Source organism: Saccoglossus kowalevskii, chromosome 11, assembly GCF_978046115.1.
Source record: "Saccoglossus kowalevskii chromosome 11, keSacKowa6.1, whole genome shotgun sequence".
Lineage (NCBI taxonomy): Eukaryota > Metazoa > Hemichordata > Enteropneusta > Harrimaniidae > Saccoglossus > Saccoglossus kowalevskii.
The window spans coordinates 14,413,461-14,644,035 of NC_140651.1; the positions used below are offsets into that span (position 1 = coordinate 14,413,461).

Here is a 230,575-nt window from a genome sequence, read left to right on the forward strand (position 1 = left end):
CATTTTACCTTCCTTTACTAAACCCCAGTTTTCAAAAAAGCCGGCTGAAATGTACGTGATACATTCAGCGTTGCCAAGTCAATGAAAATGTTCCTCGACTTTACTTTTTACTACGGGCAAACCGTTAGGAATTCCTAAATGGAGTAAATTTGTGGAGTTTTTTTGATTTATTCTGCAGATATCGGTCAAATGTAGGTAGGGCTTTGGCGAAATTTGAAGAAGCAACTAATATTCTTCAACCTGGTATTTTTTTTATATTTTATTTTTCATTCTTTTCGTCTGTTTTTTCGAGTTTACAAATGTGAGCTGGCTGGAGCCTTCAGCCCTTGTCTATTTCTTACACTAGATACCAGCCTACCCAAATATTTACTCGTCTCACCAAGTCAAACACACTACAGTGGCCAATGCATTTTATTTTGTACTATTTAAACAAGTCAATACCAACCCCATTTCAACCAAAACGGCAATAGTTTATTACTTCAAAGCAGATAACTCTGCAAATATTAAAGGTTTGAATGAACAGAGACTAGTAAAAGAAACAAGCAGTCTGTTGGTAAGTCCGCTGTATAACGGTAGTTGGAAGGAGCTTTTTTAATATCACTAAAACTAAAATGAGCAATTTTGTTTAGAGGTCTACCAAAAATAGCAATTAGAGAATTTAACGCATAGTCACAAAATGAACAAATCTGACCAAGATCCACTTAGTTTTGCATAAAAATTATCGAAGCAATTTGGCTAGCAGTTTTCAAACATTCATCAATTTGAGATTTTAAGACAAAACAAACAAATCTGAGTGAGATCCACCCATGTTGGACAATGAACAAAAAAATGAACAGCTCTGATCTGTTGAAAGCAGAGCTAATGATAATGTTCAACTGCAAATCAAGGCAGCAGAGGACAAACTTAGTTGAGATAAAAAAAACACGAATAACATTTGAAGTGCATTTTATTTTACACTGAATTCAACTTGTCAATTATAATTCAGAAAAAAAACATACAATAGCATTGAGTTAATATTCATACATGAAAATACTATACAAACGATGGTAATAAAGACCTAAACAAAGGCAACACCCAGCGCCACCAATAGAGGGCACTCCATAATTTCCTTCTGAAACGGCACCACAAATACCTCCTGGGAAATGGAGATATTGGACGCAGGATGCATTCATTATTTTTGTCATAAAAGCACTAAAAACTATCCGTAAAAACCAATCCTTATATAAAAATAGAAAGGCAGCTGTCGATGCTCAGTGTACCGCAACTGCAATAATTCAATTTTGTATTATTGGCCTGATTCAATGTATTTTTTTTCTTCTTCACAACCCACAAACGTGAATGGTAAGACATGCCCTGATGAATTCATCACTTACCATACAAAAGAACCAAATATTCAAAATTTTTTTCGAAGGGGCTCAGCAATGTACCAGCCAATAAATGGAACTGCAAAAACAGATAATCTTGATTTCAATTAACCTAAAAAATAAGTGCCCACCATTACTGCAATAATAACATGATAATCTGAACTAATGCAATAATTACATAACATTTTGTGTGCGTATTAAAATAACTTATTGACTGCGAAGCAAGGAGACAACCAAGGAAGTACAACTAAAAAAAAAAAAAAGAATTCAACAAATGCTGAGAATTAACCATAAAAATTAATGCTTCAAAAAGTTGTTTATAATTCATATACATACACCTGGTTAAGGGATTAAAATTAAAGATAAATTCTAAAACTAAAATTAGCCTTTGCTTCATAATTGTCCTGATATTCTCCTTCGGACTCAATTTCTAACATCTACTTGGGAAGTTTGAATCCGAGTGAGTATCAACATTAAGGGGTTTGAATCTTACAACAACTTAGGGGGTATGATTCAAGTGTGCATATTTATATATAAGATACAGGGGCTGAATAAAACGTCTCAGATGAGTCTGGTTCAGCGAACTTTTTTTTACAACAGTAATTTCATAGTTTCAAACTTCAACATCACTATTGGCAACTCTACCCATATGTACAGATCACGACGTTTGTTTGTGACAGAGTCCATGTTCCATCACACAGTTCATAGACAACTAGAAAACATCAGTTCTACATACTACGGGAGCCCTGTACCATGTGTAAATATCACAGCAACAATTCCACTAGCTGAAACACCCGCTAAGAAAACTGTACATGACAAAAGTCATCACTGCTGTGTGTCAGTGTCTCACAAAGACAACTTCAGATCCAACGTTAATCATTTCTCACAAAAATACTCGTCTTCCAACTTATTCAAAAAGAATCTCACGAAAAAAAGGAGATATAATCTGTACAAATGTCACAATGAACACATTGTATCATGTTCCATTCAAACTTTTATTATGCTGCTGCATAAATTCTAGTTCCCATTTTGATGATTTGGGTTTCTCAAGCGGACTCTGATCGCCTATTTCATCAGCAAACATTTTCATTTTGTCTCTGAAAGACATGCGTTGGGGTTCAGGATGACGAGGATTTTTCTGATCTTTTGCTGCTTGAATACGTGCTCTTGGGTCATTGTATATTTCTTGAGTTCCGATGACTCCTGGAGTTGGGGCGGTTGTGTAAGTCTGATGATTCTTAGAATTACTTGGTGTGTTGTACTCCTGTTCGTAATTAGATGATGGCGGCGAGGGGAGAGATCCTCCACTACTTGTACTGGATGTCCGGTACATTGAACCAGTATAGTCTGAATCACCATATGATTGTGCAGTGTCATGGAAGGACACTTTCTTTGCACCAGACGGTGATGCATATGCAAGTTCAGGCTTGTATGGATTCCTCTCCAGTGTGCCATAGGAAGACGTTCTCTGTGGTGGGGGTGGAACAGCTATACTTGGACCTTGCGAGGAACCGATGTGTGATCTTTCTGGTGCTGGAACATGATAAGAGTTCACAGTAGCCTGCAACACATCGTCTTCATCTCCTTTGTATGGTTGATACGGTTTCGCATAATAGACATTAGGATCTTTTGGTCCTTGCAGTTGACTCTCAAGCCTCCGCCGTTCTTCTTCTAACCGCCTTTCTCGTTCTACATGTTCTCGTTGTTGCTGTTCATGCCTTGCTCGCATTTCTTCCTCTTTTTGCCTGATTTGCCTTTCTTCAGCTTCCCTCCTTGCCTCAATCTCGCGCAGTGCTGCTTGCTCAGCTTCTCTCTTCTGTCTCATTTCTTCCATAACACGTTGTTGTTCCTGCCTTTCTTCTTCAAGCTTCTTCAATCTTTGGCTTTCTTCAGCTTCTCTCCTAAGCTGTTCTCTCATTTCATTTTGTTTTCTCAACCATGCTTCTTGCTCTTTATCCCTACGATCCTGCCTCTGCTGGAGTCTCATCTTCTGATCTTCCCTCTCCTGCTGCAGCTGTTGTAACCTCCTTTCTTGCCTCTCATACCTCTCCCTCTCTTGTTCCTCTTCATAATACACCCTCTGGTTGTCATTGTCTTCAATCCTTTGCCGAGCATGTTCCAAATCCTGCTGAACCATTTGCAGTAATCTGCCTCTCCCTAATGCAGTGTCTTTAATGTCCTTATCTGAATCATCATCATCATCGTCATTTTGCTTTGCTTTCATTTCCAATACACGTTGCTGAAACTGCTGCTCCATCTTCAAGGTCTTAAGCCTCTCTTCCTGGTCGGGTGTGCGATCTGGAATATGTTCTAAGTGTTCAATCTCCCCATCTATCATTCTTCTCATCTCCATCTCCCTGGCCGCCTTTTCTTTTTCCTTCTTTTCTCGCTCCCATGGTGAAGGTGAACTGGGAGGAACTGGACTACTGGATGACTCTTTCTTCAATGTTTGAACAGGTGATTTGTAGTCACTAGACGATTCATACCTAAACCTTGCTTGGTCTGCAGCAACTGGGGTTTTTGATCCACCAGGGGAAGTTACAGCAACCTTAGGAGCAGCAGTCTGGGTGTTAAACCCTTTGGGTTTCGGAGCTGGGACAGGCTTTGGTTTCTCTTTAATAGGTGGAGGCTGCCTGACTGGAAGATCACCATATGCAGATGCTCTATTCGGGCTTTGAGCTGGTTTTTCATTTTGCTGGACAATATATTCAGAGTATCTATTCCGCTGAGGGTCAGCTCCAGGAACTGTGCCGTAATGTGCACGTGGTATATCTGCAGGACGCTGCTTTTCTCGCATCCTGACTTTATTCTCTTCGTGAATACGGGCTTTCTGTTCATCATGCCATCGCTTCTGATTTTCCAACAATTCTTTCTTTCTCTGATCCCGTTCTAGTGTAGCAGATGCCAATCGGGGAGGAGGGGGCTGGTGCTGTTGTATCTCCATTTGAGTAGGTGGTGGTGGTGGTTGAGAGTAGTTTCTACCATCATCATCTGGTGGTGGCAGGTCAGGTGGGGGTGGAGGAAAATCTGAAGGAACATTGTCATAACTTGTTACTGGTGGTGGAGGTGGCAGTGGGTCAGAAGAAGAGTAGACATCTTGTTTATACTGTGATCTGACATCCTTGTATTGGGGCGGTTGTTGATTGGGCGGAGACTGCTGCTGTTGTTGGGCGGACAGCTTCTGCGTTTGAGGACGAATAGGTTTTGCATAGATGTCTGTTGGTCTAAAGGTCGACTGCTGCGGTGGTGGGGGCTCCTCTCGCTGTGATGTGTAGCCCCTTTGAGCTGGTGGCGGCTCCTTGCGCTGTGGAGGGAACCCCCTCTGAGGTGGAGGAGGGTCTTCCCGTTGTGGAGTGTAGGTCCTTTGAGGTGGTTGAGTCTGTTCTACTGGTTGATGAACAGGAGGTCGATAGGTATCAATAGGACTTTGATAAGGCTTTTGATGCAGTGGCTGCTCTCTCTCAGGTTCCCTGTAAGATCTTGAACCTACAGAACTCACAGATTGTGGAGTCTGTGGTTTAGAACTTGGTTGATTGTCACTATATGCAGCAGTTGGCCTAAGTCCATACCGTTGTGATGGAGGTCCAGTCTGCCGAGGCGATGGCTGATATCTTTGAACTTCCGGAGTAGCAGGTTTTTGACCTTGACGAGTCAGAGATGGAGACTGTTGTCTGTCTTGATATGGCGGCCCATAACCTCTCACGTTGATACTAGACTGGGCCGGTCGTACGGATCTATCATTCCTTTCATAAGGGCCGGAGTCTAAGTTAGAAGTTGACTTCGATCGCATGGCAGTGTCAGAAGGAGGAGGAGGTTGCTGGATTCCGGGCCTCACTTGTTGGGGCTGAAGGTTGGAAGTAGACGAATGTTTACTCTTATCTCTGGGCAGTGTGCGGTAAGGATCCTGTTTATACTTCTCATACAGATCACTTGTGGAAGCTCCTCGCATTCTATCTGGCCCACTTGCAGTGTCGTCTAAAAGAAAAAAATAATTAAAGAATTAGTTGAATTAAGATATAGTTCAATTGCCAAAGACTTCTGATCAACATATTACATATTCTGAAGACCCCTTTTCTAAACTTGCAAGTTTCTAAACAGACATTCACACATAATTTTCTTAGAAGGTCGATCCAAAAGGGAATTTTCTCTTTACATTTGAATACAATTTTTAAAGCATCATCAGAATTTAGCTGTCTAATTTTACATGTAGGGGAATAAACCATTAAGGCAATTTAAAGCTCTATAGTCGTCATGCCGTGCATGTTCTAATGTCATACAAACAAACGTTTTACAATTGTTGTAAAGTGGTATGTCCAATGTCAAAGATGACATGGCGTAACTGCAGCGCTTTAAATTTGTATAAAGATACAAGGTCACACAGACACTCAGAAATGAAACTTTTTAACAATTTCAAAATAACTTTTTTCAAGGGCTAGTATTTCAAATTGTTTTATACAATAAGGTGGATTAACACATCTGCAATGCATACTTTTCTATCACTCGCTTTCAATGTTTGGGTTCACGACTTTATGTAAAAGCCTTGCTTTTCAAGTTGGCATTATTGAATGACAGTACCATATTTGCTCCATTAGTAGCCCATGTGCTTACAAAAATTACAGTGGTGTAATATTCCGTTTACCACAAATGTGATTTTTGGTTTATATGCACTTCAAATAGTGCAAATACAGTTATTACTATAACAACTCACTTAAAAGATTGGGTGAAGATTTTGCTTTATCCACTTCTTTGCTCTGCATATGATATCCTCCACGTGGAATATCCTCTGCCTCTCTGTGTGGTGTTAGCCTGTCGCGTTGACCATGCTCATATGTCCATCGAGGATCATTTTGTGAACGCATTGACCCCAAAACATCTTCACTTTTCGGCCGCGGTCTATTACCAATACTTCCACTATACTGTCGAGGTGGCATTGCTGAAATAGTGAAAATTTATATAGATTTTATTTCTGCTGTTCGAATAGTGATTATGTACTGTGTGTTAGAACCATACAAATTCAATGTTCCACAGTCTTCAGACAAAATAACTTTTTCCATGAATTTTGAAAAAAAATTGTTGGTAAAAATGAAAATAAATCTGATTATTCATTATTACAAATTTAGAGGGATAATTATGACAGTTACGGGATGGAAATATAAATGAAAACACAGGACATCTGTCGTTCATAGTAAAGGAAGATTTTATACTGATGAATTAGGTGACCACAATTTGGAATAGAATTAGTAAAGTTATTGTGAACACATTGACAATTATTAACAACGATGACAACAATATCGACGACAGACATTTTCCCCTTAATATACCTTTCTGTTCCATCTTTGATGATACGGGCAAGGTAAAAATGTATATCTAGTAGTTGACAATGGATTTTATGTAATTTATAATGCTTTTATGATGCAACCTCAAACCTGCCGAGATATCCATGCTTATTAATGTAAATTTGTAAAAACTCTTAAATTTCCCCCCACAAACAATTTCAGGATTTGATGTAAACGTGTAAATAAAGCCAAAAAACAAACAAACTTATGTTGCCCTCAAGTCAGAAAATTGAAAAATCGGATTTTTTTTTTAAACTCATGAAAACTAAGGGTATCGTAAATAGCCGAAGTATATGGGAATCAATCAAATGCATGCTAGATATTAAACACAAAAATCAAAGTTTTTTTCAGTCTTTTGTATTTTTTTAATTTCCATCAGCACATTGTTTTGGTCTTAGTTTTTTCTTTTCCTTAAACAACAACATTGTCCTATACTGGGGCTGGGGTTTGAATTGAAATTAAAGCTGCTCTTCATTGACAAATTCCTTTTTTTTGTTTTATTTAAGAGAAGACCTGAATGGATAACAGAACTTGTATCAGAGAAACTTACCCCGTTGCATGATGGGAGAAGGCTGACTCAGAAGCGTTGCAAGACCGTGGAAAATAGCACCTTGTTTAGCAACTTCAAGAGTCACATGGGGTCCACTTTTCATCATAAACTCAGCAGCTCTGAATAAAGAAATAAACATTGATTAAATTAAAAAACAATTAACAATCGTCTGTCAATGCAACTGTTTTTCTGTGCGTGTTTGCAATTTCACAGAGGGATTCACTTAACCACATGCAAATAATTTTGCCGCCAGCAAAAACGGCCAAACGATTCTATTTATAGCAAAAAAACAAAAAAGCATCAGGGATGGCAGATTCCCGGTATCATTATTACAAGCACTGGTTGAATCTATCTGAAATGCTGTTCCAGATATGATAGTTATGCATTTTCAAGTCTGTCACATGTTGATCAAATCATGAATCCAATATCTTCTAAAAAGCACTGGTTTAATGTCTATGATAGTGCTTCTGATATGTATGACAGACAATAGGTGATTTTCCGTACAATTGCGAGATCTCTCGAAATGCATAAAAGACGCGCGTCGAACGTCTGCCGCAAAAATCGAATGATTTGATTTTGAACTCAAATTTATTTCGTAGCTCACATCGACCGGCCGATCTTCGACAGAGGAATATTGCTTTTGAATACCCTCACTTAATCGAAATTGCCTATCATCAAATGTGGACAGCACATTATTAAGCATGGAAATGTCCCCCAAAATACTTTTGCGTTTGTCGAATCCCACGCGATGTTTGACGCCACTACGACGCTATGACCTTTGTTTGTCCTGTTTTTACGTTCGATTTCACGCATAACGCGTGATTCTCGCAGTGAATGGAAAATGGTCTATTGTAAGCACTATATGCCAAAGATAACAAATCTTACCTTTCTTGTGTCACCCCTATCAAACTATTTCCATTGACTTTCAGTAGCTGGTCTCCAGCGCGAAGGCGGCCATCATGACTTGCTGAACCTCCTGGTACGACCGATTTGATATAGATACCCAAATGGTTTTGATTCACACCCTACAAAAAAGAAGAAATATTGATAAATTTAACTCTTTGAGAGCCATTGGTTTTCCAACCAACATTTTGGTGTAGCATTTTCTAATTTTTTTAAATAATTTTTTAAATAATCTTGGACCAAACATTTCTCATTGGCTACAGTTCTTGATAAAAAATTTAAATTGGGTTGGGTAATTCTTTTTTCAAAAAGTGGTTTTATTTAACCTTTAGAACAGACTTTTATTATACCTTGTTTCGCGAACCCGCCGAATGAACAGGAGCCGAAAATAAAATAAAATAAAATTTTATTTCAGCGTAATTTCTTGCGCCCGCCGATTTGTAAGTGCAAAACATTGCTGAAAAAAACTTATTTCTATTTTCTTTTTTTTCCGCCCGCCGCATAACAAATCCAAGTTGCCTTTTTCGTGGGAGTATCATGATCAAAGTACCGAAATCTTGCGCAGATGAGAAACAAGGTTATACATGGAATAACATTTTATTTCATTTCTTATCTCCGATCAATGATCTCACTTACAATTATATGAGAATCACACAAATCTAATGGAAAAAAAAAATTAATTTTTAATTGCCTTATAAAAACTCGAGAAACAAGAAATAAAAAAAGTCTGGCCTTACTGGACCCCTCACATGGCCAGCATAATTTGCATGAAGTGTTGATCTGGGGAAACGATTGTGATTGTGATTGTACAGTACAACAATGAACTCCATAATTGAACTATTTTCCGGGACAACCCCTCCCTACCACCTGTTATTTAAATCAGTGGCCCAGAGAAATGAACTCTACAATTAGTCGTTTAATAACGCAGCTTTGATCCATGAAGTCAAATTATTACCAGTGTAATTATTTACAGAGTTCACACAATCCCATCAAGAGAGAGCAATTTCAACAAATAAAACAAGCAAAATTTATACATTCTGATTTCAGATTCAAATTTTTTGCATTCTAGAAAACAAAAAAGAGAGAAAATGCAGTACAACATCAGAAAATTACAGTAATCTTATTGTCACATTGTAAAAGAAGATTGACATCACCATGGCAACCCCATCCTCCATCTCAACTAGGAATTATTTTCACTATTGTGAACACTGGTTTGTAAACTGATTCGATTTTGACCACAGTTGTATATATTTAGCTTTAATACTGGGTGTGGCATGTTTAGACAAAACAATGAAACATTTCTATTGAGAAAATGTCATATTTTTATGATTTTAAGTTTGTTTACTATATTTGAAGTCCACGAACTTATTGATAATGTGTACTGATAAACTATTTTTGAATCATTTGTATTTTAATTAGCAAGAAAACTTGAGCTATGTGAGCAGTATCCACATGGATATAGATTTAACCTTTTCACCACCAGTTCCCCCTTTTCATTCAAAATTACAAAATAGTCCCTTTTATAGTCTGCACTTTCTTTCAGAAGATTGGAACAAAAATTGACAAATTTTTCGAATAAAAACTGAAACTTGACTCAAATTTTGTCTGTCAACTCCAAAATTAGGGTTCATTTCAAGAAACATGGAAGAATGTGCAGACAAACTTGGGCAAGAAAGTCTGGTAGTGAAAACATTAACCAGGTTAGATGAAAGTTTTATAGAAAATATATTTCTGTCACAAGTTACAGTGTTTAAAAAAAAGAAAGAAAAGTCTTGAATGATGAAAAACTCTAATGTTTTCCACTAAAAATCTTTTTTTTTAATTTCTTAGAAAATTTTGAACCAAAACAGACAGAAATAGACATTTTGAGGTTTGGATAGACTATTTTGATCATTCTTATGATGCATAACAGCAAGCAGATGTTTTGTTGGCGGAGAATAAAAGATTTGTATACAGGACTTCCTTGACGTTACAAAGAACGATTGGCAAGTCTTACGTGAGTGTTATTACAAATTCAGCACTAGTGTTAGAGGTAAAGGACCTGTAATGTGTACGGATTCCATCTGGTGGAGATTGGGGGGAGGCAATCAATAGTACATGTTTACCGTACCACTATCAATTTCACGCTCTATGATCACATCACGTCCGAGTCAATAGCTGAAAACAGACACCGCATCAGCCATTATGCAAGCGTATACTACACCATGTTCCTGAAATAACATGCATACGTAAAAACAAGTGATGCCAATTGACAAGCTGCCAAATGTTTCATTCAATATTTCATTCAATATACAACACATATCAAAAACTGTTGAACAATTATTCTAATAAGGGGCTGTGTTTACAGCCGACATTCGTCGCTTTTTGTCTGAATTTGAAATAAAATTTACGCAAATTTTCAGATGAATATATTTCTGCAGACAGCAGCGCCAACAGGTTGAGTAGAGTCAAATTCATAAACAGATCTAATTTCAGCATACACCCCAAACATTCCCTCACCTTTGAACTGTTCCATTGAAGTATAATGGTTGCTTCCAGTCTAAAAATGTGTAGTAACACCTTTTACAAACTACACACAATTTTGTTACAGAATATTCTCAGTAAAACCAACATCTCAAAACATTGATAGCTCAAAGTTACAAAAACATATCACAACTGAATGAGGAGGGGGGGGGGGGTATCTACTACGCTTATTTTATAAATTAATCCATCCATCTGTCACATGTCTGACTCGTTGCTTATTTGCAATTCACCTTTAGAACAACATTTAAACCACAATCCTGTTAAAACACAATCTCATTCACCCAATCTATTCGACGTTCCAGACAAACAAATACTCAGCAGAGATGATAAAACAGGTCTAATTTTAAACATATCAGACCAATAACTAATTAATAGCACAAAAAAAATGACTGGAAATTCCAGAAAAGTCACCACTGGTATACAATATGTCATGATAATCTCGTCACAAAACACTATTCGAAAGACATCGACTTTCTCTGCCATTTTTCACACAGGTGATTTCCTTCGAATTAACAAGGATAAACTACCAGCTACCCTGAATACACATACTGATGTATGCATACGAGTCATTTGAAAACCAGGAACAACTCACCCCAGAAATAGCAATAGATTCAAAAAAATATAAATCCACAATTTAGACAATTAAGAGAGTGAAAAAATGCCTAAATTGAAGAATTTTAGACATTATTCCTTACCTCACCTGGTATTAGTTCACAAACAGTTTGAGGCAATCATTAGACTGTACAATTGCTGACCACGCTAGGAAGCATACCTGCATACCGCACTCACTTACTGAACTAGATATGTTTCATTTGACTGACATATCATGTGAAATGATATTGTTATGCTAATTTGATACGCTAATTTAAACTCATTGTTATGGTAATAAGGCTTCAGGTCTGGTTTCAGATTGCAGTCTGCCAGCGACTTTACACGAGACAGACAGACAAAACAAATACCAATTTTCAGCCTTCCATCATACATTTGTAACATGGTTGTTATACCACATCAGTTCAAAACAAGTCCCATGCAACATAAAATATGCGTAAAATACACTATGTTTTCACAGTTTAAAGTGTACTGCACAGTGACAGACAATATTTTTTTTTACCACCAGACTTTTTCAGGCAAATTATACTGCACTTTCTTATATTTTTTAATATTTCAGGAAATGGACCCTAATTTTGAAGCCAACAGACACAATTTGAGTAAATTTTCAGTTTTTACAAAAAAAATTTGGCTATTTCTGTCCCAATGATCAGACTATAAACAAGACTATTTTGTGATGTAAAGATGGTGGTTAAATGGTTAAATAGAAGAAAGTTATTGATTTTGTAGACAGCAAAGTCAAATTACCGCATAAAATCAATCCAATTTTTGATTCATTGAGAAATAAAAGAAATATGAAATAGTTATTTGTAGAAATGTTCACAAACTGATGTAGAAGACATTGGGAGAACAGAACATAGTAATGATTTACAAGCTACATTTAAACATTCAGATGTTTTTCTGAAGAAAAAAAATCTAGAAATTTTATCTGCCAAGAAAAATTTGAACTGTCATTGAAAATAAAAAAGCATAAATGAACACTTACCTTGGCTGCTACAATACTCAGACCCATCCCGGTGTTCCCCTTCACAAACTTTACAGAATAGTTTTCTGGATCACCAGGTGGAATGTTAGTGTCATATGGAATACCCTACAAAATAAATAAACTTTGTAATAAAGTTCAAGTGAGCAGGATTTTATAATTAATACAGTGGCAACAAATCTGCAGTTAATATTTATTTGGGGACAGGGTAGAAATCTGGAAGACTCAACTTTAACTGATCTATCCTAACAAAAACAAGAAGCATGGTCTTGGTTCTTGGACATTGATATGAATAATTTGTCAATTTCATGTTGACACCACCTGGGTTATTATGTATTTATTTAGTAAATAAATATACATATATTTATAAGTATTATGTGCTGTTGGTACTATTTAATGAAGTAATAAAATGTAGAAAACCAAGTTTCTGGTCAATTTGTTGTTCTAAAATTGATACCCATTGGTGGCTTTATTTTGAAACTAACTAGCTTCCTGCTTTTATTATAATTTTTCATGAAGCAATATTTTTTATAAACTCCTACGGTAATAATTAATAACAATCAATATAATAATGTATTTTCAATGTCTGGTTTGCTCATTGCCAGCACATTACAAGCACAATATTAATTTTGAATCAAAGTGCAACAAATCAACGGGTTAATAAAGAAATAATCCCACTTCGCCGACAGATGAGTTAAAGAAAAATCCAATCCTAACTGAAATGAAAAACAAATTTTTTTATTCACCTTGAGTTTTCGCATTAACTCGCGCCGACGTAATTTAAAAGTACATGACATAATTCACATCTTTTAGCAACAAATGTTATCGAAAATGGAAATATCTTGTTAGAAATGTTGAAACCATAATTCATTTGTTGTATATAGCAGCAGAGTAGGATTTTTCCAGCCAGTATTTACGACTGTACTAACCGAGGTCACAAAAACGCTTTGATATAACAGCTATTATGTAACAGTACAAACAAATTGATTATAAAATATTTAAATAAATTAATTAATTCACAGTTATATGTAATTTAAAAATCATAATTAATATCAATTAATTCCAAGGACATTGTTATTTTTAGCTTCTTTGAACTATTGCTGTGACTAACATAACCCCAATTATTACAAGAACTTTTTAACAAATTTAGTGAATAACTGATTATTTTTTTTTCCATGGTTGTTTTTCAATAAAATGTTAACATTAAAAACAATTTTGTCTTGAACAATAAGAAACTAGCTACATGTAAACTGATGGAAGACTACAAATGATAAGTTTAAAGTTAGCTAGGAAGAGTTTGATGGGATGCCTGAAATGCAAACCATACCTGTTGTTGGGGTGACTGTTGCTGTTGTTCAGGACTAAACGCATCACCAGGGGGTGATTTTACAATCTCACCGCCACCGCCGCCCCCACTGCCACCGGCAAAATGCACGGTCCATGTTCCTTTAGCAGGAGAGTAAACTGTTAATCGACACAAACCTGTATAAGAAAAAATAAAAAAATAAAACTCTGCCAACCTATAATGCCTATGAAACACAATAAATACCCATAATACAACTGGGTGACAGGTGACAAACAATACTTCAAGTGAAATTAATTCGGATATCACATGACACGAACAACTAAGGTACTTACCTGTGCTTTCTAGGGGTGCTAAAAACTCCTGAAGACCGTTTGGTACACCCCGAACAATATCGCATGAGTAGCCATCTTCTGGAAGCAGAAATGGAAGTTGAAGATCAGGATCCTCTTCTAGTTTGACATCTCTGCCATCACTACGAGTCAGTTCGTCAGCTGTATTCTGCGCCACTGCAACAACGCTATCAATCAGCTGATGTGGGATATGCGGTTCGCCCCCTCCTGACTGGTACTGCTCAAGCAGAGCTCGTAGCTGCAGTGAGTTTAACTTGAAACATGTTGAGCTAATAGAGGCAATGTCATCGGCACTGCTCTTGGGAGCCTGAAGCAAGTGTGCTGCCTGGAAAACAAACAGCCATCGTTTATAAATATTATTATCAGACATTCTTGAAGGGCGATCGTCTTCGTGCAGCGTGTATTCGAATTCCACGCATTGTATACGTCGAACAGGACGCGGCACAACGACTGCAACCTAGTGTTCAAAGTTCACTTTGAAGCTATGGTAGTTGTGGGTGCACTCACACCACAGAAACAAGTATTGTGAAAGCAGAAATTCCAAATCAGCATTGCATTTCACTTCCATTCAAGGCAGCAAGGCTTTCGTTAAATGGTACTACAGTCCTATTTTTTATGCAGAATATGTCTAAGAAAAGCTGCCAAAGTGACAGTTCCAGTCAGTTTACAAAGAGTGTGGAATGAAAACTGTTACAACCAAATATGAAGTTCATTCGAGACAGCAATACAATGACGACTTGTGCCACAAACATTCTGCAATTTTAAATTAGTATAGTAATCTGATCATGTCTCTTGTGAGCTAGAAATGCCTCTGCTAAACACAGTAATGTGAGTAAGTAGGGGAGTTGTGCTATTAAAATCTATTTAAAAAATGAATTGGGGAAGTTCTAATTAGCTTTTCTGGGTCTGTAGATTATAGATTTATGTGAATGATAGACAAGTGAAGTGACCAATCTCCTTAAAGGGTGGTAGACATCATGCAGCGTACGTTTGAATTTCATGTAAACCATGTATTTTACACACGATCTGTACGCCGCTATGAGTCCCAAAACGAGCAGGGCGTGGCGGCGGCAACCACTGCTCTGTACGCCGCTATGAGTCCCAAATCGAGCAGGGCGTGGCGGCGGCAACCACCGCTCTGTACGCCGCTATGAGTCCCAAATCGAGCAGGGCGTGGCGGCGGCAACCACCGCTCTGTATGCCGCTATGAGTCCCAAATCGAGCAAGGCGTGGCGGCGGCAACCACCGCTCTGTACGCCGCTATGAGTCCCAAATCGAGCAGGGCGTGGCGGCAGCAACCACCGCTCTGTACGCCGCTATGAGTCCCAAATCGAGCAGGGCGTGGCGGCGGCAACCACCGCTCTGTAACACATCACCAGATGACCCCTTTATTTATCGGTTATCTGTGAAATCTTTTAGCAGACAATGTGTTGAATGAAATCCCCTGAATAACGAGCCTATTGAGAAATGGATATCTCCCACATCCCATAAGGCAATATAAATATACGATTGCTTACCTGTATGATCCGAGACAAGTGACAATCAGCAGCAAGCTCAAGGCCTTGTTTTTCAGCCCATGACTCAATCCTTGTTAGCCTTGATTTCAATCTGGCACCCCATTCCTGTGTACATAGCCCTAGACGTGGTTCTAAGACTATCTTATTGAATAGCCACATATTCACAAAGTGGAAAAGCTGCGAAAATAGCTGGATGGTGAGAGCTGCGTTGACTCGACAGCGACGCAGTAATGTCATAGCAGATGATAACGTGTGTAATACATCACCTAGCAACAAGACAAGATACCAACATTGGTTGTTTCCAAAAAAAAAAATATGATGACTGAAAACACTATAAAAGGAAAACTAAAAAGTTTAATTCTTTTTAAAATGTATCTTCTACAAAATGAAACCATTTTTTTTTTCCAAAATATGCACAAACAACCGAGTAGGCGAGCATACCGAGTGTTGGCCGTCCTCCATGTTTGGTTCTCGCTGACGGCATCAACCATCGACCACTTCGCTCTTTACTCCGCCAACTCTGATGACTATCCATACTCCTATCGTCATCTGTTGAAATATGAATGTGAAAATGTTGGTGAAATAACTGTACTATACAACTAGCAGTGCATTCTGGGGGAAGAACACATCTGAAAACTGAGTACTGCAAACGTGATTCATTCACAATCATACCATAAAATTTGTTCGGTACAAGACTCATAGTGACTTATACAACGCATTTATAATACATTGTTTATTTACATGAATTCAAATGTGCTGCGCAATGATCACTGCCCTTTAATAATAATATAATTGTTTTATTTTTTAGAATCAGAACAAAACTATTGTCCAAAAACAAAGTTTGACTACAATTTTGATAGAAAATAGAGAAAGCAGTGTTGATATAATACTTGATCTCTGAAGAGTTCTGCCTTTAAGTCTCTCCACCTCAAACTCTGCGATGTCAACTTCCTACATACCTATAATTGAGTCATGGTCCGTATTGTCAGCCTCTTCGTGAGGATCTAAAAATGCTGCCATTGAAATCTCAAGTTCTTCTTGCATACATTTCACAAGATACCTAACAAAAAATGAATAAAAATACCAGAACTATTTCACAATCATTGGCAACTTTAGCAAAACCAAGTACAAGATGGAGGTATTCAACTTTGCTATCTGTGTACGCTGAAGATCCAATTTTGGATTTGCGTCAATCGCATTTCAAACAAATAGCCTCATAGACTGAGGTAGATGCTTCAGATCTCTCCTTTTAAGGCAAGTGATCGCTCATGAGCGTTTTGCTCTCACATATGAATTTCGCTCACAAAATTTTGGGGGGCTAAAAAAAATATTTCTTGACACATTGAAATCACTCTTATATTTCACTATAGTGCTTTTAGGAGAACTATTTTTTACTCTCCGCCACTTTTAAAAAGATTTGATTGCATGAACAGCAAGAAAGCAAATATTTGTAGAAAGGTACGTTTGTCTTGCAATTTTGTATTTTATATTGTATATCATAATTCCAAATTTTAATCCTTAGTGCATATCACAGCATTTGCAAACCTTCATCTTCTAAATTCTTTGCAGAATTGGTGAAAATTACAGAATACTGAGTAAATTGGGACTATACCTGAATGCCTGCTGTATTGCAGCGGCTACGATGTCTTGTGCATCTATCGTGACCGATGAAAGGTCAACGTCCTGCTTCAGGAAATGAAGAAATTCAGAAGCATTCGCCATCCAGAATGACAACGCACCAGCAACATCTTGATTTTCCTGATTACAAAGTACAAAGTATGGCTAACTACATGTATAGCGTGATTCAAGACAAGAATATATCGCCTGTTGCAATTAATTTTCTGTGTTTGTGCAGTGACTGGTTGGCGAGAACCGTCATTCGCACTAAAAATTGGCATTTGTTGCTGTTTTTAAATTTGCATACAATATATATACATGTACGCGTTTCTGTTAATACAACAATCTATGACCAATGTTAAGTATTGATCAGCGGGTGAATTTTTTCATCACACATTTGTATGCTAGTTGGCAAAAGTGTAAACATATCACGACACAGTGCAAAACATGTATCAACTAATCACACTGTTTCCTCATGCAAGCTAGGATCTGCTGTTGAAATGTATTCATTATTAAAAACAATCAGTCAAATTTTCAACATTTTTTTTATACAAATATTGAAAGCAAAATTTCAATAGTTCAAACAAATTTATCACAAAAAATAAAAGTTATCACAAAAAGCAGGGGTTTTGTTAAGAAATGACTGCCGGCTAAATAGCCGTCTTCTTGGCTCATTCAGTTCTTTTAAGATCTCGCCACCAACCTACATAAAAGTGTCACATTTTAGCATCCTACTTTCCAAATCAAGCCGCCTACTCCAGTGAAACCCCTGCCAAAAGCTCAGTGAGAAGTATGTGAACGGAAAAAAAATTAATAAACGTACCATAATAGTTCTCTCTATCATGTCAGCCATCTTGTTCACAAATGCAGTCATTCTGTGAGCACGCTCAGTAGGAGTCCTGATCATCTGTAATGAGTATGGAGACTGTCGATAGCGACACGCCATGTACAACGAATACGTGGGTGCAAGTTTAAAATGCACTGCCGCTCCATTCACCTCACTGATTATCGACGCCAAGAATGCATCTTCACCTAAACAGAGTTGAGAAGGTATTAGTCAAAAAGTCAATAAAAACGAATTTGATGGCCATACCATCTCTGATCAATTTTGTTCGGTAGAAATTTTGAGATCTCTAATGAACACAACATTTTACAATAGTCAATAGAAGAACCAGTCGCAATTTCACTGGTCAGTGCTACACAATTTCTTGATTGACTTGTGAAAATTTGCCCCTAAATACATTTCACAGTAGATGACAGTAACAAAAGCAACTGAATCCATGTAAAAACAAATCTTACCATGTGCATGTACAATAATAGGAATACAAGTATGCACAAAGGCAGTACAGCGACCAATGCATAGATGATGTCAATGCCATCCCATACTGCCCGAGTGCATACTTTTCAGTATTCTCGAGATAAGGTTTTTAACTTTTTCCTGCCTGTAATTATAATTTAATACGAGATAACAGCCAAAAAATGGCAAATGAGCTTTGTGAAAGTTTGTACAATGATAGGATTTCGCCACGAGTTATAGCATTTCCAAATTTTGTACAATAGAATACTAAGCGTTTCCAGACCGGTGATAGAGGGACTGTGCTCAAACATACCTTATTATTGATCAGTTCTAGTCCACCAATACGTAGTGCTGCAAGAAATGTAATAAGCATAATATGTTAGTAACTTACAGATGAGAATTGTTTTCTTGTGGTTCTGTTTGGTTTCGTGAAATGAGAACTTTCTCTTTCTTTGATCGTAGGAACAAAGAAAGAGAAAGTTCTCATTTCACGAAACCAAACAGAACCACAAGAAAACAATTCTCATCTGTAAGTTACTAACATATTATGCTTATTACATTTCTTGCAGCACTACGTATTGGTGGACTAGAACTGATCAATAATAAGGTATGTTTGAGCACAGTCCCTCTATCACCGGTCTGGAAACGCTTAGTATTCTATTGTACTAACCCTCGTAACAGGCAAACAAATCGTTGACACCTTACGCCAAGTTATCCCGAAAATAAACTCCCATTGATGTAGTCGTGCATATCATTAACCCACTGGATACTTTGCGATTTGGGTCATTGTGCATGCGTCATTACCAGCACACGGATCACAACATTACCATGTGGAAGGCCTACGGCGATTTTGTCGAATTCGACGATGACAACATTGATTGGGATTTTGTTTTAGAAGACGTCATTGAGGAATAAATACAAGAAGTGCATGAAGATAGAGGGACTGTGGTTTGAGATACACTTGCAGACACACTGAGACACAGATGAATCCAAATAGTCTCAAGACTGCAAATGAGGACTCATCAAAACAAAATGTTTTTGTGCCCATTACAAATAAAACTTCAAGCATAATACGTCAGTACCGAACACTAGCATGCAAACTGAGTGATTTACAGACCATTTGCAGGCTACATGTGGTTGAATTACGACAGCCGATTACAGGCCCATTAGTGACATGATCAAACAAATTACACATTGTACTGAAATGCATACATTGTTCATTTACAGCTCTGCAAATATTACGCAATATGGGTGATTTATTGAAAACTTGTATATGAAGTGAAAGAACTACAACTATGAAACAAGCCATATAAGCAATAGCTGTTGGAACAGTACTTAAAAATGCCGAACCATGCCACATACAGCCTCAGCCCAAACATCAGTATACCGGTATATTTGTTGAAATTTTTTGAGAAACTTATCTACCGTAATCAGTGTTCTCCCCAGGATACAGACAGTGTGGCAGTACCACTACAGTGTTTTACTGCAACACTAATCTAACACTGTCACTGCCGCAGTCGCAGTCATTATCCCGACTGCCACTCTTTTTATTTCCACTCTGCCATTGGTGATTTTTTAATTCAAATTGATAAACTGTTGAACACTTTTGTGTAAATTGTATTAAACACTCTTGATGCAATAAGAGTTATAAGTCAATAATTGTGTACATTGTGTAATTAAGTTTGGAATAACAATTTCTGTTTGGAATAACTATGCAAATAATATGCAAATGTTATGCAAATTCCAATGTAATTTTTCACTGGCTTGAATTTCAGGAAAACACTGGTATTTTCAGTACCGGAAGCATATATTATCAAGAAACTAAATTGGATTTATTGCATATTGGATCAGTAAAACATGGCTTGGTTTGACCCAAACACACCTGCCAATCACTGTAAAATGACTAATTTTCATTGGGTTTTAATTTCACTGATTTACCATTTCAGGCATATTTAGTGGGTTTTAAATTCACGGTTTTATCATTTAGATAATGTGTTCTATGCTCAATTTTACATGCTCACTGGGTTTTATATTTTGCACATTTTCCAGTCAGTGAAATATGCAAAATTAAAACCTGGTGAATAATTAACCCCTTTGCAGTACATGAGCACATACACGTACTGTAGAATATTTTATTTTCGCTTGGAATTAATTTTCGCTATTTTCGCTGAAGGAATGATTCTGTGAGAATAAAATCCAGCAAATATACTTTTTTTCCTATATTTCACATTAAACTCATCAAAAATCAGTGAAAATAAATTCTATCTAAAACGCCAAAAAAGCCTTTTCGGCAAAAATAAATTCCAGCGAAAATAAAGTATTCCACAGTACTTGTAATTAAATGCAATATGATACAATGTGGATAATGTACACAAAATGCAAACAACATTTTTTTGTTTTGATTTTTTTTTTACTAAGTATCTCAAGATGTCTATTTCATTCAATTTTGAGAAAATGTGGCATGGCAAAGGCAGCAATCCTGAAAAAGCAAAATCATTATTTTAAAGCAAAGCCTAGAAGCATAAAACCATAAACGTTTGGATTTGGTGTTACATCTGTACAAAAGTTAACAAAACAACAAACTCAGATGAAAAACTTGTGGAGAAAACAAGTGCCCTCTAGTGGTCAATATGTATAATCTTTCATTAACCATTTTAGGTTAAGTATAAATGCTAACATCTATTGGAAAACAACATGTAAAGCTAATTTGTGCAGAATTTATCATTGCATGGCTTGTGGTGAAAAAAGTGCCAAAATGGCAATTACAATTATGAGGAGTGGAGGAGGGGGGCGTGGAAATGAAAGCATGCCAAGTTGTGCAACCATTGTACGTGTTAACACCAAATCCAGTCTGCAACACTCAGCTACATACTACAGTGAAATGTATAAATAATAATTGCTGAATGTGACAGGCACCTTGATGTGTGCTGGTGGACTGGACACGGTCTCAATATGGCCGTCCACATCAAAGGTTGTTTCAAAATGACCCGGTTCTGCTTGCTCTGCTTTTTCCCTACCACGCTTAGCCTGTGTTTGAAAACAACAGCATTGTGCAGGTTATACCAGACTGTCAAATACGTAAGCAGGACAGAGAGGAGGAGGGGAGAGGAGGGGGTAAAAGGATCAGGGGCACAAGAACAACTAATTTTTCTAGTCATCAGACATGCAGAAATGACAAAAGAAAAAAACAGATTGAAGTAACCAAGAAGGTATGACAGAGTGAAACAGACTTTTTTCTATGTTTGAAAGAACAGCATATAGACCATGGATGATTAATATGGTTAATTATTCATAATTCGATTTTAAGGGGTTAATAACAGCTATAATTCACAAATTACTGTGCCTGCCTGTTTGCATTAAACTGCCCAGCCCTGCATTAAACTGCCCAGCCCCACATCAACCCCCCCACCCCCCGTCAGCCTGAAAGACCCAATGAAATGTCTCTGACATGCAAATTGAAAATTTGAATAAAACATCTCATGTAAAATCCTACAATCCGGAATTCCCAGGAATCAATAGCGATAAATTGAATCTTAGAATTTGTTCAATATTTTAGCAGTTTGCAATAAATAAACAAATAAATGAAAACATACTATGTAAAAAAATTTAGTACAAATTTGGGACACAGAAATCAAAGATGTACAGTTACATCAACATGCTGTTTGTATGACATGTTCCAATTATCTGCGGTCCCTCTTATATTATTCAAACGCAAGAGATAGAAATATAATAAGAATGGGCTAGAAAAATGGCGAAATAGTAGAAAGAGGAGGAGAAAATTGAAGAAAATTACAAATCAGGCAAGGCAAATAAAAAAAAAAGCATACTGCTATCGCATTGAAAGCAAATCAAAACACCAATATATAAAATCTTCAAATAAAGGCAAGAAATAAGACTGGAAATTAACAGCAACAAAAGCCAAAATCACAATTACATTCTTAGTGTAAAACTGTAAACACATACACACATGGCAGTCCAATTTTCTGGTATTGTTATTTGTAAGTTTAGTAACAATCAATGCAACTAGCTGTGCCACATTCAAAATGATTGAAACAAATCCAAAAGCCATTAAGTGCAAATATGTGTTATTTAATCTCTGCTTTGACACACAACAGCTAAAGTGAAGCACTGAGTTTTAAAGGCAGGCATTTATTAAAATCACGTAAACAAAGATTACTAACCATATCACCTGCTCGTGGATCACAAAACCGATATGTGTGCATTTTACCAAAGCGTAAAACTGATCCGTGATGAAGTAACGTGGTTTCGTACACCTTCTGATTATTAATGAAAGTTTCAGCGTCTGCATTGGCTGGTGTTACTGTGACAGCGCCCTCCATGTTGGTCAGCACACAGTGACGAGGATGAATATTGGGAGAAAACAACTGAAAATAAGTTAAAGAAATAATTGCAAAAAACAATTAAAAATTTAAACAAGCACCTATAAGAAATCTTTGTTAAAAAACAGGCAGCAGAGATTAATTATATATACACAGCTTTCCATGGGCATTGACCCAGAGTGTGAGGTGGTAATGTCATGCAATTGCAATTTATTTAAGCTATACTACAAGGTTTGTTTGCATCAAAATTTGTGTGCAATTTTTTTTAAAAATCAAATAATTTCTCTAAGTTTGATATTTTATTTCAAACCAAGCAGACATAACAATAGTGGTTATCCTACCAGCCCCAGGTACTTTGACATTGACTTGACCCATAAGAGTTAAAAATATCCCTTGCATTATCAAGTACAGGTAATTTGTTTTTCAAGATTGTTGGCATTTCATCTAATTCACTCACAAAGCGAAGTTCACAAATTTGCATGTTGTTATTTCAAAGTGGTTACTGTAAAATACTTTATTTTAGCTAGAATTAATTTTCGGTGACCAGATTCTTGGGTATTTTGTATAGAATTCATTTTCACTGATTTTTGATGAGTTGAATGTAAAATATAGGAAATATAGTACATTCGCTGGATTTTGTTTTCACTGATTCAACTATTCAGTGAAAATAGCAAATATAAATTCCAAGTGAAGATAAAGTATTTTACAGTAACAGCCTTCTAACCCCATGATTGCATTCAAATCTCACCTGTATGAACTGTCCACTGCTGCTTCGTTCTGTTCCAATCTCGGTCATGTTAGGTTGGATACGATGTACCTGTGGCCTGTACTCTACAACTTCATTTCCATCTGACAGAAAAATTACCATATAATTACCATATAATTAGCATACAATTAGCATACAATTACCATATAATTAGCATACAATAATTAGGAGTTAGCTGACATTTTGACAAGTTTTTTTTATTTAACATTTTCAAGAAGACGCCCTGGCATAAAATACACTCCACTTCAAAATCTTATTTTGTGACTTGCAAAACTTTTCTCCTGAAGTTAATTCTGTAGTTTCCTCTGCACATCTATTATTTGTTAACCTTTTCACCACAAGTTCCCTCTTTCATCACAAAATAGTTCCCGTTTATTGCCTGCACTTTCCGGGAGAAAATTGGGACAAAAATAGCCAAATTTTGAGTAAAAACTGAAAATTGACTCAAAGTTCGTCTGTTGGCTCCAAAATCAGAGTTCATTTCCAAAAATATTGAAGAGTATAAAACAAATTTGGGCGAGAAAGCCAGGTGGTGTAAAGGTTAAAAATCATGAGATCCAGCAAATGTTTGGTCAACTCACCTGGACTTAGCTCCAATAAATACGGCAGTTTGTCTTGTTGCACAGGGGTGATGTCATCATATTGCCAACTTCTGTCACTCGATGGAGACTGCGCTTTGTTTTTATTTTTCTTGTTCTTCTTTTTCCTAGGCTGATATCCCATTGGTCGTTTCTTCAACTGAAACATCAGGGATCCTGTAAAAGAATTACCGGAACAAATCACTAAACAGTATTGTCAGGGGCGAAATATAATGCAAGTTTTAAAGCAGAAACAACAAGTATATTTATAATTCGTGAATAAAAACCATGCCCATAAATTGTTTTATTGTTCATAATAGCAGCAGAAAACAATGCCATTATTTTATTTTTGAATGTGAATGACTCTTGCTAACCAGTCACTTGACACACACATACACAAAACAAGTTTGTCATCCATGTTTTCATGCAGTATATTTTCTGCAGAACAAATGAACAAGTAAAGTGACCAAATCAACTTTTGATGGTACACAAGACATCCTGAACAGACAATTTAGAGAACAAGAACTCTTACCTTTATTCCTTGGATATCTCATTATGATATGTAACGGCCGCTCATCATCATCCAGAATTGTCTCCTTCCCCCATCCACCAGTCACAACGTACTCATTTGGATTCGCACCAGGGGGAACAACAACCTGTGGGGAACGAAAAGTATATAACAGGAATGGTAACAAAACTAAGCAGATATTTGAATTCAGAACAATGGAAGAAGAGAAAAACGTAACATTTCAGGTGAATTCACAGTCACTTGAAAGTATTACCGGGTACATAATTTTTTTTTTTTTTAGACATAATCAATATCAACAAAATTCACAAAATGGTTCTATACTACCAGTAACTAAAAGTTATTTTCAAAATCGATTAGTACTGGGTATGTTTGATGTTATTATACTTTTCTATTGCACTATACATATTCTCAATAAGTGCAAATCCTTATGTCAGATTATTATGAGGTTATTACGAGGATACTGCAAAGTATGCACAAAGACAGTACAGCAGCAGTATCGACCGACATGCAGCAGAGGTCGATGTAACAGCGTACTGTCTGAGTGCATACTTTGAGGTATCCTCATAATAACCTTATTATTACACATCTTTTCCTCCCAAAAATACATCATGGGAATGCCGAAATCCAATTTAGCTAACTTCTTTGTGTGGAATCTGGTCAACCCTGGGGGCTGCCATGATAGTTTTTATTATTAGAGGATTCTTACGCGCATATTTGGAATTCACATTTCCTAATATGGTGGGATGAAAATACCCAGTAAAATACTGGAAAATTACGGCACGCTGTAACTTATGGCATTACGGTGACAGATGTATTAATAATACACAATATTTATTTCATACATTTTAGTTTAACATATTTTATGTATTTTGTTTTTTTATTACATCAAAATAAAAAAAATTGAGATAAATATGCCAAAAAAAAAATAATTAATCAGAGTGGATGCAAAATTTAACAAATTTTAGAATAAACCTTCGTACTACGGTGTATTCATTGCAATATTGACTTGTGTTTAAAAATGAATAAGATGTATACCTTCACTGGTAGCATAGTGGTGGTTGCACCAGACTCATGATCGGTAGACCCAAGTTCAAATCCTACCTTAGGCTGAACATCAAAGGGTTGACCCCTACCCTGGGTGAGTGTACCACAGACTAAATGGGAAGGCCAATTCCACTGGCCGAGATTCATTCACTAACGAATGCGACTTTGGGGGAACCTTGGTTAAGGTCCGCAGGTGCTTGTGTTCGACTGGGCCTGGTTGACACCAGGATATCGCATTACAAATTGCCATTTGACAGTCCCAAACATGAATATGACTTCTGTGGCAAAATGCACAATGTGTCGTCACTTGCACTTGCAATTTGCACATACAGAAAAAAGTCAGGAGAGACAACAGTGACACTCAATGTCCGGAACTGTCGCCTGGCACAAAAAAAAAGATGTATACCTTCACAAGGCAATAGTCTGACGCATTTTCTTCATCTCTGCCATATTTATCCAAAGCTTCCTGCACAATATAACCAGCATCATCGTCAATGGCAACCAATATAGTTTTGTAAGGCACATCGGGAAATAAAGTCTCACCATAAACTTTAAGCATACCACCTGAGAAACAATATGCAAAGTCAATAGTAAGAAGAGTTCTATGCAGTGATGGTGTTTATTGTAGTAGTATGATAAAATAATTTGAAGATGTGGTACAATTAATGATGGAGTTGGAAACAATCAGTATCTGAATTTTACTTACTAAGGCGAGTGATCACCCAACTTGCTTATTGACCACCCAAATCAACCCAAAAGAATAATTACAACTCTCCAAGAGCACACGATTTTTAAGTAATTTTAATTTTCATGTATTGCCACAGCATCAGCTCAGGGGTTGCATTAGTGTTCCATAATGTGGAGTCCCTGGGACCCACCCCTTATAAAATGTGTGGGTCCCTTAAAAATATGTGGGGTCCCTGCCGCTACCGCACTTTATTTTTCCAAAATAGTTTTTTGCATGAACTATTACACAATAAACATAAACAGGCATGAATCACATTTATATTGTACTTTATTTACATGTTCATTCCAGCCTTTACATGTCAGCAATCTGCATTATTTGCATGGTTTACTTCTATTTTTACTGTTATTAAAATGTAATGCTGCTTGTAAAAATTTTAAATCATTACTGGGTTTACCTTCAAGTTCTTCATAAGCCAAGATAAATGAGCTGGTGTCAGACTTAAATTTAGACTTAATACGATTCTGACAAGAAAAGGCATTGCCACATGGAACCTGCCGGGGAGGCGATCTTGCAAATAACGAATCGATCCATGGCTTCTAGAAAAGTGATTTTTTTTCTCCCAAAGTCACTTGTGTTATATAATTAAATAGTTCATTGTTTCGATTAATATTGCCCCCAGAAAACAATACACCCAAAATTTGTACATACTAGTACTAGTACCAGATTCTGCAGTTAATTCGCCTCTGGGCAGTTTAGGTTTAAAAAAAAAAAAAAAATGGGTCCAAGAAATCAGCAATTTTTCGGCAGATTTTATTTAATATTTGTTATTTAAATATTTTGCCGTCATTTTTCGGACATTTCAATCTTTCCTGATGCCTAAAATAGAGTTTAAGTTTTTATTCAATTTCAAGAGTACGTTTTTAGTGACTAGCGTGAGTGCGCAAACTTTGTTTCGGTTCGAGTTGTTGTCACTGTAAATGATGTTAAATTAGTCTTCAAACGCTCAGTTTATCTTTTGAAAACAACTATTTTTTGATTTGAAAAAAAAAAATCATGCCGTTTTCCCGTAAAAATCCAAGCCAAATGATCGTACTACAACATCGGCAAATCTCTTCCGCGTTGCGTTAAATAACATTAACATATTTAAATGAGCTATGGTAATTTGAACACGTTGGCGTTATCCAGCATTTTTATTGGTTAATTGGAGATTTGACCTATTAGGTCAACCATGCAAGACAAGGAACATGGCGGATACTCGACAGCATCGAGCGTTAATTTGCGACCGGAATTATTTGATTACGACGAAACGAAGTTGAATTTTATTTGCATTTCATTACAATTCAACAAATTTGTTTTTTTTTAAACGTTATTATAATCACTACTGAGTAATAATCAACAATTGTGAAACTCAGCATGACTGGATTGCGCAACCTTGATCATTTGTTGCTCGGCAGTTGTGATCGTTTTTACTTTGTTCAGAATATAATTTCGTAACCTATTAAATTAGGAAAATAAAGTTTATTTCACATACCAGGTTCGTTAAAGTAATTTTTTGGAGAAAAATTACCCTGGGTGACATTGTAAGTTTTAGGCGGTTAAATTAGCAGGTCTCAGTATTGACTGTCTCGCCGTACTTCAGACGGACTTCACACTTTCCATTGTGAAATGTAGATGCTAATAGGTGTTTTTGAAGACAATGGCACAGTATTGTACGTGAATTTAAAAGCTCTATGAACTTTGTATGCGGGACAATGGCATCGCAAACGCACACAATGCCTTAATAGACCTATCATAATATGACCGAGACGTGTGCTTACCGGATGCGTCCCAGGGACTCACCAGTTGAAAAATTCATGCATCCCACAGAAAAACTATGCTTCCCGGACGCGTAATTCCGCGTTAACGCAATCCCTGCAGCTGCTTTTGTTTGTTGGTCTGTTTGTTTGTGTATCATTTTTTAAGGGGCACAGACTCTACTAAGTTCTAGGTCCCACATCAGATTATTGTAAAACATGTCTTTTTAGCTAATCCACAATTTCGCTAAATTAAGATGTCGCTAATTAGGATAAAGTATATTCTCACAACAAGATTGTTGACACTTTAGCTAAATTAAGATTCAGTTAATTCATGCATTGAGTTAAATTTGCTAAAATGGCATGTAGCTATTTCAAAGTGTTTTACAGTATTTTAATTACAATTACAAGATTATTATTATATTTATTATTATTATTATGTATTTTACTATCTTACTATTTCATTAATATTATTTGAACGATAATTACAAGTTAATTTCACTCTGCTTACTGGAGGTAGTACTTACCCGAGTCTAATCCACCGTCTTTTCCACGAAACTCTTCCAACTTTTTCTCCAATTTCTGTTGACGTCTCCTCCTCATAACTGCTTCTGGATTTGATATACTCCGTGTAAAACTAGACTCCGGCAGTTCTGTGTAGAGTTTTTCCGACATACTGGCATTAGGGTCATTTGGTTGGTTTTCTGAATTGTCCCTTGCCTGAAAGTGAATAAACAAATGACAAAAGTGAATAGACCATTTTCCGTTCACTGCGAGAATCACGCGTTATGCGTGAAATCGAACGTAAAAACAGGACAAACAAAGGTCATAGCGTCGTAGTCGCGTCAAACATCGCGTGGGATTCGACAAACGCGAAAGTATTTCGGGGACATTTCCATGCTTAATAATGTGCTGTCCACATTTGATGATAGGCAATTTCGATTAAGTGAGGGTATTCGGAAGCAATATTCCTCTGTCGAAGATCGGACGGTCAATGTAAGCTGCGAAATAAAGAAATTCTAGTTCAAAATCAAATCGTTTGATTTTTGCGGCAGACGTTCGACGCGCGTCTTTCATGCATCTCGCGAGATCTCGCAATTGTTCGGAAAATCACCTATTAGGCAGTAAGACTGAAAGTAAACTGTCCACAGTGCGAACCAAAAAACAAGGGATATGTAGGAATGTTTTATTGTGTTATTTTCTTTGAAAAACAAAAACAAAAACAAGTGACTGTATATGAATGTTAGCAATTTTATGATAACCTGTTAGACTCCCGAGTTCAATATTTTGAGTATTTACAAACAATAATAGCATTCTCTTAGTAAATTGAGTTGATATGTAAATTAGATGAACAGAGGTGTGAATGACCTTCTGTTGGTATGGTAACGGTCCTACCAGTGCGGTGAATTTAAAGTGGCACACATATTGTGGTCGACAAAAATGAAAACGACTGGATGGTAATGATCAATTCTCTGAGTACAATCTCAAAAATATAGATACAGAAATCAAGAAAATGAATGTTAGTTTATTCACTTGCATTTCGTAGAAACATTGATTGATTTTGGCGAAGAACTGGATACAGTTTATTATTTTAACATGCATTCAGGACAGAGACAACACATGTAAAAACAACTTATCAGTATCGAATAAGATGATATTCTCTTAAATCTAATACCACCAATTTTGTGGTCCAGGCTGAATGTACTCTAGTTTATACTGTTGAATGAGCAGTCAGCTGATAGAAAAAAAACAATTCGTATCCACAAGAGGTTAACACGCTATTAACCATACTATCGTGTCCTGATCATCTAAGAGCACTATGATAGCGACATTGTGTTTCTTGTACTGTAAAATACTCTATTTTCGCTGAGGAAGTGATTCTGTGAAAATAAAATCCAGCGAATATACTTTTTTTACTATATTTTATATTCAATTAACCAAAAATCAGTGAAAATAAATTCCATACAAAAGACCCAAAAAAGTTAATTCCAGCTAAAATAAAGTATTTTACAGTATGAAAGAAAATGTACATTTCAGACACATAGCAAACAAACTGACAAGATCAAGGAAAAGCATGGTTTGAAAAACAATTTGCTTACCCGTTGCCGCGCTTCTTTTCGGTCTTTTTTCCGCTTCTCCTTTTTTTCTTTCTTTGTCAGTTTCTTCTTGAAATTTTGCATCAAATCTTCACTTTCAAAATACCCTGCCTACAAGAGAGAGAGAGAGAGAAACAAGATGCTATTAATGTACAGAACTTAATCAAGATTACAGGATTGTAGTTTTTGAACATCACCTGGTTACAAACATATACAATGAAACAATAAAATAGTTTTTTCTGATTGGAATTTATAAATTGGAATGATGAAAAAGTGAAAACAAAATCCAGTGAATATACCCTTTTTCCTCCATTTCATTTTCACTGAATCATTCCCTCAGTGAAAGTAGCGAAAATAAATTCCAATCGGGAAAAAACTATTTTACAGTTCAAAGCAAAACTATTTTACAGTTCTTCAGGAGAAGTGATCTACATAGGTTTCAAATCATTGATATAGGATGAAAAGATTATCAGTAATGAATCACAGAGCAGGGTAATCTCTTGAGAAACATAATTATGGGTAAATTTTAGACAATCACAGTCTGTGGTAAAAACTTGATTCTTACTGGTGTGACTTCATCTTCTCTTTTTAATAAAAATCTGCCTTCTCTGTCATCTTTATTCCAATTTAACTGTACAAATAATGGTCTCTCATCTGATGGCAGTTTCCGTTCCTCTGTTGTAAAACAAATTAAATGATATGTCAGCTCAGTAGTATACATGATGGCACAAAGTATACAATATTATTATACATCTGACACAGCAACGGCATAAGTTACAGCGTGCTGTAATTTTGCGGTATTGCACCCTACCATATTAGTAAATGAGAGTTCCAAATATAGAACGATTACGTGTTCTCTAATAATAAAAACAAACATGGCGGCCTCAAGGGTTTGACCAGATCCCACACAAATAATTCGGTGAAAATTTTCTAAACTTTTTTGGATTTCAGCATTCCCATGATGTATCATTTGGAGGAAAAGATATATGATAATAAGGTTATTACGAGGATACCGCTGCACGTCGGTCCATACTCCCGCTGTACCGTCTTCGTACATACTTTGCACTATCCTCGTTGTGCTTCAACAACAAACCCAGAAGGAGCAAAAACTGCTTTCAAAACAATTTTTTATATAACTTTTGAATACCAACAATTCCCAAATTATAGTAGTGTGACATACCTCCATTGGCATGTACTTCGTACATTGCAAATGTTGATGCTGTTAACATGCGCATATCGGGACGAAACTTCTCTACGAGTATGTCGATAACATCGCTTGTTGTAGCTGTACTGCTTACGCGGATACATTTTGTCGCTACTTTAGATCCGGTGTCTTGAAAGAAATAACGCATTACACCATGAAATTCAAGATCCTGAAAAGTCAAGAAGAAATACATTTAGATATCGACACAACTTACGGAAATAATAGGTGTACTGGTCTGTCTGATTGAGTGAAAAGTCAGTCGTTTTTGGACTCAAAGTTATTTTTTCAGTTGGAAACACAAGGGCAATAAAGACTTATTATTTGGTAGACTAACCTTTTATTTACAGGTTCACTTTTAAATTTCTGAACAGTGAATTATTACCGTAAAATCTGTATTATAAGCCACATCAATAATAAAAGGTCCCATTCATTCTTTTTGAACAAATGGGAACCAAAAATTTACCATGTGTAGATGCTCTAAAAAAAGCCACATTCCCTCTGTTGTATTGTATCATTTTTAATAGCTTCAGTACATGGTTTTATTATGACCTGAACAGCTAAATTAACCCCCAGTATATTTCAAATAAACAGCTAATATTTTTATTAATAGTAATACAAATGGCTAAACATGAATAAACCAAAGTCATACGGGTATTACAAACAACGTGTACTTGTATCTGAACTTAACACCTCTCTGTTTTCTTATGGTTTACACAGAGCCCAACCGTACTTCACTTTGCGTCATCATTCCACTTGCCTATGACCTAAATAGAATTATTACTTTATTATTTTAATTTTTATGTATTGCCACAGCGTCAGCTGTTTTTATTGTTTGTTGGTCTGTTCATTTGTTTGTTTATGTATTGTTTATTAGAAGGCACAGATTCGACTAGTTTGGAGAAACTATTTCTGTGTACCACACTAGATTTTTCTTATGAAACTTTTATTATTATTTTGTTTATTACTTTTTTACTTTGTTACGACATTTTGTATTTTACTATTAATGTGAATAAATCAAACTATAGAGGGCGCAGTAACAAGTCAATAATCATGGCTAACTTTATATCCTCGGGGGCGGACATTCGGGCATTTTCTACCGTCTGGCAACCCGCGGCGGTGAAAACAAAGGCCCAAAACTCGCAGAAAACGGTACTTTGGGGTGATTGTTGAGACTCCTCTGAACAGTGCAACAAGATTAGCCCTACGTGTGTAACATATATAAATTTGATTGTTATGGATTACTTCAAAGTTGAGTTTGTATTGTTTTCTCGAATTATCACCGGCTCGACCGGCGTTCCACAGCAGCGCGCACAGAGCCCATAGAAATGCGTGGTACAGTGGTGCGCGTCTTAGCAACGTGGAACGTCTGTGACGTAGCTTTGCCCCCGAGGATACAGGTAGTAAGAATTAATTTGTTTCTCAGATTTCTGGAAAAAAAGAAAAGAAAATAACATATCCCAATTTCAGAACTATTTTTCCCATGAGGTGTCCCGCTAAACAATAATGAATGCTGAATGTTGGCATGTTAATTTATAAATATTTGTTACATGCAATTTCTATAATGATAAATCACTATTACAGTCAGTATTCACTGTCAGACAGACATGACATGGTCATGATTTGCCATAAATTTTGACCACTAGCGGCGAGCTGTCAGGAATATTGATTGGACTGGACGAAATAAGCTGTTGTCACAATGCTTTTTATTTGAGAACGTTAAAATGTGTGTGTGAACAGAATACGCAGTTGTGTCTTAAAAGGGGTGGAGCAGATCCTAAACGTCGTCACGCCGGCTCTTGCACAACGCAATGAGCCGTGTGAACACAATACGACAGCCAAACGCCCTCTATCGATGACTTATTTATGCTTGTCATTACAAACAAGAAACAAGATTACTGATATCTGTATGGAGAGAATCGAATATTCAAAGAATGATGGACGGAACGTCTAGAGATGCTAGAGTATATGCTGTGATTGCAGAAAAAGCAGCTGAAAAGCAGTTGGACAGGACGTCATTACAATGTCAACGGAAGATCAAAACTTGACGTATAAAGTACAGAGAAGCAACTGAGCACAACAACAGAAGCGATAGAGATTCGAAAACTATGCCATTTTGGGATGAGCTACACAAAATATTAGGTGGAAGGACAGCATTCAATCCTCAAACACATTGTTTTTACTAAGTAAGAACGTGAGCAGATAATTCAGCAGATTAACTAATATTTGCACAACAAAAAAAACAGTGTCAACACCGGCGTTTTTTAGCCGTCCGAGAACGTAGCTATTGAGTTATAAATAATGTTTAAAGAAACTGGGATTAACCATTGAATACTCTGGGAGAGGCGACTGTGGGAAAAATTATATGCAAATTAATATTTTTCTTTCTTAGTTTTTAGCTAGATTTGTTGCTAGATTTGATGTACAGTTATTTTTTTTTTTTAATCTCACCCTCAATAAATTTCTAATGGTCGATTCATAAGTTGATCTGATGGGGGTCATTGGTTCTGCTCAAGGACACATGGGATTATTATTATTATTAACAACCTTGCCTCAGACAACTGATCTTTAGTTTTATTTGTTTTTAATTAGTATTTGTGACATGGCTCATATACCACAATTAATAGAACATATGGGTGGAGACTGACAGCTAATGTAATGAATGTGGAATATATGGATTTACAGAGAAGATATAAAATTACATCAGTTCAAAAGTTGATGAGAATTCAGCACAGCAGGGAACTACTAGTCTTACACATGTACAGTGTTACAAATAGTCCATAGATATCCACTATAAAGATTTGTTAGCCAGATTGCTGGATGAACTGGTCTGTAGCAACAAATGTCAAAACAAAATAAAGATGCACAACCCTAAAATCATTTATGAAATAACCAATCATATTTAACAATTATTTTTCCTTGCTGAGCCTACATTTGTATGTTTCTCTACCTATTTTTTTTGGCAAAATATTTAGTCAAAAACGGTTTTCACTTTTAATGTTAAAAATCATTAAAAAAAATTTTCATTCAGAACATACGTTTTGTGGATAAAAGTTATGACAAACTGTCTGTTATGAGAAAACAAACTAACAATAACCCAATTGATATCATGGAATTGTAGTGGGATGACTTCACTTAGTCCCATATAAGAATTATTCCCCATGAAAACTTGTATATAACGTTTTTAAAAGCTTCTAAATAGAATGAATGATTGTGTCAAAAATTTCAAAGTCAACTTCACTTGTTAATATTAGCAGGTTCATTGCTAGTTGACAGTACCGGTAATTACGAATCACAGAATTGTTTGGCCTGAGTTGTGTACATGAGAAAGCACTGTAACATAGCACATTGGAATAATAAAAGGAAATCTCCTTTTTTTAAAAAGCATCATGATTTCTAAATCATACAATTTATTCGTTTCCATGGTTCCCGGAATTCTGATGAGCTAGTGAACATTTATGCTGTAAAATCACCCCCACCCTATGCAAACAAAATCACCCCCCCACCCTATGCAAACAAAATCTTGCAAGAAACTTGTCTATTACATTCAGTGCATCTGTAAAGTTCAAGCCTTTAATTTGACACAAATTCCGAGTTAAAAATAAACAATCCTGAAATGACAGAGATAGAAATAAATCTCACCAAATTAGAAACCGTGCGGAAGTTGTTAATAGGAGCAGTCTCAAATGAACGTGTTTGGTGGAAATAAAAAGCCACTTTGTAAACCAATCTGATGCCTACAGCAGTATTATTAGATATCGTATCAAAAACAGTCATATTCCAGCAACTACTTACGAGAGAAGACGATGTGTACAAGATCTGCAATGTATTTATAGTCGATAAAAATAGCGTAACATTTTTATGAGTAATGACTGAAATTGCATAGAAATAAACTATATGTACCGGGGTATGATGGATTGGGCTCAAAAAAATTGAATACTGATTACCAGCGGTGTTACTTTAATTTCCAAACCTCTTTTACCAGCTGTTACAAGAACACTATTACGAATTCTGAATACTGTGGAATACTTTATTTCCGCTGGAATTAATTTTCGCTGAAAAGGCTTTTTGGGCGTTGTGTATGGAATTTATTTTCACTGATTTTTGATGAGTTTAATGTGAAATATAGGAAAAAAAAATATATTCGCTGAATTTTATTTTCACGGAATCATCCAATAAATTCCAAGCGAAAATAAAGTATTCTACAGTAACTGTCAAAATAACAGACAATGATTAAAATCAACTACAAATAAAAGAGCACAGAAATAAAACAAATACCCAGCACATGTATTGCATAAATTTATGCTAATCACATGAAACTAAATATTTCATGTAAAGAAAATTAATATTTATACAACAGTGGTATTCCATGCATGTCCACAGGAAATACAGACAGTGATAGTTACCATGGCAACACCATCGTTGAGGAAAAAATGGAATAATGAAAACAGTTGTCAAAATTAAAATCATTGTCATGAATTGTTAATTTGTCAATTCTAATTATTTTTATTCAGCCATAACTCCTATATCGTAGTGACATCGAATAAGGCTAAATAGAATTGAAGTTTAGGCTCTTATTTCAAAGCCACAAAACTGTAAAAAAGATCAAGAAACTCTCCATTATGACTTTGATATTGTTTCAGAGGTTGTACTATTTTTGATTATTTTTTGGAGAAATAGTCGTCCCTCGATAAAAACTATGAAATCATAAAAAAATGGAAAAAATGATCAACAATTTCAATCAATTCTCTCACAATAAATTTGTATTATTGCGTGACAAGATGTTTTTCAAAAACCGTCAACTGTATCAGGTTTCCTGTACATCAACTCATGTGTGCATGGATTTACTTCAAAAGATAAAAACAGAGAAACAGATGTTTAACGTTCAACAGAGAACAAATCAAATATGAGTGTCTGTAATATACAATGCTTCATAGCCTACATATCATTAGTACTATAGCCAGGCCAAAATCAGTGTATATATATGCACAATATTGATGCAATTTATTATTATGACATGGACATTGGGACTGCCAAACAATAACATATGAAATATTAAAATTTAAATAATTCTACTAATTGTAATTAATGATTAATAAATAAAATACTTTTATTATTTATTTAAAAAAATTTCAGTCGAATATTATTGTTTTTTGTGCATGAGCAGGCTGGTAGAATTGGTGACAAAAACTCAAAATTGATATGCAGATTACATGTACCGGTAGTTGTCTTTTACCTTTGTAAAAAACGTGGACAAAATCAGTTAATAGATTACCATATTAATTCTTCCCATTGGAGATTTGAGTATTTAATAAGGGTATGAAAGGTACTAATCCAGATCAAACAAGATTTACCCATCTGATCTCAACTGGCTATACATGATAAATATCAACCATTGACACCATTGCGAGGAAATATCAACCATTGACACCATTGCGAGGAAATATCAACCATTGACACCATTGCCAGGAAATATCAACCATTGACACCATTGCCAGGAAATATCAACCATTGACACCATTGCCAGGAAATATCAACCATTGACACCATTGCAAGGAAATATCAACCATTGACACCATTGCCAGGAAATATCAACCATTGACACCATTGCCAGGAAATATCAACCATTGACACCATTGCAAGGAAATATCAACCATTGACACCATTGCAAGGAAATATCAACCATTGACACCATTGCCAGGAAATATCAACCATTGACACCATTGCCAGGAAATATCAACCATTGACACCATTGCCAGGAAATATCAACCATTGACACCATTGCCAGGAAATATCAACCATTGACACAATTGCAAGGAAATATCAACCATTGACACCATTGCAAGGAAATATCAACCATTGACACCATTGCCAGGAAATATCAACCATTGACACCATTGCAAGGAAATATCAACCATTGACACCATTGCCAGGAAATGTCAACCATTGACGCCATTGCAAGGAAATATCAACCATTGACACTATTGCAAGGAAATATCAACCATTGACACCATTGCAAGGAAATATCAACCATTGACACCATTGCGAGGAAATATAAACCATTGACACCATTGCAAGGAAATATCAACCATTGACACCATTGCGAGGAAATATCAACCATTGACACCATTGCAAGGAAAAATCAACCATTGACACCATTGCAAGGAAATATCAACCATTGACACCATTGCAAGGAAATATCAACCATTGACACCATTGCAAGGAAATATCAACCATTGACACCATTGCAAGGAAATATCAACCATTGACACCATTGCAAGGAAATATCAACCATTGACACCATTGCAAGGAAATATCAACCATTACGTACAGTGGTGACTGTATATGCATGTATACCTGATGCAGTGTTCTCCACAAGGGGTTTTAGGTGGGCGGCCCGCCCATCAAGTTGTACGGCCGCCTAGTAACTCTCAACACCCGCCCACCAACGTACATCCAGCTGAAATTATTTGTAAAAAGCTTGCATTGTTCTTCCCAAGCCTAAACAAAAGAGTAGTTGCCCAACCCTTTATTTTGCTATTGTTTCACGAGTCCAAACATAAACAATGACCACTGGAAGTCTGCAAGCATTTATCGAGTGTATTCATGGCAATGTGTCAATCGTCTGAATTCATTGTCGCCCGACAATGTTGCCACTTATTGCTCACGATACGCAACTACAGTGGTTTCAATTTACAGCTGTATTTTTACTAATCGTCTTCCGATCACGGAAGAAAGAAGTAAATACGAACGAAATGTATATGCACAGAAAATAAACAAATATATTAGCAGATTGCATGTAAACTCGAACAAAAATTAAAATACAGCCGTAAATTGAAACCACTGCGAACGTATAAATCACCGATTTCAAACTTTTTGAATTTCGTAAACATTAAGGTAGAGATGCACTTTATTTGCGAATTTCAATCAAAAATAGTTTTTTTCGTTTTTTATATATATTTTTATCTAAAGAACATTCTGTGAAAATTTGACCAATGAATTCTTATTGGAACACCGTTAAAATTGCTGTTTATTTTCTGGTTAAAAATAAAAAAACACTCACACGTGGCAATGTTTACGTCCAATTGCCTAATTTGCATGAGTAACCAAATAACAAGACCTTGATTGACAATATGCAAATCGAGATTGTACGGGTCATAGTTCATTCAATTCACGCGCATGTGCAATTATTCTCAAATCAGTTCTCGCTCGCTAGCAAACCAAACATTATATTTCCTCAGCGTTTTTTCTTAATTTTTATCATTACATTATGCGTGGTGTGAAAAGAAAGAGAGGTAGAAAGAAGATTCAGATGATTTCTATGTCGGAAGATGCAAAAGCTACATTGAAGGCATCAGCCCACCGAACGAAAAACAAATCGATGTGAGCGTCCAAACACGACTTTCCCTGAAGGCATGAATCCGAGTTTCTGATTGACTGAGAGATTTTATTTTTAAATAATTGTTCTCAAAAAATAAACTGAGCATGTGAAGAATAATTTAACATTGTTTACAGTGATAACTGCTCATAGTCGAAACGAAGCTTACCCATTCACGCTTGTCACGATAAACATCATACTCTTGAATAGGCGTCAATGACTACGGTAAAACTTAGACTATATTTTAGGAATTAGGAATGATTGAAATGACGCCAAAATACACCTTAAAAGTCCCATTTTATTTTATTTTCTAAATCCCATCCCGAATTTACGGCAGAATCTGGTCCCTCAAATAAGGGACACGTGAGCTTTGATTCTAACCGGATATATTGCACTGGGTCGGGGAGATACAAACTTTTGTGTATCTTTTGTCCAATGGGTACCTGTACTTCGATCATTCGCAAGTTTTGCTCGGTGGTGCGAGACAGCTTTGTTTGCAACCGGACGAACTCCGTTTAATTCAATAAAGCAAACAACTGACAATGCTAAAATAAATTGCAACGGTACGCTAAAATTAATTGAAAACAACCAAATAATTTCAATGAAAAATAAATCACAGAGAGAGGTAACTTGATACATTACGGTAACAACTCTTTTGACGCGCTGACCGCTTCTCCGCGTCTGATGTTTTGCTTTCCTTGTCATAATACTTACTGATTGATGATTTTGTTTTGATTTTTGAGTTTTTTAGCCTGCAACACGGCCACGACCTTTGCTTTTTCCGTGAAAAATGGGGAAGTTTACGTAAATTTGACGGACACTCCATTTTTTTAAACTACCGAAGCACACTGTTTAGCACTCCTATTTTTTTCATTTGCCGATTTCTATTCAGAAAAATTCGACCGCTCGAAAATGCACCCTAATTTTGCACTCTTAAAACATGTCAGATTTCCAACACAAATTATTTAAAACCGGTCGAAATTTTAAAACTTTTACGTTAAGGAGCTGGAGCTCTCTTCTTGCAGGCGACCGTCGCCGGTAGTACAACAGCATGTTTTGTACGTACATCCATGCGCTGATTGTCTGCGACTGTCTTAGAAAATCCCTGAATAAGGCGTTGCCAAAATCGGAAAAAATAAAAAAATGACTCCTTAAAAAACGAACATAATTCAAATATTTCTTTTAACAAATATGTGGCAGTGGGAAAAATGGGATTGGAAACAATGAACAAAACTTCTGTGCCTCGCGTTTCGATTCTAGGATTACGCGATTATTCATTATTGTGCGTTCGCTTCCTGGAGTTGGTTATCAATACTACATACAAATCATCAAGGATAAATAATTTAATATCCCACTTTGTAATCTTCACGGTAAACCATAGGCTCTGAAATACTCGTAGATTTTTTATTGAAAATACATCGAAGAGAAGCCATGATGTTTTGATCGTGATAAAAGGTCACCTTCCTAGGACCGCCCCCTGTTTAATAATTCATGAGATGACGTCATATTTACTGGGCATTGCCACGTGTTTTTACCGACCCCATCAAAACACTGGTTTGAATGACGTGTTTCTGATTTATATATTCAAGAGCAGTTGTTCTGGTCCAACGATTTTACATAAAATGTCTATGTCTATACGTCAACTTTCAATTTCAATAGTCTAGAAAGTATAACAAAGTATGACAAAGCAGTAAATCCCGGTTTAACGCGCAAATATGCAAATTAGCCTTTTTCTCGTCTTCTATTTTTGGTGAATTCTTGGGTTTTAAATTAAAATAGCTGATAGACGCTTTGGCCATTTGCCTCGAAATTTTCACACATTATTGACAAGGTGTTCCCCCTTCAAAATGCGTCCGGACAGTTTATTACGGCGAGTGGAACAAAAATAACAAGTCCGCAATTAACATGGATATATAAATTATGCAAAAATAGAAAAGAGTGAACTTTGAGGTCATGCTGTGCGACTTTGAAAGTCGTTAGAGAGATGAGTGGACGCATTTGAATTAGTAGTATACCAAGGTATCCAGGGATGTAATTTTACCCACAAATGGACTTGAAGTTTTTAAGCTAATTTTTTTTAAACCACTTTTGTCCAAAAAAGCATATTTTTGACCCAAAATCAAAAACGCATTCTGGATATTTAAAATGAAGACAAGTTTTACAAAGTTTGTATAATAAGCTTTCAGAAAATATATAACATGTTGGATATATAATACCATCTTCATTGTCTAATTACTCAATTAAAAAGCAAGCCAAATAAACTGCATCTCTACCTTAATAGTGACCAATCTGTTTGTATTTTTAAAAATTGTAACATGTTTCAATTAAATTAAAAAGAGAATAGTAAATAACTTAGTGTGTATTGCAGTTCATGACATAAATGCTAGAATGCTGTATGTAAATGATATGCAAATTAATATGCAAATTTATGCTAATTAGGCCGCCCACCAGCTATGTTAGATTGTGGAGAACACTGTGATGTCATATCCTGGTGATAATCTTTTGTCAATTCAACATTGTAATTGTAGAAAACAGTGAATGAACTATGAGGTGAATGACCATTTGAGGTTGGTACAGTAGTAGCGGTGGTGGTGAGGTGTTACAGTAGAAACTCAAAATCATACACACTGAGTTAATTTTAAAAATTCAGTCTAACCTATTTTTTTATTACTTCATGATGAGTTTACAGCACAAGTTGTGTGTACTAATACTACATTTTTGTATGCATTACAGATTAGAAAGACAGAGCAAAAAACATCTTGCTTGCATGTTCAATACAGTAATTTGAAAAACTGAAAAATATTTAACATGTGCTCATTTGTACAAGGTATTGATTCATGTATTTTTCTGTATTTGGTGAACAGTGATTTTGTAAAGATTTTCTCTGACTGATTACAATTGTGGAGAAAATATATGAAGGGTAATCAAGGCATTCTGATTGGGCATCTACACTCGTCATTGGCGACAAATTTTGAAAATTAATTCTCTAAGAAACAATATTTTACTGTAGCTCAAAAAATAACCCTCAAAGGCGGAGGGCTTCCAATTGTTGCGGACACTCTAGATTTATTTTAATTTTATTCAAACTGAAATCCTCAGGCTCAGGAAGTTTGCTGTGATGCTTTCTAGAAAAACACACACAGGTCCCACATACAGGACATTCACCTGTGTTTACATTGTCTGTGTAATATGACTCATAATCAACATCTGATGTTTGCAGAGTATGTACATTATTTTTACTTGTAATATGGTAAAACCATTATGTAATTTTCACCAGTGTAACAAATACCATAGTGGTCTGTTATTATGTAATACCATATTGCAAGTCAATCATGGCGAATTATTGATGAGAAAAAATGCATAATTAGGAATTCATGAAATTTCCAGAAAATGCTGGAGACATTGCTGCAGTGCTGAGAGCGTCTTCAGGTCAATGACCTTTACCATATATCCTTTAGGGTATGATTCTACAAAGAAGTTATGCGATCAGAAAAACTTCACTGAAATTTGTTCATATTAAATATGCAGTCCCTAATATTAAATTATTTATATAAAAGTGGATTTAGTTTGATTTTATAGGTTGTACCATGATAAAGGAAATGTGCAACATAATTAATCGTCACATTTACTGGTATTCAAACAGTAAAATTAAAATCAGGGAACTTCTCAAAATTAAAAACAGGGAACTTCTCAAAATTAAAAACAGGGAACTTCTCAAAATTATTAATTATCTGTGGATTACAACTAGTTAGCGGCCCAGGAAATAAAAATAATGATCACTGTTTAATCCTGCATATGATTGGTTCTGACAACATTTATGGAAAGTGAAAGTTATTTTTTTAAAAACATGGCAGGCAGACGTTATAACTTAAATAACTGTATACCCTCGAACACATCTTGACATGCATGGCAGGGCAGGGCGGCGTACAGAAGATGATGCTTGAACAGCTTGTAGATAAAGTCAAGGTCATTCAGTTAAAATTTCTCAGGTAATGTAATCAAATTTAGATTACTATAAATTAAAACAAAGATAAATATAATTTGTAGTCAGTAAAAGCCCTCCCCCCAACCCCCTGCCTCCCTCCCTCCAGCAAATTGAACACAAGCACGGATTTTAAATGGAATCATTAGTGACCCTGGTTGCTGTATTAAAGTTTGTAACCTAGTGTGATGTACAAACCCAGGTAGAATCACATCATCGAGGTATCAATACCGTACTCAACATACTAGTTTATTCAGTGAAAGGTGAAATAAATAGGTTAAAGGTAAAACAGCAATAAATTAGCTGATGAAACCAAATACATGTAAATGCGTTACTTTTATATATTTTTTAATGCTGAAAATCCAAACATCAAGGCCAAGCTAGACAAGCATATTTAGGAGCAAACAATAAGGTTGCTGGTACAAGTCGATCCATCCCACCAACCCATCTAGAACATGTTGTAGTCATTTTGCTACACACTGTCAGACAGTATGATGCAAGTAGTAGGGCACACAGTCAATTAGCATACATACAGACTATACTGTAAAATCTGTATTAGAAACCGCTGCTTCTATTAAAATGGTACAATGCAATAGAGGATGCGGCTTCTATTAGAGCACCTACACATATGAGAAATGATGAATTTTTGGTTCTCAATTGTTCAAAAAGAATTGGTGCGACTTCTATTAGAGATGCGGCTTCTAATACAGATTTTGAGTAGTTTGAGTTGATTCATGACTGTTTTATACCAACCCTAGAAATACACAAGAAAAAAAACATACAGCGAGTCTGATGTACAGTATATGTAGATGTAACAGCATGGTGTAAAACTGGGTTGTGATAATAACTATTTGCTCTAAAAAGTCTTGATCACATGTGCTGAGAAATGGTTGGCTAGATTACTTTGTAATTACACGTACAATTATTCTGTATGAGTGGGCTAAACATGCGTTCACATACACTGCAGTAGTTTACATTTAACTTTGCATTCACACCTTGTTCAGCTACCATTGGATGGATGTTAGAGAGGGATTGGTTACAAAGACCTTGTTCACAAGAAACTTGTTTTTGTGCCAGGCGACAGTCTCGGACATTGAATGTCACTGTTGTCTCCTGACTTTTTTTTTCTATTCTGTAGAAAAAATTTGCAAGTGCTAGTGCTGACACAGTGCATTTTGCCATAGAAGTCATTTTCTGTTTGGGACTACATGACAGGGCTGTGTGGCCATCTCCCTATCAAATGGCAATTTTAATGCGCTATCCTGGCGTCAACCAGGCTCAGTCGAACACAAGCACCTGCGGACCTTAACCAAGGTTCCCCCAAAGTCGCATTCGTTAGTGAATGAATCTCGGCCAGTGGAATTGGCCTTCCCATTGAGTCTGTGGCACACTAACCCAGGGTAGGGGGTCGACCTTTTTGATGTTCAGCCTAAGGTAAGATTTGAACTTGGGTCTACCGATCATGAGTCTGATACGACAACCACTATGCCACCAGTGATCGTTCACAAGAAACTCATCTCAGCTGGAACACAGAACTCAGGTCCAGAAGCAACTGAGGTAACCACGATTGATCTGTTCAGACATGTTTAATGTCTGATAATGTTAGATAAAACCGCACGTTTTGCTACACGTGTGAACATCACATTTGAAGCACATCTCCAATAAAGAATACATTTGTTATATACTGAATCATTAAAATATTAAAATTTTGATGATCAAAACACCTTAAAAGGGTATAAGCTACTAAATAGAAAAAATAAAGTATTTTTATTGATTTACAATTGTGTTGCTTTGAACAGCGTTGGCGTAATTTACTGTCAACTGTAATATTAACCAACAAATTGTACAATTTGAGTACAAAGTACAATATGCATTGTATTATTATTTACACATTGTAGCTCAAATTAACATGCAAATCATGTTATTAAACAATTACATTGAATGAATATAAGGTTGTTACGAGAATACATGTACCTCAAAGTATGCACGAAGAAAGTACAGCTGGAGTATCGACTGACGCGCAGAATTTTAGAATAGAATCAGCGAACTTCTTTGTGTGGAGTCCGGTCAAACTCTGGTGGCAGCCATGTTTGTTTTTATTATTAGAGGATGCTTATGTGTGTAATCATGCCATATTTGAAAATACCCGATAAAATACTGCAAAATTATAGCACGCTGTAACTTATGGAATTACGGTGACAGATGTATAATAATGAACTTTATTACTATTATGATTATTGGCAACTTTATGACAGCGTGCATGGTATGTTATTTACATGTACATGCGTGTATCAGCAAGGAAGGAAATATGCTTGAACAAACTGCATTCTAAATGAGAAAACATTCAATTGTGAAGAAGATAAAAATCGCTTCCTCAATTTTTATAATAAATGTATTTCTGCAAAAAGATTTTGAAATCAGTGACTTTTACAGTTATAATAAAGTCTTTTTGTGTAATAATTTGTCTGTGTTCAATATAATGAAAGAATTGGCCTTTTCACATTTTTTTTTCAATTTATTCACGACATGATCTTTGGAAACATTCCGTTGATATTAAATAGCAGCTGACTTTCTGTTCCTATTTCTAAGTATGGGTGCTTATCTGGTTCATTGGAAAAGATTTCTTATCTCAAGAGACCAATTTCTGCTCATTTTGAAATCCCACATTATTCATGAATCAAATGTAAAAAAACAGAACAGTCAAAGGTGTTGTGTGGTGTTGTAGGGACGTCAACAAACATGAAACTATTTTTGGAGTATGTCCATGCTAAATAATATGCTATACACATTTTATCAAGGTCAATTTTGATGAAGTAACAGCATATTCAATATCTCTGAAAAATGATGTAAATGCATTAATTATTCACTGAATTTTAATTTCACTATTTTCGCTGCAAAGAAAAATCCACTAAATTAATCTACATGGACATGTAAAATAACAATTAAACTCATTGTTTCCTAGAAATATTCAAAACATCAAAATAGTGAAATTAAATGTCAATGAAAATAAATGGTTTTACATTAGTCATTTTGACATTGAATAAGTTCAAAATCTAATTATTTTTTGCAGCAGACATACGATTCGCATCTTTCAGGCATTGCGCGAGACCTACATGGAAAGTACATGTACACACCTTTGATTACATCAGACAACTAAAAGCATTGATAGAAATTGCCATCATGCAGAAAATAATCAATTGACATTTTATTTAATAGATTTCTGCACACAGATGGTAAAATCCTTCAGGGTTGATGACACATCACTGTGTGCATGTGCGTGATTGAACACGGGTGTTTTTTTTATACTAAATATGACACATATGAAAGGAGGAAATAAAACAAAGCAACTAAAAATACATACAATTCTAATAACATAAAATGTCAAGGGGTACATAACTAGTGACAACAATAGCCAAAAACACCCTCCACAGGGCTTCACTATAACATCCTTGATGAAAGCAATTTTTACGACCATTTAAATACCAAATCAAGTTGATTTGTTAAAAGGTGAATACAATAAAAATGTGAATGGGGAACTGTAAATGAAACTGTCAAGTTCTCAGGTTTCTATTGTGTTTCTTGACATATTTATGTATTACCTTTAAATATACTGGAAAGATAACGTACTCTGGCCCAGCTTTCTATCTCCTATGCAGGTCAACTAAGGGCAACTACCGATAGACAAAACAGATACGTGCTGATCTAAAAGTCTTTTAGAAAAAAACGCATGACAGTTCAGGACATTATTGCATGATATAGTAGGGGAAATGGTACATACACACGTACCAGAAACCATATACCATGTTTTGAACAATGTGTGATCATAGTGACATGGCAATTTAATATGCTTCAGTGTATACTGGTATTAACGAAGTCCAACCAAGATTCCCTTGAGGTCACATCAGGTGATCAGTTTCATCCAGTTGTTCTGACCTCTCCATGGTAATTGTGGCATGCTCGCCCTGGGTACGAAGTTGAACCCCATTTTCAGGAGATAAGAATTTAGAAATTAAAAGTTGGGGGCTACCGATCTGTGTCAGAATCACTCAGCTATCTGTCAGTTTTATACTACCGGTAAATCTGTTTTATTACCACTATGAAAATATAAGGTACATCTGATTACTGTAAAAGCCTGCATGCCTGGATAAAAAATTCAAGGTTGCAAAATGCACAATTCCCTCACAGTGAATTATTTATTTTTTAGCAGAAATTCAACTCATGGTAAATATTGTGGTATTAGGTAGTCTGTGTGAGATTAAGAGTTGCCACTGGTGGTGTTGTATACAATCAAGACCTATTTTGGCTTGCCTACGCTCATTCAGACTGCAGTGTAAAAAGCCAGAAACAGTGAGCAGTTTAGTATGATAGAAAGCGTTTATAGTCTTCAATTACCGGTAACCACAATAGACAGAATGGGGTTCAAGACCGAATATACACGATTACGGCATTTCATAATAAATGCTTTTTATTAATAATTGTACTTTAAAATAATATTCATGAGATATGTCTACGCCATATCCTTGTAAAGGGTTATTAGCATTTTGGGTATGGTATGCAGTGCGCATGCTTTGGGCCCTTTTTCCATATTCCACAACGCACGAGTCATCACAGTGAGGTCAAATGAAGTTTACGTTTTATGCAAGGTAACGTTCAGCACCGTCAATGAGGTTTGGTCAATCAAACCTCATTGATATTGTTGAACTTTGTGTTCATATTTGAAGCCTACACATAAGTGATGCTACCATAAAATATATACACAAGCTAACAAGCCACACCAAGCCAGCTACCACTCAGATTGCAAAGGATTTGTACACAGTCCCACCATGTCATACTCCGTAATATCCAATTACAATCCTGGTTCCCCCATAACTCTGGATTATTTATGGGAATCTAATTTGACAGAAAGCATATACACACACTTAAAGTTATCAATATCCTGCCAAATTGGGTTACTAACAAGATGCTCGTTTTAGACTGACATATCAATATAGTCAACTAAAAAGAACATCCTGCTTTACATACACTTCTGTAAAAGTTCCAATAAATTCATTACGTCATTTGTTTGTACCTGGTTCCATATCAAAGTGTGAAGTACAGGTACAACAGAAACAATTCCAGACTGTGTGCAAAAGCTGAGCTATATGGTAACTTAATGTACTATTCTGGCAATGATCAAGCAAAAACACATGCAAACATAACTAAGACACAAATGTTAGTCTTTAGACAAGAATTTTTAGTTTGTGTGCACATTTAGTTATTGATAATAACGAGCCAAATTTACAGTACTCAGGATCTCAGTGTGTTACATTACTCAGACATAATCTGAGTGTGGCTGCTATACACACTATTTTTACTACACTTTGGTGCTCGCCAAACTTATACGTATTAATACACACGATTACATTCCACCTACTAACACACAAATTATTGTACAGTATTAAATTTTGGCTGCAAGGAATTTTTAGGATGATTTTATAGAATTTTGTAGAAGTCTGTGACACCTCATACTGTTGAACCACAGATGTTTTTTTTTTAATTTTTGCACAGGGAAAATTTACAAAAATGTTCAGAAATTAATTTAAAGTGCGATGGTAGTCGCGCATGTTTGAATGTATTTTACACCCGTTGTATACGTCGCTATGAGTCCCATATCGAACAGGACGCGGCACGACGACTGTCGCCCTTTAAAGTGGTTTACAGTAATTCCTGTCAGAAGATAATTTACATACGTGTTCAAACAAGCAGTTGTCAACAATCAAGACAGATTCCAAGCACAGCAGTATTCTTTCCAGGGTCTTTGAATTAATATCGATCAAATTTCAAATACTCGTACATTTCATTGTGGAAATAAAATCCAGACATATGCTAATTAGATCACAAATGCCTACATAATGTAGGGAGACAGGATATCGACCTACAAAGTAGATATCTATCCTGTACTATTCCCAGCATTATCAGAGCTCGTCGTTAACTTTTTAACTCGCTTGTAAAATAAATGTTTCCTATCTATTTACTATTTCCTGATAAGGCAAGTTGCTATTCAATTCTCCGACTGGTAATTTTTCTCGTACTACACTAATAGTGTCCAGACCAGATTATTAGATGGACTTAGATGGCACGTCATGATGTCATGTATAACAAGGTCCATAGCACCAGGAGCCAAATGATTTCCAAGACTTTTCCAGATCTTTTTCCCAAACTTTCTTGCAATCCCCCCCCCAAGACATTTTGACCCTTAATTCAGGCCAACATGATCACCAAAGCTCATCAAATTTCTGAGGATATGGTAGTTCACTGGAGAAAACAAGACTTTCTAAAATGAATTAATAACCATTAAGAAATTTAAAGACTTTTCAGATTTTTATATTTTTTTCTGTAATTTAAAGACAACTTAAAGACTTTCCAGGCCTCAAATATTCCAAAGACTTTCAAAGGATTTTCCCAACGCTATGGACCCTGGTATAATCTTATATTTGGCATTTTCTGCCATCATGCTAAATGATTCAACTTGATAAAGTTGTATGTGGATGTGATAAAAAACCCTGTTCTGTCATTGGAACTGAAACCGTACCTACCTATAGCATAGATATGAAATTATTGACTAGAGAAACTGTTTTTTAATCATGTGCGTTAATTCCACAGTGAAACCGACTGAAGTTGTGTGTAATTTTTAAAAAATTTGACTTTAAATGCAAGACGAGAGGTTTCAAAATAAAGTAGTTGCTTAGAAACTTGAATGTGGCAACATTTCCTAAAACTGCTACTGTTGCATTTATTTCACACCAATCGAATACAACTCTTCTTCTTGTAGAGCAAAGATAGTATTATATAGTAGTGTACCGGTACACTGTATGGTTAATGTCCAGATGAACGCCAAGTGACATTGGTCAAAGTAAGCCATATTTTAGCCATTTTGTTTTATGTGCTCTTGTATTAGAGAAGCACTTTTAATAAAACAAATACAGTTTTGCATAGCAATAACTTACTTTGGGATGAACAGATTTATGGAAACAACATATGCCAGCAGTTGGGATTGAAATTAAAATATGTACAACAAACGAAGATAGCTTTCATACCAGAAACCATTTGCAAATTGCGAAAGACATTTTGGGACACATTTTCCTTGGCCTTAGAATGGTTGGCATACCAGATGGTTGGCCAAACATTAGGCAGTAAATAAGTACTCAATTGGCCATAAAACCTTATACCATCCAGGATGTAAATTACAGGGTAGTGCAAGATAGGGTATTTGATAGTTTAATGTCTTCCATGTAGAAAAGCCAGTAAACAAAACCCCACATTAAGGCAATTTCAAATATCAGCTCTCAAATCTGTCATACTAGTAATTACCAATTACCAAAACAATACCAGGACTTGAACTTGACATTGAGAGAACACCCATTTTAAAAATTTATGAAAAAGGAATAGCCTGGTAATCTAAGAAATATGGTTAAGGACCCATAGCACAGTGTTCTGCAATGTTTTATCACGCAGTGCCTTGTTATACAATCACAGACATTATTTCCTTTGCGTCATTGCTCATTTTATAAATAAAACTGATAAGTTAGTGAATTCAAAAGGTAAATAAATTTAATGAATTTAAGAAGCGAATAAATTTACTGAATTTAAGAATTGAATAAATTTACTGAATTTAAGAATTGAATAAATTTACTGAATTTAAGAAGTGAATAAATTTACTAAAAGTATATATAGGTAAGGGTTTGATCTTTCCCATAACATTTTTAGACTGAAAATTGTAATTTTCGCAATTAAAGTTGTAAATTTATGATGTTGTATACATTACAAAGCAGCCTGATAAACGAATAGATGTTCTTTGTTCAGTTTATTGACATATTTGGGAGTCTAATGTTTATATTAGACAATATTTATTGACACAACTATTTGCATATTCATGAGCGTCTTTATGTTGCTACGTCATCAGTTTTTTTCAAGCTGTACACGTGCTTGAAGCAGTCTATTTGACTTCTTGAATTATATATACTTTCGCTTCTGTAATGGAAAGTTCTACCACTGATAGAGGCAGGAGTCGAGGCCGGAAACGCCGTGCTCCTTCGCCAATACCAAGGCCAGTTAGAGATGAAAACGCTCCTCTGAGACGGGGAAGAAATTCCAAAGGCCGTGGCGGGATGATTTCATCACCCAATACATCAAGGACAACTAACGATGGAATCAACGTCGAGAACATCGAATTTGCGAGCCCTGGACACCACAAACCCCAAAAATTGGACAGTACGTCAAATTCGACAAAAACTTCAGTACATTGGCACACTCTTACCGACTACCATGAGCAAGAAAGAAGCGATCAACTTGTACAAGCTAAATAACCAGCAACAAAGGGGCCCATACGCTACCAACATTAGCGTGACGAATGCTGCGACAGAATTAGATTCAGATCCCGAACCCCCAACTCTGCCTGAGCAGGAATCAACTGGTGTAAACAGGCGATCTACGACTTTCAACACGGACAATTTATTTCCAGGCGAAATGGATTTATTTCAACCAGCACGCTGTCACAACTCAAATATCGAATGCCAGGCTGGCGGTAAACAACATGGCAGCCGCCCCGTGTGGGGTCGATCGTGTTCACACTGATTGTGGGACTACAAGCACGCCTGTTTATGGACCTCCTTACGCCTCAGATTTTACACCACCTGCGAGGGGGAGATTTGGGATTGCGTCACACGACCTGCCAAAAATTGTTGCAGTTACTGATGCTATGAGGAACAATTTAACCCAAGTTTCAGGAATTCAGGCACCTTGCACCAGAAGCACACAAGCACAAGACACCGTGTCTACCATATTACGAAGTAATGCAGATTTAGGGCAAAATGTGCGTGAACTGTGGAGTTGTACATTAGCGCCTAGAACAAGGCAAGCTTATAACTCAGGTTTAAACCTTTTCATTCATTTTGTGAACATGCACGCTGAGTCATGTTCTTTCGGTAATTTACCAGCAGTATCAGAGGACTTATTACTACTTTTTATTACAGATTGTTACAAATATCTACAACTCAAAGAATCTACGATAAGACTATACCTATATGTCAGTTTTCATGGTGATGCTCAAGTTTTACTACGGTTGAAGTCATCAAAGTCAGATCAATTTCGAGAAGGAGTGGTGATTAGATTATTCAGAAATGACCGCATGTGTCCAGTACAGAGTCTGAAGCGATATTTATCTCTCGGAGTGGCTCTGCGTCCTAGACCTACTTTAGGGGACCCTCTGTAACTGAAGACAACTTACCACTGACGCGTTTTGTTTTCCTACAGTATTTACGCAGACTTGTCTGCTCATTGGGTCTCAGTTCATTTCAATTTACAGGCCATTCCTTCCGTATAGGGGCAGCTACGTCTGCAGCAAATTCCGGTATCCAAGATCACATGATTATTAAGGCACTAGGCAGATGGTCTTCAGATAGCTACTTGAGGTACATTCATACTTCAGGGATGTCAGTCAGATCTGCACATTCTACATTAGTCAGTAGTTTCTAATCTAATTCATTATAAATTCCTCTATCTTGGGGTCATTTCATTTGGGGGCTTCGTATATTTATCATATACTCTTTCTCCCCCAAGATTTGGTTTCTATGCTTTTTAAATTATTATATATACCGGTATATGTATTTTATTCGTATGTATTTATTATTAATATTCATTTACTAAACACATCGTAGTTTACAGCCTCCGCTGTTTTCTACCAGTTCCGGACAGCTTCCGCTGTCCTCTGCCAGGTAGTTGCAGCTTCCGCAGCTTCTATCGATAACACTGTTACCTCACGTAGCTCACAGCTACATAACCTACTTACTTCACGTAGCTTTCAGCTACAATAATCGATCTACAGCTTCCGCTGTTCATTTCTCATATTAATATACTAACATTAATGCTAACGTTTTACAAGTCAGTATTTACTGTTTTTGCAGACAAATTTTTGAGCTTTTCAGATTTGCTGTACTTTACTATATCTTTTCTGCGGTAGTAGTTTGACACTGCTAACCGTCTCACTGGGGGACTCGCTGTGGGACTAGTCTAGGCAAGTTAGGTAGCACTCATTGTTAGGCAGATTTCAGCTATGCATTTCAGACTGTTTGTATGGTCCCAGCAGCGTTTTTCCAAATAAACGTGTGTTCTTATCTCTTTATCTGTTGTGTCATAAATAAACATTTATATTATTATTACAGAATTTAATCGAAAATTTGATTACTAGTGATAGCGTTACCAAGGAAGCAGACAGACATGTATGCGGAAGTTGATCCAAGTCAATAACGTAAGCGACAAAACAATCTGTTTTTCAAGTATGGTTTAATCTATGAATATAATTCTACTATGCTACCAACATGCTGGCTGTTGAATTACACACTAAGCAATCTTGTGATTGGTCAATATCTTGACAAATGGAAGGTCATGAATATTTTCAACCAATGGAGAGTGGTTTTACAAAAGTATTTTTGTTAGTAATTTACGGACGTCAATAACAAACAGCACATCATTTAAAAGGTGATGGTCAGTCGCAGTACAACATTCTGTTTGATATAGGAACAATAGCATGTACACAACACGCATGTAATACTGTAAAGGGGGTAATTATTCACTGGGTTTTAATTTAGCTTATTTCGCTGACTGGAAAAATGCGCTAAATTAAAACACAGTGAATATGTAAAATTTAGCATAGAACACATTATCTAAATGACGAAACCGTGAATTTAAAACCCACTGAATATGCCTGAAATGGTAAATCAGTGAAATTTAAACCCAGTGAAAATTAGTCATTTTACAGTACATTGTTTACACAAAATTCAAATATGCACTGCACTACAACTATTGCCCCTGAAGTCTCAGCATGTGTTACAGATGATGGATACCCAACTGAGAAAAGTACATATCAATCTATCTTGTTAAGCAACAGCAGTGGACATTGTGGAAACAAGTAAACCAGTCATGAACTCTGCAAAGTCGTATGCCAATTAGTAGTACTCATTTCAGCATGTTTTGATATACATGCATCACACAGTGATAACGCACATCAGGGATTGAAATAGAATTTATTCCCTGCATGCATAGTGTGCATGTTGAATTTGAAATTTACCTGCACTAACTTGTTGTGAAATGCACCACTTTTAAAGTTTAAATACAATTTACGGGTTCTTGATTGTTGCGATCACGAAAGAATTTGATTTTTTTTATTTGTCTTACAATGTTGGTTGAACTTAATTTAGGCTTAGTGAATATAATGAGAAAATGTTAATTTCTACATGCACAGCGTACACATTATATTTTGAGTTTACTTGCACTAGCTAATAATCTATGTGCATAGTGCAGTGTGCACCAGAGTATTTCAACCCCTGCATTTAAATTGCAATAGACTACAATGTACTAACAAAGTGAGAACAAAACAATGGATCACCATTCACCATAAGAAATTATTTTTCACTTGCAGATTCTACAACTTCTCGTAATTTGACTGCGAAGGCCGGCTTACGATTCATCCAAATTTGGGACAGAAATTATGAAAGACATACTTGTTTGTATTTTGTTTTTTGATTAATTTGACTAGCGAGACAAAATTTGGCTTAAAGTTGTACTCCATAATCCCCATCAGAAATGATAATAAAAACGGTTGGTATGGCAACAAATCCAGAAATATTTGAGCACTAAAGCTCCATGTATTTGATAGAAACAAGGAAGTGGTGTATCATTACAAATCAAACATAAATGTTGTAATCATTCAAGGCCATTTTGTTGAACTTACTTTATTTTAACTTCTAAATTTGATTTCAGTTAAGATATCTCATGAACTGTACAAAACGCAAAGCCCTTCTGATGCTGTAGAACGCCTTTATACTGCTTCCAGGGGTTAGTGGAAGTGGGAATGCTACTGAGAATTTCCCCTTTCTACAATATTCATATCAATGACCTCAGATCACCCCTCACATGCGACTACCTACTACAAGGTTCCTACAGGTTAAGTATAAAAAATTAAAGACATTTTTTTTGGAAATTTAAGACGTAGGGGACCATATTTGAACATATTGGAGGGGGAGGGGGTTAGAAAAGTGTATTTAGTGTAAATTTTGTTTGTGTTTCCTTGTCTGTAAATTAATACTTTTGTATTTTATTTTACAAACTTTCTTTGCCAGCAATACCTTGTACTATTATACATCTGTCACTGTTATGCCATAAGTTACAGCGTGCCGTAATTTTGCGGTATTTTACAGGGCATTTTCATCCTACCATATTAGAAAATGCGCAGTCCAAATATGGAATGATTATGCGCGTAAGCATCCTCTAATAATAAAAACAAACATGGCTGGCACTAGGGTTTGACCGGACACAACACAAAGAAGTTCGCTGATTCTGCTCTATAAACTTTTTGGATTTCAGCATTCCCATGATGTATCCTTGGAAGGATACTCAGACAGTACACCGCCGCATCGACTCCGCGCCCATTTTACTGTCTTCCTGCATACTTTGAGGTATCCTCATAATAACCTCATAAATGTTTCTAGCTTTCAAGTCAAGCTAGCATGCCACTATTGCAAAAATTTTAAATTCCTCACTTTTTTAAGGCCTCTGTAAACAACAAAACAATGCATTCCAGACTTTTTCAAGGCCTTAAAAAATGCACAATAAAAATAAGACATTTAAAGACTGTTTAAGGATCCATATAAAACTAATCGCATGATCTTACACTTCTGATGTACATGTAACATGCAAACATTTGACCAAACATTACACGAGTTTGGAAGACAACGACTCGTATTTGAAAATGCCAGACAAACAAACACCTGGAAACGAGGCAACATCGGATCAGTGAAGTAGACTGAGAAACAGAAAGTTGGTCCAAATCAATTGATCACAAGACCTATACAAATACACCAGAGTTTGTCACGTTTAACACATTTTTTGATACATAATGTGAGCTGCTTGGGCGAATCCATTATCATTTCAATGGTTATCAACAGCAAATTCTTGACCATTTCGGCAAAAGAATACTGTATTTGTTCTGGACCACAAATCGGGAAAGATTGGGATTGGCACGTAAAATGACAGGTATGTGTCAAAATAAGTCAACATTTTATGATCTGTTCATATTTTATGTTTATGTTGGTTATGTTAAAAATAAGCCACTGATAAGGCAAATACAGTATCAGTAACATAACCACTGTTTACCTTGAGCTTGAATAGCAAGTAGGAAAACTTGACATTCTGTAATCAAGTTGTTTCCAACAGACTGTACGTAATTGTTTTTTTTGTAATGAGATACAATTTCTCTTCTAAAATGCCACCTACTTAGTAGGGTTCAAATAACTCTAAATATATCAAGTACAATGACATCAGGTTTCTATGACAGTTAAGTTAGCAACAAGTGAATTCAAATCCCAACAACCAGTGGTCACTAGTCAGAAATCTTGCACGCAATATTCGCTTCTCAACTTACAAAAGTGCTCACCAACTTCAACAGACTGGTTGTCACATCACGGTAACCACTGTTACTAGGGTCAGTAAATACCAGACACCGACCAGTGGAGTAACTATCAGCTCTAGCTGAAGTATAGAACCAAGGTAACATCTGTTACTAGGGTAGGTAATTTAAAGCACCAGAAACAGAAACTGTTAAAACTTTCCCCAGAGTATAAGACCATAGTAACACCTGATACTAGGGTAGGTAATTTAAAGCACTAGAAACAAAAACTGTTAAAACTTTCCCCAGAGTATAAGACCATAGTAACACCAGTTACTAGGGTAGGAAATTTACAGCACATCTTAGAAGTATTTGGGACAGGAAGTTAAGTAACTTGCTCACTAATTTGTCAATGACTTTAGTTTTGACTCTAAGGAAATGACCTAAAATTTGAATATTAACCCTTTAATCCGTCACCATCAAATGCTAGTTTGCTAAAAAAAAACAATATTTTAAGTTTTAAGTTTTACAGGACTGAAAAGAATGCTAAATTGTTTGTGATGGTCAAATCTGCTTTATCAAAACCAAAGTTTGAGAGTTCTGTACAGAAACACAGAAACTATTAAATGATCTAGACAATACTGTAAAATACTTTATTTTCACTTGGAATTAATTTTTGCTATTTTCACTGAAGGAATGATTCAGTGAAAATACAATCCAGTAAATATATCTTTTTTCCTACATTTTAAATTCAATTTATATAAAATAAATTCCATACAAAACACCCAAAAAGTCTTATCAGCGAAAATAAATTACAGGTAAATTAAAGTATTTTACAGTATTAGACATATTAAATGTCTAGCTCACAATAAGACCATGATATAAATCATCAATATTGCAAGCTTAGGTCATGACTTCTCTGTTTTAAAACAACTGTGATGACAAGACTGAACATACAATATTATTGTGCTTGGTAGACTTGTGAGACAGCTATATGCAATTCTGGTGTCAACTCAGGACAGCTTGTAAATGACAGACAGCTAATGATGATGACAGATGATCTAACACAGACAAAAGGTTGTTAAGTTGAGAAATGACCTCAAAACAAATGAGGACACTATACTTGTTTACAACACATGTAGAACACCCAATTCACAGACCCTGTCACATATGTACAGCAGTTATATATACCTATCTATGAGGAGAAAAAAACATGTATACCAACAGACTGGATCAAGGAATATTAAGATGTGACCACATGGCAGTAACATCTTGTACACGGATACGATCTTGTACACACCCATATTTGCTATGTTAGAAGAAGGACATCTTCAATAGAAGCGCATATAAACCCAAAATCTGATTTGTTATTAACTAAAATCATCAAAATACAACTTATTTTGATCATAGAAACATCTCTGCAATTCACATAAGCACATGTGATGTGATTTTACAACACATTCACGTTATTCACTTTTCTGTCTTTCTTCAGTCACATTAAAATAGGTAACCGCTCCCTAAAGTGGCCAATGAAATATCCACTGATTTGCGAAATTTGCAAAACTTAGTCAATTGTGAAATTAAATCCATTTACAGTAAAAAATGTATATTGTAAATAAATACCCATATATGTAAACACTATGCTTAGAATCTGGATTCAACACAATACCTGTCATAAAACCACAGTACAACAATAAGCCATGAGACAATTATTCAGTAGGCATGAGTCCTTTATCATCAAAATTCATTGACCCTCACTATACATGCAAGGGGGGTAAGCTCCTACACCCTCGCAGTTCTGAGAGATTACTGGTAAAATAATTAGGCTAGCTATATGTTTTATTAAAAACAGAATTACTGGATCAAAGAGGAAAATAAATCCATGAACCAAATTGCTTGTAGTGGTCAGGTAAAATAATTTGGACTCTTTCACAAAGATTTTTAAATAGATATGGTATAGCCATTTTCTATTGTAGTACAATGTAGTACATTCAGAACATGTGCAGACAACAAAACCAGTCTCACTTTACTGATGTTGATCAATGTGTTTGTGTAATCAAGTACATGTTTATTTGCAAAGTTCAGAGATACCCTACTAGGTAACCTTGATACTTTTACAACTATCTATGATATTTCATTTGAGACTAAAACAGTTTTGTCCTTGACAACAGTGGCCTTTAAATTACTGATGTTCGAAGCTTTGGGTTGCCAATTAATTTTCACCGGGTTTAAATTTCACCGATTTATCATATCATGCATATTCAGTGGGTTTTAAATTCACGGTTTTATCATTTGGATAATACGTTCTATGCTAAATTTTACATATTCACTGGGTTTTAATTTAGCACATTTTTCAGACAGCGAAATAAGCAAAATTAAAACCTTTTTACAGTTATAACAATATTAAAATGAAGTATGAGGTAAAATAGCTGCATCGTTTTGACCAGACACTTCATGTAGACCAGTTAATTCCAGTAGATCATGCTCACACATCTTATCTTGCTTTGTTTTTGATATCAACTTGTAATATATACTGGGAGTAATATGAATAAACTTTGGAAGAGACATTTCAACACATTTGCTGACTGTCTTGAACAATTTTAAATTCAGGTTCAAAAGCGTTTCCAATCATGAGAGTAAGTAACTTTATTATACAGACCACCTTTATAAAAAATTTCTTCAAATAATGAATACATTGCATGTATCCTGCACATAAACCCAATGCGTTATGACAATGTGCTTCATTAGGCCAGACTTATTTTATTCCTTGTTTCATGAGTTTTTATAAGGCAATTTTTTTGAGGAGGGCGGGAAAAAAAATAAAATTCTTTTTTTCCATTAGATTTGTGTAATTCTCAAAGAATTGTAAGTGAGATCATTGATCGAAGAGAAGAAATGAAGTGAAATAAAATTTTATTCCATGTATAACTGTGGTTCACATCTGCGTGAGACTTCGGTAATTTGATCACGATACTCCCACGAAAATGCAACTTGGATTTGTTATGTGGCAGGCGGTAAAAAAAATGAAGATAAAAATAATATTTTTTTTAGCATGTTTTTGCGCTTACAAGTAGGCGGGCGCGAGAAATTACACTGAAATAAAAGTATATTTTTATTTCATTTTCAGCTCTTGTTCATTCGGGGGGGGGGGGGGGGTTTGCGAAACAAGGGGTACTAAAAGTCTGGCCTTATATTGAACACTTTACTACTGTTATAACAAACAAATTGTAACCCCCACTCCCAACCCAGTTTGTTATTACAAGGTTTATGTTTGGTTTGGAAAATTTCTTTTCCATGCAGTGTAATAAATTTAGAGTTATGTACATAAATTAATTAAAGAATAGATTCAATTTCAAATATTCCAGCTTCTTTATAGAGGGGGGTCAAGGGGTATTTTCGTAAGCTGCAATAAATTGTTTTTATTTTCGTAACAATGTGATTTAAATAAGTAAATGTAAATTCGTAGACCTGGGCAAAGTGTAAAATGTAACTAGCTATTTTATTCGTCCATAATTTGTACAAAGATTTTATTTTTTATAAGTGTATAAACCATTTAGAATTATATACATGAATTAATTAAGGTATAGATTCTTTGTCAATTTCAAATAATTCAGTAGTAGTAGTTGGTAAAGCAGTAACAATGGGCAATGGGATGACAGTAATCCTGGAGAATTTTACTATTTCAAACATGTTTTAACAAAACGGGTACAAGAGTAGATGGCAGAATGAGAATGAAATTTGAGAATGTATGTAGTGCTCATGTAAATACAGACCATGTTGAAAGAGTGTCTCAGTAAGTGTTGAAAGCAGTTATCAGAATTCTAAGCTGCGTTTTCACGCCATGTTCATTCAGATAATTGAAGGGTGTCCTCAGCTAAGTGCAAGGCAAAAATTCCTCCTTGTTGTGTTTTGAAGACTTGTCTTTTAGCAATGCAGGCAACAAGCTTATTTATGGTGCATATAGTCAATAGTTGGACTTTGTAGCGCAATTCGAGTGAAATTTCAAAAGACGATAATTCTTGAGGCTTTAACAGTTAACACCACAGTTTTTGCTATCAGATTTTTATTTGAGAAAAGAAAACCAGCCTGATGGTCAAATGAATTTAAATAAGTAGGCAAGAAAAGGCCAAACAAAGTCGGGTAGGTAAGATGGTACACTATACATTCATTTACAAAATTGTCATAACCTTTTCACCATCAGTTCCCTCTTTCCACCACAAATTCACAAAATAGGCCTGTTTATACTTTCCTTCAGAAGATTGGCACAAAAATAGCTAAATTTTTTGAGTAAAAACTTAAAATTGACTCAAATTTTGTCTGTTGGCTCCAAAATCAGGGTTCATTCCCAGAAATATTAAAGAATACAAGAAAAAAAAGTGCATAAAAATTAGGGCGAGAAAGTCTGGCAGTAAAAAGGTTGAGAGTTTTCAGCAACTTATCAATTGGATTTTAAAAGTTAGAAAATGCTACAGAGGAAGTGGCACTGTGGTTGTCTGCATAATGACTGCGATGATGTCAGACAAGTGTGTGGCGGCAAAACAAAGAATTTCGGCGATATCTATACGCTGTTTGTATCCTAGGGAGAACACTTGTACAATAAATACAATTGTTTTGTTTTTTACTTTTAATAGAGCAAACTGAAACACGGCTATGGTATAGTAAAACAGGGATTGAAATAGAATTTATTCCCTGTTGAATTTGAAATTTACCTGCACTAACTTGTTGTGAAATGCACCGCTTTTAAAGTTTAAATAAAATTTACGGGTTATCAATTGATGTGATCACGAAAAAATTTGCTTTTTTCCAGTTGTCTTACAATGTTGGATGAACTTAATTTAGGCTTAGTGAATATAATGAGAAAATGTTGCGTTAATTTCTACATGCACAGCGTGCACATTATATTTTGAGTTTACTTGCAATAGCTAATAATCTATGTGCATAGTGCACCAGAGTATTTCGACCCCTGTAAAAGCATGTTGTACATAATGTTTTTTCCAACTTGTTGCACAGCTCTAACATAAATTATAATGAGCTTTACACACAACATTATCAAAATGTACAGTAAATATCAAATGACCCATGAAGGTCCTTGGCAAGGTCATCCCAGGATAAATTAGTGAATCACTGTAAGACTACCAGTAATGTCCTTCAAACCCAAAGTCAGATGACAGAAAACACACAGCATTAATAACAAATAATTAGAATTTGTGGTCAAGGACCATTCATGATGGCCAAGTTTTCAACTTCTTTAATTTCAGTTCCCTGTGTAATCTCTATATAAGAGATACATAATTTACCATTGGTGTGTAAATTTCTGGAGAAGTTACTAAAATATTCATGATTCATTGGTAAAATAAACAAATTCCCTAGGAAAAATACTATCCAAGTTTTCTGGGTGAAAAAAGATGCATGACCCAATGATGGGAAAAAATCAGACAATCCTACAATGACAGTTTAAATGGATATGGTCTGGTACACTGGGAAAGCAATGAACCAGCAAATTATGCAGATTCAAAAGGCCATCGCTCAGAACACAGTATTTATATTCATAATTTATAAAAAGGTCGAGTCGATATTTGCAGTTCTGTCTTCATAATCACCTTAAAGTGACACCATCAGAACTGGACAATGTTTTACAGGTAACCTTAAGGTGTGGCCTACAAGGGGCGTGGCAGGAAAGAAAAATCAATTCAAGGTTCAACTTCAACACATTCGCAAAGGCTGCTTAACTGGTGAATTTCAAGATTCCAGGGGACTCCCTAGGGCATTATACATTATAGAGTAGGGGTCCCCACCTATCCAATTATGAAGAAACAATACAATATTTTCGGAGCACGCTAGTATTTTTTGTAGCAACTCAATAGACAATTGGGTTTAACAAATCTGATCATTAATATCAATATTGATTACCGGTACTAGTAATTACGTTTTACCAGGAGTTAAGTTCATCTGCATACAGTCTCTTAGCAAGCAACCTGTCTACATGTCATTTTAAATAGGCATCAAATATACAAGTAAAAAATTTCTTTTGACTAGGAAAATTTCTACAAACCTGTTAAATTACAAAATAATTATAAGTAATCACTAAAAAATTGATTGTAAGCCTGTGGCTTGACTCAGAACTGCTATCTTTTATGTGAATCAGGTTTTTAAACAGAGACTAAATTTTCTGACTATAACCTACATGTATTGCTATATACAGGTAATAGTCATAGAACATTTAATGTTTACAATGAAAGAACTGTTAACTCAACCTGAGTACTTGTGTCGCATGCAATAAAGTAAACAGTTATATGCATTATTTCTATAACAAACGTATACTGCACACAAAAAACATTAGTACAACTGGCAAATACTAGTAGTGTACTATAGTTGCTATAGTGATGAGATATAGTATACCGGTACTATTAAAATTAAAAGAATTTATAGACAACACATTTTTTTTAGCGAACTGTTCAGCTGTTCTGTTTTTATTTCTATGGAAACAAAATTTTACAAATGTAGGCACCCCTTATTACTCATCGTCAGTTGCCGTTAGTTACATGTTGGAGAAACTAATGTAATTATGAACAACAGTTTCCATGTTGAGATCATGAAAGTGTATTTTGAGAAAATATAAAAATAGTTAAATCTTCACACCCACAAAAGTCTGTTCCAATTGATTTCATTTCATAACCATTTATGTGACTAAGTTTTATTAATAAGAATTCTATTGATTTATTCTTGAGGTTAAATATTCTGATTTTTCAAGTGTTTTACAATTAACAAATAATATATTTATATTGATATAGAGTGCATCCAATTTCCAATATTTCAGAGACTCAAAGTTGCTGAACCGTGTTATTTCCTTGTTATGCCATCATTACAATTTCACAAAATTCCAAACACAAGTTACTCTGAAGACCAGGTTATAAGAAGCATATCCACTAACATGTAGAAGAATGGTAATTTACTACACTGAACATGCCACCCACTGCCCTACCCAAAACTTGGTATTTCACATCAATCATAAATTCCCGCCCAAGAACATTGCAATCAAAATTAACACCCAGACAATTCCAAGCATTCCAATTCATTACGGTTACAATTAACTATTAATAATATTCGTCAATATTATTTAGTTTATACCTGAATTATGACTAACAAGAGTGAAAACAGTGGCATGTTATTAACCCTGGTAGACCCTATGACTTTTAGACCAGTATGTGGACATTTTCCAGATGTTTACAAAACACATGGTCAATAGAATAATTCAAAACATACAAGGCAGTAATAATTCATCAAAATATTTTACACATAACTCATATACTATTAGTGTGTATTCAAAACAAACCAAGTTTTAACTGTCAACAGACAGGATAACATTTTTTTTTAAAAATAGGGAAAGCCGTATTTATCTTTCGATGCTACAACAAACAAAAAAACATTTCATACATACTTAGAATTTTTACAATATCCTGTAGTAAACAGGAATTTATAATATTTTTAGGAACTGATACTTTCAGGGCCACATGGTCATTCTTAGAAGCACTTGTTCAATGAGGTCATTGTTGTTAAAAAATAATATTTGGCAATTGGTACGAGCGGGGGAGTTCTTTACTCCACCCTTTTCAACTTAATGACTCATTGCTACGTCATCGAACGGTGGTTCTCCTGTCACAAATTTGTATTGTGTAATCAACAAAGTAAAACTTGCATTACAATTACATAGCACGAGTTTCTATATTTTTTTTATCTTATCTTTGAAAATTATTAGCAGTTAATACGACATTCATCTAGTTTAGTAGCTCTTTCATAAACAGAAGAGCTCGCTACCATGTCGAGTAGACACATGGGCGACCGGGAGCGACAAATTCAGCGCAACAGGTTTGAGAACAATGTGAATATGCCGTGTCATATATTCGGTGAAGCCCGTATTTTCAGGGCGCTACCATCACTAGCGATTATCACCAACGTGGAATAATAGAAACTTTCAAAGGGTCACCTTGCTTGTCAAACAAAGTCACGCCAAGGACTGAAATGTAGTACACGACTTTGCTTGTTTGGGTGCATTTCGTTAAATTATGAAGACTTCCGCGGTTTGTTGTTAGGTTGAAAGTTCACAGGTGGTTGTACGGTTACGTGACAGGCAGCGGATTATGTAATAAATCCGTACTTGACGGGATTAACAAGATACGGTGCAGGGATTCATGCGGTGCAACACCGTTTACAGTCTGTGTGTATACACATCATCGGCCGCCATCTTGCTGAAGAACGCCACCCCGGACAAGAGTCGGGTTTCTTGCTTTCCCTCGGATTCCCAAAAAACAATGCACACGACATCGAATTTTACATAGTATGGGACGACAGAAATCGCCCTTGACAGACGCTGTTTAAGTTAATACTGTTCACCCGAGCAAAGACATAAAATAACAGTTATGTTTCCTCATACCTCATTCGGTTGGCTAAGTTCGAAAAGATCCAGCCTGTTCGCATTCCATTCGGCTATGATCCGAGAGAGATTCTCTCGCTCCATTTCTCGGCTCCCCACCGCTGTTTCCATGATGTAACTCACAGGTAAAAATCCTTAGATATAGGGAATTAGTTTCCCATGCAGGGACGCTGATGTTCCACTCTTATTCAGTGAGTAATTTTAGTAGTATTTTACAGTCACAAGCGTCATCAGCCGCCCTAAAAATAACCCCACTCAAGCACGCATGCTCATTACATTTATACTGTATCTATTCACATGCAAATCATGTTTTGTTGTGAACAATAGATTGGCGCGTCTGTTGAAAATTCAAACGAGAACAATACTAGTACTACAACGATAATAAAAAGTGAAATCCCCCAATTGTTGCGCATTTTTTGAACGACGTTCGTTGGAAATGATATCCCAAGAAATGTGATTTATTTGCACCACAGAAGTACTAAATTGGTTTTACTGGCTTGCTCGAAGTCTCCAACTTGAGAATGAGGATCTTTGTCATGACCGAGTCCATCAGCGAGTGATACAGGGACTGCGCTACTGCACACGAAATATGTAAATTATCACGTATTTTGAGCAATTTTATCACTAGTAAAATCAAAATTGTATTTATTAGTTACCCAGAAAATAAAAAAAAACAATTAGTGAAAAATACATTGTATAAAATATAATAAATTTAATAATTCCTCTCCACTAAAAAAAGTTTACTAGTGAAACGATTGGGCGTTTGATGAGCGGATGTGTGATACGAGTAAACGAGTGGTCGTTTGGTTCTCGCTAGACGCGTTTGTGAAGTTTTAAAAACAACAACAATGTAGTTTGCCCATAACTCTGTTAACTGTAAATTAAAGATTAAGTTACCCAGTAAATGTGGACGTTAAACATAAAAAAAAATCAATGTAGCTCAGTAGTTCATAACTCAAAGTTCGGTTAACTGTTAATTGACACCCAGTTATAATTTGGGCGTGGTTTTGCCAAATGCGAGCGTGGTTTCTAAAATCTCAGACTATTAGTGGTCTAAGCTAAAATATAGGCCTGGCATTTTGTAATTCGAATACAGCGTGTCATCAAGAACTAGTTTGCCAGTGGGTAAGTTTTTTCTTCAGACGATCAAATAGCCGGTCGTTGGGAACTTGAATAAATAATTTTAATTTAGCAATTTCAGCAAATTTTGGTCAAAAGTGCGTCGATAATGCACATTCTTCAGTTAGTACGTGAATGTTACATTTTTCTGTTTATAAATACCAGTCAAAATCCGATGTATCATACATGTATACTAGATGATTCATTTAATTTATTGAACTCCTACCCTGGATGGTGCTGCTGGGTGACTGGAGCAATTGGAGCATGACATATAGGATACACAAGTCCTTGCTCATTACTGTGAAGCTTCTCTTCTTCTTAGTTTGTTTGTTTGTTTATTTATTTATTTGTTTGTTTATTTATTTGTTTCTTTGTGTGAATATATTTATTTTTGGTTTGTTTCACTCGGTGATATGAATAAAAAAAATCCTTGCCCATGTCTTTATACCGGTCATGTGAGGACGCTATACATTGTCAGATACGATTCCCTTGCTGTCCGAGGATGTGTGTTTGGTGGAAGCAAAAACAGAACAAGCTAAAATATAAAATGTGTAAAAATGATGCAGTTTTTGCTCAAAAATATATTAAACGTAGATATCTTGTGCTCACCTTTATAGACATTTCATTTACACAAATATACCCACAATGTAACTGGCCTTTAAAGATAAACATAGCCACCTAACTCAGTGTAATGTATTGATTTCAATAGGAAATTGACCAACATTTTACCTTTTTAGACATACCTGTCATTGTCACATTGCTGCCATCAAGGACATTTTTTTATTTTTTATTGAGTCACCATAGAGGGCATGCTTTTTTTTAGTTTTCATATAAAACAAATTCATTGAGTCACCATAGAGGGCATTCTTTTATTTGGTTTTCATAGAAAACACAATTTATTGAGTCGCCATAGAGGGCATTCTTTTATTTGGTTTTCATATAAAACAAATTCATTGAGTCACCATAGAGGGCATTCTTTTATTTGGTTTTCATAGAAAACAAATTCATTGAGTCACCATAGAGGGCATTCTTTTTTTTTAGTTTTCATATAAAACAAATTCATTGAGTCACCATCGAGGGCATTCTTTTTTTTAGTTTTCATATAAAACAAATTCATTGAGTCACCATAGAGGGCATTCTTTTATTTGTTTTCATAGAAAACACAATTTATTGAATCGCCATAGAGGGCATTCTTTTATTTGGTTTTCATATAAAACACAATTTATTGAGTCACCATCGAGGGCATTCTTTTATTTGGTTTTCATATAAAACACAATTTATTGAGTCGCCATAGAGGGCATTCTTTTATTTGGTTTTCATATAAAACAATTTATTGAGTCGCCATAGAGGGCATTCTTTTATTTTGTTTTCAAAGAAAACACAATTTATTGAGTCACCATAGAGGGCATTCTTTTATTTTGTTTTCATAGAAAACACAATTTATTGAGTCACCATAGAGGGCATTCTTTTATTTTGTTTTCATATAAAACACAATTTATTGAGTCACCATCGAGGGCATTCTTTCATTTGCTTGTCCCATTTTCATATAAAAAAAACAATTTATTGAGTCACCATCGAGGGCATTCTTTTATTTGGTTTTCATATAAAACACAATTTATTGAGTCGCCATAGAGGGCATTCTTTTATTTGGTTTTCATATAAAACAATTTATTGAGTCGCCATAGAGGGCATTCTTTTATTTTGTTTTCATAGAAAACACAATTTATTGAGTCACCATAGAGGGCATTTTTTTATTTTGTTTTCATAGAAAACACAATTTATTGAGTCACCATAGAGGGCATTCTTTTATTTTGTTTTCATATAAAACACAATTTATTGAGTCACCATAGAGGGCATTCTTTTATTTTGTTTTCATAGAAAACACAATTTATTGAGTCACCATAGAGGGCATTCTTTTATTTTGTTTTCATATAAAACACAATTTATTGAGTCACCATCGAGGGCATTCTTTCATTTGCTTGTCCCATTTTCATATAAAAAAAACAATTTATTGAGTCACCATCGAGGGCATTCTTTTATTTTGTTTTCATATAAAACACAATTTATTGAGTCACCATAGAGGGCATTCTTTTATTTTGTTTTCATATAAAACACAATTTATTGAGTCACCATAGAGGGCATTCTTTTATTTTGTTTTCATAGAAAACACAATTTATTGAGTCACCATAGAGGGCATTCTTTTATTTTGTTTTCATATAAAACACAATTTATTGAGTCACCATCGAGGGCATTCTTTCATTTGCTTGTTCCATTTTCATATAAAAAAAACAATTTATTCAGTCACCATCGAGGGCATTCTTTTATTTGGTTTTCATATAAAACACAATTTATTGAGTCACCATAGAGGGCATTCTTTTATTTTGTTTTCATATAAAACACAATTTATTGAGTCACCATAGAGGGCATTCTTTTATTTTGTTTTCATATAAAACACAATTTATTGAGTCACCATCGAGGGCATTCTTTTATTTTGTTTTCATAGAAAACACAATTTATTGAGTCACCATAGAGGGCATTCTTTTATTTGGTTTTCATATAAAACACAATTTATTGAGTCACCATCGAGGGCATTCTTTTATTTTGTTTTCATATAAAACACAATTTATTGAGTCACCAATGAGGGCATTCTTTCATTTGCTTGTCCCATTTTCATATAAAAAAACAATTTATTGAGTCACCACCGAGGGCAATCTTTTATTTGGTTGTCTCATTTTCTGTGAGATTTTACTTGTAACTGAATGGAATGAAAATGCATCATAGTCAGCTTGACGTATGAAAGAGTATGGAAGACGTACTTACTGCCAATCTACATCAGTGCTCATAGCTCAATATCATAAATTATGAACTTATTAGACATGCTTTGTAAATATGAACCATCACAAAATACACTTTCATTGCTGTATTTCATGAGCTGGCAGTTTGACGAATCAGCATACTCCACCCTTGCTAATTTAAATACTGGTAGTAATGACAGAACATGTTTTACTTGGGAGTTGAGCTGTACAGACAGACAGACAGACAGACAGACAGACAGACAGACAGACAAGTTTTGACAAAAATAAATTACAAAATCAATTTTATTATAGATGTATTATAATTAATATATAATCTGCCAAATACATTGAGAAAAGTTACTTATTTCCATCTTGATGATTCTTTTTATTCTGGTGGCGACCTTTAGATTTTTTCCGTTGATTCTTTGTCTGTTTTTTGGTAAAGTTCATTTGGCCACTCTCAGTGATTTCCTGATGTCCTTTTTTGGTTTTAGATTTGTCCTCGAATGCTTCCTCTGATGTAATTGGTGCGATGATTGATCCCATTTTGGTGCTCACTTTGGGTTTTGTGAGTTTTTTGAAGGTTGACTCTGGGTTCCAGGTTTGACCCACTGGTTGCCTAATGCTACGTTCAAACTGCTGAGCGTTGGTAAAAGGGAAAGGCAACTGATTTACCTAGAGAAAAAAAAGAAAAAAAAGAAGAGGAAAATTGCAAAAAATTAGAAATAAAATATTAGAGCTGTTTCTTAGCAACCGATAAAACTATTAACATGGTAAATAAGTTTGACTTAACTGAAATAAATTATCACTAAAAATATCAAACTTCCCTGGTCAGAAGCTCAGGGGCTGTTAACATCTATCACAAGTATAAACCTAGACATTACGTTCATTGTATCTACTGACACATAGTGAAGTCACTATGATCCCTTACTGCCCTACCTACAATTTGCTGTATTCGCATGACTGCAGGATTATACATTTTTTTTGCTTATAATTTTCTTGAAAATGTAGTGAGCTATAACGACCAAAACTATTTTATGAGATCCATGCAACCATCTTGTACAGTGAGGGACTTGTACTTCCATCAAACACTACATAATAGTACATTTTAAATAATGCATTTTGAAAATCGTATTCAGCTACTTTGCTTTTTAGGACAAAAATAAACATTGAATCTATCAGAAAAAATATTCACACCATTAATTATGTCATGCCTTTGTACCAAATTAAGAAATGGACATATCAATTTTAAATAGAATCGTATGTATTCGTAATCAGCCAGTTTGAATGAACCTGGCTGGACCAGGCACACATGAGAAATGAATGATGGCATTCTCTATTGCAGTATCAATGTTGCAGCATTGTACACATTATATTCAACTAAGATGTATTAGCCACTATCATACACCAAAGCAACACCAAACTCCGGCCTGCCATCTCATACATTGTACTGTCTCATCTTGATTATTGAAATAGTCGACAAGTTCAGAATTCAGCTACCTGGTTGTCTGCAAGCAAGGTTGCTCCACTGACTGCCAGAAAACAGACATATCAAACATTTCACAAAATCATTCCTTTTTTTTTAGTAGCTGTCAAGTGTAGATACAAGTGCATGGATTGGTGACCATGTACATTGTCAAGGAGCCTCAAACAGATATCCATCATGTGTACTATAAAATACTTTCTTTTCATTTGGAATTAATTTTCACTTGGAATTAATTTTCTCTATTTTTGTTGAAGGGACGATTCTGTGAAAATCTAGCAAATATACCTTTTTTCCTATATTTTACATTAATTTCATCAAAAATCTGTGAAAATAAACTCCATACAAAACATAGGGAAAGTCTCAACTTAAACTCCAGCTAAAAAGATTTTACAGTAATAGAAACCTGCAAATTTTGTATGATTACCTGGTGCATTGCTATTTTCTTGTCTCTGTCTTCATTGATGATAACATTAGACAGATACTTGTCTTTTCTCACTGCCGATGGTGTCGCTTTAATAATGAACCTGACAATGTACAATTAAAACAGAACAGTTAGTGCTCCACATCAAATAATGATTTGGTTGGATTACAAGTTTCTCTGTATCCATGGACGAAAATCCATCAAACTTTTCAGAAGCTGAGTCTGGCACAATTTCCTTTAATATAAAAGTGCTGCATTTTTTTCTGTGCAGACAACATATTTTATCTCACACATCTTCTGTGTGGTTTACAGTATAAAAATGGTTCAGTTTAATTACAGTGTGTATTTTATTCGATGTTATACATTGTATTTAATTTGTACAACCATATTAGACAGGCATGTACTAATGAACATCACAGAAGTGTTTCTATGGAAACATACTGGTACCATGAACCATTTAACTTCACTACTTTGATGTTTTGAGCAATTTCCCTAGGTTTTAAGTCTACAAACTTTGCAGGGAAACAACAAGTTTTATTGTTATGTCCTTCTAATAGAGCAAATACGGTATATTGTTATTATTTTTTGTCGTTTTTTATAAATTAGGATCTTATTTTAATCAGACTGCAGCACTTCTGTACCAACAATTAAAAAAAAGTAAAAAAATGTGGTTTCTTGGTTTAAAATAAAATGGCAATCATCCCAGTTGTTATAAAATCACAAAAATGAAGCCATCGTATCCACATTAGTTCTGTCAGTACTGGAAATGTCCATTTTAAAAACAGTGTTGTTGTTTTTCACCAGAAAGCCTCTCTCAAATCTATGACTTGGTTATTTTGGAATCATATTTCATGAAGTAGTTTGAAATGATACAGAATGGTAAGTATATACATGTACAGTAAATGCAATTTGGTTTCTATGGCAACAGAGGTACATCATCAGCTGTCACCAAGTATTTAAAAAAAATGTCTGGACATGTTATCAAAAAAAAAAAAAATATCATCTTACTTTTTCTTTTTCCTTTTGTTTGGCACAATCCCTGATCCACCCCAATCTCCCCATCCTGGCAAGCTCAGATCAATATTTTTGGGTTTATCCTTATCAACTTTATCCAGTTTCTCTTTGGAGAACGCTGACACCACATCATCATCAGCAAATGCCTGCTGAATGGTGATACGTTGCTCGTCCTCATCAGCGTCATCTTCCAAAATGGCAAAATCTGGTTTCTCAGATTGAATTTTCCGGGATTCTATTTCGAAAAATTTTGTCGGGTCAACATGAACCTCTTCTTTTTCATCAGCAACTGGTTCTGATATTTTTTTACTACTTGATACCTTTGTTGGGGTGTTTTTATTTTCTTGCTCTATTTCTTCATCATCAGAGTTCCGATCGAGTTCATCCTCATTATCCACCTTCAAACCATTTTCAGTATCTGTCCTCTTGACTAAAGGTTGCCATGGTTGCAAATTTTTACTTTTTGCATCTCTGATCTCCACTTCATCATCACTGGAATTTTTTTCATCAAAAAATCTAACCTTCCTAACAGGTTTCATGGAATCCACATCTTGTTCATCTTCACTGTCGGAACTTGCATCTGATGCATCCTGTTTTGAAGTGATTGGCTGCAATTTATGATAAACTTTCCCATCAGTTTTCGTATCATTTTCCTTTTTCTTTGCAATCTTTGGCTCACCAGCAAACCATGGATTGTTGATGTCACTAAGACTAGGCTTAATACTGACTCCTTTATCAGTTTTCATCCAATCACCGCCGTTACCTTTCTCCTCCTCCTTCTCGTCATCTGACTCAATAGTTGCAGATATTTTTGTTGTAAGGTCTTTGTTCTTTTGTAGCTGTTCATTGATTGCCTGTACACTCTGAAAAAAGAAAAAAAAAAAAAGATGTATATTCCCTAGAATCCCTTGATATACGTGTTGCTATTATTCAAAATGTTAAAAGTATGACATTAAGATGCTTCTTTACTCTGCAAACTTGGCGATGTCACTGAGCAAAAAAGATGAACTTGAATTTGAACTGCAGCCATTGCTGTTATTTTTACAAATTAATTTGAACCTCAAATTCTCACATGGGTGGACATAATCAGTGACATTAACACACACAATGAATTCAATTGTTACTTCAAGCTAGTGAGGCACTTATAATATGAAATAAAATCTTTTTGAAATGACCACTAACCTGTGGATTGTGTTTTCCAAACCTTGTAGCACCCTTTGCCCATTTACCAGTGTTTTTATGCTTCAAGGTTAACCGTTCCTGTGAAGAAAAATACATAGATATAAACAATACCATTTGTAATAGATTTACCTTTTCATTACCATGGTGATCCAAAATTTCACAATTTTGTAGCTGTGAAAATTTCTTTTATCCACATGAAGTTTTAACAACGTTTGAAAAATTTCATTTTCACAAATGATATAAATCAACAGATTGCGAAAATTCATAGCCTTAAAAATAATTTTATATAATGCCCATATGTTCGCGGTATCTTCCCATGGTCTCAATGAGATCTGTTTGCTATGAACAGCTAAACAATCAAACCATGTAACTTCATATTAGCCAAAATATAATGGTTTTACAGCATTGACACTTCAGGTCGGCATTCTTTCAATACAGATCGCATATCGCGCAAGGAGTTCTGGGAGTTTGTTCGAAACCATTTCAGTTATTGCGTTATAGACACAGGTCTGTGCTGAGATAGCCCTTGATGTGACGACACAACAGGTTTTAAGATAATTATTTCTATTATTTGCATTATTAGCCATATGACCTGTCAAATTACCCTGTGGCACTACAAAGGTCAAACAACAATCAAACAATCTCACAAAAGATGAATAATTAATACATAGAAAACCAATATGACAGATTGCACATATCAAAACTCTTTACCTGTGCTCTAGCCTTCTCAGACTTCTGTACATACTGTGCATATGCAGTTGGGTCCACTCTCTCCAACTCCTCAAGCTGTTTCTTTTCTGAGCGGTCATGCGCTTTTCTTTGAATCCGGTGATACCTTGCAATTATTAGGGAAAAAACATTTTAAAGTTCAAGTGAGGGCACATGCATTTCATAATGGTAGAATAGAGGGCGCTCTGACCATAAAAATGTGTGGGCCCTGATTTCCTACACTTACTTTGTTTACAAAATGTAAATTTTCTTTAACTTGTCGATAGTCAAATATATTTCAAGATCATGTACGATTTTCGTATGGAGTCAACGAAGAACCATGACAAATCTCTGCACATCAAGTGATTAGGTTTTGATGCTCAGGAGGCACAGTGAATAGGAGTTAGGATGAAAGCGAGTTGGTTTGGCACGAACATCAGCATTAAATGGAAGGCAACAATAGACACTGGAGATGGCTGGGGCATGTCTAAGAATGGGAAGAACCAGACACCCTCATGCTGCACTGAAATGGGCACCACCTCGGAAAAGAAAGAGGCAGGCCTCTGGGCACCCGGAGAAGGACCATAAAATAGTAAATGAAGGCGGCGGGGAAGACCTGGAATGAAATATAATAGCTTGAGCGCAAATGTTATGGCTGGAGATGATTTGTTGGTGCTTTATGCTTCATCCAGAGCAAAGGGGAAAAATAGTAATAAGAGTTGGGCAAGAAGTAGAAGGGCTTGACAATAGAAAGTTGGTTTAGTGTTCAAGATGTACAATAACAATATTTACTTTTTACTTTTAATTTTTTTCTGTCTTCTGCATTTAGCTTCATAATACGACTGTAATGCTCTCATCTTCTGCAATTCCTTGCGTCTTTCTCTTGCCTACAATACAAATACATGTATATTATTCAGTGTTAAAACTTTCCGAAAAGCCATTAAAACATTCAAAGTTACTGTAAAATACTTTATTTTCGCTAGAATAAATTTTTTCACTGAAAAGGCTTTTTGGGTGGAATTTACTTTCACTGATTTTTGATGAGTTGAACGTGAAATATAAGAAAAAAGGTATATTCGCTGGATTTTATTTTCACTGAATCATCCCTTCAGCGAGAATAAATTCCAAGCAGAAATAAAGTATTTTACAGTACATGAAAACCAAGAATACTGTAGGCACACTATTCTTACCTCTTCCACACTCATAGCCTTCAAAGCCTCCTCTTCAGCCACACTAAGTTCATGATTTGATCGTTCAGCAAATTTACTTCCATGTAACACAGCATAGACTTCTTCCTCCAATGATGTCCCAGGCTATCAAGAAAAGACAGACACAGGTCAATGACCCTCCCATCAGCAAATTTATTTCAATGAATGTTTCAGTGATTCTCTGTAACTTTGATGACATAAACTGACATTACTTCCAGATTCGGATCAGATGATTTGAAATTGGATTTTAGAATTCAGATCTACAAAATTAGATTTTGAATGCAACTACTTTTTGGAAGAATGTGAAAAAGTATGTTTAATTACTGTATTAAGATGGTCATGTTGACACAGGTCAACTCTTGATCCCTAAAAATTTTGTTTACCATACTAAACTATTATAGTATACAAATTTAAATGGACGCTCTGTAATAATCCCAGGGAAAAAATATAAAGAAAGGTTTAACATAGATTGCGGAAAGTTCTTTGTACCTATGTGATTTTCCAAACTGTGTGGAAATTGTTACCTTATACGAAACGTTTTTGTATTTACTTCACTAAAAAATCTTCTCTCAATGCATTACACATCTGCTTCCTTTTTTGGAAACTAATAGGCATCATCAATTCCATATTGATAAAAATGTCATCAAATTAAATGTTTTGACCCGTTCACAGAGCCAAACCAAAGCAAAGATTCAAAACTGATAGTTTACACTGAACGTAATGAAATTTGACTCGAGTTGAATGCATTGACATTGATATATTTGCTGGAAGGAATCATTCACTTCGAGTCAAATAACCTCGTCTAAACACAAGTATCAACTGTGAGAGGCTAATGCCAACATTAACAAAATAATTTGATTCAATACCAGCACATCTCATTGACAGATATCACTGGAACATTAAACAAAAATGTACATTACATTGATACTTTGTAGTGGTAAAGTTATTGCATCACTTCATGTTCGATATTGGACACATACGAAACATGTAAAATACATTGTTTATTTATCTGAAACTAGAACAAGTGATTTAAAATAACATTTTACCAATGTCAATGTCAAAACTGGTTTATATAGTAAAGGGCTAAATGGTGATTATCGTCATGAATGTCCTCTACATAGACCACAAGTGTGGAAATTTCTCAACCAAAAACACCCCATGAAAAGACAAGGTCAAAGTTTATAGTTCTCGTTTGTAGTTCAACAATAAAAACATTTTTTTTTTTTAAATAATTTTTTGTGCCAGAAGACAGTTCCGAACATTGAATCAATGTCACTGTTGTCTCTTCTGCCAATTGCAAGTGCTAGTGCTGACACATAGTGCATTTTTGCCACAGAAGTCATATTCATGTTTGGGACTACATGACAGGGCAGTGCAACCATCTGCCTTTCAAATGGCAATTTTAATGCACTATCATGGTGTCAACCAGGCTCGGTCGAACACAAGCACCTGCGGACCTTAACCAAGCTTCTCCTGAAGTCACATTCGTTAGTGAATGAATCGCGATGAATGGAATTTGCCTTACCATTGAGTCTGTGACACACTCACCCAGGGTAGGGGTCGACCTTTTTGATGTTCAGCCTTATGTAGGATTTGAACTTGGGTCTACCGATCACGAGTCTGATTCGACAACCACTATGCTACAAGTGACCGGTTCAACAATAAGAACATGTACCTTAAAGTTTATGCCAAATTTTTCTGTTGTTACGGGTTCAAATTTCTCCTCGTAGAGCGGAAAGGAAAGATGCTCAGCTCGTCTGTTTGCTTGGACAACTTGATCCCATTTTGATACATCTTTAGTTGTAGCTTCGTACGCAAGACTTCTTTGTATCTAAAAAAACAAATAAAGGGATTTATTTAATGTTTTGTGGTTGTATAATCACCTTGGCAATAAGACATTATCTTACCCTACAAGCCTGAATTTGTGTCAAAGCAAGGCAATCGCCATGGCAATAAGGCATTAGCTTACCCTATCAGCCTGTACTTGTGGCAGCGGGACTTCCACTTTCTTATTGTTCTTCTGTACTTTACTCAACTGTTTTTTCAATTCACCGTGACCTGTTGTGGTCCGCAGAGCACCAACTAGTTCATGAATCCTTACTTTTTTACCAGTTACTATGGAAACCAAGACAAAATCAGCAGAATACTTTTTACATTAACTGTGTACAATAACTTGAAATGATAACATATAGTTAGCTTTAAAATTAGCCATCTTGAATTACCGTAAAATCTGTATTAGAAGCCGCACCCATTCTTTTTGAACAATTGAGAACCAAAAATCCATCATTTCTCATGTGTGGATGCTCTAATAGAAGCCACATCCCCTCTGTTGGATTGTAACATTTTAATAGAAGCCGCAGCTTCTAATACAGATTTTACAGTAGCTGAATTAGCCAACTTGAATTGCCAATATAAATAGTTAGCTTAACCAGGATAAACATTAGCCACTTTTAATGGCAAGCTATTAGCAAAAATTAACTAAATTAGCCACCTTGACTCAGCCAGGATAAACATTAGCAAGGAGAGTTATTAACATTAGCTAAATTAGCCATCTTGACTCAGCTAGGATAAACATTAGCAAGGCAAGTTATTGACAATAGCTAAATTAGCCACCTTGACTCAGCCAGGATAAACATTAGCAAGGCAAGTCATTGACATTAGCTAAATTAGCCATCTTGAATCAGCCAAGATAAACATTAGCAAGGCAAGTTATTGACATTAGCTAAATTAGCCATCTTGACTCGGCCAGGATAAACATTAGCAAGGCAAGTTATTGACATTAGATAAATTAGCCACCTTGACTCAGCCAGGATAAACATTAGCAAGGCAAGTTATTGACATTAGCTAAATTAGCCATCTTGACTCGGCCAGGATAAACATTAGCAAGGCAAGTTATTGACATTAGATAAATTAGCCACCTTGACTCAGCCAGGATAAACATTAGCAAGGCAAGTTATTGACATTAGCTAAATTAGCCATCTTGACTCGGCCAGGATAAACATTAGCAAGGCAAGTTATTGACATTAGCTAAATTAGCCATCTTGACTCGGCCAGGATAAACATTAGCAAGGCAAGTTATTGACATTAGCTAAATTAGTCATCTTGACTCAGCCAGGATAAACATTAGCAAGGCAAGTTATTGACATTAGCTAAATTAGCCATCTTGACTCAGCCAGGATAAACATTAGCAAGGAAAGTTATTGACATTAGCTAAATTAGCCATCTTGACTCAGTCAGAATATAGAAGGATGATTACATTATTTGTGTTCACTACTGACCTGCACTGGTATTGAGATTATACACCGACACTTCTTGGCTTGGCTCTGATCGTGGACGCTTTCTATAACACAAAAATAGACTTTTGTATGATTCAACAGTTTGCGAAAGATGAGTGCATGTCACTGTGAGTGTATGAATGTAAAGTAGACAAAGAACAAATAAAAAAACCTAAAACACTATAATAACGTACACCTATGTAAGTACAATGCTTTAGGTTAATTGACAAATGTCTGATGTCAATTGAGACAAGTAATTACATTCCACAGTCCCTGTGAGTTTTCAAGTTTATGAAATATATCAAGTTTGAGAACATGAATGGTCAAAGCATGTCCAAAAAAAAAATGACCACCAGTCAGCCATTTTGAATCTGATCTGCCAAACAAAATGACGTACATCAAGCTTCCATAACGTTCAATGTACATACAAAGTTTGAACTAAATCCTTTCATGTACAACCAAGATCCAAGTATGGAATCACAGGAATGCTTGATTTTGATGAATTTTCAATAGTAATTACTGGTAGGCCATCTTGAATTTGGAATTCTTTCCAAAACAGACTTGGTTGACTGTAATAAACATGATTTACGAGACTAAATGTACACAAAATCTATTACCTTGACCTTCCATCCAAAGCTCCAATTGCATTTAACAAACTTCTATGTTTGAACTCTTTCTCTTCTTCTTTCTGAAAAAAAGAAGAAATTATAAAACAAGAAGTTTGAGATCACGAATATTATCAAACTAACAGTTCAAATGACAATGTGCATAACGTTCATTACAACACAGCCAATCCAGATTTATGATTTGATTGGTCAATGTCTGGCAGCCAATCATTCAGTGTTTATTTAGTAGTGTATTGCATCACAGGTGACGAATGAGCAATGTGAACATTTGATGTGGCATATAAATGGGCAGTGGTACAGTAGCTGATGTGTGCGCCTCATATCTGAGAGGTTGTAGGTTTGATTCTTAGAGCAGACTGATGACTCATCAGTACAGGAAGTACAGTCTGTATCTTGATATGGGAAAGCTACTATTTACTGCGTATAACTTACCACATGACAATTATATACCTTGCAGCAAAATAATATATAGACTGGGAACCAGACACCCAAACTTAACGCACAACACCCATAAATCATGACATTTCTCGTTTAGTTTGTATTTGTAACTGCAACGATGTATCAGTTTACTGATCATTATATAACTGTATTATCATTATATAACTGTATTATTTATGTAGATTTACCTGTTTCAGTTCATCATCACTATCTTCCTCCTCCTCTGTACTGCTTACTATCTCTTCCTTGGGAGTGAGGATTTCATCTTCATCATCTCTATCATTTAAACCAGAACTGAAAAAAATTACAGTGAAATGTGAAACTAAGGGTTAGCCCATTAGCAACTGAGGGTTGTGGTGGGTGGCAGAAAAATTATGCAGAATATTGTTTTCCTTCACCTAGTTTTGTGTTAACTGTTGTTTCCTCTGTATGTATTATGTGTTTCCTAAGAAATAGACATGTTGAATTTTTGTTTTCATTTCTGACATTGCTTCCCCCAGTTAGTTTCTAATGGTCCACTCCTAAATATGGAAACTATATTATTAGAACCTTAGTTAAAACTGGCAAATATATTCCAGATCTCCACACTGAGTATATAAGGGTGATTTTCAGCTGTTTAACATTTACAAGCCACTGCTATACCGTATAGTATAGTATACATGTGGAGATTGGATAAGTGATGACTTCTATCCATCCCATATAATTCAATGTATATCTATTAACATTTTACTCTAGCCGTGAATTTGTTACGTACGCCCAATCAGCAATATTGTCAGCTTATTGACTGACAATACAGCTGGGTCAATTCTGCCTCTAAATTTGAAAATGATCTACTAGATTCCGGTGTCTTTTAATAGTTCAATGCTAAACTCTGTTAAATAATTTCTTAATCATCGAGAAAATTGTCGATGTCATTATATCCCTCTAGCTATCAACCCATCATACTGTACTGCCCCAAACTATTATTGAAGTAGTTAATTTACACGACACGACACGACACAACACAACTCACCTCAGAAGCCGTACTGTTCTCGCGTTCGCCATTGCCATGTGAGTTTAGAGTTTATTGGGCAATGAAGCCCGCCCTCTTGTGATTATGAGATACCGTTTTACGTTGCCAGTCGTAAACTGTGGATTTTCTATTTGATTAAGAAGTTAATGAGCAATTAATCTATAACTTATCTAATTATTGTTTTTCAGGAGAATGAACAAGAAATAATTGCAAAAAATGTATTAGTCGAACAAACAAATTGTAAAATTGGATGTCGTAAAATTATTTTATTGATCCCTTGTTTGCAAGATCAAAATGGCGCTGGTTGACAACATTTAGTTAGTGAAGCTTGGAGAAGACATAAAAACAAAACCCAAAATGACGTCTCGTTTAATAGAAGGTATGTTAATTTATCTGTAAATAAATGGACGAATTTATGCATAACTGTTTCGATGCAATTTATAATTTAGTGCGATTTTTTTAACCGAAGAAAACGATGTTTAAAAGTTCGCCGCAAAGCGTAGATTTAAATGTCAATGACAAAATGGCGTATTGCATTTAAATACAAATACAAGCCATTGATTTTCACGCTGACGCGCTGCCATACGTCACACGTTAACTGTAACATATTTTGTGAGGTTATAAAAACAAAACGGCCACAAAGCAAAAAATATTGTTTTTGTTGTATTTACGAAAAACTATATAAAAACAAAACAACTTCCTATAATTATCTTCTTGTGCGTATAGAGCACAATCCCTAGGTTACTGTAGTTTATAGCAGCGCAGATTGGTCTGTGCTATGGCCAAGGAGCTACAGGTCCATGCATAGAGTAAACGCACAGTTTGCCAGCTATACCGTACTGTTGAGGCAGTTGTTAAATAACCACCCAAAACGTACCAAATTGATACTCACTAATACACCGACTATATATCGACTTTCCCCTGTGTACTAGTTAATATGTGTAAATGCACAAAACATACACAGGTGTATCCTTCTGCATATTTTGTGCTGTACTATTTGTTTATTATGATTCTACGCAGGGGTTGAAATCAGCAGTTGTTTGGTTGGCTTGAATAACCAGTGTATTGTATTGGGAAACCAAATATGATAATAAATATGTAAATCACACTATTATAAAATACTTTATTTTCGCTTGGAATTGATTTTTGCTTTTATCACTGAAGGGATATATTTTACATTCAACTTATTAAAATTCACTAAAAATGAATTCCATACGAAGCACCTGAAAAGTCTTTTGAACAAAAATTAATTTTAGCTAAAATAAAGTTTTTTACAGTATTACATAATTATAAGTCCATTCACCAATTTCAGCGTTATCATGGTAGACATTTTAACACTTTCTGAGCAGTCTGAAAAATCAAATCCCAGCATGATATTCACTGACAAAGGCAGGGATGAGAATTTTCCGCTGATCCACGAATTTCTAAACCGCAGGGGTCGATTTTCTGAAACGTCTAAATCTGAGGACATTTTTTTAGGAGATGGGTAAGAATACAGATCTTGTTTATTCACCGGAAGTAAACACGCTGTCGGAGCATTGTTGTCAGCTGCAAGAGGCCTGTATCAGTGTATGGTCGAAGCCCATACACCAACGGCACCATTTAATTGTTTCAATTGTTAGCGACGCTTGATCGTGATCAAAATTACAAAAGACAACGAGTCAGCTGTCCAAGAGATCGATAAAGACATTAGGAACAAATTTCGTTGGGCATTGATTGACAAGGAAGTGATTTTGACCGTGTGAATTGGGAAGAAAGATGAAGTTGTCACTGGTGACCTTGGCTACTTTACTTTCAGCGGAAAATTCTCATTCTCATTCTCATTCTCATACCTGGAAAGGTGACAAAAATTGGATTTGGTGTTTGTAGGGTTAAACACAACTATATTTTCATGTGCGTCACCAGTTTGTCAGTGTTTTGCGAAACAACCAGGTACATGTACTGTTTTTTTTTATTTTGACACCTGCTGTGGCTGGTTTGTTTTGTAGAATTGGACAGGGCGGATGAAGATCCACAGGCAGGTTACGAACCATCATATAGGTACTTTGTTGAGCAAGAAGGCAGTGATGTTGAGGAGGATGGTGTAAACCTTCTTTCCTTGAATCAAGAACACAACTCTGCGACAACGAGTGATGAGTAAGAATCCTATTTTACATAACATGAATAAGCATTGATGGAAAATTTAGTCAAATACTGCTAAAGCCTTTGTTTTTAATGGATTGACCTCTGTGTGTCCGTGCATGTGTGCATTCGAGCCTATATATACTAGACATGCCTGGACCGATTACATTAACCCTTTTCCGGTCAAGTCGGTGAAAAACCGCCGTCAATATGGGTATGTTAGAATTTCCCACTCCAGCTAGCTGACTGGTTAAGTCGTTGAAAAACGGCTTGCTATTTAGGTTGCTCAGACGGTCAAGCGTTTATAATACGTTGTACGGAACCTGATATATTACACTTGCGAAATTATGGAGGGAGAGAATTTGTTTTCGATTACGCCAAGTCAAATAAATTAACCAAGTAATAAAGAATGTAATTCTATACTCTTGGGTGCTCATTTCACTATTTTACCGTCACAACGCGACGTTTGCGACGACGTAAAAAAAACGCCTTGACCACATTGCAAACTGCAGCATTACAACCGTATTTGAACGACACGATTCACGGTTATAACGGTAGTAACGTATTTTGACCAGCTTGGCAAATAGTCCCGGCACTTAGAATGAATAGCATAACGGATTCCAACGACTGAGCTTGGAATGTCGGCAATCACCAACGTAAAATGACCGGGACAGCTGGTGGGAAATATTAAAGTCCACGTGATTTCACCGTCTGAGCTAGCATATGCAATTTTATGTGTATGCAAATTGTAACCAATCCGTGTTCGAAAAAATAACATATTTATTTACATAACAATAAATATTCAAATTGTGGGGAGATGCAGTCTTGTGGACATCTGGTTGTTCAGTATAAATATGGCCGAAGAAAGTGAGATAAAGCCCAGACTCGCTGTGTGCCTCCTTTCCGACACATACGTTAATATGCCGTCCTATACAGATAGAAAGTGTTTTATGAAGGCAAGAAGGAAACTGAAGAAAACGCGTCAATCGTGCAGTGGCACGGGGAGTGATAAGTTTGACATTGACACGACAGATTTTTCACCAGCAAAGCGTGGAAAAAGAAAGAAATCCAAAGCAAAGGAAACATTTGACATCGGTGAGTTACCAGCCGAGCGTACCACGGACACCAGTCATAATAGTCCACTCAAGAAAAGGCGTAAAAAGAATAAGAACAAACGCAAGTCGGAGACTATCTCCTCTGTCAATGAAAATGCGATTACAGAAGAAAACCGTTTGAAGGACTGCAGGGGCAAACCAGGAGGCAAACGTAAATCGAAGATGAACCGTAAAGTGGTTGAATCGCCAGCTGCCGACAAAGCAGATGCCGAAGAAATGGAAGTTGGTCACGCTGAAATACAACGTGCCGTCGAAGATGTGATACAATTTTTGCAAGACAATGTTTGCGATTCGGAACCGTCGACATCCGCCACAACTGCCAACGCAGAGAAGCAGGGGCCTGAACATATCAACCCAGCGAGTACGCAACAAAACGTCGATGTCACCAAAGAATTGGTACAAGAAAATGTATGCGATACAGAACAATCAACACTTGCGAGTTTCCCCGAAAAACAAACTATTAAAAAACGTGTTGTGTATGCACACGCATCGCCAATGGACACGCGTGATGATGAACTTGTATTGGACGAAAAAACGGGTGAGCCACGACACAAAATACCAGATAACTTCATAGTTGCAACTGACGACGATACAGATTCAGAATCCGATGAAGATCGTGCTGAGAATGACGATTTTTTAGAGCAACGTTACCCACCTGTACTCGATAGCGACATTGAAATTGAATCCGACACAGAAATTGGTGCTACATTCGATTATGTTGCCTCCGGCACTGGTGAATGGAGAATGGCCACGGAGGAAGACGGCGATATATTTACTATTCCAGTTTTTGAACCCGAACCTGGACCAACTTTCGAACTGCCTTTATATGCTCGTGAGGTGGAATATTTCTACAAATTTATCCCACCAGAACTGATAGAACTGGCTTCTACCGAGACTGATAAATACGCCAAATATCATCAAAAATGCATTGCAAAAAAATTAAATGCCCGCTGGCGTAATACAAATTTCAGTGAAATGCAAGCATTCTTTGGTGTGATGATATGTATGGGTGTTGATCACAAATCAGCAATCGACGATTATTGGTCGAGTGACCCCTTTCTGCAGAACATGGGAATTGCATCAGTAATGACTCGGCCCAGATTTCAAATGCTAATGCGTTATTTCCATTTAGCTGATCCAGTAAATGACCCACGGCGGGATCCTGACATTGAACGTCGCCGTCAACGATCAGAGGCCGACCCATTGTATAAAATCAACCCGTGGCTGAAACCCGTACTCGAAAATTGTCGGCGATACTACCAGATGGGACAGGAAATTTCGATTGATGAGGGTATGATTAGATTCAAGGGACGGTCCAAGTTTAAGCAGAGATTGCCCCACAAACCAGACCGTGATGGCTTCAAAATATGGCAGGTGTGCGACTCAACAACGTCTTACATTGCAAACTTTGAACCATATTTGGGGGTGAAATATAAAACTACAATTGAGGGGAGAAAGAAAGAAACTGGGACAATCAAGAAGACAACACACCGGTTGCTACAGCCCTTCACAGAAAAAAACCATATTTTTTTCTGTGATTCGCTTTTTACGTCAGTTAACACAGCCCTTGAATTACAAGACAAGAAAGTGTACATGGTCGGTAGTTTTAGCAGACGAAATCGGAAAACCATGCCGCCGCAATTAATTCCTGAAGGGAAAAGCAAGAAGCTGAAATTGAAAATTGGTGAAATGAAAGCAGCAACTAGACCGGACGACACTATCAATATTACTGCATAGCAGGATGACAGCGCGCAAATATTGATTTTAAATACAGTCTATCCCCCACTGGTTACGTCGGCAGAAGCAGTAGATGACGAGAGACACATGCCTATATCGTTACAATGTTACAGACATCACATGGGTGGCGTGGATCGTTCTAACCAAAGGCGAAAATACTATCACACGGGCAGAAAAAACAATCGCTGGTGGATCTACATGGCCTGTTACCTCATAGATGTTGCATTGGTCAATGCTTATGAATGTTTCAAGGCATTGAATCGCACGACTAAAGTAACGCACAAATTCTTCAATATCCGCACAGGTAAACAACTGATTGGTGGACACTCGAGTAGAATTCAAAAATCCATAAGAGAAGTTGGCTCTCTTCCAAGTAACACGTCATTTATTCGTAGTGAAAACATGGATTCGCACGAAATATGCAGACTATCCGGGCGCCAAAAATCGTGTAAGCAGTGCAGCAAGGACGGGAGAAAAACTGCGAGTGGCCGATTATCAGAAACATCAAAAGGATGCCCAATTTGTAAAGTTCACCTTCACGCGAGCGAATGTTTCGCTGCTTTTCATCACAACATGGCACTGAGGGGAAAACGCACCGTGGGAACACAAACACGAAGTACGGAAGAGCAGCCCTCTACATCAGGCAGATGTATGGGAGCAGCGCGCCGGAGTGGACGACTAAGAAAGGCGTACAACAAATAAATTTGGGACTTATTACAGCGTCACGAACTGTACAATAGTTTGAGTTGGTGAAAATACGTTATCGTTAATTTAGTTTCATGCTCAGTCGGTATTTATACGTTTTAATGTCAGGATAGTTCATCGGGTCTAGTCGGTGGAAATACGTTTCTGCGTGAGTATATATACACGCCAAGTCCCTGCAGTTACGTTCTCATATACGTTGAAATATTTAGTTGGTTAATGTGGTCATGTCGGTGAATATACGTTGCCGTGTGAAGGTAACCCCGATCAAGTCGTTGCAGTTACGTTCTCGTTCGTTTCAGTCTCAGTTTGAGTCGTTAAATATACGTTGTAAGTGTGGACTTACTCATACGGTCAAGTCGGTTAATATACGCTAGAGCTTGAATATAACATCAGTTTAGTCACGGAAAGTACGTTGTACGTTGTATGTTACACATGTAGTTCAAGTCGTTGAATATACGTTGCAATTTGAAATGTACGCTAACGGGTCGAGTACGTCAAACACGTTTTCCCCCGTACATGTCCCAAATATCCCCATACTCGCGCGTTTTTTTTCTTCTTACTTCGAACTTGCATTCATGTAGTGACCTTGTACTTGCTTGTAATGTGTTTTCAATTAAGCAATATTTATTTCAATGTTTAACGCGTGTTTATTGAGACTGTACAAAGGGCAAAACATTGTTACTTAACGACAGTGAAAAATGTGTATTGAAATAAAACGGTGATTTTTTTTATACGAGAAATTGTTGTCCATGGTGGTAATGACGTGTGTATGCAAACAGATTGCAAAAAATGTGAAAACTGTGGTCGATACAGTCTGTTAACTATGGCCTATTTTTGCAAAAATGTCTGGCAGGATAGCATGCACAGATGCTGGCTACTGGAGTGCATTGAATCATGACCGTTTTTCAACGACTTAACCTGATAGCGTGAAACTCCCCTCCCCTGACCGGAAAAGGGTTAAAACTCCACACATACATCAAACATAATATTTTACATACATGTATGCAATTCAATTTGTTTTATGATCTGATTCAAGATGGCCGAATAGCGGCCCTTTTTGTGCTGAAAAATCATTCAAAGCATTTATGGATGGATTTTGTTCAAACTTGGTGCATACGTTGGACATTATAAAACCTTGATGCACGTCATTTTTTTTTCAGATTAGATTTTGTTTTTATGAATGCAGGTCTATTGCCATATCTCTGCCATGCTTTAACTGATTATGTTCAAATTTTGTTTATTCATTATAGATCATGTCATAGATATACAGATATATTTGTTTGACCACCTGAATCAAAGTGGCAGCCATTTTTGTGCTAAAATATCATCAAAATCAAGCATTTTTGGCATTCCAGGACCAGATCTTGGTTGTTTATGGATGAATTTTGTTCAAACTTGGTACATATATAAGACATTATGGGTTCCTGATGCACATTATTTTATTTTTCAAATCGGATAAAAATGGCTGACTGACAGCTATTTTGTTTTAATGAATGAAGTTCTAGAGCTGTATCTCTGACATGATTTGACTGATTATTTTTAAATCTTATTCATTACACATCATGTTATAGATATACAGATGTATTAAAAATGGCCGACCAGTTATGTTTTAATTAATGCTGTTCAAGAGCAATAACTCTCAATATGGACAAGTACTCGTTTGACGATCAGATACAAGATGGCTGAAAAATCACCATAAAAGCAAGCATCAGCTTCTTACATGTTTATGTTCCAATTATATTACTATAAACAAAACTATATATATCTTAAATTTGATAACTAACAGGGACTGTGCCATGCATGGCTTGTTTTATTTTCAATATCTTGATGGTATGAACCCATAATAATGAAAGTTGACAAACATCACAGTCTTTCTGTGAGCAATCTTCAACTTTGTTGAATGTTGTGTAGCTGTTTGCTTTTTGAGTTATAACTCACTAGCAAACTCGATCCAGATCGAGATAGTTTTCAATCTCTGCATGTGCTGAAATTCTATCTCAGTCTGCTTAGAAAGTCTAGATCCAACTGACCACATGTGTGTCAGAATGCATTTAGTGGTACCACACCAACACCTAGTAAATATGATGATTGAAATTACTTGCATGTAAGAATGTTCTCAATTTTGCAGCCATATTTGAATATGTACATATCCAGCACCAGCTGTTCTAGAAAACTGTGTGATATCTTTGCTGATGTAGCAATTCATGAAAATATAGTTATATTTTCATCAGCAAAGTTATCACACAGGAATCTATCTGAGGTTGTCCTGTCTGACCTGATGTTATGCATTCATTATGCCTAATTTGTATTTTTCAGTGATCTTGTTATGATGGAGTCGGTTTCTGCCAGTCCTTCTTCTCAATTGTTTACTGGGGCCACTCAGAAGGACACTAGGGTAAGTAGAAAAAGTTTTTTTTAACCTCAACCCCATAAAAAATAATTTGCTTCTTGTCTATAGAAAAATTAAATGTTGCGTGTTAATAAAAAGTGCTTTCAAATGCATTATAGGTTTACCAGTATGCAAAATTGAAAAATAGAAAAATAATATGTGCCAAATCTACCATAGCATTTATGCTTGCGAAGCGTTCACTTCTTTTAAAGTGCAAAAGTGGCATTATTCATTTATTTCAATTTTTAGCCCCTGTTCAGATGCAGTCCGAAAACGGGGACTTGTGTTTTTACCTCTGTGTGTCCGTGTGTCCGTCCATGTTTTGTCTCAGCTTAAATTTTAAGAACAAAATCAAATAGTTTGTTTCTTCCAAAAGAGCACACACTAAGCACACTAGATGGCGCTGTGTTGCTGTGGGGAGTTCACTGTTGACTCTAATCTTGTCAGTCCCATGTGCTTTTACATTGATTTGACCAGATAATGGTTAATGTAAAAATAACAAAAAATAAAAAGTAAGATTTATAGTCACTGATAGTATAATTTTTTAGCTTCGCTGTCGACTTTGTCGAGCGGAGCTTATCATATGAGTGATATTCCGTCCGTCTGTCGTCCGTGTCTATGTTTTACTTTTTCGACTTCATCTTGAAAACTATAAGCCTGAATGCTTTGATACTTGGTGTATATGTACCTTGGGCAGACCTTTCTCAGATTTGTTCATTTCATGATGATATCTTCAATTCTCTAATTTTGATGAATATTTTTGTCATTTTGGTAAAAAGTGATATTTTCAACTTCTTGTTAAAAACCGCAAGTCCAATTGCTTTGATATTACATATATAGGTACTACATGTGGTCTTCTCTCAGATTTGCTCATTTCATGATGATATCTTTAATTCTCTAATTTTTGTGAATATTTTTGCAATTTTGTTAAAAAGTGATATTTTCGTCTTCTTGTTAAAGACCACAAGTCTGATTGCTTTTATATTACATATATAGGTACTACATGTGAACCTCTTTCAGATTTGTTAATTTCGTGGTGATATCTTCAATTATCTAATTTTGATGATTATTTTTGTCATTTTTGGTGAAAAGTGATATTTTTGAATTTTTGTTAAAAACAGCAAGTCTACATATTGTTCATTTTCTAATGATATCTTCTGTTCTTTAATTGAAATGTGCATTGGTAACAGCGGAGCTATCTCAGCCAACAGGCTGTTTGTTTTAATATTAGAGTCGAGTTTGAGAAGGCAACAAATGAATTGCACTTAGTTAATAGTATATTTTATTACACCAACATCATGGTTAAAGGGTGGTGGTCGACGCAACATGCACTATTGACTGCTGGTGACTCTTGCGACCCTCCAATAAACCCTCAGTTTGTACTTGTTGATCTAGGTTTATATGCGACTCATATCTTGCTCAGCGCGAAGACCACTGCCCTTTAATAACTATGATATATATATATCTGTACAAATATTCTCCCATTCATAGGAAAACAGTCCAACATTAAGGCACTATCGGATACCAAAAAAATCTCGCAGTTTGCCCACAGCTGATCAGGATACACACGTATTCATTTCTTATGAAACTGAGAAGAAGCTGAAAAATTCCACTGTTAATTTAGAACGCAGTCCGAGTCCAATTTTTGGTGAAACGATCAGTCCAGTAGCAACTCGATTAACAAAAACCACATCGTCTCGGAACAGGAATTTGCAGGAAAAGAAACTGAGAGGAAATTCTACAGGGATGAACTTAATAAATACTTCTGTTTGTAGAAAACCATTCCCTTCAATTTCACCAGTTAAGTAAGTACATTGTATGTTATAATGTCATATATTTACTTATTTTACAGTCACACTTATCAAAGCTGATTATTTTTTGTTCGAAATGAGGACTTGTGGATTGACCTCTGTGTGTGCGTCCGTGCATCCGGACCTTTATCTTAGATATGCCTAGACCGATTACGTTCAAACTTCACACATACCTCATACATAATATTATACATATGCACATAAATTTTTTTCACAATCTGATTTTAGATGGCCGAATGGCAGCCATTTTTGTACTGAAAAATCATCAAAATCAAGCATTTCTCAGCTGTTTACTGATGGATTTTGTTCAAACTTGGTATATACAATAGACATTACAGGTTCCTGATGCACGTCATTTTATTTTTCAGATTGGATTCAAAATGGCTGACTGGCGGCCATTTTGTTTTAAATAATGGGCTTCTAGAGCCATATCTCTGACATGCTTTGACTGATTATGTTCAAATTTTACATATTCATTATACATCATGTTACAGATATATACATGTATTTGAAATGGCTGATTTTGTTTTAATTAATGCTGTTTCAGAGCAATATCTCTCAATATGGACAAGTACTTGTTTGGCGATCAGATACAAATGTCAATCATTTTAATGTTAAACAATCATCATAATCATATTCCTGACATGGTTATATTCCAGCTATATTACTATAAACAAAACTATATATCTTAAATTTGATAACTAACGGGGACTGTGCCATGCATGAGTTGTTTTGTCTGTAATACATGTATTAAAAATAGCAATATAATCTGAACACCTCTGTTAACAAAATCATTGTGTCACCCATTCAGTTTAGGTAGGTTTCTCAGTTCTTTGGTTTTTTTCTATAAAAATCACTAAAACTAATATGAGACCATATTTGCTCTATTAATAGTGCATACATTGACATAAATGACAGGTGTGTCTATGATTATTATAAGTTATATTTAAATGATCCAGTATTATTCGACTGTTGGTTTACATGTGCTTCTATTGGAGATAACTGTACACTTCTAATAGAACAAATATGGTATTTTATTGATTTATTAGAATTATGGGTTAATACATTCATACATGTTTGACTATCAATTCGTCTGAATATTACTGATCTTGTCTATTTTTTGTGGCGGGTTAGTTCAAACTTCATTTGCAAGTGCATGGCATTAACAGCACCTTGTCTCCTATATGTACTCTTCTGAAAACTTATGATTTCGTAATAATGCATGAACTAACCAATATAGTGAGCTGAGAAGACTATTCATAAAATACCTGAATTCAACCTAAAAATCTCATTTTCATTGGCAATTAGTTGAATCTGATTGATCTAGTGATTTCGCAGATTCTACTTCTGTCCATTTGACCAATAACTTGATACCATTAATCCTCAAAATTGTTCATTTTTGGTGTAAGATTTTACTCATTTATCTCATTGAACTTGGGAGACAAACAGTGTGACCTCTAGGTAGACTGATTTTGTAGGGATCCTGAGTCAGAAAGGATCCCCCAAATCAAATCGGATCAGCTTGGTGACTACTAGGAACTATATATATATATTTTCTGAAGTTGCAAACACAAAAGTTGTGGCCCTTGATTTCCTTTGTTTTCTCACCTACCTCTGTGTGTCAATGACATATTGGCTTAGGGGGCACACTGGCAGTATTTTTTTCTAGAAAAGGTATGAGTAGTCTTCTCTCTCTTGTTTTCTTGTTGCCGTAGAGACATGCAATCACAGTTCTCAAACACTATTAACAACTTGTTGAGATTTCAGTGGTCCGTTTTCAGATAAGGTTAAAAACTTTGAATTTCACCACTGTGTGATTGTGTGTGCGTCTATACCTAGGTCACATACATCAGGTTTTCAGTTTAGATTCAAAATGGCTGACTGACTGGCTGGCTGTTTGTCAACTCAAACCTGTAGCCAATCAGTTATCGCCTGGTCTATGGAGGCAATATTCTTGTTGAGTGAAAAATTAATCCCTTATTATAACATTAGCACAACATTTACTGCAGTTGCATTCTCTTTTCTACTAACGATAATTCTTGCATGATTAATTTTTAGTTCTATTATATTTCTTATTTTTATTATTATTTTTAAGCAATGATTGTTTATTGTTGTTACAAACATTTGTTTGTTTAATTAGAGAGATAACGATTCCACTTGTAAAATGTGATAGTCCTCAGGGTCTAAAGCAAGTTCAAAGACTTTTAGGAACATCACCTTCATCTTTATCGTCCCCGTCATCTCACAGAAGCTCTGACTGCAAGACAAATGGTAGATTATGGAAACACACTAGCCCACCTAAAGCAAAGACAGAGTCACGGTAAGTTTTTTTTATTATATGTCAGCACTTGCAACTTTCACATGGAGAGACAACAGTGAGATTCAATGTTCAGAACTGTCGCTGGGCACAAAAAAACATAAAATACAAAAAAAAAAAAGTTTTTCTCACTAGAGTTCCAGTATGCAGTCCAAGATTAAGCCCATTTATAGATGAAACTTCATTTTGAATTAGATTCCATCGGTGTTTGCGTTTTATTGTCTGGTTGTTGCGTAAGGGGAGAGTAAGAAATCAAACTGGCGGTGCACCTCGGTCATCACCGCGGCAGACGTCGGCGGTCGCAGGTCGACCACCTTTTATGCAAATTTATGCATAGATTTTATGGTGCTGGCTGACTGCGATCCTGTATGAAAAGCTCGCACAGCAAATAACACTTATTGTCAAGACCATGAAAGGACACAAAGGACTAGGAAATTGAAAGGATTACATTGACACAAAGTTCAAATGAAAATTTAAATACTGTAAAATATGATCACATTATTTTGCGAATATACATAATGCATGGTTTCAAAAAATGTTTAGAAAAAAATTATTTTTCGCATAGACCAAATATAATCACGCTAAATATAAAAGTGTTTTAATACATTTACATGAACGAGATCATGCACTAAGAAGGAAAAGCAAGCCAAATCGAAATGGGGTGTATCATAGACTTGGTACAACATATGCTGCGACAACTGAGTGATCAGTGACATCTTATTGGGGAGCAATTGAACTTCAAGTACTTCATTGAGAAACTTACTGCGCGGCGATGCTGACATCAAGTGTGTGTGTGTTGACTGAAATTTGACCCCAAGTCACGCACTGAACTGGTGTGTTTCCTTAGCAACCTTTTTCACACATACATGTACTAATAGTCTGTAGAGAAAGTGAAATCTTTGAATGTCTGCAACTACTGGGAAAAAAAACATTTTTAATTTGGTCATCCATAACATTTGTTTCAAATTACTTCAGCAAGCATTGTTTAATGAGATTAATATTCGTTAAGATGTTTGACTCAGACGAGCAAATAAAAAGACAAAAACTAAAACAACGATAAATGTAATTAGTCCCCGTTCGGACGCAGTCCGAAAACGGGGACTTATGTTTTGCCCTGTGTGCGTCCGTGCGTCCGTGATCACCTGTATCTCGAACATGCATGGACCGATTAAGTTCAAACTTCACTCATACATCACACATTACATGGGACATATGCACATGCATTTTTTTCATGATCCGATTAACGATAGCCGAATAGCGGCCATTTTAAGGCCGAAAATGCATCAAAATCGCACATTTTCACCATTCCGGACCCGGATCTCAGTTATGCATGGACGGATTTTGTTCAAATTTGGTACATACATTAAACATAATAGGACCTTGATGCACGTCATTTTTTTTTTTGGATCGGGTTCGAAATGGCGGACTGGCGGCCATTTTGTTTTAAAGAATTCAGTTCTGGATCCGTATCTGAGACATGCTTGGATTGATCGAGTTCAAACTTCACACACACAAGGTACATCATGTCACAAATATGTATGTGCATTTGTTTCATGATCTCATTAACGATAGCCAAATGGCGGCCGCTTTAAGGCCAAAAATGCATTGAAATCGCACATTTTCACCATTCCGGACCCGGATCTCAGTTATGCATGGACGGATTTCATTCAAATTTGGTACATACATTAAACATAATAGGACCTTGATGCACGTTATTTTTCTTTCGGATCAAGTTCGAAATAGCTGACTGGCGGCCATTTTGTTTTAAAGAATTCAGTTCTGGATCCGTATCCGAGACATGTCTGGATTGATCAAGTTCAAACTTCACACACACAAGGTACATCATGTCACAAATATGTATGTGCATTTGTTTCATGATCTCATTAAAGATAGCCAAATGGGGGCTGCTTTAAGGCCGAAAATGCATTGAAATCGCACATTTTCACCATTCCGGACCCGTATCTCAGTTATGCATGGATGGATTTTGTTCAAATTTGGTACATACATTAAACATAATAAGACCTTGATGCACGTATCCAAGACATGTCTGGATTGATCAAGTTCAAACTTCACACACACATGGTACATCATGTCACGAATAGATATGTGCATTTGTTTCATGATCTGCTTAACAATAGCGGAATGATGGCCATTTTAAGGCCGAAAATGCATCAAAATCACGTATTTTCACAATTCCAGAACCCGATCTCAGTCATGCATGGATGGATTTTGTTCAGATTTAGCACAATGTGTTGTACATATGCAGGTGCATTTCGGTCATGATCTGCTTTGAATGTATATGTCACTCAAATATGAACGGAACGGGGACGTGTCATTGACAATGACTTGTTCATTACTATTTTGGAAATATTTTAGCAATGACAATGGCAATAAACTTCCATGGTGTTCACAGCAAACCACTAAAAATCATACAGAAGTATTAAACACATCTGTTCACTTTTTTCAAGTTTGAGCTGTTTCATATTCTGAATGGCATTCTGTGATTAGGTCAGTTCTGTTTTTGTAATTGTGAGAAACAGTACTAGTCGGAAATTTTGATTTAACTAATCTTGATGTGTGAAACGGCATTAGTTATAGTCGTATTTATATACTGGAGAAAACATTTACCTCATAAAAACAAACCACTTACAAGTTCCATGTTGAGGGCAGTATAACACAAATCAAATACCAACAATCCCGCCAAAAACTAAACCTGCATTATTTTTGTTTATATTTATATACCCAGAGGCAATTGCTAATTTTTATCAAAAATTATCAAAGAAATTATATAGAAAAACTGTGCAAAATGCTGCGATAACATTTTGGCGAACAATTTTAAGATATTCAAAGACTTATATTTCGGGGAATTCTGGAATAATGTTGTACATCCATTTTGTGTTTGTTTTGGGTAGGCTTTGCTCTTTTAACTACAAAATAAACAGCTGATAATATGTGTAATCAAATTTACGCTGTTACTTCTCTATTTTACTACAGAACTGAAGAATTACAGAAGAAATCGCTTGTTGATAACCATGATTCTGAGTTACTGAAAGAATCAGGTATGTTGACTTCTTTAACTCTACTGTGAAACTGCTGTAGTTTGAGGCTGAGCTACCTGTAGAATCAGGTATGTTGACCTATTTAACTCTACTGTGAAACTGCTGTAGTTTGAGGTTGAAATAGCTGAAGAATCAGGTATGTTGACTTATTGAACTCTACTGTGAAACTGCTGTAGTTTGAGGTTGAGGTAGCTGAAGAATCAGGTATGTTGACTTATTTAACTCTACTGTGAAACTGCTGTAGTTTGAGGCTGAGCTACCTGAAGAATCAGGTATGTTGACTTATTTAACTCTACTGTGAAACTGCTGTAGTTTGAGGCTGAGTACCTGAAGAATCAGGTACATTGACTTATTTAACTCTACTGTGAAACTGCTGTAGTTCGAGGCTGAGCTACCTGAAGAATCAGGTACATTGACTTATTTAACTCTACTGTGAAACTGCTGTAGTTCGAGGCTGAGCTACCTGTAGAATCATGTATGTTGACTTATTTAACTCTACTGTGAAACTGCTGTAGTTTGAGGCTGAGCTACCTGAAGAATCAGGTATGTTGACTTATTTAACTCTACTGTAAAACTGCTGTAGTTCGAGGCTGAGCTACCTGTAGAATCATGTATGTTGACTTATTTAACTCTACTGTGAAACTGCTGTAGTTTGAGGTTGAGCTACCTGAAGAATCAGGTACATTGACTTGTTTAACTCTACTGTGAAACTGCTGTAGTTTGAGGCTGAGCTACCTGAAGAATCAGGTATGTGTATGTGGTGTAGTACGAGTTGTTTGAAATTGAATTAAAGTAAATTAGTCAGGTTTGTGTTTTTGCAAGATACTTAATATTGTATCAAGAAGAGACCAACTAAGTATTGATTTAGATTGATATAAATTTTGCCAAGCAGGAAGGTAAACAATGAATTTAGAAATTATCTTAAAAATCCAAATTTGTAGAAATGGTAATGCAAGGGAGTGAATCTGTGAAAAATGCTTTCTGTTTGCCTCAAGGCAGTTTTTGTAATATTTATAGAGCATGTGCTACGTGCATATAGTGTTATTACAATCTTGCTAATTTGAGTCTTTCCAAATGTTTACTTTGTTATGTGATGTTAAGAATATATTCAAGTATGTGCATCATGACACACGTTTTCAAGTTGTATACCATCACAAATCTATGATTGTATAGCCCAATGTCATCATAGGTTTTAGTGTGATATTTATGAAGGATAATTATTTATCACAGAAATATCACTGCGGGGAGAAAATGAAGAAGAAGAAGAAAAAGAGACGTACAAATGTGCAGCATGCTCCCACTGTGGGAATATTTCACGTGACCTTGAACTGTGTGATTGGTCACGTTGTCGTAGAAAAATTGATCCTTGCTGTATCAAAACAAAAACAAAAAAATCCAAAGTTTCTACTGTGAATGCAAAGACTTACTATGGCGCTCTATTGAATGATATGTCCAGCCCCCAAGAAGATGATGATGATGATGATAAACTCTTTTCTGTGAAACCCGTTTTAAAAACTTATGGACGTGCAAAATGTGAAACACTAAGCGGTAGTCAATGTACTGAGAAAAGTTACTCATCTGTTGCAAAACGGAAACGGAAAGTACGTGAAGTGTTAGAACCAGGTCAGTAATACTATTTCTTATTTAATAACAGGATCTGCTGTTCAGTGTACAGTCACAAAACCCAGCTACATTTTTTGAATATAATTCTAGAGGGCGGCCATTCAGGCATTTTCACTGCCTTGCAACTATCACAGGTGCTTGTTGTGTTCTCATCTAATACAAAACCAAAGCATTGGATTTACTGTAGCTTTGTAACCTCCCTGTCTGTCTCAGTCCTATCCTCGGGGGCGGAGCTACGTCACAGACGTTCCACGTTGCTACGACGCGCACCACTGTACCATGCATTTCTATGGGCTCTGGCGCGCTGCTGTGGAACGCCGGTCGAGCCGGTGAAAATTCAAGAAAACAATACAAACTCAACTTTGAAGTAATCCCGAACAATCAAATTTATATATGTTACACACGTTGGGCTAATCTTGTTGCACTGTTCAGAGGAGTCTCAACAATCACCCCAAAGTACCGTTTTCTGCGAGTTTTGGGCCTTTGTTTTCACCGCCGCGGGTTGCCAGGCAGTGAAAATGCCCGGATGTCCGCCCCCGAGGATAGCATGGAAAACAAAGCCGGCTAGATGCTAAATAAAAGGTTTGATTAAAGTGATAAATTTGATATTTGTGGGTAATGAACAAATGTGGTATATACACATGATTCTGAGATCTGAAAGTACAAACTAATAAAAAGTGATAATCATTTTCTGTTTGGTCACATAAACCACAAAGCCACGCTTTCTCCGTCAGGGAAACATTTTTCTGTTCTAATTTTCAAACAGTAAGCATCTTAAACTTGCTAGTGTCTCATGTGCATATGCATTTTCACTACAAATACTACACTAATTTTCTGGCTCAATTGGTAAATTGAAAAGCATGCTTTTTCCCCCCAATATTCTCTTTGTTTACATTTATAATCTTTATATAGAGTGTGTGACTATATCAAGCGGGAGTGAAGAAGAAAATGAAGCTATACCGTCTGCAGGAGAAACAACTATAGAACCAATCAGCAATGATGGTGATGATGGTGGTGAATCAATACCACAGTGTTATTCTCCAGCAGAGAGAATGAATACCGAATCATCCAATGTATCCCATGATCTTCGGCTTCATTTTGATACGTCACCTGTTAGTTTCCAGGAACAGGGTCAGTCCTTTTGCAGATTATATTATACGTACATGTCATTACAGGCCAACTAAAAAAAATTTACTAGATGTGTATTTCTGTCGTGTGTTATGTTGTTGCAGCCTTCTCTTTAACCAAAGAAAAAAAGTGACATAATAATTTGAAATGCACTAAATATTGGTGATGTTGTGTACCCAAAAATGGCAAATTTTGAATGCCGAAAAAAGTCAAAATTTGCCTTTTTATGGAATGTTACCGTATTACCCCTGGCTTGCGCCCAGGGGCCTGAACATACAAAATCGGGAAAAATTGGGGGTGGGCGCTTACCCGAGGACCACCCCAATAAAGATTTTAAAAAGTTGTTTTTGTGATCGTATGATAAGGTCAAATAAAGGAATGCTTTCGTACACTTTGTACACGTACTTATTTCTTGATTTATGCGAGGTTTCAATAATCGTGAGAACTGTGGGAACACTAAAACACAGGGTTGAATTTCAAGAATAAAACTTGTTTTATGTCAGCGAATGAAGTTGTATTACTCACTGAAATTGTCTACAAAGTATGGTAGGTATTGTAATCACTGCACGGTTACTTTCTTTGTAACCGTGATCAGTGCAAGTCGAAACGGCCGGGAAAAACTACCACTTGTAATCCAAGATGGCGATGACCTCATTAGCATAACTTTTTTCCCCAACGTATTGATACATCGCATCATGATTACTGAAGAATAACAGACAGTGTTATGAAACAAATAAACCTTTTATTATTGATGTGAAATGTTTACAAACTATTGTGAATACATAAACATATCCAAATGGCGATACATAAAAAACAGACTGAAAATAAACTCTGGTCGACCTCATTAACATGATTTATTCACGCACCCACACACAGGACAAAATTATAATTGCAACAAGTTCCCACCGTCGGCATGCCTCATTATGGTTATCATAATGGACTTGAGGTCGGCAAAATGTTTTTTCTTCAACGACAGAAAAATAATCCACATGACCGTAGTGCCATAGCTGTGATGAAGGATGGAAAGAAAGTAGCAAGTATACGACGTGATGGCTCAAAAGTGCTAGCTCCCGTTCACAGTCAGCTGGCATCGGTGTCGCTGGGTGTAGATGATAAAGGGAAGTTGTGCAACCAAATTTGCCGAGTTCACAGTTTTTCGCCAATAAAAAAATAACTAAGGCAAAAACTCGCGGGTTTTCAGCATTTTTGTAATAAAGAAATTATTCTCTATCAATAATCCCAAAACAGGAACATTTCTACTAATTCTTGTGTTTTTTCGACGTTTTTTGAAAAACCTGCGATTAGGCTGCGAAAGTAGAACATTCCGGAGGGGGTGAAACGGAAGAGCCAAACTTAACGCGTAAAAATAGAACGCGTATTTTGACCTCTACGTGGCCAAGCAATGGCTGGACACGGATACGTTTGCAGTCGTTGCCAAAAAGCCCCGCGTCCATCGCCTGATGATGCTCTTTCGTTATGGATTCAGTCAGCGAAGTGCTACGTTTTGAAACCAAAGCTAAGTGCTTCAAATCACTCACCAAAGTATGGATTATTGCAATATTGGATTCATCGCGAATGAAGAGAACAAAGCGGAACGTGTGCGCCAACATGCTGCGTGGTTCATCTTACGTCGTTAAGTTCCAATGAGTTTTTACGTAAAAACACAAACAAAACGGCCTTTTTCAGGGCCACCACACACTCCAAAAAGAGAACTACCGTAACAAACACACTATTTAAATAAATCAAACGCGTTCGTTTTTGACAAATAAAACTTTATTGTTGACCCCATTCTTGGCTAAAAATTACCCTGGGCGTTTAACCGAGAATGTCAGCAACATGTAACTTTTGTGAAAACAGGGGGGTGGGCGCTTGCCCAGGGAGGGGCGCGTGCCTGGGGTAATACGGAAAATTGTATTATTATACATCTGTCAACGTAACGCCATACATTACAGCATGCTGTAATTTTGCGGTATTTTACGGGTTATTTTCATCCAACCATATTAGGAAATGCAAATTCCAAATATGGAATGATTACACATGTAAGCGTCCTCTAATAATAAAAACAAACATGGCTGCCATCAGGGTTTGACCGGACTGCACACAAAAAAGTTCGCTGATTCTGTTCTAAACTTTTTGGATTTCGGCATTCCCATGATGTATTCTTGGATGTATAATAAAAGGTTATTACAAGAATACCTCAAAGTATTTTTGCAGTACATGTAGATGTATGATGTCAATGATTATAGCCATTGTATAACATTTTGTAATTATTTTCCAGATAATAATACTCAGTTTGCTGACATCTCAAGTTCATCCAGTTCAGATGTTTTATCAGTAATACCCAAAAAATATAGAATGAAAGATGCGGTAAGAACAATATAGTTGCTTTTATTTGTTTCTTTATTTCTGTTTGTTTGTGTGTGAAATGTACGAGAAATGCCTTGAGTGTAGGTTTGCTGATATGAACTTACAGGTTTGGTCAGTGTCGAGTAAAATTGCAAAAGTGCGGCAGCCCTAGTGCAAATCACTCAAGTTTGGTCAAAACAGACATAATACCTACACTATCAAGTCAATGTTTCTAACTTGAACCACAAAAATAGTGAAATAGAGTAGCATTTCCTCGTTCACAACACTGAACATAAGTTAATTTTCATAAATACAATGCATGCCACTTGATAATTAAAATGACCATTCTATGGCAATCTATTTGCAAAGAACCTATAATGGTAACTGGAATAACGCAGTCATTAGATATTACCTGTTGTTGATGTTGTCAGTTCAAACCTTTTTCTTGCCAAAGTTATTCAATGCTTGAGGAAGAACTCAATCTCCTCATGAACTTCAGATATTGCACATTGACTAAAACTGCAGAGTTTTACACAAAGTCTAAGGTCTAAATTATAATAGCGGTTTACAAGTTAAGTTTAGTTTTCTCTAGCAGTTACACTGATTTACAGAAATAAAAAAAGTAGCGGTAAAGCACTGGGTCACATAAGCATGTATGCAAATCTGTTTCTCTGATATCTCATGAACCACCTATTGGATTTCAAGCTTGTTTTGGAGTAATGCACAAACCTGATTAGTTTTTGTTTGAAATCTGCACATATTTCCTATCTAATTTGCATAATAATTAGTAATAATAGCTAGCCAATTAGCAGCTCGTTGACTGCCATAATTTTCTCGCCCAAATGGTACAATATTTCGCTTATTTGTAAGTATTTTTCAATAATTTAATTGATCATTTTGGACAGAATGGGCATAACTTTCTATTAGCTAAAGGTCTAGATTTTATTTTGTGAATGGTGATGACTTTGGTACTCAAATGGTTAATGACATGTAAATTACCTAATTAATATGCACATGGTATATAAAACTATTTTGTGAATGATGACAAAAGTTGACTTTGGTGCTCAAATGGTTAATGATATGCAAATTCCCCAATTAATATGCACAGACAGTATATAGAACTAAATGGTACAATATTTCGCTTATTTGTAAGTATTTTTCAATAATTTAATTGATCATTTTGGACAGAATGGGCATAACTTTCTATTAGCTAAAGGTCTAGATTTTATTTTGTGAATGGTGATGACTTTGGTACTCAAATGGTTAATGACATGTAAATTACCTAATTAATATGCACATGGTATATAGAACTATTTTGTGAATGATGACAAAAGTTGACTTTGGTGCTCAAATGGTTAATGATATGCAAATTCCCCAATTAATATGCACAGACAGTATATAGAACTAAATTGTTAATGGTAACAAAAGATGACTTTGGTACTCAAAGGGTTAATGATATGCAAATTACCTAATTAATATATACATATGGTATATAGAACTATTTTGTGAATGGTGACAAAAGTTGACTGGTGCTCAAATGGTTAATGATATGCAAATTACCTAATTATTATGCACAGACAGTATATAGAACTATTTTGTGAATGGTGACAAAAGTTGACTTTGGCACTCAAAGGGTTAATGGTATGCAAATGAACTAATTAATATGCACATATGGTATATAGAACTATTTTGTGAATGGTGACAAAAGTTGACTTTGGTGCTCAAATAGTTAATAATATGCAAATTACCTAATTATGCACAGACAGTATATAAAACTTTTGTGAATGGTGATGAAAGTTGACTGGTGCTCAAATGGTCAATGATATGCAAATTACTTAATTAATATGCACTAATGGTATATAGAACTAAATTGTTAATGGTAACAAAAGATGACTTTGGTGCTCAAAGAGTTAATGATATGCAAATGATATGCAAATTTCCCAATTAATATGCACAGACAGTATATAGAACTATTTTGTGAATGGTGATGAAAGTTGACTTTGGTGCTCAAAGGGTCAATGATAGGCAAACTACCTAATTATTATGCACACAATATATAGAATTATTTTGTGAATGGTGATGAAAGTTGACTTTGGTGCTCAAATGGTCAATGATAGGCAAACTACCTAATTATTATGCACACAATATATAGAACTATTTTGTGAATGGTGATGAAAGTCGACTTTGGTACTCAAAGCGATAAATGTGGTAACCAATTTCATCGTATCTCTTTCAGTCTGGTAACACTCCGACATCAAGAAGTGTAGTAGTAAAAAAGAGGCCTTCAAAGCCAATACAGCTGATAGTTACTCAGAGTCCGTCTTCTTCCGCAACTTCTATTATTATTCCAATGAGGTCTATTCGATTTGGAAGTTATGAGGTTCCAAGTTTCAAACCAGATGTCATCTTCACTGAAGAGTCTGTTATATTAACAGTTACAAGTATGTTTCTCACAATACATGCACTGACATAAATAAAAGAGATGATCACAATGATCTAGCATACAATGAATGTAGTTTTTGTGTAGGTGCATTTCTAATTTAGCAAATATAGTATTGTTTCTAATTCCAAATATAGTTTGAAATTGCAGAGTTCTTGAGACACCTAAAATCTGGGTAAAATGTTTACTGAGACTAATTGAAAAAATATAAGTTAAGCTTGAAAAGGGTTGACATTTTTTTTTGGCAGTGCTTTCAGTTTACACATCTTGATCGGAACCTCTCTAATCATTATGTAACCATTTGATGGTCTTAAGTCATCTTTAGGCACAATCAACATAGGTAGTTTGCTCTTTTCCACATGAGTTGTGAAAATTATAAATTTTTTTTTCAACAACTACATGTATAAGTTCTATCACAATTTCTTTGTTTGTTCCAAAATTATGATTGAATTCAAATTTCACCTCCATTTCAGTGAGGGGGGAAATTTTGTACTCAAAAGATTAAATTTATGTTTACCTAACAGTTGATGGTCGTGACATAACATTTACTATTAATGGTGAAGATATGACTAGATTTGAAATTCATACAAAAACACCAGCTGCCTTAATGAATATAATTACAACTCCACGTGTTGGTAATCTCATCCGAGATAGATGTAATATGAAGCACAAATCAATGGGATGGTTTGATCCTGGCAGTATGGGTATGTACTGTATTTAGTATTTACTTCCATTTAATTTCAATATTTTTATGTTTTGAGCTTATACACTGGGTTTTTAAGTTCACAATTTCACAACCTCAAATGATTGGCTATTCGTTTTATCCCAACCAACATTATAATCCAAGCTCCAAACGAGTGTGCCTTCAAAGGCATGCACCACTGGGACAAATGCAATTAACAAAAAACAATGCTTTCTTGTTTACCAAATTATCTTCTAGTGGAATCTGAAAAGAGAATATTAATGATAGCTTTCAAAGATCCTCTAGACCTGTACACTTTTGCTACACTATCAAAAATATTTAGAAATATAGGAATTTCAAATAATATAGGTGAGTTGTGAAATTTTAATTATTATGCTATACTTTATTGGTGGCGGGGGCTGCCCATTTAAAACATCTATTGGGATGACACTGGCAGTTTTGCTGCCGAATCAAACAGACTCTATATTCAGGACCCTGAGAATTCCTGTCATCAATAATGCTTGATAACATCTGTTTCTGTGTTTGTATTTATGACTAAAGCATATATACATACATCGTCAGGCTGCTTGCTTTGTACATTGTGTATTTGTACACTCATGTTAAACTGCCCTCAACATAGAGTTTGTTAGTGTTTTTAGTCCCCGTTCGGACGTAGTCCGAAAACGGGGACTTATGGTTTGCCCTGTGTGCGTCCGTGCGTGCGTCCGTGATCACCTGTATCTCGAACATGCATGGACCGATTAAGTTCAAACTTCACTCATACATCACTTATTATATGGGACATATGCACATGCATTTTTTCCATGATTCGATTAACGATAGCCGAATAGCGGCCATTTTAAGGCCGAAAATGCATCAAAATCGCACATTTTCACCATTCCGGACTTGGATCTCAGTTATGCATGGACGGATTTTGTTCAATCTTGGTACATACATTAAACATAATAGGACCTTGATGCACGACATTTTTTTTTCGGATCAAGTTCGAAATGGCCGACTGGCGGCCATTTTGTTTTAAAGAATTCAGTTCTGGATCCGTATCCCAGACATGTCTGGATTGATCAAGTCCAAACTTCACACACACATGGTACATCATGTCACAAATAGATAGGTGCATTTGTTTCATGATCTGCTTAACAATAGTTGAATGATGGCCATTTTAAGGCCGAAAATGCATCAAAATCTTGTATTTTCACAATTCCGGAACCGGATCTCAGTCATGCATGGATGGATTTTGTTCAGATTTAGTACAATGTGTTGTACTGAAAGTGGTCTGAGATTTCGGTCATGATCTGCTTTGAATGTATATGTCACTCAAATATGAACGGAACGGGGACGTGTCATTGACAATGACTTGTTGTTTTTATGATATAAATGTTTCTCTAAAAATTTATCACTGTAACTGATTTATTATTCTTCACTATAGATGGTTTCTTTGTTCAGCTTACTAAAGACGAATCTAATGACCTGCTGGTGCTTTGTAGAGATCACAGTTCAGCAATAAAGTCACAAAAAACGAACACAACTCTGCAGACTACTAGATACCAAAGTTTTGAGGCTAGTGACGCAGTTGAGTTGGATGATCACAGTGTATTTAGTGAGCGTATTGTAAAGTGAGTATTCTGATTATCTACTTGTTATATGACTGATGTTAACCCCTGATTTAATTTCAGGTTTAAATTATCTTTTTGTTTTATATGCATTTTGAAGACATTACAACTACGGTGTAATTTAGGGACGACGTCAAAAGATCGATGTCGGATAAAAAACTTAATTTCTTTAGTTTTTTTCCAAACCCCCCTACCCCACACTGAAACTTAATTGATAAATATTGGTCATGGCGTCAGACTACATTCACCATTAAATACAAATTGATAATCGGACAGTAGTATTGCATAGCAGTTGGTTGTCGGGTGGGTGTAAAAAGATTTTACAAATGCACCTCATTTGACGCACAAATTTACACTCGAACCAAACCATTTTTTCTGTTTTTTTTCCCTTTTCGGTTATTTCTGTCCATGATTGGATAGAAAAAAAACGAACTACAAATACTCCAAGATTTTTTTGACTTCATTAAAAAATAAAATCGTTTTTGTAGGATGGAAACTTTTTGAGGTCAACCCACCCCCACCCCCAAACTAAAGGAAATAAGTTTTTTATCCGACATCGATCTTTTGACGTCGTCCCTTATTGTATTGGAAGACTCTATGTCATGGAGGATGTTGAGGATAATGATGATTTGTGGATTTTGATGATGATGTGCATCATTTTGTCTCAGAAAAAATTACATTAATGCTTTTTTTGAGGTCTGTGATAATTCCAAAATTTGTTATCGTATTATTGTAACTATTTCACTGGGATTGTGGTGGGTTGGAAGTGTCTGTATTAGATGCCTGTAAAATATCAAATCGCTGCAATTTCTAGATGTGAACTGTAAATCTAGTTTTATCATGTCTCTCACTCCACCACTCGTATCAACCGCATTTTTAGCTCCGCTGTTGATTTTTCAAGCCGAGCTTATATAAGTGATTGTCTGATGTCGTCCGTGTCAACTTTTTCGACTTGTTCTTGAAAACTACAATTCTTTTTTCCTTTGATACTTGGTGTATTTGTACCTTGGATAGACCTCTTTTAGATTTGTTCATTTTGTGATGATATCTTCAATTCTCTAATTTTGATGAATATTTTTGTCATTTTTAATAAAGTGATATGTTAGACTTCTTGGATTGCTTTGATATATTTATAGGTACTATATGTGGACCTCCCTTATATTTCTTCATTTTCTAATGATATCTTCAGTTCTTTAATTAAAATGTGTATAACTAACAGCGGAGCTATCTCAGCCGAGAAGTTGCCTGGTTGCTTGTTTGCTGTCATGTAGATATTATGATTCTCCATTCATAATTATTCTAATTGTGTTTCAGATTATGTTCATATCCTCCACCACCGTGTACAGGAGCTATTACAATTACAAATGAAGATCTATTCTGTCTCAGAGAAGGAGAATTTCTTAATGATGTAATCATAGATTTCTATTTGAAGTAAGTTAGCACACTCGGGCAGTATGGGGAATGCATCATCCCATACTATGCATTGCTCAATGCGACTTCTCTACTGTCATTGTATAAACAGTATTATTGTGATAATCACATAGTATTTAGTGGATAAGAATTTAGGTAAATATTTAATAGATATCAACAATATGTTCAATGTCAACTGACATATGATTTGCTTGAATCAAACTTGACTGTCTGTAAACTCCTGAAAAATCTTTTGCATTCTTGAAGGGTGTGTGAATAAAATGTTTATTTTACACAATATACTAGTAATTAAATTTTGTGGTAAGTTGACTGCTATAATCAAAACAAAAATGCATTTTTTTTCTGCATTTCATCTCATAGTATAGATTAGAGAAGGATGTTGACATTAAAATTTGTCAAAAAAATCCATATTTTTGTGATAATGTCAAGCGATCACCTGAAAGTATTGATTTGTAAAAAGTAGTGCAGTTGATAATACCTTTATGATGGTGTAATATGCCACCTGATCACTTGAGGGTAATGATATGTAAAAAGTAGTGCCATTAGTGGAACTCAATGTGATAGAATTAACATTTCTGTTTTTTTTGTCTCTTCAACATATCATGCTGTCTTTCTCCAGATATTCAAAGCTGTGTATCTTGTTACCCTAGGTACTTGACACTTAATGTGTTGAGTGAAGCTGACAGAAAACGCACATACATGTTCAGTTCTTTCTTTTACAAGCGGCTAACTCAGAGAGTCAAAAGGATAGTTGATTCTTCAGTTACCATGACACTGGAGCAGAGAAGGCATGAGCGAGTCAAGACTTGGACCAGACATGTGGACATTTTTGAAAAGGATTTCATTATTGTTCCAATCAATGAAAGGTGTGTGTACATTTTTGCTTTGCCACACTTCATTTATGTAAGGTGGTCTAAAAACTAACTCTGCGACGCAATTGTGTGACTCGAGTGTCGATTATTGCACTCTGCGAAAGGGACGCAGTGGCACTCTGCTAAGAGCATGATTCTGATTGGTTGGTCAAAGTACTTTTCATGCGTTCTAAAATGAACGTTGTACGTCAGCTTTGACTTTGTTGAGTGTATTGTTAATTGTCGTCTCCAAGAAAGTACTCCACGCTCTACTCGCTTTGAAGCTGCCGTCTATGCTAATGAGCATAGTTGCGAGACAAAGCCTTACAACTTAAAGATGGCGTTAAAGTTACACCGTAAAATAGGCAGTCAATACCAGCGTGCAGTCGATTACTGAACAGTGTGGCACGTCGCCAATATATACTTGTTTACCATAGTTCGCGAGCAGTCAGCAAAATAACCATTTAAAACTTAAGGCATGCCGTGAACCCTTACACTGTAAATAAAGTAATATGTGCATCGATCGACCATATGGATTTACGCTTTTCGACCAACCAACAATTAGAATCATGCTCTTCGCAGAGTGACACTGCTACCCTTTCGCAGAATGCAATAATCGAGTAGCACAATCGCATCGCAGAGTTATCTTTTAGACCCCCTTACATACCTCCACACTTCTGTCAGTGTTATTTATTGTTCTGATCAATGAAATGTGTATGTACGTCTTTGCCTTCATCACTACTTTGTTACTCAGACCTTATTAGTCCCTGTTTGGACGAAGTCGGGGACATATAATTCGGTCTCTGTCCATCTGTCCGTCTGGAGTCATATCTCAGAGTCCTTTGGACAGATTCCGTTCATTCTTTGCATGTGCCTAGTACTTTATGTGGGACATATGCACATGCAGTGGTTTAGCAATTCGATTCAAAATGGCCGACTGGCAGCCATCTTGTTTTTTGAAAATGTTGTATTTTGGACTTGCTTTGTCAGTTTTCATTCAAACTTGGTACATATATTATACATGTTAGGATACATGTCAATGACGATTTCTTTCGCAATTGGATCAAAGATGGCTGACTGGCAGGCATCTTGCTTTTGTTTTTTATATGCGGTATCTTGGACGTGCTTTGTCAGTTTTCATTCAAATTTGGCACATACTTTATACATGTTAGGATACATGACATGACAATTTGTTTCAAAATCTGATCAAAGATGGCCGAATAACAGCTGTTTTTGTTTTTGGCCATATTACTACTACACGGAACACGTGTTTTGATGTAAATAAACAATCTGTTGTATACGCCACTTGTGACTCAAGTTTCAAGGACACGCTCGCGACAACCCCTCTGCTTTAATATGACGAGTACAAAAAGAACTTTCAACAGGGACTGTGTCATTTTCAATGACTTGTATATTTATAAGGTTGATTATTTTGTATGACTTATGCATATTCATTATTTTCTCCAATTTAGTGCCCATTGGTTTCTTGCTTTCATCTGTTTTCCAAGTAAAGCCACTGTGCCAAATGATGATGCCGATGATGACGATGGTATTTTCTATTTATTACTTCACTTCGTAGACTTGCTTATCAGTTTAATGGGTGGTGGTCACCATGTAACACCATGCATGTGTTGAAAAAAATGATTTTTCCACAATCCAATGCACATTTCTGATTGAAATCATGCCCTTTAAAGCACATACATATTTTGTTGTGTAAAATCAAGAGTTTATAATGGAACAATGTTTTTGTTTCATGATTTATGATTTGTCACATGATTGTTCCCTTCTGATGAAGAACATCTCATTTTTTCACACACTGAAAGATTATTTAAGACTACAGTATTATGAACAATTAGAAAAAAATAAAAAACTGGGATCACCGACCTTGTTTTTGAGAAAATCATACATTTGCACAGACTGTATTGGTGTAAAAAAACAACATCATTCTTCCAAATTAAAAAAAAAAAATTGTTATAGTTTTGAAACTGGACAATTATGCTTCATGGTGCTCTAACAAAAAATATTGCATTTTTGTGCCTTGATTATAAAAAGTACACATGATTTGAAAAATAAAAACAAAATTGCAAGGATTTTATTCATGATTTTTATAATAAAAACAGTCATGTTCATGAGACTCTTCAAGGTAAACCTTCAGAAGAAAATTGGAGAAAAATACTGAATAACGCAATCACTTAACTTTTCCACAGATAATAAAAGCAGTAGTGGAAATGTTGAGAGTTCTGTAGATAATGCTGACCAAAAGTCTGAAAACCCCCAGCTTCCAGTTTTTCTTCAGAGTGATGTAAGTTATGATACTTTCAGTATATACAAGTATTGTGCTGATGTATCCGTAATTTCTTGATTTCTCATATGTGTGTGTGCATGTGTATGTCCTTTTGCTTGTTGATCTCAATCAATGATTTTGAATGGCAACTATTTTTGTACTAACAATTTATCAAAATAAAGCATACATGTAAATGTCATTCCAAAACCAATTCTTAGTTTTGCATAGACAGATTTAGTACATTACATTAAATATTATAGGACCTTCATGCTTGTCAATTTTGTTATCAGGTTTTACTTTGCACATTTCTGTATCAAATAACTGCAAGTAAATACTGCAAACTACTTTAATGAAATTTAATGAGATGGAGAAAAAAATTGCAGTTCTTATGGCTTGGAGTACATTTTTTTGAATACTCACTTTACAATGTAAAAATTTGTGTCAGTAAAAATTTGACTTTTTCAGTACCCCTTCTGCAAAGTCTATGAATAAATATCATTTGTGTATATCTTAGAAACCTGATGATTGCAGTGACATGGAGAGTATGGATTCTAGTAGTCAAAATGGAGACAAGAGTATGATGGAGAGTGATAACAGCAATGCAGAAAGTGATAAGTTTAATCTGAAACAGGAGAATATGGATGCTGGTGATAACACAGCAGAAGATACAGATGAGAAAACAGATTCCACTACTCCAAACTCTTGGAAACAGTATCAAAGGTGAATGTACGACTTCTCAGGTCTAGCGACATGTACATGTATCACTCTTTTGGCCTCTCTACTCGCCTAGGGACATAGTCTGCTGGCCTAGGGACATAGTCTGCTGGCCTAGGGACATTGTCTGCTGGCCTAGGGACATTGTCAGCTGGCCTAGGGACATACTCTGCTGGCCTAGCTACATACTCTGTTGACCTAGCTACATACGCCCCTGACCTAGCTACATACTCTGCTGACCTAGCTACATACTCTGCTGACCTAGCTACATACTCTGCTGACCTAGCTACATACTCTGCTGACCTAGCTACATACTCTGCTGACCTAGCTACATACTCTGCTGGCCTAGCTACATACTCTGCTGACCTAGCTACATACTCTGCTGACCTAGCTACATACTCTGCTGACCTAGCTACATACTCTGCTGACCTAGCTACATACTCTGCTGACCTAGCTACATACTCTGCTGGCCTAGCTACATACTCTGCTGGCCTAGCTACATACTCTGCTGACCTAGCTACATTCTCTGCTGGCCTAGCTACATTCTCTGCTGGCCTAGCTACATTCTCTGCTGGCCTAGCTACATTCTCTGCTGGCCTAGCTACATTCTCTGCTGGCCTAGCTACATACTCTGCTGGCCTAGCTACATTCTCTGCTGGCCTAGCTACATACTCTGCTGGCCTAGCTACATACTGTGCTGGCCTAGCTACATTCTCTGCTGGCCTAGCTACATACTCTGCTGGCCTAGCTACATTCTCTGCTGGCCTAGCTACATACTCTGCTGGCCTAGCTACATTCTCTGCTGGCCTAGCTACATACTCTGCTGACCTAGCTACATACTCTGCTGGCCTAGCTACATACTCTGCTGGCCTAGCTACATACTCTGCTGACCTAGCTATATACTCTGCTGGCCTAGCTACATTCTCTGCTGGCCTAGCTACATTCTCTGCTGGCCTAGCTACATTCTCTGCTGGCCTAGCTACATACTCTGCTGGCCTAGCTACATACTCTGCTGGCCTAGCTACATACTCTGCTGGCCTAGCTACATACTCTGCTGGCCTAGCTACATACTCTGCTGGCCTAGCTACATTCTCTGCTGACCTAGCTACATTCTCTGCTGACCTAGCTACATACTCTGCTGACCTAGCTACATACTCTGCTGACCTAGCTACATACTCTGCTGACCTAGCTACATTCTCTGCTGACCTAGCTACATACTCTGCTGGCCTAGCTACATACTCTGCTGACCTAGCTACATACTCTGCTGGCCTAGCTACATACTCTGCTGACCTAGCTACATACTCTGCTGGCCTAGCTACATACTCTGCTGACCTAGCTACATACTCTGCTGACCTAGCTACATTCTCTGCTGACCTAGCTACATTCTCTGCTGACCTAGCTACATTCTCTGCTGACCTAGCTACATTCTCTGCTGACCTAGCTACATACTCTGCTGACCTAGCTACATACTCTGCTGACCTAGCTACATACTCTGCTGACCTAGCTACATACTCTGCTGACCTAGCTACATACTCTGCTGACCTAGCTACATTCTCTGCTGGCCTAGCTACATTCTCTGCTGGCCTAGCTACATACTCTGCTGACCTAGCTACATACTCTGCTGACCTAGCTACATTCTCTGGTGGCCTAGCTACATTCTCTGCTGACCTAGCTACATACTCTGCTGACCTAGCTACATACTCTGCTGACCTAGCTACATACTCTGCTGGCCTAGCTACATTCTCTGCTGGCCTAGCTACATTCTCTGCTGGCCTAGCTACATACTCTGTTGGCCTACCTACATACTCTGCTGGCCTAGCTACATACTCTGCTGGCCTAGCTACATACTCTGCTGGCCTACCTACATACTCTGCTGGCCTAGCTACATTCTCTGCTGGCCTAGCTACATGTAATATTTTGTTTGGATGCCATACTCATACCTGAATGACCTTCATTGATCTATGGTTGATAGTTGTGATTGAAGTATGAGACATGGTATCATTGCATATTGAATGATGATGTGCCTTGATTCTACAGACCCTGTGTACTGGTAATGGATTCATTGATGGGTGCTTCTCGTAATCACACAGTCAGACAACTCAAAGAGTAAGTGTTCAACGACAGAAAACGTAGAAAGAAAAACTTATTAAAGTTGCCTCACCACTTTGTATTATATGCAGAATAAAATCCAATGCCTTATTATGCTTTTGGGATGGGTGCTATAGTGCTAGTGAGGTTGCTTACGAAAGATTAAATCCAAAACATTTTTTATTATCTGTTTTATTGTCTTTGTAGTCTTTTATCCAAGTGTTTTTGTCCTTGTTCAGGCAAAGTCAAAAACGAGTGCTTATAGTTCAGTGTGTCTGCACCCATGCATTTGTCCGTCCGGAAGTGTATCTCAGGCATACCTTGATCAATTTTTTTACTTAACACCTCGTCTGATATATATGCACATGCTTTTATTTGACTATGCTGTTTACTTGCTGTGAACGTGATATCATTCATTGCCTATTGTTAACGTGTATATCCATTGTTAAAAATACCATGATAGTGCAGACATCGTATAATTTGTCTCGACAAAATTTTACCTACATGTTGCTGTACTATTTGGGAACTCTTTTTGATGTCTGTATTATTGTAATTTCAGTTATTTAGTTGTAGAATGGGAAAACAGGAAAGGCAAGAGTAGAGTGTTCAAACGGGAGAATATAAGAGGATCTGTCGTCAAAGTACCACAGCAGAATAACTTCAGTGATTGTGGCGTTTTTCTCTTGCATTATGTGGAGATGTTTTTCAAGGTGAGTATGGTGGACTCAATTGACCATTTCCCGTTTACTGCGAGAATCACGCGTTATGCATGAAATCGAATGTAAAAACAGGACAAACATAGTGTCGTAGTGTCGTCAAACATCGCGTGGGATTTGACAAACGCGAAAGTATTTTGGGGGACGTTTCCATGCTTTATAATGTGCTGTACACATTTGATGATAGACAATTTCGATTAAGTGAGGGTATTCAAAAGCAATATTTCTCTGTCGAAGATCGGCCGGTTGATGTGAGCTACGAAATAAAGAAATTCGAGTTCAAAATCAAATTGTTTGATTTTTGCGGCAGACGTTCGACGCACGTCTTTCATGCATCTCGCGAGATCTCGCAGTTGAACAGGAAATCACCTATCGTGATTCAATAGCAGCATTGCTATCTACTGGCATGTTCACAATTTGATGATATCATGGAATTTCATTTATTCTGTGTTGTAAAACTTGGTAGAAATTTTCACTGCGAAATTTGTCCCTCTCGCGAAGTTAAATAGTTTTACAGTACATTGTGTTGAAAGCTGGTGGTTGTATGGAGGAATATATATATATATATACCTCACTCCAATTGTGTTATGGTTATGATATTTGAAAGATAAAAGATCCTAGGTCTCCTGCAAATAATCAAAAATGACCCAAATGAAATACTTTTTGACCAACAATCAAAATTCAATTTGTAATTACAATTGGCCTAAATTTACATGAAAACTAACTTCAGAATGCCAAGAACCAGGGAATCCAGCAAATGAATTCTGTATAACTCAAAACTTGACAGAATCCAATTTTGTGCACTGGCTGAAATGTAACACTGTATATTGTCAATGTTGAGTTTCAAAATAAAACATATCTTTTCATCAAAAAATGTTTGTTAACAATCTAGATGCTAAATTGATTCACTTGATTTCAACTTGTATTTCCATATTATATATTTTTAGAAACCTTTGCAAAGTTTTTCTCTGCCAATAAGCACACTGAAAGAATGGTTTGATGGTGAAGAGATACCAGAGAAGAGGAAATTCATTGCAAAGCTTATAACTCAACTTCAAACAGACCAAAAAACTGCCAAAAAAACAATATGAATTGAATTTAGACTGGCTGACTTTTTTGTGTTTGAAGTCAAGTGTACTACAAGCTGAATTGAACAGTGTAATTAAACTTGTTTTGACAAACATGTTTAGTTGAATATTAACTATATTCGTTACCAAAACAACTGTCAAAATGCTGACATATACCATTGCTTATCAAGATAATAAAGGAGTGACCATGATCACTGTCTCATGAAATGCTACTGCTAATCAAGTTAAAGAAACATCGTCTGAGATCAACAATCTTCATTAAACCATGTTATGTGTTCAAGCTATGTCTGGCGGAAGAAGTTTGCAAACATTTTTATATTAAAGAGAGCACATTATTGCTTCATGCAAAGACTTTATTCTTTCATTGTGTGTTTCTTATACACTAGTATGCAATCATCTTGTGTCATATTCATCATTAAAAAACTGCTCATATCAGAAATGTTGAATTATGGCATGTACTTATTTTTGTGGTCATAACAGATTTACTGTGCTCAATAAGAGAATTGACTTGGTCTAAATATTTTAATATTTAAAAATATCTCCCAAGGCTTACTGGACTAGCCTAGCCTAGCCCAGCCTAGCCCAGCCTAGCCCAGCCTAGCCTAGCCCAGCCCAGCCCAGCCCAGCCCAGCCCAGCCCAGCCCAGACCAGCCCAGACCAGCCAAGCCTAGCCCAGCCTAGGTCATCCTAGCCCAGCCCAGCTCAGACCAGCCCAGACCAGCCAAGCCTAGCCCAGCTTTGCTTTATTCTGTATGTTGCTTTATTATCCACAGGGTTATATTTTGGCTGATTACTAAATACATGAAAATAAGTTAATTTCAGTGAATATGTACAATTGACATTTAAATGTGTTGTTTCTTTCACAATCCAATGAATTTAAAACATAAATGAATATCCCTGCAACTACAAATCAGATCAGATAAAATTAAATCAAGTCAATATTTTTCCAAAGTAAACTTCAGCTACAGTTGACAAAATAGTTTTTTTTATAGTACACCCCCCCCCCCCCCCGCAAAAAATGCTCATGAAAATTTCACTTTTTGATACAAAACTAAAAGCAATGTCAGATTTGGTCTGTTTGGTCCCAGATTTAGAAAATATGGACAAATTTATCCAATTTGGTATAGAAAAATTTGGCACTCAAAATGTCACAGTAATGTTTTCAAAAGTCCCTGTGGGTGTGCAGTGAAAATTGAACAACAAACTTCTTTGATGTGCTATCTCATAGAAAAACAGATTGGGGGGAGGGTATATATTTAATTTTGTATATTATTAATGACATGCGTCGTAACATTTCCCATCTGGGCTGCCAATTAAATAACCAATAATTTTAAGCCATGGTGTATCACTCAAACAGATTCTCACATACTACCTCTTGTACTGTAATTGACTGTTGTGGAAAACAAAATTGAAAATAAAGACTGTACTGTATAATCCTTATATTGTGAATGTTTGCAACGAGAGATCATGTTTGTATCCTGCCTATCTGCAACGAATGACAGCCTCATATTATCCACGTAACCAAGGCAATGCCCATTCTTTTCTATATTTAAGTCGCGATCAGTCGTGAACGCAAGGAAAATCAGAATATACTATTTGTAGAAGAATTCTTAATATTTAGTTTTACTGCTTATTGATTGTGAATGTTTATTAATGTTTATTTTTGTATTCATATCTGTTTGTGTCTATTTCAACTTTACTTATGAAACGTGTCGATTACTTTTATAACACTGTTATAATTATACAAAAACAAATAATGCAGGGTTTTGGAAATTCCTCTATAATGATGAATAAATAATATTTATGGAGATTATAATTTTTCTGTTCAGCTGGTGTTGAATTTATTCTCTTGTTCACCATGTTTGAAGGGTTGTTGTTCATTTCACATAGTACATATGATTCTGCTCACTGCACCCTACCTATGCACTCTGTCTTACTGCACTAGATCTATCCAAGCTGACCCAACATGCTAGCCTAGTACACTCGATCGAGAATACAAGCTACTTTGCCCCAACAACCTGGCCCAGCACACTAAATCTATCCCAGCTGACTCTACCCAAACTACCCAGTGTAGCACACTCGAACCATCCTGACTCCACCTCAGCACAATGGCTCTGTGCATTACAACCATACTAACTGACCCTACCAAAGCACCCTGTCTCAGCACACTAAATCTATCCCAGCTGACTCTACCCAAACTACCCAGTTTAGCACACTCGAACCATCCTGACTCCACAATGGCTCTGTGCACTACAACCATACTAACTGACCCTACCCATGGAAGGTACTAGTACCTTCCATGCCCTACCGAAGCACCCTGTCTCAGCACACTAAAACTATCCGAGCTGACTCTACCCAAACTACTCAGTGTAGCACACTCGAACCATCCTGACTCCACCTCAGCACAATGGCCTTGTGCATTACAACCATACATGTACTAACTGACCCTACCGAAGCAACCTGTCTCAGCACACTAAATCTATCCCAGCTGACTACCCAAACTACCCAGTGTAGCACACTCGAACGATCCTGACTCCACTTCAGCACAATGGCCTTGTGCACTACAACCATACTAACTGACCCTACCGAAGCACCCTGTCTCAGCACTCTAAATCTATCCAAGCTGACTCTACCCAAACTACCCAGTGTAGCACACTCGAACCATCCTGACTCCACAATGGCTCTGTGCACTACAACCATACTAACTGACCCTACCGAAGCACCCTGTCTCAGCACACTAAATCTATCCCAGCTGACTACCCAAACTACCCAGTGTAGCACACTCGAACGATCCTGACTCCACCTCAGCACAATGGCCTTGTGCATTACAACCATACTAACTGACCCTACCGAAGTACCCTGTCTCAGCACACTAAATCTATCCCAGCTGACTACCCAAACTACCCAGTGTAGCACACTCGAACGATCCTGACTCCACTTCAGCACAATGGCCTTGTGCACTACAACCATACTAACTGACCCTACTGAAGCACCCTGTCTCAGCACTCTAAATCTATCCAAGCTGACTCTACCCAAACTACCCAGTGTAGCACACTCGAACCATCCTGACTCCACAATGGCTCTGTGCACTACAACCATACTAACTGACCCTACCGAAGCACCCTGTCTCAGCACACTAAATCTATCCCAGCTGACTACCCAAACTACCCAGTGTAGCACACTCGAACGATCCTGACTCCACCTCAGCACAATGGCCTTGTGCATTACAACCATACTAACTGACCCTACCGAAGTACCCTGTCTCAGCACACTAAATCTATCCCAGCTGACTACCCAAACTACCCAGTGTAGCACACTCAAACGATCCTGACTCCACCTCAGCACAATGGCCTTGTGCACTACAACCATACTAACTGACCGAAGCACCCTGTCTCAGTACACCAAATCTATCCCAGCTGACTCTACCCAAACTACCCAGTGTAGCACACTCGAACCATCCTGACTCCACAATGGCTCTGTGCACCTGAACCATACTAACTGATTCTACCGAAGCACCCTGTCTCAGCACACTAAATCTATCCCAGCTGACTCTACCCAAACTACCCAGTGTAGCACACTCGTAGCATCCTGACTCCACCTCAGAACAATGGCCCTGTGCACTACAATCATACTAACTGACCCTACCCAAGCACCCTGTTCCAGCACACTAAATCTATCCCAGCTGACTACCCAAACTACCCAGTGTAGCACACTCAAACGATCCTGACTCCACCTCAGCACAATGGCCTTGTGCACTACAACCATACTAACTGACCGAAGCACCCTGTCTCAGTACACCAAATCTATCCCAGCTGACTCTACCCAAACTACCCAGTGTAGCACACTCGAACCATCCTGACTCCACAATGGCTCTGTGCACCACAACCATACTAACTGATCCTACCGAAGCACCCTGTCTCAGCACACTAAATCTATCCCAGCTGACTCTACCCAAACTACCCAGTGTAGCACACTCGTAGCATTCTGACTCCACCTCAGAACAATGGCCCTGTGCACTACAATCATACTAACTGACCCTACCCAAGCACCCTGTCCCAGCACACTAAATTTATCCCAGCTGACACTACCCAAACTACCCAGTGTAGCACACTCGAATCATCCTGACTCCACCTCAGCACAATGGCCCTGTGCACTACAACCATACTAACTGACCCTACCAAAGCACCCTGTCTCAGCACACTAAATCTATCCCAGCTGACTCTACCCAACGCCCTATCCCGCAACATTAGATCTACTCTCGTTGACCCAACACCCTGTCCCATCACACTAGACATACCTTAGCTGACCCAACACCCTGTCCCATCACACTGGGTCTATCTTAGCTGACCCAACACCGTATCCCATCCCACTAGATCTATTTTAGCATACCCAACACCCTGTCCCATCACACTAGATTTATTTTAGCTGACCAAACGCCCTGTCCCACCACACTAGGTCTATCTTAGCTGATCCAACACCCTGTCCCATCACACTAGGTCTATCTTAGCTAACCCAACTCCCTATCCCATCACACTAGATATATCCTAGCTGACCCAACACCCTGTCCCATCACACTAGATATATTCTAGCTGACCCAACACCCTGTCCCATCACACTAGGTCTATCTTAGCTGACCCAACACCCTGTCCCATCACACTAGACATACCCTAGCTGACCCAACACCCTTCCCATCACACTAGGTCTATCTTAGCTGACCCAACACCATGTCCCATCACACTAGGTCTATCTTAGCTGACCCAACACCCCGTCCAACCACACTAGATCTATTTTAGCTGACCCAGTACCCTGTCCCATCACACTAGGTCTATCTTAGCTGACCCAACACCCTGTCCCATCACACCAGGTCTATCTTAGCTGACCCAACACCCTTCCCATCATACTAGGTCTATCTTAGCTGACCCAACACCCTTTCCCACCACACTAGGTCTATCTTAGCTGACCCAACACCCCGTCCAACCACACTAGATCTATTTTAGCTGACCCAGTACCCTGTCCCATCACACTTGGTCTATCTTAGCTGACCCAACACCCTGTCCCATCACACCAGGTCTATCTTAGCTAACCCAACACTCAGTCCCATCATACTAGGTCTATCTTAGCTGACCCAACACTCTGTCCCATCACACTAGATCTATTTTAGTTTACCCAACACCCTGTCCCATCACACTAGGTCTATCTTAGCTAACCCAACACCCTATCCCATCACACTAGATATATCCTTGCTGACCCAACACCCTGTCCCATCACACTAGATATATTCTAGCTGACCCAACACCCTGTCCCATCACACTAGGTCTATCTTAGCTGACCCAACACCCTGTCCCATCACACTAGACATACCCTAGCTGACCCAACACCCTTCCCACCACACCAGGTCTATCTTAGCTGACCCAACACCATGTCCCATCACACTAGGACTATCTTAGCTGACCCAACACCCCGTCCAACCACACTAGATCTATTTTAGCTGACCCAGTACCCTGTCCCATCACACTAGGTCTATCTTAGCTGACCCAACACCCTGTCCCATCACACCAGGTCTATCTTAGCTGACCCAACACCCTTCCCATCATACTAGGTCCATCTTAGCTGACCCAACACCCTTTCCCACCACACTAGGTCTATCTTAGCTGACCCAACACCCCGTCCAACCACACTAGATCTATTTTAGCTGACCCAGTACCCTGTCCCATCACACTAGGTCTATCTTAGCTGACCCAACACCCTGTCCCATCACACCAGGTCTATCTTAGTTAACCCAACACTCAGTCCCATCATACTAGGTCTATCTTAGCTGACCCAACACTCTGTCCCATCACACTAGATCTATTTTAGTTTACCCAACACCCTGTCCCATCACACTAGGTCTATCTTAGCTCACCCAACACCTTGTCCAACCACACTAGATCTATTTTAGCTGACCCAGCACCCTGTCCCATCACACTAGGTCTATCTTAGCTGACCCAACACCCTGTCCCATCACACCAGGTCTATCTTAGCTGACCCAACACCCTTCCCATCATACTAGGTCTATCTTAGCTGACCCAACACCCTGTCCCATCACACTAGATCTATATTAGCTGACCCAGCACCCTGTCCCATCACACCAGGTCTATCTTAGCTGACCCAACACTCAGTCCATCACACTAGGTCTATCTTAGCTGACCCAACACCCTGTCCCACCACACTAGATCTATCTTAGCTGACCCAACACCCTGTCCCATCACACTAGATCTATTTTAGCTGACCCAAAACCCTTCCCATCACACTAGGTCTATCTTAGCTGACCCAACACCCTGTCCAATCCCACTAGATATATCCTAACTGAACCAACACCCTGCCCCATCACACTAGGTCTATCTTAGCTGACCCAACGCTCTGTCCCATCACACTAGATCTATTTTAGTTGACCCAACACTCTGTCCCATCACGCTAGGGGTATCTTAGCTGACCCAACACCCCGTCCAACCACACTAGATCTATTTTAGCTGACCCAGCACCCTGTCCCATCACACTAGGTCGATCTTAGCTGATCCAACACCCTGTCCCATCACACTAGGTCTATCTTAGCTGACCCAACACTCAGTCCCATCACACTAGATATATTCTAGCTGATCCAACACCGTGTCCCATCACACTAGATCTATTTTAGCTGACCCAACACCCCGTCCAATCACACTAGGTCTATCCTAGCTAACCCAACACCTTGTCCAATCCCACTAGATATATCCTAGCTGACCCAACAGCCTGTTCCGTCACGACAAGACAAGACAACAAACGAACGTACATAGTTGGGTTATAACAATAAGATGTTGAACTCACTGAGAATCGGTTGGTCTGACATAAATCTTTTTATCTCAGTCCGTATTCTTGGAGACTATTTTGAAACTGATAGTGATTTGAGGCACCATATTAATCAGATTTGTAGGTCAGCTTACTTTGCAAATCACTGCACTAGTAAAATTCGGATAAAGCGGCTACGATGAAATTAGTCCTTGCATTTGTGACGTCGAGATTAGACTACTGTAATTTATATTTTATGGATGCCCTCAATTTCAGGTATACAAATTCCATCTGTTCAAAACAGTCAGGCTCGTCAATTGTAAAACATATTACATCTACACATTATGATTTGCATGAGCTACGCATTCGTGAAAGAATACATTTCAAAGTACTGTTGACTATAACATTTTAAATAATTCTGTTCCAATTTATTTATGTGTTTTGGTTGACCATTATGAACCGGGTCATAGTAGCCTTAGGTTATCCAACACTGATCTTTTGTTATTGAAGTAACAAGATTCAAAATGTATCACAAAGACATGTGATTAGCATTCTTTTAGCAATTATGGTCCCATTTGAGGAATGAACTTATACTCTTCATTCGTCAGTCAATCAATGTTTATAAGAAAAGTCTGCAAAATCATCTGTTTAGAAGACAGTTCTTCATTTAAAGTGAGTGGCTGGGGCTAAAAATCTTTTTATTCATTTTGTATTTGCATAATGATTTGGAAATCTTGTACTAATAATCACATTTATATGAACACTTCCACATGGCTGAATTGCACGCAATACTGTACTCAGTCAGTACTAGTGTGGTTGATTCATATTTTATCATTTTTAATTTTAGATTAGTTTCGAATAATCATTACAAAATTTAATGTAGATTTGAATGTACCAAGGCAAACATTTTCGAAATGAAACCATTATAGAGTACCCGTTTGAGTTACAACGATGTTTCAATGGCATGTATGTATGTTTTCATTTATAAAACTATTGAGTTTTGTTGAGGTTCAGTGTTATAGAATTCAGAGTAAATATACAAAACAAACATATATTGATATAATATTATTATTTCTCAGATTGCATTTATTATATCAGGATGGAAAGAACAGATAATGTTTTCCTCAGATAATTTATATTCAAAAACGAGTCAAAAACATAAATGTGTAGGTTCCAGGTACCATTCCAGAAAATAGTGGAATGTAATATAAATGTGCATGTTAGATAGATGACACCACACTATCTAATTTTTAGTTTCATTCAGCTTCTTTCAGTTATATAATTTAAAACAAATAAAATTCTAAAATATAGAGAATATGGCAAATTATGTTTTAAGAAAAAAATATGCAATTATACACATGTTCCTATGCTAAACCAATGGGAAAATAACAGCTACATTTTCAATATCTAGAAATATATATTAAAGTCAGTCAAATTATAACTTGGGCGAGATACTGATCAATACATTTTTTGAAACTCATTGAATAACAATATTATTGGGTAATCTTAACGTCAACAATGACAAAAACATTTCCAAACATACTTATAATACCAGAGCTTATTTTCAGATTCCCGCTTTTTTCTACATACAATCATGAAATAAATTATAATGGGAGAATAATGTTCGTAAACACTTGACGTTTAAAGTTCAAATATGATGTTTTGCCCAATGAAGATAAGTGGCTAAATCACCGGGAAATAGTTGATATGGCATCTGATAATGACAACTATAATTATGTCTAAGGAACTTCACATAAAAAGATTATAAAAAAGATGAAAATGAAGTATCCATGATATGATACAATATTATCACTACGCTGAATGAGTTTTAATGAAAACCTGCTTACTATCAGCCACAATACAACCAGTGCCACATACGCTGGCAACACCTGGTTAATTATACATTACATCATTTGGATATTTATTTGACCAGAATTTTCAATTAATTAATTAATTTAATGTATTTTCTGAAACAGATATTAATTAACAGTCTGTATATTAAACACGATTCAAAAAATGCCATATAGGTATTTAGGTTCCAGTAACCATTCCAGGGGGAGTACTCCATATTTGTTGACATTTGCAATCAGATTAAGTGATCCGAATGGTCTATACTTACGTGTCATAAACATTTTCTAAGTCAGATCATTTTCAATGTTAATAATTTCCACAAATTTACCAACTCATCGATAGTCAGCAAACATCACAAACTAAACAGTATTCAACCTCGTCGATAAAGAAAATGTAAAATATATATCGATATAATTGTCCATTCAATTACCATAACATATTTGAATTTATTAGTAATCGTATAAAAGGGATATAACCATCCTAGCTGACCACCCCAGTCTGCAGGTCGTATTTATCTGCCAATCAAAGTATTTCTAACCTTTGGCATATTAATAACCGCATTATATTGTTTAGAACATTGGAAAAACACACGCATACTATTGTTTGTGTGTATCCTGATTATTAATGTTTCGCTACACAAAGCATACTGTTACTGTAAACTGGTTAGACACAGATTTCCAGTCAAAGAATGGTTTCTATGTATTTGGTAAACTATGATCTTTTTTCAGAGACAGAGGAGCGTGGAGGCCTGAAATGTAGCTATGTTGATGCATGGGTAGCTCTACTCATAATTGTATCGAAGTAATTTTTTTAAAACCAATCTATTTATATCATATATGTGGTATGTCCATACGTAAAAAACGTCAGTCATAAATAGTTATATTATTCTAATGTACACACACATTAAAGATGGAAGTGATCTAAAGGACACACACATACTCACATAATATGTTTCATAAATGTACACAAATTATCTGATGTTGTATGTCACACCAGAAGATATACTTTAGTTTCTTGAAAATATTTACTGTAATATTCCATCAAACAATTCTTTCCCGCTAAAATGTAAATCTTACGGAAAAGGTATGTATAAAGCACTTTGTTTGATTAAAGTTCAAGCACAAAATAATTAATAAATAATAATCAATTCATTATTGGCCAACAATGTTGAGACACTCACAATATGCTGCTTTGAAACAACTGAATGTTAATTGCCAGCGGGGGAGAAGACTGGGAAATTAGGATGGAAAGTGACCACAATTGTTAATCCCCTTCTCCCCAAGACAACAGGAATCAAATATCCCTGACACCTCCAAAGTTAAGTTAATTGAATTGTCATTGACAGATTTCTGCATCTCTAAAACGTGCTTTGTCGCAATCAATTCATTGCTTGATTATCTTATTCGTCATAAAATATTGGGACATACGACACTCGGGCATAAAATCCCAAACAGATGGGACACACACATCCGCATCAATCAAATGAATGACAATACACACCCACAACATAAATAAATGTGTTGCAATTTCAGAATCGACCCGCAACATCTGAAAAAGCGTGTAGACGGTCTCCAACTACGAAGATGCTTCGTATCGTACTGATCATTGTGGCAATTATTGCCGTGGGAGCTGAACATGAAGTAAGTGAACACTTTTTTTCATGATTTGTCAGATAGATCCCCTATTGTCATTTGAAAATGCCAGAATGCCCTGTACATTCTTTGATTTGTCAGACTGCCCCTACCTTCCTTTGAATTTTCATAAGAGTTTTACCTACGTTTACTATATTCATTTGTTTAACAGATGGGCTCCTATTTTGATTTGATATAGCTGTTTTGATGAAAGCACTTATGGGTCAGTGTGATTGCAATCTCTAATTCACAAATTTATTCATGATATGCTAAACCACAATAATAAGTTTGTGTCATGAATTCAACCTTAGTATACAATTTTTTTTCCAAATGATGATGGGATAGTTTAATTAGTCAATTTTATTGTAGCAGATCGACTATGGCAACTGTCTTGCTTTGCTTTATATGTTTCATTGAGGTATTGTGATTTAAGCGATATGTTTAAGCTGTTTTGCAGCGTGAAATCTAGCTAGGGAAACCACTATAGCTTGCCCCTACTGGTAACACGCTTTGGACATGGCTGCCCTGTTTACAGAACTGGAAGGCTGCATGGAAGTTTTATGATTTTGCCTTTGATTTCATTGGCTTCTCATATTCTTGTATGTTAAACCTGTTAGTCAATTGTATGGACAAATCATTACACAATACAAGTTTAAAGTCTTTGTGCTGTCATCGCTGCCAGTCCATCAGCTAAGCAGCAATCAGTGCTGCCTATATACTGACCAAGACATGCTACAATATAATTTGACAGTCTTTAATTGTGAATTATTATTGAAAAGTATTATTATACTTCCAAACTGTTGATAAACAGAATCTTGTATTTCACTTGTTATAAAAAAGTAAACCAGCAACATGACGGGGGAACAGCGTTCATCACTGAATCAAGTAAAAACAGTGAATCCTGAAGATAGATTTTATTATTTAAGGAAATAGCTGTATCCACATAGACCCTGCAGAAGGGTATATCAAAGCCAGAAAACTGGTATGGTGATCTTCATGTAGTAGCCAGATCATATACTACATAAACAGAGCAATGGCCTGATATAAAGATGGAACAATTCCTTGGTGGGAGTATTTTCTGGGTTCTGATTAGAGCATATAACATTAATGTCATACATAGAGGCCATGAATCTCCAAGTTGCCGTACCTGCAGAAAACATGGATTTCCAATGCTACCTGTGGCGGCCAGAGGGTAAACCAATGACAGATTATAGAATAAAAGTCTATTTATTCGTTGCAACGTCTTCACCAAGTTGTGCTAATCATACTGCAGAAAAAGGCGATATTAACAGTAATATAGTAGTCAGCAGGATGCCAAAGTACTTCTACTTGTATGATTTACTTAAATCAGTTGTGACAATAAATGAAGGAAAAATGTTAGCGACTGAACTAATAGACATCTGTAAGAAAGGGGGATTTAGACTAATTGAATTGTTAAGCACTCAACGACAGTTGTTGAAATCAATACCTTAAGGCGCAAAAAGCACTGCAAGTGAAAGACATATATTGAGAAAAGAATAGCTTTCCGAATGAAGGAGGAGTAACCATGCAATGTTATGTTGAAGCTGATACTGTTAGTTTCCAGGATGAGTACAAGGAACGACCTGCTACAAGAACAAGAATATTACCCTTTGGGTTTGGCTGTACCAGCTGTTGTCCACCCAGAATACTACTACAATATTTGTGTTAACAGAAGCTTTGATGGAATGAGGTGATTCATAGTAAATATAAAATTCATTAGAAAAATGGTTGGAAGAACATTTTGAAGTTGTTAGTGATGCCTGAAACCAAATTACACCAGTGGAAATAAGCGATTATAGCTATCTAATCTACAGTGCTGTTTTCCAAATGAGGGTAAATCAAGAGTGACACCCAAGTCAGTACACCACGTCTGGAGTCATCATTTGCCACAGTTGCTGTTTGTATGGACAAGCTGGTAAAACTGGATTTGACACCCAATTTGACTCAACATGCTATACGACATAGCAAAACTGTGTTGAGGTATATCAAGAATGAGACTGTCAGATTCCATACTTTGTAAATAGATTAACTGGGATTCATGAAACATCCAAGCTGGACCAATGGGCCTATGTCAACACTAGTCACAATGTAGCAGATATTGGTTCGAGGGGCAGTCAAGCCAGGTATTCTCAACAGAGTATCTACTAATGATCAAGAGAAGCTACTAAATGAGTTATTTACTGTTGATATTGACTAAAGTGAGAAGCATCACGGATCTTGAAGACAAAGAAGAAGATAATAAAATATTTCAGGAAAGCACAAGGTAACACAGTGAAAGCTATCACTGTTTAAGATCTTCACGAAGCAAAACATGCAATTATAAAGTTTATTCAACAAAAAGCATTTTGTGAAGAAATACACAGTGTGAGGAAATACACAGTGTGAGGTCAGTCAAGCCAGGTATTCTCAACAAAGTATCTACTAATGACAAAGAGAAGCTACTAAATGAGTTGTTTACTGTTGATATTGACTAAAGTGAGCAGCAATCATGGATCTTGAAGATAAAGAAGATGATATTGAAATATTTCAGGAAAGCACAAGATAACATAGTGAAAGCTATCATTGTTTAAGATCTTCACGAAGCAAAACATGCAATTATAAAGTTTATTCAACAAAAAGCATTTTGTGAAGAAATACACAGTGTGAGAAATACGTGAAGTGAATTAGCAGCATATGCAAGCTAGATCCAGTATTAGGATAGAATGGGTTGATGATGCCGCTTGGAGAAAGACTGTCAAGCTTAAATGGCAGAATAATCAAAACATCAACTACTTCTGCATGTGTCAATGCGTATATTGGTGAACTTCATGAATCAGGTGGGCACTTTGGAAGAGCTTATATATATTGTCCAACTTGAGGGAGACATGTTCGATCTGAATTGACAATTCAGCAACATGGAAGTTGCAGCCTGTAAACAGTATTATCTGGATCAGAGAAAAACATGGCAGAATTACCATCAGACAGACTAAAGACAGATGAAGCACCATTCATCTAAGTATTTCGATCATATTAAAGTGAAACAGAACCATAGTATTATGAAAAGGTATAGAGTTGTCTTCACATGTTTGGCGTTCATCAATGTGCTGTGAAGGTTTATGACAAGAAGAGGTGCTGTGAAACTTGTTCGTTTTGATAATGATATTAACTTTGTGGAAGTACAAAAAGAGGAAATGCAAAATTGGAACCAGTAAAAGATCAATTGATTATTACTACATAGGGGAATAGACTGAAGATTCAGTCACCTCTGGTTCTCACTTCATTATTCAGATGATCAGATAGTTCCTGCAAGCAATTGGAAGATAATGGTCTGCAATCATTCTTCTGTGAACTGCCTGACTGGGAAGTATGGATGCTAAACATAGATGGTGGGACCTGATTTGACATCTCTGGGTGAAAGACTAATTTCCTTCTCCACAGAAGTGTCTGAAAGCCCATTCAAACTTGAAGATTGTTGGTGTGATGTTTATCCGAGGTGTGAGGCCTATGACCATAATTGTAATGCCGGGCCACAAGAATATATAGCGAATGCTGTTCAAGACAAGTCATGACATCTTGGAATGGCTGTACGACAAACTCTGCATATCAATGGAGGCTGAGTAAATAACAACATAATGTGAGAGGTATCTCTCTGTGTTCAGCATTGGTTGCGGTTGAAGTGTCCTATGAAGTGGACTTACATATTAGATGATTACACAATTGAAATAGTCTGAAGCGGCCAAGTGTGATAAAGACTTGCAGACACTGTAGAATGCTAGAGGACTGTGAATAAAAAATACCCATCTATAATTATACCGGTGTGTTAATGATAAGCTATTGTGTTTGTTAACAATAACTCGTTTTATTTTACATTCAGACTGTTTAATATATCATTGCGAATTGTCAATATTTTTTTATTATATATAATATGTATAAATAAATAAATAAATATCCAGCACGTCTTTATTTGTGGTTATTGAATTCATTATCAAAAAAGTTTTTTTTGTTTTTACTATTTTTTATTTATTTTTTGTTATGGCACAATAGTTATTATATCAACGATGACAATTTGAGAAAGTCAGCCATATTGCAAACCTGTTGGAGTACTAGTAAGTTCGAGTCAAGATTCATATAAATATTTCAATTTGGACTTTTAAATCAACATGTACGAATTCAATTCATATATTTTCAACATCAGTCTGTTTCATTAAAAAAAAATGTTTCGATTTTATATTCCCATGCATCGCAATAATCTCTGAAATACCTATCATTCTGTTTTGTGTTTACCAGGCGTCCATCAATATGGCACTGAATATATTTTCATTTTCTTGTAATATATATTTCAATATTTTTTTCAGGAAGCAATTTCAAAGCGATTTTATTATAATGCTTCTGTTTACGGTGAGTTTATGTATATATATATATATGTATGTGTGTAAAAGAGTCACACCAAATGAATACATTCATTGACATTCCAATGACATCCAGACCTACAATCAATTAAGAAACAAGAAAATATATATCATAATAAAAACGCACCTAGATTTTATCAATAGCATCATAAATACAAAAACAAATTATAATGGATTAATTATATTTCATTCAATACCAACATGTCTGAGAGCAAAGAATGGACATTTGTTGGTAATAGAAAATGGCAAAACTTTATGTGAAAATGCATTATTGCAACTCAATCGTGGCAATGGTGAATTGACGAATTCCATAATGTGTAATTTTTTTGTTTGCAATTTCTTGTATTCTCATAAAACATAGCACTCTGACTGTAACACAATAATAAGCTGTATTGATGAGTACTAATGTTTTTTTATTATTTTTTAACAGTGCCTGGTGCTGTAGGATTTTGGCCACTGAATTGGCTGTATAAGTTGGAAGACGTATCCGGCAACAACAATGATGCTAATTCTAGTAATGTAGAATTGGTGAAGGCTTATGAGGCAAAAGGGAGACCTTGCGGAGCGTATAAATTCTTTGGTGTCGCCAACTCGTGGGTACATTATCCAAACAATGGTGCTTTCGATACTGTAAAATCAATCACTATCATGGCATGGGTTTGTCCATATGGTAATGCAGGTCCCGTATTCCACTATAACCCTTCCGGCAATGGTGTTCAAATGTGGCAGTGGGCTAGTGATCAGGCACCAGGGGAGTTATATGGACGTGTCAGGTTCAACAAACGCGACGGAACAATAGTAGCGCCATCAGACAAACATATACCAGCTCTGCATGAATGGTATCATTGTGCGGTCACATATGATTTTGACAGTAATTTTGGATCCATGTACTTGAATGGGGAATTCACAGCACTGGGGGTTATGCCTGCAGGAGAAATAGCGACTCAATTTGATGCACAAAGCGGCGCAGTACCAAATGCTCCATTACCAAATGGTGGTATATACTTTGATGGTTTAATAACTTGCGTGCAAGTATACGATGTGGCGTTGACAGAGGAACAAATTAGGAAGGCTGCTTACGACGAACGATGCGTGTGCCCAGGTAAGACAAAAAGTACATTACATAACACACACATACTATCACTATCACTATATTAACAATTGTGTTTTGTTTGCGAGAATCTCTTGCGAAAACATCTTGTGATTCAGAAATAACAAATTTGAGACTTACTTAAGCTGATTCAGCACTGCCATCTCGTTTGATATTTACGAAATGGTTAATGTATGAGTGAAGCGTGACTGTAACCAATACAGGCGTATCAGTGATATGGTAGCGTGGTATGATAGTGATATAACAGCATTATTATACACCTGTCACCGTAATGCCATAAGCTACAGCGTGCCGTAATTTTGCTGTATCGTACTGGGTATTTTCCTTCTACCAGGAAACGCAAATTCCCAAATATGGAACGATTACGCGCGTAAATAATATAGAAACCAAACATGGCTGCCCCCAATGTTTGACCGGACCCCACACACGCTAAATCTGATCTCAACGTTTTGGATTTCGGCATTCCCATGATGTATTCCTGGGAGAAAAAGATGTATACTGCAAAGTATGTACACAGACAGTACGCGATCGCGCGTCGGTCGATACTTCCACTGTACTGTATTTGCACATACTTTGCAGTATCCTCATAATAACCTCATATTATTGTGAACAAAACATGGCAGATAATTTGTCTTATTTAATTAGGTAATATGTACACCAAAATGATGTATATATTGTTCGACATATATACCAGTAATTGAATCGAGAACCTGTATAGTAATGGCATAATTTTTTTATTTGATTGTTTTTAGCATAGTATTGGGTCATTATTTGGCATTATAATGGAATCGAAACTAATGCATGTTTGTGTGATAAGTTGGAACTTAAGGTTGCTAAAATTAAACGCATTATTAATTATCATTTTAATTGTTATATATGATTATAATATTTGTTGGGACAATCATAAATATTCACTTGCTTAAGGTAGAGATGCAGTTTACCTGACAGGTATTTTAATTAGTTAATTAGGAAACCAAGATGACCTCCCTTGTCCACAAAACTATATATTTTCGGAAAGCTTATTGTACAATTTTAAAATTTTGTTAGTAGTTTTTTTTATAAACACTGTAGTTTGAAATATGCACAACAATGTGCTTTTTTGGTCAAAAGTGATTTAAAAAAAATTAGCTTCTAAACCATGCTTCTGTTTCCTGTCAAAATTGGTTAATGGGTACATCTGTTTACTATGAAGAAAGTGCCGTCTTGAAAACTGTCTACCAGTTGTCAATTTTGCAGGGCAGCAGCTCAAATTTCACTATTTCAAGTTTATGCATAAATTAACACCCAGGCTAGTTGTCTGTACGATTGTTGTAACACTGTTCAACCAAAAACAATGCCCAGGCGACGTTTTGAAGATAAACACATTGTCAATCATTTGTGAAAATTTCAAAACAAAAGGTCAAAGCGTCTAGGAGCTAGTTCTTGGATGTGCACTAAAAAAAAGCTGAGATAATTGCAAATTTGCATAACAGTTCACTCAGTAAGAAGTTTGATAATGCTCATAATTAAAATGGCTGTGACAGTTCCAAATTTAAATGTATTATCGTTTTGTAAAAAGTTAAATATAGTGCATAATATGGAGATCTCGTCATTTCTTTTTTTCACCATGTATCTTTTTTATTATTTATGTACATCCTTGCTAAATCTTTCTGAGCATTCAAAAGAGAGAATGTTTGCATCTGTTATCTATATTTTAAAATCGTTTTTTGAGTATGTTCCACTATTCACAAGTCTACAAAATTTTAACAGTCTATAGCCAAGACTGTTTGGATAATAAATAGCAAAAAAAAAAAAAATTCACTCCCAAGTGCTCTCGAACCTGCATCTCTACCTTAAAAAGTAGAAATAACATAACAAACCGTAGCTCATTTAAAGCGGGAGGGTCGTCACCTGCGCACGCGCGGGATGAGGATAACAACACACGTTAAAAACGCAAAGGCTCAAGGGTAGACGCTTGTTTGTAAACAATGGCACGCCATGGCCATCTGACGCAATCGCAGGTTACTACTCCCCTGCTTTAATATGGTAAGTCGTATCGTTGAATTCAAGAACACAAAGCAAAAGATTGGCAACAACAAGTACATTGCACAACATAAGTAAATTAGTAAGATAAAGATATATGTAACACCATAAGATGCATTGCATGTGTCTGGTAAACAAGTAATAATAAATTTATTTTATTTATTGGAGATGTCAAGTGTGATCCTCACATAACAACCTTAGATGGACGTCAGTACAATTTCCAAGGCATATGTTGGTACACTCTTGTAAAAGACTGCGACAGCGCAACTCCGGCCTTTGAAATCACTGCCGAGTTAATACCCCGAGACAATACGGAAGAAGTCAGGACCAGACTTGTTGCCATTAACGTTACAGTAGGAGGTGAATGCGCTCTCATTGACAAGGACAACGTACTTACCGTGAGTAGAGCATTGGTTCTAAGAATTAGCTGTAGTAATACGCTATTGTTTAATACAATTATGTCTGTGATGGACATAAAGTTGATGTTTTAATATAAATCATATGGTTATGATATTATGTGTATATTATGCTATCATCAATGCATATACTTACATCAAGAACCAATAAAGAGCTGAACATATTTAAATTTAACAAAACCTTTTCCCTCTAGACGAGTGCTGGTAGTCATGAGAATATAAACATAGTGCACAAAGGCGATATGACAATTCTAAGTTTCAAGCTCAAGGACACAACATTCAAGATATTCTGGAATGGAGACAAACACACCTTCAATATCGAATTCACTGGTGATTATTATCGTGGAAAGATGTGTGGTCTGCTTGGTGATGGTGATGGTAATACCAAAAATGACTTCAAGAAACCTGATGGTGTTGTTGTAAAAGATATTAAAGAGTTTGGTGAGAGCTGGAAAGTTGCTGGCAAAACGTAAGTCAGAGTAATAATAATAATAATAATAATAATCACAAAGCCGTGGTGCAGCACATGAGAAAGAACGTTTGCCGAATGATTCTGATTGATATCTTGGTTCATGTAAGAAGTTCGCGAGGTGAAGATCTAAAGTGAATTAAGTCTGATATATAACAAGGTGACATGTCATTCAGTGCTTTGTAGGTGTTTAGTAATATTGAATGACTTAACGAACAAATAATCGTTGAAAGAAATATACAAATATACATACATACATACATACATACATAACTGACTAACTGAATGAATGTATGAATGAATCATGATCACCGATGAGACATAAATTGTTTGGTTTTTTATTTCTTACAGATGCTAATGATCATCGTCAATCGCCAATTGCTGATCTATTTCCATGACGTATATAAAGCTTACATACTATCGTCAACGTATGAACAGTCTATTCAGTTTGGGATAAAGGATATTAAAACCGAGTCGGGCGTTTGGGCATAGATTTAGTATTATTCACTTTTGGTTTAATAAACATTATTTAATAATGGCAGAAATGTGTATTTTTTTTACTCGAATGATTTTACAGTGTGTCAAAACACCACACTGTCAACACATATGTGAAGTAGGCATAGTATACCCAAATTCATGTATTTATAAATATAAATTACAAGTACGACCATAAAACTGTATTAAATATACATTATAGGTAATAAGCCACAGTGGATGATATATCAGCAAGAGAACGATGTATTATCTCCAAGACACAAGATTGTTTGATGTTTCGTCATTTGGTAGCTGTATATATATATGATATAAGGTGCCACCCAAGTAATATTTTTAGGTGTATATTACCTACTGTACTTGTCTACACTGCTGACAGTGTGATCAACCAAAATTAGGTATAACAGCTTGTGTATCTCAGTAAAAATATTTTATAGAACATTATTAGTATCTAAACAGGTCTGATTGCCAAAATGTTGAACTGCAATTTAAGGGTAAACAAGAAAAATAAGCAGTGTTTCGATGCGTACACAGGTATATCATATTTTTTAGTTGTGCCAGACTTCGACACATTCAAATATTCCCATAGAAAAGTATTATAGACCATATGCCAGCTCTTGACCCCCCTATGGGAATTTTTCAAGGTAATGTTTTTTTTTCATACGTTAGGGTGTGTCTGACAAGAATCACGTTGTCTGCCATCTGCCCAATGGTGGGCGTGGCCACAAGGCAGCCATTCATTGTATGTGACATTGTCAATATCCATAGCCAACATACATGATTTTGGCACCTTATTATAGGAGCGCGGTTAATAAACCATCTATTTTATGAGATAGTTGTTTCTATGATTATATTCAATATTAAATGTTATAAGAAATGTATTGTCAGTAACTGAACAATATCTCTATTTGGATTTCTTGAGCTGAAACATCATTAATCATCACAATCAAATATTACATCCGTTAAGTTGGTAATTTCAGGAGATTCATCCTGAGAGTCATCTATTACTATCAAGGTATGTGAAAAACATCACCCTGAAGGGGGTGGGGTTCTTTCTGGCCCATGGGCTATAAAGTTTGCAGTCATACTTTGAGCTAATATAAAAATCAACTGGAATGTTAAATTTGCTGATTTAGGAATTTTAGCACAGCATACTAGGGCTGAGTTTGAATAAGCAATTTGAGATCTTGTGCGTGAAAGGTGCGGACCTAAAGTCTGCCGCAAAAATCTAATTACTTTAACTTGAAATTATCTGTAGTCTATACCTAATGGTGATGTGATGGATAGATAAAGATACTGGTTTGAACACATCATATCATACAAGCGTCTCATTACAATGCAAATGTAAACAGTTGGATGGGTGTTTTAATATGAAATATCCTTTAATATGAATATCCAGTGCATGTCATGACTATGAACATCGATAAGTAACTCACATATTCAGAGTGTTAACAAACTTAGACTTTCCAGAACGCAGTATGTATGATATTCCCAAGTAGATAAAGTATATGTGGTTAATGTGGAAAATTCAATCAAACATAGGTGCACGCTGTGATATCGGATTACCATTTCGTAAAGACAGAATAAAGTTATCTGACAATAAATGTAAGACAGCGTCTCAAGGGCTTTGATCAAAGAATGGGAAAAGAATTTACTGTGATTACAATGGTTGTATGATTCACCCAATCAACAAGAAGCATTATGCTGGATGGAGTATGGTATATCGTACTACATCATAAAATGTATCACCCAAAAAATCCGGACAAGATTCTGGTCGTTTCTGATTGTTCAGCATTAAACATTAAATTGGTGTCGGTGTTTCAAACAGGAACCATTTGGGAATACGAACAGAGTGACTGCCTATCTGCTTTGTGCTGAGTCATGACCAAGTTGTTCAAATACAGCATTGGGCGGCAGAGAAATATAACAGTTTGAACTGGAAGTTATTGATGTATTGAGAAATTATAACGTGAATGACTGTCTCAATTCTTGTCTTGACGCAATGATCCCGGGACCCGCCGTAGGCGGCAGTATTTTAATGCGAGGTCAATTTTGGATCACCAGGTCATTCCTAAACGCGTAATTAGGACTGAGTCGAGATTCAATTTTGGCTTCCAGAAATCATTTGGGTATTATTTGCGCTGTCAAGACAAAGTTCAGGAGAAAAATTGATACGCAAAAATTGTGACGTCGACTCCACGCATGCAATGCAGCGTCATGGAAATTGTCTACAGTACACGTAGACGCATCTTTCGATGACGTAGATTATTTTGCCAGCGAGCCTAGGACGCCGTTAAGACATTGTACTAAAGGTAAGAGTTTTTGCCCTTTTCCACAAATTTTAATATATTCTTAACAATTGCTTTACCTCTAAAACCATGCTATGATCATTCAGTGTTTTGAACTAAACGACTCATCGCTTAGCAAAGCCGATTTTCAGGATTTATTGGCAATTCAGGGAATCTAATGGCCAAAAATAAATCGCCAAATATTGCATCGTACATAACTGACGACAGCGATTTACTAGGCCTATGGCTTGTGAACTCGTATGATTTGTGTGATGTGCACATACATGCACGGTGCGACTAGTAACAATTACCTTACCTACCGGATCTTCACGGCCACAGTTGTCACGATGCATCTAAATAAAGGCTTAGTCTTTTCCACGAAACGAATTGAAACAAAATAAAACGAAACGAAACGAAACCCTAACCCTAACCTTAGATTTTGAACGACCTCAGACATCGTCACGTCCGTATTTCACAGTGTGAAATTTTCTCAGATATTATTGGGCCAATGAAAACAAAAATGCGAGTTAGGGTTAGGGTTTGGGTTTGGGTTTGGGTTTCGTTTCGTTTCGTTTCGTGGAAAAGACTAAGCCCTAAATAAATAGCATCTAAAACCAAAATAAGGCCGACATGTGTAAATACTTGTACATTAATAGTCTGGTCTATGCAACCAGCAATAATGAAATTTCAAGAATGGCATTGGCAAAATGATGACCTCGGATGTAGCCATGTCTAGGGGCATGGATATGATTTATAGTCTTTGCTCACTAATGTAATGTTATAGTGTCTATGAAGTATGTGATCATGATTAATCTTCATGATCATTTGTGACCATGCCATTAAATATTCGGCATAGGCTACCACACACTGTATAATATTGAGCAGAAAGTCATGCAAGAAATTGCATTACATTCACTACATTGGCATGGCTGGCTGGCTGTATTCATTCTTACTTTTCATGGCCATTGTTTGGCCCACTACAATTTTCTTGTGATGTTGCTATTGTAGGTAAATGGCCACAGCAGGAATGTACATAACTTTCATTTATTAGGCAGAAACTGATAGGGGCCAATTCCTTGCGCTCATGTCTACATACACATGTACATCAGTGAAAGTTTTGCTGTCGCCAGCTGCCAACAGTTCATGCCACTCATCTCAACCTTAAACAATGACATGTGTTGTCATTTGTCATTAAGGCCAAACTTTATTTTTATGGAAATGAGTTACCTTTTTCTAAAATGAAAAACGTTGATCATCATGTAAAAAAATGGTTTAAAATGATTGTATTTAATATAGACTGAACATAAATAATGAGGGATAAACTGGTATTCTGTACAAACAGGTCCATGCATTTACATTCTATGTTTCTGGTTTGATGTTGAATCATTTACAACCCTGCCATTGGTGGTACCAGGAATTTACTCCTTATAGCATGTGTGTGGGCTGTCTTATGCAAACCAACAATGCTGTTTTTGCACATGGTCATGATCATTATATGTCGGTTGGCATATTGCCATTGCCATGCGATAAATTCATTACTTTTACGGGTTCTATCAGTCTGATGGGATTGATATCATCAATGATATTCCTATGAAGTACAAATATATTCTATATAGTCCCTTTGCACCTACTTTATTTCCTCTTCATTCTGAATGGACAGTTGGATGAACATACAAGCCACAAAGTAAGGGGGTATATTTGTACAACGCCTTGTAACTTTGCATTATATGGGTCTATAATACTGTCTTGTACAATGCTGTAAACAGTTAACTACTGGTTTTGTACAGCTTATTGTTGCAGCGCTTATTGAAAACAATATAGATATAGTATGACTACTACCAAATTGGTTGTCATTTGGGTCTTCCGTCAACACTTATGTGCTTTTGCACCATGAGTCGTTGCATGCACATCATACCAGATGTAATCACTATGACACTCTGTTTACAACACTAATTTACTTCATTATAATGTAAATGTGCATAACATGTTTATTTTCAATGAGAGGATGCTTGAATGCACAGTAGTGCTTTCAGCATCCTCTCACCAGTTATTTACAATGTGCCTCAAGATTTAATTATGGAAAGTTCACTCATTTTCAAAGCATTATCATTTCAACAATGTTCTTCCTGTTGAACATTCCTCTAATTAACACCTTACTCAAATCATTCATTTCGATTATATAATCCTTACCACTTACTTGTTTTTTTTTATTTTCTTCCAGGCGAGATAATTCAACCATCATCTGTATCTCCTATTGGTTAAACTTGACAATTATTTTTACTTTATTCTTACTCGAATTGTTTTGTAAACTTGTTGTTTATTGTTGGTTAAATAAAAACTAAAAACTTTATTATTTCCTTGGTCATTACAGATGATTATTTTATTCACACTATTATTACATGGTTGTCTTCCAACTAGTCATGCTAGTGATGTCTAATAGCAACTGGCCAAATTACAATCGAGTGGTGGGTGGGTCAAAGTCAAGTACAAATAAGCCATTCACTGCAAAATAACTAATATAATCATTCTTTCCGATCAAGTACTTTATCCTCCCCCTCTTGATTCAAATTACATAACCAAAAGACTTAAGAAATCACCTACTTCCTATAACACACAACACCATATTCACATAATTGTTCATACATGTATGCACTGTCACAGCAAAATCAATTACATAAATTTACCAATGGCTCAAGCAAATCATTTTTCCATATTTACTATAGCCTCTTTTGTAATCCATCTAATACTTTTGTTTTGTGTTTCAATTATATAACGTTAGTCCAAAAATGTCAGCTTCCATTATTTGAACACTCGGGAAAACACAATCCTAAGGTCACGTTTATATTGCGCTGGTCCTGCTAACTCTTAGTGGGATAAATTGGTGTTGAAAACGATTCCTGTAGAGAAATGCGCCAACAATGTAAGGCAGTTGCATTTTGCATTGGAGTTCAGGATTCAACATTGATACTCAGAAACGACCTTCTTCCCGTAGATGTATTTTATCTATTATCTATTATCTATTATCTAAAATAGTTGTACAATGCATTAATCGTTTTCGACGTTGCAATTTTTTTACTCCCCGTGAAACCTGAACGTCCCCTGCGCAACTTTTTTTTCGATTTTCCATGCCACTTTCACGATTCAACAACCGACATTATTGAGTGGGAGCAAACGTTTGCAATATATCAAACTTCTACTTATATTTATGGTCTCATGCCACTAATCAACCGATGACCAATCAATTTAAATGCCTTGCAAGAACCAATGACATTTCTTAAATATGTTTTTATTTCTCACGTGCGCCCTGTTTGAGGGCGTGCATCATCTAGGTTAAAGGTGAGACTAACATGTGGTCTTTTGCTTACCTCTTAGCGGTTGTGTACCTGCGAGTCTATTTTGCGTGTAATTGGATGTTCTAATCTTTTGTGTTTTTTTCCAGTGATTTCTCTAGGTACAATCCAAATACAGTAGGTGTGTTTTGTTTACCTGAGTTTTGCAAGAGTTTGAGCTGGCCAACATGTTAGCTGGCTGGTCTTTTTCGTGTGGTTGATTACTGGCATATTGATTTTTCAATTTAGAGCCACGTTTTCAACTTTGTTTATCATTTTCATATAGCAATCTCCTCATATGTTAACATATGTTGTCGTTTATGGAGTTCCATTTAGTGGTATTAGCCCTAAATTATTATATTTTCTTTAAATGGGCATAGCGCCACCGTGGGTTAGCATAATTGAATTATGTTGTTGGAATATAGAGGGCGTTAAATTATTTTTGAACACTGTACAAAGAGTGTATGGTCGGTGCGTGTAAACAATACTTTCAGACGATCGTGTTTTTCCTGAACTTGTGTGAATGAGTGTTGTGCATACCCACTTAAATGCATCAAATCACATATCCAATGAAAGATTTTAATTATTTCGTTTACATTTTTCATAAATAACTCAAAATACTCTCATAGCGTTATTTGTAAAAAATCAATGCTGCCTTTATGTAGAACTGTATTCAGAAAACATATTTAATATTGTTAATTATTGCCGAAATATATTTATGTATATAAATGTTGGTGTTATGCACAATACTTGTCAATAACTGGTAACACTGATATTACTGTTTGTTGTCAAATGCAGAACAATATTTCTAATTTTCTGTGACCTTTGACTCTATGAAATCCAAGATGGCGCTCATGATAGACGTATGACTTATAAGTACCCACCTATCTATTCAACACTTGCTATAACATAGATTAAAGATTGTAAATCCCTAAATTCTAAAAATTGGGTCCAGTATGATGAGGAAAATCATGATATCAATATCTGAGAGGCACCTCATTTGCATATTCAGGTAAAACTATGACATAATTCCATGCAATAATGAAAAATGAACATTGCTAATTTTTGTATTTTCAGGTCTGCCATAATGTTTTCCAATGTCGTGGATGGCACAAATAATTTGTATAATTTATTACAAGAATAAATTACTCCTCGTCTTCGAGTGTTATTCACATAACATCATGTAAAATTAAATTATGAAATAAAATCATGGATCAGTAGAACATTTTGTGAGAAGCTGTCTTGCAGCACAAGTAAACCAATTTTGATTTGTTTTCAAATTGTTCATACTGGTATTGACACTACAGATCACATATACTTATAAATATATTTTATCCTAGTACAAGTGGTGACAAATTTAACCTTTCACTTTATTTGTACAATATTAATATTGAGAACAATTCCCTGAGGAAAAAAATATCGCTGACTATACATTGTAGAAGCAACTATAATTACTAGAGAAGATGCTTTAACATCAATTTAGTGAACCAAAAATTGTTATATTGCCCGAAAATGGCACCCTGTAACAACTCGAGGAATTGTATATATTTCCATATAACTTTTCATCATCATTTTACTTATTCTCACCCGATCCTACGAGTTGTCATCTTGTTTGACTTTTCGGCAAAGATTCTTCCACGAAATTGTTACCACTCATTCTAAATTGCGCAAATTTGTGATATTCTTTTACTACTTTCCAACATTCGCGACTTTTGTTCAAAACGTATTCATCTTCCCAGGTATATTCTACAATGTGCAATCATATTAGTACAGTGTCCAATCAGCTTGTACATATTTCAGTTTAAACGTTTTGACATTCAAGGAATATTGTACAATTTTTTCCAACCAACATTTTCGACTTTCAAATAAGATATTTGTCGTTCCAGTTAGCATTTATGACTTCGCAGCAACATTTATTTATTTTTCAATGTTTTCGATGTTGTAGGCAACAATCTTCACTCTACGTGCTACTTGAATATCTTTCGATCCAAATGTTACTTTTTCAAGGCAACTTTTACAATAATGCACGCAACTTTCATCATCGTTTTTTGAATTTTCGAAGTGTTTTAGTATATCTGGCATAGACTTTACGATGTGAAGTCTTGGGAGATATATTTTGGAATGGTCAGTTAATGTATTATTCAAAATTATACCTTGAAATTAGGAATCCCTAGGTAAACATACATACAAAGCAAATATAATTGTCGAACCTGTTGGCGCTAGAAGGAATGGAGCAATGGAATAACACGAGGAATATATATAGAAGATATTCCTATAAACCCCTGAAAGATGTTGCCTTCGTGGAGCGACGCGCCTGGAACGACATGCCTAATTTAACGGACAGCCAATATTTAGCCTTCTCCACAGTTAGACCCGATCAGATTTTTAAAATCTTGACCAAGTTAAGAGTTCAGTGTTCAATGTTACAACTATTCTAACTTGTTTCACAATATGCCTAATATTTGAAATAGAAATATGTAGCCCCTTACTATATTATTAAATATTCATTCTCTTTACATAGCTCAATATTAAGATAACTTAATCTTAACTTATCAGGACACGAATGGGATGATGACACCAGTTATATAAGATGACGATGTTTTAAGATTATTTCATTTTACTCCCAAACCAAAATTATGACCACACTGAACTCAAATATTGTATTCACTGAATGGCGACATTAAAACAATGGGTTGATTGTGTTCGAGACAATTTCATAAGTGACTGTTTTTATAATGCCAGTCAGAGTTGTGTGACAAAATATCAGATGTAGAATCTCATATTTTATTTTGCTACATAAAACACTGAATATATAATGGTATTTTAAATAGTTTGAACAAGTTGAATGTGAAAGTACAAGTATAATGTACCTCACACGTGAGCGCGTTAACCAAATCAATGAGAGTTTGATACAGCTAGGTATTTTAGATAAACAATTACGCATACAATGGCATTAAATACAATGGCATTAAATACAATGGCTGACAATCACCGGGACTGATGGTGCTACTTTGTTGATCTCTACACCTTCTGATGTATCTTACGTTACAACGCCGAATACTGAATGATGGAGACTACAGATTCACTTGGCATTTAAATAATTATTAGAAATGAATGCACACTGTTATCATGAAATTATATCAAAAAGTGTTATGGCTGATATTATCATACGAATACAAATCAGACTACTGTTCAGTTTTTCGTTCGTTCGTAACAAGATTTGGGTTCGTGTGGATTCTTCATTGCAAACGGCGATGAATAAAACCGTCAAGCAGACAAGTGAGTTTTAATATATATAACTCACTAAATTATTTGAAATATGACATAAAGCTAAACATTGGTTTTATGTGTAGGATTCTTGCTCATATGTTTCTGTTGACATACGCCCTCCCACACACACCAGTTGTCTTATATTTTTTATAGTTAATTTTTGACCTGACTCTGCAGCCTGTGGTGTGTAGCAAACATCTAAATAAATGCTCACCTGCAATGACACTGATATCAACCATGAGCTACAAACATAAGTAGTAATCTGACTGTGTTTTCATCTGAAAATAATTATAGATATATAAAATGTTTGAAATTGCAGTGGGTGTCATCAAAATCTTTACCCCAATCGGTGACGTGACCTCACTCCAAACTCGCTGGGGTCGTATTTTATTAGTAAAATAAACATGAATACCAGAGTATTAAATACTTTAACAAAACACTTACATAATGATTAATGTTGGTTATCCCCCAACCCAAAATAGTTGTCTTTTACATGTAAAATAGGCCTGTGTTTCTAAATGGGAGTATAGTTAATACATGCATACACAATAGTTGATCCCACCTCATCATTACAGTACATTGACAGAGTTTTGATGAACACCTGCATGCTATTAGATATAATACTGCTAGTACCACATAGTATGGCAACATCTGGTTACATAATATGTATCTTTCGAATTTTAATCAGAATGAAAAAAAAATCATATTTTCTGTTTAATTTGTATTTAAAAAACAGTCTGTTTATTAGACTAGAGTCAGAGAATGCTACCTGGGGTTTTGGGGTTCCAGTAACCATTTTAGTGGAAGTACTCCATATTTGTTGACATCTGCAATCAGATTAAATTTAGACGCATGCGAGCTACAGAGATAAACCGGCTTAGCGATTGAACATATGTTATTGAAGCAAAGAGCCCCACATTTGTTTTCACTAACGACCTGATTAAGTCTAGACATATGCGAACTACTGAGCAAAATATGCTCAGATTAGTCATTAGAATTGCACTGTGTTTGAGACACTGGCTATCTAACCCACCATTCCGACATAGCCCACTAAATATATCCTAGCTGACACTACCCCAGCCAAATACACTGACTCTAAGATAGCTGAAAAAACCTACTACTCACCACAGAACGCAATATCTATCTTAGTTGACACTAGCCCCACCATCCTAGCCCAGCTCACAATGACGATTCCAGCTAACGCTACTCGCGCCATCCCCACCCAGCACACTATATCCTAGCTGACAATAACGTCACCACCTCATTCATAGCTGACACTTACCCTGAATACAGGGCATATTTGATCTGCCAATCAATGTGTTATTTCAAACAGTTTGTAACCATTGACATAATAGTAACCATAGCATAATACCTAAAACACTGAAAACACACATGTACTATTGTTTGTTTTTATCCTGATTATTAATGTTTTGGTGCACACAGTATACTGTCACAGTATGGTTAGACACAGTCTCCCATCAGACGATGGTGATACGCTGTGTTATAGGTATGATATTTAGTTTTCTAGATATTGGTTACAGAGTTCAGGGAGGAAGCTTAAATGTTAGCATACACATCAGCCAATTTTCCATCTGTATTGGGGCCTTCATTTGAAAAGGAGGGAAGGGGCTTGTGGATTTAAATGTAGCCATGTTGATGCACAAGTAGCTTTACCCATAACTGTATCAAGGTAACTAATGTATTTCGCCCTGGTTTATATCATCTATGTTTTGTTTCATATATAAAAATCCAGTCATTACTTATTTATTGCCCATTAAGCCAAGTGGCATGTATGGAAGCAATGGATCTGCACTTCTGTCTGTTTTGGACTGTTTTTTGGACACCTTGCCAGGTCAAGTTCATCGCTTTCATTTTGTTCTCTACCGTTGATGCCAAGTGGTTTTGCATCGTCCTCTTTTTGTATGTGTTTTGCATGTGCCTAATTCAGTTCCAGCGCCGTACCGCTATTATAATAGGCTGATTGTTGATGATTGTTGAATATTCTGAATGCATTTCTGGCTTGATTCGAGATTCAAATGAAAACGGGAGATTCGCATCGGAGTCCAAAACCGGTTATCCACGTCCCCCATTGTGCCTAAAACGAATTATCTCGCGATTGACTTGGTGCGAGAAGTACTCGAGTTCATTTGCATGTTGGATATTAGCTTCTGTTGTGGGTGATGGTCTATTCAATACTTTTTTGAAGTGTTCCCCCTAGCTAGCTTCTTGTTCTGTCTCAGTTGTTGGGAGTCAGCCCTGTTTGTCTACAATTGGCATCTCAGTCGTTCGACAATGTTTGCCACAAACTATTTTGGTAATCTTGTAGATCTTGTAGATTTTTCCTTGCCATGTGTCTTCAGTCAACCAATCTTTCTTTTCCTCCCGCTTGTACCCCAGGCAGGATTCACTGGTTTTTACATAGTAAGCTGTTTTTGTTTGTTCCCACATAGCAATAATATCACTACCATTTTACTCTGTGTGATCCTCCATATTCGCTAGTGCCTGAAACCTGTTCCTCGGTTGTAGCACAAATGGCCTTTCACCTTTGGATCATCAAACTGCCCTCTGCATGTCTTTTTGTTCCTGTTTTTCTTAGCTTTTCTTTGAGCACAGCTATGACAAGGTAATGCCTACTATTGACAGATTTCTTTTCTATCAAGCTTTTCTGTACCCCTTTCTTTAGAATGATGTCTACTCCTTCCCTGTGATGTTCGTCACTCCTCAATAAGTACAATACTTTTTCCCGCTTCAAATCCCCTGGTTCTGTCTATCTGCTTTCACTTACTCATCTCTGCTGTTACTTGCGCTGTTTCCCTGAATAATACATTGTCTGTACATTCCAAAATGCTATCCTAGTCTTAAGTTTTGCATTCAGAACTTCCACCTTCCTGCCATAGCCTTCATTTTGGCTTTCACCTTTGGCATTCATCCAAACATTTGTCGATAGTTCTGGAAGATCATCACACCCAGTAGTATTGATTCCTTCAGTTGTTGTTTTCACAATGAAGTTTGTTTTATGGGACAGGGTCGTTAGCTTTGTGTTAAACCGACCTGGAGTACTAGTGGATTGCTTTTTACCTCGCCTTTACCCCTTCGGTCTATCCAGCATGGGAGGCCCTACTTGGAGCTAAATCTCATACTGGAAGCAAGCTTCCCGACCACGACAAGGTTGTCATCCAATGGGAAGAAAAATAGATAAAATACCTTCATATATACATATAAAATATGTACATATTACTGATGAATGTTGACTGAAGCATACAAGCACATGATGTGTTACACAGTTATAGCCATTTTAATACCTGTTGGTAAGTACGCACAATTAATTAATTAATTAATTCGTCTTTTAATTCACAGGACATTTCAACGAAAAGTGTCCTGGTTTTGCATGCATTCCAAATGAACAGAAATAATCGATTAAGACAATAATCTATTTGAAATATACTCTCAAATTTAATAATGTGGTTTTCCTCGGCCTGGTAATTTAGCTCGTGGTTTTAAAAATGCAATTTAGTTATCCGACATGAATAATATAGTATTGAATTAGATACAGATAATATAGAATATTTAAATTATAACTGAGACAAAATTAATCGTTCTACTATTTACTGGTAATACAAGGCTAGTGGCAGTCGAAGTGGAATATTATTCAGACTTAACTAATCTTTTTAGTTTAGTATATTTTAGTTTATAACGTTGAAGGACAACGTTATTGAAAATGTTGGTGTGAAATGAATGATCACAAATCACAAACATATAAATTCCGGCAAATTACTCAAGTTTGACGCTGTTGCATAAGCAAATAATGTTGACGTTAAAGAGGTATTGCTTTTAAAAAAACTGTTCAGACACATTTTTTTCAAAAATATCAGTATCCAAGCTTGCCCGTCTGAAAATCAACCAAAAATCACTTTGCTTGTCAGCAGATTGACTGGGCTTTATCTTCTAGAAACACTAACTACATTTTCATTACTTTTCCGATTCTGCCAGTCTGGAATATCAGCAGTGAGTTAGCTCAGCCAACAATTGTTTCATATTATTACAATTTGCACAATGTTTTACTTCATGCATATATGATGGTATTAAAGCAATTATTTATTTTAATTATGAAAATAAATGTGCGTGTTTCTATAACCACAAAGTCAGTTCACACATTTGCATACAAAAAGGTTTGTTTTAGTCCGAACAATTATTTATTGAAATGAACTTTAAAGAGTTCTGTTTTCAAATCGTTTAATTAAATTTAGTGTAGTGACAACCGAGTTCACTGTCTGGGTGCCCGACTGCGACCTCGCATTACGCCACGCTGATCATGTGCGCACAGTTCCCTTCAGATTACTGGTGGGGATTGATTGTCAAATCGCTCTGGTATTCCACTGATTATTTGTATATTACGACCTCCTGATTAACCTATGAATATTTAAAAAAACTTTATAGTGAAAATGAAAAATAAACACAAATACCAGAGTACTTAATACTATAATAATGAGGTTAAAGGTTTCTCAATTGCTCAATAGTGTGACACTACTCTCGATATGACCATCAGAACATTTTTTACATGCATACACAATGAGTGACACAATCTTATCATCACACCGACAGAGTTTCGACATGCATGCTATTAGCTATAATACTGCTAGTACCACAGACAGAGTCTGGTAACATCTGGTTGAATAATACATTACGTCATTCGATTATTTGTTTGATCAGAATGAAACAAAAACGAATCATATTTTCTAATTATTTTGTAATTTATTTTCTCAAACACATAGTGATTAACAGTTTTTTATTAAACACGATTCAAAAAATGTCACATAGGTGTTTGGCTCCAGAAACCATTCTCGTGGGAGACTACTATTTTAACATCTGCAATGAGATTAAGCGTAGACGCATGTGAGCCACTGAACACAACATTTTCAGCGATTGTACCTATGTACAGTACAGCTATTGAGGCAATGTGTGCTAGTTTTGTTTTAACCAACGACCTGATTAGGTATAGACACATTAGAACTATGGAGCGAAACATGCTTAGAGATGTCTAGTACAGCTATTAAGGCATAGAGCTCCACCAACGACCACATTAAGCTGTTTTCAACAATAAAACTATTTCGGTCACGGACCATCTTTATTGAAATGCAATTCAAGCTAATATATATATACATGGTGATATTTACTATGTACAGTTTAGTCATTGAAATATTCATCTTCGTAATGCTGTATTAAGTTGGGACACTAACCAGCCGTACATGTCACTCAAGCTGATGTAGTCTATCGCAGATTTAATTTGTCAACGAACATATTGTCTTTCTTGCAAATTAACTAAATTGTATACCACATCAACAGTGCCTGGAAGATATTTCAACTGTTCAAGTGATCAATAGTATGTGGCACAAAGTCATATCATTTTCCAATGTTGATAACTACGCATTTGCCAACCCGTTTGTAGATCAGCAAGCATATTACATATTACACAAAGACGCGAAGGACAAAAGCCTTCTGCATGTAGTTGTTCAAGCGATCACCATTCCATATTTAAATGTATTAGTAAAATTTACAATATTACACATAACTAAGTTTTAGTTTCATGCCTTCACAAAAAAAGAAGAGAACTATCCCAGCTGAGACTACGCCACCAACGCAACTAAGAATACTTGCCCCAGCTAACACTCAACCACAATGTTCCCCGAGGCCACTTAATATATTTTAGGTGACACTACCCAACCACCCTAGACAGAGCAGTGAACATATCATAAATGACACTATCAATCCAGGCCTAGCACACTGACTTTAAGATAACTTATATATATACGCACAGTTTTTATATTAAACAACAGTAAAAAAATCCACTCAAGTTTGTAGGTTCCAGTAATCATTAGAGATACTTCAAATGTGTTGACATCTGCAATAAGAATAACTTAGACTCAATGATTGAACATATGTACAGTTCAGCTATTGAAACAAGATGTCCTACATTTGTTTTCACCAACGACTGATTAAGTCTACCACATGCGAACTACTGCGCAACACATGCTCAGTGATAGAACATATGTAGAGTACATATATTAAAACAAGGTGCCCCACATTTGTTTTCACCAACGACCTGATTAAATCCATATACATGCGAACTATTGAGCGGTACATGCTCAGTAATCGAACCAATGTACAGTACAGCTATTGAGGTAAGATTCACTGATTACAAGATTAAGCCAATACACATGTGAACTACTGAGCAAATCTTGTATAGTTTAGTCATTGAAATTGCACGGTCTGTATTTGAGATTCTAACCAGGTGTACTTGCATGTCATTCAAGCTGATACACTGTAGTATTTACTATGTACAGTTTAGTCATTGAAATATTCATTATAATAAGCATTTCAATGCATTTCAACACCTTTCCAACACTGTATTTAGTTAGGACACTAATCAGCTGTATTTACATTCATTCATTCATTCATTCAAGATTATATAGTTTATCGTAGATCTAATCAGTCAACGGAAATCTAACTGCTATACTATTATTCTTACATTTGAAATCACCGTCAACATTTTTTTCTGGCAAATTTACTAACTAACTTGTCTATCACATTATTAGTGCCTATACTATGTGACACAAACACGTCATATCATTTTCCATTGTTAATAATTACGAATTTATAAACCCGTTTATAGTTTCTACATCTACAAACCACACACAATTATTAGTAAACTTTATTAGTAAAAATTAACTGAGGTAATTATTTGAGTGCCCTTCCCTCGAATCAAATTGAGAGACCTATCCTAGCTGCCACAGGCCACCCACCCTGGCCCCCCAAAACGGATACATACTAGCTGAGACTACCCCACCGACCGAGCCAAGAATATCCATCCTAGTTGACACTACCTCACCACCCCCACCCAGCCCTCTGAATCTATCCTAGCTGACATTGCCCCACCGTCCAAATCAAGCGCATTAAATATATCCTAGCTGACACAAACCCACCACCCCAGCCCAGCACACAATATCTATCCAGGCTGACACTAACCAACCAGCCTAACACACTAAATACATTCTAGCTGACACTACCCCACCATCGCAACCTACCACACTAAATATGTCCTAGCTGACACTACCCCCGACATCCCCAGCCCAACACACTGACTCAAAGATAGCTAACGCTACCCCCACCAACCCGGCCTTCGACGAAATCGATACCACGTCGTCTCAATATGCTGGATCTATCATAGCAGAGACTAACCCTAAAGGGAATATTTTATCTGCCAATCAAAGTGTGTAACCTTTGACATATTAGTAAATATGTCATAATGCTAAAAACACTGGAATCCTGATTATTAATGTTTCGATGCACAAAGCATGCTGTCACTGTATTGGTAGACACAGACTCCCGTCAGACAATGGTGATATGCTATATTTTAAGAATATAGTTTTCTAGATATTGGTTACAACATGGTCTAGGGAGAGAAATTAAATGTTAGGATACACATCAGTCAATTGTACATCTCAATGTAGCCATGTTGATGAACAATTAGCTCTACCCATAACTTTATCAAGGTATTAACCAAGTATTTCGCCCTGGTTTATATCATCTATGTTTTATGTTTCAAAAATAGAAACGCCAGTAATAAATAGACTGTATAATAATCTGCAATACACGTATAAACTATATACACAGTACCGATGAATGCGTTGACTGAAGCGGTGACACGGTTTTCCCCCAATTGTTCTTTCCCTTGACAACTCCTGGGTATGTTGTTGAATAATGGCTAGAAAGTATGCACACACTTCTTGTACAATAATCTGTGACATTATCATGTTAATATTATTGATTATTGATGACCGTCATAATGATATTTATTCCAAACTTGTGTACATTCAGTATATGTCGTGTCAAGTTGATCGACAGAAGAGGGCGTTGATATGTGTACGATGTTTATTTTTTACAGTAGCGGCAAAACATGTGCTCGATTACGTAACTTACGTTCACAACACATTGCCTGGAGCAGTGTTATTATTAATTCGTTCTTTAATGCACAACTCACAACAAAAAGCTTCCTGGTTTTAACGTCAAATAAACAGAAACCTTTTTTTCGATAGAATATCGATATGTTCACGTTTTAGACAGTATTTTATTTCAAATATATTCTGGAATTCAAAATGTGTTTTTCCTCGGCCTGGTAATTTAGCTAAGATTTTTAAAATGTAGTATAATTTTTCGACAAGATTTATTTGCTAGTTGAATTAGAGACAGATAATATACAACATTTAAATTTAACAAAGAAAAAAATACTTTTGCCTATTAATTAATTTCCTGTTTTAATCCAACTGGTCTGGGAGGCTTACATTTAAAAGATCGCAGTTACTTGTAATATACAAGATACAAGGCTAGTTAGAGTCAAAATTGTGTATATTAGGACTTCATTAATCCTTGACTTTAGTATATTGTAGTTTACAAACAGTTGACAAACATTTCAAGTTATTAAAATATTGGTGTGAAATAAATAGAATGATCACAAATTAAACATATAAATTCCGGCAAATTAATAAGGATTCTTTAAGTATAAAGTTTGATAGTGTTAAATGAGCAAATACTGTACACTGTAAGTGCTCAAAAAGGTTTGTTGTGTATTGTAATCTGAAAAAAAATGTTCATAATTATGTTTTTCTCCAAGAAATATCAGTGTTCAAGTTTTCCCGCTTGCAAACTAGTCAGAAATCACGTTCCTTATTTACAGATTAACCGGGCTGGGTCATCTAGGATCACAAACTACATGTTCTTTCCCTCCTCGACTCTGTCAGTCTGGAATTCAAGCAGTGAGATGACTCAGCCAAATCTTGTTACACAATATTATAATTTGCACAATATTTTACTTTATGCGTATATATGCAATTATATCAATATATGTGTTTCTGTAAACACAAGTCAAATCACATTATATTTATCATATTGGTGTATGGTTGGCTGTGTCATGAAAATCAGAAATGAATGAGGGTATGTGTCTCATATATTTGCATGCAAAAAGATTTATTTTAGGCCGAATAATTATTTAGTGAATTTCACTTTGAAGATCTTTGTTTACAAGTCATTTAATTCCATGTAATGTAGTGTAGTGGAACCCGAGTGAGCGATAGATTGGTAGGCACAGTTTCCTTCAAATCGATTGTGCGGATTGACTGTATGGGTGTGCGTGTACCAAATACAAGTACGTTGTCGTATCGCAACCCAAATTCATGAGGGTTTTCAAATCAATTAGTGTAGAAGCTGTCTTGTAATTGCAGTGTGTTTCATAAAAAATTGGACCACAATTTAGTGTTGGAAAACGAATGACTCTCCTTGATTCGCCGGGGTCTATCTCTGATAATTTACGTCCATGATTCAATTGATCTCATTACATGATGCAGACGTATAATCGAAGAAATCGTGTGTCTTAATGAATTGAATGTTGGTTATTCCCCAAAGCACACAATATTTGTTTGTTTGTTTGTTTGTTTGTAACATGCGAAATAGTGTTGAGGTTTCTCAATTGGACTATGGTTAATATTGTCACAGCACACTCGATGTGTCCTTCAAAGCATTTTTACATGCATACACAATGAGTGACACAATCTTATCATTACACTGACAGAGTTTCGACATGCATGCTATTAGCTATAATACTGCTAGTACCACAGAGTCTAGTTACATCTGGTTGAATAATAAATTACATCATTTGAAATTTTTTAAAATCAGAACGGAAAAAATTATATTTTGTAATTTATTTTAATAAAGCATATTGATTAACAGTCTGTATATTAAACCAGAATCATATGTTGATTTCAATAAACATTATCATGGGAGATAGAATACTCCATATTTCTTGATGTCTGCGATGAAATTAAGCTTAGAAACATGTGAGCTTCTGAGCAAAACATGCTCAGTGAACATTTGTACAGTACTGCTATTGAAACACCGTGCCCTAAATTTGTTTTCACTGACGACCTGATTAAGTCAAGACACATACGAACTACTGGGCCTCGTATTCATCCCTACTAGTGCCAGTGGAACCATTAGAGTCACTCAAGATAACTCTGGCGTCTCTCTCAGCGATGGCATCAACCACCAAATTGAGTTAGGCATAGAAATCTTGCTTCACTGAAATGTCGCTACTCCAATTCGGAGCGTACACAAGTACCACAGATAGCACACCAACGGTGTGGGTGACGCGTAGCAGCATCATACGCTCGTTGACAGGTGTGACCTGCGATATTATTAGGGTCAGTCTATCAGAGACAGCAATAGCAACGCCCTCGGTGTGCCTACCACTAGTACGGCCTGACCAGGAATAGGTGTAATCACCTACTCTGATCTCGCCAGTACCCGGTCTGCGCACCTCGGACAATGCTGCCATGCTTATGCCGAGTCGACCAAGCTACAATGACATCACAGACAAACGAGCATCATCTCGGAGTGAGAGCACATTCCATGCTCCAAACTGGACATCCCGCCTCAGATTCAGTGAGGCAGCCATGGAGAGGTGTTCGACACCTTGGCACCAACAGGACAGGAGCCTCGATGATGTCGCCGACATCGATGCTGGTGCTGTTTTGGGCTGCAAGGTTTTCTTCTAATCTGACTGCGGGGTTCCTGAGGGATTCGCCTCACAGTCTTCATGTGATGTGCTGCCCTATGCAGAGCTCTGCGCAGGGCAGCAGCGTCAGGAGTACTTTCTCACAGCAAATTATTATTTCTCATATGGGTCCTGGCGATGTCAAAAATGGGGAGAGAGGGTGTCAATAGGCTAGAGTTAAGGGGGAAAGGGCGCCCGCATCCTTTCAGCTACACTAAGCAGCTCTGATATCCCAGTCCATGAGTATCGCGACGCTTTCTCTGGTAATTTACGTCCATAACCTACTGATCATCATATGCATAATTTAAAAACTTAATAATAATAATAAAGAAAACAAGAGTATTAAACAAGTGATTAACAGATTCAATTGATCTCATTACATGATTAAGACGTATAATCGAAAAAATTGTGTGTTAGTTTTTTTAATGTTGGTTATCCCCAAAAGCACAAAATAGTTTTTTTTTGTTTCTAACATGCTAAATAGGGTTGAGGTTTCTTAATTGGACTATGGTTAATATTGTCAGAGCACACTCGATGTGTCCATCAAAGCATTTTTACATGCATACACAATGAGTGACACAATATTATCGTTACACTGACAGAGTTTCGATGAACACCTGTATGCTATTAGCTGTAATACTGCTAGTACCACTGAATCTGACAACATTTGGTTGAATAATGCATTACGTCATTTGAAAATTTGTTTAATCGAAACGGAAAAAAATAATATTTTTTAATTTGTTTAAAAAACCATATTGATTATCAATCTGTATATCAAACTAGAATCATATGTTGGTTTCAATAAACATTATCTCTCTCACCGATGGCATCAAATTGAGTTAGGCATAGAAAGCTTCCTTCACTGAAATTTCGCTACTCCCATTCGGAGCGTACACAACTACTACAGATAGCACACCAACGGTGTGGGTGACGCGTAGCAGCATCATACGCTCGTTGACAGGTGTGACCTGCGACATTATTAGGGTCAGTCTATCAGAGACAGCAATAGCAACGCCCTCGGTGTGCCTACCACCAGTACGGCCTGACCAGGAATAGGTGTAATCACCTACTCTGATCTCACCAGTACCCGGTCTGCGCACCTCGGACAATGCTGCCATGCTTATGCCGAGTCGACCAAGCTTCAATGACATCACAGACAAGCGAGCATTTTCTCGGAGTGTGAGCACATTCCATGCTCCAAACCGGACATCCCGCCTCAGATTCAGTCGAGGCAGCCGTGAAGAGGTGTTCGACACCTCGGCACCACCAGCACAGTAACCCTGGTGATTTCGCCGACACCGACGCTGGTGCTGTTTTGGGCTGCAAGGTTTTCTCCTAATCTGACCACGGGGTTCCCGAGGGATTTGCCCTACAGTTTATATGTACTGCCCTATGCACAGGGCAGCAGCGTCAGGAGTACTTCCGATGTCAATAATGGGGAGAGAGGGTGCCAATAGACCACAGCACTAAGCAGCCCTGATACCCCAATCCATATGAGTGTTTTCAAAGCCATCAGTGAAGAAGTTATTGTAAACTGTTTTGTAATTTCAGTGTGTTTTGTAACAATTTAGACCACCATTTGGTGTTGAATAAACGAATGACTTTCTTCGATACGCCAGGGTCTTTCTCTGGTAATTTACGTCCATAACCTACTGATCATCATATGCATAATTTAAAAACTTAATAATAATAACAAAAAAAACATGAGTATTAAACATATTCAACATATTGACATATTCAATTGATCTCATTACATGATGAAGACGTATAATCGAAGAAATCGTGTGTCAGTTTTGAATGATGGTTATCCCCCAAAGCACAAAATAGTTTTTTTAGTTTCTAACATGCTAAATAGGGTTGAGGTTTCTCAATTGGACTATGGTTAATATTGTCACATCACACTCGAGGTGTCCATCAAAGCATTTTTACATGCATACACAATGATTGACACAATCTTATCATTACACTGACCGAGTTTCGATGAACACCAGCATGCTATTAGCTATAATACTGCTAGTACCACAGACAGAGTATGGCAACATCTGGTTAAATAATACATTACGTCATTCGAATATTTGTTTACTCGGAGCGGATAAAAATATATTTTGTAATTTATTTTAAAAAAACATATTGATTAACAATCTGTATATTAAACTAGAATCATATTTTGGTTCCAGCAAACATTATCATGGGAGTACTCACTAGATAGAATACATATTTATTGACATCTGCAATGAGATTAAGATTAGACACATGTGAGCTACTGGGCATAACATGCTCCGTGATAGTACATATGTACAGTACATTTGTTTTTACTGACGACCTAATTATTATGCCAAGACCCATATGCGATTACTGAGCAAATTATGGAGCCTATATACAGTTTAGTTATTGAAATGTTCATCGAAATCACATTTCATTGCCTATACCAGTTCTAAACTAAATTGTCAATCACATAAATAGTTCCTGGAAGATATTTCAAACGTTTCAAAATTATTTCCCGCTATAATTTGAATTGAAAAATACACCACTTGACTTACAATAGGCACAATCCTAGCATCTTATGAAATATATTTTATCAAAATTATTGAAATGAGCTACACATAACTTGATACATGATGGATTCGGAACATCCTGCTTTCATAAAAAAAACAATTGCGTGCCATCATACTAACACCATCGCAACTAACCATATCCTAGCTATATGGCAACACATTAAAACAATCCTAGCTGACAATACCCCGGCACTTTGGCGCAGCACACTAGACATATTCTAGTTGATGCACCCTATCGAAGTACACAAGATCTATCCTATCTGATGCTACATTAGCACCCTTCGAAAAGCACATTAAACATATTAGAAGTGTTCATAATATAAATAACTATGACTCATTCAAATGTTAGCAATTCATATCAGAAATCATTGTAGTGCAATAGATATGTCAATCATAACATTTCCAATTACGTTACAGCGTTTTCGACGTTGCAATACGCACTTACTTGTTAAGGTGTGTCCGAAATATGTCGTTTTGAATAAAAAGAACGCCGCAGTATGACTAGAAAAACTTGGTCGCCATATTTGCTGATTTGCTTCAGGATAAATAAAAAAAGTTTTAACATCTCAATACATTAGATGTGATGTATCATGCACATGTTAATGTCAAAGCATATATTGGCAAACAGCTCCCCAGCCAATCATATATAATATATGTTTACATACTAAAACAAATACATGTTACAGAATGGTAGTGAACAAATCAATGTAAAGTTATGGGTTCCAGTTAAATTTGTCACTGAGTTAGGGTGTTATTGATTGCGGCAGATGAATGACACAAGTGAATGAAAGCAATTGAGAAACTTCTTATCCGCTGTTTTTACCTCCCATAATTCATTGCATGATAATCTCATTCGCCATAAAAAATGAGACATGTGACACCCAAGCATATAATCCCAAACAGGTGAAACACATGCATCCGGATCAATCAAATGAATAACAATAGACACTCACAACATAAATACATGATTTGGAGTTACAAATTTCATACTTGCAATTCTGACGAAGAGTGTAGGTGTTCTCCAACTACGAAGATGCTCCGTATTCTACTGATCGTTGCGGCAATCATTGCAGTGGAAGCTCAACATGAAGTAAGTGAATACTTTTTGTTTCATTTTTAGTTTGTCAGTTTATCGTCTTTTGATCATTTGATTTGTCAGAATGTTTTTATCCCCATTTCTTTGTCGAATTGTCTTAAAATTTCTCTTTCTCTTGATTTCTCGGCTTGGTTTTCTCTTCATTTGATTGGACAGATTGTTCATACCTATATCTGATTTGATTAAAGATTGGTTGCTCTTTTGATTTGATATACTTGTTTTAATTGTTAACATTTATGGGTCAGCGTGTTTGCAATCTTAATTTTACTAATTTTTTCATCATATGCTAAACCACCATAATTATTTAATTAACAATAGTTAATTGTTAATTGTAATATTTCAAATGATGACGACGATGGTGTAGTTTTCAGGCATCGATCACCTAAACATGTCGGCCAGTAACCATAAACAGTTGTAAAAACCACATTGAAGCAGTTGGTTTAAAATGGTTTAAAAGCCCTTCTGATGAAGTAGTTACGACGCGCATTGCATTATATTGTATTGTTTCGACTGTAAATTGATTTATTCTGCATTGTCATTCTATGCAATGAAGTCAGAATTTTACATGAAAAATAATTGTAAATCTATCATGTTGCTTTTTGTTCACCAAGTTCCCTTCAGCGCGATACCCAACCAATGGGGAACGATTGTTAAGTCGTGTGTCAATGTATATTTCTCCTTCTGTCATGCATTGCATTATTTAATATCTTTTCAGGAAGTAATTTCAAAGCGATTTGAATTTGATGCTTCTGTTGAAGGTGAGTTTATGTATACATTTATGTACTCCAACACGCATTCCAAATTCCAATGACTTTCAGACGTACATTCAAAGGGGATTTCAATTATGTTTGTTATGCGCGTAGTCATTCCATATTTAGAATTCGCATTTCCCTATAGGATAGGATGATAAAAACAGCGAATGGGCATTTCCTGATGATATAGGATGCTTCCAGTTTATGTGTAAAATACATCTAGTGGTTTTACCAAAACATTATGTAACTATAGAGGCTGGGTATGTAGTGAGACAATGGAGAATTGAGTAATTCTATAAAGATATATTTATTTTATATTTTTAATTCTTAGTATTTGTACTAATAAAACATTGTAACTTGTTTTTATAATAATTAATGGTTTTCTATTTTTTAACAGTGCCTGACGCTGTGGGATTTTGGCCACTAAATTATATGTATAAGTTGGAAGACGTATCTGGCAACAACAATGATGCTGATTCTAGTAATGTAGAATTGGTATATAAAGATAATTCCCATGGCCGGCCGTGTGGAGCGTATAAATTCTTTGGTGTCGCCGACTCGTGGGTACATTATCCAAACAATGGTGCTTTCGATACTGTAAAATCAATCACTATCATGGCATGGGTTTGTCCTTTTGGTAATGCAGGTCCCGTATTCCACTATAACCCAACTGGCAATGGTGTTCAAATGTGGCAGTGGGCTAGTGATCAGGCAGCAGGGGAGTTATATGGACGTGTCAGGTTCAACAAACGCGACGGAACAATAGTAGCGCCATCAGACAAACATATACCAGCTATGAATGTATGGTATCATTGTGCGGTCACATATGATTTTGACAGTAATTTTGGATCCATGTACTTGAATGGGGAATTCACAGCACTGGGGGTTATGCCTGCAGGAGAAATAATGACTCAATTTGATGCACAAAGCGGCGCAGTACCAAATGCTCCATTACCAAATGGTGGTATATACTTTGATGGTTTAATAACTTGCGTGCAAGTATACGATGTGGCGTTGACAGAGGAACAAATTAGGAAGGCTGCTTACGACGAACGATGCGTGTGTCCAGGTAAAACAAAATGTGAATCAGATAACACACATTATATATCAGCTCACTTTGAAAAATGTTACTTATTTGAAACATTTATAGCTTGTATGTTACAATTATTTCAAAACTATCTTTGAACCACCATCTTTGTTCTAATATGTATGATTTAAATATGTGCAAATTGACTGTGAAAAGTCCTATCAATTTCCTATATAACATATTTACAAAGACTAAACGAACTCGACATCAATCAAAGACCAAGATTCTGTTCTGGAATGACAAATAGTATTATTTTCCACATTTGTCTATAATGTATCTGATCGCGAGGCAAATACATTTACTACGTTAGGCATAGCCTTGAATTTGAAATTACTACTTTAAACCAGATTATTTTTGACAATTATATACATACTATTGTTTCTACAAAAATACACTTAAATATGTAATAACGATTTGTTTTGTATATTTTAAGGATTCAAGTGCGATCCTCACATCACTACTTTAGATGGACGTCAGTACAGTTTCCAAGGCATGTGTTGGTACACTCTTGTAAGAGATTGCATGAGCACAACACCTGACTTTGAAATCACAGCCGAGTTAACACCCAGGGAAGATATCGAAGAAGTCAGGACAAGAGCTGTTGCCATTAACGTTACAGTGGGAGGTGAATGCGTTCTCGTTAACAAGGACAATGTGGTTACTGTAAGTAGAGCACAGATTGTATTGTTTTAGACTTTAATATCTGTAATACACTATTGTTCAATACAATGTTCGTGATAAAAACTTAAAAATACTTAAAGTAATAATTTGTTCATTTGGAATGTTTTAATACAGATAATTTGTCGTATGTGTGTGTTGCTGTATGTGTATTATACTACACTCCATTAACAACTAACACAACTTCTTTCCCTCTAGACAAGTGCTGACAGTCTTAGCAAAATAAACATAGTGCACGATGGCGATATGGCAATTCTAAGTTTCCAGCTCAAGGACACGACATTCAAGATATTGTGGAATGGAAGAAAACACACCTTCAATATCGAATTCACTGGTGATTATTATCGTGGAAAGATGTGTGGTCTGCTTGGTGATGGTGATGGTAATACCAAAAATGACTTCAAGAAACCTGATGGTGTAGTTGTAAAAGATATTAAAGAGTTTGGTGAGAGCTGGAAAGTTGCTGGCAAAACGTAAGTCAAAGTAATATTGATTGAGCAAATGATGAATGAATGGCTGACTGTACGAATGAATGTCTTAATGAAAGAATTACTTAACAAATGAACGAATGACTTAACAAATAAACAAACGAACGAACACAAAAAACCAGCCAACCAACCAATGAATGAGTGAATGGACAAATGAAAGAGAAAATGACGAGCGCATGCATGAACGAACGAACGAACGAACGAATGAATGAAGAAATTAAGGAAGCAATTAAGGAATGAACACATTTGTGAGACATTCTGTACGTGCAATTTTAAGAATCATTGATAACAATGAATTAATTCTGTTTTTTTTTTAATTTTTTACAGATGCTAATGATCATTTTCAATTGCTGACCTATATAAAGCTTGCAAATCTTCGTCAACGTCTTACCAGTTTATTCAGTTTGGGATATAAAAATTTGAGTTTGGTGTTGGGCATAGATTTAGTATTATTCGCTTTTGGCGCAATAAATATAATGTATTATTGGCATAATTGTGTTATGTTGTACTAGAATGATTTTGAAGAGAATGATTTACCTGTATCAGAACACCACACTTTCGGAACACATGTAAACATAACATACCCTAATTCATGTATTTATGAATATAAATTACTAGTCCGAGCTGAAACCTGGAGAAGAGAAACGTTACAGACAATACGCTGTAATACATGGTCTTTTCAGTAGAAAGATACGCTGTGTCAGGTGTTTTGAAAGAATATGGGCACGTGTGGTATCTGTAAATATAAACACTTTGAATGTCGAAGAAAAAGATATAATATTAAGATACACAATTCAAATTTGGCAGTATATTGTGGAATGGGCTACTGTGACACATTTAGTTACAATAGGATATTTACCGGTGCACATGCTATTCTGTGTGATTACCTCAGGAGCATGTAGCCTCGTTCCCAACCGATTCACAGCCACATGTTCACTCATATATTGTGAACACTAGCGTTATGTTCGGGGTACTTTGTCTCGCTTGGCTGACAACACTTACACGTAGAAATAACAAATTCGACCCAAAGGAATACACATTATTTCGTTACAGTCCAGCTTTATTCATCCAAATGGTCAGCTGATGTAACGCCTCACTGCCCATCTCTCTCCTTCCTCCCTTACAAAATCTTACAAACTCCATCATAAAACTCTATCGCTTGGCAACGTAAACATGCTATCAGCCAATCGCTGCAGTCGTTGGCACGATCACGTAGTTACCAATGATGGATGTGCCTCACGGTTAAAGCCTTGCAAAGTTGGCGACTACTAAATACAATTAGTAAACAATATATTTATAAAATTCCTGTAATATAAATTTATAATGTCTACCCTAAACATGCAAGCTGCTTATCCAACACAATAATGCAACCTCGTGTGAACCAAAGATGCGTACGCGACAACACATACATGCCCGTATATAAAACAAGAGACTGCAGATTTTTAAGAGGTATTATATATATCTAACAAACTAGTGATGTGATGTATAGATAGATAAATATATTAGTGGTGACATGATATATCATGCAAGCGTTGTGACTACAACTAGTACATACATACTACAACTACTACTATATTTAGCATTCCTGACAGAAACACAGTTTCTCAGAAACCAGTTTTTCAGAAAATGACCTCTGGATATTTTTGATATGCCCACACATGTAATTTCATAGGTCGCTGGACACAATTTAAAAACGAAATGTCACTGGCTCACAAGGGTGATTTTTCTATATAGCGAGAGTTTCAAACATCATTGGTTAAAATAAATAATAATATTCTTTTAATACGTCGTTGATGGCGCTATTGAACGATGTGGAATGCCGTTCGATGTTTGAACTCTACAAACTCAGTAAATTACTAGGGGATAACATTCAAAGCAGCAAAGGCGACAACATGACGCGTTTAATTTATTATCTTTAATTTACAACCTTATCATTACACTGACCGAGTTTCCACGAACACCAGTATGCTATTAGCTATAATACTGCTAGTACCACAGAATCTGGTAACATCTGGTTAAATAATACATTACGTCATTTGAAAATTTGTTTGATCAGAATGAAACAAAAACAAATCATATTTTCTAATTATTTTGTAATTTATTTTCTCAAACACATAGTGATTAACAGCTTTTTTTATTAAACACCATTCAAAAAATGTCACATAGGTGTTTGGTTCCAGAAACCATTCTCGTGGGAGACTACTTAGTTAACATCTGCAATGAGATTAAGCTTAGACGCATGTGAGCCACTGAACAAAACATTTTCAGTGATTGTACCTATGTACAGTACAGCTACTGAGGTAATGTGTGCTAGTTTTGGTTTAACCAACGACCTGATTAAGGATAGACACATTAGAACTATGGAGCGAAACATACTTAGAGATTGGATCGATGTCTAGTACAGCTATTGGGGCAAAGAGCCCCACCAACGACCAGATTAAGCTTAAGAACTACTGAGCAAATTCTGTTTCTTGTTTAGTCATTTCAATGTTGATCAGAAATAACATTTCAATGTTTTCAACACTAAAACTATTTCGGACACTGACGATCTTTATTTTAAATGCAATTCAAGCTAATATATGTATGGTAATATTCACTATGTACAGTTTAGTCATTGAAATGTTCATTAGAATTTAACATTTCAATGGTTTTCAACATCTTCGTAATGCCGTATTCTGTTGGGACACTAACCAGCTGTACATGTCATTCAAGCTGATGAAGTCTATCGCAGGTCTATAGTCAACGAACATATTGTCTGTCTTGCAAATTAACTAAATTGTATACCACATCAATAGTGCCTGGAAGATATTTCAACTGTTCAAGTGATCAATAGTATGTGACACAAATTCATATCATTTTCCAATGTTGATAACTACGAATTTACCAACTCATTTCTAGTTCAGCAAGCATTACACAAAGAAGCAAATGTCGAAAGTGTCTGTATGTTTCTGTATGTTTTCCCACATTTAAATGTATTGGTAAAATTTACAATATCACATGTAACTAATTTTTAGTTCCATGCCTTCACAAAAAACTATCCTAGCTACGACTACACCACCAACGCAACTAAGAATACTTGCCCTGGCTAACACTACACCACCACCCACCCCTAGCCCACTTAATATATTCTGGGTGACACTACCCAACCACCCTAGACAAGTGCAGTACACATATCCTAGATGACACTGTCAATAGCACACTGACTTTAGATAACTGACACAAGTCTGTATATTAAACAACAGTCAAAGAATGCCACTCAGGTTTGTAGGTACCAGTAACTATTAGAGATAATAGAGTACTTCAAATGTGTTGACATCTGCAATCAGAATAACTTATACTCAATGATTGAACATATGTAGAGTACAGCTATTGAAACAAGGTGTCCTACATTTGTTTTCACCAACGACCTGATTAAGTCTACCACATGCGAACTACTGAGCAAAACATGCTCAGTGATAGAACATATGTAGAGTACAGATATTGAGACAAGGTGCCCCACATTTGTTTTCACCAACAACCTGATTAAATCCATATACATGTGAACTATTGAGCGGTACATGCTCAGTAATCGAACCAATGTACAGTACAGCTATTGAGGTAAGATTCACTGATGACGAGATTAAGCCAATACACATGTGAACTACTGAGCAAATCTTGTATAGTTTAGTCATTGAAATTGCACGGTCTGTATTTGAGATTCTAACCAGGTGTACTTGCATGTCATTCAAGCTGATGCACTGTAGTATTTACTATGTACAGTTTAGTCATTGAAATGTTCATTATAATAAGCATTTCAATGCATTTCAACACCTTTCCAACACTGTATTTAGTTGGGACACTAATCAGCTGTATTTACATTCATTCATTCATTCATTCATTCATTCATTCATTCATTCATTCATTCATTCATTCATTCATTCATTCATTCATTCATTCATTCAAGATTATATAGTTTATCGTAGATCTAATCAGTCAACGGAAATCTAACTGCTATACTATTATTCTTACATTTGAAATCACCGTCAAAACTTATTGTCTGGCAAATTTACTAAACTAACATGTCTACCACATTATTAGTGCCTATACTATGTGACACAAACACGTCATATCATTTTCCATTGTTAATAAGTACGAATTTATAAACCCGTTTATAGTTTCTACATCTACAAACCACACACAATTATTAGTAAACTTTATTAGTAAAAATTAACTGAGGTAATTATTTGAGTGCCCTTCCCTCGAATCAAATAGAAAGACCTATCCTAGCTGCCACAGGCCACCCACCCTGGCCCCAAAAAACGGATACATACTAGCTGAGACTACCCCACCGACCGAGCCAAGAATATCCATCCTAGTTGACACTACCTCACCACCCCACCCAGCCCTCTGAATCTATCCAGCTGACATTGCCCCACCGTCCAAATCAAGCGCATTAAATATATCCTAGCTGACACAAACCCACCACCCCAGCCCAGCACACAATATCTATCCAGGCTGACACTAACCAACCAGCCTAACACACTAAATACATTCTAGCTGACTCTACCCCACCATCGCAACCTACCACACTAAATATGTCTTAGCTGACACTACCCCGACATCCCCAGCCCAACACACTGACTCAAAGATGGCTAACGCTACCCCCACCAACCCGGCCTAGGACGAAATCGATACCACGTCGTCTCAATATGCTGGATCTATCATAGCAGAGACTAACCCTAAAGGGAATATTTGATCTGCCAATCAAAGTTTGTAACCTTTAACATATTAGTAAATATGTCATAATGCTAAAAACACTGGAATCCTGATTATTAATGTTTCGATGCACAAAGCATGCTGTCACTGTGTTGGTAGACACAGACTCCCGTCAGACAATGGTGATATGCTATATTTGAAGAATATAATATTTAGATTTCTAGATATTGGTTACAACATGGTCCAGGGAGAGAGCTTAAATGTTAGGATACACATCAGTCAATTGTACATCTCAATGTAGCCATGTTGATGCACAATTAGCTCTACCCATAACTTTATCAAGGTAACCAAGTATTTCGCCCTGGTTTATATCATCTATGTTTTATGTTTCAAAAATAAAAACGCCAGTAATAAATAGATTATATAATAATCTGCAATACACGTATAAACTATATACACATTACCAATGAATGCGTTGACTGAAGCGGTGACACGGTTTCCCCCCAATTGTTCTTTCCCTTGACAACTCCTAGGCATGTTGTTGAATAATGGCTAGAAAGTATGCACACACTTCTTGTACAATAGTCTGTGACATTATCATGTTAATATTATTGATTATTGATGACCGTCATAATGATATTTATTCCAAACTTGTGTACATTCAGTATATGTCGTGTCAAGTTGATCGACAGTCTAGTTACATCTGGTTGAATAATAAATTACATCATTTGAATTTTTTTAAAACCAGAACGGAAAAAATTATATTTTGTAATTTATTTTAATAAAGCATATTGATTAACAGTCTGTATATTAAACCAGAATCATATGTTGATTTCAATAAACATTATCATGGGAGATAGAATACTCCATATTTCTTGATGTCTGCGATGAAATTAAGCTTAGAAACATGTGAGCTTCTGAGCAAAACATGCTCAGTGAACATTTGTACAGTACTGCTATTGAAACACCGTGCCCTAAATTTGTTTTCACTGACGACCTGATTAAGTCAAGACACATACGAACTACTGGGCCTCGTATTCATCCCTACTAGTGCCAGTGGAACCATTAGAGTCACCCAAGATAACTCTGGCGTCTCTCTCAGCGATGGCATCAACCACCAAATTGAGTTAGGCATAGAAATCTTGCTTCACTGAAATGTCGCTACTCCAATTCGGAGCGTACACAAGTACTACAGATAGCACACCAACGGTGTGGGTGACGCGTAGCAGCATCATACGCTCGTTGACAGGTGTGACCTGCGATATTATTAGGGTCAGTCTATCAGAGACAGCAATAGCAACGCCCTCGGTGTGCCTACCACCAGTACGGCCTGACCAGGAATAGGTGTAATCACCTACTCTGATCTCGCCAGTACCCGGTCTGCGCACCTCGGACAATGCTGCCATGCTTATGCCGAGTCGACCAAGCTACAATGACATCACAGACAAACGAGCATCATCTCGGAGTGAGAGCACATTCCATGCTCCAAACTGGACATCCCGCCTCAGATTCAGTGAGGCAGCCATGGAGAGGTGTTCGACACCTTGGCACCAACAGGACAGGAGCCTCGATGATGTCGCCGACATCGACGCTGGTGCTGTTTTGGGCTGCAAGGTTTTCTTCTAATCTGACTGCGGGGTTCCTGAGGGATTCGCCCCACAGTCTTCATGTGATGTGCTGCCCTATGCAGAGCTCTGCGCAGGGCAGCAGCGTCAGGAGTACTTTCTCACAGCAAATTATTATTTCTCATATGGGTCCTGGCGATGTCAAAAATGGGGAGAGAGGGTGTCAATAGGCTAGAGTTAAGGGGGAAAGGGCGCCCGCATCCTTTCAGCTACACTAAGCAGCTCTGATATCCCAGTCCATGAGTATCGCGACCCTTTCTCTGGTAATTTACGTCCATAACCTACTGATCATCATATGCATAATTTAAAAACTTAATAATAATAATAAAGAAAACAAGAGTATTAAACAAGTGATTAACAGATTCAATTGATCTCATTACATGATTAAGACGTATAATCGAAAAAATTGTGTGTTAGTTTTTTTAATGTTGGTTATCCCCAAAAGCACAAAATAGTTTTTTTGTTTGTTTCTAACATGCTAAATAGGGTTGAGGTTTCTTAATTGGACTATGGTTAATATTGTCAGAGCACACTCGATGTGTCCATCAAAGCATTTTTACATGCATACACAATGAGTGACACAATATTATCGTTACACTGACAGAGTTTCGATGAACACCTGTATGCTATTAGCTGTAATACTGCTAGTACCACTGAATCTGACAACATTTGGTTGAATAATGCATTACGTCATTTGAAAATTTGTTTAATCGAAACGGAAAAAAATAATATTTTTTAATTTGTTTAAAAAACCATATTGATTAACAATCTGTATATCAAACTAGAATCATATGTTGGTTTCAATAAACATTATCTCTCTCACCGATGGCATCAAATTGAGTTAGGCATAGAAAGCTTCCTTCACTGAAATTTCGCTACTCCCATTCGGAGCGTACACAACTACTACAGATAGCACACCAACGGTGTGGGTGACGCGTAGCAGCATCATACGCTCGTTGACAGGTGTGACCTGCGACATTATTAGGGTCAGTCTATCAGAGACAGCAATAGCAACGCCCTCGGTGTGCCTACCACCAGTACGGCCTGACCAGGAATAGGTGTAATCACCTACTCTGATCTCACCAGTACCCGGTCTGCGCACCTCGGACAATGCTGCCATGCTTATGCCGAGTCGACCAAGCTTCAATGACATCACAGACAAGCGAGCATTTTCTCGGAGTGTGAGCACATTCCATGCTCCAAACCGGACATCCCGCCTCAGATTCAGTCGAGGCAGCCGTGAAGAGGTGTTCGACACCTCGGCACCACCAGCACAGTAACCCTGGTGATTTCGCCGACACCGACGCTGGTGCTGTTTTGGGCTGCAAGGTTTTCTCCTAATCTGACCACGGGGTTCCCGAGGGATTTGCCCTACAGTTTATATGTACTGCCCTATGCACAGGGCAGCAGCGTCAGGAGTATTTCCGATGTCAATAATGGGGAGAGAGGGTGCCAATAGACCACAGCACTAAGCAGCCCTGATACCCCAATCCATATGAGTGTTTTCAAAGCCATCAGTGAAGAAGTTATTGTAAACTGTTTTGTAATTTCAGTGTGTTTTGTAACAATTTAGACCACCATTTGGTGTTGAATAAACGAATGACTTTCTTCGATACGCCAGGGTCTTTCTCTGGTAATTTACGTCCATAACCTACTGATCATCATATGCATAATTTAAAAACTTAATAATAATAATAACAAAAATAACATGAGTATTAAACAAGTGATTAACAGATTCAATTGATCTCGTTACATGATGAAGACGTATAATCGAAGAAATCGTGTGTCAGTTTTGAATGATGATTATCCCCCAAAGCACACAAAATAGTTTTTTTAGTTTCTAACATGCTAAATAGGGTTGAGGTTTCTCAATTGGACTATGGTTAATATTGTCACATCACACTCGAGGTGTCCATCAAAGCATTTTTACATGCATACACAATGATTGACACAATCTTATCATTACACTGACCGAGTTTCGATGAACACCAGCATGCTATTAGCTATAATACTGCTAGTACCACAGACAGAGTATGGCAACATCTGGTTAAATAATACATTACGTCATTCGAATATTTGTTTACTCGGAGCGGATAAAAATATATTTTGAAATTTATTTTAAAAAAACATATTGATTAACAATCTGTATATTAAACTAGAATCATATTTTGGTTCCAGCAAACATTATCATAGGAGTACTCACTAGATAGAATACATATTTATTGACATCTGCAATGAGATTAAGATTAGACACATGTGAGCTACTGGGCATAACATGCTCCGTGATAGTACATATGTACAGTACATTTGTTTTTACTGACGACCTAATTATTATGCCAAGACCCATATGCGATTACTGAGCAAATTATGGAGCCTATATACAGTTTAGTTATTGAAATGTTCATCGAAATCACATTTCATTGCCTATACCAGTTCTAAACTAAATTGTCAATCACATAAATAGTTCCTGGAAGATATTTCAAACGTTTCAAAATTATTTACCGCTATAATTTGAATTGAAAAATACACCACTTGACTTACAATAGGCACAATCCTAGCATCTTATGAAATATATTTTATCAAAATTATTGAAATGAGCTACACATAACTTGATACATGATGGATTTGGAACATCCTGCTTTCATAAAAAAAACAATTGCGTGCCATCATACTAACACCATCGCAACTAACCATATCCTAGCTATATGGCAACACATTAAAACAATCCTAGCTGACAATACCCCAGCACTTTGGCGCAGCACACTAGACATATTCTAGTTGATGCACCCTATCGAAGTACACAAGATCTATCCTATCTGATGCTACATTAGCACCCTTCGAAAAGCACATTAAACATATTAGAAGTGTTCATAATATAAATAACTATGACTCATTCAAATGTTAGCAATTCATATCAGAAATCATTGTAGTGCAATAGATATGTCAATCATAACATTTCCAATTACGTTACAGCGTTTTCGACGTTGCAATACGCACTTACTTGTTAAGGTGTGTCCGAAATATGTCGTTTTGAATAAAAAAACGCCGCAGTATGACTAGAAAAACTTGGTCGCCATATTTGCTGATTTGCTTCAGGATAAATAAAAAAAGTTTTAACATCTCAATACATTAGATGTGATGTATCATGCACATGTTAATGTCAAAGCATATATTGGCAAACAGCTCCCCAGCCAATCATATATAATATATGTTTACATACTAAAACAAATACATGTTACAGAATGGTAGTGAACAAATCAATGTAAAGTTATGGGTTCCAGTTAAATTTGTCACTGAGTTAGGGTGTTATTGATTGCGGCAGATGAATGACACAAGTGAATGAAAGCAATTGAGAAACTTCTTATCCGCTGTTTTTACCTCCCATAATTCATTGCATGATAATCTCATTCGCCATAAAAAATGAGACATGTGACACCCAAGCATATAATCCCAAACAGGTGAAACACATGCATCCGGATCAATCAAATGAATAACAATAGACACTCACAACATAAATACATGATTTGGAGTTACAAATTTCATACTTGCAATTCTGACGAAGAGTGTAGGTGTTCTCCAACTACGAAGATGCTCCGTATTCTACTGATCGTTGCGGCAATCATTGCAGTGGAAGCTCAACATGAAGTAAGTGAATACTTTTTGTTTCATTTTTAGTTTGTCAGTTTATCGTCTTTTGATCATTTGATTTGTCAGAATGTTTTTATCCCCATTTCTTTGTCGAATTGTCTTAAAATTTCTCTTTCTCTTGATTTCTCGGCTTGGTTTTCTCTTCATTTGATTGGACAGATTGTTCATACCTATATCTGATTTGATTAAAGATTGGTTGCTCTTTTGATTTGATATACTTGTTTTAATTGTTAACATTTATGGGTCAGCGTGTTTGCAATCTTAATTTTACTAATTTTTTCATCATATGCTAAACCACCATAATTATTTAATTAACAATAATTAATTGTTAATTGTAATATTTCAATTGATGACGACGATGGTGTAGTTTTCAGGCATCGATCACCTAAACATGTCGGCCAGTAACCATAAACAGTTGTAAAAACCACATTGAAGCAGTTGGTTTAAAATGGTTTAAAAGCCCTTCTGATGAAGTAGTTACGACGCGCATTGCATTATATTGTATTGTTTCGACTGTAAATTGATTTATTCTGCATTGTCATTCTATGCAATGAAGTCAGAATTTTACATGAAAAATAATTGTAAATCTATCATGTTGCTTTTTGTTCACCAAGTTCCCTTCAGCGCGATACCCAACCAATGGGGAACGATTGTTAAGTCGTGTGTCAATGTATATTTCTCCTTCTGTCATGCATTGCATTATTTAATATCTTTTCAGGAAGTAATTTCAAAGCGATTTGAATTTGATGCTTCTGTTGAAGGTGAGTTTATGTATATATTTATGTACTCCAACACGCATTCCAAATTCCAATGACTTTCAGACGTACATTCAAAGGGGATTTCAATTATGTTTGTTATGCGCGTAGTCATTCCATATTTAGAATTCGCATTTCCCTATAGGATAGGATGATAAAAACAGCGAATGGGCATTTCCTGATGATATAGGATGCTTCCAGTTTATGTGTAAAATACATCTAGTGGTTTTACCAAAACATTATGTAACTATAGAGGCTGGGTATGTAGTGAGACAATGGAGAATTGAGTAATTCTATAAAGATATATTTATTTTATATTTTTAATTCTTAGTATTTGTACTAATAAAACATTGTAACTTGTTTTTATAATAATTAATGGTTTTCTATTTTTTAACAGTGCCTGACGCTGTGGGATTTTGGCCACTAAATTATATGTATAAGTTGGAAGACGTATCTGGCAACAACAATGATGCTGATTCTAGTAATGTAGAATTGGTATATAAAGATAATTCCCATGGCCGGCCGTGTGGAGCGTATAAATTCTTTGGTGTCGCCGACTCGTGGGTACATTATCCAAACAATGGTGCTTTCGATACTGTAAAATCAATCACTATCATGGCATGGGTTTGTCCTTTTGGTAATGCAGGTCCCGTATTCCACTATAACCCAACTGGCAATGGTGTTCAAATGTGGCAGTGGGCTAGTGATCAGGCAGCAGGGGAGTTATATGGACGTGTCAGGTTCAACAAACGCGACGGAACAATAGTAGCGCCATCAGACAAACATATACCAGCTATGAATGTATGGTATCATTGTGCGGTCACATATGATTTTGACAGTAATTTTGGATCCATGTACTTGAATGGGGAATTCACAGCACTGGGGGTTATGCCTGCAGGAGAAATAATGACTCAATTTGATGCACAAAGCGGCGCAGTACCAAATGCTCCATTACCAAATGGTGGTATATACTTTGATGGTTTAATAACTTGCGTGCAAGTATACGATGTGGCGTTGACAGAGGAACAAATTAGGAAGGCTGCTTACGACGAACGATGCGTGTGTCCAGGTAAAACAAAATGTGAATCAGATAACACACATTATATATCAGCTCACTTTGAAAAATGTTACTTATTTGAAACATTCATAGCTTGTATGTTACAATTATTTCAAAACTATCTTTGAACCACCATCTTTGTTCTAATATGTATGATTTAAATATGTGCAAATTGACTGTGACAAGTCCTATCAATTTCCTATATAACATATTTACAAAGACTAAACGAACTCGACATCAATCAAAGACCAAGATTCTGTTCTGGAATGACAAATAGTATTGTTTTCCACATTTGTCTATAATGTATCTGATCGCGAGGCAAATACATTTACTACGTTAGGCATAGCCTTGAATTTGAAATTACTACTTTAAACCAGATTATTTTTGACAATTATATACATACTATTGTTTCTACAAAAATACACTTAAATATGTAATAACGATTTGTTTTGTATATTTTAAGGATTCAAGTGCGATCCTCACATCACTACTTTAGATGGACGTCAGTACAGTTTCCAAGGCATGTGTTGGTACACTCTTGTAAGAGATTGCATGAGCACAACACCTGACTTTGAAATCACAGCCGAGTTAACACCCAGGGAAGATATCGAAGAAGTCAGGACAAGAGCTGTTGCCATTAACGTTACAGTGGGAGGTGAATGCGTTCTCGTTAACAAGGACAATGTGGTTACTGTAAGTAGACCACAGATTGTATTGTTTTAGACTTTAATATCTGTAATACACTATTGTTCAATACAATGTTCGTGATAAAAACTTAAAAATACTTAAAGTAATAATTTGTTCATTTGGAATGTTTTAATACAGATAATTTGTCGTATGTGTGTTGCTGTATGTGTATTATACTACACTCCATTAACAACTAACACAACTTCTTTCCCTCTAGACAAGTGCTGACAGTCTTAGCAAAATAAACATAGTGCACGATGGCGATATGGCAATTCTAAGTTTCCAGCTCAAGGACACGACATTCAAGATATTGTGGAATGGAAGAAAACACACCTTCAATATCGAATTCACTGGTGATTATTATCGTGGAAAGATGTGTGGTCTGCTGGGTGATGGTGATGGTAATACCAAAAATGACTTCAAGAAACCTGATGGTGTAGTTGTAAAAGATATTAAAGAGTTTGGTGAGAGCTGGAAAGTTGCTGGCAAAACGTAAGTCAAAGTAATATTGATTGAGCAAATGATGAATGAATGAATGACTGTACGAATGAATGTCTTAATGAAAGAATTACTTAACAAATGAACGAATGACTTAACAAACAAACGAACGAACACAAAAACCAGCCAACCACCCAATGAATGAGTGAATGGACAAATGAAAGAGAAAATGACGAACGCACGCACGAACGAATGAATGAATGAAGCAATTAAGGAAGCAATTAAGGAATGGACAGATTTGTGAGACATTCTGTACGTGCAATTTTAAGAATCATTGATAACAATGAATTAATTCTGTTTTTTTTAATTTTTTACAGATGCTAATGATCATTTTCAATTGCTGACCTATATAAAGCTTGCAAATCGTCGTCAACGTCTTACCAGTTTATTCAGTTTTGGATATTACAATTTGAGTTTGGTGTTGGGCATAGACTTAGTATTATTCGCTTTTGGCGCAATAAATATAATGTAATATTGTCATAATTGTGTAATGTTGTACTAGAATGATTTTGTAGAGAATGATTTACCTGTGTCAGAACACCACACTTTTGGAACACAGGTAAACATATCATACCCTAATTCATGTATTTATGAATATAAATTACCAATCCGAGCTGAAACCTGGAGAAGAGAAACGTTACAGAAATACGCTGTAATACATGGTCTTTTCAGTAGAAAGATATATAAACCCCAAGCTATATTTTCAAGACGCTGTGTCAGGTGTTTTGAAAAAATATGGGCACGTGTGGTATCTGTATATATAAACACTTTGAATGTCTAAGAAGATATAATATTCAGACACACAATTCAAATTTGGCAGTATATTATGGGATGGGCTACTGTGACACATTTAGTTACAATAGGATATTTGCCGGTGCACATGCTATTCTGTGTGATTACCTCAGGAGCATGTAGCCTCGTTTCCAACCGATTCACAGCCACATGCTCACTCATATCTTGTTAACACTAGCGTTATGTTCGGGGTACTTTGTCTCGCTTGGCTGATAACACTTACACTTAGAAATAACAAATTCGACCCAAAGGAATACATATTATTTCGTTACAGTCCAGCTTTATTCATCCAAACAGTCAGTTGAGGTAACGCCTCACTGCCCATCTCTCTCCGTCCTTACAAAACTATACAAATTCCATCATAAAACTCTATCGCTTGTCAAAGTAAACATGCTATCAGCCAATCGCTGCAGTCGTTGGTACGATCACGTGGTTACCAATGATGGATGTGCCTCACGGTTAAAGCCTTGCAAAGTTGGCCACTACTAAATACAATTAGTAAACAATATATTTATAAAATTCCTGTAATATAAATTTATTATGTCTACCCTAAACGTGCAAGCTGCTTATCCTACACAATAATGCAACCTCGTGTGAACCAAAGATGCGTACGCGACAACACATACATGCCCGTATATAAACAAGAGACTGCAGATTTTTAAGAGGTATTATATATATCTAACAAACTGGTGATGTGATGTATAGATAGATAAATATATTAGTGGTGACATGATATATCATACAAGCGTTGTGACTACTACTAGTACATAATACTACAACTACTACTATATTTAGCATTCCTGACAGAAACACAGTTTCTCAGAAACCAGTTTTTCAGAAAATGACCTCTATATATATTTTTGATATGCCCACACATGTAATTTCATAGGTCGCTGAACACAATTTAAAAACGAGATGTCATTGGCTCACAAGGATGATTTCTCTATATAGCGAGAGTTTCAAACATCATTGGTTAAAATATATAATAATATTCTTTTAATACGTCGTTGATGGCGCTATTGAACGATGTGGAATGCCGTTCGATGTTTGAACTCTACAAACTCAGTAAATTACTAGGGGATAACATTCAAAGCAGCAAAGGCGACAACATGACCCGTTTAATTTATTATCTTTAATTTACAATCTTATCATTACACTGACCGAGTTTCCACGAACACCAGCATGCTATTAGCTATAATACTGCTAGTACCACAGAATCTGGTAACATCTGGTTAAATAATACATTACGTCATTTGAAAATTTGTTTGATCAGAATGAAACAAAAACAAATCATATTTTCTAATTATTTTGTAATTTATTTTCTCAAACACATAGTGATTAACAGTTTTTTTTTATTAAACACCATTCAAAAAATGTCACATAGGTGTTTGGTTCCAGAAACCATTCTCGTGGGAGACTACTTAGTTAACATCTGCAATGAGATTAAGCTTAGACGCATGTGAGCCACTGAACAAAACATTTTCAGTGATTGTACCTATGTACAGTACAGCTACTGAGGTAATGTGTGCTAGTTTTGGTTTAACCAACGACCTGATTAAGGATAGACACATTAGAACTATGGAGCGAAACATACTTAGAGATTGGATCGATGTCTAGTACAGCTATTGGGGCAAAGAGCCCCACCAACGACCAGATTAAGCTTAAGAACTACTGAGCAAATTCTGTTTCTTGTTTAGTCATTTCAATGTTGATCAGAAATAACATTTCAATGTTTTCAACACTAAAACTATTTCGGACACTGACGATCTTTATTTTAAATGCAATTCAAGCTAATATATGTATGGTAATATTCACTATGTACAGTTTAGTCATTGAAATGTTCATTAGAATTTAACATTTCAATGGTTTTCAACATCTTCGTAATGCCGTATTCTGTTGGGACACTAACCAGCTGTACATGTCATTCAAGCTGATGAAGTCTATCGCAGGTCTATAGTCAACGAACATATTGTCTGTCTTGCAAATTAACTAAATTGTATACCACATCAATAGTGCCTGGAAGATATTTCAACTGTTCAAGTAGTCTATAGTATGTGACACAAATTCATATCATTTTCCAATGTTGATAACTACGAATTTACCAACTCATTTCTAGTTCAGCAAGCATTACACAAAGAAGCAAATGTCGAAAGTTTCTGTATGTTTCTGTATGTTTTCCCACATTTAAATGTATTGGTAAAATTTACAATATCACATATAACTAATTTTTAGTTCCATGCCTTCACAAAAAACTATCCTAGCTACGACTACACCACCAACGCAACTAAGAATACTTGCCCTAGCTAACACTACACCACCATCCACCCCTAGCCCACTTAATATATTCTGGGTGACACTACCCAACCACCCTAGACAAGTGCAGTACACATATCCTAGATGACACTGTCAATAGCACACTGACTTTAAATAACTGACACAAGTCTGTATATTAAACAACAGTCAAAGAATGCCACTCAGGTTTGTAGGTACCAGTAACTATTAGAGATAATAGAGTACTTCAAATGTGTTGACATCTGCAATCAGAATAACTTAGACTCAATGATTGAACATATGTAGAGTACAGCTATTGAAACAAGGTGTCCTACATTTGTTTTCACCAACGACCTGATTAAGTCTACTACATGCGAACTACTGAGCAAAACATGCTCAGTGATAGAACATATGTAGAGTACAGATATTGAGACAAGGTGCTCCACATTTGTTTTCACCAACGACCTGATTAAATCCATATACATGTGAACTATTGAGCGGTACATGCTCAGTAATCGAACCAATGTACAGTACAGCTATTGAGGTAAGATTCACTGATGATGAGATTAAGCCAATACACATGTGAACTACTGAGCAAATCTTGTATAGTTTAGTCATTGAAATTGCACGGTCTGTATTTGAGATTCTAACCAGGTGTACTTGCATGTCATTCAAGCTGATACACTGTAGTATTTACTATGTACAGTTTAGTCATTGAAATGTTCATTATAATAAGCATTTCAATGCATTTCAACACCTTTCCAACACTATTTAGTTGGGACACTAATCAGTTGTATTTACTTTCATTCATTCATTCATTCATTCATTCATTCATTCATTCATTCATTCATTCATTCAAGATTATATAGTTTATCGTAGATCTAATCAGTCAACGGAAATCTAACTGCTATACTATTATTCTTACATTTGAAATTACCGTCAAAACTTTTTGTCTGGCAAATTTACTAAACTAACTTGTCTACCACATTATTAGTGCCTATACTATGTGACACAAACACGTCATATCATTTTCCATTGTTAATAAGTACGAATTTATAAACCCGTTTATAGTTTCTACATCTACAAACCACACACAATTATTAGTAAACTTTATTAGTAAAAATTAACTGAGGTAATTATTTGAGTGCCCTTCCCTCGAATCAAATAGAAAGACCTATCCTAGCTGCCACAGGCCACCCACCCTGGCCCCAAAAAACGGATACATACTAGCTGAGACTACCCCACCGACCGAGCCAAGAATATCCATCCTAGTTGACACTACCTCACCACCCCCACCCAGCCCTCTGAATCTATCCTAGCTGACATTGCCCCACTGTCCAAATCAAGCGCATTAAATATATCCTAGCTGACACAAACCCACCATCGCAACCTACCACACTAAATATGTCCTAGCTGACACTACCCCGACATCCCCAGCCCAACACACTGACTCAAAGATGGCTAACGCTACCCCCACCAACCCGGCCTAGGACGAAATCGATACCACGTCGTCTCAATATGCTGGATCTATCATAGCAGAGACTAACCCTAAAGGGAATATTTGATCTGCCAATCAAAGTTTGTAACCTTTGACATATTAGTAAATATGTCATAATGCTAAAAACACTGGAATCCTGATTATTAATGTTTCGATGCACAAAGCATGCTGTCACTGTGTTGGTAGACACAGACTCCCGTCAGACAATGGTGACATGCTATATTTGAAGAATATAATATTTAGTTTTCTAGATATTGGTTACAACATGGTCCAGGGAGAGAGCTTAAATGTTAGGATACACATCAGTCAATTGTACATCTCAATGTAGCCATGTTGATGCACAATTAGCTCTACCTATAACTTTATCAAGGTAACCAAGTATTTCGCCCTGGTTTATATCATCTATGTTTTATGTTTCAAAAATAAAAACGTCAGTAATAAATAGATTATATAATAATCTGCAATACACGTATAAACTATATACACATTACCAATGAATGCGTTGACTGAAGCGGTGACACGGTTTTCCCCCAATTGTTCTTTCCCTTGACAACTCCTGGGCATGTTGTTGAATAATGGCTAGAAAGTATGCACACACTTCTTGTACAATAGTCTGTGACATTATCATGTTAATATTATTGATTATTGATGACCGTCATAATGATATTTATTCCAAACTTGTGTACATTCAGTATATGTCGTGTCAAGTTGACCGACAGAAGATAAAACAGTAGCGATAAACATGTGCTCGATTACGTAACTTACGTTCACAACACATTGCCTGGAGCAGTGTTATTATTAATTCGTCCTTTAATTCACAACTCACAACGAAAAGCGTCCTGGTTTTAACGTCAAATACACAGAAACCTTTTTTCGATAGAATATCGATATGTTCACGTTTTAGACAGTATTTTATTTCAAATATATTCTGGAATTCAAAATGTGTTTTCCTTGGCCTGGTAATTTAGCTAAGATTTTTAAAATGTAGTATAATTTTTCGACAAGATTTATTTGCTAGTTGAATTAGAGACAGATAATATACAACATTTAAATTTAACTAAGAAAAAAATACTTTCGCCTATTAATTAATTTCCTGTTTTAATCCAACTGGTCTGGGAGGCTTACATTCAAAAGATCGCAGTTACTTGTAATATACAAGATACAAGGCTAGTTAGAGTCAAAATTGTGTATATTAAGACTTCATTAATCCTTGACTTTAGCATATTGTAGTTTACAAACAGTTGACAAACATTTCAAGTTATTAAAATATTGGTGTGAAATAAATAGAATGATCACAAAATAAACATATAAATTCCGGCAAATTAATAAGGATTCTTTAAGTATAAAGTTTGATAGTGTTAAATGAGCAAATACTGTACACTGTAAGTGCTCAAAAAGGTTTGTTGTGTATTGTAATCTGAAAAAAAATGTTCATAATACGCTTATTTTATGTTTTTCTCCAAGAAATATCAGTGTTCAAGTTTTCCCGCTTGCAAACCAGTCAGAAATCACGTTCCTTATTTACAGATTAACCGGGCTGGGTCATCTAGGATCACGAACTACATGTTCTTTCCCTCCTCGACTCTGTCAGTCTGGAATTCAAGCAGTGAGATGACTCAGCCAAATCTTGTTACACAATATTATAATTTGCACAATATTTTACTTCATGCGTATATATGCAATTATATCAATATATGTGTTTCTGTAAACACAAGTCAAATCACATTATATTTATCATATTGGTGTATGGTTGGCTGTGTCATGAAAATCAGAAATGAATGAGGGTATGTGTCTCATATATTTGCATGCAAAAAGATTTATTTTAGGCCGAATAATTATTTAGTGAATTTCACTTTGAAGATCTTTGTTTACAAGTCATTTAATTCCATGTAATGTAGTGTAGTAGAACCCGAGTGAGCGATAGATTGGTAGGCACAGTTTCCTTCAAATCGATTGTGCGGATTGACTGTCTGGGTGTGCGTGTACCAAATACATGTACATTGTCGTATCGCAACCCAAATTCATGAGGGTTTTCAAATCAATTAGTGTAGAAGCTGTCTTGTAATTGCAGTGTGTTTCATAAAAAATTGGACCACAATTTAGTGTTGGAAAACGAATGACTCTCCTTGATTAGCCGGGATCTATCTCTGATATTTTACGTCCATGATTCAATTGATCTCATTACATGATGCAGACGTATAATCGAAGAAATCGTGTGTCTTAATGAATTGAATGTTGGTTATTCCTCAAAGCACACAATATTTGTTTGTTTGTTTGTTTGTTTGTAACATGCGAAATAGTGTTGAGGTTTCTCAATTGGACTATGGTTAATATTGTCACAGCACACTCGATGTGTCCATCAAAACATTTTTACATGCATACACAATGAGTGATACAATCTTATCATTACACTGACAGAGTTTCGACATGCATGCTATTAGCTATAATACTGCTAGTACCACAGAGTCTAGTTACATCTGGTTGAATAATAAATTACATCATTTGAAATTTTTTAAAATCAGAACGGAAAAAATTATATTTTGTAATTTATTTTAATAAAGCATATTGATTAACAGTCTGTATATTAAACCAGAATCATATGTTGATTTCAATAAACATTATCATGGGAGATAGAATACTCCATATTTCTTGATGTCTGCGATGAAATTAAGCTTAGAAACATGTGAGCTTCTGAGCAAAACATGCTCAGTGAACATTTGTACAGTACTGCTATTGAAACACCGTGCCCTAAATTTGTTTTCACTGACGACCTGATTAAGTCAAGACACATACGAACTACTGGGCCTCGTATTCATCCCTACTAGTGCCAGTGGAACCATTAGAGTCACCCAAGATAACTCTGGCGTCTCTCTCAGCGATGGCATCAACCACCAAATTGAGTTAGGCATAGAAATCTTGCTTCACTGAAATGTCGCTACTCCAATTCGGAGCGTACACAAGTACTACGGATAGCACACCAACGGTGTGGGTGACGCGTAGCAGCATCATACGCTCGTTGACAGGTGTGACCTGCGATATTATTAGGGTCAGTCTATCAGAGACAGCAATAGCAACGCCCTCGGTGTGCCTACCACCAGTACGGCCTGACCAGGAATAGGTGTAATCACCTACTCTGATCTCGCCAGTACCCGGTCTGCGCACCTCGGACAATGCTGCCATGCTTATGCCGAGTCGACCAAGCTACAATGACATCACAGACAAACGAGCATCATCTCGGAGTGAGAGCACATTCCATGCTCCAAACTGGACATCCCGCCTCAGATTCAGTGAGGCAGCCATGGAGAGGTGTTCGACACCTTGGCACCAACAGGACAGGAGCCTCGATGATGTCGCCGACATCGACGCTGGTGCTGTTTTGGGCTGCAAGGTTTTCTTCTAATCTGACTGCGGGGTTCCTGAGGGATTCGCCCCACAGTCTTTATGTGATGTGCTGCCCTATGCAGAGCTCTGCGCAGGGCAGCAGCGTCAGGAGTACTTTCTCACAGCAAATTATTATTTCTCATATGGGTCCTGGCGATGTCAAAAATGGGGAGAGAGGGTGTCAATAGGCTAGAGTTAAGGGGGAAAGGGCGCCCGCATCCTTTCAGCTACACTAAGCAGCTCTGATATCCCAGTCCATGAGTATCGCGACCCTTTCTCTGGTAATTTACGTCCATAACCTACTGATCATCATATGCATAATTTAAAAACTTAATAATAATAATAAAGAAAACAAGAGTATTAAACAAGTGATTAACAGATTCAATTGATCTCATTACATGATTAAGACGTATAATCGAAAAAATTGTGTGTTAGTTTTTTTAATGTTGGTTATCCCCAAAAGCACAAAATAGTTTTTTTTTTGTTTCTAACATGCTAAATAGGGTTGAGGTTTCTTAATTGGACTATGGTTAATATTGTCAGAGCACACTCGATGTGTCCATCAAAGCATTTTTACATGCATACACAATGAGTGACACAATATTATCGTTACACTGACAGAGTTTCGATGAACACCTGTATGCTATTAGCTGTAATACTGCTAGTACCACTGAATCTGACAACATTTGGTTGAATAATGCATTACGTCATTTGAAAATTTGTTTAATCGAAACGGAAAAAAATAATATTTTTTAATTTGTTTAAAAAACCATATTGATTAACAATCTGTATATCAAACTAGAATCATATGTTGGTTTCAATAAACATTATCTCTCTCACCGATGGCATCAAATTGAGTTAGGCATAGAAAGCTTCCTTCACTGAAATTTCGCTACTCCCATTCGGAGCGTACACAACTACTACAGATAGCACACCAACGGTGTGGGTGACGCGTAGCAGCATCATACGCTTGTTGACAGGTGTGACCTGCGACATTATTAGGGTCAGTCTATCAGAGACAGCAATAGCAACGCCCTCGGTGTGCCTACCACCAGTACGGCTTGACCAGGAATAGGTGTAATCACCTACTCTGATCTCACCAGTACCCGGTCTGCGCACCTCGGACAATGCTGCCATGCTTATGCCGAGTCGACCAAGCTTCAATGACATCACAGACAAGCGAGCATTTTCTCGGAGTGTGAGCACATTCCATGCTCCAAACCGGACATCCCGCCTCAGATTCAGTCGAGGCAGCCGTGAAGAGGTGTTCGACACCTCGGCACCACCAGCACAGTAAGCCTGGTGATTTCGCCGACACCGACGCTGGTGCTGTTTTGGGCTGCAAGGTTTTCTCCTAATCTGACCACGGGGTTCCCGAGGGATTTGCCCTACAGTTTATATGTACTGCCCTATGCACAGGGCAGCAGCGTCAGGAGTACTTCCGATGTCAATAATGGGGAGAGAGGGTGCCAATAGACCACAGCACTAAGCAGCCCTGATACCCCAATCCATATGAGTGTTTTCAAAGCCATCAGTGAAGAAGTTATTGTAAACTGTTTTGTAATTTCAGTGTGTTTTGTAACAATTTAGACCACCATTTGGTGTTGAATAAACGAATGACTTTCTTCGATACGCCAGGGTCTTTCTCTGGTAATTTACGTCCATAACCTACTGATCATCATATGCATAATTTAAAAACTTAATAATAATAACAAAAATAACATGAGTATTAAACAAGTGATTAACAGATTCAATTGATCTCATTACATGATGAAGACGTATAATCGAAGAAATCGTGTGTCAGTTTTGAATGATGGTTATCGCCCAAAGCACAAAATAGTTTTTTTAGTTTCTAACATGCTAAATAGGGTTGAGGTTTCTCAATTGGACTATGGTTAATATTGTCACATCACACTCGATGTGTCCATCAAAGCATTTTTACATGCATACACAATGATTGACACAATCTTATCATTACACTGACCGAGTTTCGATGAACACCAGCATGCTATTAGCTATAATACTGCTAGTACCACAGACAGAGTATGGCAACATCTGGTTAAATAATACATTACGTCATTCGAATATTTGTTTACTCGGAGCGGATAAAAATATATTTTGTAATTTATTTAAAAAAACATATTGATTAACAATTTGTATATTAAACTAGAATCATATTTTGGTTCCAGCAAACATTATCATAGGAGTACTCACTAGATAGAACACATATTTATTGACATCTGCAATGAGATTAAGATTAGACACATGTGAGCTACTGGGCATAACATGCTCCGTGATAGTACATATGTACAGTACATTTGTTTTTACTGACGACCTAATTATTATGCCAAGACCCATATGCGATTACTGAGCAAATTATGGAGCCTATATACAGTTTAGTTATTGAAATGTTCATCGAAATCACATTTCATTGCCTATACCAGTTCTAAACTAAATTGTCAATCACATAAATAGTTCCTGGAAGATATTTCAAACGTTTCAAAATTATTGTCCGCTATAATTTGAATTGAAAAATACACCACTTGACTTACAATAGGCACAATCCTAGCATCTTATGAAATATATTTTATCAAAATTATTGAAATGAGCTACACATAACTTGATACATGATGGATTCGGAACATCCTGCTTTCATAAAAAAAAACAATTGCGTGTCATCATACTAACACCATCGCAACTAACCATATCCTAGCTATATGCCAACACATTAAAACAATCCTAGCTGACAATACCCCGGCACTTTGGCGCAGCACACTAGACATATTCTAGTTGATGCACCCTATCGAAGCACACAAGATCTATCCTATCTGATGCTACATTAGCACCCTTCGAAAAGCACATTAAACATATTAGAAGTGTTCATAATATAAATAACTATGACTCATTCAAATGTAGAAATCATTGTAGTGCAATAGATATGTCAATCATAACATTTCCAATTACGTTACAGCGTTTTCAACGTTGCAATACGCACTTATATATATATGTTTATTCAGTACCATTGGCCATAGGCCATAATGTACACACTTAAATGTAACACAAATAAATAAATCGTTTGACAAGAATAATCACTGCTACTGCTTGTCTGAATATTACAAATTTATACTTCACCTATGAATACCAAATTAAATTTATATTTCAGTTAAATTTCCCTCCAACAAACTATGACGTTTTTGTAAAGAGTAGAATACGTATTTTGCAAGATTTTGTATTATATGTGTATTTTCAGATTGCAGTAGCAAAATAAATTTCCATTCAAGCGCTGGGCAATAGTAAAACTTGTGTATAAAACGAGTTCTAATTTCCTCAAATTTGGGGCATTGTAATAGAAAGTGGAACTCGTTTTCAATGAGATTACAACCAAGAGGACACAATCTTTGGTCAAGTGGTATTCCCAATGCCCTACCCTTTTCAATCATGAGCTCATGAGCAGATATTCTAAAACAAGCGAGAGATTTTCTAAAAACACTTATAGTAATAGAATCCAGATATTTTTCCCCGGCTAATAATTTTTTAAATTTAGAATAAGTGCATAATTTTGAACTATTACCAATCTGATCATGCCACTGTTGCTGGGAAATATCTAGACACCGTTGGTTAAACTGTAGCAGAAAACAATTTGGGTTATTCACATACTGGCTTTCCCATACGTGTGCAAAACCAAAATTACATAACAAATCCTTAACATATGTTGCCCAACAATTGAATCCCCTTTGTACCCTGTCATATTGATAGCCATAACATTCTTTTACTAAAACAGAAGAATCACCACCTATACATTTTAACCAATACCGAATTATTTCTTTGTTCACATGTGTTCTAATTAGATGTCTTCCCAACTCCCCCCTCACAGCAGAGTTTGTGGCCTTTGGGTGTACCCCTAAAACAAATTTACAAAATTTATGATGAACTGTTTCTATATCGTAAGATTTAAATGTTCCCCATATTGCACTGCCATAAAGCAGGATTGGGAGAATTTTGCAGTCAAAAACACGAAATGCAATAGCTGGTTTGAACCCATCATATTTATAAAGAATACTTTTAATACTGTGCATGGCTTTCGTTGCTTGTTCAGCAATGTGTTTTTGGGCCTGATACCAGATACCTGAACTAGAAAAAAGAACCCCCAAATAGTTATATTTTGAGACTATTTCAATTTCATTCCCGTTCCAAAACCACTTTTCAGATTTCTTTAGTCTACCCGATTTGCGAAAAACAACAATTTTTGATTTATTCAAATTTACTGTTAACCTCCATCTTTTACAGTAATTTGCTAATCTATTTAGAAGACGCTGTAGACCAATGGTAGATTTACTAAATAATGCGAGGTCATCAGCATATAATAGATACATTAATTTTAAAGTGTTTACATAGATTACAGTTTCAACACCTTGTGTAAGAGCCTTTTCTATATCATTTATATAAAAACAAAAAAGTAATGGGGAAATAACTGAGCCTTGTTGCAGGCCTGTTCCAATTTTAAACAGATCAGTCACACCATGTGGGGTTTTAACTACTGCCTTAACATGTGTATACATTGAGAACAAAGTTGTTAATAGTCTGCCTCTCATTCCTGCCTTTGTTAATTTATAAAATAGTGAAATATGGTGGACCCTATCAAATGCTTTTTCATAATCTATAAAAGCACAATATAATCGACTATTGAGATGAAATACATATTTATCAATAATTGTGCTCAGAATAAACATATTATCTAATGTGCTTCGTTTCTTTCTAAAACCACTCTGATTTTCAACAATTCTACTATATTTATCAAACCATACTGTCAATCTTTCTGTCAGGATATTCATATATATTTTACTAATAACATTTAAAAGCATAATGCTCCGATAATTTTCAGGGTTATCCTTATGCCCTTTTTTATACACTGGTGTTATTAATCCAATTGCCCACTTTTCAGGAAAATAACCTTGTTCAAGTAATACATTAAATAAAATAAATAACATTTCAACAATTTTCTGTGGTGCATCTTTCCAAAATTCCGAAGAAATTCCATCTTGCCCAGGGGCTTTATTATTTTTTAGTTTCTTTATGCTCTTTTTAATTTCCTCTTGTGTGATAGGGCAGTCAAGGTCAGTATTATCAACCTCTGTGTTCTCAATGTCATCAAAATTTAACCTTGTTACATAATCATTTACTGAATCAAAAAAATCCGCCATATCCTCATCCCCTATAAAATTGTTATTAAACAGATGTTTAAAATAATCATGCCACTCTTTCTGGGTAATAATTTTAGACACATTTTTGTTTCGTTGTCGAAATTTCTGCCAAAATTGCCGTGAGTTTGAATAAGCAGCTAAGTTTACAAGTTCATTTTGTCTCATTTCCAAATAATTTAACTTTTTCTCCTTAATCAATTTTCTATATTTCTTTTTTAATTTTAAGTAATATTCCAAACTTTTCCCATTTTACAATACGCACTTACTTGTTAAGGTGTGTCCGAAATATGTCGTTTTGAAAAAAAAAAACGCCGCAGTATGACTAGAAAAACTTGGTCGCCATATTTGCTGATTTGCTTCAGGATAAATAAAAAACGTTTTAACATCTCAATACATTAGATGTGATGTACCATGCACATGTTAATGTCAAAGCATGTATTGGCAAACAGCTCCTCAGCCAATCATATATAATATATGTTTACATACTAAAACAAATACATGTTACAGAATGGTAGTGAACAAATCAATGTAAAGTTATGGGTTCCAGTTAAATTTGTCACTGAGTTAGGGTGTTATTGATTGCGGCAAATGAATGACACAAGTGAATGAAAGCAATTGAGAAACTTCTTATCCGCTGTTTTTACCTCCCATAATTCATTGCATGATAATCTCATTCGCCATAAAAAATGAGACATGTGACACCCAAGCATATAATCCCAAACAGGTGAAACACATGCATCCGGATCAATCAAATGAGTAACAATAGACACTCACAACATAAATACATGATTTGGAGTTACAAATTTCATACTTGCAATTCTGACGAAGAGTGTAGGTGTTCTCCAACTACGAAGATGCTCCGTATTCTACTGATCGTTGCGGCAATCATTGCAGTGGAAGCTCAACATGAAGTAAGTGAATACTTTTTGTTTCATTTTTAGTTTGTCAGTTTATCGTCTTTTGATCATTTGATTTGTCAGAATGTTTTTATCCCCATTTCTTTGTCGAATTGTCTTAAAATTTCTCTTTCTCTTGATTTCTCGGCTTGGTTTTCTCTTCATTTGATTGGACAGATTGTTCATACCTATATCTGATTTGATTAAAGATTGGTTGCTCTTTTGATTTGATATACTTGTTTTAATTGTTAACATTTATGGGTCAGCGTGTTTGCAATCTTAATTTTACTAATTTGTTCATCATATGCTAAACCACCATAATTATTTAATTAACAATAATTAATTGTTAAGTGTAATATTTCAAATGATGACGACGATGGTGTAGTTTTCAGGCATCGATCACCTAAACATGTCGGCCAGTAACCATAAACAGTTGTAAAAACCACATTGAAGCAGTTGGTTTAAAATGGTTTAAAAGCCCTTCTGATGAAGTAGTTACGACGCGCATTGCATTATATTGTATTGTTTCGACTGTAAATTGATTTATTCTGCATTGTCATTCTATGCAATGAAGTAAGAATTTTACATGAAAAATAATTGTAAATCTATCATGTTGCTTTTTGTTCACCAAGTTCCCTTCAGCGCGATACCCAACCAATGGGGAACGATTGTTAAGTCCTGTGTCAATGTATATTTCTCCTTCTGTCATGCATTGCATTATTTAATATCTTTTCAGGAAGTAATTTCAAAGCGATTTGAATTTGATGCTTCTGTTGAAGGTGAGTTTATGTATATATTTATGTACTCCAACACGCATTCCAAATTCCAATGACTTTCATACGTACATTCAAAGGGGATTTCAATTATGTGTGTTATGCGCGTAGTCATTCCATATTTAGAATTCGCATTACCCTATAGGATAGGATGATAAAAACAGCGAATGGGCATTTCCTGATGATATAGGATGCTTCCAGTTTATGTGTAAAATACATCTAGTGGTTTTACCAAAACATTATGTAACTATAGAGGCTGGGTATGTAGTGAGACAATGGAGAATTGAGTAGTTCTATAAAGATATATTTATTTTATATTTTTAATTCTTAGTATTTGTACTAATAAAACATTGTAACTTGTTTTTATAATAATTAATGGTTTTCTATTTTTTAACAGTGCCTGACGCTGTGGGATTTTGGCCACTAAATTATATGTATAAGTTGGAAGACGTATCTGGCAACAACAATGATGCTGATTCTAGTAATGTAGAATTGGTATATAAAAATAATTCCCATGGCCGGCCGTGTGGAGCGTATAAATTCTTTGGTGTCGCCGACTCGTGGGTACATTATCCAAACAATGGTGCTTTCGATACTGTAAAATCAATCACTATCATGGCATGGGTTTGTCCTTTTGGTAATGCAGGTCCCGTATTCCACTATAATCCATCTGGGAATGGTGTTCAAATGTGGCAGTGGGCTAGTGATCAGGCAGCAGGGGAGTTATATGGACGTGTCAGGTTCAACAAACGCGACTTAACAATAGTAGCGCCATCAGACAAACATTTAACAGCTATAAATGTATGGTATCATTGTGCGGTCACATATGATTTTGACAGTAATTTTGGATCCATGTACTTGAATGGGGAATTCACAGCACTGGGCGTTATGCCTGCAGGAGAAATAGCAACTCAGTTTGATGCACAAAGCGGCGCAGTACCAAATGCTCCATTACCAAATGGTGGTATATACTTTGATGGTTTAATAACTTGCGTGCAGGTATACAATGTGGCATTGACAGCAGAACAAATTAAGAAGGCTGCTTACGACCCGTACTGCGTGTGTCCAGGTAAAACAAAATGTGAATCAGATAACACACATTATATATCAGCTCACTTTGAAAAATGTTACTTATTTGAAACATTCATAGCTTGTATGTCACAATTATTTCAAAACTATCTTTGAACCACCATCTTTGTTCTAATATGTATGATTTATATATGTGCAAATTGACTGTGACAAGTCCTATCAATTTCCTATATAACATATTTACAAAGACTAAACAATCAAAGACCAAGATTCTGTTCTGGAATGACAAATAGTATTGATTTAGATACATTTTAGGACATTATTTTCCACATTTGTCTATAATGTATCTGATCGCGAGGCAAATACATATACTACGTTAGGCATAGCCTTGAATTTGAAATTACTACTTTAAACCAGATTATTTTTGACAATCATATACATACTATTGTTTCTACAAAAATACACTTAAATATGTAATAACGATTTGTTTTGTATATTTTAAGGATTCAAGTGCGATCCTCACATCACTACTTTAGATGGACGTCAGTACAGTTTCCAAGGCATGTGTTGGTACACTCTTGTAAGAGATTGCATGAGCACAACACCTCACTTTGAAATCACAGCCGAGTTAACACCCAGGGAAGATATCGAAGAAGTCAGGACAAGAGCTGTTGCCATTAACGTTACAGTGGGAGGTGAATGCGTTCTCGTTAACAATGACAATGTGGTTACTGTAAGTAGAGCACAGATTGTATTGTTTTAAACTTTAATATCTGTAATACACTATTGTTCAATACAATGTTCGTGATAAAAACTTAAAAATACTTAAAGTAATAATTTGTTCATTTGGAATGTTTTAATACAGATAATTTGTCGTATGTGTATTATACTACACTTCATTAACAACTAACACAACTTCTTTCCCTCTAGACAAGTGCTGATAGTCTTAGCAAAATAAACATAGTGCACGATGGCGATATGGCAATTCTAAGTTTCAATCTCAAGGACACGACATTCAAGATATTCTGGAATGGAAGAAAACACACCTTCAATATCGAATTCACTGGTGATTATTATCGTGGAAAGATGTGTGGTCTGCTTGGTGATGGTGATGGTAATACCAAAAATGACTTCAAGAAACCTGATGGTGTAGTTGTAAAAGATATTAAAGAGTTTGGTGAGAGCTGGAAAGTTGCTGGCAAAACGTAAGTCAAAGTAATATTGATTGAGCAAATGATGAATGAATGGCTGACTGTACGAATGAATGTCTTAATGAAAGAATTACTTAACAAATGAACGAATGACTTAACAAATAAACAAACGAACGAACACAAAAAACCAGCCAACCAACCAATGAATGAGTGAATGGACAAATGAAAGAGAAAATGACGAGCGCATGCATGAACGAACGAACGAACGAACGAATGAATGAAGAAATTAAGGAAGCAATTAAGGAATGAACACATTTGTGAGACATTCTGTACGTGCAATTTTAAGAATCATTGATAACAATGAATTAATTCTGTTTTTTTTTTAATTTTTTACAGATGCTAATGATCATTTTCAATTGCTGACCTATATAAAGCTTGCAAATCTTCGTCAACGTCTTACCAGTTTATTCAGTTTGGGATATAAAAATTTGAGTTTGGTGTTGGGCATAGATTTAGTATTATTCGCTTTTGGCGCAATAAATATAATGTATTATTGGCATAATTGTGTTATGTTGTACTAGAATGATTTTGAAGAGAATGATTTACCTGTATCAGAACACCACACTTTCGGAACACATGTAAACATAACATACCCTAATTCATGTATTTATGAATATAAATTACTAGTCCGAGCTGAAACCTGGAGAAGAGAAACGTTACAGACAATACGCTGTAATACATGGTCTTTTCAGTAGAAAGATACGCTGTGTCAGGTGTTTTGAAAGAATATGGGCACGTGTGGTATCTGTAAATATAAACACTTTGAATGTCGAAGAAAAAGATATAATATTAAGATACACAATTCAAATTTGGCAGTATATTGTGGAATGGGCTACTGTGACACATTTAGTTACAATAGGATATTTACCGGTGCACATGCTATTCTGTGTGATTACCTCAGGAGCATGTAGCCTCGTTCCCAACCGATTCACAGCCACATGTTCACTCATATATTGTGAACACTAGCGTTATGTTCGGGGTACTTTGTCTCGCTTGGCTGACAACACTTACACGTAGAAATAACAAATTCGACCCAAAGGAATACACATTATTTCGTTACAGTCCAGCTTTATTCATCCAAATGGTCAGCTGATGTAACGCCTCACTGCCCATCTCTCTCCTTCCTCCCTTACAAAATCTTACAAACTCCATCATAAAACTCTATCGCTTGGCAACGTAAACATGCTATCAGCCAATCGCTGCAGTCGTTGGCACGATCACGTAGTTACCAATGATGGATGTGCCTCACGGTTAAAGCCTTGCAAAGTTGGCGACTACTAAATACAATTAGTAAACAATCTATTTATAAAATTCCTGTAATATAAATTTATAATGTCTACCCTAAACATGCAAGCTGCTTATCCAACACAATAATGCAACCTCGTGTGAACCAAAGATGCGTACGCGACAACACATACATGCCCGTATATAAAACAAGAGACTGCAGATTTTTAAGAGGTATTATATATATCTAACAAACTAGTGATGTGATGTATAGATAGATAAATATATTAGTGGTGACATGATATATCATGCAAGCGTTGTGACTACAACTAGTACATACATACTACAACTACTACTATATTTAGCATTCCTGACAGAAACACAGTTTCTCAGAAACCAGTTTTTCAGAAAATGACCTCTGGATATTTTTGATATGCCCACACATGTAATTTCATAGGTCGCTGAACACAATTTAAAAACGAAATGTCACTGGCTCACAAGGGTGATTTTTCTATATAGCGAGAGTTTCAAACATCATTGGTTAAAATAAATAATAATATTCTTTTAATACGTCGTTGATGGCGCTATTGAACGATGTGGAATGCCGTTCGATGTTTGAACTCTACAAACTCAGTAAATTACTAGGGGATAACATTCAAAGCAGCAAAGGCGACAACATGACGCGTTTAATTTATTATCTTTAATTTACAACCTTATCATTACACTGACCGAGTTTCCACGAACACCAGTATGCTATTAGCTATAATACTGCTAGTACCACAGAATCTGGTAACATCTGGTTAAATAATACATTACGTCATTTGAAAATTTGTTTGATCAGAATGAAACAAAAACAAATCATATTTTCTAATTATTTTGTAATTTATTTTCTCAAACACATAGTGATTAACAGCTTTTTTTATTAAACACCATTCAAAAAATGTCACATAGGTGTTTGGTTCCAGAAACCATTCTCGTGGGAGACTACTTAGTTAACATCTGCAATGAGATTAAGCTTAGACGCATGTGAGCCACTGAACAAAACATTTTCAGTGATTGTACCTATGTACAGTACAGCTACTGAGGTAATGTGTGCTAGTTTTGGTTTAACCAACGACCTGATTAAGGATAGACACATTAGAACTATGGAGCGAAACATACTTAGAGATTGGATCGATGTCTAGTACAGCTATTGGGGCAAAGAGCCCCACCAACGACCAGATTAAGCTTAAGAACTACTGAGCAAATTCTGTTTCTTGTTTAGTCATTTCAATGTTGATCAGAAATAACATTTCAATGTTTTCAACACTAAAACTATTTCGGACACTGACGATCTTTATTTTAAATGCAATTCAAGCTAATATATGTATGGTAATATTCACTATGTACAGTTTAGTCATTGAAATGTTCATTAGAATTTAACATTTCAATGGTTTTCAACATCTTCGTAATGCCGTATTCTGTTGGCACACTAACCAGCTGTACATGTCATTCAAGCTGATGAAGTCTATCGCAGGTCTATAGTCAACGAACATATTGTCTGTCTTGCAAATTAACTAAATTGTATACCACATCAATAGTGCCTGGAAGATATTTCAACTGTTCAAGTAGTCTATAGTATGTGACACAAAGTCATATCATTTTCCAATGTTGATAAGTACGCATTTACCAACCCGTTTGTAGATCAGCAAGCATATTACATATTACACAAAGACACGAAGGACAAAAGCCTTCTGTATGTAGTTGTTCAAGCGATCACCATTCCATATTTAAATGTATTAGTAAAATTTACAATATTACACATAACTAAGTTTTAGTTTCATGCCTTCACAAAAAAAGAAAGAGAACTATCCTAGCTGAGACTAAGCCACCAACGCAACTAAGAATACTTGCCCCAGCTAACACTCCACCACAATCCTTCCCTAGGCCACTTAATATATTTTAGGTGACACTACCCAACCACCCTAGACAGAGCAGTGAACATATAATAAATGACACTATCAATGCAGGCCTAGCACACTGACTTTAAGATAACTAATATATATATACGCACAGTTTTTATATTAAACGACAGTAAAAAAAATCCACTCAAGTTTGTAGGTTCCAGTAATCATTAGAGATACTTCAAATGTGTTTACATCTGCAATAAGAATAACTTAGACTCAATGATTGAACATATGTACAGTACAGATATTGAAACAAGATGACCTACATTTGTTTTCACCAACGACCTGATTAAGTCTACCACATGCGAACTACTGAGCAAAACATGCTCAGTGATAGAACATATTGTACAGTACAGATATTGAAACAAGGTGCCCCACATTTGTTTTCACCAACGACCTGATTAAATCCATATACATGCAAACTATTGAGCGGTAAATGCTCAGTAATCGAACCAATGTACAGTACAGCTATTGAGGTAAGATTCACTGATTACAAATGCACATGTGAACTACTGAGCAAATCTTGTATAGTTTAGTCATTGAAATTGCACGCTCTGTATTTGAGATACTAACCAGGTGTACTTGCATGTCATTCAAGCTGATACACTGTAATATTCACTATGTTCATTTTAGTCATTTAAATGTTCATTATAATAAGCATTTCAATGCATTTCAACACCTTTCTAACACTGTATTTAGTTGGGACACTAATCAGCTGTATTTACATGTCATTCATTCATTCATTCAAGATTATATAGTTTATCGTAGATCTAATCAGTCAACGGAAATCCAACTGCTATACTATTATTCTTATATTTGAAATCACCGTCCAATTTTTTTGTCTGGCAAATTTACTAAACTAACATGTCAACCACATTATTAGTGCCTATACTATGTGACACAAACACGTCATATCATTTTCCATTGTTAATAAGTACGAATTTATAAACCCGTTTATGGTTTGTACATCTGAAAACCATACCAAATTATTAGTAACATTAAAAATTAACTGAGGGAATTATTTGAGTTCCCTTCCCTCCCATCAAATAGAGAGACTCACCCTAGCTGCCACAAGCCACCCACTCTGGCTCAAAAAGCTGGATACATACTAGCTAAGACTATTCCACCGACCGAGCCAAAAATATCTATCTTAGCTGACACTACCTTATCACCCATCCCAGCCTAGCACACTAAGTATATTCTAGTTGACACTGTTTCACCATCCCAGCCTAGCACACTAAGTATATCCTAGTTGACACTACCTCACCACCCCGCCCGGCCCTCTAAATCTATCCTAGCTGACACTGCTCCACCATCCCAGCCTAGTACACTAAGTATATCCTAGTTGACACTACCTCATCACCCCGTCCAGCCATCTGAATATATCTTAGCTGACACTGCTCCACCATACCAACCTAGTGCACTGAATATATCCTAGTTGACACTACCTCATCACACCGCCCAGCAATCTAAATATATCTTAGCTGACACTGCTCCACCATACCAGCCTAACACACTAAATACATTCTAGCTAACACTGCTCCACCATCCCAGCCTCGTACACCAAGTATATCCTAGTTGACACTACTTCATCACCCCACCCAGCCCTCTGAATCTATCTTAGCTGACACTGCTCCACAATACCAGCCTAGCGCACTAAATATATCCTAGTTGACACTACCTCATCACCCCGCCCAGCCCTCTGAATCTATCCTAGCTGACACTGTTCCACCACCCCAGCCTAGCACACTAAGTATATCGTAGTTGACACTACCTCACCACCCAGTCCAGCCCTCTGAATCTATCCCAGCTGGCACTGCTCCACCATCCCAGCCTAGTACACTAAGTATATCCTAGTTGACACTACCTTATCACCCCGGCCAGCCCTCTGAATCTATTCTAGCTGACACTGCTCCACCATCCCAACCTGGCACACTAAATATATCGTAGCTGACACTACCTCACCACCCCAGCCCAGCACACTCACTCGAAGATAGCTGACACCACCGCACCAACCGCCTAGGACGAAATCGACACCACGTCGTCTCAGTATGCTAGATGTATCATAGCAGAGATTAACCCTTAATGCAGGGCATATTTGATCTGCCAATCAAAGTTTGTAACGTTTGACATATCAGTAATGCTAAAAACACTGGAAACACATATACTGTTGTTTGTTTGTATCCTGATTATTAATGTCTCGATGCACAATGCATGCTGCCACTGGATGGGTAGACACAGACTCCCGTCAGACAATAGTGATATGCTTTATTTTAAGTATATAATATTTAGTTTTCTAGATATTGGTTACAACATGGTCTAGGGAGCGAGCTCAAATGTGAGGATACACATCAACCAATTTTACATCTGTCCTTGGGCCTTCATTTAAGGAGGAGGCAAGAGGCTTGTAGATTAAAATGTAGCCATGTTGATGCACAAATAGTTCTACCCATAAATGTATCAAGGTAACCAATGTATTTTGCCTTGGTTTATTTCATCTATGTTTTATGTTTCAAAATAAAACGCCAGTAATAAATAGATTATATAATAATCTGCAATACACATATCAACTATACACACATTACCGATGAATGTGTTGACTGAAGCATACACGCACAGAAAGTGTTACGTAGTAATACCTATTTTGATACCTGTCTAGTGTTTTGTTAACAGTATTTGGATAAGTACAAGGTGAATGTGAATGAATGTGAATTCCCCCGATTGTTCTTTTCCTTGACAACTTCTGGGCATGTTGAATAATGGCTTGAAAGTTTGCACACACTACTTGTGCAATAATCTGTGACATTATTATGTTGCTAATATTGATTATTGATGACCGTCATTATGATATTTATTCCAAACTGCACATCGAGTGTGGTGTCACATTATTGAACATAGTGCAATTGATAAACTTTTAACCTCATTATTATAGTATTCAGTATCTGTCGTGTCAAGTTGATCGACAGAAGAGGGCGTTGATACGTGTATGGTTTTTATTTTTTACAGTAGCGGCAAAACATGTGCTCGATTACGTAACTTACGTTCACAACACATTGCCTGGAGCAGTGTTATTATTAATTCGTCCTTTAATTCACAACTCACAACGAAAAGCGTCCTGGTTTTAACGTCAAATACACAGAAACCTTTTTTCGATAGAATATCGATATGTTCACGTTTTAGACAGTATTTTATTTCAAATATAGTCTGGAATTCAAAATGTGTTTTCCTTGGCCTGGTAATTTAGCTAAGATTTTTAAAATGTAGTATAATTTTTCGACAAGATTTATTTGCTAGTTGAATTAGAGACAGATAATATACAACATTTAAATTTAACTAAGAAAAAAATACTTTCGCCTATTAATTAATTTCCTGTTTTAATCCAACTGGTCTGGGAGGCTTACATTCAAAAGATCGCAGTTACTTGTAATATACAAGATACAAGGCTAGTTAGAGTCAAAATTGTGTATATTAGGACTTCATTAATCCTTGACTTTAGTATATTGTAGTTTACAAACAGTTGACAAACATTTCAAGTTATTAAAATATTGGTGTGAAATAAATAGAATGATCACAAATTAAACATATAAATTCCGGCAAATTAATAAGGATTCTTTAAGTATAAAGTTTGATAGTGTTAAATGAGCAAATACTGTACACTGTAAGTGCTCAAAAAGGTTTGTTGTGTATTGTAATCTGAAAAAAAAATGTTCATAATACGCTTATTTTATGTTTTTCTCCAAGAAATATCAGTGTTCAAGTTTTCCCGCTTGCAAACCAGTCAGAAATCACGTTCCTTATTTACAGATTAACCGTCCATCAAAGCATTTTTACATGCATACACAATGAGTGACACAATCTTATCATTACACTGACCGAGTTTCCACGAACTCCTGCATGCTATTAGCTATAATATTGCTAGTACCACAGAGTCTGGTTACATCTGGTTGAATAATAAATTACGTCATTTGAAATTGTTTTAAATCAGAACGGAAAAAAATTATATCTTGTAATTTATTTTAAAAACGCATATTGATTAACAATCTGTATATTAAACTAGAATCATATGTTGATTTCAGTAAACATTATCATGGGAGATAGAATACTCCTTATTTGTTGACATCTGCGATGAAATTAAGCTTAGACACATGTGAGCTACTGAGCAAAACATGCTCAGTGAACATATGTACAGTACTGCTATTGAAACACCGTGCCCTAAATTTGTTTTCACTGACGACCTGATTAAGTCAAGACACATACGAACTACTGGGCCTCGTATTCATCCCTACTAGTGCCAGTGGAACCATTAGAGTCACCCAAGATAACTCTGGCGTCTCTCTCAGCGATGGCATCAACCACCAAATTGAGTTAGGCATAGAAATCTTGCTTCACTGAAATGTCGCTACTCCAATTCGGAGCGTACACAAGTACTACAGATAGCACACCAACGTGTGGGTGACGCGTAGCAGCATCATACGCTCGTTGACAGGTGTGGCCTGCGATATTATTAGGGTCAGTCTATCAGAGACAGCAATAGCAACGCCCTCAGTGTGCCTACCACCAGTACGGCCTGACCAGGAATAGGTGTAATCACCTACTCTGATCTCGCCAGTACCCGGTCTGCGCACCTCGGACAATGCTGCCATGCTTATGCCGAGTCGACCAAGCTACAATGACATCACAGACAAACGAGCATCATCTTGGAGTGAGAGCACATTCCATGCTCCAAACTGGACATCCCGCCTCAGATTCAGTGAGGCAGCCATGGAGAGGTGTTCGACACCTTGGCACCACCAGGACAGGAGCCTCGATGATGTCGCCGACATCGACGCTGGTGCTGTTTTGGGCTGCAAGGTTTTCTTCTAATCTGACTGCGGGGTTCCTGAGGGATTCGCCCCACAGTCTTCATGTGATGTGCTGCCCTATGCAGAACTCTGCGCAGGGCAGCAGCGTCAGGAGTACTTTCTCACAGCAAATTATTATTTCTCATATGGGTCCTGGCGATGTCAAAAATGGGGAGAGAGGGTGTCAATAGGCTAGAGTTAAGGGGGAAAGGGCGCCCGCATCCTTTCAGCTACACTAAGCAGCCCTGATAACCCAGTCAATGAGTATCGCGACCCTTTCTCTGGTAATTTACGTCCATAACCTACTGATCATCATATGCATAATTTAAAAACTTAATAATAATAAAGAAAACAAGAGTATTAAACAAGTGATTAACAGATTCAATTGATCTCATTACATGATTCAGACGTATAATCGAAAAAATTGTGTGTTAGTTTTTTTAATGTTGGTTATCCCCAAAAGCACAAAATAGTTTTTTTTTGTTTCTAACATGCTAAATAGGGTTGAGGTTTCTTAACTGGACTATGGTTAATATTGTCACATCACACTCGATGTGTCCATCAAAGCATTTTTACATGCATACACAATGATTGACACAATCTTATCGTTACACTGACAGAGTTTCGATGAACACCTGTATGCTATTAGCTGTAATACTGCTAGTACCACTGAATCTGACAACATTTGGTTGAATAATGCATTACGTCATTTGAAAATTTGTTTAATCGAAACGGAAAAAAATAATATTTTTTAATTTGTTTAAAAAACCATATTGATTAACAATCTGTATATCAAACTAGAATCATCTGTTGGTTTCAATAAACATTATCTCTCTCACCGATGGCATCAAATTGAGTTAGGCATAGAAAGCTTCCTTCACTGAAATTTCGCTACTCCCATTCGGAGCGTACACAACTACTACAGATAGCACACCAACGGTGTGGGTGACGCGTAGCAGCATCATACGCTCGTTGACAGGTGTGACCTGCGACATTATTAGGGTCAGTCTATCAGAGACAGCAATAGCAATGCCCTCGGTGTGCCTACCACCAGTACGGCCTGACCAGGAATAGGTGTAATCACCTACTCTGATCTCGCCAGTACCCGGTCTGCGCACCTCGGACAATACTGCCATGCTTATGCCGAGTCAACCAAGCTTCAATGACATCACAGACAAGCGAGCATCCTCTCGGAGTGTGAGCACATTCCATGCTCCAAACCGGACATCTCGCCTCAGATTCAGTCGAGGCAGCCGTGAAGATTTGTTCAACACCTCGGCACCACCAGCACAGTAACCCCGGTGATTTCGCCGACACCGACGCTGGTGCTGTTTTGGGCTACAAGGTTTTCTTCTAATCTGACCGCGGGGTTCCCGAGGGATTTGCCCTACAGTTTATATGTACTGCCCTATGCACAGGGCAGCAGCGTCAGGAGTACTTCCGATGTCAATAATGGGGAGAGAGGGTGCCAATGGACCACAGCACTAAGCAGCCCTGATACCCCAATCCATATGAGTGTTTTCAAAGCCATCAGTGAAGAAGTTATTGTAAACTGTTTTGTAATTGCAGTGTGTTTTGTAACAATTTAGACCACCATTTGGTGTTGAATAAACGAATGACTTTCTTCGATACGCCAGGGTCTTTCTCTGGTAATTTACGTCCATAACCTACTGATCATCATATGCATAATTTAAAAACTTAATAATAATAACAAAAATAACATGAGTATTAAACAAGTGATTGACATATTCAATTGATCTCATTACATGATGAAGACGTATAATCGCAGAAATCGTGTGTCAGTTTTGAATGATGGTTATCCCCCAAAGCACAAAATAGTTTTTTTAGTTTCTAACATGCTAAATAGGGTTGAGGTTTCTCAATTGGACTATGGTTAATATTGTCACATCACACTCGAGGTGTCCATCAAAGCATTTTTACATGCATACACAATGATTGACACAATCTTATCATTACACTGACCGAGTTTCGATGAACACCAGCATGCTATTAGCTATAATACTGCTAGTACCACAGACAGAGTATGGCAACATCTGGTTAAATAATACATTACGTCATTCGAATATTTGTTACTCGGAGCGGATAAAAATATATTTTGAAATTTATTTTAAAAAAACATATTGATTAACAATCTGTATATTAAACTAGAATCATATTTTGGTTCCAGCAAACATTATCATAGGAGTACTCACTAGATAGAATACATATTTATTGACATCTGCAATGAGATTAAGATTAGACACATGTGAGCTACTGGGCAAAACATGCTCCGTGATAGTACATATGTACAGTACATTTGTTTTTACTGACGACCTAATTATGCCAAGACACATATGCGATTACTGAGCAAATTATGGAGCCTATATACAGTTTAGTTATTGAAATGTTCATCGAAATCACATTTCATTGCCTATACCAGTTCTAAACTAAATTGTCAATCACATAAATAGTTCCTGGAAGATATTTCAAACGTTTCAAAATTATTGCCCGCTATAATTTGAATTGAAAAATACACCACTTGACTTACAATAGGCACAATCCTAGCATCTTATGAAATATATTTTATAAAAATTATTGAAATGAGCTACACATAACTTGATACATGATAGATTTGGAACATCTTGCTTTCATAAAAAAAACAATTGCGTGCCATCATACTAACACCATCGCAACTAACCATATCCTAGCTATATGCCAACACATTAAAACAATCCTAGCTGACAATACCCCGGCACTTTGGCGCAGCACACTAGACATATTCTAGTTGATGCACCCTATCGAAGTACACAAGATCTATCCTATCTGATGCTACATTAGCACCCTTCGAAAAGCACATTAAACATATTAGAAGTGTTCATAATATAAATAACTATGACTCATTCAAATGTTAGCAATTCATATCAGAAATCATTGTAGTGCAATAGATATGTCAATCATAACATTTCCAATTACGTTACAGCGTTTTCGACGTTGCAATACGCACTTGCTTGTTAAGGTGTGTCCGAAATATGTCGTTTTGAATAAAAAAAAACGCCGCAGTATGACTAGAAAAACTTGGTCGCCATATTTGCTGATTTGCTTCAGGATAAATAAAAAAGTTTTAACATCTCAATACATTAGATGTGATGTATCATGCACATGTTAATGTCAAAGCATATATTGGCAAACAGCTCCCCAGCCAATCATATATAATATATGTTTACATACTAAAACAAATACATGTTACAGAATGGTAGTGAACAAATCAATGTAAAGTTATGGGTTCCAGTTAAATTTGTCACTGAGTTAGGGTGTTATTGATTGCGGCAGATGAATGACACAAGTGAATGAAAGCAATTGAGAAACTTCTTATCCGCTGTTTTTACCTCCCATAATTCATTGCATGATAATCTCATTCGCCATAAAAAATGAGACATGTGACACCCAAGCATATAATCCCAAACAGGTGAAACACATGCATCCGGATCAATCAAATGAATAACAATAGACACTCACAACATAAATACATGATTTGGAGTTACAAATTTCATACTTGCAATTCTGACGAAGAGTGTAGGTGTTCTCCAACTACGAAGATGCTCCGTATTCTACTGATCGTTGCGGCAATCATTGCAGTGGAAGCTCAACATGAAGTAAGTGAATACTTTTTGTTTCATTTTTAGTTTGTCAGTTTATCGTCTTTTGATCATTTGATTTGTCAGAATGTTTTTATCCCCATTTCTTTGTCGAATTGTCTTAAAATTTCTCTTTCTCTTGATTTCTCGGCTTGGTTTTCTCTTCATTTGATTGGACAGATTGTTCATACCTATATCTGATTTGATTAAAGATTGGTTGCTCTTTTGATTTGATATACTTGTTTTAATTGTTAACATTTATGGGTCAGCGTGTTTGCAATCTTAATTTTACTAATTTTTTCATCATATGCTAAACCACCATAATTATTTAATTAACAATAATTAATTGTTAATTGTAATATTTCAAATGATGACGACGATGGTGTAGTTTTCAGGCATCGATCACCTAAACATGTCGGCCAGTAACCATAAACAGTTGTAAAAACCACATTGAAGCAGTTGGTTTAAAATGGTTTAAAAGCCCTTCTGATGAAGTAGTTACGACGCGCATTGCATTATATTGTATTGTTTCGACTGTAAATTGATTTATTCTGCATTGTCATTCTATGCAATGAAGTCAGAATTTTACATGAAAAATAATTGTAAATCTATCATGTTGCTTTTTGTTCACCAAGTTCCCTTCAGCGCGATACCCAACCAATGGGGAACGATTGTTAAGTCGTGTGTCAATGTATATTTCTCCTTCTGTCATGCATTGCATTATTTAATATCTTTTCAGGAAGTAATTTCAAAGCGATTTGAATTTGATGCTTCTGTTGAAGGTGAGTTTATGTATATATTTATGTACTCCAACACGCATTCCAAATTCCAATGACTTTCAGACGTACATTCAAAGGGGATTTCAATTATGTTTGTTATGCGCGTAGTCATTCCATATTTAGAATTCGCATTTCCCTATAGGATAGGATGATAAAAACAGCGAATGGGCATTTCCTGATGATATAGGATGCTTCCAGTTTATGTGTAAAATACATCTAGTGGTTTTACCAAAACATTATGTAACTATAGAGGCTGGGTATGTAGTGAGACAATGGAGAATTGAGTAATTCTATAAAGATATATTTATTTTATATTTTTAATTCTTAGTATTTGTACTAATAAAACATTGTAACTTGTTTTTATAATAATTAATGGTTTTCTATTTTTTAACAGTGCCTGACGCTGTGGGATTTTGGCCACTAAATTATATGTATAAGTTGGAAGACGTATCTGGCAACAACAATGATGCTGATTCTAGTAATGTAGAATTGGTATATAAAGATAATTCCCATGGCCGGCCGTGTGGAGCGTATAAATTCTTTGGTGTCGCCGACTCGTGGGTACATTATCCAAACAATGGTGCTTTTGATACTGTAAAATCAATCACTATCATGGCATGGGTTTGTCCTTTTGGTAATGCAGGTCCCGTATTCCACTATAACCCAACTGGCAATGGTGTTCAAATGTGGCAGTGGGCTAGTGATCAGGCAGCAGGGGAGTTATATGGACGTGTCAGGTTCAACAAACGCGACGGAACAATAGTAGCGCCATCAGACAAACATATACCAGCTATGAATGTATGGTATCATTGTGCGGTCACATATGATTTTGACAGTAATTTTGGATCCATGTACTTGAATGGGGAATTCACAGCACTGGGGGTTATGCCTGCAGGAGAAATAATGACTCAATTTGATGCACAAAGCGGCGCAGTACCAAATGCTCCATTACCAAATGGTGGTATATATTTTGATGGTTTAATAACTTGCGTGCAAGTATACGATGTGGCGTTGACAGAGGAACAAATTAGGAAGGCTGCTTACGACGAACGATGCGTGTGTCCAGGTAAAACAAAATGTGAATCAGATAACACACATTATATATCAGCTCACTTTGAAAAATGTTACTTATTTGAAACATTCATAGCTTGTATGTTACAATTATTTCAAAACTATCTTTGAACCACCATCTTTGTTCTAATATGTATGATTTAAATATGTGCAAATTGACTGTGACAAGTCCTATCAATTTCCTATATAACATATTTACAAAGACTAAACGAACTCGACATCAATCAAAGACCAAGATTCTGTTCTGGAATGACAAATAGTATTATTTTCCACATTTGTCTATAATGTATCTGATCGCGAGGCAAATACATTTACTACGTTAGGCATAGCCTTGAATTTGAAATTACTACTTTAAACCAGATTATTTTTGACAATTATATACATACTATTGTTTCTACAAAAATACACTTAAATATGTAATAACGATTTGTTTTGTATATTTTAAGGATTCAAGTGCGATCCTCACATCACTACTTTAGATGGACGTCAGTACAGTTTCCAAGGCATGTGTTGGTACACTCTTGTAAGAGATTGCATGAGCACAACACCTGACTTTGAAATCACAGCCGAGTTAACACCCAGGGAAGATATCGAAGAAGTCAGGACAAGAGCTGTTGCCATTAACGTTACAGTGGGAGGTGAATGCGTTCTCGTTAACAAGGACAATGTGGTTACTGTAAGTAGAGCACAGATTGTATTGTTTTAGACTTTAATATCTGTAATACACTATTGTTCAATACAATGTTCGTGATAAAAACTTAAAAATACTTAAAGTAATAATTTGTTCATTTGGAATGTTTTAATACAGATAATTTGTCGTATGTGTGTGTTGCTGTATGTGTATTATACTACACTCCATTAACAACTAACACAACTTCTTTCCCTCTAGACAAGTGCTGACAGTCTTAGCAAAATAAACATAGTGCACGATGGCGATATGGCAATTCTAAGTTTCCAGCTCAAGGACACGACATTCAAGATATTGTGGAATGGAAGAAAACACACCTTCAATATCGAATTCACTGGTGATTATTATCGTGGAAAGATGTGTGGTCTGCTGGGTGATGGTGATGGTAATACCAAAAATGACTTCAAGAAACCTGATGGTGTAGTTGTAAAAGATATTAAAGAGTTTGGTGAGAGCTGGAAAGTTGCTGGCAAAACGTAAGTCAAAGTAATATTGATTGAGCAAATGATGAATGAATGAATGACTGTACGAATGAATGTATTAATGAAAGAATTACTTAACAAATGAACGAATGACTTAACAAACAAATGAACGAACACAAAAACCAGCCAACCACCCAATGAATGAGTGAATGGACAAATGAAAGAGAAAATGACGAACGCACGCACGAACGAATGAATGAATGAAGCAATTAAGGAAGCAATTAAGGAATGGACAGATTTGTGAAACATTCTGTACGTGCAATTTTAAGAATCATTGATAACAATGAATTAATTCTGTTTTTTTTTAATTTTTTACAGATGCTAATGATCATTTTCAATTGCCGACCTATATAAAGCTTGCAAATCGTCGTCAACGTCTTACCAGTTTATTCAGTTTTGGATATTACAATTTGAGTTTGGTGTTGGGCATAGACTTAGTATTATTCGCTTTTGGCGCAATAAATATAATGTAATATTGTCATAATTGTGTAATGTTGTACTAGAATGATTTTGTAGAGAATGATTTACCTGTATCAGAACACCACACTTTCGGAACACATGTAAACATAACATACCCTAATTCATGTATTTATGAATATAAATTACTAGTCCGAGCTGAAACCTGGAGAAGAGAAACGTTACAGACAATACGCTGTAATACATGGTCTTTTCAGTAGAAAGATACGCTGTGTCAGGTGTTTTGAAAGAATATGGGCACGTGTGGTATCTGTAAATATAAACACTTTGAATGTCGAAGAAAAAGATATAATATTAAGATACACAATTCAAATTTGGCAGTATATTGTGGAATGGGCTACTGTGACACATTTAGTTACAATAGGATATTTACCGGTGCACATGCTATTCTGTGTGATTACCTCAGGAGCATGTAGCCTCGTTCCCAACCGATTCACAGCCACATGTTCACTCATATATTGTGAACACTAGCGTTATGTTCGGGGTACTTTGTCTCGCTTGGCTGACAACACTTACACGTAGAAATAACAAATTCGACCCAAAGGAATACACATTATTTCGTTACAGTCCAGCTTTATTCATCCAAATGGTCAGCTGATGTAACGCCTCACTGCCCATCTCTCTCCTTCCTCCCTTACAAAATCTTACAAACTCCATCATAAAACTCTATCGCTTGGCAACGTAAACATGCTATCAGCCAATCGCTGCAGTCGTTGGCACGATCACGTAGTTACCAATGATGGATGTGCCTCACGGTTAAAGCCTTGCAAAGTTGGCGACTACTAAATACAATTAGTAAACAATCTATTTATAAAATTCCTGTAATATAAATTTATAATGTCTACCCTAAACATGCAAGCTGCTTATCCAACACAATAATGCAACCTCGTGTGAACCAAAGATGCGTACGCGACAACACATACATGCCCGTATATAAAACAAGAGACTGCAGATTTTTAAGAGGTATTATATATATCTAACAAACTAGTGATGTGATGTATAGATAGATAAATATATTAGTGGTGACATGATATATCATGCAAGCGTTGTGACTACAACTAGTACATACATACTACAACTACTACTATATTTAGCATTCCTGACAGAAACACATTTTCTCAGAAACCAGTTTTTCAGAAAATGACCTCTGGATATTTTTGATATGCCCACATATGTAATTTCAGTGGTCGCTGAACACAATTTAAAAACGAAATGTCACTGGCTCACAAGGGTGATTTTTCTATATAGCGAGAGTTTCAAACATCATTGGTTAAAATAAATAATAATAATAATAATTGATTTAATACGTCGTTGTTGGTGCTATTGAACGATGTGGAATGCCGTTGGATGTTTGAACTCCACAAACTCAGTAAAATACTAGGGGATAACATTCAAAGCAGCAAAGGCGACAACAGGACCCGTTTAATTTATTATCTATTGAACCGTATTTGTGTGATTTGTAATCGATCTCTTTAAAAATCGAAATAAAAACATTCCCGTCTCATCAACCATCAAAAGTATGCAATCAAATTATGACGTCAATGCAAACTGTAGATTTAAAAATAATTCATGACATAAAACAAACCACCAACATTTTAAAATAATCAGTTGAAAGATACACAATTCATGTAACACTGGGTAAATTAAACTGCTGTGCACAAATATAGTACAATACAGTTATATGCAGATTAGATCCCTTACTTGTAAATATTGAGGCCCTCTACAGTTAAGATCATGTTCTTTATTTCCCTTTCGTTTTTTTGGCGCAGAGTGCGCTATTAAAAAACTCATGGTTACGGATTGTACTGTTCGGTACGCAATCAAATGAAGTATATTGTCATCTGTAGTATGCAGCATCAAAAGAGTCCTATGACTTGTTGCTTACTTCGTGCCTCACACTTTGATATTTTTGGCGGGACAGCCACAATATGGTTTTGGGCAGAGTACTGATCTGTGCCATTGTGTGAAAATAATTGTGGTTTAATTGTTCCTGGGTTTGAATATGCGAATGGATATTTTGATCTCTGCTCAATGTTATATTGTCAAAATGGTTCCAATAATTTGGAATTGACTTTAGCCATCTATGTCTGTTTATTATGTATATAATGCACTAAAGAACCATTGACATATTGACCGCGGGTTCATTAGAATGACCAGGATTTCAGTCTCAAAGGACAGATAACTGATGTCGTAAAATCTGATAGGTTTTTTGCAATAAACAGAAATGCGGTTCCATTTGTCTCCCAGTTACGGCTAGCTGTCAAAGGTGAATTCTATTTCTTTTTACACCCTTCCAAAGCTTTCTTTTTACTTCCTATCGGTAACTGTATTTTATGTATATTGGGAGTTTCCAGGGTATTTTTCCGAATAGTTCAATATCCAGATGTTTGGGTCAACTAATCGTGAGCGAATGAACCTAGCTTTACTCTTCGTGTTAATTGTTCTTATTCTTGTCCCTGTTGTTATTCTTCCTATTTCCATATGACGCCGATTTGTCTATTATTGACCACTTGTCCTCCATTATTGCAATTACCCATCCTCTACAATGATTTCTTTTTATATGGTCGCATGGTGAAACTATTATTTATTCCAACGGTAGCAGCTCAGTGTAAATCAAAATGTTTCTTCTCAAAGGTTTAGAATGATGGTCCGAACAAAAGGTTAAACATTTCGTTTTTTTGTATAGGTTGGGCACCTTAACGACGACATATTTGTGACCAGTATCCTAAAGAACGCCAGTAATCAGCATATTCATTTAGATCAAGGCTGTTATTAATTCAATTATGTTTTCTATGATAAATTAAATCCCTTGAATACGAACACCTAGTTACACAGAAAACTTTCCCGGGGTTTTGAAACCGAAATATTCATCAGCAGTTTATCAGGGCACCGCATTGATTCTGTCCAGGCTGAGAGAACTTGAGAAAGCAAAAGAAAGCAAAATGGGGAAAATCACTAAGATAGTTTTTATCACGGAAATTGACCAGAAATTTATTGCTTTAATTACTGGATTTGGTCGAATTCTACTTGCTTTGATTGCTTGAATTAGTCAAATTTTAGTTGCTTGTATCGCGGTAAACGTTCAAATTCTAGTAGCCCGGTGTTCGCCACAATATCACAGTTACCGGGACTTGTTCCATACCATGCACTACCCTTGCAGCAACCGCCCTGGCGTACAGTCGGACCCAGTAGGCGTAAATGTTTCACCGATACCATCTCAAATACAATGCTGGCTCGATTTCTGTACCGACACCTTATCGGTAACTGATAATGGCTCACGTTACATGCTGGTGCATGTAATGACGTGGCATAATTTATCGCAAGTATGTGGTGCATTTTAAAAGAAGCAGATGGTTGATGATCAAACATTATAAAATTTTAACTCGTCTTGCCCTATCAACATGTATAAACTCTACAGTTGAATTACGTTATAAACATTCATGAAAACATATACAATAATCTGATGGTTCACACAAAGTAACAAATGTTTTGGCTTCTTTCTATTTGTGTAGTGATTTGGTGTCTTTGTATTTGTGTAGTGACTTGGTGTCTTTGTATTTGTGTAGTGATTTGGTGTCTTTGTATTTGTGTAGTGATTTGGTGTCTTTGTATTTGTGTAGTGACTTGGTGTCTTAGTATTAGTGTAGTGATTTGGTGTCTTTGTATTTGTGTAGTGACTTGGCGTCTTTGTATTTGTGTAGTGATTTGGTGTCTTTGTATTTGTGTAGTGATTTGGTGTCTTTGTATTTGTGTAGTGACTTGGTGTTTTTGTATTTGTGTAGTGACTTGGTGTCTTCGTATTTGTGTAGTGATTTGATGTCTTTGTATTTGTGTAGCGATTTGGTGTCTTTGTATTTGTGCAGTGATTTGGTGTCTTTGTATTTGTGTAGTGACTTGGTGTCTTTGTATTTGTGTAGTGAATTGGTGTCTTTGGATTTGTGTAGTGATTTGGTGTCTTTGTATTTGTGTAGTGATTTGGTGTCTTTGTATTTGTGTAGTGATTTGGTGTCTTTGTATTTGTGTAGTGATTTGGTGTCTTTGTATTTATGTAGTGATTTGGTGTCTTTGTATTTGTGTAGTGATTTGGTGTCTTTGTATTTGTGCAGTGATTTGGTGTCTTTGTATTTGTGCAGTGATTTGGTGTCTTTGTATTTGTGCAGTGATTTGGTGTCTTTGTATTTGTGTAGTGATTTGGTGTCTTTGTATTTGTGTAGTGATTTGGTGTCTTTGTATTTGTGTAGTGACTTGGTGTCTTTGTATTTGTGTAGTGACTTGGTGTCTTTGTATTTTTGTAGTGATTTGGTGTCTTTGTATTTGTGTAGTGACTTGGTGTCTTTGTATTTGTGTAGTGATTTGGTGTATTTGTATTTGTGCAGTGATTTGGTGTCTTTGTATTTGTGTAGTGACTTGGTGTCTTTGTATTTGTGTAGTGACTTGGTGTCTTTGTATTTGTGTAGTGACTTGATGTCTTTGTATTTGTGTAGTGACTTGGTGTCTTTGTATTTATGTAGTGATTTGGTGTCTTTGTATTTGTGTAGCGACTTGGTGTCTTTGTATTTGTGTAGTGACTTGGTGTCTTTGTATTTGTGTAGGGACTTGATGTCTTTGTATTTATGTAGTGATTTGGTGTCTTTGTATTTGTGTAGTGACTTGGTGTCTTTGTATTTGTGTAGTGACTTGGTGTCTTTGTATTTGTGTAGTGACTTGGTGTCTTTGTATTTCTGTAGTGACTTGGTGTCTTTGTATTTATGTAGTGACTTGGTGTCTTTATATTTGTGTAGTGCTTTGGTGTCTTTGTATTTGTGTAGTGACTAGGTGTCTTTGTATTTATGTAGTGATTTGGTGTCTTTGTATTTGTGTATTGACTTGGTGTCTTTGCATTTGTGTAGTGATTTGGTGTCTTTGTATTTGTGTAGTGACTTGGTGTCTTTGTATTTGTGTAGTGACTTGGTGTCTTTGTATTTGTGTAGTGACTTGGTGTCTTTGTATTTATGTAGTGATTTGGTGTCTTTGTATTTGTGTAGTGACTTGGTGTCTTTGTATTTGTGTAGTGACTTGGTGTCTTTGTATTTGTGTAGTGACTTGGTGTCTTTGTATTTATGTAGTGATTTGGTGTCTTTGTATTTGTGTAGTGACTTGGTGTCTTTGGATTTGTGTAGTGATTTGGTGTCTTTGTATTTGTGCAGTGATTTGGTGTCTTTGTATTTATGTAGTGATTTGGTGTCTTTGTATTTGTGTAGTGATTTGATGTCTTTGTATTTGTGTAGTGATTTGGTGTCTTTGTATTTATGTAGTGATTTGGTGTCTTTGTATTTGTGTAGTGATTTGGTGTCTTTGTATTTGTCCAGTGATTTGGTGTCTTTGTATTTGTGCAGTGATTTGGTGTCTTTGTATTTGTGCAGTGATTTGGTGTCTTTGTATTTGTGTAGTGATTTGGTGTCTTTGTATTTGTGTAGTGATTTGGTGTCTTTGTATTTGTGTAGTGACTTGGTGTCTTTGTATTTGTGTAGTGATTTGGTGTCTTTGTATTTGTGTAGTGACTTGGTGTCTTTGTATTTGTGTAGTGATTTGGTGTCTTTGTATTTGTGTAGTGATTTGGTGTCATTGTATTTGTGCAGTGATTTGGTGTCTTTGTATTTGTGTTGTGACTTGGTGTCTTTGTATTTGTGTAGTGACTTGGTGTCTTTGTAACTGTGTAGTGACTTGGTGTCTTTGTATTTGTGTAGTGACTTGGTGTCTTTGTATTTATGTAGTGATTTGGTGTCTTTGTATTTGTGTAGTGATTTGGTGTCTTTGTATTTGTATTTGTGTAGTGACTTGGTGTCTTTGTATTTATGTAGTGATTTGGTGTCTTTGTATTTGTGTAGTGACTTGGTGTCTTTGTATTTGTGTAGTGACTTGGTGTCTTTGTATTTGTGTAGTGACTTGGTGTCTTTGTATTTCTGTAGTGACATGGTGTCTTTGTATTTGTGTAGTGACTTGGTGTCTTTGTATTTGTGTAGTGATTTGGTGTCTTTGTATTTGTGTAGTGACTTGGTGTCTTTGTATTTGTGTAGTGACTTGGTGTCTTTGTATTTGTGTAGTGACTTGGTGTCTTTGTATTTCTGTAGTGATTTGGTGTCTTTGTATTTGTGTAGTGATTTGGTGTCTTTGTATTTGTCTAGTGATTTGTTGTCTTTGGATTTGTGTAGTGATTTGGTGTCTTTGTATTTGTGTAGTGATTTGGTGTCTTTGTATTTGTGTAGTGATTTGGTGTCTTTGTATTTGTGTAGTGATTTGGTGTCTTTGTATTTGTGTAGTGATTTGGTGTCTTTGTATTTGTCTAGTGATTTGGTGTCTTTGTATTTGTGTAGTGATTTGGCGTATTTGTATTTGTGAGTGATTTGGCGTCTTTGTATTTGTGAGTGATTTGGTGTCTTTGTATTTGTCTAGTGATTTGGTGTCTTTGTATTTGTGTAGTGATTTGGTGTCTTTGTATTTGTGTAGTAATTTGGTGTCTTTGTATTTGTGTAGTGATTTGGTGTCTTTGTATATGTGTAGTGATTTGGTGTCTTTGTATTTGTGCAGTGATTCGGTGTCTTTGTATTTGTGTAGTGATTTGGTGTCTTTGTATTTGTGTAGTGATTTGTTGTCTTTGTATTTGTGTAGTGATTTGGTGTCTTTGGATTTGTGTAGTGATTTGATGTCTTTGTATTTGTGCAGTGATTCGGTGTCTTTGTATTTGTGTAGTGATTTGGTGTCTTTGTATTTGTGTAGTGATTTGTTGTCTTTGTATTTGTGTAGTGATTTGGTGTCTTTGGATTTGTGTAGTGATTTGATGTCTTTGTATTTGTGCAGTGATTCGGTGTCTTTGTATTTGTGTAGTGATTTGTTGTCTTTGTATTTGTGCAGTGATTCGGTGTCTTTGTATTTGTGTAGTGATTTGGTGTCTTTGTATTTGTGTAGTGATTTGTTGTCTTTGTATTTGTGTAGTGATTTGGTGTCTTTGGATTTGTGTAGTGATTTGATGTCTTTGTATTTGTGCAGTGATTCGGTGTCTTTGTATTTGTGTAGTGATTTGTTGTCTTTGTATTTGTGAGTGATTTGGTGTCTTTGTATTTGTGTAGTGATTTGGTGTCTTTGTATTTGTGTAGTGATTTGGCGTCTTTGTGTTTGTGTTGTGATTTGGTGTATTTGTATTTGTGCAGTTTTTTTCAGTCGTTTGTGATGTGTAACTTTTTATGTTGGACCATGATATGCCTTGTTGATCTGTTTTTATTAATTACCAATACAATGTACTGTACCTGTCAGTTAAGATTTAGAATAGAATATGACAGGTGGTGTATGCCGATGAATGTGCTCACTCGTTTAAAAAAAACTGCAAACCATGGAGTCCATATATCCCTTTCCTACTAATTGGACTATTTAGTGTATTTGTCAGTCGCTTTGTCTTGTTCTTGTTTTGTGTTTTGTATGACGATCTACAATTTAGTATGTTATAACAATTGTGATTCATAACAGACGCCAGGAGATCTATCAATCACAGTATTTTTTCATAGCTTTTATAATTATATCTTTACTATCATAATCTTTGGAGATTACAACACATGCTTATTTGTTGGCGATTAGAGATTTGTAGTGTTTGGAGCAGATGTTACAATTTGGCTAGACAAATCCTCACACCGAATTGAACCTAGTGGCATGCAAACTACCAAATGAGTCATGATTGAATGGTTAACTCGATCACCTAGCAACCGCAAGGTTCTGAGCAACTGAATGTTTCTGCGCTATTCAACTAACATACTAAAAACTTAATTTATTAGTCACAAGTAGGCAACAGTACACATACACGAGTATTTATTGCATTTGGAGTTTCCTGCTACCCACCATATAAATATTGGATAACCATCTAGCTGATCTTATATAAACATCAGTACACCGAGCCTACTGTAGCTGGTACTACCCATGTATCATGTTATACCCATTGCCCGAGACACCATGGTAAAACGGGGAGCGCGTTTGTATACAGTGGCAAAGCGCATTTGATGTAGTTAGAAGAATACAAGTTAGAATTCCATTTTACTTTTTTGTATGTTCGCTTATGTGCTTGTACAGTATTCTATTCAAACAACTTGGGTCAGTACACTAGATGAGTCATTGTGAACAGTATCCCGGCACTCAGACCTGCTACAAATCGAGACGTTATGAGCTAAGACACTCAGAACACATAAACAACAACACTACTACTGATTCACACTTTGGAAACAATAGTCAATAATATAAATATATATTATTAATTCACAACAAATGTGATTCATAATAGAAGCTAAGAGGTCTGTCAATCACAGTATTTACTTATAAAATTACATCATTAAATTTAGAGATTACAACACACACGTACTTGTCAATGATTATCCGGATTTGTAATGTATCGCAGCAGACAATTTTGCTAGACACTTTTTGACATCTAGTTATACTCGCCAATTAAAACTGCTCATCGGAAATAGCATTTCAACATTGCCTTTTTTTATCAAATTTAAAAGCATTGTCTTTAGTTTAGAAACTAGCCGGTTGCACATATTAATAAAGCTGACTAAAATTTACTTGTTGAAAAACGACTTACTGACTGTCCGACACAGTATGGGTAATATACTATTACCGTCCATATTACTTAGACATACTGTACGAATCAACTTTTTAAGTTACCTCGACAACCCCATCAATAGTGGCTTGGAACACCTGATAGTTTCGACATCAACGAAATTGTAAAAAATAACCTCGTCCAGTGTGGGATGTTAACACTGGTGTGTATGGTTATCAACTTTATCACTGAATTTAAGCAAAAATACGGACTGTAGACCTATAGTCAAATAATAAATGCACAGTTAAAGAAGTATGAAATACTGTAGCAGCTGAATGTCATAGGCGAATGAAAGGAGTTTGTAGAAACTTCTAATTTGCTGTGTTCCGTCCCCCATAATCCATTGCGATATACTAATCTTATAAGTAGATTGCAACATATGACATCCACGCGTAAAATCCCAAACAGATGAGACACAAATCCACATCAATCAAATGACAATATATACAATATAAATACATAATTTGGAATAGTAATTTCATACTGTAGCTGCAACGTCTGACGAAGCGTGTAGGTGTTCTCCGACTACGAATATGCTCCGTATTCTACTGATCGTTTCGGCAATCATTGTCGTGGAAGCTCAGCATGAAGTAAGTGAACACCCTTGTTTTGCCAGTTTATCCCGCGCTTGATTATTTTCATTTAATTTGTAGAATTGACTTTCTCTTTTTTTTGTTAGATTTAAACTGACAGATATAATAGAGATGTGGTTGCCGAAACAATCCGATATCCAGGCTTTAAACTCTTAAAACTTTATAAATTGTGTTATGTTTTAATATATACTGTATCTTTTCTCAGTATAATATAATTTGATTTCACTGTTTGCTACCATAACGTTATTGATTTCTCGCCCAAATGAAAGAACGGTTACATTAAGTTATCTGAACCACTGAAGTATAATATGTGTCGGTAAACGTTGTCGAATACGGTACCTCAATAGATCTTTGATTTTGGAGCAATCCGCCAGTTGCATATACTTGTTGAAAATGAAAGAAAATTGTTGTAAGGATATTACCGATTTCTTATTAATTTGTCATCTATATTTGTTTTTTACAATGTTAGGGAAAACATTTTAAAACATTTCTAAAGGTCGACCACATCAGTTTCTCACTTTTCAACGTTCGACAATAAAGCTAATTTAAAGTGTCTTACTGTGAAAGCGTTTTCTGCATTACCATATATGAAAATAAAGTCAGCCCTGAACGAGAAACATGAACCCACATTAATTCGTTCCTACATATAAATAATCTACCATGCTGTCGTCAGCGAATCATTAAACAAGGATGGGACTAATGTTGTGTTTCAATGTATATTTCTCCACCTTTCATTACATTCTCAGGTAGCAATTTCAAAACGGTTTGACTATGATATTTCTGTTAATGGTAAGTTCGTGTATGTATTATTGTAATTTCACTTACTGAATATATAACATTCACGAATACATTTGAAAATATAATTATTATGGAAACCAAGAATAGATAATTATATTATAATAAAAGTTTTATTAATAAAATTGCAGTGATGTATTTTCAAATTTAAATGCAAAAATACAAAAGAAAACACAATGAATTAATTGTCTCCCATTGAAGTTCAACTGTATTGTGCAATTATTAGCATTTGTTTCAATTTGTCACCAAAAACACCCCGTTGATCCAAAAAGTTCCGTTGAGGAGCATATTAAGTAATATTAACTTTCTTTTGCTTTAACAGTGCCTGCCGCTGTAGGATTTTGGCCACTGAATACGATGTATAAGCTAGAAGACGTATCTGGCAACAACAATGACGCTGATTCTAGTAATGTAGAATTGGTAAATAAAGGTGAATCGCATGGCCGGCCGTGTGGAGCGTATAAATTCTTTGGTGTCGCCAACTCGTGGGTACATTATCCAAACAATGGTGCTTTCGATACTGTAAAATCAATCACTATCATGTCATGGGTTTGTCCTTTTGGTAATGCAGGTCCCGTATTCCACTATGACCCATCTGGGAATGGTGTTCAAATGTGGCAGTGGGTTAGTGATCAGGCCCTAGGGGAGTTATATGTGCGTGTTAGGGTCAACAAACGCAACGAGACAATAGTAGCACCATCGGACAAACACGTACCAGCTTTAAACCAATGGTACCACAGTGCGGTTACGTACAATTTCTCCTCTAAGTTCGGAAGCTTGTATTTGAATGGGGAATTCACAGCGCTGGGCGTTATGCCTGCAGGAGAAATAGCAACTCAGTTTGATGCACAAAGCGGCGCAGTACCAAATGCTCCATTACCAAATGGTGGTATATACTTCGATGGTTTAATAACTTGCGTGCAAGTATATGATGTGGCATTGACAGAAGAACAAATTAGAAAGGCTGCTTACGACTCACACTGCGTGTGCCCTGGTAAGACAAAGTGTGAAGTACATACATTTATTTCAAGTATAACAATACTAAGATTTCTGATTGGTAATGTTTTTGGCAAAAACTCTTTTGAAGCAAATCGTGTTATAATTAGAAGTATACTAAATGTTTATTAAGTCTTGCATCTTTCGTATTCTTGACATCATTAAGAAGGTGGATGTGTGTGTGTATGTTAATTTGACCGTGTTTTGATGTTCGAATGCTGCCATAATTAATTAGGTTGTCGCGTGATGTATGGTATAATGGTTGGAGTTTGTACTTAGTTTGAATGGGGACTAAACGAAAACCACTTTCAATTGAATAATATTTGATCGAAATTTGTATTCTGACAATCATAAACACGACATGACATCTTTTATCACAAAATGAGAATACTAATAATGATATATTTATATATTGAAGGCTTCAAATATGATCCTCACATAACAACCTTAGATGGACGTCAGTACAGTTTCCAGGGCATATGTTGGTACACTCTTGTAAAAGACTGCGACAGCGCAACTCCAGCCTTTGAAATCACTGCTGAGTTAATACCTCGAGACAATACGGAAGAAGTCAGAACCAGAGCTGTTGCCATTAACGTTATAGTGGAAAGTGAATGCGTTCTCGTTGATAAAGACAATGTCGCTAAAGTAAGTACAACAGTTACTGATTTTTTTTTTCGTTTTCAATTGCTCTAAACTTGGTGATATTGACATCATCATTGTTTAATAAAAATAATTTTTGCCAATGACAGACATCCGAAAGAACACTAATTAGTATGTTTTTAATTTAACAATACTTGCTAACAATATGGAAAGTACCTTTTATCAATGTTTATGGATAACCTTTTCTTCTAGACAAGTGCTGATAGTCTTAGCAAAATAAACATAGTGCACGATGGCGATATGGCAATTCTGAGTTTCCAGCTCAAGGACACGACGTTCAAGATATTCTGGAATGGAAGAAAACACACCTTCAATATCGAACTCACTGGTGATTATTATCGTGGAAAGATGTGTGGTCTGCTTGGTGATGGTGATGGTAATATCAACAATGACTTCAAGAAACCGGATGGTGTTGTTGTGAAAGATATTAAAGAGTTTGGTGAGAGCTGGAAAGTTGCTGGCAAACTGTAAGTCAAAAGAAATGAATGAATGAATGAATGAGTGGGTGGGTGGGTGAGTGGGTGTTTGAGTCGGTGGGTGAGTGGGTGAGTGGGTGAGTGGGTGAGTGGGTAGGTGGGTGAGTGAGTGAGTGAGTGATGTCGTAGAACAATGCAGATAAATGAAACATTTATTTCGTATTTTTTGTATTACTTACAGCTGCTAATGTGTTCAAGATGGTGATTGGCTGATTGCTGGTCTAACCATGCGTCATGTACCACGCATAGCATAGAGAGTATATACAGTTATGGAGTATATGGCAATAACAATTTGAATCCAGTGGTTTGGGAAATGCTTTCAGAGTTATTTGCTTTCAGTTTAATAAATGTAATTTGGGCTAAATTGTGTATATATTTTTTTCACCAGAGTGTGGGAGGTGTATATATGAACCTCGAGACTTACATGTTTTAAGAGGTGCTTGCCACATACTGCTCGTGTGTAGCGGTTTGTGTTTCTCAGTATAGAATGTTGTAGACGACAATATTCACAACTAATAAAAAGTATAGAAAATAAATATTATTACAACATGGTTAGACTGAATCTGACCCGTGATCCTGCCCGGAAACTGAATACACCGGATTAAATATCTAACTGAATCGGGATTACACGACTGTGGGCACCGTTCATAGCGATTGTGGGTGTATGCTCAACGGATCAAAAACGGGAAACCTGGTATAAGTACTTATACGAATTATTGTATCCAAAAATGTTATTATATTGCACATTACCCCCGTGAGAACGTTCAATGAATCAAACACGTGACGTCATCGACGCGTCCGTCGCTACTACTCGTAAAACTTTAAAAACATTTGTATCTTTTTTAGTTTTTTGGCTTCGTTTATGGTGTACGCTATTTCGTTGAATTACACTAAACTTTATCATGTGCCTCGCCCAAATCTAGAACCGCACGGCGGGTAAATTCTGACCCCTTAAAATGTATTAGAATGCCTATTTATAAAACCACAAATCATTGGAAATCATTTTATAACGCAATATAATAAAAAATGGGGTATTTTCCGTTACAATACCGGTAGTAGTATAAGAAAATTAACACAAAGCTATGTGATATAAACAGATATTTTGTTACGCATACCCTGTGCGAGTATGTTATAATAAGGCTATAAACGGCTAGCCTCGGTTATTTACTTCCGCCAAATATGTAATTTTGCCAAGAGAGTTTTCCCCAGTTTTCTCCGTCTGTTTCTCCGCTTCGCCGCCGAATTTCTGTTCAGCCCACTATAAATTTGCATATCTCACCCGTTAGCCTTTGAAAAAAAATAATGTAAGACAAAATGTTAGCACCAAAGATCACCCACTTGAATAATTATTAATTTACATGCCCATATTTGTAAACTTTTGCTGTTGTTGTATATCTGTTCTTGATGTTACATTTTCGAAGTCGCGGTAAATCAATGTACAATTGCTGTAGTTTTGTTGGGGTTGTTTTGTCAGTTGATAGAAAACACATTTTGAGTACACAGAGTAATATATAATTTACTGGCATCTTTATCGGCAATGGGGAGTTTTCTCGTCGGGAGGCAAATGGATTTGGTGTGCGGTATTTTGTCTCATAAAGAAAATTGATAAAATATTGCATAAAATGACGCGATCGCATTCCCATTCCAAAATAGCGACTCTTAATAAATTTACTCCTTTGTCGAAACAAACTCCCAGAAAGATTATCAGTATATCTCCTGATTATTTTGTCAACTTCTAAAGTTCTGCATGAAATGCATTCAAATTTAACCGAAATGACCACGAAGTCATCAAAACACGTATCGAGGGACATTGATTGGAGTTACTGAAGACAGATACAAATAACTGCACTATTGCGATGATGTCATTGACAGTTGACAATAATAATAACACCCCATGACACGAGTTATATCATAATTACAACGAAACACATCGTCGATCCATTTTGTATTGCGTACATTTTCTGAAAAGAACAGCAGTTGTCAGCGTTAGAAACTTAACACATATCAGTGGCGGATCCAGCAAAATGTATTGGGGCGGGGGGGGGGGAGTCCAAGCTACGCTTAAGATATACGGACCGTAAATCGCAGAGAAGCTATGCGTAATCCAGATGATACGAATCGTCATGCGTTTGGGAGGGGGGGCATGGCCCCCCTGGCTCCCCACTCTGGATCCGCCACTGACACATATACAACAGGCAATTACATGTTCATGAGGATGAAATGGCTCGGCAATGCATTTTAATAAAAGTATAAATTTTGCATCCATACTTTAAACCCTGTGCAATAGTTTGCTTAGCATACCATTTAAATTGTTTGATTTGTTGATTCTATTACAGAAAAAAAAGACAAAAGATTGATTCAGAATTGAGTTAATGGCAGGTGGGTGTCGTAATCACGCTTACATGACCAAACGAGAACATAAAGCATCTTTATTATTCTCTACTGGTGCACGCGATAAACTGTCCGATTACGCCAGAAGCCTCGTTCCAGCCGATTCACAACCCATCTGGACACCAACTCTTAGATACCCGCGTCTGGAAATGAGATGACAGATATTTATGAATTTCGAGACGTTTTAAAACTAACCATTTTATACCGGGTGGTATTATGCTGCATAGATAAATTAATAGTTAAAGTTGTTTTATCATACATACGTTGTAATTACTTACGCAGTACATTTAACATATTTGAGCGAACCACGTTTCTCGATCAGAATATTACATTTCCTTATCTCGTGTATCACTACGATGCCCCATTCTGCAATTTCATTGGTCGGTACACACAATTTTAAAACGAAATGTCATCGGCCTCCAAATTACAATGTTTTCACTACATGGCGATCGTTTCTACCAACGCTGATGCAAACGAATAGTAGTTTGTATTGAATTGCTTACCCGCTGGTGGCGTGGTTCATGATCTGATTGGAAAAGCGCCACCTACAGAAATGTTGGACCCAGCGTTATCTTTCAATTCTACAAACCAGGAAGTAGAATGTAAAACGTTTTACTACATGGTACAATCAGCGCTGGTATTTTTTTTTTTTATTTTGATATAAGCAACAATTATCCGAATTGATAACAGAAATCATCAAATAGCTGAAAGTCTTCAGATTCACGCCATAATGTTGCTGTATGCCTCATGCCGTCAATAAGCCTGTGTGTTTGTTTATATACAATCGGCTCTTTACTCTGCATTTTATCTGAAACGTACATTTGTTGTTAGACTAGATGTCGTCTTTAATCGTGCGACTTCAAAACATCTTTAAATAACGACGATTGAATTAGTCTCAAACATTGTGGGTAGATCATATCTGCGAATCAGTGTGCGCGCCAGCTTGTTGCCATGGTTACGAATTAAAATCCTGGAGACAGCCAAACAGTGATGGCACAGAATTCTCTGAAGTTACTATGTAATTCATTGGTCCGTCTTGGGATGTGCTCTGGATATAGCTAAAGTTCAGGCTGGACTAGTTTTTACAAGTCCAATGTGGCTTCTAACCACAGGAATTAATAGAAGGCATTAAAAACTACTGCTTGTACAACGCCAATGTCTGAAAAGATACCATAAATGAAAAAAATAACAACTTGTCCATCACGACTTGATTTAATCTCATTTTATGGGTTACAAACATTAATTCTATTTCGAAATATTGGTAAATTGTGCTATCGCCATATAATCGGGAATAATAAGTATATATATTGGAATGATACAGCGATATTAACAAGGGCAACTGGTCGCAAGATCGTAGTGCTGTTACATTTATTAAAAGCACGCAATTTGCTAAAATGTCTCTACATCAAACCTAATGTGATGTGTTAGTAGAATTTATTCAGCACAGACGGCAACTAAAATATTTATTTTTAGTAATTAATTCAACAGCAGATGCCAATGTACCTCATGAATTTTACTGTTATGTTGGTTCGCCATTCAATCAAGAAAGATGTACGCCTTTGAGAAGCATAATTTTTAATTATATACCTTGTCAATAATTGTATGAGAAATCAGAAATGATTCATTGAATAGCTACATATTATTCAGATATGCTGTGACACTCAACAAAGGGGAGAAACAAATACTTCTTCTCTCATTGTTTAGTGAGCTTGATTAAGAATACCATCAAACAGTCTCTTCTTAAACTTGCTAAGTGGTACACCAAGCTTACATAATATTATTGTGATTGGTAACATGGTTTAGGAATATTTAAAATTAAATTGATAAAGTTTTGAATTTACCAATTTCTTATTTGCAAACTTGATATATTATTATCATGACTATTGTCAGATAATACAAACCAATTCTAGCATATCTGGATCAAATTTAATTAGGCTGATTGACAACAGACATTGAAATAAATCAATCATTATTGTCAAAGACTAAAAATACAGAAGGACGAAATTCCAATGTCTGTTAGATGACAAGGAAAAGAAGGACAGTATGCTATTACAGGCAAGGAAACAATTAATACCATTATTTGTATATTGCATGATACAAACATTCCCATCAAAACTATTTCGCCGTAACTAAATGTTGGCACTCGGTAAAATATGTTTCTGAGCGGCTATGTACACTTCATAACATTTGTATACATAAAATATGATTGTTCGATTTGGATTTACCTCTTTTATACATTTAACATTTACCTTAATGGACGAAACGCTTTACTGAACTAAAATTTAATGCTATGTTCACATTCAAAATGTGGAGCTTCGGTTGTAACATAGAAATAAAAAAAATGCGTGATTTCTTTATTTATTGAAGCAAAAACAAATCTGTTTCTGCTGGTGGGTAGTTATTTGTGGATCTAGTTGATCTTCTTTTTTATCTCATAAATATTCATAATAGACGTGTCATAACGGCGTAGTATTTCAACAAAATAAAACGTGTATCGCATATATTGTCTCGTACATGAATTAGCATTGACAGGGTGAGTACAATTTATAATATTGTAGTAAACACGTCGTTGCCTTACTAAGGTATTGTTTTCATAGATACATAACATGCGATCAGTGAAACATATTTACACGTGCTAAAAAAACGCAATTGGTATTGTATCTGTGAAACCGAACAGTATGACGTAGATTTGTCAAAATCACAATACTGTCGCGATATAAATAAACTGTGCTTTGTTCTATAAATAGCACAAATAAAACGATCTACTTGGCCTCTTAGTGGTCGTAAAATGGTTGGAAAGTTTATAGTATTCGAGGTGATATGTATTACGGGATATCATCGGCGATTGACTACGATCATTTCAATGTATTATGTTTTTATGGTACGGAGACTAACAATGCGCTAACAATGTTAGAATGCGATGTTACATTAAGTAAGAGTTTTCAGCACACGGGAATCTGCGTATGAGCAGGAACAGGCAAACGTATATAGCTACGTTCAAACTGGTAATCTGGAATAAAATTTATTGTATTCACTGTGACTGGCCGGGGGATATCGCAGTATCTTGGCTGATTTTAGGTTGATTTATAGGAAAGGCAAAATGGCCGCCCAGTGAACGACTGCTAGTGTGAGCAATGGTAAGCCAACACACTAATCTATTTCCAATGTACATTCATTTCATTCCCAACTAATTATTGGCTGGTGGAATAAACTCTCTGTTTATAGGGTAGTGAGTTGGTTATAGACGTTACTATTCCCTACTGTTACAAAGCTGGACTCATTGGAGCAGGTTGTATTCATTAAGCCGTCATATGCACTTGTTACTGTTCCAGAAACAAATCTTTGGTTTATTTCATGTTCTATTTGTAGGCCAAAACCTAAACATCTAAATGTCGTCGGGCATCACAAGACAGTAAATAAATCTTGTGACACCATGCATAAGGGAAATGTTATCACAGATGGTTGTCCAGCTATGGTGTTTTCATTCGGTCGTATAGTTACCAAACGTTCTCGAAATTGGTTAATTGCCATGCTGTTAGGTGCTATTTGGCTTCTTCTGGTGCCGCATTAGCCCTGAGTACATTCCTGTAGGTTGGCCGCCTTTCGCTGATCATTCGGCCCGAATGTGTGTGGGGGGGGGCGAATGATCAGCGGAAGTAGGCCAACCTACAGGACTGTACTCAGGGCTAGTGCCGCATATACCCGTTTGTGTCTGCGTGACTGTATTCCACTATCACTGCTGATACCACCTGTTGTTGTTTACCCTTTGTTTTATGCTATTTATGCTGTATTTTAAAAAAATGGAAAAAAAAAGAAAAAAACCCTGATACAGCAGAAACAGTTATACATGTACATGTATATTGTGTATATCTGAAAACTGACAAGCACCATAGAAAACATATTAGGTTTCTGTGGGAAAAGATTTGCTCGACCCCCTACCTAAAACAAATAATAAACCATTGGCTTCAGAATCAAAAATACACATTCTCTTCTACTGACAATCTTTATTGCGTTTAGTGTGATTTGATATCAACACCATATCTACACCCTAGAAATTGAAATCTTGAATAACTTAGAATGATGCTATATTGAATGGAGAAAGCAAAACGAGCGACAACATACACACATATAAGGTCAAATCCTTGAATGAAAAGTGTATATACGTTGAATGAATGTTTCGTAAATCAATCTAGGTCTTCGTTAACCACCAGAATATTGGGAGACACAATGCGGAATGATTTTGACATAAACATTGTTAAGCTAAACATGTCAATAATGTACAATTTATTAAAACCTTTTGACGGAGAATGAGGTTAAATGTATTACAATACAGATATTTGAATTTACACGCGCTGAGAGAAGCGAATTACGCTGAATATTCAGATGTTCCATGTTTTTTTGATGTAATTCTCTCGCTATTGTTTATTTCAAATACAATTTGTTGACGGAGATATAGATACTCGGTGTTCATAAATGAAATGCACATGGATGGATCTACGTATTAATAGAAAACCGCTGTATTTATTTTCTGCACATGCGCACAGTAAAGTTAAATAATGCATAGTGAAGGCGATTAGACTTAACGTATCCATGTGGAAATATTTATGCATAGAAAATGTGATCCATTGTAAGGTCAAAGGTGAAACAGGTGCTGAATTGAAACACTTTGTAGCCGGAATATCAAATACAAGTTTTCTTTCAGGAATATTCCTTTAGTGAGAAGCGACTTTGTTACATTATACAATGCAGTTTCCAGTATAACAACTCATGTAAGCAAACTATAGTGGTAGACTACTTTTAACCTGTTCACCACCAGTTCCTTCTTTTCATCACAAATTCACAAAATAGTCCTGTTTATATACTGCACTTTCCTTTAGTAGATTGAGACAACAAATCTATTTTTTGAGTAAAAACTGAAATGTACTCACATTTTGTCCGTTGGCTTCAACATTAGGGTTCATTTCCAGAAATATTGATGAATATAAAAAAATGGGCGAGAACGTCTTGTGGTGAAAAGGTTAAATTTGTGTTGCATATTAGGGATGTTTAAAGATGATTTAGAATATTAATATTAAGGAATTACGACTGATGGTGTCAATCTTCTGTTCATTTAAATACAGGATAAAGTTATACATGACTTTGAATATAGTGATTATTCTGATGTGTCGGGTAGTTACACCGCTTGTTAAAGACTCATGGAATCGTTGATTCAAAATATTCACTGTTATCATTGTGTTCGCAGTACAATTACACGCCAGAATGAAGAAGATTTTGCTGTTTATCATAATATTGATGGAAGTGTCGACCACGCTTGTCCAACCAAAACTACAACACAAAACTCCAAAAAGAATTCAGGTTCGTGTCCTGAAGGTCAACACAATATTGTTGAGAAAAATGATTCTCAACGTTTACAGTTAAGTAACATATAGTTTTATTGTAGCTAAAGTTTAGCAAATACAACAAAATGATGTACATCAATCGCAAATATGATCCTTAAACCTAATCAAAAATCACTGGAGCAAAACGCTACAGATATTTTAAACCCACAAATATATTTGTTTTTCACCTGGCTGAATGTTTGACTATTTTATAGAAGCATTATATTGTTATGAAGGGCAGACATTTTTTCTTCAATGTTACTAGCTGTGATCTCTCCCGGAGTTTCTCGCAATAATGAGAATATTGAGAGAAATATTTGAAATATTTGATGGTCTAAATAATAATAGAATAAGTGAATAATAACTAATAATTCGCATGGGTCTCCCTCGTCCCGAATTACTGCTGGCCGAATATTTGTCAAAGGCGTTAACCTCAGAAAATTAAATTCGAATATACAATCATGGAGGTATAAACAGATATACCTCTACAATACAACCAAACGGGAAACCAAAACTACCGTCAACGTTTATACCCATTACAAATAGATGAATGATATGAATGCAACTTTTAAATATATGATGAGGAGCACAATTTGGATTACACAAACGTCTATAATCGATTCAAATGCGTTAAATTAGGGGGGTTAAGCATTTCATTTACAGGGAACTTCAAATCATACTATTCAAATAACGATATTCAAATAACGATATTCAAATCACACTATTCAAAGCATACTATTCAAATCACACTGTTCAAATCACACTATTCAAATCACACTATTCAAATAACGATATTCAAATAACGATATTCAAATAACGATATTCAAATCACACTATTCAAAACACACTATTCAAATCACACTGTTCAAATCACACTATTCAAATCATACTGTTCAAATCACACTATTCAAATCATACTATTTATTAATGATTTACTAACAGTTAAACTCTATTATATCCTTTCAACAGAACGGTACCTTATGCTTACAAAAAGACTGGCTTTCTTATTAATATTACTGCTAGTGTCAACTATGCTGATCCAACCAACCCTACCAGGCAAAAAAATCTTTGGTCGTATTAAGGATGTCTCAAGGGAAATATCCCTTCGTAAACGACGTCGCATTGTTACAAAACACATTGGCATTGCACAGTAGATCAGTTATAAATATAGATATTCGCGAATCTGCTGGTAATGTCTGCCCCTTATGCTGGGAGTTCGGTCACATTATTATACCCATAATAAATTATGCAATTTATATTTTCTTCATTCCGATTTCTGTTATTGTATTGTGTTCTTGTACTGTTTAAATAAAATTTAAGCTTGCCTATGATGCAAAACATTTTTCAATTATATTGTATTGTTCTATTTGAGCTTGCAATAAATGTATATTGATCGATGAAAAGGAGGGCATATATTAGGATATGTTACCTTGTAAAATAAGAAGGCGAGTACAAACATATTCGTTTGCGGAAATACCACATTTACTACATGTAAATATTGGTACGTGTGTTTGTTCCTAAACATAATTGCTATCTTATTATTCCACTAAAATGAGCACTTGTCACTAATTACAGTCGATCGATTCTAGTCGACTGACAGACTTAAAGAGTCGGCTGACTGAAGGCGAAAAATGGAAACACGATCGTTTATAATCGGCCGACGCACTGCTGGTGATATATACTGGTGGTAGTATTACACCGATGTATATAACTTCTCGAAGAATGACGTCTGCTACTGAAAATATCTCTTAAAATCACCACAAAATTCCTCAAACATCGGTAATCCTGACGGGAAAAGGTTCACAACCTGGACCCATGGCGAATGTAAACGAGAACTCGGAGTTTGAAGGAATGAAATTAGGTATAATTATTATAATTTTCGCATTTCTCTTCCAGTCTGAAAATGGGTAGCGAAAATGGGTAGCGATCTGACATTGGCAGTTCAATAATCAATCTTAGCTGAATTATCTCCGACATGGCGACTTCTTTTCTATCTGTATAGTGTATATACACAATGTTTTGAAAAATTAATAGTGTGAGGAACGGTTATATTATTTATTCTCAAAGAAGGAAAGTAAGTTTACGCCAATATGGCCAAATATGAAATGTGCCGTTTGAAGAAAGGCAGCGTTATTATGCTTACACACCCTTTGAAAATTCTTTGTTTGGGACAGTCTTGCATTCATATGCAGAATGTAAACAATCACGATTTTATTCATATGCAGGCTTTAAGTTATATTCCTATTCATAATTTTCGAGAAAGTTGGCCATAAATCGCATGATAGTGTTCAATGTAATATTCTGAAGCTATTGTCTCATGACATCACAAAATAGCATTCTTTTGTGTGTTACAGTGGCGTATTTTGAGAGACTTGTCCCAATGCTTTTAGAAAATGCTTTTTTTTACAACAACTCCATATAGCACAATTGAAAAAATGCATTTTTTTGACAAATAAGAAGCAACATTTGACATTTACAGTTTTGAAATAATTGAGGACAACAGGAACATTTTGGGACATGGCATATTATCTCTGTAATAAAAAGATATGGTGAAAGCATTATAATACCGCCAAAATGGCAACTAAAACACAACCAACATTTTCTTAAAAATTAGGCTGGTGACCCAACTATTTTGTTTATAAATTATTTTGCAAAATGAATAAAGTCTGGGTATTTGAATTCATGAATAGGCTTATACCTTAAACCGCGACGTTTGTTTGTAATTTTCTATAAATCTGACGTAACTTTCAAACTTCTATTATTTTAATTTCATATATCTTGTAAACCGCTCTCGTAAATCTCATATAACTAGATATTGTAAATTGGCCAATCATGGCACCGCTTACACATAATACTAAATATAATAATATAATACATAATAGATAATACTGCGCACTTAGTCAAGGTGAGATTGAATTGTTCTTGTTACGAACATCGAGTTACAACCATGACCACGCCCATATTTTAAAAAAACACCAGGTGTAGCCAACGAGCAATAAATTGGAATATTCAATTCTCTGGGACAAAATTTATTTTATGGGCCTTTTGAAGTATGCTAATTAAAATAAAGGAAAGAGGAGAAATTAAAAGCTGTTCATAAGCTACCCTCTACCTGAAAAAAATTGTCTTCCCCTCCTGCTGATCAAATTCATCTTTCCCCTCCCCTCATTAAAAAAACACTTTTTTCCCTACTCCCGTACCGCCAACTTGCCTTTCTTGCCCTCCTGCTGACCAAATTTATCTTTCCCCTGCCCTCATTAAAAAAACACTTTTTTCCCTACTCCCCTACCACCAACTTGCCTTTCTTGCCCTCCTGCTGACCAAATTTATCTTTCCCCTCCCCTCATTAAAAAAAAATACTTTTTTGCCTACACTGCTGTGCCGATTGGTGGCGTAATTCATCGAGTCATTGTTTCTATGGGCTTCTTGAATACATTAACCACTCAGCAGATCAGTGGGTGACTCGCATTTTCAGTTATTAATAGCACACGGCTGCCCAAATTTAGCAGATTTTATTTCCCCAATACGTTTTTTATTATACCCTGCCCTAAAGGCTGTTTTGCCCACCCTGTGATATTTTTTTATGTAAATACACTACCCACTAAAAAAAGTTTCCCTGTCCTTGCATTTTTTTAAGAAATCTGCTCTGCCCACTGGGTAATATTTCCCGCCCCCACAAAAAATAGAAAAAAATCCCCTGCCCTCAACAAAATTCCCTAGGAACAGCTTTTCTGATGAACAGCTCCATTGGGTGCACCTGAACCACGCCCAAATCGTAAATCGATCAATAATTAACAGAACTTCGAGTTACGGGCGACATAAATTTGTTATTTTGTTTAACGTTAACATTTCAAACTAAACCACGAATTACGGAAAACATACGTTAAACAAAACAAAAAATCCATTAGTTCGTAACTTGATGACCGCAGCTCGATTTGTGTAAATACGAGGAGTTGTCAGAACGTTTTTTTCAACTTGAAGTTGTCATTGTCATAGTCTACATGATTTTGTGCAAGTAGTGCTGCAGTGGAACTACGCCTGTATTTAAAAAAATATGCGTCAAACGTCAAGTCAAGTGATTTTTAAATCCAAACACTTCTGAACTGCGAAGAACTCAATGTACATCAATGCCCCTTGTATGAACAGCGTTATCGATTTTCGAAACGCCCTCATCGGACTGGTACCAGATAGTCGACTTCCGCTTCCGGTGAAACTTTTAGTTGACGACAACAACCAGTTACAACAATGTTCGCTGCGACAATATTTACTGCCTAATTAACCTTCCACTGGCTTCATGGTAGGTAAGTGTACATGATTACCCACTAGGTATACCTTTAATAATCGATTGGTCTTCATATTTTCTGTAGTATGTGAATTATTTGTTTATATTTAGTACGACGTTGAACAACATCGAATATCAGCTGAAAGTCGCAGCAGACGACATTTTCCGAGTAGAGTTTAGCAATTATTTTAGACTAGATCTGACTGAATAAGTAAACAGAGATGCACGTGTCTGTGTTCAAATTTCATAACCATATTCAGGCCAAACTTAATTTCTTCACGTAAAGCTAGGTTCGCTACTGTTGACAAATTTATGTTTACAAATGACCCCGGGAGACCCACTTACTAGACTTCATAGGTAAAATTTGGTACCCAATTTGGAAAATGGGTTTTTAAAGTTCACCTAGTGACCACATTTTGACGAAGTGTCTATAGAAGCTCGAAGATTTTGACGGTCTTTTGAGTCACATTCTCTGCTGATTTAGAATTTTGTCTTTTTAGCCGCAGTTTCCCCTCCAAAATCAAAACTTTAGTGTTTTAGATTGTGCTATATATATGTATCTCTGGAGATTTAATTGCAATCTTATGCGTGGACACATACAATCTGTGAAAAAACATGTCATACAGGTCTCCCATGAAAAGTGCTGCAGAAGTGAATTACCAATGTCAAGTATGATCTACATATGGCATTGATATGGGGGGGGGGGGTTATTTAAAAAAAAAAAAGTTACATGTATTAGCAATTTTTGAAAGGTCAATAAATGGAGGGTGGAAGAATTATTTAACACATGTAGTTTACCTATCCATGCACCATTCACGATAAAATTTGCTTACACAGAAAAGTAAAATAATGTCCAATAACCAGTCAATGTTTGAGTGTCTCCCATGAAAACTGCTGCAGAAGTGAATTACAAATATCAAGTATGATCTACATATGGCATTGATATGAGGGGGGGGGGGTATTTAAAAAAAAGTTACATGTATTAGCAATTTTTGAAAGGTCAATAAATAGAGGGTGGAAGAATTATTTAACACATGTAGTTTACCTATCCATGCACCATTCACGATAAAATTTGCTTACACAGAAAAGTAAAATCATGTCCAATAACCAGTCAATGTTTGAGTGTCTCCCATGAAAACTGCTGCAGAAGTGAATTACCAATATCAAGTATGATCTACATATGGCATTGATATGAGGGGGGGGGGGTATTTAAAAAAAAGTTACATGTATTAGCAATTTTTGAAAGGTCAATAAATAGAGGGTGGAAGAATTATTTAACACATGTAGTTTACCTATCCATGCACCATTCACGATAAAATTTGCTTACACAGAAAAGTAAAATCATGTTCAATAACCAGTCAATGTTTGAGTGTCTCCCATGAAAACTGCTGCAGAAGTGAATTACCAATATCAAGTATGATCTACATATGGCATTGTTATGGGGGGGGGGGTATTTAAATAAAAAGTTATTAGCAATTTTTGAAAGGTAAATAAATAGAGGGTGAAAGAAATATTTAAAAAATGTACTAGTAGTTTACCTATTCATGCACCATTCACGATAAAATTTGCTTATACAGAAAAGTAAAATCATGTCCAATAACCAGTCAATGTTTGGGTGTTTCAGGAGAGATGGGCACTAAGTTGATTTAAACACAAAGGGGAAGTTTCCTGGTGATCCAATTCTGGTTGCTGTTCCAATTCTGCATTTTA

General features: G+C 36.2%; 10 protein-coding genes across 15 annotated transcripts; 8 read left to right on the plus strand and 2 right to left on the minus strand.

Annotated features, from left to right (window-relative positions):
• Positions 1-928: 928 nt before the first annotated feature.
• Positions 929-64,871, minus strand: LOC100313547 (AF6-like protein). The gene is made up of 23 exons (XM_085505216.1): positions 64,601-64,871; positions 31,369-31,561; positions 30,754-30,863; positions 30,192-30,299; positions 28,620-28,812; positions 26,018-26,175; positions 24,571-24,694; positions 24,042-24,215; positions 23,443-23,543; positions 22,536-22,739; positions 21,255-21,381; positions 17,881-18,089; positions 17,053-17,198; positions 16,400-16,500; positions 15,882-15,989; positions 15,441-15,706; positions 13,906-14,248; positions 13,595-13,749; positions 12,271-12,375; positions 8,136-8,275; positions 7,251-7,369; positions 6,073-6,297; positions 929-5,339 (listed from the first exon to the last, which is right to left on the minus strand). Exons 1-23 carry the CDS (start codon positions 64,709-64,711, stop codon positions 2,341-2,343), a joined length of 6,519 nt encoding a protein of 2,172 aa, XP_085361342.1. The 5' UTR covers positions 64,712-64,871; the 3' UTR covers positions 929-2,340.
• A 3,928-nt stretch (positions 64,872-68,799) lies between these two features.
• Positions 68,800-79,994, minus strand: LOC100369862 (U3 small nucleolar RNA-associated protein 14 homolog A-like). The gene is made up of 13 exons (XM_085504890.1): positions 79,885-79,994; positions 79,061-79,166; positions 78,426-78,496; positions 77,812-77,873; positions 76,503-76,648; positions 76,209-76,364; positions 74,516-74,638; positions 74,118-74,212; positions 73,329-73,452; positions 72,618-72,695; positions 71,430-72,298; positions 70,425-70,524; positions 68,800-69,189 (listed from the first exon to the last, which is right to left on the minus strand). The coding sequence occupies exons 1-13, from the start codon at positions 79,920-79,922 to the stop codon at positions 68,872-68,874; spliced, it is 2,286 nt and encodes a 761-aa protein (XP_085361016.1). The 5' UTR covers positions 79,923-79,994; the 3' UTR covers positions 68,800-68,871.
• Positions 79,995-80,162: 168 nt separating this feature from the next.
• LOC102808441 (sentrin-specific protease 6-like) lies at positions 80,163-114,599 on the plus strand. Of its 2 annotated transcripts, none has more exons than XM_085504891.1 (21): positions 80,163-80,263; positions 81,873-82,020; positions 87,879-87,957; positions 89,443-89,756; positions 91,903-92,082; positions 95,074-95,138; positions 96,369-96,761; positions 97,674-97,892; positions 100,168-100,256; positions 102,472-102,676; positions 103,200-103,379; positions 103,616-103,726; positions 104,805-104,991; positions 106,303-106,419; positions 107,070-107,285; positions 108,743-108,819; positions 109,478-109,572; positions 110,069-110,274; positions 112,306-112,374; positions 112,916-113,066; positions 114,020-114,599. In XM_085504891.1, the coding sequence occupies exons 1-21, from the start codon at positions 80,242-80,244 to the stop codon at positions 114,161-114,163; spliced, it is 3,267 nt and encodes a 1,088-aa protein (XP_085361017.1). In that variant the 5' UTR covers positions 80,163-80,241; the 3' UTR covers positions 114,164-114,599. The 2 variants fall into 2 exon arrangements, with proteins under 2 accessions (XP_085361017.1, XP_085361018.1); XM_085504892.1 differs by having other exon boundaries at positions 92,011-92,082.
• Positions 114,600-124,338: 9,739 nt separating this feature from the next.
• On the plus strand, positions 124,339-133,418 carry LOC102801026 (uncharacterized). The gene is made up of 6 exons (XM_085504893.1): positions 124,339-124,455; positions 128,802-128,844; positions 129,286-129,957; positions 132,157-132,386; positions 132,599-132,873; positions 133,225-133,418. The coding sequence occupies exons 1-6, from the start codon at positions 124,399-124,401 to the stop codon at positions 133,229-133,231; spliced, it is 1,284 nt and encodes a 427-aa protein (XP_085361019.1). The 5' UTR covers positions 124,339-124,398; the 3' UTR covers positions 133,232-133,418.
• Positions 133,419-156,387: 22,969 nt separating this feature from the next.
• On the plus strand, positions 156,388-160,004 carry LOC102803764 (SCO-spondin-like). The gene is made up of 6 exons (XM_006818180.3): positions 156,388-156,500; positions 157,222-157,264; positions 157,656-158,327; positions 158,779-159,008; positions 159,222-159,496; positions 159,839-160,004. Exons 1-6 carry the CDS (start codon positions 156,444-156,446, stop codon positions 159,843-159,845), a joined length of 1,284 nt encoding a protein of 427 aa, XP_006818243.2. The 5' UTR covers positions 156,388-156,443; the 3' UTR covers positions 159,846-160,004.
• A 9,362-nt stretch (positions 160,005-169,366) lies between these two features.
• On the plus strand, positions 169,367-172,959 carry LOC146736219 (SCO-spondin-like). Its single transcript, XM_085504894.1, has 6 exons — positions 169,367-169,476; positions 170,198-170,240; positions 170,632-171,303; positions 171,755-171,984; positions 172,196-172,470; positions 172,794-172,959. The coding sequence occupies exons 1-6, from the start codon at positions 169,420-169,422 to the stop codon at positions 172,798-172,800; spliced, it is 1,284 nt and encodes a 427-aa protein (XP_085361020.1). The 5' UTR covers positions 169,367-169,419; the 3' UTR covers positions 172,801-172,959.
• Positions 172,960-186,415: 13,456 nt separating this feature from the next.
• On the plus strand, positions 186,416-190,030 carry LOC146736220 (uncharacterized). The gene is made up of 6 exons (XM_085504895.1): positions 186,416-186,530; positions 187,252-187,294; positions 187,686-188,357; positions 188,821-189,050; positions 189,248-189,522; positions 189,865-190,030. Exons 1-6 carry the CDS (start codon positions 186,474-186,476, stop codon positions 189,869-189,871), a joined length of 1,284 nt encoding a protein of 427 aa, XP_085361021.1. The 5' UTR covers positions 186,416-186,473; the 3' UTR covers positions 189,872-190,030.
• An 11,049-nt stretch (positions 190,031-201,079) lies between these two features.
• Positions 201,080-204,678, plus strand: LOC102801389 (SCO-spondin-like). Its single transcript, XM_085504896.1, has 6 exons — positions 201,080-201,192; positions 201,914-201,956; positions 202,348-203,019; positions 203,471-203,700; positions 203,914-204,188; positions 204,513-204,678. Exons 1-6 carry the CDS (start codon positions 201,136-201,138, stop codon positions 204,517-204,519), a joined length of 1,284 nt encoding a protein of 427 aa, XP_085361022.1. The 5' UTR covers positions 201,080-201,135; the 3' UTR covers positions 204,520-204,678.
• Positions 204,679-213,778: 9,100 nt separating this feature from the next.
• LOC144355647 (BMP-binding endothelial regulator protein-like) lies at positions 213,779-217,178 on the plus strand. Of its 2 annotated transcripts, none has more exons than XM_085505424.1 (6): positions 213,779-213,881; positions 214,631-214,673; positions 215,002-215,673; positions 216,094-216,323; positions 216,531-216,805; positions 216,996-217,178. In XM_085505424.1, exons 1-6 carry the CDS (start codon positions 213,825-213,827, stop codon positions 217,000-217,002), a joined length of 1,284 nt encoding a protein of 427 aa, XP_085361550.1. In that variant the 5' UTR covers positions 213,779-213,824; the 3' UTR covers positions 217,003-217,178. The 2 variants fall into 2 exon arrangements, with proteins under 2 accessions (XP_085361550.1, XP_085361551.1); XM_085505425.1 differs by having other exon boundaries at positions 215,002-215,109.
• Positions 217,179-221,659: 4,481 nt separating this feature from the next.
• Positions 221,660-225,987, plus strand: LOC144355648 (uncharacterized). 4 transcript variants are annotated; one of them, XR_014930912.1, is made up of 4 exons: positions 221,660-221,738; positions 223,908-223,974; positions 224,448-224,618; positions 225,553-225,987. XR_014930912.1 is itself a non-coding variant. In XM_085505427.1 (4 exons), the coding sequence occupies exons 1-4, from the start codon at positions 222,340-222,342 to the stop codon at positions 225,592-225,594; spliced, it is 225 nt and encodes a 74-aa protein (XP_085361553.1). In that variant the 5' UTR covers positions 221,824-222,339; the 3' UTR covers positions 225,595-225,987. The 4 variants fall into 4 exon arrangements, 2 of the variants coding, with proteins under 2 accessions (XP_085361553.1, XP_085361552.1); XM_085505427.1 differs by lacking the exon at positions 221,660-221,738 and adding an exon at positions 221,824-222,342 and having other exon boundaries at positions 224,448-224,560; XM_085505426.1 differs by lacking the exon at positions 221,660-221,738 and adding an exon at positions 221,853-222,342.
• Positions 225,988-230,575: the final 4,588 nt, after the last annotated feature.

Excerpts from the sequence above, each read along its gene's own strand:
- LOC146736220 (XM_085504895.1), top strand. The coding sequence starts at position 186,474 with ATGCTCCGTATTCTACTGATCGTTGCGGCAATCATTGCAGTGGAAGCT. Across the intron at positions 186,531-187,251 it reads CAGTGGAAGCTCAACATGAA|GAAGTAATTTCAAAGCGATT; the intron begins GTAAGTGAATAC and ends ATATCTTTTCAG. Across the intron at positions 188,358-188,820 it reads CCCGTACTGCGTGTGTCCAG|GATTCAAGTGCGATCCTCAC; the intron begins GTAAAACAAAAT and ends GTATATTTTAAG.
- LOC146736219 (XM_085504894.1), top strand. The coding sequence starts at position 169,420 with ATGCTCCGTATTCTACTGATCGTTGCGGCAATCATTGCAGTGGAAGCT. Across the intron at positions 169,477-170,197 it reads CAGTGGAAGCTCAACATGAA|GAAGTAATTTCAAAGCGATT; the intron begins GTAAGTGAATAC and ends ATATCTTTTCAG. Across the intron at positions 171,304-171,754 it reads CGAACGATGCGTGTGTCCAG|GATTCAAGTGCGATCCTCAC; the intron begins GTAAAACAAAAT and ends GTATATTTTAAG.
- LOC102803764 (XM_006818180.3), top strand. The coding sequence starts at position 156,444 with ATGCTCCGTATTCTACTGATCGTTGCGGCAATCATTGCAGTGGAAGCT. Across the intron at positions 156,501-157,221 it reads CAGTGGAAGCTCAACATGAA|GAAGTAATTTCAAAGCGATT; the intron begins GTAAGTGAATAC and ends ATATCTTTTCAG. Across the intron at positions 157,265-157,655 it reads ATTTGATGCTTCTGTTGAAG|TGCCTGACGCTGTGGGATTT; the intron begins GTGAGTTTATGT and ends ATTTTTTAACAG.
- LOC144355647 (XM_085505424.1), top strand. The coding sequence starts at position 213,825 with ATGCTCCGTATTCTACTGATCGTTTCGGCAATCATTGTCGTGGAAGCT. Across the intron at positions 213,882-214,630 it reads TCGTGGAAGCTCAGCATGAA|GTAGCAATTTCAAAACGGTT; the intron begins GTAAGTGAACAC and ends TTACATTCTCAG. Across the intron at positions 214,674-215,001 it reads CTATGATATTTCTGTTAATG|TGCCTGCCGCTGTAGGATTT; the intron begins GTAAGTTCGTGT and ends TTGCTTTAACAG.
- LOC102801026 (XM_085504893.1), top strand. The coding sequence starts at position 124,399 with ATGCTTCGTATCGTACTGATCATTGTGGCAATTATTGCCGTGGGAGCT. Across the intron at positions 124,456-128,801 it reads CCGTGGGAGCTGAACATGAA|GAAGCAATTTCAAAGCGATT; the intron begins GTAAGTGAACAC and ends TATTTTTTTCAG. Across the intron at positions 132,387-132,598 it reads ACAAGGACAACGTACTTACC|ACGAGTGCTGGTAGTCATGA; the intron begins GTGAGTAGAGCA and ends TTTTCCCTCTAG.
- LOC100313547 (XM_085505216.1), bottom strand. The coding sequence starts at position 64,711 with ATGGAAACAGCGGTGGGGAGCCGAGAAATGGAGCGAGAGAATCTCTCT. Across the intron at positions 24,216-24,570 it reads GAGATATCCAAGGAATAAAG|GATCCCTGATGTTTCAGTTG; the intron begins GTAAGAGTTCTT and ends ATTCTTTTACAG. Across the intron at positions 12,376-13,594 it reads AACAGTCACCCCAACAACAG|GGTATTCCATATGACACTAA; the intron begins GTATGGTTTGCA and ends TTTATTTTGTAG.
- LOC144355648 (XM_085505426.1), top strand. Across the intron at positions 223,975-224,447 it reads TTTCCAGTATAACAACTCAT|TACAATTACACGCCAGAATG; the intron begins GTAAGCAAACTA and ends TTGTGTTCGCAG. Across the intron at positions 224,619-225,552 it reads AATGATTCTCAACGTTTACA|AACGGTACCTTATGCTTACA; the intron begins GTTAAGTAACAT and ends TCCTTTCAACAG.
- LOC102801389 (XM_085504896.1), top strand. The coding sequence starts at position 201,136 with ATGCTCCGTATTCTACTGATCGTTGCGGCAATCATTGCAGTGGAAGCT. Across the intron at positions 201,193-201,913 it reads CAGTGGAAGCTCAACATGAA|GAAGTAATTTCAAAGCGATT; the intron begins GTAAGTGAATAC and ends ATATCTTTTCAG. Across the intron at positions 203,701-203,913 it reads ACAAGGACAATGTGGTTACT|ACAAGTGCTGACAGTCTTAG; the intron begins GTAAGTAGAGCA and ends CTTTCCCTCTAG.
- LOC102808441 (XM_085504891.1), top strand. The coding sequence starts at position 80,242 with ATGACGTCTCGTTTAATAGAAG. Across the intron at positions 106,420-107,069 it reads ATCATAGATTTCTATTTGAA|GTACTTGACACTTAATGTGT; the intron begins GTAAGTTAGCAC and ends TTGTTACCCTAG. Across the intron at positions 109,573-110,068 it reads CAGTTTTTCTTCAGAGTGAT|AAACCTGATGATTGCAGTGA; the intron begins GTAAGTTATGAT and ends TGTATATCTTAG.
- LOC100369862 (XM_085504890.1), bottom strand. The coding sequence starts at position 79,922 with ATGGCAATGGCGAACGCGAGAACAGTACGGCTTCTGAG. Across the intron at positions 79,167-79,884 it reads AGAACAGTACGGCTTCTGAG|TTCTGGTTTAAATGATAGAG; the intron begins GTGAGTTGTGTT and ends AATTTTTTTCAG. Across the intron at positions 77,874-78,425 it reads GCTTTGGATGGAAGGTCAAG|AAAGCGTCCACGATCAGAGC; the intron begins GTAATAGATTTT and ends TTTGTGTTATAG.